At 52.9% G+C, this 281,371-nt stretch overlaps 5 protein-coding genes across 8 annotated transcripts in view; 4 read left to right on the top strand and 1 right to left on the bottom strand.

Annotated features, from left to right (window-relative positions):
* Positions 1 to 630, bottom strand: part of PNPLA5 (patatin like domain 5, triacylglycerol lipase) — a gene marked incomplete at both ends in the record, with an annotated part of 9,721 nt that extends 9,091 nt beyond the window's left edge. The window contains 1 exon segment of the mRNA XM_079936534.1: positions 435 to 630. Within this exon segment, the coding sequence (XP_079792660.1) occupies positions 435 to 630 (196 nt within the window).
* A 22,156-nt stretch (positions 631 to 22,786) lies between these two features.
* PNPLA3 (patatin like domain 3, 1-acylglycerol-3-phosphate O-acyltransferase) lies at positions 22,787 to 42,910 on the top strand. The gene is made up of 8 exons (XM_079937022.1): positions 22,787 to 23,396; positions 26,037 to 26,269; positions 27,443 to 27,508; positions 32,248 to 32,457; positions 33,559 to 33,619; positions 37,747 to 37,962; positions 39,081 to 39,213; positions 40,421 to 42,910. The coding sequence occupies exons 1-8, from the start codon at positions 22,880 to 22,882 to the stop codon at positions 40,560 to 40,562; spliced, it is 1,578 nt and encodes a 525-aa protein (XP_079793148.1). The 5' UTR covers positions 22,787 to 22,879; the 3' UTR covers positions 40,563 to 42,910.
* An 11,384-nt stretch (positions 42,911 to 54,294) lies between these two features.
* Positions 54,295 to 87,523, top strand: SAMM50 (SAMM50 sorting and assembly machinery component). Its single transcript, XM_079936266.1, has 15 exons — positions 54,295 to 54,459; positions 59,351 to 59,461; positions 60,889 to 60,990; positions 61,819 to 61,906; positions 65,094 to 65,200; positions 65,680 to 65,810; positions 66,048 to 66,135; positions 68,515 to 68,643; positions 69,142 to 69,213; positions 70,007 to 70,093; positions 72,620 to 72,690; positions 75,629 to 75,696; positions 80,517 to 80,663; positions 81,352 to 81,493; positions 86,846 to 87,523. Exons 1-15 carry the CDS (start codon positions 54,439 to 54,441, stop codon positions 86,889 to 86,891), a joined length of 1,410 nt encoding a protein of 469 aa, XP_079792392.1. The 5' UTR covers positions 54,295 to 54,438; the 3' UTR covers positions 86,892 to 87,523.
* Positions 87,524 to 110,662: 23,139 nt separating this feature from the next.
* PARVB (parvin beta) lies at positions 110,663 to 218,202 on the top strand. Of its 4 annotated transcripts, XM_079937144.1 has the most exons (13): positions 110,663 to 110,862; positions 166,867 to 166,956; positions 169,993 to 170,063; positions 181,819 to 181,921; positions 189,118 to 189,258; positions 190,963 to 191,078; positions 194,199 to 194,257; positions 197,039 to 197,058; positions 203,482 to 203,543; positions 206,054 to 206,122; positions 210,964 to 211,065; positions 216,596 to 216,668; positions 217,945 to 218,202. In XM_079937144.1, exons 1-13 carry the CDS (start codon positions 110,748 to 110,750, stop codon positions 218,019 to 218,021), a joined length of 1,098 nt encoding a protein of 365 aa, XP_079793270.1. In that variant the 5' UTR covers positions 110,663 to 110,747; the 3' UTR covers positions 218,022 to 218,202. The 4 variants fall into 4 exon arrangements, with proteins under 4 accessions (XP_079793270.1, XP_079793269.1, XP_079793272.1 ...); XM_079937143.1 differs by lacking the exons at positions 216,596 to 216,668; positions 217,945 to 218,202 and adding an exon at positions 212,982 to 213,471; XM_079937146.1 differs by lacking the exons at positions 110,663 to 110,862; positions 216,596 to 216,668; positions 217,945 to 218,202 and adding exons at positions 141,151 to 141,330; positions 212,982 to 213,471.
* A 9,699-nt stretch (positions 218,203 to 227,901) lies between these two features.
* PARVG (parvin gamma) lies at positions 227,902 to 251,353 on the top strand. The gene is made up of 13 exons (XM_079937736.1): positions 227,902 to 228,921; positions 230,677 to 230,771; positions 232,353 to 232,417; positions 233,722 to 233,824; positions 234,395 to 234,535; positions 235,352 to 235,467; positions 236,623 to 236,678; positions 239,478 to 239,500; positions 241,647 to 241,705; positions 241,927 to 241,995; positions 244,040 to 244,141; positions 250,525 to 250,597; positions 251,072 to 251,353. The coding sequence occupies exons 2-13, from the start codon at positions 230,693 to 230,695 to the stop codon at positions 251,179 to 251,181; spliced, it is 996 nt and encodes a 331-aa protein (XP_079793862.1). The 5' UTR covers positions 227,902 to 228,921; positions 230,677 to 230,692; the 3' UTR covers positions 251,182 to 251,353.
* Positions 251,354 to 281,371: the final 30,018 nt, after the last annotated feature.

Genomic DNA, 281,371 nt, shown 5'->3' with positions numbered 1-281,371 from the left:
CTGGTCTGTATCCTCGAGATGCCAGTACTTAGTGCCCATGTGCACATCCTGGGGATGGGCCAGGATCTTCCAGGAGCATTTCACCCAGGACCCGAGACCCAGAGTTGACGAGTGGATGCCAGCCTACTTGGGTTCTGGAGTGGACTCTGCCACTGAGGCTTGGGACAAGTCACTGCCTCTCTCTGGGCCTCAGTTTCCCCACCTGTAAGTCGGGGAAATTGAGCTACATCTTTTCAAGAATGAGGGTCTCACTTCACGCACACACCTGGGGAGTCGCCTGGCAATTGTCGTTTTAGCATCCACTGACGGAGAAAATACCGAACGACCAAGAGCTGCTGTGAATTCAGCGACACTGGGGTAAAGGTGAGCAGTGTATTGGTCACAACAAATACTGGAAAATGCTTGTCCCTGTGTGTCCAAAGCGATCCGTTTACCTCCGTCACAGGCTTGCATGGTGTGGACCCAGGTCTGGGGCCTCCACCAGTTCCCTTCCACGTGCCCAATGCCCAGCATGGAGCCTGGGCACAGCAGGTCCTGACTCTGTCTAGAGGCAACAGGGCCGTGGGCCTGGGGGCAGGCATAGGGACCAGAGCGTCCACCCAAGTCCCACTTTAAGAAGTCCAGGAGCATGATTTGCACAGAGTATTTATAAAAAGACTTCAGACGACCAGCTCTGAGGCTTTGCCTGTAAGACATCGGAGTCCGAGCTACTCCGGACAAATGGGACTTGAGGGGCTGGAAGCGCCGTCCAAAGGCCCCCGCTGCTCGGTGTGTGCAGGGCGGAGGGACAGACAGAGACCAGCAGAGGCCCACGGAGAAGCGGGCAGGGGCTGGGATGGCTCCCCAGGCCTCCTTCAGGACGCAGGGTCCAACCTCCTTATTTGTCCTCAGGAGACCAAGGGTGGAAGGTTCCCCCTCAAGTGCCTTTCCAGGGCCAGGCACTGAGCAAGGTCTTTTCCCATGCAGCCCCCCAATCCTATGAAGCAGGACTAGTATCCCTTTTCACAGATGAAGGGACTGGAGGCCAGAGATGCCAGGGGGCTCGCCCAAGTAACACAGCCAGTTAGGGCCAAGCTGGGCCAGGGGGCTGGGCCTCCAGGCCTGGGCTGCCCCCAAAATGCTGCCCTAATCCTGCAAGGGAAGAGGGGACCAACTCTTCACAGCATCACCAAGACTCGGCCCCCAGAAGGGGGGAAACCAGCCCTGGGGGTGACCCTGCTAACAGGTCAGCCTCAGGGGGCCCGGGACTGTCCGGTGAGCAGGGCAGGTCCCCACATGACAGCCCTGGGACGGGGAGGACTTCTGAGTGCGGTGACCCAGAGCTTCAGCCTGCACTCCCACCCCCAACGAAGCCCACTCTTAGGGTGTCAGGTGCCACTGCTTCCCGTCACATAGCTGGGGCGCTGGCCGCACTTCCATACCCCAGCCCCAGCCTTGAGGAGGGGCCAGGAACAGCTACCTGACCCTGCCCCCCACCCAAGATGGAACAAAGGGGACTCCTGGCCCGGGGAACTCCCCTGAGACGAGAGCTGGGGCTCTGAGTGGACAGTAACACCCATTTGATAGATCTAAGCACCAAAGCCAACCTTCCTTCCTTCCTTTATCTCTTGTGCCCCACCTCCATCCAAAAAGACCGTATGGGGGAATTCCCTGGTGGGCCAGTGGTTAAGACTCTGAGCTCTCACTGCCAAGGTCCCGGATTCAATCCCTGGTCCAGGAACTAAGATCCCACAAGCCACACAGCGTGGCCGGGAAAAAAAAAAAAAAAAAAAAAACGACTTATGAGGACTTGTAAAATATATCCACGATGTGATTTTATTATTATTTTTTTTTTGATGAAAGAAATGGGGACAAGGGCAAGTACCGGAGGTGAAATCGAGGTTGACGATGAGACACAGCAGCAGACGGGGTGTCTGAGCTTCATCCTGAGAGAGCAGGAGGGTGTTTTAGATGGAATCTCGAAGGCAAGACCCAGAAATGTGAACACTGAGCGGCTGCAGCCTCAGGGCCTCTTGGGGAAGCCTAGGCTGGCCCAGACCCAACACCCTTTTCCCTGCACCCTGCCCTTCCCTCACTGTGTTCACCCCCGAAAGGGAATCAGTCAGGGAAGGCTGCCTTGAAGGGAGGGAGGATGGTGGGAGGCAGAGATTCAAGAGGGACTTTCTAGAGCAAAGGCACAGAGGTGGGAAAGCATAAGGTGTGTCCGGGACTCAGTGAGGGGCCTGTGGGATGGACCAGAGGGCGTGGAGGGCAGTGATTCCAGATGAGGCTGCTGAGGCAGGTGGGGCTTTAGTGGGGAGGATAAGAGCGGACAGGGGTCTGGACAGAGGGCATGGGTGTCAGCAGCGGGGCCCAGGCTGTGTCAGAACAGATGACAGTCGGTTTGCCCTCTGTGGCCCAAGGCCCAAGGCTCCAGGAAGGTGTCCACGGCAGCTGACGGCCAGGCTCAGCTTCCTGGGCTTCCCCTCTGCCTCCAGCCTCCCTCACCCTGAGCGGAATGCGGGCGGGTCGGGGTGGAAGGCCTGGCTCAGCAGGGCTGCGCGTGCCCTGCCCCCCTGGGAGCTTGTTTCTGCATCTGTGGAAAGGGAATAGCAATGCTGCCTCCAACTGGCCAGTGCCTGTTTATGAAAGATGGTGAGGTCACCGTCACCACCACCCGCTCCCTGTGGTGGGACGCACCACGGGGAGCTTGACTTAGGAGGCCTCAGGGATGCGGGAGGAAGAAGGGCCGGGACAGAGCCCTTCAGTCTCACCAGCCGTCAAGGCCAATGGCAACCTGCTTGTAAGGAGAGGCGTGGCTGAAGCAGGGCCACCTTTGTGTGCCTGCGGGACGGCAGGGGTGGGGCGGGCAGAGCCCGTTGGTGGGCAGCACAGACCACTGGGAAAGTGCCCCTAGAGCGGGCGACTGAGAGCCCGTGTCTCTGTGCCCTGCCAGGTGCCGGGTCCCATGCAGAAGGGCGCCCACAAGCCCCCGCTGAATAGACTCCAGGATGGGCCAGCCGGGGGCAAGCGCCTGTTTCCAGCACAGGACCAGGCAAAGTGAGACCCCTACTGAGAGGCGTGTCCTTCTCCTGGCCCCAGGTCAGCACCCAGTCCTCTCCCCACATCTCTCCCTGGAGGAGACAGCCCTCGCCCAGCCCAGCCCAGCCCCAGCTCCTGACACACTCACCCCGTCCCTCTTGGAGCTGCACCTCCAGCCTGGAATTTTCCATCACCTACAGCAACCTCCGCCCGCCACCTCTCCACTCCCTCCCATCCTCTCCCAGTGCCAGAGGTGGAGCATCACTGAGCCTCCCGCACTGTCTCGCCGCCATCTCCTCAATCATCTCACCTCTTCCCTCCTTCCCTGGGACCCAGCAGGCAGGGGCCTCATCACCTCTCACCCCATCACCCGTAGCCTCCCACGCCCGTGGCAAGGCGGCTCACAAACCTCCCCCGAGCGCCTTGCCGTCCCCCTCCTGCAGGTGTGAACCCAGCTCCTCCGAGACAGAACGCCCCCATGTGCTTCCAGATCCCTTCAGCCTGGCTGAACCCAGCCCCCCACCCCGCCCCTGCCACCGGGTCCTGCTGCTGTCTCGGTAGAGGGCTTGTAGATGTGGAGCTGATTGGAGCCCGGGGCGGCACGCCTGAGCTGTTTCCCGACTCAGACCTCCCAGGCTGGGCCCCCACAGGCAAGTCACTTCCCCTCTCTGAGCCTGTTTCCTCACCAGACTGGGGCTGATAATGTCTACCTGTATCACTGCCAGCAGACCATGGGCCTTCCAAATCATCAGAAGGGTCACACACATACGCAGCAAAGAACAACTCAGACCATAGAAGGAAAGATTTAAAAAGACGCAACACAAACGAAAACAAAGCACAAGAAAGAACCAAACTCATCAGACGCAGACGCAGCATCAAAGACTCTCTGGCTGCTGCAAGAGGAGCAGATGTACATGGACCAGCAAGGGCCATGCCTTCGAGGAAGAAGCGTGGTACTGTGGTGTGCATAGGATTGCACCTCTTGGGTGATTTTTTTTATAAAGGAGGATAATAGGGGATATAAACACATGAGACTATAAGGATCGAACCTCTCTGGGAAGATCCACAAGGAACTAGAACGCTGGTGCCCCTGGGGAGCAGAGCTGGAGGGATTTACCAGGGGAGGCAGGAAAGGGGTAGGGGCTTAAGAGGTACCAAGTACCATATATAAAATAAATAAGCTACAAGGATATATTGTACAACACAGAGAATATAGCCAATGTTTTATAATAACTCTAAATGGAGGATAACCTTGAAAATTGTGAATCACTATATTGCACACCTATCATTTATATAATATTGTAAATAAACTGTACCTCAGTAAAAAAAGGAAAACATAAAAGGCTGTATCCTTGGAGCAGCTTCTGGGAGCTGGGAGGGCAAGCAGAAGGCATATTCTAAGAACAGGAAAGGGGGTGGGAGCCTCCAATCGCCCGGGTCCAGCTCGCAGGTCAGCTAGCGGTCACGTCTTTTTTTTTTTTTTTTTAATGTTTATTTATTTATTTATTTCTGGCCGTGTTGGGTCTTTGTTGCTGCCCGCGGGCTTTCTCTAGTTATGATGAGCAGGGGCTACTCTGCGTTGTGGTGTGCAGGTTTCTCATTGCAATGGCTTCTCTTGTTGCAGAGCATGGGCTCTAGGCATGCCGGCTTCAGTAGTTGTGGCACGTGGGCTTAGTAGTTGTGGCTCACGGGGTCTAGAGTGCAGGCTCAGTAGCTGTGGTGCATGGGCTTAGTTGCTCCGCGGCATGTGGGATCTTCCCGGACCAGGGCTCAAACCCGTGTACCCTGCACTGGCAGGTGGATTCTTAACCACTGCGCCAGCAGGGAAGTCCCAGTACCATACTGTTTTGATGACAGAAGCTTTGTAGTATAGTTTGAAGTCAGGGAGTATGATACCTCCAGCTCTGTTCTTCTTTCTCAAGATTGTTTTGGCTATTTGGTGTCTTTTGTGTTTCCATACAAATTTTAAAATTATTTGTTCTGTGAAACGCACATATTTATACAGTTCTGTGAAAATGCCATTGGTATTTTGATAGGGATTGCATTGAAATGAATCCGTAGATTACCTTGGGCTCCAAGGAATCGGCCTTGAATTAGAAATGTGTTGATGGTGCTGAGCTATCTGGACTGGGTTCGTGACTAAACCCAGTTGAGGCCTCTATATAAACTTTAAGATTCTGGTGAGTGCCGGTGGAAACCTACTTATCTTGCAGCTGCCCAAGGCAAGCCTTGTAAGTAAGTGCCCTTGCTTATTAAACCTGCCACGTATCAATCTGGAGTGGCCTACCTCTTTCTTTGGTCTCTCCCTGCCCCCCAAGTTGGGGTCCAGTCTCAGATTATACCTGTGGAGGCTGGGAAGCAACAGCAATGTGGACCCCTCACTCGGCCATCCACAGCAGCTGATACCCTTAACCTAAGGAGACCAGCAGGCACAGGTGTCATGATCACACCTGTCCCTCCACAAGGTTGTTGTGGGGACTGACTCTGAGGGGTGTAAGTACCCACAGAGGATCTCATAAATATTTGGGGAAATGAACTGTCCTCTAACTCAAGCAGATAGAGGTTTGGGCATCAAAATCCAGATCTTAATGTAAGTGTGATCCCCCCCGGACGTGGTTTCTGGGTAGGAGAATAAAAGGGGTGCAACTGGAGGCTAGGACTAGTGTAGTAGGCAACAGGGACGATGATGGTAGTGGGGCTGGGATTAAGATGGCCAGAGTGGAAGACATTCAGGAGGGAGAACAGGCAGGACCCATGACTGAAGAGACTGGGGGTGGGGGGGAGCAATCTGGATGACACCCAGGTTTCTGCTCTGTGTGACTGGGTGGACAACAGTGTCATGGGCTGAGATGGGAATCTGGGAGACAGAGCAGACTTGGGACAGGTGATGAATTCAGCTCCGGGCATGTCTCTGGTGTCTGGGAAACGTCTAGGTCAGGGCCCCCATTTCTAGCTGAGGCAGGTGAGATCCAAGAGAGTGACGTGCCCCACCCCACACAGCAAGGTGCTGACCCCACTGAGGGGGGGGACTTTCCTGCCCCACTTCCTCACTATTGTTTAAAAGGTCTCGTGAGCAGAACAGAGCGTGACTTCTATCAACGGAAACTGGCTCCCCTAACCTGCTCCCAGATGCAGCCCCATCAGGACACGTGCATGGCTCGTGGCTGCAGCCAGGTGACGGTGCATGAAGTCCATGGTACTGACCTCTCCGCTCGGGTCTATACTTGAAAATTTCCATAAGACGAAGTTCCATCCAGACATGCCTTGTGCGTGAGCGAATATCCTATTATTCGCCCACTGAACCTCTCTGTCGGCACTGCTCCGGGGTTGGACTCCACTTTTCTTGGGCTCTTTGTCTGCCCTTCTGTCCCGCTCAGGAGCTGAGCGGCCTTGGGAAGGCTGAGTCAGCAGCATCCTCGCCTCAGAGACTGTGGGCCTCGGGGCTCACCCTGCCCTGAACCGACTCACCAGCCTGCTGGCAAGTAACCCCAGGCTGTCTCTACACTGGACCCCAGCTGGGGGCAATCAGAGGTCCCGGCTGACTCTGGCTCCTGGGGAGAAATCGAACCACAGCAGGCAAAGCCCAGGACCACCTTACCCCACAGGCATAGCCATGCTGGGCCCCGGAGAGGCTCTGCCTGGAACCCCAAGGGACTCTGAGATCCAGGGACCCAGCTCACGCTCCAGTCCCCTTAACATTATCCCAGTTGGTCATCCAGCCTTGTGAGTGCCCCTGTGGATGGGGAACTTCCTTCTTATAAAGGAGCCCTCTTTCCCATGAGAGAAATCTAGTAGAGTCTAACTCCCCGCACCTGCCGCTGCTGGTTCCAGCTCAGCCCTCGGAGGCCTCAGAACAGATTCACTCCTGCCCAGGGACAGCCTTGCAGAGACAGGTACCCAGGACCTCAAACAGGTCCTTCTACCACTGCGTCTCAGTCCATGTCTGGGTGGGTCTCCTGAGCGTGTTCCAGGTGGTCGATGCCCCCCTAAGATGCAGGACCCAGCACAGAAACTCCTGCTCCTGGGATAGCCGTAGTGCTGACTTACCTCCTTCATTATGGACACTCTGCTTCTGTTAATGTGGCCCAGGGTCTCATCAGCCTTTGGTAAACCTTATCATACTGATGTCTGACAGGCAGTTTCCAGCCATTTAAATGCCACTTTGTTATAAAGCAGAAACTAACACACCGTTGTAAAGCAATTATACTCCAATAAAGATGTTAAAAAAAAAAAGTAAAAAGAGAGAGGTAAGATTACTTTTAATAATGTATTTTATTTAACTCAATATATCTAAAATATTATCGCTTCAACTTGCAATAAATATAAACAAGAATTAATAAGAGATTTTATTCTTTTTTTCCCCTAAGCCTTCTAAACCTTTTGCTTTGAAAACACATCTCAATGAGGATATTAAACTTTCAGCAAGCCGTGTTTCAAGTGCTCAGGAGCACAAGTGTCTGGCGGTGATCACATCGGACAGTGCAGGTCTAGAACCCAAGAAAGAAAGAAACTGACATCTCCTGGCACGTACTGCTTCCTAGACCCCTGGTGTCTCTGAGAGGAGTAAGTGGGTGGCTGCCCCCAGGGAGCCCGCCATCCATGGAGGAAGACACACAAGCAGGGATGACGGGCTGGGACGGGCTGGGATGGCCAGTGTGGGTTCAGAAGGGTGGAGTTCAGGGGCCAGCCGTTCCATGGAGACATGTCCAGGGATTCCAGAGGAAGAGCAATGTTTGAGCTGGGCTTGGAGATTGAACAAGGATTCATCAGGTAGGGAAAAGAGGACAGGCACAGAGGGAAGAGCATGAGCAAAGGCACCGGGGCAGGGAGGAGGGAAGGATGAGAATCCAGTGTCGCCCGTGTGGGCAGGAGGGGGGGCGGGGCGGCAGGAGGCCTGGGTGTCAGGCTGAGTTTCTGTGTATTTTGTGCTTCAGGAACTGGATTTTGCAAACCTTGGGGTGGCTGTCCAAGGTCTCCCGGAGATAGTCACCAGGAGGCCAGTCTTGTACAGAAGCGCATCCACAGAGCTCCGGAGGCTGGTCACCACGTCCCACCAACCCTCCCTTCTCAATCGTGGTCCCGCCTCTTTGCTCCCCAGTCCAGCCATCCTCTCTCCAGTGTCTACTGCTGTCAGAGCTCCACCAGCCGGCCTGCCCCGCCCTCTCCCATCTCCCCAGTGAATTATTTGGGGAATGACCTTTATCTCTTGTGGTCTTCCTTGGCAGAGGTCAAGAATCCTTCGATGGGCTTCCCTGGTGGTGCAATGGTTAAGAATCCGCCTGCCAATGCAGGGGACATGGGATCGAGCCCTGGTCCGGGAAGATCCCACATGCCGCACAGCAGCTAAGCCCGTGCACCACAACTACTGAGCCTGTGCTCTAGAGCCGGTGAGCCGCAACTACTGAGCCCATGTGCCACAACTACTGAGCCTGCACTCTAGAGCCCGTGCTCCACAACAAGAGAAGCCACCGCAATGAGAAGCCCGCGCACCGCAACGAAGAGTAGCCCCCGCTCTCCGCAACTAGAGAAAGCCCGCACGCAGCAACGAAGACCCAAGGCAGCCAAAGATAAATAAATAAAATAAAATAAATAAATAAATAAGAATCCTCTGAGTTGGTTTCCTACGGTCCCTGGCTTTTGCTCCTGCTTTTAAGAAGTAAACTAATCTGGTGAATTCTTGTGTGATGACCGCTGATCCCTGAGGACGCCCGGATGCTGGCGCCAATCCCAGCCTGGTCCCGCCTTCCCCGAGGGACCCAGGGAGCCACGTGCCCTGCTCCGTCCTCCTGAGTGCTTATGAATCTCAGGCACAGAGGAGGTGGCCGTGCCTGCAGCTCCTCTCCCTCCGGCCTCTGTGGGTGACAGGGCAGCCCGCCCCATCTCAGGGCTGTTTCTGGAGACAGATTCTTGCCAGAAACTCCAGCCCAGGGGGTCTCGTGCTCCCTGAGGCTCTATATGTTCCCTGGGGCAGCTACTCATGTGCTGGTGTCTCAGATGACCTCATCCTTCACATCTGTGCCCTGCCAGCCGGGTCAGCCCAGGGCTTCTGGTGCGAGTCAGCTGCCTTCTCTTGCAGAAAGCAGGCCAGCTGTTCCCGCTCAGCGTGCCCCTCCCGAAGGCTGGTCTGTGAAGGCTTTCCTTCTTCCAAGACCCGTCATCACAGCGACCACCATTCAGAGTTACTCCGAGCTTTGCCGTTGGCGGGGATTCCTCTCCGATGTTTTCAAAGCGGGGAGCGTGTTCTCAAGGCTGGCTTTGCCTCCTCTTTCCTCTGTAGCTCTCCTCCAAGTTTCTTCAAGGGGAACCTGTTGCTGTCATTGAAAATGCCTCCAGGTCACTTTAAATAGATACGAGGGGTTTTTGAAAGTAAAATTCTGTGTCTGTGTGCCAACGCACAGTGTGGAAACACACATTCCAGTCTTTTCAGTGTACCGTACACGGTTCCAATTTTTTAAATTGGATTTCAAGCTGGGGCGGGCGGGGACCGCATCAGAAGCCCTTTCCCCAAACCCCGTGGTCCCTGCGCACCCACCAGCCCAACACACACGTGGGTTCTGACATCTCCGCACCACCCCCACCTGGGCCCAGCCCCACCCCCCACCCCGTCACCTGGCGGGCTGATGGCCGGCACCAAGGTGAGCCCTGCAGGCACACTGAGGACGAGGGCTGGGGGCCACCACGTACAGACATTCACGGTGAGAGGAAGGGGCCAGTGATAATGGTGGCCAGGGGGCCGAGGGAGTGACGGGGCAGGGCTGATCTGACAGTCTGTGGAAGGTGGGCTTGACCAAGGTGGTGGAGGCAGCTGGGGTGGGAGCTGCATGTGGACCCCACCCTGTTGTAAACGTGCATTTCCTTTTTTTTTGCTTTGCGATGTTGTGTTAGTTTCTGCTGTACAATGAAGTGAATCAGTTCTCTGTATACACGTATCCCCTCCCTCTTGGACCTCCCTCCCCCCGACCCTCATCCCACCCATGTAGGTCATCACAGAGCACGGAGCTGAGCTCCCTGCGCTGTACCGCAGGTTCCCACTAGCTCTCTGTCGTACACAGGGTAGTTAAACACGCATTTCTGGCTTCTTCCTGTCAGGCCCCAGGGAAGCCGTCCAGCAGAGAGATCACCCCCTCCCAGCGCAGTCCTGTCCTCACAGCACACTGCTGGTGGGGCTGCCCTCTCCTGGTCCCTGGGGGGCCAGCCCTGCCTTGGGGCTGGGACCCGATTCTCCTGCTGCGAGGCTGGCTGTCCTGGTGAGCAAGACAGGCTGGCAACGAGGCCCGAGGTGAGGCTGAGGACCCTCACGCATTCCTTCAACAGAGTCACTGAGTCCCCTTGGCCTGCCCCAGGGCCTGCGCCGGGCACTGGGGACAGAGATGTGGACCAGCCCACCTGTGTACCTGCCTCCAGGGGGGAGGTGGGGTAACTAAGATGTGCATGTGTAAATCCAAGAAAATGTCACCTCCTCTGAGAAGCCCTCCCTGACCTCCTTTCCTCCTCCCCAACTGAGGTGGCCTTTCCCTTGGTGAAGAAGGAATCTGACTGCCTGGGTTCAAGCTCTGGCTCTACCTCTTGCTGGCTGTGGGCCCTGGGTCAGTCATTCCACCTCTGAGCCTCTGTTTCCTCATCTGTAAAAGGGGGTAGCAATATTACTTACCTCATAGAGCTATCGCAAGCATTAAGCAAAATCCAGGTACATCTCCTAGCATAGGGACCATTACATAGCATGCTCTCAATGGCATTAATACTAGCGACTATTATTGTTGTTGTTGTTGTTATTAAAATCACTATCGCCCTGTTATAGGACTTCCTATCCTTGATTACACATGTATGTGTCTTGGCCACTAGCCCATAAGCTTCCAGAGAGCAGGAACCACGAAGCATTCATTTCTGCATCTCCAGCAAATTTCCTGGCAAACAACAATATTAATAGTAATAACAATGGGATTGACCTATATACACTACTATGTATAAAACAGATAACTAATGAGAACCTACTGTATAGCCCAGAGGACTCTACTGAATGCTCTGTGGTGTCCTAAATGGGAAGGAAATCCAAAAAAGACGGGATATATGTATACGTGTAACTGGTTCACTTTGCTCTACAGCAGAAACTAACAGCGTTGTAAAGCAACTATACTCCAAAAAAAATTAATTAAAAAATGTTAAAAGGATAATAAAAAATAAACAAAATGATTCTGTACAATGCTGAAAAAGAAATAGCAACAGTAACAATAACCGTCACACCATCAGTTACCATTTCTTGAGCATCTACTCCCTGCCGGACACTGGTCCAGGCACTCCAGGTGGACTTTCATTCATCTCAGCGACCCTCCCAGGAAGGGGGCCTCACCCCCATTTCTCGGCCCTGCCCCAGGTCACAGAGCTGGTACTTATGACCCCTATGCCATCCGCAAACCACAGTAGGTCTGGGGCGAGGTGGGGGGCCTCTGTGAGGAGGCCTGGGTCCTGATCAGCCCCCATGCACCCCCGAGGGCTGACTGGACCCTGCCCCTGAGGACATCACCCTGTCTGGGTGTCAGGGTGCTTGCTGGCCCAGAGGGCACAGGGGTGGAGCGGGGGTCTGTCCTCCCTCCTTCACAATTTCCGGCTCCGGGCCCTCCACCCCGAATGACATTTGGGGCCTGTGGACGTTCCCTCTACACCCGATCCTGGGCACTGCCACTCCCAAGCGGGATGCAGTGAGGCCCCTCCCATGCCCAGCTGCAAATGTCCTGATGGGGTGGGGCTATGGCCCTGAGCCGGCAAGGGGCTGGCCCGGAGTCACATGGCAAAACCCAAGTTGCCTCTGATTCTGCCTGAGGGGGGGCATCGGAGGGGCTTCCAGAAGCCCCTGGAGGAGGTGCTGGGATGAGGTTGGGCCCACCTGGGCCTCTCTCTGCTCCCGCCCGTTGCAGAGCTTTGCTTCATGTCAGCCTCGAGGCACAGACCTGGACAGTGGGTGGGTCTTCACCCTCTTGGGGTCACAGACACTTTAAGAGTTTAAAGAAAGCCCCTGAGACTTCCCCGGCGGTCCGGTGGTTAGGACTCCACACTTCCATTGCAGGGGGCACAGGTTCGATCCCTGGCCAGGGAACTAAGATCCCACATGCCACTTGGTGCAGCCAAAAGATAATAAATAAAAACAGGGAAAACGAGCCAACAAGCCCCGGGCCTTCCACACAGACTCACCACGGGGCCACAGCATCAGGGACCCCGAGGCCTGTCCCCAGTCAGCTCAGAACCCGTCTGCGGCGAGTCCTCAGGGCCTCACCCCAAAAACACACTCACGTGCGTGGGAACAAAACTACCTGTGCCTCCTCTGCGTACGTGTAAAGAAGGCTGGTGAAGGCCTCCTGGTTTCTGGACATCTCTCTGCATAGCAGGTGTGTGGATGGAGCGCTCTTTTGAAGAGGGAAATGTCCAGAAGGGTTGAATTGAGGGTGTTCCCCTTTCCCACCTGAACGTCCTGCACTAGTTCCTGAGAGGAACAAGCAGGGGTTCACTCGTCAGGGGATTGGGGTGCGGCGATGGGGTCGTGTCTCTCCTCTAACACAAATCTTAGATACCTAATAAGATGCAGAGTGTTCAGACACCCCCATTTCCCCACCAAATTCCACATTCGGGGAGACTTGGGTCTCTGCACTTTGTGCTGAGTTGGCCACTGAGCCCCCAGGTGCCGTGTGCTCAGCACACACCCATTTTACAGAGGCAGAAACTGAGGCTCAGCACGGGTGTGTGACCTGCCCAGGTCACAGTAATCAGCAGACCAACTGGGCTCTGCCTGGCCCCCTGGCTTGGTGAGGGGAGTGGAGGAGGGCTGGGGAAAAGACCCCTGAGAGAGAACAAAGAGTGGCTGCAGCTCAGCCCGGAAAGCACAGGTAGGGGGTGAAGATGCAGCGAGACCAGCCCACAGCCCGGGGCGGTGTTTGAAGCGCTCCGACTTCCCTCCACCGTGCACAGGCTGGACCTCGGCAGCCTTCCTGCATCCTGAGGCCAGCCCTACCTGGTCTGGACCTTCGGGTCTCCCTCATCTCCCCTCACTCATCTCGGAAGCCCCTCTGCCAGGATAAGGCCTCAGAGGTTACTTGGAGGGAGGTCCACAGGCATGACAGGATCCAGTGGAGCCAGGGTCACGGCCACACCCGCTCCAATGTGTGGAAAGAGTCAGAGCTGTCGCAACCCTAGGTTTGCACTTGATTGCCAAAGAGGGGCTGATTCCGTGGCTCAGGCATTGGCTTCTAAATGCTGAAGAGGACGGTAAGTGATGGGGGAGGGACGGGAGGCTGGCCGGTGCCTTCACGTGCCCCTCCCCTCACTGCTCCAAACCTACACCTCTCCGCAAGGTGACAGTCACGCCCTCCCCAAAGCCCCCGACACATGAAACAGCAATCGGTTCCTCCTCCTTGGGAAAAAGATGGGGACGCTGCCAGCTGACTCACTGTGCCCCATCCTGCAGGCGCCTCTCGGAAGGACAGCTGTCACACTGTTGCTGTCGGTTAAACATGTAACACGTACAGATTTTCGGTGAGAAGTCCTTGTCTCAAAACCGTGCCAGCCTGTGCTTGGCTGGATCTTCTAAGGACGAGTGGCCTCACTGTGCACAGTCAGTAGTGCCCGGTGTGGGCCATCCCCCAGTGGCCGTTTCGTGCCACACCACCCCTGCCCCCACCAGAAGAGCTGGGGGTGCCCCAGAGGGCCAGATGTGCTTTAAAAAGTAGAGCACAGGACTTCCCTGGTGGCGCAGTGGTTAAGAACCTGCCTGCCAATGCAGGGGACACGGGTTCGAGCCCTGGTCTGGGAAGATCCCACATGCCGCGGAGCAACTAAGCCCGTGCACCACAACTACTGAGCCTGCGCTCTAGAGTCCGCGAGCCACAACTACTGAGTCCACGTGCCACAATTACTGAAGCCTGTGCTCCTAGAGGCCATGCTCCACAACAAGAGAAGCCACTGCAGTGAGAAGCCCGTGCACCGCAACGAAGAGTAGCCCCCGCTCGCCGCAACTAGAGAAAGCCCGCGCGCAGCAACAAAGACCCAGCACAGCCACAAATAAATAAATAAATAAATTTATATCTATAAAAGCAGAGTGCTAGGCAACGCTGTGCGGAGAGCACTGAGGTGTGGGGAGAACCGGGGGCAGGTCAGTCATCCTTTGAAGGGCCCCCGGGCTCTGAGCCTCTGAAACACGGCCTCTGTTAAAAGAAGGAGAATTAGGTAATTAGGTCTCTGGAACGCACCCCTGATTTTGACAAACCCTCACCCACCTGCCTCAGCCCTGCCACTTAGCAGGTGACCTGGGTTCCTCCCTCAGAAACCAAGCTCTGAGTCAGGGTCTCCCTCCACTTCGCTCTCTTTGACAGCTAGAAAACTGCAGCCAATCCTTGCCCCTCTCCCGGCAGGTCCTTCATCCCTGCTGAGCCCCTTCCCACCCTGGCGCCCTCCCCATGGTCCTTAGCAATGCACCCCCGCCCCATCCGCAGCCTCCGCTCTGCTGTTGTGCCCTGGAGATGCTGCATCCCACCCAGAGGCAGCCTCCTTGTTCCTCCGTCTGCTTCCAGGCTGTCTCTCCTCCCTCCGTCCAACCTCCTATTGCTTTGGCTCCCAGGCCTACTTCCCCATCCTGACCTGTCCCTGTCACTGTCAACACCCGCTGCTGGCCTCATGTCCTGGCTCGCTGCTTCCTCTCCACCCCGCTCCGGTCTCCATTCCCGGACACTGTACATCCACATTCCACTGTCGCAGTCCCCGTGGGCTCCTCCGATGCCCTTGCCCTCCACCCCATGCCCGTGCCACACCCTCACCGCATCACCACCATGAACTGCTCCACGCCAGGACCCCATTCCAATCCTCTCATTCCAGGACCCTCACCCTTTCCTCTGCAAGCTGCTCCCTAGCTCCAGCGATGCTCCAGCCCCATGGACCGCCCAGACACTCACCTTACAGCTTTGCCACGAACCCACAGCTCCTTTCAGTCCCTCACTGCCCTGCTTCCTCAGCTTACATTCTTCTGGTCCGCTCGTTCAAAGACAAACTGAAGCATATTAAAACTGTTCAGTTTGGGGGACTTCCCTGGCAGTCCAGTGGTTAAGACTCCACACTTCCCACGCAGGGGGCACGGGTTCAATCCCTGGTCAGGGAACTAAGACCCCGCATGCCATGCGGCACGTCCAAAAATAAAGCAATAAAAATAAAAATGTTGAGTTTTTTGAGCAAAAACCAATTCCACTGGAGGAGTGCCAAAGGGGGAGTGGCTAGGAGCACCCCACCCACAGGAACTGGGGCGGGACCTCGTAGAGAAGACTTGGGATGCAAAGCCAAGCCAACGAGGACAGTGCTCAGTGGGCTGTACCCTGAGCCGTGGCCTTCCATGGGAAGCCCCGTGGGCTGCGTGTGATTGGCTGTCCTCAGGCTTCCATCTCTTCCCCTCGAGGCGTTTATAGGCTTAGGTCTGGGTTTAGATTTGGCTGCTAATCTAATCTAGGCGAACCTGCGGGCTCCCATTCAATGAAGGAGCGCGGTCTCAGTCGCTCAGCATCTCCAGACAGCTCTGCACCTTCTCCATTTCTCTTCACCTCTAGGCACCGTCCTTATAACCCGCACCCTCCTCCCCACTCTCATCAGTGACCTGGTTCTTTCCAGAAAGCAGGCAATCCCTTCCCTGCTGACAACACTCACGCCCGTCCCCACGGCGCCTGTCCCCATCACAGTGGCTGATGGCTCCCCAGCGCGTCCAGAGGCAGTTGCTCCCTCGGCACCCTCCTCCTCCCACCGGGTCCTCTTCTCTAAGCACTGGCTCCATCGACCTCCGCTTCATCTTCCATACCATCCGCGCCTCTCTCCTCGACCCACACCAGCTGCACGCAAACACATGTTAAAACCAGCCTCTTCTAAAAGGCCCTCCCTCGACTGACCCCCACCACTCCCTCCACCTTCTTCAGAGAGCTGACGCCCCTGGCAGACCCCATGCTTTCCCCCACCCAAACCCCCGGAGATTTTTGTCCCTCCCCGACACCCCGAGTCCCACGGCCACCTTCGAGATGGTCTTGTCTGCGTTGCCAAAGCCTGTGGGCAGTTACCTGCTCTCACTGTTCGTCTCAAGGTGTCTAGGACACCTGCTCTCTCCTTCCTCCCAGACCTCCGTGTGGGACCACTGCAGGCTCTGTCTTCCCTGTTTCTCCGTTTACCCATCCTGGACGTTCTCCTCTAGTCTCGTGACTTTAAATGTCACCTCTACCCCAGCAACCCTCAAATCGTGTGCTCTGGCTTCTGCCCTGGCCTCCAGACCCGCACATCCAACTGTCGACTTGACATCTCACCTGCTGGTCCAGCAGCCTCTCCAGCTCAACGTGGCCAAGGCAGGATCCCCAGCTGTCTTTCCAAATCCTTCCCTGTCCCCTCTTTCCCTTCACACTCATCTCCAATCCACCAGTAAGTCCACTTTTCTCTACCTCCAGGGTACTCCTCAACTGCGTCCGCTTCTCTCCGTTGCCATCTCTACCCCACTAGTCCGAGCTGCCCCCCTCTCCTGGGTGCCTGCAGGGCCCCTAAGCGACCTGCCCACCCCCAGTTCCTCCTCCCCTCAGAGCCCCTTCTCCGCAAGCCGCCCCCAACCTGCTTCTCCTGGAGCCAATGGCCCCTTCTTAGAAGATTCTTTTTAAACATGTGAAATAAACTTCATAGACTCACAAAGGACACCACTTACTTTCAGCTCCAATTATAAAAGTACATTTTAATTGTGATAGCATGATCAATGTGTTCCTTTGTTCATACATTAAATAAGATCTAGGGAATTCCCTGGCAGTCCAGTAGTTAGGACTCCGTACTTCCATTGTATGGGACACAGGTTCAGTCCCTGGTAGGGGAACTAAGATCCGGCAAGCGGTGTGGTGTGGCCAAAAATAAATAAATGAATAATAAATTAATTAATAAATACTTATTTTAAAAAAAAGATCTAGCAGGGGGTCTTTTCAGACACCATAATTTCAAAGTAATAAGCGTAAATATTATCTTGAAATTCACAACCATCATATGATGTGGAAAGATCTGTGATTTCTATTGGGAGCAAAGTCACAGGTCCTCGTAAGAGCATTACTGTCGTTTGTTTCCCATATCTGTGTCTGAAGGAAATCCCACATTTCAGGTGGAGGTTCTGCAAATGAAGATGTATTAATACCTCTTTCCCACCCAAGTTTACAAGCCTAATGAATCCTATCCACTGAGGTTTGGACTCCAGGCAGATCTTCCCAATTTGTAAATAAGACTGTGTCCCTCCCCTGCCTGAGCCCTTGAGGGCTTCCTACTGCCACAAGAATCAGGTCTAGACTCCATACTGGGCCCTCCCAGGCCCCTGGTCGCCCAACACAGCCCCACTGCCAGCAACTCCCTCCCCTGTCCCCTTCTCCATCTTCCAGCCTCGAGGAGCTTTGCCCAGACTTGAAATTTGTGGATCTTATTAATCCAGCTCAGCTGTGTCTCCTTCCGGCTCCTCCCTCCCCGTCATTTTCATAAGGCTCATCCCTCGTACTCCGCATGTTTTTGGGGCACTGACATTCCGAGAAGTTTTCTCTGGTCACCCCAGTAAATGACTTCCCCCGACACTGTGTAGTTTATTTATTGTGATCACTGCTTCTTTTCTTTTTAAAAAAATTTATTTTATTGACATAGTTGATTTACAATGTTGTGTTAATTTCTGCTGTAAAGCCAAGTGATTTAGTTATACATATGTATATATTCTTTTTCATATTCTTTTCCATTATGGTTTATCACAGGATATTGAATATAGTTCCCTGTGCTCTACAGTAGGACCTTGTTGCTTACCTGTTTTATATATAGTAGTTTGTATCTGCTAATCCCAAACTCAGAGTTGATCATCCCCCCGCCCCCTTTCCCCTTTGGTAACCATGAGTTTGTTTTCCATGTCTGTGAGTCTGTTTGTATTTCGTAGATAAGTTCATTTGTGTCATATTTTAGAGTCCACATATAAGTGATATCATATGACATTTGTCTTTCTCTGATTTACTTCACTTATCGTGTGATCATCTCTAGGTCCATCCATGTTGCTGCCAATGGCATTATTTCATTCTTTTTTATGGCTCAGTAATATTCCATCGCATATAACAACCACATCTTCTTTATCCATTCATCTGAATTTAGGTTGTTCCCACGTCTTGCGTATGCACAGTTTCTGTCTGCTTCCATATAGAAATGGACAATAGCCAGGTCACATATAAAAAGAGAAATCTGACCCACAACCTGCAACAACCAGCCCAGGACACCAATCTATCATGTACGGTAGCCAGCCCGGGACACCTGCTGGGTAAGTTAGACTTGTAGGAAGTCAGACCACTATCTCCAGGAACCAGCCCAGAAAGTCAAACAATAGCCCCATGACCATCGACCTCAAAGGACCAGGATCTGATTAATCATGGACAGCTTCCCTCATTTTTGTCCCTGCTTCCAACTTAGTACTGAAGAAAGCCAAATACACTCAAAAACGGTTAAAATGGTAAATTTTATGTTCTGTATATTTTATCACGACTGAAAAAAAAAAGTGACTTAGAGCCAGAGCTGGGAAGCTGGGTGAGGGGCGGGGCTGAGGGGTGAAGTGAGGGGCACACGGGGCTGGTAGTGTGGTTAGGAAATGGCAGGCCAGGTGTATGGGGGTGGAAGGGCCACGGAGGGCAGGATGGTGGCAGGGTCAAGGCATCCGGCCTCCCACAGGCTCATCCTCAGGCACTGGGGGTTGGTAACCGGGTGAAGGAGGCCTTTCGCCATCCTGCCCTGCACTGTAGGAAGGGGTGACTGGAGCCAGCACAGCCAGGGCAGAGGTGGGGGGGTGGGGAGGCTCTCTGGATGTCCAGTCCCATGGAGGAAACAAACCCCAGAGTTCCCGGCACCTCCCACTCCCTTCCTTCTTCACAGCCGTTATGTTCTAGAAATTCACCAGTTCATCAGTGAATTCCAAATCGCTGCTCCTAGGGGAAATACAAGGTGGGGTTCCTGTGAGCTTCCGGTCACAACATTTTCATCAAGCGATCAACGTACAACCTTGTGTGATGGGTGTTTCTGTTTAAAGAAACCTTGTGATGTACACTGATAATTCATTAACACTGAACTCACGGCCACCAGCACTATTACTCGTGCCGGAACGAAGCTCACCTGACACACGCATTTTCTCCGTAAGGCTGTCACGGCCTCTTGAGCTTGGCAACACCGGATGGTTCTTAGCCCTAGGCTTGGGGCCCTTTTTTTTTTTTTTTTTTTGACTGCGTTGGGTCTTCGTTGCTGCACGCGGGCTCTCTCTAGCCGCGGTGAGCGGGGGCCACTCTTCGTGGCGGTGCGCAGGCTTCTCACAGCAGTGGCCTCTCCTGCCGCTCAGCACAGGCCCTAGGTACACGGGCCTCAGCAGTTGTGGCACGTGGGCTCAGTCGTTGTGGCACACTGGCTCAGCTGCTCCGCGGCACGTGGGATCTTCCTGGACCAGGGCTCGAACCCACGTCCTCTGCATTGGCAGGCGGATTCCCAACCACTGCGCCACCAGGGAAGCCCCCTTTATTTTCGGGGGGGGGCCCATTTTAAACAGCAAAGTCACCACGTAAAAGCACCAAAATGTGAAATAAACAAATAAACCAGCCACGAGAAGGACCCTTGTTTATAGCAGGGACCGAAACAAGTGGCCTCGTTTGACAACGGCTGGGAATGTGCGTATTGGGCAACTCCGATTTTTTGGCTGCTCTGCAGACGTCCATGAATGGCCGAAAACGAGCTGTGAGTATTAATCTGGAGTTACAAATATGCTTCAGCGAGTAGGCGAGTTTGCAAATAGACAAACCCATAAACAATGAGATGCTCTGAGCATTTGTTTATATTCCGAGCTGGTCTCTCATGCTCGGCACCTTCTCATTGGTCTCCCGGCCAGGGGTCTGGCCATTTCCTATTCAATAAGATGAATAATCCTAGGACCATCCTCTTGAAGACTTACAGGCCAGGCAGACCCACCCCTGATATTTCCAAGTGTCGTGGGGTTGACCCGTGGTCCCAGTTTGTCTGGGACCAAAAGTTTTCCCAGGATGTAGGACTTTCAATGCCCAAACCAGAAGAGTCCCTGGCAAACTGAGCCGACTTGGACACTATCTGTATGTGAAAATGATCTAAAAGTTTGAAATCTCAATTATTTAATATGGCTGAAAGTTGAAACCTTATTAAATATTTTTGTCAAGATAAAATCAGTTGCAATTCTCCTGTCCCATACCCACCTAGCTGCCAAAGTAAAGATGTATCAAGTTTCATGCGTTACGGCCAGGCCTGTGAATATACCAGCTTAATAGCAACATGAACTGCTTAATACTGCAAAGTATTCCTCAGTCTTCGGGTACAGCTATGGCCAAAACATCCCTTGTTATATCACAAGTACCATGAATTAGAACATGAAGGGCAGCAAGAAAATGGACACTTGCTATTTCTGGGTAACGCCACCCTGTGTCCTGCGACCTAATTGCCTCCAGGCTATCAGATGGAAATTTGATCCTTCATTCCTAAATGCTTGGGCTGCCAGTAAAGTTCTGAGTCCTGTGAGCTGTACTAGCAAATCATAAGGGGGGAGTCGTGGGGTCCCCCGACGTTGGCATCGACTCAGACAGAAGTGTGGGTACCCCGGGGACCCGATTTGCCCCTGGCGTCTGAAGCGGGGCCAGTCTTGTGGGACCAAGGCCTTCACCGTGGGGTCTGTGCTAACTCTGGGTAGCAAGTGTCAGCACTGAACAGAACGTTGGACACCCAGCTGGTGTTTCTGAGAGCCGTAGAAGTGGTGTTGGAAAAGTTATTGACATAATGGGTGTCAGAAGCATGGTGGGTAAAAACAGCTTACCCTGGGCTTCCCTGGTGGTGTAGTGGTTGAGAGTCCGCCTGCCGTTGCGGGGGACACGGGTTCGTGCCCCGGTCCGGGAAGATCCCACATGCCGCGGAGCGGCTGGGCCCGTGAGCCATGGCCGCCGAGCCTGCGCGTCCGGAGCCTGTGCTCCGCAATGGGAGAGGCCCCAACAGTGAGAGGCCCGCGTACCGCAAAAAAAAAAAAAAACAGCTTACCCTGGGCACTTCCCTGGCGGTCCAGTGGTTAAGACACCGCGCTCCCACTGCAGGAGGTGCGGGTTCGATCCCTGGTCGGGGAACTAATATCCTGCATGCCGTACAGCATGGCCTCCGCAAAAAAACAGCTTACCCTCACATGGTTACTTTCTCCCAATGGACCAGATAAGGAAACTAAGCTACGAGGTAAATGATGCCTGCAAGGCCTAACTCACTCTGCTAGTGAGTGGAGAAGCCAGCATTTGTGTTCAGCCGTCTAATGTCAAAGCTCACAGACCCAGCCACAGCCTGCCCCGAGGGAGCACTGGGACATGGAACCCCTGCCCAGTCCTTTCTTCTCTTTGTTTGGGCAAAGGGCGAGTCCACTTGCTGTCAACATGCAGCCACGAAGAGGAGGTCACTCCTCAGCCCTGATCCTTTCTCACCTACATCTGGGTCACGCCAGGGAAGACAGATTTCCCAGGCGGCCTGCCATGAATGTGTGTCTGTGGATAGGAAGAGAATACAAATGCCAGTGGCTGGCGGCAGGATGACTCCTCCGGGGCCTGCGAGCACAGCCTCTAATTCCCGCCCCGAGCCTGGCCTTCCTGTCATTAGTCCTAAGGGTAGTCATGCAACGCAGGAGGGCTGGCAGGTGCAGGATGAAGGGGTCCCAGGTAAGGGGAGGAGGTGCGAGATTGTGGCCCCAGCTGACCCTGACAACAGGCTCAGTTTTCCCACCCAGAAATCTCATTTCTGTCCCAGCCCTGAGTGTAGGGTGGGTGTGGAGGGCAGTCAGCTGAGACAGGCCTGTGAGTGCTGCCCCCCCGCTGCCCAGCAAAGCCAGCATGGTCAGGGACAGACAGAGGGACCAGCCCTTTCCTTGCTCTGGGCCTCAATCTATGAAGTGTCTGTGTGATGTCGCTGTTGGCTCAGGTGGTCACTAGGGCCTGCAGCATCCACGCCCTGGGATTCCGGTCCATAGATGGGAGACAGAATGACCTACCCTGGGGGTCTGCAGTCCCTGAGGCAGCCCAGCCTCAGCCTCTGCCCTGATCCTGGGCCCCCTGACACCTCCAGGCACAGGTTCAGCCCAAGCAGGGGATGCCTCAGACTTGGGAAGCTGTGTGGGTGGGAGGGTCATGCATAACCCCTGTGTCCAGGGGCCTCACAGGTGACATTTTGAATCCTGGCAGCATCTCCACCCGTCGTTTTACAGAGGACACGGGGTGGGGGGGGGGGCCTGATCCCAAAGCCCACACTCTGCGCTCCATGTGGGCCTTGGTGGAGAGGGGAGGGGGCTTCTCTGTCCACAAAACAGGGGGTAGGATGGCCCAGTAACCTGGGTTGCTGGCTGTACAACTCTGGGCAAAGGCCTAAGCTCCCTGTGTGGGCTGCTCTGGAAATGCTCTGTGCAGTGTGGACACAGTGGTCAAGGGGACCCTAGACACTTCCTAAGGGCACCAGGAATCACCCAGGCCTGAGCCTCCTGAACTCCCATGGTCCTGCACTGCCCACCCCACCTGCCAGCACCAAGCACCTGTTATTCACAGATTTTTCTTAGAAGTGAAACTTTGAAAGGGAAGCTTCGTGTCCTTATCATTAAATGAAAAATCTCTTCCGCTTGCCGTGAACTGAAGACATCATACAAAACCCTGCAGGAAATCAGACATGAAATTCTATTTAGATGCTGGTGTCTGCTGAAGGCTTGCTGACTCGTAAAAAGGAAAATGATAAAGCGTCAAAAAGATATTAACAACCTAAGTGGGCCGCTGTTAGTTTCTCCCTGGTTTAAGGGATGAAAAGGATCGGAAAGGGAGGTGTTTCTCTCCACGACACCCACTGTTATTGGAGCGTCGGAAACCTCTCTCCACCCTCACGCGGGCACGGGTCCTCCCCTCTCCTCTGCCCGGGTCCAGGCCCTCCCAGCCCTCCGCCGCCCGCGTGCTGCCCCAGCATTGGGCGGCCCACCGGCTACCTCGCCTGGTCCGAGCGGGGGCGGGGCCGGCCGGGTGACGTCACGCCGGGAATGCCTGGGGTGAGTGCACCCGGGCCGGCTGAGAGCCAGAGTGGGCGCCGGGCGGAGACGCGGCGCTCTCGGACCCCGGACGCCCGACCCGCCGCCGCTATGTACGACCCCGAGCGCGGCTGGAGCCTGTCCTTCGCCGGCTGCGGCTTCCTGGGCATCTACCACATCGGGGTGACCAGCTGCCTGAGCGAGCGCGCCCCGCACCTCCTGCGCGACGCGCGCACGTTCTTCGGGGCCTCGGCCGGGGCGCTGCACTGCGCCTTCCTCCTCTCTGGGATCCCCATGGGTAGGTCCGGGCCGCCGCGGGGCTCCGCGCGGGGAGGGGGCGCGCGGTGGAGCCGTGATTGGAAATGGAAACTGCGGGGTACACCCGGGGTCTCCCCAGACAGATGCCTCCTCCAGTGCATCTTTTTGCCCCGCACCGGGGAGCTCTATTGCCGGGCCTGGGAGGGGGGCGCGCCGGGTGAGCGGCTCTTCTGGGTGTGGGAACCCGGAGCGCCTCCTCGCCTCGACACCCTTTTGGGGCTTGAAGAAAGCGCCCCCAGACCCAGCCTGGGACTGAGAGCCAGGTTGTCTCAGAGCGAGGGGGAGGAGGGAGCGCGACGCCTGGGGTGGGGGGGCGGGGGGCGGGGAGGGGGGGGTCGGAGGCCCGATTTGCCCTGCTTCCGGCCAGGCCAGGAAGGAGGTTTTGGCCTGTGGCCCAGGGTGGCTTCCTTCTTCTCTCTGGGGACCAGAGGGACTGGAGACCCCCGGCCCCGGGCACCTTTGATCTCTGCCCAGCTCTCGTGGGAGCTCTGGGGGCGGCTGGGTGCCTCTCAGGTAGAGGGCAACTTGCTGGTTTGGATTGAAAGAGGGTTGGGTAGAGGTGTTTTGTGGAGGCGGGGAGACGGGGGTGAGGGGAGGTAGGAAAGTTGTCTCTTCCTTTTCCGGTGTTTGAGACCCTTCTTGGGGGCTGGACATCCCACATCCCCTCCTCTTCTCGCCACCACACCCCTGCTCAGTGCCCTGGAAACGAGGTCCTGTGCATTTAAATCTTGTTCTAGTGAAGCATCTCTGTAATCGTGGGTACCAGTGGGAGGGGCGGACTGGGGCTTGTGGCCAGCTGGCCTAAATTACTAGGGTATGACATCCTTGGCCTGGGATCCTAGCCAGGGAGCAGGGCCTGGAGCAAGTGGCAGCATGGAGCTGTTGGCATCCAGAGGCCCCCAGACAGGAAGATAATGCACCTTTTCATTAGCCCCTGTTTGTCTGGGCTTCCTTAATGGTTTACTCTTTACTCTACCCAGGGACTGCTGTGTCGGACACTGGCAGCAGGAATCCCTTTAGTAAGCACAGCCCTGCCATTGGATAGGATCAGGGAGCAGACCCTGGGCTGATGGAGAGGTGGAGATTAGGAGAGGCCACCGTGGCCGCCTTCCCCATCGAGGGGGAGAGGAGCAAAGGGCAGGAAATGTGACCTCAAGGAGGACCAGACTGGCCACCTTGGGCTTGAGCCAGCCCTTGTGTCCCAGAGTTGTGACCTGGAGACAGCCACATGGTCAAATGTTTAATTGGGACCAGATTCAAATGCACAGACGCCAGCACGTGAAGTGCCCTGACTCCAGCGTAGAGAGCGTTCCTGACAGGCAGAGGACAGGTGCAGCCTGGGGTTGTGTCCTGCAGGGGCTGGCTCGGGACCACCAAGTCCCTGGAAGGTGGATCTAGAGGTCCTGGCAAGAACTGCTCCGGAGGTTCTGGGAGCCCCAGCTTCCTGCTTTAACTGCCTGTCTCACTTGGGGACCGCCGGGGAGCATTTCCCAGGGCCTGTGACTTGGGCATGGCTCCTGAGAGCGCCTCCAAACCCAGGCTGACTTGGCAGGAGAGACTGGCAGAACCAGCCAGCTGTGTGCAATTTTGTGCCTTCTGTCGGGGCTCAGTGGGGCCACATGTGCAGGGAGAGCTGAGTGGAGGTCGGAAGCGGGTCAGGACCTGCTGAGGTGTGTCCGGCCTTCTGCATCCCAGGATCTCTGGATGACTAGGGCTCGGGCTGGGACAGGTACTCTATCCAGGGCAGTGCAGACCAGCCAGAGGGGGCCAGGCCAGTGAGTGAGGTCAGTTGGAGCATGCACGTGCCCTGTGCCCACTGGATGGTCTGGTAATTGTGACATTAGAGGTTAAGAGTGAAGTCTAGTTGTTTATTAGGTGCTTCATCTGGGCTGAGCACCTATAGATTGTAGTGTATCTAATCTTCTCTATTTCCAAAAGGTAGTTGAGTGTGGTCCCACGTTAAAAACATGCAGTCTGAGACTCAGAGAGGCAGTGAAGTGGCTTAGTTTAGCGGCTCAGCTAGTAAGAGGTGGAGGCAGGATTCAAACTCAGGTCCAAGGCTGCGCTTGCTGTCTGCTCCCTTCAGTGTTAGGCCCATTCGTGCTCAAGGTCCGACGCTGTGAGTGCCTAGCTTCTGGCCTTGATGGAGGGATGGAGGTGAGGAGAGGGTTCACGGGGCCTCTGGAGGCTCGTTCCTGTGGCCAGGGAGGGCCTAGAGCACTAACTAACAGAAATAGGCCTATCTTACCTTTCCTAGTAGCCGCATGGAAAAAGTAAAAGACATAAGTGAAATTAATTTTATTTATCCCAGTCCAGCCAGAATCTTATCATTTTCACATCTAATCAATATAAAACATTATTCATGAGATATTTTACATTTTGTTGTTGTTCTTGTTGCTCTAAGCCTTTGAGATCCAGTGTGTCTTTTACCCAGCTCAGTTTGGGCTAGCCACATCTCAGGCCCGGGAGCCACACGTGGCTGCCGGATCGGACAGCCCAGGCCTAGAGAAAGGGAAAGGTCAGCAGCAGCTTCCCTGCTGCCAGGTTTCTGGTCCTGCCACAAAGCATTCCCATCTCCAGGGTGGTACATTCCTTTGTATACTTGTCTCTCTCCGTCCAGAGCAGACATTGCAGGCCCTCGTGGACCTTGTCCGGAGCGCCAGGAGCCGGAACATTGGCGTCCTCCACCCGACCTTCAGTTTGAACAAGGAGGTCCGAGATGGTCTCCAGAAACACCTCCCAGACAACGTCCACCAGCTCGTCTCGGGCAAAATTGTCATCTCGCTCACCAGAGTGGCCGATGGAGAAAATGTGCTGGTGTCTGATTTTCGGTCCAAAGACGAAGTCGTGGACGTAAGCAGTTTGCTTATCTGGGTGTTGTCGAGTCATAAAGACCGTTTCATTTCAGAAGCAACAAAGAGAGGGCTGTCGTAAGCCACCTGACCCGTTCTTTTCTTAAGATGCAAAAGAACCTGGTTGCCCGCGATGCTGGCTATAGCTTCCTGTACCAGGGTGATGTGAACTCTGAGGGCATCCAGCGGTCTGGTCCAGAGCATATGCAAAACTGGAGTGTTCCAGGACACTTTCAGTTTCAAATAACCCCTCCCCATCCTTCAAGGCTTGGCTTATGACCTTTTGCTCCCGGGACCTCATCCCACATGTGTCCCTCCTCCCAGCGATGCCTGTTCCTTCATGAGGACCCCTCCAGTGAAGTCCCACAAGGGTGGGAGTGTGTCTTGTTTGCCTCTAGCAGAGAAGCTCACTGGCAATAGGAAACTACCACTTAGTTTGGCCGAGGCCTTTTACGAGAATTGCTTGGATCTCATTTCACTTAACACAGGTCCCTACGAGCATGCAGCCTGGCACATAGAACAGCAGCTTCTCAGCAGCCGGTGTCACCTTCCACTTAACCTCGTTTGTGGAGGCTTCCTCTAGGCGGCCAGCACCTGTGCGTTCCCACGTGAGCCCTTTCTCTCACTGCGTCAGTGTTACATCCTGCCTGATGCTCGCTAGCGTGGCGCGACTCAAAGCGTGGGCCCCGGACCGGCAGTCGCAGCAGCGGCATCGCCTGGGAGCTTGTTAGAATTGCAGGCTCTCGGGCCCCGCCTCCAAGCTGCAGCATCAGAACCTTAGGGGTGGGGCACCGAGTCTGTGGTTCGCCACGCTCTCCAGGCGATTCTGATGAACCTCAGCGTTTGCAAAGCCCTGATCTAGCCCCTTCCCTGTCAATCAGCTAGTCACCAACTCTTGGTTCTGTCTCTGATGGCCCAGTGTGACCCTCGTGGGGAGCAGGGGCAAGAAGCTACAGTCTGCAGATGGTGTCGTTAGAGAATTGGTCCTTGGGCCTGAAATAATAAGTGTGTAGGTTGGTTCATGTTCGTTCAACCATTTATTAAAGCACCTCCTCTGTGCCAGGAGTGTTTTCAGGCTTGTTGCTCTCCTAGCTTGGAGGAGAATTATAAAGACCCAGGGGGACAAAAGGCAGCCCGCTCTGGGCTGTGGTTTCACTCCCTTTTGTCTCCACAGGCCTTGTCTTGTTCCTCCTTCGTGCCTTTCTTCAGTGGCTTGATCCCCCCCTCCTTCAGAGGCGTGGTAAGTCCGCTTTTAAACTGTGTTTGAGGGAATTCCCTGGTGGTCCAGTGGTTAGGACACCTCACTTTCACTGCCAAGGGCCCGGGTTCGATCCCTGGTCGGGGAACTAAGATCCAGGAAGCCAAGTGTCGAAAAAAAAAAAAGAGGCACTGGGCTCAGGTACCCTGGGCCCCTGAGACCTGTCCCCAGACGCGGAGGCTTTTTGCCTCTCAGCCTTCAGACAGAGATTCCATAGCTGGCCCCCTTCCGGGCTCTGTGGGCAGCAAAACCAACTTCGTGTAGAATAATTAGCTGGTTATCTGTAAGGTAAGCTCTTCAGTTAATCTTTTTTTTCTTTTTATTTTGGGAATTTTTTTTTAACATCTTTATTGGAGTAAAATTGCTTTACAGTGTTGTGTTAGTTTCTGCTGTATAACAAAGTGAATCGGCTGTATGTATACATATATCCCATATCCCCTCCTTCCTGCGTCTCCCTCCCACCCTCCCTATCCCACCCCTCTAGGTGGTCACAAAGCACGGAGCTGATCTCCCTGCGCTATGCGGCTGCTTCCCACTAGCTACCTATTTTACATTTGGTAGTGTATATATGTCAGTACTACTCTCTCACTTTGTCCCAGCTTACCCTTCCCCCGCCCCATGTCCTCAAGTCCATTCTCTATGTCTGCATCTTTATTCCTGTCTCGCCCCTAGGTTCATCATAAGCATTTTTTTTGATTCCATATATATGTGTTAGCATGCAGTATTTTTCTCTTTCTGACTTACTTCACTCTGTATGACAGACTCCAGGTCCATCCACCTCACTACGAATAACTCAATTTCATTTCTTTTTATGGCTGAGTAACATTCCATTGTATATATGTGCCACATCTTCTTTATCCATTCATCTGTCAGTGGACACTTAGGTTGCTTCCATGTCCCGGCTGTTGTAAATAGAGCTGCAATGAACTTTTTGGTACATGACGCTTTTTGAATTATGGTTTGCTCAGGGTATATGCCCAGTAGTAGGATTGCTGGGTCATATGGTAGTTCTATTTTTAGTTTTTTAAGGAACCTCCATAATGTTCTCCATGATGGCTATATCAATTTACATTCCCACCAACAGTGCAAGAGGGTTCCCTTTTCTCCACATCCTCTCCAGCCTTTATTGTTTGTAGATTTTTTGATGATGGCCTTTCTGACCGGTGTGAGGTGACACCTCATTGCGGTTTTGATCTGCATTTCTCTAATGATTAGTGATGTTGAGCATCCTTTCATGTGTTTGTTGGCAGTCTGTATACCTTCTTTGGAGAAATGTCTATTTAGGTCTTCTGCCCATTTTTGGATTGGGTTGTTTGTTTTTTTGTTATTAATCTGCATGAGCTGCTTATAAATTTTGCAGATTAATCCTTTGTCAGTTGCTTCGTTTGCAAATATTTTCTCCCATCTGAGGGTTACCTTTTTGTCTTGTTTATGGTTTCCTTTGCTGTGCAAAAGCTTTGAAGTTTCATTAGGTCCCATTTGTTTATTTTTGTTTTTATTTCCATTTCTCTAGGAGGTGGATCAAAAAGGATCTTGCTGTGATTTATGTCATAGAGTGTTCTGCCTATGTTTTCCTCTAAGAGTTTTAAGTGTCTGGCCTTACATTTAGGTCTTTAATCCATTTTGAGTTTATTTCTGTGTATGGTGTTAGGGAGTGTTCTAATTTCATTCTTTTACATGTAGCTGTCCAGTTTTCCCAGCACCACTTATTGAAGAGGCTGTCTTTTCTCCATTGTATATTCTTGTCTCCTTTATCAAAAATAAGGTGACCATACGTGCGTGGGTTTATCTTTGGGCTTTCTATCCTGTTCCATTGATCTGTATTTCTGTTTTTGTGCCAGTACCATATTTTGTAGCTTTGTAGTATAGTCTTAAGTCCGGGAGCCTGATTCCTCCAGCTCCATTTTTCTTTCTCAAGATTGCTTTGGCTATTCGGGGTCTTTTGTGTTTCCATAAAAATTGTGAAATTTTTTGTTCTAGTTCTGTGAAAAATGCCATTGGTAGTTTTATAGGGATTGCTTTGAATCTGTAGATTGCTTTGGGTAGTATAGTCATTTTCACAATTCACTTAATCTTCACATGAGCACTGAAACAGGTGCCCAGTGGCCTATTAAGGTATAAGATGCTTAAGAGTCAGTTACTCACTTAAGGTAATAAGTTTTTTTTTTTTTTTCCTTGGCTGCATTGGGTCCTCGTTTGGGCATGCGGGCTTTCTTTAATTGCAGCAAGTGGGGGCTACTCTTCGTTGCCGTGCGCGGGCTTCTCATTGCGGTGGCTTCTTTTGTTTTGGAGCACGGGCTTCAGTAGTTGCGGCACGCAGGCTCAGTAGTTGTGGCTCGTGGGCTCTAGAAAGCAGGCTCAGTAGTTGTGGTGCACGGGCTTAGTTGCTCTGCGGCATGTGGGATCTTCCCAGACCAGGGCTTGAACCTGTGTCCCTTGCATCAGCAGGAGGATTCTTAACCGCTACACCACCAGGGAAAACCGGTAATAAGGCTTTATTCTTAGGGGTTGAGGGTTATAATCCTCTCTGGGTCTGACTCTATCCTTTTCAGCCCGTGGCTTCGGGCAGAAGCTGCCAACAGGGCTGCAATTTGGTTCCATTCAACAAATATGTAAACACACATGGCTAGTCCCGAGCCCTGCCTCTGGTGGAAAAACAGAAGTTGAGGTGTTCGTCCTGCAGGCTCTGGACTGGATGCTGGGCTGTGCTGGACCACCTGGCAGCCTCCTTCTAGGGCAGCAGTTATCAGATGATTCTGTCCTCCCACCCGGGAACATCTGGCGATGTCTGGAGACAGTTTAGGTTGTTACAGCTGTGGGAGAGAAGACACAACATCCCAGTGTGTCAGCAGGAAGGCACTTTAGAAACCCTCCTGGTTCATGCGTTAACAGCAGCATGGTCCTCAATTGGCAAAGCAAGTTGCAAAGGCAGGTTACACGTAGCCTCGCTCATGCCCCAGAGCATCGCCGGGACAGACACATAGTTGCCCCTATTTACAGATGAGAAAACTGAGGCCCGGAGCCGTGAAGGGATCGCCTGCAATTCTAACAGCGCCAGCCTGGCAGACAAGCCTAGAATCACATGTCTGCTCTAGCCCACGTTAGCTGGACTACTTTGGACACATTTCTTAACCTCTCTGAGATTGAATTGGCAAAGGAGGGTTGATAATGATGAGGGTTAACAGTAGCGCACAGGTGTAGCATTGTTGTGGGAATTACATGCGGTAATGCAGTGAAGATGCGGCATAGAGCCTGGCACAGGTAAGTATTCGGTAAATATGGGTGGTTTTGTCATTGCTGTTATCTTTTCATTTCCCCCAGGCTGCTCCAGCTGTGATGCACACACAGTCACCCCCCCTCAGTGTACTCAGATGAAACCTGCCGATAATTAGAGCAAAACGTTGAGCTTCCACTGAGCGAACTCAGAATGTTCCTGTAGAAAAGTTCAGGGTGGAGGGAAAATTATACAGGACAGAGGAGTCATTGGACTTTATCCCTTGAGTGAAAAAAGAGTGGATATATGTATATGTGTAACTGATTGACTTTGCTGTACCGTAGAAACTAACACAACATTGTAAATCGACTAGACTCCAATAAAAACTAATTTTAAAAAATAAATAATAATTAAAAAATAGTCAGCTCCTTCCTCCCTCCTCAGTCTTAACCAAAGATTCCCGACATTTGGTCCTGCGTCCCTTTCTGCCAGTGAGGGTTTTGATGCCTTCCTGTATCTTCCGTAGAAATCACATGGCAACAGTTTAGAAACTACTGCTGTATGTACACATCTCATCATTTCTGGACTCAAGGCAAGAATCTCTTGATAGCTAAGCCCTGGCTGAACGTGCCTGGTTCTTTTTTGGACTTCTTTTAGGCCAAGGTGTGCCCTGAGATTTCTCCCTTTGGAAGGACTGGCTGGGGAAATTCTCCCAGTTGTGATATTTGAAGGCCCCCCGCCGTCTGTGGGCACCAACAGCTGGGCTATGATGGTCGTGGGTTTGGGAATCATTCTAGACATTGGTTTCATAGGTGTAGACTCAGTCCAAATTGTACCAAAACCTGCCTGCCCCAGCCTGGCCGTGGGCACTAAGGTTGTTCAAGGATATGGCTACAGGAAAACTGATTCTCACAGTACTTACCCCAAATGCACCTTTGTTGTGGGATAAGATGCCCTTTTCAGAGAGCTCGAGTCCCAGGTTCATTGCGTCATTTAAGTCTCCAGTGCAGCTTCTCATTTCCCAGGTGTGGACGGGCTCACAGGTTAAGTGTCTTGTCCAAGATACCTAAAGCAGCAAGGGCCTCTGGAATTGAACCCATGACCGTCTGTCTCCCTTAGGGCCAGGTCTATGTCACACTCTGTGTCCAGTGCACACAGCGCCCCTGGTCTAAGCAAATTACATGGGTATGCCTAGGGACGCCCACCTGGGCTCGGGACTTGGCCGTCGCAACGTGGGCCAGACGCCAGCCTCCGTCTGCCTCTTGGCCAGGCACTTTTTTGTGCAGTGTGCAAACTACGCAGCCGCATGTGGCAACCCTGAGCGCCAGCCTACAGCCTGGCCTGGCACAGAAATGCTCAGTAGGGATTTGCTGAAAGAGTGATCCCAGAGCCCCTCACCGTATCTGCCTGCGGCTCTGAGAAGCCTCTGGCCGTGATCTGAAACACACAGAAAACCCCAGCCCAGAGCTTCTGACAGTATGTACTTTTTTTTTTTCTCCCTTAAAAGCGATACGTAGATGGAGCAGTGAGTAACATCATACCCTTCTTTGATACCAAAACGACCATCACTGTTTCCCCCTTCTATGGGGAGAGTGACATCTGCCCCAAAGTCAAGTCCACGAACTTTCTTCACGTGAACGTCACCAAGCTCAGTGTACGCCTCTGCTCCGAGAACCTCTACCTATTAACCCGGGTGCTATTCCCTTCGGATCTCAAGGTGAGGGGGCCTGGGGGCATTTAAACAGTGCTGCTGTTCAGATCCCACCTCCAGGGGCTATAGCTTAAGTATGGGCAGCCTGGATAGTAGGATTTTTTTTTTTAATTACCCCAATGATTCTTATTTGCATCCATGGTCAAGAACTACACTGCAGGACTTCCCTGGTGGCACAGTGGTTAAGAATCTGCCTGCTGAGCAACTAAGCCCATGCACCACAACTACTGAGCCTGCACTCTAGAGCCCATGAGCCACAACTACTGAGCCCATGTGCTGCAACTACTGGAGCCGGTGTGCCTAGAGCCCGTGCTCCGCAACAAGAGAAGCCACTGCAATGAGAAGCCTGTGCAATGAAGAGTAGCCCCCGCTCGCCACAACTAGAGAAAGCCTGCGCGTAGCAATGAAGACTCAGTGCAGCCAAAAAAAAAAAGAACTACACTGCACTTGGTGGTTTAATTTTTTTTTTTTTTTTTTTTTTTTTTTTTTGGCTTGTGGGATCTTCAGAGATTGAACCTGGGCCCTTGGCAGTGAAAGCTCGGAGTCCTAACCACTGGACCGCTGGGGAATTCCCAGTTGAATCTTTTTTTGACTGTCGTTGTAGCGTGGTGGACCTTATCACCCTAACGTAGTAAGAAAGTGGGTAGAATCTGCACGGTGCCAGTTCTCTGGGGAGAAGGAAGGCCGTGCCATGCAACGTATACGTCAGCGTGTGCTCGCGGGGAGAGGGAAGGCTGGACGGCGGGATTGGTCTGCCCGTGCGGTTTGTACACCGAGGAGCAAAGGAGGCAGCTCTTACTGTCCCACGACAAGTAGATCAGGCCCTGGTGTTTGTTAGGGTGGAGGCTCGTCCAGGGACCCAGGGAGACCAGAGAAACCGGCACCCGTCATGCTGGGGTACCAGCTGCATGGAGGAGGTGTCATTCGAGCTGAGTCCTGCCGGAAAGCAGAGCCCTGTCCCACCCCCGCAGCGGCTGCGCTGGGCACGCAGCAGCGGCTTGGAGCTTGGGGGATTCTCGGCTTCGGGTCTGCCGTCTTCGGGTGCTGTTGAAAGGAATGGTGCCTAGCGACTGCCCCCTGCAGTTAATTTAATTGATTTGTCCACAGGTGCTTGGAGAGCTGTGCTGTCAAGGATATTTAGACACGGTCAGGTTCTTGGAAGAGAATGGTATGTACGGTAGGGCAACTGAAGTGCCCCTTTAATAAGCTTTCTGTTCACAGTCTTGGTCCACAGTCCTGACTCCATCACTCAGCACTCAGCACCTTCACCCACCGTCTCGCTCGGCCCTCTCATGAGTCCCGCGAGATAGGAAATATTTGCCCCATTTTACAGATGGGGAAACAGAGGCTTGGAGAGGCAGCCCAGGTCTGCACTCCACTCACTGGGGAGCAGAGCTGGGACCTACCTGAACCCGGATGTCACAGCCCTAGGGCTATTAGCTCTCCCTCTGCAGTGTCACCTGTCTGTGTGCTGAAGGCAGTTCCTTTGTTTTTCTTTTCTGCTTTTGGACAATTGTGACCCTTTAGTTTGATAAAGAAGGAAGATAAACAGTTTCTGGGCTGCAGGTGACAGAATAGCTCCCGCTCCCTCGAGGCAGGTGTGGGCCACGCCCACTAGCCCAGCTGTGTTCTGGGGAAGGTTCCTGCCTTTGACTCATCCTGGCTCGTCCAGGCTGGGGGACTTGGGTTCTGGAAATGTTAGAGTGGAACCAAATACGTTTGGGGCTATTTTTCTTCGATACTAAAGGTTGGTTCATGCATTAATCCTCTGAATTAGCCTTTGGCCAAGACCAAGGAGATGGTGTGGTTCACGGGACATACATGTATTTATCTACTCAGAAAATGTTTACTGCGTACCGTCTAGGTGCCAAGCAATTGACGACTCCACAGCGAACAGACGGATGTGGCCCCTGCCCTCCTGGAGCTTAGTCCCGGGGTTGTTGCCGAAATATCGGCTTCCCGGTGCACCAATGCCGAACAGAAATACGGAGACAGAGATTTTGGAGGAAGACAGAGATTGCTTTATTTTTCTGCCAGGCAGAAGGGAAGACACGGCAGCCTAGGGCCTCAAGAACTGTGTCCCCCTCCTTCGGGAATCGGAGAAGATTTTATATGTGGGGCTCGCAGTCTGGGGTATATGATAAGGATCAAAGTAGTGAAGGTCTTACATTCTTCTTCCTGCATTATTTCAAAATAGTCACAGCTGGCGTCATGTCAGGCAGCCGGGTAATTGGGTCCGTTTGTCTCTGGGTTATCGGCCTGTGACCTTTTTTCTGAAATGCAGATGCTGCAAGGGGTGATCTGCTACAAGGGAGTGCAGGATGTAATTCACGTAATGTTAAAGAGTAGTAGGTTAGCTTTGTGAAGTACAGATCTAGTTACAGAAACTACAGGTTAGTAACAGTTAAGAAACACGACTAGGAGTGATGAACTCTTTCAGGCCACGTTATGATTCTTCTCTTTCTCTAGTCTGTTTCACTGTTCCCTTTATTTTCCTTGTTCTCAGGAGAGGGAAAACTTCATTTCTATTTTTGCTGCAACATGGTCGGGGACAGATATGTCAAGAGAAGGCTGATGGTGTGCTCGGTTGCCCTGGCAGGAAGATACAGGATGCTGTAGGATCACACAGGGAGCGAGGGGATCTGCAAGGCAGGGGAAAGCAGGGCTTCAGGAGGGTGTGAATCCGTGTTGACACTCTGAGGGCGAACAGGAGCATTCTAGGCGTGGGGGACATGAACACGAGGTGCAAAGAAGGCGTGTGTAACTGGAGTGGCGGGAGTGGGGCACCCAGAGAGATGGACAGAAAGGAGAGGGGCGGGAATGGCAGTAAGTGAAAAGTTGAGGGACAAGGTTGGGCCTCACGGATGGGGTGAAAGGGTCTGCATCCCACGGCAATAGGGAGCCGCGGAGGGCTGCCGGAGCGGGAGTGAGGGTGGTCAGAGGGAGCTTCGGAAGCCCCGCCCCCGGCCGCAGTGCAGAGTGTGACGGCAGCATCCAGGAGGTCAAGGAGGCCGCCGTGGGCTTGGCCGGGGTCACGGCAGCAAGGGTGGTGGAAGGGGCCCAAGGGGACAGGACTTGGAGGCAACCAACCAGAGATTCGGGAGGAGGAAGACTTAGGGATGAAGACCTGGCCTCTGGCTTCTGCAGCCGGCACTGGGGGAGAGGGGCTCTGCTCGGGGCTCGGGCCCTCGAGGGCGAGGGTTCTGCAGGGAAGCTCAGGCCCCGCGTGCCGTGCCCCGGGGGCACTGGGGGAGAGGGGCTCTGCTCAGGGTTCGGGCCCTCGAGGGCGAGGGTTCTGCAGGGAAGCTCAGGCCGCGCGTGCCGTGCCCCGGGGGCACTGGGGGAGAGGGGCTCTGCTCGGGGCTCGGGCCCTCGAGGGCGAGGGTTCTGCAGGGAAGCTCAGGCCCCGCGTGCCGTGCCCCGGGGGCACTGGGGGAGAGGGGCTCTGCTCGGGGCTCGGGCCCTCGAGGGCGAGGGTTCTGCAGGGAAGCTCAGGCCGCGCGCGCCGTGCCCCGGGGGCACTGGGGGAGAGGGGCTCTGCTCGGGGCTCGGGCCCTCGAGGGCGAGGGTTCTGCAGGGGAGCTCAGGCCGCGCGCGCGCCCCGGGGGCACTGGGGGAGAGGGGCTCTGCTCGGGGCTCGGGCCCTCGAGGGCGAGGGTTCTGCAGGGAAGCTCAGGCCCCGCGCGCCGTGCCCCGGGGGCACATTTGGGTGGCTGTGCAGGAAGCACAGTGATGTCAGAGTCCGAGGTTCTGGAAAGCAGTCTGGACTGGGGATGAAATTTGGAAGCAACGTGGGAATAATGCACAGTGATGGACCCTGTGGAAGTTACTAGGTGACTTTGGGCAAGCCACCTCCCCTCTCTGGGCCTCCGTTTCCACATCTCCAGCAAAAGGCATTTGGATTAAATGACGCCAGGTGCTTCTTAGTAATTCTAAAGACTGGCATGCGGCTGGGTGTTTGTGGCATCGGTGCTGGGTTTGGGTTTAATGATCTAAGAGAGGTCCTCCCTCTGCCAGGCTGGCCGCCTCGGGGTCCTGCAGAGGACGCGTGGGGCTGGGCCAGGTGTCCTCTGGGAACAGATTCTCTGAAACATGCCTAAGGGAAAGTAAGTCCCAGGGTGTGAGCTGTGTGTCTAAAAGAGGCCGGAAAGATCCAGGGGAGCGTAACTGGGAGCTGTAACTTGGGAGCAAGGTGTGGGCATCCAAGGGCAGCCCCTGGTCTTTTTTTTGTGTGAATTCTTCTTCTTGCATCCTCTTTTATTTTTTTTTAATTAATTAATTAATTTTTGGCTGCGTTGGGTCTTTGTTGCTGCACATGGGCTTTCTCTACTTGCGGCGAGCGGGGGCTACTCCTCGTTGCGTTGCGCGGGCTTCTCCACGGGCTCTAGGAGCGTGGGCTTCAGTAGTTGCAGCACGCTTGCTCAGTAGTTGTGGCTCACGGGCTCCAGAGCTCAGGCGCAGTAGTTGTGGCGCACAGGCTTCGTGGCTCCGCGGCACGTGGGATCTTCCCAGACCAGGGCTCGAACCCGCGTCCCCTGCCTTGGCAGGCGGATTCTTAACCACTGCGCCACCAGGGAGGTCCAGCCCCAGGTCTTTTAATCTGAGGTTGGAAGCAAGAGGTGAGCCGAGGCAGGCGTGGGCATCCGAAACTACCTGTCCCACTGCCCCCACCCAGTGTGCGAGCAGGAACCACCCACTGGCATTGGCTCCTGAGCCCCGGCACCTAGGGCAGGGCCTGCACAAACCCCCGACCTAATGCTTCCTTCGAGGCCGTGTGACGGAAGGGTGCCGTCTCTGACATCACATCTCGGTTCGATTCTGGCTGTGCCACGTATTGGCTGTGTGGCTTTGGACAAATCTCTTAACCTCTCTGTGCTTCTGATTCCTCAGCTGAAAAGTGGAGATGATGGTCATGGTAGCAGTTGAATGGCTGCTGCGGGGCCTGGACCGCTGGCTTAACCAGTGGTTCCGTTACTATAAATTAGTTATAACCCTTAGCTTTGAACATCAAGAATCCACACGTGGCTCCAGGGCCCACACAGCTGGTGAGTGATGGAGCCAGGCGCCCTCGTCACATCCACCCGGCGTCAAAGCCCCGCACTCCTTTCTCCCAGCTGGGACTGCCTGCCCCAATGCAGGGGGTTAGTGTTCAATCCCTGGTCGGGGACTGATCTCCGCCTTGTACTAATAACAGGCCTGCAGCTTCCCTCTAATTTGGTGGGCAGGTGTGTGTGAGTGAGTCATGACCCTGCCGCCCGAAATTACCTGACGGGTTTGTTCCTGTGCCCTTCGCAGGCATCTGTGACAGGCCCCCTCTGTGCCTGAGTGCATCCCCAGCAGAGTCGGAAGTCCTTGAGGCCCCCCGGGAGCACGGGAGCCTGCAGTCTTCCCCGAGCATGGCCGCCGGGGAGGCGAAGCCTGAGGAAGCCACGCTGCTGGATCACCCACACCTCAGCATCCTACCCTGGGAAGACAGCACCCTGGAGACCCTGTCGCCCAGGCTCACCATAGGTGCCGGCTCTGGGGTCGGGACGGCAGAGGCTCTCTGTGACCCTTTATGAGGCAGAAAGGGTGGCTTCCCTGTGTGTTGTGGAGGAAGGTCATGCCGCTGCGTGGGAAGAGATGGGGCGGAGCGACCAGGGCAGGCCCGTTGGGACCCGCACCGCCCAGCACGGGCCTCCCATCCCCCTGGGTCCTTGCCCAGTCTCCCTTCCCATGGGGCCTGGCCAGAGGAAAACAACCTCCAGCTGAGTTTTGTGTTAACTGGCTGTGCTCTCTGCTCCTAAAGTCCAGGCACGCTGGATATTGTGGGGGGGGGACCCCCGGAGGTGGCCTGTTCTTTGAGAACGCCGTTCTCCGCCTGTCCTCCCATCTCAAAGCCTTTTCTCTCTCGAGGACCCCCTCCTAATTTCTCCCTCCCCGCAAAATCACAGTTTTGAACCTTCACTGAATCCGGTTATTTTATCATGTCATCGATTATATAATGGATAGACGAATGCACCGTCCAGCTTCCAGCTGGGCATTTGGGGAAATTCAAAGATGAACGGCACAGGGATTTCCCTGGAGGTCCAATGGTTAAGACTCCGAGCTTCCAATGCAGGGGGTTCGGGTTCAATCCCTGATCGGGGGACTGAGATCCCACACACCGCAGGATGTGGCCAGATAGAATAGAATAAATCAAAGAGGAATGGGATGCCCGGTTCTTGCCCCTGAGGCACGGACACCCCAGGAGTTGCACTAACCAGCAGCTGCTCAGATTCCTGCGATTTGAGGCATCGGGAGGTCATTACAAAGGGGAAATAGAAGGCTAGGGGGTTCCAGGCAGAAGAGATGGAATCCAGCTGAAGGTGCAAAGAAGAGCTCATAAAACTGGGGCCAGGGGCACTTTGAGAAGTTTGTGTTGGCCTCCAAAAGTAGCCAGTTTAAAAGAGAGTCTTTAAAAGGGACCCTGTACCCTGTAGAGGATCCAAGGGCTACTTGGGCAGTTCCCCACCTGATCTCATCTGTGGAGCTTCTGATTCTTGGGCTGCCAGGACTTGTATATTTCACAGACATTCCAAGCACCCCCCGGGGAAGCTGGTTTGGTTTTTACACTGGTGAGAGACAGACCTCCCCATTGTATTTTTCAGCCCTGAGGGAAGCAATTGGAAACCAAGATGGGTACATAAACAAGATGTGCAACTTCTTACCAATTAAGGTCATGTCCTACCTGGTGCTGCCCTGCACGCTGCCCGTGGAGTCCGCGATTGCTGTGGCCCAGAGGTGAGCGCTTCACGTGGCTTTGTGGCATCCTCATGGAAGTGGGGCGAGGATTCAGTGAGAGAAGCAGTGGAAGGACCTCGGCCTGGAGCCTGGCTCCTTATACAGTGGGGTGGAGTTCACTGTCAGCGTGGAACACCTTGGAAAGGTGCCTCGTTGGCAAGCCCCTGCCCACCCCTCCTCCTTTCCCACTGCTGTTACATGTCTGTCGCTTCTTGTAGGTCTGCACTTCTATTTTGGGATTTTTTTTTTTTTTTGCGGTACGCGGGCCTCTCACTGCTGTGGGCTCTCCTGTTGGAAGCACAGGCTCCGGACGCGCAGGCCCAGCGGCCATGGCTCGTGGGCGCAGCCGCTCTGCGGCATGTGGGATCCTCCCGGACCGGGGCACGAACCCGTGTCCCCTACATCGGGAGGCGGACTCCCAACCACTGCGCCACCAGGGAAGCCCCTATTCGGGGATTTTATTCCTGGTATGTTGGAGGGATCTGAGGCCAACGCTGGGATGCCTACTGGATTCCTGAGCGTTTGTTTCCCCTCAGTTTTCTTCTGATGTACTTTGGTGTTTACTTTCTTTTTAGCGAGTTAGTCAACATGTCCCTCAGTCCATCTTTCAAAGTCCCGACCGTCCTTCAAACTCCAGCTCAGTCCTCCAGCTTTGGCCGTCCTCCCCGGAGCCCCTCTCCACGCGCCGACTCAGCCACCCGTTCCCGCACAGCCTTGCCCTGGGTTAGGGCTGCTCTGGCATTTCCCAAGGCCCGAGATGTGGGGTCCTTTTCATGTCCTGGGTGCTGGGAGTCTGGAGGGCAGCGGTCAGGCCTCCTTGGGGGCTCCCTCTGCTGCGCTCGCACGTGGCCAAGCCCAGGAGACCTGGGCGCAGGGAGTGGTTCTCGACCACAAGATGCTCTGCGTCGGTGGCCATGTTGCCACAGAGGAGTAGGATCCTGGAAAACCAAGGTCTTTTCCTTTTATTTCCACGTCAGTCCCTTGAGCGTTCCCAAATCAAAAAATGGGCTCATTTTCCTTTGGGCTTTTAGGTTGGCTTGTCTTTGGGAATTTATCACATCGGGGTTAGAAGTGACCCCGGCAGTTTCCCTGGACCATGATGTCGTTGTAAGATGTCTGCCTTTGGTTAGGGCTTGGTTTTGTTCTTTTTGGTTGGTTTCTCTTCCTGCTCATACGACGTGGGCGTCTCTCTGTTTTATTCCTGCAGACTGGTGATGTGGCTTCCGGACATGCCCAGCGACATCCAGTGGCTGTGGTGGACGACCTCCCGGATTTGTTCTCGAGTGATGACGCGTTTGCTCCCTGTGGAGCCCTGCATCAAGGACGCAGGACAAAAACTCCTGAATTAACCAAGCCCGCATAGCAACGGTTGCCATGGGCGCTCCTAATCTAACCGCACAGCCCCACGACTCCACAGTAGGTAAAGTATTCGCCACGTAGCAGCCTCGAAGCACCCTGACCAACCGCCTGATGCCATCCTGCCAGCAGGAATTTTCTTTGTCTTCAGGCTATAAAAGTTGGCCACTAGCCCACAGAGGGGGCGGCTCTCCGTGGTCTGTCAGGAAGTGGGCCTGCTGTTTCTGCAGCGCCCCTCACTAACTCTGCGCTTCGTTCTCAGTAAACTCACTCTTTCCTAAGATACTTCGTGTCTGGAAATTCTTCTTCCAACCCACGTGCGGACCACGACATTTTGGTGGCCTGTACGGGGATATCTCCTGGGGGGATCTCCTCCCCCACCTCCTCTCCTCATTCCTTGGGACTCTCTGTGAACAGGCAAGCTGCCGTGGAAGCAACGGAGGACTCCGGCGAGGGCCACATCCTGGCGTGTTCCGAAGGCTCCACGGCTCGCTTCGCCCCAGTAACTGCCGCCCAGACGGCTGAGGATCCCTCTATCTTCCTCCCGACTGCGGATTAGGCCAATTGGCATCGTGCGGGCACGGGTCAGGCATTTAAAAGCCGTTAGGGCGCCTGCCGCTTGAAGACTCCCGTGAAAGGATAAGGGGGTCACGGAACAGACCAGGCTGTTAGAGCGTCTGCCCCCAGCAAGACAACTTCCGTGCGATGCGAGGCGTGTATTGATTCAAGCAGAACACTGAGCCCCCTCCCCCTGGCCGCCGCCTTCCCGGCAGGACTACAAGGCCGATTCCTCAGCCTGTCTTCTCTGTTACTTTCACCTTTTTCTCAGTCCGGATTGACTTACAGGAGCCTAGGCATTGCCTCGGAGCCATCCCCGGAGTGCCTTTCACGTTTCAGGGAATCGCCAAACGGTGAGTCACCCGGTGGGTCCCGGGAATCTCCTCTCTTTCCTTTCCTTCTCTGCTTGAGTCGCATGGTGCCTCAGTCGCACGCTCAGGGGTCACCTCTCACGGTCGGACGCGATTGTTGGGACGGTCGGCCCATTTTGTGCCTTAGTCGCATGGAGAGATCACTGGGACAAAGGGGACGCCTCTCTGTCAGCCGGTGACTCTCAGTACCCCCGTTCTACGGCGTACAGGCTAAGAATGGGTTCTGCGATGTCTCGGGAGCCTCCCTCGGACTCACCCCTCGGCTGTATCCTCAGGAACTGGGAAAATTTGACCCTGAAAATCTCAAAAAGAAGAGGCTCATTTTCTTTCATAACACGGCTTGGACCCAGTATAAACTGGGGGACCGAGAACAATGGCTTCTTAATGGGACACTAAATTATAACACGATCCTCCAACTTAATCTCTTTTGCCGGAAACAAGGAAAGGACTCAGAGGTTCCTTACGTCCAGACCTTTATGGCCCTTAGTCAGAATCCGGAGCTGAGGGACTCATGCCGCACGTGTCTTTCCGTTGCCACCTCATCTCCCCGACCCCCTCTGCCTCCCTCTCCAGCAGATCTCCTAGGCGGCCCTCCACTCGACCTTTCCTGTCCCCCGCTTCATGAACCCTCATTGCTTCAGCCCCTGCACCCACCTCAGCACAGCTCACCAGTAGGTACCCCCTTATCAGGGCGAAAGCCCCCCTCCCCTCCCCACACAAGATCCAGGACTGCCCAACGCCAGGAAACAGATTCTAATGTGCTTCCCTTAAGGGAAGTGGCAAATGGAGGCATGGGCACTATTAGAGTCCATGTTCCCTTTCCCGGGTCTGACATTTCCCAAATTCAAAAACGAGTTAGGTTCCTTCAGTCAGGATGGCCACAATATTCTAGAGTCCGGAGAAAATTGGTTAAGATAAAAATTTTTTGAAATTGCAAAACCAGTTCTTTATGCATATGCAATTAGGGAAAGCTAGCTTGTTGAAATATCTTTTTCAGAATTCTGACCCTGAGAGAACAAAAAATATGCCTAGGAGAAAGCTTGAAGTTAACTCTTATCATGTCCTTGAACTACAAGCAAAGCCCACTTTGCCTGAGACTTCAGCCTTGGGTTAATTAGTAGAACTTCAAGCCAAGAAAAAAAAAAAAAAAAAAAAAAGAGGCAGGGGCTTCCCTGGTGGTGCAGTGGTTGAGAGTCCGCCTGCCGATGCAGGGAGCACGGGTGCCTGCATGTCCAGAGCCTGTTGCTCCGCAACGGGAGAGGCTACAACAGTGAGAGGCCTGCGTACCAAAAAAAAACAAAAACAACAAATCAAACAATTCTAAATACAAGAAAAATTAAGCTAAATAAATTTCAGATTCACGTGAACTGGGGAATATTCAATATTAAATTAATACCTGGTATTAATGTTTAAGTTTATTGATCTAATTAATATAGACATGTCTTTAGAGTGATCAAGATTAAGTATAATACTTTTATTGTGCCTAGGTTTAATATAAACTAAATAAGATGTTACTATAACTGTCACAAATTTGTCAGCAATGAAAACAACTCAATGTGAAGAAACTTTTTTTTTTTCGGTAAAAGTCTTTTGTCATTATAGACACTAACAGTTTCACTCTAATGCCTTTGCAAAATGCTTCCTCTTCAAGAAGATTTATAAAAAGGACTTTTGGATAAATACAAATTTCTGACTTTCAGACTATAATGATAACTAGGTAAGAAATTGAAGAATTCTAATGAAAAACCTGATGACTTCATAAAAATGTTAACAGAAAGGATTAATTACAAATGACTGAATGAACCGGTAAATATGGTTATAATTTTATGGGTTCTATCTGAAACATTACTGGTTTGAATCTGTGTTTTCCAGGTGTAAGGAAAACCTTCCCCTCAAACTAATTCTGACTTACAGTAATTTGGTAAATTATACCTTTGTAAGCAAAATTGAAACATTTACATTTTTCGTCTGTCTGCTCACTCCAGAGATGGGAAACTCTTAGGTTCCCAGCAGCTTTATCAGGTAAATTAGGAAGGCTACCTCACTAACAGGTACAGAAATCTCAAGGTATTTTGGGAACCTTGAAAAGGGAGGAATTCACCTAGATCTGGTAAGCGAAATCTGTGACAAGCCCTTGGTGTGACTTCCCTAGCCCTGAGAGGGCGTTTAAAAGTTCAGTCTGAGACTCCTTATGAAAATTTCCCCAAGCAAAAAGCCTATATGATAATAACCTTAAAAATAAAAAAGTTTATTGAGACCAGGCTGAAATTTGGTTCTCTCTCTGTTGAGAACGAAGTTTTCTTGGAATGCTGCTTTTAATAACAAACTATGTAAGTCCCTTTGCCTTTAAGTGATTTGTATTTACTTTTTTTTTTTTTTTTTCTGTGCCTTACGCAGGCCTCTCACTGTTGTGGCCTCTCCCATCGCGGAGCACAGGCTCCGGAGGCGCAGGCCCAGTGGCCCGTGCGCGGCACGTGGGATCTTCCCAGACGGGGGCACGAACCCGCGTCCCCCGCATCGGCAGGCGGACTCTCAACCACTGCGCCACCAGGGAAGCCTTTTAAAATCTTCCGTTACTTTAGTAAAGTAAATAAATATTATTTCACAATCATCTATGAAGATCGCGGCATGCATAGATAAAGTTCATTCTGCTTCTACAAAAATTAACCCCTCATTGCCAGACTTTTGCCATCCTGATGTCCTTAAAACATGACAACAGTCTACTCCTAAGTCAGGGAATTTAAACTGGGTAAACGATAGCTGTCAGTCAAACAGCCGGGGCTGTGGAAAATCCAAGAGGGCTGCTTGGCTTTTTGCAGCTCCCTGACAAAGCTCAAGTTTTTATTTGATGGGATAAAGCCTTCCCTGGCTGCAGGGTTAATTCCCTCACAATGGAAAAAAAAAAATTACATTTCACTGAATATTAAATTCTAGTTTTGTTAATTAAGGTCTGTGTTACCAAGACTCACTTCCCAGTTAGTTCCTTGCTGTCATGTTATATTGCTAGAAAGTTTAATTGAATTATTAAAGGACACTCTTAAGTTTGTTTCTAAAGCTTATCTCAGTAATCTATTTTCAGATGAAGACCAGGGGCCCCACGACCTACAACCAGGGGATTATGCATACTGGAAAAGACATAATTTAAAGGACTGTCTGCGAGCTGGATGGATAGGGACCCATTGGGGGCTGGCTAAATGACTCTCTTTGTAACTACACCCTCAGTTTTAATCAGACTAGCCTGGAGTGGGGTCCCTGGTCAGAGGAGGATGAATATGATGTATTACGTGAAGGTAATTTCACTTTATTTTGGGGAAATTCAAGGAAAAATGCGACTAAGAAATATATTAATGAAGACCATATCCCCATAAACAGCTCGGTCCGGGGAACTAAATATGTGGGGATCGGTGTGACCACCAGACGCTTACTTAGTTTAACCTCCCGGCAAGATTCTCCTCCAAAATATAACATAATTCAGCTAATATTCAGAAATTTGTTATGCCGATGCCGCTGTCACACTCATAATCAGTCAGAGCCTGGATTCTCCCCTTTATGTATAGATGATTACTTCCTCGGAGTTTGGCCTTCCCGATATAATCCTAGGCCATGGGACCCAAGTCTGTTTCCAGAGGAAAACTCCCGAAAGGTCAGGGCCTGGCTCTGGGGACCCACAATGGGGGTATCCTTGAGGGGCACCAGATTTTCATTTCTGTGCGGTAACGGGGCCAATCTGGATCTTCCCACACTTTGGAGGAGCTCCTGCACGATAATTGCTGTGGTCCCAAGGCGACCATTATGACTGCAAAGGATTTAGCTTCCTTGGGAGACATTCCCAACCTTGGGTCCTTCCTCCAGGAGGCCTTAAGACCTGTCCTGGAGAGAAAAAAAACGAACCGCTGATTGGGGGGGGACATGCTTACGATAACCCAATTTTTGATTGCCCCGAAATAATGCATAGTGTCTTCAGAGGGCGCTCCTGGTTTGCAGGCATACCCCTCAGAGAGGAGCGCTCTCCCTCTCACCATCAAGGTCCAGGAACCTTGGAAGGCTACGGTAGCAGCCACCGAGGAACAGCAGTCAGCCGTAGGCTCTCTGGCCAAGGTGGTTTTACAAAACAGGAGGGCCCTTAATGTTATAACAGCTGAGGCGGGGGTGTCTGTGCCCAGCTAAATGAGACAGGCTGCTTCTATATTAATACCTCCGGCCAGGCTGAAGAAGACCTCCAGATTCTAAAGAAAAACATCAAATTAATAGAAGATTTAAAAGAGAGAGCAGGACAGGGCCCCAGCTGGCTTTCCAGCCTCCTCTCCTCTCTGAGGATCCAGATATGGACGTGGCTATTGCCCTTGCTGGGACCATTAATCCCGATGGCCCTTGTTTCGTTGTTTGGCCCCTGCACTATTAACGCATTATCTAAGTTCATTTCCTGACAGGTTCAAAAGATTCAATTCCAGATGGTGCAACAAGGGTACCAGCCAGTTGGCACATGGACTACGTCGGAACAAGCTGCCTTATCGTTCCACGGGCCCTCATCTCCCTCCATAAACACACCCTGACAGAGAGCGGGCATTGGGACCCAGGGCGCCACGACGCCCCTGTCCAGCAGGAAGAAGCTAGGAACGGTCATCGCCCCTTTCCCCAGTGACCTGGGTTCCTATGGCCCGAGATGGAGATAGGCAGATAGTCAGTCATGAGCAGGGTGTTAAGGGGCCAAAGATTTGGCCCATATATAAAAAGAGGGGGGAATGTGGAGCCCTACGTCAAGGACAAGGGGCCAAAACTCCTGAATTAACCAAGCCCGCATAGCAACGGTTGCCATGGGCGCTCCTAATCTAAACCGCACAGCCCCACGACTCCACAGTAGGTATTCACCATGTAGCAGCCTCGAAGCACCCTGACCAACCGCCTGATGCCATCCTGCCAGCAGGAATTTTCTTTGTCTTCAGGCTATGAAAGTTGGCCACTAGCCCAGGGAGGGGGCGGCTCTCCGTGGTCTGTCAGGAAGCGGGCCCGCTGAATCTGCAGCGCCCCTCACTAACTCTGCGCTTCGTTCTCAGTAAACTCACTCTTCCCTAAGGTACTTCGTGTCTGGAAATTCTTCTTCCAACCCGCGCGCGCGGACCGCGACACTCCCCGCTTCCACGCAGGTGATTTGGCTGTGGGGCTGTGAGTCCGACAGGCACCCTCTCATCTGCTCAGGCCGCATGTGCCATTCTAGAAACGTCGTCGGGCCCGGATAGGTGGCAAGGAGCTTACCCTCTGGTGCAGGAGGTCCTGTCTTAGGGGAGGCGGCTGAGCAAATCAGAGGTCTCAGAGCACCTGCTGAAAGCTAATAACCAAGACTTAGCTGCACAGGATGCGGTGAAGCCCAGGGAGGGGGCGGGGAAGCGCGTCCACTGGGCCTAACTGACGGCAGAGGGAGAGAGAGCCGGCCGATGGAGCTGGGGCAGGGCAGAGGGACAGGTGCAGGTCAGGGAGGGTCAGGTAGCATTGGTTTGCCTAAAGGAAGTAGCTCTGGGTGCTGGGAGCACAGGGAGGGGTGGAGTACGGAAAGACAGGCAGGGCCTCTCAGAGTGTGTGTGTGTTGGGGGGCGGAGGGTGGGATGAGGTGCTGTTAATGCAGATTCCCGTCTGAATCACGCTCTCTCCACATGGAACCCGGCAATCCGTGTCGTTAACGTGGCCCGGATGCTGCTCCTGCTTTCTGAATTCTGAAAACTAATTCGGAGGAAGAAGGGCCTGGTGTCAGTTTCCAGGGTGGGATCTTATCGTGGGCCTCGGCTTCCTCACCTAATGAGAGGGGTGACCCTCCTCTCATTAGGTTTCTGCGAGGCTTCCGGGAGCCCCTAGCACAGTCCCGGCCACGTGGTGGGCACTCGGGAGAGGAGCCCAGTTTTCGCTATTAGCAGACACGGAAGTGTTTGAAGCAGGGAGCGGAGGGATCCGGTTTGCCCTGGGAAGTGACGGTAGCGGCCACGTGGAGGAGGCCGACCACTCGCAAGTGGACTCGCCGCCCACTCAGCTGTCCTGGTGGAAGGTCCTAGAATGACTGGTGTTTGGAGGGAGTGTGGGGTGGGTAGAGGGAACCCTGTGGCTGGGGGCTGGGCTGCCCTTTGTGCAGTCTTGGAGGTTGGAAGGAAGAAAGGAGTAGAGTCCCATCTTTCCGTACAGGAAGCAGTCACTGTGGGGCGAGGGGGCTGCCATCCTCCAAGGACACCCCGGTTAGGGGGGCATTAAAAGATGGTAACTTATTTACATTCTGGTACATCTTTTTGACCTACTCTAAATATTTGAAAGTTTTATATTAATTATAAGGGAATCTTCGTATTTCCTGTTGAATTATATATTATGGGAATCAGTGAGATATTAATAGAAGAAGCCTTAAAAAAAAAATCCAGTTCAGGGACTTCCCTGGCGGTCCAGTGGTTAAGGCTCCACGCTTCCACCGCAGGGGGCGCAGGTTCGATCCCTGGTCGGGGAACTAAGGTTCTGCATGCTGTGCGGCGTGGCCAGAAAAAAACAAAAAAAACTCCAGTGCACGAGACGTTCACCCTGGCAGCCCCAGGCCCTCACCTGCCCTCTCCACGTGCAGAGCCCTCATGGACATGAGCGAGGGGCAGGTGCCCACCTTCTCTCCAGGGCGGTGATTTGTGGGCAAGCACAGTGCACTATGCCCCAAGGTGAAATGTGTGTGTCTGTTTTTCTTATTTATGCATTTGAGTATAACAAAAAGAAAAGAAACCATGGTAAGCTCAAAATCGTAAATGTTGGCCCAAAAAGTTGCAACTCTCACCCACACTGTGTATGTGTCCTGGAGTTGCAGAACCAGCAAGGTCAAACCCAGCACTCCACTGCGAGGACGTACACTTTAGAGAAGAGTGTGGTTCTGGGGGCAAAGCCTGCTCGAGACTTGATATGGTCATGAGCACCGAGAAGGCAGCGGCTGGCTGCTCGTGAAAATACGGGGTCGTCACGCGGTGCCGAGCTGAGCTCCTCGAGTTTGCAGGGGCTCCTGTGCTGGTAGCGCTCCCTCCCTGAGTGAGGCAAGGCTGTGAGTGGTGGGCTTCCCCGGCCACCTGGGCCCCAGAACAAAGCACTATCCCCTATGCTGAGCTGGCCTGGAGTGAGGGAGGTGTCGCCTGCCTGACACCCACCTGGACTCCTGGTGACACACCCTCATACCTTCCCCGAGCCCGACTGTCAGGGTTCCCAGTGGCCTTTTCCATCAGAACCACAGCATAGGTCTAAGCAGATACAACCGCACTTCAGCAGTGTTTTATGGTAGCCAGGATACTTCCATGTAGATAGTATTCTATACACCAGTGCTGTGATCATTATAAGGCAAGAAATATGTTAAGATAGGATTACATGGGACTTATTTCTTGCTACTTTTTGTAATTATTCAACCTTCTTATGATGAGCATATGTTTTATAATTTTTAAAAAATGGACAGTGAGACAAGGAAGTGTATTACTTTCTTAGAAACAGCCAAGGCTGCCCTCCCACCTGTGCCTTAAATGCTACCCCATCTCCTCGTCTTTGTGCTCCCAGAAGTCACTCACCCCACATCCTCACCAATCCCCCGACCAAGGCCCTCACCTCTCCAGCACGGCTGGTTTCTCATCGGCATGCAAAACACGCTCACGTTCCTGTCACCTTGTTAATAAAAGCCTCCCTCTATTTATGGTCCATTTACGCCCTGGGGAATCATCAGTGCGGTCTGTTTAATGCCAGGGAGCAACAGTCTATCTGGTAAACAGCAGAACTTGGTGCAAAGCATGAGCCCAGTCCTGTTAAAAATGAAGACGTGTGTGGGCGTGTATGTGTCGAACAGAGACTGAAAGGATGTATGCCAGGACGCCGACGGTGGTTAGCAATACGCCATTATCTGTAATTGCATTGTATATTAAATTTCCAAGTATTCCTTTCATCGGAAAATCATTTATAATAAACGTGATCGTGAAAGTGCTTTCCCTCGTCTCTGCGTCTTCCGTGAGGAGCCACAGCGCTGCTGTCCTTGCCTCACAGCCAGGCTCCTTTAAAGTCCCCTGAGACCTCCCCACCCCCAAGGTTTATGGTCCCGCTGCCCCAGACGGCCCTGCCGGGCCAGGTGGCCTCCACATGCTCTGTCCTGGACACGGAGGGCCAGACCCTCCTTCCCAGATGCCTCTCCTTCCTCTGGGACTGCAGACTCCCCGATGCCATCCTGGCTACCGGGCTCTTCCCCAGGGCTGGGGCGTGCACACAAGCACGCCTGGGGGGGCCTCGCTCACTCCGAGGAACCCCCTCCCCCCTCCGGTCTCTGGCTCAGGTGAGGGCCCACCTACCCCCCCTACCTACCCCCCCATCGGCTCCCCAACATCCTCCCTCCAGTGCAGAGCCCCTCAGCTCCCTCATCAGCTGCCCTGTTTCTATCAACAGCCGAGTCACCTGAGCCAGGAACTGGGGACGCACTGAGTCCCCCCACCCTCTCCTCCAGCCCGCCCCTGCCTTGGGCTGCTGCAACGACTTCCTGGTGGGCTCCCGTGGCCTGCACCCCGCCTCAAACCCGGACCCCCACCTCCCCACACGGAGAAGCCGCCTTCCTCCTGGGCATCCCTCCCTCGGTGCCCCCAGGCAGCTCAGAGCCTGGTCCTCCGGCACCTGCCTGCTCACCCCGGGCCTCTGCCTCATGCCGGTGCCCGTGCCCTTTCCTCTCACCGGCTCACCTTCACTCCTCAGGCAACAGGCGCTGGGGACATGGGGGATGGAGGCGAGCCCCTCACTCAGGGTGCCCGCCCTCTGGGAAAGGAATAAGGAGACCCAGGCTGCAGCCCCAGGGAGTCCATGCCACAGGGTGCCCCAAACTAAGAGTAGGGGTGACCTCTGCAGCGATCTGTGAAGACCCAGCGTCCCTTCCTCGTGGCCTCTGAGATTTGGGGTTTGACTTTATCCAGGGGACCAGTGTAGTCACTAATCTTCATTCCTCTGAGTGACGGGACCAGATCAGCACTTCATAAACCAAATCATCTGGAATGTTGTGTCCTTGCAGATGGCGCTAGGGATTTTATCAGTCAGGATAGACGGGGTTATGCTGTGTTTAACAAAGACTCCCAGACTCCCAAAAGGTTCACTCCTCAGCCTACACGCCCATCGGACTTGGCTGACCCAGGCTGAGCCTGTCCCAGGCCCTCGAGGGTCGGGGTGGACAGTGGGGGAGGAACATGGTGCTTAAAGGTCTCCATCCAGAGTGACACCTCTCCCTTCTGCCTATAGCTTGTGGACCAAAGCAAGTCACATGGACGGGGGAAATGCAAGTAAGTCTACCTTTTGCCCAAAAGAGGAACAGCAGAGATTCTGGTGAACAGTGCCACTGACAGCCACAGGAAACCTCAAAACCCAAAAAGTCTTTAAGACAGAATAAATAACCCAGGAAATACCGAGTTAAAGAAAGCGAAATGCAGGATTTCTGAGAGCCTTTAAAATGTTAATGGACAAGGAATTCCCTGGCAGTCCAATGGTTAGGACTCCGAGCTTCCACTGCAGGGGCCACAGCACGGGGTGGTTCCTGGTTGTTGGAACTAAGACCCTGCACGCTGTGCAGCGAGGCCAAAAAAAAAGTGAATGTACATTGTGACTGTCAGAGAGGGTAGAGCTGTGTCGCTGCGCTCCTACCGTGTCCTCTGCCACCCTGGCCCTTGTACACAATAGGGCTCTCAAATGCTATGTTTGGCTCAGGGCTCTTGCTGTAATATGCAGGTCAAAGTCATGGCTTCTCCTTGAGAGGAGGCTTATTTAAGAGAATAACAAGGAAATGCTGGAAGAAAAGTCTAGTTTATTCGGTGTTTACAGTGTGCCAGGCCCCATGCTTTAGTTCATTAAATCCTCACTATACCATTATGCTTTAAGAACTACTATCCCCATTTTACAGATGAGAAAACTGAGCTTCAGGGAACCAGGAGCATGAATTTTTGAATAAGGGTCCAGCCTCTGTGACTTGTGCTTAAAATTTGTTTGGTCTCCTAGATTATCTTTGGAGATCTCTGTCCAAGTTTTCACACCTAAAACAGCCTTTTGAGTTTGAGCTGGGGGTCAGTGAGACCCGTGAAGCCCCACTTTTGTGGGCCCTGAGCCCTGGGCACTCGGAGACTTACTGGGTAACAACTGGGCAGTGTTTTGAGCTTCTCCCGCTCAGACACCTGGTGGCTGCAGCCTGTTATGTATGCCCCACCCACCACCCCCCCTTTAAAAATTGCCAGAAGAGGGGAATCCAGGGTCGGGAGGCTTCTGAGCCACCATCTACTCCAGCCCACGCCCCCCACCCCCTCGAGACCCTGGGACACGTGGGCATCATTCAGAGGTGGCTAAGAGCCAGAGGTGAGACCATGTCACACTCTCTTTTGTTTGGGTCCCACCTGGATTTAGGGTAAGTCACTTAGTCTCTCTGGCCCTAAGTTTCATCTTCTACAAAAGCCTACCTTACTGTGATGGTTAGATAAGACCATTTACGAAAAGCACTTGGCACCTGGCCTGGCACGTGGGTATAGGGACAGCTAATCCTTGTGGGGGGGGCACTCTCCCTGGGCCACGCACAGCTTTACATCTGTTAACTCACTGAATCCTCAAAGCGATCCTGTGAGGTGGATGCCATTACTACCCTCACTTTACAAAAGAGGAAACTGACCCAGAGAGGTAGGGGCCCTGCTTACAGCCACACAGCTTAGCAGTGGCAGAATCACTGCTGAACCCCAGCCAGCGGGTCTGTCCATAAAGCCAGCGTCATAACCACTAAACGGGAGCTACTCTGGTTGTGATTCCCTGGCAAGTGGTGATCCAAAATGGCTTAAAAGCCTGCAAAAGCCCAGGACCTATTACTTCCTAGTGTGAAATGCAAGACAATTAAAAAAAGAAATCTTTTGTACAACTGGCAGGGTCCTTAGCAATCTCATTATTTTATAGTGGAGAAAAGTGACCCTTAAAACTGGTGTGACTTGCCTGGGGTCAACAGCTAACTTATAGCCCAGTTCTTTCATCAGCTTGCAGCCTCCTGAACACATGCCCAGGCCCAGACGTCTCTCGCCGCAGGCCTGGCCCTGCACACCTTTCCCCTTCTCGTGCAAGGCCGTCCTGCCTGCCTGTATCACGGCCCTGCATCCTTGTCCCCCATCTCCCGCGGATGCCCTGCTGCCGCCTCTGCCTCCCCTCCTGCTGAGCTCCTCTTCCACCCATTTCTGGCCAAGTTCCTTATAAGCAGGTTCGCGGCCCCATGTCTTCAAAGACGTTAGAAACTAGTAAAGAAGTCAGACATGGACACAGAGGTTGTTTTTTTTTTGCGGTACGCGGGCCTCTCACTGTTGCGGCCTCTCCCGTTGCAGAGCACAGGCTCCGGACGCGCAGGCTCAGTGGCCATGGCTCATGGGCTCAGCCGCTCCGCAGCATGTGGGATCTTCCCGGACCGGGGCACGAACCCGTGTCCCCTGCATCGGCAGGCGGACTCTCAACCACTGCGCCACCAGGGAAGCCCTAAAGAGTTTTTTAAAATGAGGGGTTCTTAAACCTAGTTGTCAAAAGAATTACCTGGCACGCTTTAAAAATATTCAGATCTCCAGGTTCTGCTTTCCAGAAGTTGGTTCAGCAGGTCAGGGCTGAGGCCCAGGAATGTGCAATTTCAGTAAGCAGGGTGTGTCGGTTTGCCCTAGCCTACGGCAGGGGAGCAGTAATTCAGCAAATATTCCCCAGGTCCCTGCATCACGCCAAGCACTCTGCTAGCCTCTGGGCTCGTGGAGGGAACCAGACAGACTGGTCCCCACCTCTGGGGACTGACAGCCCAGCTGCGAAGACAGATGGATAGGTCACCTGGCAAGGGATGCAGTGTGGGAAGGAGAAGGGCCTGGGAGGCAAGAAGGGGAATGTGGACTTAATATTTACCCCAGGGACGCTGGAGGACTTCCGGTGCTGGTAATCAAACAGAAAAGAGTGTCAGGGTCTCTGGGAAGGGGTGGAAACATTAGTGCACATGATACTGAAAATCCTTCTCTCATTTTGTCTCTTACTTGTTTCTCTTATTGCATGTATCGCCACGTGACTATTACTTATTATATACTGTCTTCTGAGCGGGGGAAAGCTGTTTCCACCACCCAAACGAAGTCCCAGGGCTGTCCTGTTCTCCGATGTGAGTGGCCCCCATGCGAACCCCCGATGACACGCACTGACATTTACTGCAGTTGAAAGAATAATGGTCATTTATTCGCTGCTCACTAAGTGCCCTGCCCTGCGCCAGGCGTTAACAACACTCTCATGCGAGCCTTGTAATCCATCCCTGCGAAGCAGATAAGACCGTCACACTTCATTTTGCCAATGAGGAGGCTGAACCCTGTGGGGGTTCAGTGACTTGAAAGTTCCGTGCGGCCAGCAGGAGAGGAGCAGGGCGCCGATCCGGATTTGTGCTGCTCCAGACGCCGGGTGAGGCCACTGTTGCAGCCGCGTGTGCCGAGCCTCGGCCAGAGCGCGGGGACAAGCGCTGCACCATTGGGCCGAGGTGCCAGGAGGGTTAATGGAGACACGTGAGTGAAGTCCCGGCGCGCCCACCAGCTGGTCTGGTCTCCCCCAGGGCAGCTCCGGCACTCCCAGCGGGACCCTCACGCAAGGCCCCCACCACGCGCCAGCAGCTTCCCGGGCGCCACAGAACGCTCGGCGCTCGGGCGGTCTCCAAGTCGCAGAGCTTCCCGGCGTAGGCGTGAACATCCGGGTCATAGATTCTTAAGGACCAATGAGCGGAGGAACCGTGAGCCAGGAGGCGGGGCGAAGGCGGGACATGATGGCCGCCCCCAGTCAGCCGCGTCCGGGGGCTTGTGGGTGTTGCACCAACCGGTAGCTCCGCCACTGGGGACTCGCTCTCTGCCTCACCCGCCGAGCCTTCGTCGGGTCAGGGCAGCTCTGGGAGGCGGCGGCCAGAAGGGGAGCCATGGGGACAGTGCACGCCAGGGTAAGAGGCCCAGCGACCCGCGGGCTGCGTGACCTCTGGGTGGGCGCCGCGGGGGACGCCGTCGCGGCTGCGGCCAGGGTTGCCCTGGTGAGGGGACTGCAGGGCTCCGAGGCCGGTGCGGAACGGGGCCGGGGATCTCCGCCTGTAGCGCCCCAGCGCTGGGCCGCCGCGGGCCGGGTGGAGGAGGCCGCAGAGATGCCGCCAGCAGGTACCGCAGGCTTTCGAGCAGAAAACGGATACTCAGAGGAGGGGCGTGACTTGCCCAAGGTCACTTAGCGAGGCAGTGGCCCGGAAAGAACTCTCGGGCTTTGCGTGATGTCCTACAGCGGAGGAATAAGTTCTTTCTGTCCTTAGCGGTTTCGGGCGTCTTAGTTCCTTACCCGTCACCTTTTCCGAACTCTCCCGCCTAGCCGCTCCTGGGGTCTTGCTAGACTCTTAGAGCACGAAGTAGTGTCTTCCAACCCAGACCCAGCTAGGAGTCCTCGTGTCTCTTGGTTACCGTGCAAAGACGGAACCTCGCTGAGCTTTCGTACCTCCTTTTAAAGCGGAGGCAGTGATAGTACTCACCGGGCTGTTAGGAGAATTGAAAGACAATACACGTAAAGCACTTGCTCGGGTGCTTAGCGCGGCCCCCAAGCTGCCCAACTGCTCTTTATCGTAATCTTAACTGAGACCCACAGAGTGACTCTTTGTCCAAGGTCACACCGTTAGAGCCTCAGAATGTGCTAAAACTCAGACCTCCTGAGTCCCAGCCCTCAACACAACGTCTCTTCTACGACGTTGATTGTTTGAGTTGCCCTGCTGAGAAGTTGTCAGGAGTTTCCCAAAAGAGTTTAGCACAGACTTCTCAGCCTGGTGTGCGGGAATGGACTTAACTTCCATTTCCGGATACTTCCTGCAAATGAAACACCGTTTCTCTTTCGACACACTCTTTGGACCGTGCTGTTGGGCGGAGCTTCCTCTCTCATCACTCACCCCCACTCCCATCTTCAGCTGGCAAAATAGTCCCATCTTTTAGAACTCAGTTCAAGTCACTTCCTATATGAACCTCCTTATCTCTCCTCATTTGGGATGTGTTGCCAACCTCCTTGACATTTCTGCTCTGGCGCCCTGTCTTAGCTCTGCATTTTTGACTTATCCTTTTAAAGTCTAAGTTTCTAGATGACGGTAGGAGCTGCATTTTACTTGCCTTGCATCCCTTGTAGCATCTTCGCAGAGTAAGCATTCATTCGTTTATTCAGCTAATATCTACCGATGGTCAACTCTGTGCCTGGCACTGTTGTAGGTGCTAGGAGTACAGGAAAAAAAAGTCTCTGCTTTTATTAAGCTCCTTTGACACTAAAACTGCTGCTCCTTTGATGAATGTATTGACAAGAAATAATTTCAGTTCTTTAATTTGGCCTTTACATTTCACTAGCCAGCGTTGTTTGAATTTTGCTCAGGACTCACAGTAAGAAAACATCCCATATTTGCTATCTGGTACCTTCATGCATATGTGAAACAAAAGTTTTCTGAAACAGTATTTACGCTTGATACCTATTATTTTTTCTTGTATTTTCTATCTGACTCTAGTCTATATCACTCTAAGGATGCTGCTCATAACTCATTAGATTTATTTCGTGTCCTATTTCTCCAGCTACCACTGCCTTGCCTAGTGCCTGGCACGTGGCGTTCGATAAAATTTGTCGACTCACTAGTAGATTGATCTGCTTAAAGGTTAGAGGCTAGATCCAAATATTTACTTTAATTCATTTCACTAAATGCGTACCCGGACACTGGAATGTAAATTCTGTGAGCGTGAGGACCTTGTAAGCGCTTGTGACATAGTGGGTGGGTATTTGGAGAATGAATGAATCTCTAGTAGTGAAACAGTTCATTTAGGACATCAGGCTTTGGTGCAGTGGTGAAACTGTAAAGACATCACCTTTTGAATTAAAGGCTAAATTTCAGATTTAAGAATACAGATGGGTCTAGCATGTCTTTGGTGAGGTGTGTTTCATGCTTTTGAGGTTTTAGGAACCGTAATGGAAATTTTTTAGCATAGACTTTATGCCCAAAGTCTTTTTGTCAAGCATTCAGATTCAGAAGAATGAATACGTGCGTATATTCCTAACCATAGTATATGCTCTGCATAGACAATCTGCGCATCTATAATATACTTTTTTGCACTACATAAAATTAAATACAGAAAGCACATTCATGAAATGTTGCATTAAAAAGTTACTATCGGGCTCCCCTGGTGGCGCAGTGGTTGAGAGTCCGCCTGCCGATGCAGGGGACACGGGTTCGTGCCCCGGTCCGGGAAGATCCCACATGCCGTGGAGCGGCTGGGCCTGTGAGCCATGGCCACTGAGCCTGTGCGTCTGGAGCCTGTGCTCTGCAACGGGAGAGGCCACGACAGTGAGAGGCCTGCGTACTGCAAAAAAAAAAAAAAAAAGTTACTGTTTTAATTTGTTCATATTTTTGAGAAATATAGTAATGATCTCGTTTTAAAAATATTTACACACTGGACTTCCCTGGTGGCGCAGTGGTTGAGGGTCCGCCTGCCGATGCAGGGGACGCGGGATCGTGCCCCGGTCCGGGAAGATCCCACATGCCGCGGAGCGGCTGGGCCCGTGAGCCATGGCTGCTGAGCCTGCGCGTCCGGAGCCTGTGCTCCGCAACGGGAGAGGCCACAGCAGTGAGAGGTCCACGTACCACAAAAAAAAAAAAAAAAAATTTACACAACAAAAATGAAAGGATAATTATGTGCAATAAATTCTGTTTCTTTGCCCAGCATTATCTTCCCTTTTTACTTCTGTAAATAATCCACTTCTGCCACCGAGGGAAGGACTGGTTCTGTCTTATGCACGGCTGCATTCCCTGCTCTTTAGGGGACAGTAGGCACTCAGATGTTTATGAAATGTGAGAACAAAAGAAAAAATCATTCACTCACCCATTCCATAAATATTTGATTATTTCTGATATAGCAGGGCAGATAAAAATAAGAAAAAGCAGTACCTGTAAGGGTCATAAATTTCCTCCAAGAGGTGTCTTGTGAAGGAGGGACTGATTCTCCCTGAAGAAGCCAGGGATGGCTCACAGAGGAGATGGCACTGCAGGTGGTTCTTTCAGCTCTTTCGGGGGAGGCAGGTAGTTAACCTGGGCGGAGAGAACCAGGTGTGCACAGACACAAAGGTAAGGGTCGGGAGTGGTGGGGATTGAATCTGGAGTAGCAGGTGGGGGCCGCATGGTGGAGGTCCTCACGTGCCCTGCTAAGGAATCTAGTTGCATGTGCCCCTGAGGGCACCTTTGAGGACTCTCGGAGTCTTTTAGGGCAAGGATGGGAGAGAGGACATGGCGCTGTCAGGCCATTACCTTTCCGGAGGACCAGTGGCATGATGGAGGATGTGCTGACAAGAGGCCGTGAACATTCCAGGGAGAAGGTGAGAGGGGCCCGAGTCCCCACTGCTCCTCATTCTGCAGATGTCAGATGCTCCTGTGCGCTTCAGAAGTGCTTATCTGTAGAGAACTGGTGGAGTGAGGAAGTAGCCGGATACTAGTTCCCATAGTTTTCCCCAGAGTTGCCTGTTTCTCCCATCACCTGGTGCCACACTAGACCTTCTGAATCCATTTCCACGAGTGTCTGGCAATCCCCATATATATGTAATAAATACACACTGTTATGTGTTCATTATTATACGAACTATTATATTATCATGTCTCCATAATTATTATTATAGAATCCTTATTCAGAAGATGCTAGAATGCTTTTGAGACAATGTCAGTTCAGACTGAAGGAAGGGACTGCTTTCTGGCTGGCCCGTTTTATGAGCATATGCAGTTCCCCTTAGTTTGTGAGACTTTCTGAACCAAAATGAATTATGAGTCCAGAAACATATTTTTTACTAATTTGGCTGGTTAATATAATTATCCTAGAACGTATCCAGTTTTGATTTTAAAAATTAGGATACTTTCTATGACGGGAAAGCAAAAAAAAAATTTTTTTTTTTTTGGTCTTCAGATGGGCCTCAAGTGTACAGAACTAGGTGCGGTATAGTCCTCGGCTCATGGCACAGCCATCGTGGGTTTGTGCCTGACCCTTTCGCTGATGAATTTTCGTCTTTGCTTTATGAATTAGCAATACTCTGGACAGCGAGGGGTCAGCGCCAGCCTAACACCTGTGTGTCGACAGCCACTTATGCTGCCCGTGTGCCCCCCACCCTGCTGCCTTCAGCCCCAGAGGGCACCACGGTCCTGAGTTTTCTGGGGCACCGTCTAAAGACAAAACTAAAAGCTTTTTTTTTTTTTGGCTGTGTTGGGTCTGCATTGCTGCGCGCGGGCTTTCTCTAGTTGAGGCGAGCGGGAGCTACTCTTTGTTGCGACGTGCGGGCTTCTCATTGCGGTGGCTTCTCTTGTTGCGGAGCATGGGCTCTAGAGCGCAGGCTTCAGTAGTTGTGGCACGCGGGCTTCAGTAGTTGTGGCATGTGGGCTCTAGAGCGCAGGCTCAGTAGTTGTGGTGCACGGGCTTAGTTGCTCCGCGGCATATGGGATCTTCCCGGACCAGGGCTCAAACTCGTGTCCCCTGCATTGGCAGGGAGATTCTTAACCACTGTGCCACCAGGGAAGTCCCAAGCTTTTTTTTTTTTTTTTTTTTTTTTTGCGGTAAGCGGGCCTCTCACTGCTGCGGCCCCTCCCGCTGCAGAGCACAGGCTCCGGACACACAGGCCCAGCGGCCATGGCTCACGGGCCCAGCCACTCCGCGACATGTGGGATCCTCCCGGACCGGGGCACGAACCTGCGTCCCCTGCATCGGCAGGCAGACTCTCAACCACTGCGCCACCAGGGAGGCCCTCAAGCTTTTGTTTTTTAATATAAGTTCATTTATCTGTGGTTCTTCCCTCCCTTTCAGAGTTTGGAGCCTCTTCCAGCCAGTGGACCTGATTTTGGAGCATTAGGAGAAGAAGCTGAATTTGTTGAAGTTGAACCTGAAGCTAAACAGGAGATTCTTGAGAACAAGGATGTGAGTATCCTGTTGAGGGCTGGATAGAGTTGTTACTAGAAACACTGGCTTCCACAAGCCGCTGGGGAAACATAAAGGGATTAACCTGAGTCAACACCTTTATCAAAGGAGAGTTTGCAGCCAACTACATTTCAGAAAGACTGGACACTTGGAGAAATAGTTTCTGGTTTTAAAGGAATCGTTTTTCCTTGGTGATTATTTACGTGGCAAGTGTAAACAAACACATTTTTGAATTTATGTTACAAAAAAAAAACCCAAAAGTATTTCAAAGAGAAACTCAAATTATGCTTAAGTTTATTCTTTGTTCCCTGCTCCCAGAAAACAGACCTTGGGTCTTGAATAAAAGTTTTTCTAAACTTGGTTGCCTTTGAAATTAAATACAGTGGGAGAAATGTAAGCACATTTTTCATTAATTCTTTTTTTTTAGATGTTGGGGGTAGGAGTTTATTAATTAATTAATTTATTTTTGCTGTGTTGGGTTTTCGTTTCTGTGCGAGGGCTTTCTCTAGTTGTGGCAAGCGGGGGCTAACTCTTCATCGTGGTGCGCGGGCCTCTCACTATCGCGGCCTCTCTTGTTGCGGAGCACAGGCTCCAGACGTGCAGGCTCAGTAGTTGTGGCTCACAGGCCTAGTTGCTCCGCGGCACATGGGATCCTCCCAGACCAGGGCTCGAACCCACGTCCCCTGCATTAGCAGGCAGATTCTCAAGCACTGCGCCACTCGGGAAGCCCCCATTAATTCTTTGCTTAAGATCTTAGTATAGTATTCTGATCACCTGTAAGTCATACATTTCCCTACCACTGCCCATTATCCCTTCTTGATTTGTCTCTGTTGCTCACTACCATCTACTGTACTGTGTATGTTGCCTATTTCTCTCCCCTTTAGAATATAACCTCCATAGAGGCAGGAATTTTTATGTTTTGCTCACTGCTATATTCTCAGTGTTCAGAATGATACTTGGTTCATAGGTAATCAGTGCATTTTTATTCAATGAAGTGAGCATTTATAGACAGGTGAGAGGCTCTGAGCCAGCATTTATCAGGCTATATTGAAATCCACACAAGATCTCTGGTAAAATACATGCCGTTACTACACCAGGTCACGGTCAGCGTCATCCAGAGGCCAGTGCTCGGGGAACATTTGGGGAAGGATGTGTAGGGGACCTCTGCACCCTGCCTGGGTTTAAGACTGACCTGGACCTTGGTCACCTGGCTGCAGAGACCTTGTTGATCTCATTCACAGGAAGTAAAGACCTAGTCAGTTCAAGTGACCAGTTTTTTGAAAAGGTGAGGAATTACGAAGCGTGGATCATTAAATTAAAAAAAAAAAAGTCTTTGAAACTAATTTCAGACATTTGTCTTTAGCCTCGATGCCTGACCTCTTGCCCTGTCTGGTACTCAGTAATCTGCGTCCCCTTGTCACGTCTAGGTGGTCGTCCAGCACGTTCATTTTGATGGGCTTGGAAGGACTAAAGATGACATCATCATGTGTGAAATTGGAGATGTTTTTAAGGCTAAAAACCTTATCGAGGCAAGTATTCCCTCTGCTTGGTCTTCTTGTCCATTCCCTTCTGAAGATCCCATGAAGCTCTGTGCGCTCACACACTGAGTACCCCGCCCCAGCCTCCACGGATGACCTTGTCGCCTACGCTGAAGGGGGCTGAGCCCCCTCAGTTCCCAGAAGCCTCCCACATACTGACGTGCGTTTGCCTTCACCCTTATCCCGGAGAAGAGGTGTCTGTCCTCCCGTCCACGACTGGCCCCTCTCTGTGTTCCTCACAGCCGTCCCAGCGCTGCCGTAGAGCTGGTGGCAGTAGGTGTTGACCCTTCCCGCACCCCGTTAGCACTCAGTGTGCTTCCCCTTGAGGGCCCTCAGCGACCGGGGGCGTGGGCTCTTGGTAGTTACCCACCCTCGCCGTCTCCTCGGGCCTTTACTCTGTTTATCCATTGGGGTCTTTCCTGGGTTGCACTGTCGTCTTCTCCTCCATGGCTTCCTTCTGTCCTTCTGCCCTCGGCACCACATCTCCCAGCCTGGGCAGAGTCACCAGCAGCCTCCTGAGGCCACGCCCAGCTGCCTTCTCCCAGTCCCCGTTTCACTTGACCTTTCAGCAGTGTTCGGCCATTCCCACTTTAAAAAACTGTATTTTTTTTTTTAAGCTTAAAGTAACTTTTTACTAAGTAATCTTTTTACTCAAGTAACGGCTCACTTGTCTGGTCTTAGTGGGGCGCTCTTCTCAGGGATCAGTACTTCACACCACATGCTAAGCCGCCGGCCTAAATGCTACAGCCACCATTTACATTCCCGGATCTTAGAGGAATACAGTCTCTATTTTTATCATTATTATTTTTTCTCTTACAGGTAATGAGGAAATCTCACGAAGCCCGTGAGAAATTGCTTCGTCTGGGAATATTTAGACAGGTGGATGTCTTGATCGATACATGTCAAGGTGCATATTATGGTGCGGTTTCTGTTTGATTCCCTCCGTCCTCCAGGATCACAGACACCTCGTGTCCAGGCAGAGAGCGCCTGTGGCCTCAAGGGAGTAACTGGATCTTTACGTCAGGCCGAGGGAGGATGGGTGACTTTGAAGATGCTGTTGTCTGAGCCCCTGGATGGTACCAGGACTCCGAGAAGGATCTCCTTCCGAGAAGGAGAGAGCCAGGCTTTTCTGAATAGCCCACCCCAGCAGGTGTCCGGATGGGCTCTTAGCAGACTCCACCTAAATGTGTGTTAAAGAGGAGGGCAGTAGGAATCAGATTTCACTTTTGGTTTTTGTTCATTTGCTCGTTTGTTGTGTGATATTGGGCAATTCTGTCCACTTGGTCAGTGTTTATTCTTTCGTTAATGAGTCCCTGCCATGGGGGGGGACAGTAGCAGACAAGGCATAGTCTCCTTCTGAAGGAGCTTCTGGTCAAGTGGGAGAGCGTCGGGGACAGACAGAGAAGTGAGGACAGTTCAGCTGATAAGTCGTGCTGTAAGCAGGGGATGCTGGAGGAGGAAACTTTGCCTCTCCTGGTGGGGCGGAGGGAAAGACGGATCAGAGATTTCCCGGAAGGGGTGATACATGAGCTCAGACCTAAAAGATGTGTGTGAGTTCGTTTGGGGAGCAGGGCTGATGAGGAGTGTTCCAGGGAGAGAGAGAGTGTTTAATAGGCCCAGTGGCCAGAGAGAGAAAGGGTCATTGGGTGGACCACAGGGCTCCGTAGAGCCAGAGTGCAGATGTGGGGAAGGAGAGTGATGAAAGATAAGGCAGGAAAGTGATCAGGAGACTGCATCATGAAGGACTTACTATGTGGCTGCAGACTTCATTCTGAGTTGAGTAGACATCTGCTGAAAAATACATATGTGGAATGAATCAAGGAACAAGTGAACTCTTCAGGATTGAGTGGAAGATAGTTTTGAGAAGATAAAAATGAAACAGTAGGGCTTCCCTGGTAGCGCAGTGGCTGAGAGTCCGCCTGCCGAAGCAGGGTACGCGGGTTCGTGCCCCGGTCCGGGAAGACCCCACATGCCGCGGAGCAGCTGGGCCCGTGAGCCATGGCCGCTGAGCCTGCGCGTCTGGAGCCTGTGCTCTGCAATGGGAGAGGCCACCACGGTGAGAGGCCCGCGTACCGCAAAAAGAAAAAAAAAAAAAGGAAACAGTATATGAAAGTGCTTGCAAAAATGTAAAATACTATATGAATGAAAGGGATTTCCATTATCTGGAATATGGATTCATCTGTGACTAACAGAGACACCAAATACCAGTGGCTTAGGCAAAAGAGATCTCTTTCCATGACAGGTGGGAGACCACCATCTGGGGCTGGTGTCGTCATAGCTCTGCTCCCTGAGGTCACGACCTGGGGCTGGTGTCGTCATAGCTCTGCTCCCTGAGGTCACGACCTGGGGCTGGTGTCGTCATAGCTCTGCTCCCTGAGGTCACGACCTGGGGCTGGTGTGGTTTTCTCCTGGTGCTCGTCACTGCACCGTCTCTAGGGTCCCCTGGTCCCTGCGATGGCTGAGCACCGTTCCAGCCTCAGGAAGGAGGAAGGAGGGGTGAAAGGGCACACCACCCTCCATGAGCGCCTGTCCCACGTGTTGTACACGGTTCTCCCCTCTCATCCCATGGCCACATGGAGCTATAGGGCAGGCTGAGAAGTCAAGCCTATGTGGCCACAGACCCAGCCAAGACGTGAGGATTCAATTACGATGAGAACCGTGGTTCTCAAAGCGCACCCCCAACCAGCAGCTCTGCTCTCCTGGGGACCTGGCAGAAAGGCACATCCCACTGAAGCCGTCCGGCACGGCGGGCCCTGCAGGTGACTGATGCGTGCTGAAGCATGAGACCCGCTGGACTGGTACGCAGCGAGAAGGGGTGCTGGGACACCACCGGCTGTCTCTGCCCCTTGGAGTCGCGGTAGTAATAACAGAAGTGTCTGTGCTGGGCTCCGTGGGGAGGGTTTCTGTACACGACCCAGTTGGGGCCTTACAAAAACCTGGTGGAGTGTCATGGTTATTCTTCTAGAAAAAAACATTTTTCAGCTAAGGAAACAGGCTCAGAGAGGTTTAAGCGACTTGCCCCGGTCGAACAAATGTGTGACCGAGTGGCCCTTGCCGCTGCTCCGGAGGGCTTGCTTCATGGCAAGCCTTGTGGGTGGCATTTAGTTTCAGCGCTCTCCTGTCTGTCGTAAATGTGACGTGTATGTGGTCAGCTGGTCCACTTCTGTCAGTGGTTCTCCGCCCTGGCTGCCTTTAGAATTACCCGGGAGCTTTTAAAAAAGAATGGACGCCATCCATTTGTCGAACACCTAGAATGTACAACGCCGAGAATGAAGCTTAGTGCAAGTCACACTTTAGTTCATAGTAACATCTCACTGTTAGTTCGTCAGTTGTAACAGACGCACCACACTAGTGCAGACTGAATGAGGGGGAAATGTGTGTGAGGGGGTGAGAACTTTATACTCAGTTTCTCTATAAACCCAAACCCGCTCTGAACAGTAAAGTCTGCTAATCAAAAAGAAGAGTGGTGTCAGGGCCCCGCCCTAGACCAGCTGAATCTGAGTGTTTGCAAGCCAGTGCCTGGGTGTCTGTGAGTCTGACAGCTCCCAGATGCGGCTGGTGTCCAGCCAGGGCCGCAGGGTCAGCCCCGACCTTTCTGAGGGGCGCCCAGGCTCCTGCGGCGCTCAGCCCTGCTCCCCTGCCCCCGGGGCCCACAGTGGCTAAGGGGTAGCTGCACTGAGCTCAGGCACCACGCGCCCCGCTTGAGGAAGGACAGGAAGATCCACCTCCTCCATCTGTGTCGACGTGTTGCTTCTCCGCCAGGGTTCCTAGGGCCCCTCTTGTCACAAGAATTCCACGTTGTAATGTCAGCTGAATTGAGGCCCCAGGTATTCTCAAGGGCCTCACTAGTAGGGGGACAAGTACGTTTGGCAAATAATGTAAATAACGTGTGTTGAAGTAATGCTGCTGCTGCTGATTCCTTGCAGCAAAGTCCGTTTTTGATATCTTCCGTTTGGCGTCGAGGTGTAATGGGATTCTGTGTGTGCATGTTCTTGGGCTTTAAACCCAAGCGTTTTGTCATTTGCAGCAGTGGGACCAGACATAAAACTGCATGCTGGAGCTGTCTGAATTGTTTCATCTTTTTCACTTATTAGGTGACAATGCTCTTCCCAACGGGTTAGACGTTACCTTTGAAGTAACTGAATTAAGGAGATTAACGGGCAGTTATAACACCATGGTTGGGAACAACGAAGGCAGCATGGTGAGATACAGGTCTTTCCCTTCCTAACAGTGGAACTTTCAATCGTGAGCTTTGAAAACACGACTGATGGTAGTTTGGGAACTTTTTCACGCCCCTCAACCTTTATTTGTAAACTATCCCGTGGTCCTCATTCATCTTAGAGTTGATTATAACATGCTTTGTTATACGTGTGGATTGTTTGGGAGTGATGTGGGCATATCACATGTTCATATTACTAGTTTCCTGTTGAAATTCCCCTAAACTCCAAACCCGTGGAGTTGACTTCTCTGAGCTTCAGTCAGAAGGTTTAGCCTTCTTGAATTCACCAGGTGTGTGCGCTCAGCGGAGGCACGCTTGAAGGATGAGGAGCGATCACAAATGAAAGGCAGACCCGCATCTACAGTTCTGTTCTGTTTGAGTGAGTCCCTTAGCTCACGCAGTCTTTCTAAACAGTTATCATTCCTTCCATTTAAACCCCTGCTATTTTTTTTTCCTCCTAGGTACTTGGCCTCAAACTCCCTAATCTTCTAGGCCGTGCAGAAAAGGTGACTTTTCAGTTTTCCTATGGAACAAAAGAAACTTCGTATGGCCTGTCCTTCTTCAAACCACAGCCTGGACACTTCGAAAGAAAGTAGGAAGCCAAACAGATCATTGAGTTCAGTGGCCTGGTTTAAAAGTTGAAATAGGTGGCTTGTTTGTGAAAAGAAACCCTGCAGAATCAGCTGAGCCTTCTGCAGTGTTACAACAAGCCCGTAGATTTCCCCATGAAGATGAACCCCTGAAGTATATTTTTAAATCTGTTGATTTAAATGTGTACAAGTTACAATCACTGTTTCAGCTTTTAAAGCTCTGTCCCATTGTCTCCTAGTTTCTCTGTAAACGTATATAAAGTTACGGGACAGTTCCCTTGGAGCTCACTGCGCGAGACAGACAGAGGAGTGTCAGCCGAGTACAGTGTAAGTAGCTTTTCAGTCCTTCCCTTCGGACACTGGGACCAAAGAGTCTGTTGATTGATTGATTCCCAAAGACAGCAAGTGGGGGCAGGGCGGGGCGCGCACAGCCACTGTGTGGTCTGATGCTCGGAGCCTCAGGCACTGCTGCTGGGGTCGCCCTCTGTTCTCTGCCCTGCCGGCAGGGCACCTCTTCACTAGCCAAGTGCACGTGCCGGGGCCAGAGAGTGGCTAATCTCCATGGTGGCAGCTCCTTTGACCTGGTCACATTTCTTCCCTGCTCCTGACTTCCTGGGACACCATCTGTTTGTCCTTCCTGTACCTGCTAAGATCGAAACCTGACAGCCAGTGAAAGTTACTTCAGGTTTCTGGAAGCTTTCATCATTGGTTTACAGTTAGTTGACGTCTAGCAGGATGCAGCGCATGGAGTTACTATCGTTTGACCATTTTTTGGCTTTACAATGAACGCTGCTCTTTCTTTCCTTCCTTTCTAGCTCATCCTTATTCCTCCCGTCCTGTTCTAGGCTTTAGTTAACGAGGAAAGACCTTGAGACACAATCCCGTATAAAAATAGTTCCCCAAGTCTTCAGACCAGCAGCCTCGGGCTTACCTGCAAATTCATGGTCCCGAGGGACCTGCTGAGTGAGCATCACCAGGAATGGGGCCCAGGAAACTGTCTCAGCACGCCCCTCGTCACCCCTGCCCCGTGACTGTGGTCTGACAGTCCCCAGTCCCTGCCCAGGCTTGCCTCCTGCTGTGCGCTCAGCCCCCTGTGGGCACTCGAGACGCATCAGCCACTCATGCTTCTTACCCTTGCAGCCCAAAGTCATGAAAACTGAGTGCTCCGAGGTAGCCAGGAGGGCGCAGCTCAGGATGGAGACGCATGTCCATTCTCACCTCGGTGTGGCCGCCCTACTCCATGTGCAGGGGGTTGCCCTCAGACCCTCCTGCCCAGTGCTGGGGACGCGGCAGCCGACACCCTGGCAGACACTCTTCTCTCCAGCCCTGCCCTCCCGCAGGACGCGGAGGCTACTGACAGGGTGGGAGGTTTCTCCCCACCTTTCTCTCCCGAGTCCCCTTTTATCTCTTTCTTTTAAGCCTTTTTGAAAGAGCAGATCCTCAGGAGAGTAGAAGCACCTTGTTTGTCCACATGGGATAGAGATGCAGGACGTCAGAGTGTTGGAATAGGCCGCGAGGGAGGGCAGGCAAAGGGACGCAAGGGCTGGAGCTCCTGCAGCTGCAGCCCTGCCGTTGAGAGCAGAGGCTGCGGAGGAGAAAACCGCGTCCTCCTCACGTGTGTCCTCGGGGTCTGCACCAAGTAGGTGCTTGCTACGCAAGCCCAGGGGCATCATCTGGGCCCTGCCTCGTCCTCCTGCTGGGAATCCAGAGACACAGATGTGTCTCCTCTGAGCAGTAGTGTTTCTCCCGTTAAGAGCCGCCTTATAAGGCAGGGAGGAAGGCTTTACGTCAGCTCTCCCCCTCCCACAGGCATTGGGAAAGTAGCTGCATCTTGGGACCCTCATTGCAGAAAAGGCGGCTGGGCAGGCCTGCCCTCCCACCGTCTGCCTCCCCAGGGCCTGGCCCGGTGCCTCGTGGCGGCTTCACGAGGAATCGTGCTGAGGTAGTGGCCCCACGTTGTCACCCTGGAAGCCACGTGGGCTCTCTGGGCCTGAGTGCCACGAGAATGCCCAGCGTGGGACTCCCTCTGGGGACTGACGTGGCCTGGCTCCCTTGTAAGGGTTGCATCACTGGTGTCCTTCCCAAGGCCACCAAGCTACGTCATTCGCTGTTCACAACCAACCTGCACATTTCTCTAAGACGGAAGTCTAAGACAGGCTGGCTTGGCTTCGAGGGAAGAGGGTCAGGCCAAGAGGCGGGTCCCACTTGCCTGGACCCCAGCCTTCACTTGGCTCAGGCCTCTCTGGCCGCAGGGAGGAAGCTCTTCACTCATGTGTAACTTGTCTCCTGGCTCTTCTCCAGGGGCTGATGTGGGTCATCTGGGTCACCTCTCCTGGCTGCAGACAGCCGGCGGGGTGTGTGTCCGATGGTCTCAGACTGGAAAAGGAAGCAGTCAGTTACAAAGCTGTATGCAGCTTTCAGACGAGCCACCCCGTCTCCGCACCCAAAGCGCAGCCCTGCCCCTCGTGCAGTTTTTCCCTTTGATCGCGGCCATGGCTTTCTCCCCTCCTCCCTCCTGCCTGCCTGCTCTGTTCCCTCCTTCCCCAGCTTCCCTTCGTCTCTTCCTGTCTCCCATCCATCATTAAAAACATTGTGTCTTAGCTTTTAGTCCGTCCATTTAGTGCCGCCTCATCCCAGGACCTGACTTGGGGCGGCCCCCTGTCCGCGCAGCACGGAAGGCTGACGGTTTCCCGTGTTTGCCTGCAGTTTCCCATTTGGAAGACCAGCCACACTGTGAAGTGGGAGGGCGTGTGGCGAGAGCTGGGCTGCCTTGCCAGGACAGTGTCTTTTGCCGTCCGAAAAGAGAGCGGGCACTCGCTGAAGTCATCTCTCTCGGTAAGGGCAGATGTGTAGATACTTTGACGCAGCCGTGCCTTAAGTTGGGAGAATCGCCTTCGCCTGCATCGGGAGGGATTGAGAAGCGTCACAGTTTGGGAGGCTAAAATGGTGCCTTCTGGTCACTTGAATTTCTGGACACAACCGCATGTCATTTTTTCTAAGTAACATCAGAGGTAACGGGCAGTGGCGTGCGTAAGAGCTGACTGTGGCATCTTAGTCGGGAGCTGGCTGAGTTGACTGGTCAGGGTGTCGAGCTCCCTGAGAGAACAGAGCCGGCGATGGGGTCGGAATGGCCCACCCAGTGGATGTGCCTTGTTTCCCCGACTCTCCCAGGTCCCTCACATGTAACATGGGGTTTCCGTAAAGATTAAGTGTCAGAAGAGTTATGGAATGCTTAGCACAGTGCCTGGCATACAATTAGTGCCCAGTGAGTGTGTGGTGTCGTGTCAGAGGCCTGTTTGAAGTGCAGACGCCCCCGATCCGCATTTCTTTCAGCACGCGATGGTCATCGACTCTCGGAACCCTTCCATCTTACCGAGAAGAGGTGCTTTGCTGAAGGTTAACCAGGTAGTATTCCTTCCCCCGTGACTTCTGCAGTCTCCGTGACCCTGGAGGGATAGGGCATCATGCAAGGGTAGTCACGTTTTTAATACATTTTCCTCTCATTGTGAAAGTCCTTCTAGAATGGCTTGCAAGGGTGTCTGTCCCCGTCGGGGTTCCTAGCCCTGGATTTGCTCCCTGTAGCTCAGGCTTTGCCTTCACAGAGCACAGAGTCAGGATAAGGTTCCAGTCTCTTTGGTGGTGTCACTTACTAGGCCAGGAGGAAAGTTGTGATTTGATGGGAGTGACTTCCCTGGTGACCCTTGAAGAACACCCAAGGCAGGGGTTGTAACTCACATGCCGGGAGGGCCTGACAGGTGACCTCGGGGAGAAGCGGGACTCCGACGCTCTGTTTGCCTGATCTCAGTGTCAGAGGAGCAGCTAGAAATCAGATTTTCATAGGAAATGTGCCAAATTGTAAAAGGTAGGCTGATTTTTTTTCCCCCGCAAACACTGATTAGGCCAAACAAGCCGTATCGTCCTTAGCAAGCTCTGTAATGAAGTGTTGATGTCGCCAGTGTTCTGCTCTCACACGTAAGGAATGCCGTTCTCTGCGGTTACTCAGTGTGTTTAGTGATTGTGTACCTCTGTCAGGCCCCTGGTACCGTCCAGAACAACTAGGACGTAGCTTCTAGGAGACAGAAGTGGCGTGTTGCCTTTCTAAGCATACAGAACAGCAGACTTAACCGCAGTGACGCTGTTTAGAACCCTCTGTAACAGGTCTGTTGGCTCCCTTTGACCTGAGGACCCTCGCCCACAGGAGCTGGCAGGCTACACCGGAGGGGATGTGAGCTTCATAAAAGAAGATTTTGAGCTTCAGTTGAATAAGCAACTCATACTTGATTCAGTGAGTATCTCGTCAGAACATTGTCACCTGTGTTTTTATCTCTTGTTTTTGGAATCTTATTAGAAGATCTCAGTTCCCAAATATCTAAAACAGTAAAGAGGTCAGAACACTGATGCTTGAAAGTCAAGCGCTTAATCTTTTCAGTTTAGCCAGACTTGAAGCTACCTTGGGGAGAAGCGATGAGCAGTCCCTTTAAAACTCATCTGTCAGTCATTGTACGTAAAAGAGCCCCTTCCCCACTTATCCGCTCAGGGCTGTCAAGCACGTGTGTCTGGAGGACAGGGCTGCCGCTTTCTTCGTCTCCTGCTGTTACTTCCAGAGAAATTCTGTGTCTTCACCTTGTTTTGCTAGGTTGTCAGGGCTCTGGGTGCCTCCAGGAGTTTCTGTGTTAGCCAGTTTGGTTTAGTTCCTCCTGATTCCCTCAGGACCTTAGGAGTAAGTGACTGGATTCAGACCGAGGCAGTGGAGCCCCAGGCTGGGAGACACCATGCTTATTCTCCAGTCTTCCCAGCGCCCGGGCGACTGAGGGACGGCTCTCCACACCCCCACCGCCTCCTTAGACCCTGGGGACCAGGAGTGAGTTTTAATGAAGTGGGACATGCTTTTGTTTTAGAATCATTTATCACTGCTGCCGGTCAGTCCTGGACTCAGTGCACTTCAGATTTGGTTCCTGCCTTTCCCCTGCCACTGCTCTTCTGGAGGCGGCCAGGGGCTTCTCGCTCAGTTCGGCGAGCTCTTTCTGGTCCCCTTCTGTGCTCCCTCCATGGCGCGCTGTCAGCCATTGTTGACTCCATTATGACTGCTTCTCCTTCCACGCCTCGGTTTCTCTTTCTCAGCCTCCTTTCCCCCCATCCATGCACCCACCCGCCCCTCCCTCCTTCCCACATATACTGGCTCCCAGGCACTGTCGGGGCGCTAAGAATACCTCAGTAAATAAACACAGTTCCCGTTCTTACATGCTAGTGAAGGAAGACCTACATGCAAATAGATTTATATACAGTTGGGCAGGGGTTCACAGGCAACGTGAAGAGCGATCCAGCAGAGTTAAGGGACAGAATGCCGCCAAGGGGGTGCTGCCTTATCTTCGAGGGCCAGGGGAGGCGTCTTGGATGAGGCCCGTAGCACTGAGAGCGACTTAAGGTGAGCCCTCCACCCTCAGTGGCGTCTCCCCAACAGCTGGTCGCCCAGAAACAGCTGAGGGAGCAGGGCGGGCTGACCAGGCCCAGGGTGCTGCCCGCTGAGCTGAAGACAGGTTGGTGAGTCCTAGTGACCGGCCGTGGAGTTTCAGCTGGGTGAGGAGCGGGGGAAGGGCAGGAGAGAGCGAGGGGGCCGGTCCGCAGGTCCTGCTGGCACTGAAGGCTTGGGGGGCTGGTGCTAGAGGGAGCAGCTGGAGAGGTCTAGGTGCTGGGGGGGCCTGGGGGCCTTGGGCCCTCGTGGTCGCCGAGGTCAGCGGGACACGAGGCCTGGTGGGCTTGTCTCAGGTGGAGAATCAGTCCTCCTTGTTGCCCCTCCTTAGGTTGGGACCATTAGGCGGGGGGAGGAGGACAGCGTGCCGGGAGCGCCCCGTCGTCAGGGGAGCTGCTCGAGAGCGCGCGCGGCTCTGGCGCCTCGCTGTGTTCCGCGGCATCTGTCACGCTGTCGAACAAAGACTTGAATTTCTCAGAATAGAGCGTTCGCTTGGCCTGCTCTGCCCACTCTGTCCCAGTTTTCGTCTGTAATCCTTCCTACGGAAGCTTCTAAAAAGGAGACATCTGAGCAGCTTTGAAGGACGTGGGACTTTGCATGTCCGAGAGAGGACAAGGTGGGCAGAGGCGTGGGGATGTTCAGGAGAGGTGGGTAGGTGGGGGCCACGGCGGAGGCCTGGGGTCGGGAGCCCAGAGAGCATCGTTGTCGTTTAAGGCATCCCTGGGTCAGTTCTGTGCATGGATTACGTGGGTGTGGAGATTGGATCCCTGACCTAGGGTTAGGTCACTGCCCCTGACCTGTTAGAGGCAGGGCTCCGTCCCCGAGGGTTGGATTGGAAGTATGTCTCTTTGCATTTCTTAAACGTAGCAGTCTTGCACCCGCTACCTTCCTTCTCCTGAGATGCCGTGCGCCCTCAGTCCTCTCAGGTTTTGAGGCCGAGCCAAAGAGGCCTGGGTGGATGCAGAATCCCTTGTCCAGGGCCCTGGTCCCCCCTTCAGGCCATGGCTTGTCCCACTGGGTTTGGCTTCTCGGAGAGGAGGGAGCTGCCCTGTGTCGGCACGGAATCCAGGCCCTGCTTAGGCTGTGGGCTTATGTATTGTATGTCTTTATTCGAAATTTGAAGTTGCCAGTTATAAAAGTATCCACAAAACACTTCGAGCTGTAGTTCTTCCCCTGCAGGAGCCAGGTGTTCCCCTTCCGCAGCCCTTGTGCCCCGACCCAGAGCTCTGCACGCTGCAGGCACTGGGCACGACCAGATCTCAGGGTGTTTTCTGTCTGCTAATGCTCGTTGGAAGGAAAGAAACAGTGGAAGAAAACGGTTGTTTGTTTATATTTCGATAGGTTTTTTCAGCATCTCTCTGGGGTGGAATGTTGGTACCCATTGGTGATAAACCGTCAAGTATTGCTGACCGGTAAGTAATAAATGAATGGGTGGTTTGCACATGGTTTCCTTTGGATCTTCCTGCTTGGTTTATTAGAAGATATTTTAGAGAAGTTTAACTATTTAGGAAAGCAGATATTTCAAATTTTAATTTAGTTTTATGTTTAAGCTAATTTCAGAATACCCAGTATACCTCATACTTAATATTTTTCGCTTTTGGAGCAGAGAGATACTTTATTATACTAACAATTTTGTATTCTCTTTGAGTATGAAAGAATACAGTTCATACATGTTACAGAAATATAAAAACAGAGAAACATTTAAGGAAGTGAAAGAGTCCTGCTCATTGATAAGCGGAGTTAACATTTGGGACTGCGGTCGACTCTTGAACAACCTGAGGGCTAATCCCAGTGTCGCTTGTAGTCGGCCCTCCGTATCCACGCTCCCTCCACAGCCAGCGTCAGCCAGCCACTGGTGGTGTAGCTGTAGCATCTGCTGTTGAAGGGTGTCCACCCGTAGGTGGACCCACGTGATCAAACCCACGTTGTTCAAGAGTCAGCTGTATTTCCTGTTAGCCAGTATTTTTGCGGGTGTGTATTTGTGTGAGCGTGTATACATATAAATTCACGTACACATCTGTATTAAAGTGTTGAGATACTGTATTTTGCATGCAATTTTGTGTCCTCCCTGCTTTTTAAAAATTATACAGTAAATCAATTCACCAAGTCATGGGAAATTTTTCGTAAGCAGCATTTTAATATTTCGTTATTTGCATATACGTAGCACTGTGAAGAATCTAACTTTGTAAATAATTTTTGTTCGTTTTGTTTTCTGAGGACAGATTCCTCAATGTGGAATTACTGTCTCAAAAGAAAAGGAATGTTTTTAAGGCTCGCAAAGAATATCGCTGGAGCCTGCTTTTCCGAAAACCTGCTTGTTTAGGAGTAGCTTCTGCTCCTGCCAGCAGAGGGTGAAGTTGTATTGTTGCTATTATTAGTTGCTATTAGTAGAAATAGCACAATTGTCTTGGGGTCAAGGAGCTCTGTCTTTAATCTTGCATTAGGTAAACTGCTGCTTTAGCTCAACCTAGTTCAGCCTTCTTGGATGGCAGTTTGGGAGTAGAAAAAATTCTAATTTCTAAACTCTGAGACTTAACAGTTTCACCTCCGTGAATCTAAGGTACAGAAATGCATTCATAAGAGTACAGAGATTTATGTACAAGGGTGTCCATCAGGGGCATTATTGAGACCAGCAGAAATTCTAAAACTACCCGTAGGGAAGTGATTAAATTCAAACACAGCCATCCTAAAGGGACCGTGTAATCATTAGAAAGGATGAGGTAGGTGCCCCTGAGTTAAAGTCTGCATGGAAGTATGTTGAGCTGCTTGCCCGCTGGTCAGGGGCAAAGCGTCTGTGTGCACGTGTGTGTTCGCAGGCAGCACCAGGGGTCTGGAAGTCAACCACCAAACCAGTGACAGTGGTCACTTCTGGAGATTGGAACACAGTGGACAGTAGGGAGGGGAAGAGCCTTTTCACTTTTTGTGTTTCCTGGATCATTTTAATTCTTTCAAAAGAATGTGTGTGATTTATCATTTAAAAAAAATAATAAAGGGACCTTGCTCTTTGTTTCTATAATTAATGTTAATGAGGTATTCAGAAAGGCTTTGCTTAGAAATCCCAGATAGTAAAGACACATTTTTAGACTTTTAAACTCAAGTTCAAATGAATAAATTCATAAAGGCTTTTATCCAGTGGGACCATGAGAAAAACAGTGCCCTGTTCCCTTTGTGCTGAGACGTGGGACGTTTGTGGCACCACAGGTCAGTGAGAGGCTGGGGGTGGTCAGCTGACCAGAGGTCAGCTGGTGTGGCTTCCATGACAGTCGTGTTGGAAAGACCATACACAGCTTCTCCGGTCATTTTAATTCATTATCTAGTAATTACCATGGTCTAAAATCGGGTTCTAAGAAGCTGTTAGATTTTATAGCAAATAGATGGGATTTCTAATTTTCTTTTTTTTGGCTGCGTTGGGTCTTCATTGCTGTGCATGGACTTTTCTCTAGTTGTGGCGAGCGGGGGCTACTCTTCGTTGCAGTGCACAGGCTTCTCAATGCGGTGGCTTCTCTTGTTGCAGAGCACGGGCTCTAGGCATGTGGGCTCAGTAGTTGTGGCTCACGGGCTCATTAGCTGTGGCACGCGGGCTCTAGAGCGCAGGCTCAGTAGTTGTGGCGCATGGGCTTAGTTGCTCTGTGGCATGTGGGATCTTCCTGGACCAGGGATCAAACCCGTGTCCCCTGCATTGGCAGGCGGATTCTCAACCACTGCGCCACCAGGGAAGTCCCTTTAATATTTTTTTATTTCATTGTTTTCAGTTTAAAAGAGTATGATAACCCAGTCCATTAAGGAACACAAGGAATTCATTAAAAAAAATTTTAACATACACTTTTTTTCTAATTAAAAATCACTGTAATAACATAAAAAAATTAAGATAACAATAATTCTATTTTGGTCTATTTCCTTCTAGTATTATTTTCCTCTTATTTGTAACATTCAGATCATTACTGTTATATAATTTGTATCCTGCTTTTTTAAAAAAACTTAATTAATTTTTAACTTAATTATCGTGAGCATGTAGGAGGCTGTTTTGAAAAGGTGCTGCGTGATGAATTCTCATAGACTCCAGATAATTCCTTTATAACAGACAGTCCACCTAAGTGTCTATTTGCGCCTTGTGTCTCACCTGCGTCCCCAGAAGTGTGACGCGTTTGTTTAGATGTATAGTCTTAGGTTAGATTACAAGCTTGGGTCTTTATGAAATTTACCATCCTCCCGTGCGTGTCCCTAATCCTGAAATGTTCCACCACGTGGAGATGTGGGCGACCCAGTAGCGAGTGTGCGCCTTTTGCACTTTTGTCGTGCGATGGAGACTTTCCCCATCGGCTTTGCTCTGACATCTGCATCCTCTTCCAGGTTTTACCTCGGGGGACCCACAAGTGTGCGAGGGTTCAACATGCACAGCGTTGGGCCACAGAGCGAAGGTCTGTCGTTCCCCACAGCACACCAACTTGAAAAAATCGAAATTACGGTTACTTCTCACTTTTGAGCGCATGTATTGGTTTAAATTACCGCAATAATAGATACTCGTATTTCACCAGTGGAACTGGCACCTAACAGCATCCACCACACAGCAGGCACAGAAAGGTGTTTGTTGAGGAAACTGTAGAAAATGAGAAAAGATAGCTAAGCAGAAGATACATAACAGTCGCTTGTGATCCCACTGGCCAGAGATGACGTGTGTGAGCATTTTGTTGTTTAGACATGCACATCCGTGCACACGTGTGTTGTTTACATAACAGTTCTAACCTGTTTCTCCTACAGTAACAGTAACAGTGTATGAATAGATTTTTATAGGAATAAGTACTTTATCATTTTTAATGGCAGCTTATTTCATCTTACTGACAAACTATAATTTTTTTAAACTAATGCACTTTATTAAAAAAAAGTTTTTTAAATATATATATAAAATAACTTTAATATTACAGTAAACAATAAACATGCATTGTTTTTAAAAGACTTAGAGAAAATACAGCTAAACATTAATTATGGTTTTATCTGGGTGATGGGAATTATGAATAATTTTAATAAGCCTTTTAAAATGCATTTCTGCACTTTCCAAATTTTCCACAAGTTTACATTAAGCTTGTTTGTTTATTTATTGAGGTATAGTCAATTTACAATATTATATAAGTTTCAGGTGTACAACATAGTGATTCATAAAATATTGACTATATTCCCTGGGTAATGGACTTTATATTTGAGAACACTTTTAGGTTAGCAGAAAAATTGGACACAAAGTACAGAGTTCACTGTACGTGCCCGTAGCATCCTTTATTATTAACATCTCGCATTAGCGTGGGGCACGTATCACAATCGATGAGCCAACACTGATGTGTTACTACTAACTAAATTCCATAGTTCACGTTGGGGTTCACTCTTTGTGTTGTAAAGTTTCATGGGTTTTGACAGTTGCATAATAGCATGTATCTATGATTACGGTATTTTATAGAATAGTTTCACCACCCTAAAAATTCACCGTGTTCCACCTATTCATTCCTCCCTCCCTTCCTCCCCCTCAGTTACTGGCAACCACTGACCTTTACTATCTCCATAGTTTTGCTTTTTCCAAAATGTCATATACTTGGAATCATACAGTATGTACCCTTTTCAGACTGGCCTTTTTGACTAAATAATATGCATTTAAGTTTCCTCCATGTCTTTTTTTTTTTCTTTTTTGGTCAGTGTACTTCTTAAATTTTTGTTTATGTGTATATATATATATATATATATATATATATATATATTTTAAATTAAAGTGTAGTTGATTTACAATATTGTATTAGTTTCAGGTGTACAATATAGTGATTGAGTCCTCCGTGTCTTTTTATAGCTTGATTGCTCATATCTTTTTATCACCAAATAATATTCCATTGTATGGCTGTACCACAGGGTGTTTATCCATTCACCTATTGAAGGACATCTTACTTGCAGGACATCCAATTTTTTGCAATTATGAGTAAAGCTGATATAAACATCTATGTGCAGTTTTTTATCTGGACATAAGGTTTCAGCTCATTTGGGTAAATACCAGGGAGTGTAATTGCTGGATTGTATGGTAAAACTATGTTTAGCTTTGTAAGAAACTGCCAGACTGTCTTCCAAAATAGCTAACGTTTTGCATTCCCACCAGCAATGAATCAGAAAGATAAAAGCCTTATCATTTTTAATGGCTGCATATTTCATCTTCTTGCCTTACTGCGATCTTTTTAAACCAAATCCAAGTTTTAGACACTTAGTCTGTTTTCTTTTTTCTTACGTTTATATAACAGTGTATCAGTGAATAAGCTAACTGAATCTTTGTGCTCATCTATAAGTTTTACTTTATAATATAAAGTTCTAGGTGTGGAATTGCTAGGTCAAAGGATTTTGAGTATCCTGGAACATCCTTAAGGTTTTATATTGTCTCAAGAAAGCTTGTCTCAGTCATACTCTGTCCAGCAATGTGTGAGAATTCTGGTTTCTGGAACTCTCTCCAGTACTTGACATTATATCAGAGGATCTCCACGTGTTATTAAAAACTACAAGAACATCATTTAAGTAGATTCGTGTTATGACATTGTAAAATAGTCTATCCTGATTTTCTTAACTTTTTTTTTACATCTTTGTTGTTTCCACTTTATATTATTATAAATAGTGATTGCTCTGGGCCTAAATTTTTGTACAAAATATAAATTATTTCTCTCCATTTGTTTTTAGAGTGCTTTATTTATTTATTTATTTTTAAATTTTTTGCGGTATGCGGGCCTCTCACTGTTGTGGCCTCTCCCGTTGTGGAGCACAGGCTCCGGACGTGCAGGCTCAGCAGCCATGGCTCACGGGCCCAGCCGCTCCGTGACATGTGGGATCTTCCCAGACCGGGGCACGAACCCGTGTCCCCTGCATCGGCAGGCGGACTCTCATCCACTGCGCCACCAGGGAAGCCCCTAGAGTGCTTTATTAGTGTGTCTTTTTTTTTTTTTTTGAAAAGTAACATAATTTCTTTTTCACTATAACAAGTATTATTTAGTGACTAGATGCAAGTTTTGGAGTCTTCCATTTTCCTGAAAATTAAAACACAGTGGTATTTCATTTAATTACCTATTAAAAGGCTATTGGTAAGATTATATGAGCAAGAATATAAATTGCTGTAACTTTTCATGAAAAAATTTGACAATATTTATCAAGAGCCTAAAACATATATATATATATGTATATATACAAGGACTATTGATAATAGAAGCAAACTGAAAACTGGAAGCCCAAATGCCCATCAACAATAGAATAGGCAACTAAACAGTGGTGTCTTCACACTGTGGAATATTATACAGCAACGAGGATGAACAAGTTAGAGCCACTGGCTGGGTGGCATGAACAGGCCTCAGAAACATGCCAAAAACAAACCCAGATCCAGAGGATGCATACTGCATGATTCCATCTGTGCAGAGTTTAGAGAGTGGGTAAAGTGATCTATAGTGTCGGGGGAACAGGTAGACAGGAAGTGCTGTACTTGGCGTGGGTGCTGGGTAGTGATTAGAAAGGAGAACAGGGCCTTCTGGGGGGCTACACTTACCTGTTGCTTGGTCTGGTGCTCATTATATGCTGTGTTCTGTGCCTGGAAATTCACTGTGCTGTACACTTAGGATGTGTATACTTTTCTATGTGTATATTATACTTCAGGGTGGTTTAAAATACCTGTGTGTGCAAGGAAGCCCATCACGGGTTAATGTCCACTATCAAGAAATTCAACACCAACATGACTGTAGTCAAGGGGTAGATCATTATATTATGTTACATATATGTGATTATTCAGGCATCAAAATCACATTTTCAAAGAATATAAAGTATAAAAGGAAAGTGCTTATAATATAGTAAACTAAAAAAAAATATCAGGGGGCTTCCCTGGTGGCGCAGTGGTTGAGAGTCCGCCTGCCGATGCAGAGGACTCGGGTTCGTGCCCCAGTCTGGGAAGATCCCACATGCCGCGGAGCGGCTGGGCCCGTGAGCCATGGCTGCTGAGCCTGCGCGTCCGGAGCTCCGCAACGGGAGGGGCCACAACAGTGAGAGGCCCGCGTACCGCAAAAAAAAAAAATCAGGACTGAAATGTATAAATATAAAATGACTTACATTTTGTTTTCTTATTATTCATTATAATTCACTGGATGAAAGAACACCAGATGTTAGTTGGTTATCTCTTAATGGTAGAAATTAAAGGAGGATTTCCTTTTTTTCTACTTCCATACATTTATCCCATTTTGTACAATGAGTATATTACTTTTTATGATTAGAATAAAATAGGTTATTTAAGAAAAGAGAGGAACACTTGCTGGGAAACGAGAAGCAAACCCAGCTGACCTCCTGCTTCCAGTCCGTTCTTTGTTTCCTCTAGAACTTCAGTATTAATAGTGGTTGAGGAGTTGCTGGGGCCTTTAAGTGAATAAGCAGTTCATTCCTTGAGGTTAATCTTGGAGACAGCCATATTTTTCTTTTTCATGGTCTGTCATTTTCTATTAAAGGGACTGAGGCACTTTACAACTAGTATTTTGTAACAAAGTACAAGCATTTCAGGGTTTTTTGTTGCTTGTTTAATGTTGTGGCTCTTTATAGTAAAATGAAATGGTAGGGACAGTTCTAGAAATAATGCAAATTATACTCTCAGTGGATCGTCTTGAATTTTGGCAAAAGTAACCAAAAAAAAAAACCCAAATGGTCACGAACCTTTAAAAACGAGCCTCTTCTCTGAAGATGTTGAGCTGAGACAGTGTCCTTGTGCAGCAGGGAGCAGACACTGCATACCTTTGGATTAATAGCATGTCCGGCCACTTCCAGAAACTGCAGAGACATTTTCTTCATTTTGTCTCTCTATATTGTGGTCTTGACATTTTTGCAGAATAATGCATTTCATGTACCAAGTGACAGTGATCTGGTCACCTGCAGTTGTGGAAAAAGTGATTCCCATGAGTTTACTTGTTTTATTCCAAGCATTTTACAGATATGGTAAATTACTGGCTTCATTCTTTCCTAAGTTACACATTAGCTTTTTTTTTTTTTCCAGTTAAAGCAAATTATAAAACAAACCAGGAGAAGAAGAAAGATTATTTAAGAAAGGCCGACAACGTCAGGAGTTAGAAGGGCAGCTGCTCACAGAGCTCGGGCACCGAGTGTGTTGTGTTCACAGCACACACCTCGCTCATGTACGTGGTGGGACGTCAGTGTGGTTTTGAACCTGTGACCTTGTTTTGATCCGCACTCCTTCCTTGACTAGGAGACTACCTGGGCGGAGAAGCGTACTGGGCCGGTGGCCTGCACCTGTACACCCCGTTACCTTTCCGACCGGGCCAGGGCGGCTTTGGAGAGCTCTTCAGAACTCACTTCTTCCTCAACGCAGGAAACCTCTGCAACCTCAACTATGGTAAAATTTGGACTATTTAGCAACCGTTCGGCAGAGCTGACCTTATGTTTAAAAGCACAGGACACAAGTGGGTGTCTGTGTCCCATTTAGATTGCGTCGTCTCTAAGAGTAGGCAATGTGCCTACCTGAGACACCTGCAACGCCTGATGTGCCCAGAGTGAAGCTGTTGGTCGAATGGCTAGAGCATGCATAACGAATCGTCATCGAATGCTGCCTTGCAAAGAGAAACCTGTCTGTTTAGCAGACATTTCTCGAGCAGTGACTCTGTGCCAGTCATTACGGCCACAGAGCTGAGTGAGACCTGGTCTCTCCCCTAGGAGCTCAGGGCCGGGCTCAGATGTCCTGGCTTGGGGAGGTGTCTAGAAACCAAGGCTTGGAGTAGGGCTTCCTGGGCCGTCAGCGGTGGGCAAATGCCATTATAGCCAAAGGGAACAGAACGTGCCAGGCCCAGAGAATTGAGAGGACGTGTGTTCTTCTGGGACGGTGAAGAAGTACCCAAGTACCCAAGGCAGGTCCCCAGCCCTGTCTTGAGTTTGGGCCTAATCTCACTTCATGCATTCTCCTCAAGTATCTAGGCCTGGCTTAAAAGATGACCAGAGGCCACACAGAGGGGGAGAGCCAGGGCTGTCCAAGGACGTGTGCGGGGGACCACGTGCTATTGGTCACACCTCCTCTTCTCTCTCTTCAGGGGAGGGCCCCAGAGCTCACATTCGAAAGCTGGCTGAGTGCATCCGCTGGTCTTATGGCGCAGGGATCGTCCTCAGGCTGGGCAACATCGCGCGGCTGGAGCTGAACTACTGTGTCCCCATGGGCGTGCAGGGCGGGGACAGGTACGTGCTGGGAGGTTCTCTCCACAGGTACATGGCACTGTCTTGTCACTTTGTTTTGGACATAGTTAACCACTTCACCAGTGGCCTTTAAAATTCAAGACTTCAGGAGAAATTGAATAGTTAGCAAAAGGATGAAAACGGATTTTTGTCCATGGGCTTCTCCATACAGTTTGGAGGAAAGGCCGTGATGTGTTCCCGTCCCCCCACCTTATGCTGTTTGCACTTGTCATCAGGTAGAGGGAGCTCCTCTGGCGGCCTGGCTGGAGGTGGTGGCCGCCGTTTTGGGTCCTGCGCTGAGCAGAATGAGGTGTTGCCGGTGGGGACTTTGCAGGCCGGGAGCCTGGAGGCTGGGTGGGCACAGCTCTGCTCGGGCCGCAGAGGACCTGCTTTCTGGCCCTTCTCCACCGGTCATTTTACTGAACAAGATCTGCTGAATATTCATGGGTGAATATGGTATAAGGCCGATTACAGCTACAGAAATTAATTGTTTCTTAAAGTATTTGGTATGCATTGTAGAAATTTCAAGAAGTCCAGAAGTATTGTCATGATAGTGTGTAAATAATACCATGGACTGGGGGCTTAAACAGCAGACTTGTATCTCTCACCGTCTGCAGGCTGCAAAGTCCAGGACCAGGGTGCCGGCAGGTTCGGTTCCGGGTCAAGGACCCTCTTCCCGGCTTGCAGATGACGCCTTCTCACTGGGCTCTCACCTGAAGGGGGCAGAGAGCAGGCTCTCTGGTGTCTCTTCTTACAAGGACACCAGTTCCACCAAGGACCCCATCTTAATTAAGTTGCCTCATCTAAGGTGACTTAGTTACCTCCTCAAGGCCCCACCTCCAAATACTGTCACATGGCAGGGCTGGGGGGTGGGCGTTTAGTGCTTCAGCCTGTGAGGACTGGGGGACACGGACATTCTGCCGGTAACCTAGTGTTTCTCTACATTTCAGGACTCTAGGCTGTATTTTTTTCTTCTCGGTGTTCTGTCTACATTCAGCTGTGATGCTGAGTCATAGCCAGGCTTCCAGCGTGAAGTTGTAGTTTGTCCTCGTTTAAGGAAGTGCTGTACCAGTCTTACTCTCCCTGTCTTCTGCTTCAGCGTGGTGGGTGATGGTGTTTTGAAGGGAAACCACATTAGGAAGCTTTTAACAAAGCTTTGTTCTTAGGTGCACATCAGTGTCTGTCATCCAGATCCTCTGTGGCCATCGCTTCAGGAGAGTCTGCCCTCCTCCGCTCTCCCTGGAAGGCTGGCTCGGCCCGGGGCCGCCGTGCCGCCCTTCCTCCCCGTACCCTCTCGGGTCTGCTGCTCTGACGACTGTTAATTCCCCTCCACGCCTTGCCTGTTCTCGGCACAGAGCAAAAGCTGAGAAAGGTCTAGTTGCTCAGGCTGAGTGTGCACTGGAGCCCAGCTGCACAGGCTCGGAGTGCAGCCTGGCCGCCCCGTGGCTGTGTGGCCCGGGGTGAGTTACTTAACCTCTCTGGGTCTCCGTTTTCACAACTGTAGGATGGGTGCTAATGATAGTGATTACTTTGCAGTTTTGAGGACTGAATGCATTAGCACACACGCAGCTTGTAGAGCGGTACCCAGCGTGTTGTCAGCAAAGCTGGTTACTTCTCGTGTTGTTGCTGCTACTGCTGCACTCGCCCTGGCCAGCTGTTCACAAAGGAAGCAAACGGTGTGTGTGTGTCCCCCGCCATCCGCAGTGGCACTGTGCGCGCCACATGACTGGCTGTGTTAGAGACATGCCGTAGATGGGATGATGTGGCCTGATTTCAGGGATAGTGAAATGTGGGGAAACGTGCACCTTCCCTAGAGCAAGCTTTGTGCATTAGGTAACATCGTAGCTTCAGGAAATGAAGCTAATGTTGCAGGTTGCTTTCTGCAAAACCTTGTTCCCACCACAGGCATGGGCGTGGGGCTCCCTGGCGTAACAGCCAAGTGCTAAGTGAGTCCTTGCAGGGAGCGGCAGAGGTGCAGGTGATGAGCCTGCACCAACACCGGGATGAGGTCAGATAGAGCCGTCTAGGCCTGCGCTTCTCAAACTGTAATGTGCTTGGGTCTGGAGTGGGCTGCACTGCGGGTGGGCTGCGCGGCCAGCCCCTGCCCTGTCCGTCCCTGGCTGTGTGACCTGGGCAAGCCCTGCTGGCTCTGGGCCTCCGGTCCTTCAGACTGGAAGGCGCTGCCGTCGTGTGGCTGCAGCATCATCGGAGGCCACTGGGTGTCGCTGTGCTCCCGGAATCCGAGTGCTGCTCTCGGGAGCCCGGCTTCCACTACCTGCCTCCCCGAATCTGTGCAGGGGGTGGAGTGGGTACTTCACCACTCCACTCTGCTCTCTCTCTTCAAGTTAAATTTGAAAAATATGTGGCAGCCATTAATTTCAAATGTGGGTTCTGAAAGGAGGAAGCATGCTGTGCGAGTGCTATTTAAAGACCAGAACATACGGACGCTCCTCTGCCCCCCAGGCTGCTCTGTTTTGGGGTCATGGTGGTTGCAGCAGATGCTTCTCGTGTGCAGTGTCCCTGAGTAGGGGGGCTCGCCGTCACTCAGCGTATGGCTCTGTTTGAAGTTTTGTCATCAAAATTGGAATTTCGTGACGTTCGAGTGATCTTGCCAGGGTTTAATCTTCATTTCTAAAACGAAGCAGCTAGCGGGATGGGGAGTTACATGTGTGCCAGACATCCATAGGTCCCCCGCCCAGTGAGTGCAATCGCTTTGCAATTAGGATTTCAGATCTTTACAGAAATGGAAACCGCTTTGAAATATTTGGCGAGTTTTATACCGGGGGTGACGTGTGACACCGTTGTCTCTGCGCTCTGACGGCGAATGCTCTGTGTCTTACCGAGTGTGGTCCCTGGAAATGCGCTGGTGACTGAGGCAGCTGGCGGGGAGGGCAGCGCACAGTTAGTAACAGAGAAAGACCAGGCAGGGAGTTGTGGAGGGCTTCCCTGGGGAGGTGATAGCTCCAGGCTGCAGAGCAGCTGGAGCCAAGGTGTGCACGCATGGAATGCCTGTGGGCGCCAGCTTCTACCCTTCGCAGGAGCAGAAGGGAGGTGCAGGGCGGCCCTTGATGCAGGCGGGGCCTGAGATCCGGTCACTCTTGTCCCCCACCCGTCTCTGCCCTCCAGCCTCTCTGGCCTTTTCCCTTAGGGCACACGCCAGCGCCCCGAGTTCTGGCACTCATCGGCCTGCTTCCTGCTGAATTCCCCGTGCTAGACCGGCGCCTGGCGTTCCTGGGGGCTGGTTGGGGGAGGATGGGCGCCTGGCGCTGGGGGACCTGGTGTGGCCTTCAACGAGCCCTTGGCGCCGAGTCCGAGGCGGGCCGGGTGCAGGCAGGGAGCCTCCAGTGGTGCTGGAGTGGCGCAGCTGGGCCGCCCTGAGACTGCCGGTGGGAGGGGGAGACTCGAGACTCGGGGCCTTTTCCGAGGCGCCTACTGGATTATAGGCATATAGGCACACGGGACACAGAGCAGGAAGACGGGCGTTTGGTGAGGCTGTCTCCGTGCACCTGGCATCCGGGCCGCTGTTCTGGATGTGGGTGGTGGGTATTTTTCCTGTGGCACGTTTGTATGGCCTCTGAACGTAAACCTGTGCTAGTAAAGGTGTTTAACCTGCTTACAGTTGGCGCAGACGAGCCTCTATTGGAACGCCTGCTTGTTTCTGAATCGTGTAAGCCCAGGGCTTGACTTATTTTGATCTTGCTCAAGCCTATTTTCAGACATTTTTCTAAACAGCGAATGCAGGCAGGACTACTTTTATGGACCTAATGATATAAAAGGTAAAAACACCTCGTTTAGATCTGAGCAGAACGAAGTCGTACAAACACAGCCAGGGTTCTGACTGGATCTTTGCCTTTTAAGGACGGTGGTGAGGTTTACTCAGGGTCACACGCGGACTGTAGCTGTCCCTCTGGTCAGGTGACTTCTGCTGATATGGTTTAGTGAGCGCCCTTGACCCTGCAGGTCAGTGACAACAGTTAAGGTTCTCTCTTTTGAGTCCCTTAATTGATCAGATATTTCATTCCCACGCTGAAAAAGAAAAACTTTCTGCCAGTTTTCAGGTGCTGTAAGTTCTGAGATTGGGTGACAGCACAAGTGTTGTGACAGTAGCAACATTAGCTTTTCTCTGAATGAGGGGGCTGTTCTCTTCCAGTTTTTCTGGAAACTCTCCAGAACTTGCAAAACTGCTGTGTTCCGCAAACACTCCATCAGCTGCTGGTTGGGATTCGGAACGTTTTTTCCCTGGAAGCTCATGCTTTCTGGTGTTCAGGTCCCGGGGTTAGGTCCTCTGTCCCGAGTACAGTACTGGCCCTGCCCCGAGCACAGTCAGCAGGTGGGCAGCACGGGAGTCCGTCCTCCGCGGTGTGGGCTGCAGGGGGAGCGGTTCTCGGCCTGGCGGCGCACCAGCATCACTGTGGAGTCTCAGGAGTGCAGCTGCCTGGGCTGCGGCCGGTGATTCTCACCCTGCGTGCGGCCGGGGCTTGAACCAGGACGTCGTGGAAACAGCAAGGCCTGCAGCAGGGCGTCCTCCGAGGCAGCTGAGGCAGCAGGGCCCGCGGGCGCGCTTGCGTTTGGGTCCAGGGTTCTGCTCTGAGGCTCCTGCCGTGACCGCAGCCATCTCCTCACTGCCCAGCCCGTTTGCTCATCTGAAAATGGGCTCAGTGATCTGTCTGCCGGTGAAAGAGCAGCACACTGAATGTAACCTGCACAGCGTCAGCGGGTAGCAGGTGTTGCAACCCACGTGCCCTCTTTGCACCCTCCCTTTCCTGGGAAAGGGGCAGGTTCTAAAGAGGCAGGTTAAGCCCTTTGGGGCTGTGGGTTCTGCCGTCCTCCCCGCCCCCTCCTGGGCCCGCCTGTGTCCTGTGTTTCGCCAGGGGCCCTTCCACGGCCATGTCTCTGATCACCGCTCTGCCCTGCGCTGTGCAGAAGGTGCCTCTTCTCTGGTAGCCTCAGAAATAAACACAAAGCTTTCCTTCCCACCCCAGGAGTTTTGTTTTCATGAATATTTCTCTCCCAGGTCCTTCTCTTGTCTAGGTGCCAGTTGGGTCAGGATTGGGGGGGAAACAGAGAGGAGTAGAGGAGGGAGCAGGGAAGGGGGATTCGTGTCTCCATTTTGTTCCCTTTTCCATCCTCCAAAGGCTGGTTCTCAAACCAGCAAAGGAGGGAGTGCCTGGGGACAGCTGGTGAAGCCGGGTAGCCGGGAGGGAGGAAAGAGGTGAGAGGCGGGCAGGAAGAGCCTGGCATTGCTTCTGAGACGTGCACGTTTCTGGAATTGTGCAAATGGCAGCGTGAGCAGAGTGGACCACAGTGTTGATTTCCTGCCTTAAAAAAAACAACAAAAAACTTTTTTTTTTTTAGGATCTGTGATGGCGTCCAGTTTGGAGCTGGGATAAGGTTCCTGTAGCCGCAGAGCACCCTCTGTCCCCTCCAGCAGCAGCTCTGGGACTTGGGCAGCAGTGAGTCACTCGGTGCCACACACTTTGTCTCCAAATAAACACGTTTCATGTGATTCTTTGAATGCAGTCCTTGTGGGAAACCATGTCAATAAATTTTAGAGACAGATACTCAGATGCACTGTGGGTGTGATTTGCTTTCCACAGCCAGGGTGCCCCGCGCCGGCTCTTCTGAGGACCAGGTCAAGCCGCCCGCCGTGCGTTCTCTCGCGTGTGCCCCGCCGCGGGGAGGGACATCAGATGTCTCCCGATTCCTCCTCGTCCCGCGCTCTTCGGTTCGTTCCCATGCGTCAGTGATCGGCAGAGAGCTCGGAGGAGGCGCAGGCCCGCCGCTGGGGGTGCGTGCGCTCTGGCTCCATGCGGCTGATCCGAGGGGCCCGCATCCGCGGGGGCTGCAGTCGCAGGGTCATCTCCGTGTGTGTGAGCGCCCTGCGAGAAGGAGCTGCGTGTAACGTCATGGACGGGGAGGCAGAGAGGAAGAGTGTTCTCTGGAGGGAACAGCCGCATCGTTTATAAAGATGCGTGAGTCAGCGCCTGTCGCTGCTGTAGCAAAGCACCACAGGCTAGAGGCGGTAACTCGACACAGAGCAGTCACCTTGCAGTCTGGAGGCCAGGCGTCCAAAGTGGGTCTCACTGGGCTGAAACCAGGGTGTCAGCAGGGCTGCGTTCCTCCTGGAGGTTCTAGGGGAGGATCTGCTTCCCAGCCTGCCCCAGCTTCCGGAGGCGCCCGTTCCTTGGCTCGTGGCCCCTTCCTGTATCTCAAAGCCAGCAGTTCAGCATCTTCCAGTCTCCCTCCGGATCTTTGCCTCTCAGTGCCGTCTTATGGGCCCTTGTGACTATATTGGGCCCACCTGGACACTCCAGGCTGATCTTATTTTAAGATCAGATGATTAGCAACCTCAATCCTATCTGCAATCTTAATCCCCCCCTTGCCATATTACGTAACATATTCACAGGTTCCAGGAATTAGCACGTGGACCTCTTTGGGGGGCCGTTACTCGGTCTGACACCCCTAGTGTCTCGCAAAGTAATACTTCAGGATATGCTTCATTAGCCACATTAGAAAAAGAGTTTTAAAAATTTGAACCTCCTTTGAATTCTTCTAAAAAAGGTACCATATAAAAATGTCCAGGGGTGCCCGTGGTGCCCCAGTAGGCCTTAGCTGGAGAGCTTACTGTTGGATATTTCCCCCGCTCCCAGCTGGGACTGAGTCCGCTTCACCTTCATCCTCCCATAACCTGGTTTATGTCTCTGCCGAGGGCGCTTGGGGTTTCAGGAGCAAGCTGAGTCCAAGGACCCACCTGCTCTCAGGCCTCCGAGGGCTGTCTCACCCTCACTGCCCACGTGAACTATAGGGATTTTGCAGAGAACGTGTAAGGGGAAACAGTTTACCTTTCTTAATAGTTGGGAACCTGGGAAGATACACATTTTTCCCATGAGTTGTTTTATTGTTTCCAGTTTCACATTTATGCATTTGGCAAAATAAGAAACCCATGTTACAACACTGTCATGTTCAGACTATAAGTTAAGAACAATAAAATCCAGATGACACAACCTCTCAGACACCGTGACCTTGTGAATTCATCTCCTGCTGCGGTGGAGTATCCAAAAAGAAGTCGTTTTTGAAAAGGTACATGTTTAATCAAGCAGGGCCAGGTTGCCCCAGGGCGCTGGCCCAGATCCATAATGAAAGCGCGTCAGGTCCGGCCTTCTGCCGTGTCGTGTCGGGAGCCGGGTTTCAACGGCAAACACGCTCCCCAGGCTGCTCCTTTGCAAGGTGAAGTGCAAACAGCGGAGACACTGGGTAAAAATCAGGATTCTATTCCTTCTCGGTGGTATTAAGTGGGCAGATCGGAGCAGAAAGCCAGGAGCCCTTCACAAAGTGCTTTCCATGAAAGACCAGAACCCAGGCGAGTTCACTGTGGGAGGTAACTTCATAGCTGCAGTTTTCTTTGTTTGTTTTTTTCATAGCTGCTGTTCTAGGGCATCTGGCGTCATAGAAAAGAAGCATGAAGAGCATCACAGACTCCTCCCCAAAGTACCACCCTGACTCAGTGGGGCTTTGCATCTTTTTTTTTTTTTTGGCCACACTGTGTGGCTTGGAGGATCTTAGTTCCCTAACCAGGGATTGAACCCAGGACCCAGCGGTGAAAGTGCGGAGTCCTAATCACCGGACCACCAGGGAATTCCCTTTGCATCTTAATTTATCTCTAAATACCTGAGTGTTTGGGATTAGAACAGAGTTCCATACTTGTTCAATCAGCCTTTCACTCCACTGTGCAAGGAATGGGCCCCGAAGCCTTCCGTGGCTTCATTCTGAAGGGGAACGCTGCTGTCTCCCTTGCTGGAAACCTACTGGGTCAGTCATCTTGCACTTGTAATAGAGGCTGACTTTAGCGAAGCTAATAGTCACAAAGCTCATGGAAGAAAACCCTCTGTGGTGGGTCTCGTCGCCCGTTATCATGAACTGGTGGTGGTCTGTGTACACACACTCTGACCTTTTACAAGAGTTTTATGAGCCAAGTGCTCTCCGAGCAGTGCCGTGAGCCACTCGTGTCCCCGTCTGTTGTCTGCAAGGCTTTTATGATCCAGTGAGGAAACAGGCTGTACTGCCAAGTGTCTCAGTTACTGGAACAAAGGACAGTCGAGCAGGCCCCGCTGATGAAGATCAGGCCACGCTTCCCCTTAGGTTGATTCCTGCAAAGGCCCTGCACTTCGACACCCTCCTCATACCCTGCAGCTCCTGAGGCTAAGAATTCTCTTTAATTTGTGTATTTGCTTTTTCTTTTTTAAAGACCAGATAAATTTACCTTTAGGATAACTAGATGTGCTCAAATGCACTTTGTGTTTAAAGTTCACCCAAGAGTGAGAATCCCCTGGTGGTCCAGTGGTTAAGACTCTGAGCTTCCACTGCAGGGGACGTGGGTTCGATCCCTGGTCGGGGAATGAAGATCCCACATGCCGTGCAGCACGGCAAAAAAAAAAAAGAAGAAAAAATAAAAATAAAAAAAAGATCACCAGGGGCTTCCCTGGTGGCGCAGTGATTCAGAGTCCGCCTGCCAATGCAGGGGACACGGGTTCGAGCCCTGGTCTGGGAAGATCCCACATGCCATGGAGCAACTAAGCCTGTGTGCCACAACTACTGAGCCTGCACTCTAGAGCCCACGAGCCACAACTACTGAGCCTGTGTGCCACAACTACTGAAGCCCACGTGTCTAGAGCCTGTGCTCCACAACAAGAGAAGCCACTGCGATGAGAAGCCCGCACACTGCAACGACCCAACGCAGCCAAAAAAAATAAAATAAAATAAATTTATTTTTAAAAAAAAGATCATCAAAAAGGAGCGGATTCCTTAGTCTAGGATAAAAACCGGAGAACTGCGTTTGAAATGAAATGTTTAAAATAAGGTAGCTGTACTCAAAATTCACATTTCTAGCTACTCTTAAAGAACTGGGTCTGACGACATGAGACCTTCATTCTTACAGGGAACTGGGCTGGAGCTGGAGTGGTGTTCCTTCAGCCTGGGCACCCGTGGGCCCTCTCTGGCTGCTTCAGTTATGTAAATTGTCCCTGCCTGTGGCCCATCAGGAGGGGAAGCATCTGAACATGTCCAGGGAGGAGGAGGCAGGTTGGGGGCCGAGGGGGCTGGGGCAACCGTCAGAAGGTAGAGTCGTGGCCCCAGTCATGATCCCGGCTGTAGTCCTGCGGGCTTTTTTTTTTTTTTCACCACACCACGAGGCATGCAGAACTTCCCTGACCAGGGATGGAACCTGGGCCCCCTGCAGTGGAAGCATGGAGTCTTAACCACTGGACCGCCAGGGAAGTCCCCCTGTGGGCTCTTTACCAAACCCACTCCCTTCTTCCCGCTGGGCCGCAGCCGGTCTTCTGTCAGAGGAGAGGATTAGGGTTTGGTACCTTCCAGTTCTGGATTCCACAGTCACAGGGATGCCGCCTGTGGGTTTTCTGAGGCTTTGTGCCCCCGCGTAAATGCGAGCTGATGTGTGACACTGTAGATTGCTTTGCCTGTTTTCGAACATTAGCTACAAGGAGTGAGCAGTGGGTACTTTGTGATTCAGACTGGACTTGAACCCCAGCGCCGTCACCAGCCAGACGCAGCATTTTCTGAATCAATTATGATGCTTTCCCAGAAATTCTCTCCCAAGCCATCAGTACCCATTCATAAAATATTTACATAGTCAATGATCTCCACTGCATAACCACTTATTGGATGGTTTTTAAAAGCTTGTTTACAGCATCCAACATTTAACCTCAGGAACAATAACTAAATATAAATTTCTTTGCCTCCTTTTTTTACCTTTTTACTGATTTCTTCAGATGATTGTGTATAACAGCAGTTCTCAAACTTTTTGGCCTCAGGACCCCTTAGCACTGTCAAAAATTGTGGAGGACCCCCAAAGAGCTTTTGTTTATGTGGGTCGATGCTAATACTTACCGTATTGGAAATTAAACCAAAAATTTTTAAATAGTAATTCATTAAAAAATAACAAACTCATTGCTTGCTAACATAAATAACACTTTATGAAAAAACTATTTCCAAACACATACAGTGAAAAAGAGTGGCATTGTTTTGCAATTTTTTTTTTTTTTTTTTTTTTTTTTTGGTGTGTGTGTGCGGTACGCGGGCCCCTCACTGCTGTGGCCTCTCCCGTTGCGGAGCACAGGCTCCAGACGCGCAGGCTCAGCGGCCATGGCTCACGGGCCCAGTTGCTCCGCGGCATGTGGGATCTTCCCGGATCGGGGCACGAACCCGTGTCCCCTGCATCAGCAGGCGGACTCTCAACCACTGCGCCACCAGGGAAGCCCTGTTTTGCAATTTTGCAAATCTCTCTACTGTCTTCAAAAACACATGGATTCTCACATCTACTTCTGCATTCAGTTTCTTGCAATTGAAGTGGTTTAAGAAGAAAATCCATCCTCACGTAGGTATTTGTAAAAGAGGAGAGTGTTTTAATAGCCTTTTCAGATGACGGTGAGTGTCCTTCGATACTTCACCAAAATTCAACAAGTGATGGTTTTTCAAAGGTTAGTTGCAATTTGGAATCTGGAACCACATCAGTGACTTTTCACGCTCAGTTCCATCAAATGCAGTGGTCCATCTGGCACTGTGACTGGGGCTGTTACCCAGGCTTGATTTTGTAGCATCATATATTGCTCATTTGGGAAATACTGGTTCACAAATTACGCAAATCTTCCAAATACCGACACATGTCATGATGATGCAAAATTAAAAGATCACGTTCATTAATGTCACCACCGATCTCATCAGAAAAATCTTTTAAGTACTGAAAGCTGTCAAGCTCATGGCGGTGGATACAAGTTTCTCCAAGTTCCAGTTTTCACATGAAAGCTCCTACGTTCTCATGGGCAGCAAATACTGTTAGTTGCTTTCCTTGAAGCTCACTTCCTTCATTTTCAAGGAAACATCTGCGAAAATAACCCAAGTCGGAATAACCCTAGGGTGTCAGTCATTCCTTCAAGTAACAGTGATTGATGTTCCGTGGGAAGAGCGGCTGGTTCCCTGCAGCCCAGCCACACAGCTTTTCCCTGAGACAGATGTGCCCTCTGTGCTCCCCGTGTCAGCAGGCAGAATGTTAAAGGGCTGGGATTTAATGAAATTGAGCATTTTGCCTCGAGGATGTTCTCCGGTGAGCCTGGCATTTTCTTTCTTTCTTTTTATATTTATTTATTGGGCCGCACTGGGTCTTAGTTGCCGCGTGTGGATCTTTGTTACGGCATGCGAACTCTTAGTTGCGGCGTGTGGGATCTAGTTCCCTGACCAGGGATCAAACCCGGAACGCCCCACCCACCCCAAAAAACAAAAACCTGGGTCCCCTGCATTGGGAGCATGGAGACTTGGCCACTGGACCACCACAGAAGTCCGAGCCTAGCATTTTCGTTTCAGTCCCTGGGTGCAGGTTACAGTGACCACAGATGTGGGCTGGGGCTCCGCCCTACCCTGTACTCACGCCCTGGCACTTTTACTCACTGTCACCTTTGCATAAGTGCAAATGTCACCCCAGTGAACTGAGTCACCAAGTAACATCTTAGTGTTATTATAAAATTGTTTTGACCTTGCAAATCCCCTGAAAGTCTCAGGGGCCCATGGACCACACGTTGAGAACCCCTGATCTATCATCATCCAAAGCAAGTTATTTCAGGGTCTTCCCTGGCGGTCCAGTGGTTAGGGCTCCACGCTTCCACTGCAGGGGGCAAAGGTTCGATCCCTAGTCGGGGAACTAAGATCCTGCATGCCGTGTGGCATGGCCAAAAAAACCCCCCAAAACAAAAAACAAACAAAAAAAAAAACCCAAAGCAAGGGACTTCCCCTGGTGGCACAGTGGTTAAGACTCCGCCTGCCAATGCAGGGGACATGGGTTCGAGCCCTTGTCCAGGAAGATCCCACATGCCGCGGAGCAACTAAGCCCATGCACCACAACTACTGAGCCTGCGCTCTAGAGCCCGTGAGCCACAACTGCTGAAGCCCACGCACCTAGAGCCCGTGCTCCGCAACAAGAGAAGCCACCGCAATGAGAAGACCGCGTACCGCAACGAAGAGTAGCCCCCGCTCGCTGTAACTAGATAAAGCCCGCGCACAGCAACGAAGACTCAATGCAGCCAAAAATATAAATAAATAAATAAGTAAAATTAAAAAGCCCAAAGCAAGTTATTTCAGCCTGTGGAGGTCCTCCCCAGAAGGTGTTCCGATATTTGCACTAGAGCAATTGCAGGATGACTATGGTAATTACTGGAGTAATTGTGAGGGTCTCTGTATGGACCTGAATGAGGAGGGACTCTGTCTTTGCTGAGGGACAAGCTGGGAATTAAAAACCCTCCTTTTATCATCAGATGTGAACCATAGTCCCCTCCTTGAGCTCACATCTCTCTTCTGTGAAATGGGGCTGCTGGGACCTGTGTGTAACAGGAGCTGTATGTGGAGGGCCCGGCACATGGGAGCCACAGTCCCTGACAGCTGGGGCGGGTGGGCTCTGCCTTGGGTGCTGTGAGCAGGGGAGAGATTTGAGTCTTCCCGAATTTTTATCACCTGGGAGTGCCGCAGAGAGAAGAGATTGGTTTAAATTTGGAATAAAACATAGGCATGTTTTACATTTATACTCACATGTTTCGGTTTGCAAAGTGAACTGTGGGGAGCTGTCTCAACACTGCTTTACTGGGGTCAAACCCTCCGCCTTTAAGCAGTAACAATGCTTTGCCAGAGGGGCTAACGGCCATCCCGTTGTCCCCGAGTCTGGTTGTGACTTTGTACGTGGCGTTTTCCTGACAAGTAAATTACTGGACTCCTTTGCCAAATCGTTAGATAACTTTAAAGAACGTTTGTGTGAAAGGAGATTCAACCTTATCTTGCTAGGAAAATAAACAGTAGTCATTTTTGAGAAGAATGTTCATCCTATGAATTTGGATCAACTACGAAAATTACAGCCTCTCTACCCAGTTCCCACCCACCCACCTCTTTTCAGTCAATCAGTTTCTAACAAAGGAAGCATTTCCTACTCTATTTGTCAGTAGATAGATGCGCTGGTCTATTAAAATATTCCAACTTCTCATGGTTGAGATAACAGCCAGCCTAGATCCATCCATCATGTGAAACAGGTGACCTCCCTAGATTGAGTCAGAGACCCAAACACAATTGCTTCGATCTTCTTATCATACCCAGAAATTACAGCTCATCTAAACGTAATTTCCCTGAAATGCTAAGTGGGCAGAGCTACGGCTAGAAATATTAGAACATAATAAAGAGACCATGGTAGGGATTGACGTTGATCATGTAGGGGTAGAAATGGACATGCTGTCCTTACTGAGAGGAAGCGTTGAAATGCAATGGGATGGAATTTCCTGAGCTGTTTCTGTAGTGAAGGTTAGACAGGATTCATCCCTAAGCTTTAGTCCAGAGCCGTTACCTCAGCGCTCATAGGAACTAGTTGCAGCGGCTGCGCCAGGACTGATCTCCCTCGAATCTGACCCTTCCCATCCCCACAGCCTCAGCCCTGGGCCCGGCTGGGCATCATTTCCTGTCTGTCTGAAAACAGCCTCCTCCCGGCTGGCCCTTCCGGGAGTGGGAAACAGGAAGAGTGCGTGATCAGGAGCCAGAGCCGGCCTTGAATCCCCACTTCCTCTGCTCATTTGCTCAGTCACTCAACACATGTGCCGGGCACAGTGCAGGTGCCGCCTCCCTGCAATTTCAGAGTAACGTCTGGCCTCCTTATTTATCCCCAGATGCCTCTCGGCATCTTGTGTCGGCTCACCCCTTTATCCCCCCCCGTCTCACCCCAGGTACCCCCTTTCCCCCCAGTCATTTCAAATGACCTTTAGCTGCCAGCTGTTGGTCCTTGTTTCTGCAGGGCCTGCCCCTCCCCCTCCTTCAGAGCCACTCCCCCTCAGCCTAGTGGTCCCCGCCCGGGGTGGGGGGTGGGGGGGGAGCCCAGGCTGGCTCTGCAGCGGGTCTCAGAGATCCATCGAGGTGCTGGGGGAATGTGTTGATCCTGGTCTGGGGTGTCAGAAGAGGCTTCTCTGAAGACAGGGGACTTAAGCTGAGATGTGAAGAATGAGAAGTAAGCCAGCAGGTGAGGAGGTGAAGGGAACAGCTAGCTAGGAAGGGGAATAGCCGATACAAAGGCCTCAGATGGAAAGCAGCTGGGGTTTTCCAGGAATTGAAAGAGGGTCAGGGTTCTCCAGAGAAACAGAATCCATGGGAGATACATACATATAAAAGGAGATTTCAGGGCTTCCCTGGTGGCGCAGTGGTTGAGAGTCCGCCTGCCGACGCAGGGGACACGGGTTCGTGCCCCAGTCCGGGAGGATCCCACGTGCCGTGGAGCGGCTAGGCCCGTGAGCCATGACCGCTGAGCCTGCGCGTCCGGAGCCTGTGCTCTGCAACGGGAGAGGCCGTAACAGTGAGAGGCCTGCGTACCGCAAAAAAAAAAAAAAAAAAAAAGGAGATTTCATATAGGGAATTGGCTCATTTAATTACAGAGGCTGAGAAGTCCCAATCTTCTCTCTGCCAGCTAGAGACTCAGGAAAGCTGGTGGTATAATTCAGTCCAAGTCCAAGGGCCTGAAAACCAGGGGAGCCAATGGTGTAAATCGCAGTTGGGGGGCAGGAGAAGAGGAGATGAGATGTCCCAGCTCAACAGTAAGGCAGGAAAAAGTGGGCAAATTCCTTCTTCCTCTGACCTTTGTTTTATTCAGGTCCTTAATGAGTCGGATGAGGCCCACATTGGGATCTGTCTCTCTCTATCTCTTTATATAGAAGACTATATCTATCATCTATCTATCTACCTACCTACCTATCCATCTATCTATCTACCTGTCTACCTACCTACCTACCTACCTACCTACCTATCTATCTACCTACCTACCTACCTATCTACCTACCTACCTACCTATCTATCTACCTACCTATCTACCTACCTGTCTATCTGTCTACTATCTACCTATCTATCTATCTACCTACCTGTCTATCTACCTACCTACCTACCTGCCCATCTATCTCTCCTGATATGTGTGTACGTCATCTCCTGTTGGTTCTGCTTCTCTGGACACCCCAACTGATACACAGTCCTTCCCAGTCCTTGAGGTCTAAGACCCTAGAGCTAGAAAAGAGCTTATTTCTCTGCATGTTCATTCTCTTGTCAGAGAACATAAGGAAATAAGTCCCACCTTTTCTGGGCTTAACTAATCAAAAAAAAAAAATCAAACTAGGCAGTTGCTGCGGATGACCACATCGATCACCAGGTAGCAGAGGCAAAGGCACAGAAAGGGCAAATGCCTCTCGTGACTCGAATTCCCCCTGCCGGCCGCAGGGGCCCGTGACAAGTGAGCAGGCTCTTAGCGTTGGCTGCGTGATGTCTGTGGAGGTGACCCTGTCTGCGCGTGGCAGCTCTCCTGGGGTCCCCTTGACCTCCCCTCGGTTCGCTTGCACTGCTCCTGTCTGCTGACTAAGCCAGAACGCGCAGGAGGGTTAACACCTGAAATCCATTTGAAGGGAAATTAAGAGCCGTTGATCCAACAGGATTTTAAAAATACCCGATCGATTTGAAAAGGTTCTTGGGAGGATGCTGCTGCTTCCTCATAACAGATTCCCCAGCTGACCTCCTGTGAGCTTTGAAAGCTCTGGAAATCTTTATTTTGCAATAAAGGTGGAAAAAGTACCACTGCTCTTTAAAAATTGATGATGATATTTTTAAAACTTAACTTTCCGTTTTACAGTTTTAGATTTACAGAAACATTTTGAAAACAGGGCAGGGAGTTCCCATACACCTCTCACCCAGTCTTCCCGAGTGTGAACACCTTACATTAGTCTGGGTACGTTTGTTACAATTAATGAACCAGTAGGAACAAGTGTTCATGCACTAGTCTAGTCTCAGATTTCCTTTTCCCTGATGTCCTTTTCTGGTCCAGGATCCCACATGACCTTTAGTCGTCCCGTCATCTTAGCTCCTCTGGCTGTGACGGTTGCTCAGACTTCCCTTGTTTTTTTTTTTTTTTTGACGTCCCTTGTTTTTGATGACCTTGACAGCTTTGAAAAGCACTGGGCAGGTTGTGTAGGACCAACTGGAGTTTGTCTGGTGTTTTTCTCATGATTAGATGGAGTTACGGGCTTGAGGGAGACGACCATAGGGGTAAGCTGTCATTTTCATCCCATCACATCAGGGCACATGCTGTCACCGTGACCGATTGCTGTGACGTTGGCCTTGATCCCCCGGCTGAGGTGTGTTTGTCAGGCAGGTTCTATAAAAAATATTGTTTTAAAAGAAAAACATGAATGAGATAGGAAAGGTGTGTATTCTTTAGCGATTTGAGTCTGATCCAATCTTGATGTTTATCGTAAGACGTATACATGAAAATCTATAGCTTGCCTTCTTTGTAAATGAGATGGGAAAGCCCGGGAAACAAGTGGAATCAATTTGAACTGCAGACAGAGCTCAGAGGACTGGTAAAGGCCAGGCATAAAAGTGGCTCTTTCAACAAGTTTGCCTCTAGATTTGACAGTTCTCAAACAGGGCTGCCGGTGCCTGTTGGAGCCTGGATGATGCAGAAAGACCACAGTGATGGGGGCTGAAGTTAGTGATTCTCTTGCAAGTTCCTGACTGCTTCATGGGGAAATGAATAATGTATCTCTGAAATTAATAAGGCATCACTAGACACACAGGCAAAAAAGCTTCAGGATAAAGAATGTTCCAAGTTCTGTACAGGTGCCCAAGTTTAAAATCCAGCAACGAATGTAAACCTCGTCCAGCACCAGTAATGTCTAAGGGCCCCTGCTATGGAGTTTAAGCTTCTATTTAAAACATAGTTCTCTCAAATATTCTGGGTTAATATTTCCAAATAATTGGTAGCAGAATTAAAGAAAAATCAAGCATTTAAAAGATGTGTTCATTTCTCCAAGGAGAATGACTATTCCTATATTAAAATCTGCAATAGTGGCAAAGAATCTGATTGTTAAGAGAGCAAAAAGTTGCCAGGAGACATTCTTTTGTTGATATCTTTTCGCTATTTAAAAACGTAAAAACCATCCCTAGCTCTCGGGCCTTACAAAACAGGCACAGGCTGGATGGTTTTGCTGGTAGTTCGCTGACCTCTGAGGTTCGTGGATCTGGAACCCAGCGGCTCTTGGACCAGAGAGGGAAATGTCAGAATCATTAGCATCAACATGGTGTTTAAACCCTCATATATATATATATATATATATATATATATATATATATATATATATATATATTTTTTTTTTTTTTTTTTTGGCCATGTGGCTTGTGGGATCTTAATTCCCTGACCAGGGATCAAACCCACACCCTTGGCAGTGAGGCAGTGAAAGCGAGGAGTCCAAGCCACTGGACCGCCGGGGAATTCCCATAAACCCATAAACCCATATCTGCCCTTCACTTATGACAACCTACTATTCTAAGTGTGTGTGTGTGTGCACACGCGCGTGTGTGTGTGTGTGTGTGTGTGAGCTTCTGTCCCCTAGAATGGAAGCTCTATACGAGCAGGCACTCGATACGTTTGTTGAATGAATGAACAAGCAAATGAAGGATCAAGTAAATGCCGCACACACCCGTTGCCACCCAGCATGAAGACTCCACCAGAAAAGCGTCCAGGGACTGGAGAGATGCCAAGAGGGAGATGACCAGCTGGGCCTGGGAGGGAGTCGGGTCAGAGAAGCAAGGTGGGAAGAGAGCAAACCGTGTGTGCAAAGCCTTGGGGTCGAGGATGGCTTGTTTAGGACAACTGTGAATTGGACGCCAAGTTGGAGAGTTAGGTGGTGATGGGACCACGGAGGGCCTCGTCTGCCAGGCCAGAGACACTGGTGAGCCTTGGGAAGCCTTTGAAAAATTCCATCAGGGGGTGTCTTGATTCGATTCGGGTTTCACTGGTTAGCAGATCCTTTCCTTGGTCCAGATGAGAGATGTGGGGCTGTGAGCTTGGGCTCTTACAGAGGAGGACTGGGTAGAGGGTGTGAAGACAACAGACCGACAGACCGGGGAGAGGGAGGAACCCCTGTGACCCCATCTCCCAGCAGGGGGCCGGCTGACTTGGCCAAGTATGGCAGACTGTCCTCTAAGTACGTGTGGTCCCCTGGGGTGCACCTCTCTGCTCCCTCGGGGCTGGCTGTGGACGGAAAGTCCGAGATCAAGGTCCACATCCACAGGCACACACTCTCTCTGAAGGCGCTGGGAGAACTCTTCCATGCCTTTCTCTAGCTTCTGGTGTCGCAGGGAACCCTTGGTGTGTCTTGGCTTGTGGACGCAGCCCTCCCATCTCTGTCTCCATCTTCACCTGGGCTCTGCCGCTCTGTGGAGTAAGGCCCAGCTAATGACTCACCTTAAACTCCGTCACATCTGCAAAGACCTTATTGCCAGATAAGGTCACAGTCCCGGGCACGGGGGTTCGGGCTTCAATGGGTTTTGGGGAAACAATTCAATCCATGACCGGGTCGCTAGGTAACATGCCTTGGGAAGTACGGAGCCCGGGATGGAGGAGTGAAGGGGGTGGTGGAGAACAGAACGTTCTTTCAGCAGGAGAGTCAGGAAGGGAAAAGAGAGGCAGATGGCGAAGGGGGTCAGGATGGGAGAGACCCTCGGCCTGGCCTCTGGAGCCCGGTTCCAGTGACAATGGCTCCTTTACTAAAACGAGGAGCTGGGCTTCAAAGGGAATTTTACACTTTGGTGGGGGGGATGACCAACCAGTCTCACAATGGCCTTCTGTGCCCTTTCCTCGCGCAGATGGCCCGGGCGTCTCCTCGCTCGCAGGGGTCTGCACCTCCCCATCCCACGGCCCGGCTCCCACCAGGTCTCCCTTTCACAAAAAGCAGAGCCGCCAGCATACATTTTAAAACAGTAATTATTTGAAACAAGTAGTTGGATAATTTAAAAGTACGTTTCGGGGACTTCCCTGGAGGTCCAGTGGTTAAGACTCTGTGCTTCCACTGCAGGGGGCGCAGGTTCGATCCCTGGTCAGGGAACTAAGATCCCCCATGCCACGAGGCACAGCCAAAAAATTAAAAAAATTAAAAAAAAAAAAAATGCGTTGGGAATGCCAGAAAGCTCCCGGGCCCAGGCCTGGTCTCTTGGGTTCCCACTGTGCTCTTTTCATGGTAGGACTGGTGCTGTGCGTCTTTTTAATACAGCTGATGCTTTAAAGGGGAGTCTTCTTAGCATCATACACTTCGAAATTTCAAAAACAAGTGTTGTCTCTGGCGGGCAGCTGTCTTATCCCAGAAGCCCACGGTGACCCTTTAATAAAAGAGTATGGTATAGCCTTGCCACTCAGAGTGTGACACAGGAACTAAAAAGCCAGAGGCATGGGGTGCATTAGAAATGCAGAGTTTCAGGCCCGGTCCAGCCCTTCTCCTCCAGGACCTACAGTTTCTCACGGTCCCCAGGCGACTGGTGTGCGTTAATGATTGAGAAGCTCCTGGGAGGTTTGGAGTCAATGCAGTTTGAGCCTTTCTGGCCCCTCCTCAAACACTAGACCCCAAGTCTTCCACCAGCACAGGCTTTGTCAGGGCCCCCCCGTTTCCTGCCTGAACAGGCAGCCGGAAAGCAAGTGACAGTAAAGCTTTGCTTCCTAATATTTCCTTGCATTTCCATGTCACACCTTACCCTCTCCATTTCCTCATCACCAAATCTGTCGCCGGGGCTGAGTGTTTGAAGGAGCCATAAATAATTTGCATCCATGGATAAAACCTTTTCTGCTTGGATGCAAACATCACAGTAGTCCCAAGTGGCAGGAGTAATCTCCTGCAACAGCTACCACCAACCTCCTGTCATCAATCGTTTGCCATCCATCCATCCATCCATCCATCCTTCTATTCGTCCATCCATCTGTCCATCCATCCATCCTTCTATTCATCCATCCATCCATCCATCCTTCTATTCATCCATCCATCCGTCCATCCATCCATCCATCCATCCATCCACCCATCCATCCATCCATCCATCCGTCCTTCTATTCATCCATCCATCCATCCATCCACCCATCCATCCATCCATCCATCCGTCCTTCTATTCATCCATCCATCCATCATCCATCCGTCCATCCATCCATCAAACACAGATTGAGCTCTGAGTGTGTGTGAGGCTCTGTGTGGGGTCCAGGGGCAGAGGCGACGCTGCCTGTCTGTGGGGGAAGGGCCGTGATGGGGTCAGCGAGGAGCTCTGGGAAGCTGGAGGCTGGAATGCCACAGAGGATGGGGAGGGCCAGGACCATCTGCAGCCCCTTCTGGGAAGCTGGTGATTCCCTCCTGCGCTCACTCTGCAGTTCAGCTGGGGGCCTTCTTGCGGGGCCGTGCGCCCCACACTGGAGGCCGGGGTTTATGTGCGTTTCTCCCCCATCCCCACCCTCGCATCCAGGCTGCTGGTGCAGCAATCTTTCACTCTCTCTTTCCCCAGCGCTGGCCCTCTGGTTAACCCTCTTCTGCCTCTAGGGGACTATTTATTCTCTGTTCTTCCGGCTTCGGCTGGTTGGCTTATTCATCCATCTCTCTTTCCTGTTACTTCTCCTCCCTCGGAAAGTCCTTGCCTTTTCCCACACCCCAAGGCAGCCCTTTTCAGTTTAGTACATTACCTTTACTTTCAGGGCCTGATTTACTTTGGGTCTTAGACACAGGCTTAAAAAATGGTGGTAGGGCTTCCCTGGTGGCGCAGTGGTTGAGAGTCCGCCTGCCCACGCAGGGGACACGGGTTCGTGCCCCGGTCCGGGAAGATCCCACATGCCGCGGAGCGTCTGGGCCCGTGAGCCATGGCCGCTGAGCCTGCGCGTCCGGAGCCTGTGCTCCGCAACGGGAGAGGCCACAACAGTGAGAGGCCCGTGTACCGCAAAAAAAAAAAAAAAAAAATGGTGGTAAAATATACCTAAGATAAAAGTCACTATTTCAACCATTTAAAATGTACAGCTCGGTGGCATTAAGTTCAGTCACATCGTCGTACAGCCATCACTACCCAACGTCTGCAGAATTCTTTTCATCTTGCAAAGCTGAAACTCCGTCCCGGTGAAACTAGCTGCCCAGTCTCCCCTCCCCCCAGCCCCTGATGACCACCATCTACCTTCTGTCTCTACGAACGTGACTCCTTTCGGTGTCTCATGTGCATGGAATCATGCGGAATTTGTCCTTTTGTGTCTGGCTTATTTCACGGAGCATAATGTCCTCAAGCTGCATCCACGTTGTTGCGTGGGTCAGGATCTCATGCATATATGTACGGTTAGACCACGTATTGTCTATCCCTTCATCTGTGATGGACATTAGGTTGTTTCTACCTTTAGAGACAGGCTTTTCTGATTCAGGAAATATTTACTGAATATTTACCACGTGGAAGGCATAATGCATCTAGGGAAAAAAGACTCATTTTGCATTTTTCTTTCAGATTACAAGAAAACTACAGCATTTAGTTGTAGAAAAGCGTTTTTAATTGCAGTCCTTTATAACCCTTTGAAAATTGTATACAGGTAGAGCTGCACGGTCGGGCATCCGGAGGGCAAGGGCCTAGGCTGCTGCCGCCACGGTGCTTCTGAAAAAGGACAATCAGCTCCATATTTTAGTAGTTCTTCATAATAAATAAATAGCACTGATGATCAAATAGCCTTGTCAAGCCTTGCATTTTCTGATTTCCTTGCAAATTTGAAATTTGGACAGTCTTAAGATAAATTATCATACAGAGTTGAGTTTTACGGTTTAATACTCTCCTGATTCCAGAGGATAATTTGCTTACAGCTGCTCAGTCTTCGGGTCTCTGTTCGCGATGAACTCCAGTAGGTGTGCTAGGTGGATAGTCACGGAACATATTTTAATGTACGAGTCGTGAACCTGAACAAATGAAAATTTGTCTCACTTATGCACGAGACTGCGCTTTTCACTGACGATCACGTGCTTCCTGTCTGAGTATCCACTGTCTCAATCAAAATGCATTCTGATTAGTCCTGAAATCAATTCTATTCACTCTGCGTCAGCCTCCATTTGTTACTGTTTGTCCTGCCAGATAGAAAGGCAGAGTTCAAACCAGCCGTTGCCCCTTGACAAAGCGAGGATTGAAAGTTGGACTTCCATAAAGGTCTATGTATGTGTAAAATGTACGTATGTATAACGCATATATGTAACATGTACACATGTATGTACATGGGTTATTTGTTTTTGAAAACTTCCTTTTTAAAAATATTTTATTGAAATACAGTTGATTTACAATGTTGTGTTGGTTTCAGATGTACAGTAAAGTGATTCAGTTACACACACACACATATATATATATATATATATTCTTTTTTAGATTCTTTTCCATTATAGGTTATTATAAGATACTGAGTATAGTTCCCTGTGCTATACAGTAGGTCCCTGTAGGTTATCTATTTTCTATACGGTAGTGTGTATACGTTCATCCCAACTCCTAATTTATCCCCCTTCCTTCCCCTTTGGTAACCTTAAGTTTGTTTTCTATGTCTGTGAGTCTTCTCTTTTGTAAATAAGTTCATTTGTATCATTTGTTTTTAGATTCCACATATAAGCTATATCATATGATATTTGTCTTTCTCTTGTACATGGGTTTTCAAAATGGCTAATTTAATTTTCCTGCTATGAGAATGTAAGTTCCACGGGGCAGCCCTTCTTGGGTTTGTGCATGGTGTGTCCTAGGCCCGGAATCACGCCCAGAACCTACCTTGACGCTCAGTGTGTGTGGAATGAGTGAGGATGTAAACGTATGAAGTAGAAGCACAACTTGCTTTTCCGTTTAACCCCACATCATGGGTGGCGTTGCACACCAGTCAGACAGCCCCGCCCTGCTCCACGTAATATTTCCTGGTGCTGCTGGACTCTGCTTTGACATATATAATCAGAGATGCACGTTTAGGTGGTTCCCATTTTCCAAAAAAGACAAGCCATATTGCAATATACTCCTACCTTCGTAGAACAGTGTGAAGAGTCTTATAGAATAAATGACAGAAGTGGAACTGTTACTGATCCACTTTGGAAGGGTTGTATTAATAATGCATTTCTTTTTTTTTTTAATTTTTAAAAATTTTGGCTGTGTTAGGTTTTTTTGTTGCTGCGTGTGGGCTTTCTCTAGTTGGAGCGAGTGGGGGTTACTCTTCATTGCGGTGCGCAGGCTTCTCATTGCGGTGGCTTCTCTTGCTGCGGAGCACATGCTCTAGGTGCGCGGGCTTCAGTAGTTGTGGCACGCAGGCTCGGTAGTTGTTGCTCGTGGGCTCTAGAGCGCAGGCTCAGTAGTTGTGGCGCACGGGCTTCGTTGCTCCGCGGCATGTGGGATCTTCCTGGCCCAGGGCTCGAACCCATGTCCCCTGCATTGGCAGGCGGATTCTTAACCACTGCGCCACCAGGGCAGCCCAATAATGCATTTCTAATGCAAGGGAAGACTTTGTATACTCCCTTGGAGTTCAGAACAACAGGCTCTGAATCCCTGGCACCTTTTAAACATTGATTTTTAGCGGCACATCGTCGTTACCATTATTAGGACTTTCAGGCGAAAATATGCAGTAAGTGAAATGCAGTTTGGGTACCTTCTGCTTCCAAATCCGGCCTGTTTTTGTGCGGCCTGTGAGCTAAGAATGGGTTTACGTCTCAACTGTTTTGAAAAAAAAAATCAAAAGAAGAATATTTTGTGACAGGTGAAAATGATATGAAATCCAAAGTTCTGAGTGCAGAGTGCACTTACATTGGAACGTAGCCACTCATTTGCTTATATATTGTCTACGGCTGCTTTCAGATTACGACAGAAAAGTTGAGTAGTTGCAACAGGCTGTATGGTCCGAGAAGTGGAAAATATTTCCTGTCTGACCCCTTACAGACCCCTGCCCTGGCCCGCTGTCTTCCCCAGCCCTAGTGATGTTCTCACAACGTGCGGTGGTGGCCGAGTCTGCTGCTCCACCCAGCAGCGAGCTCACCGCCCCAAAGTGCCCCCACCCGTCATCGTTTTCCCCTCCCTCCAAAGCACAGCTCTCATTCCCTTACTGCGCCCAGTTAGGTGGGAGGAGGAAAGCAAAGCCTTTTACTTTGCAGGCAGGTGATAGATACATATGGCAAGTGAATGGTGAAAGAAATTTAGACTATGGTGTGAATGTCTGATAGGCCTGGCCTTTGTTCTCCCACCCACATAAGAGGTCCTGGCATTTTTCAAGGAACTTGCTCTCTGAAAGCTAGGGGTCAGTCTTCTTTTGAAGGGGGCATAATCTTTTAGGGGGCTTTACCAATTTCTCCTCCGTGGAAGACTAGGAACGAATAAGTTGGTGCCAATCTTTCATTCATTCCTCATCTCTAAAATATTTACGAGAACAAAGTGTATGCATAGTTTAATTTGCCTACTATGCAAAAAGAAAACTCTAGAGAATTTGCCAATAATGAAAATCCAACTTCCCTTGTCTCAAAGTTTGCTGACGTTTCCGAAATCACTTGAGTGAAAGGCAGTCAGGGATTTGCGTTTCGCTCACATGTGGTTCAGAAAAAAGTGTTACCACCACAGTTTTAAGATTCCAGGCAAGTATGGTCATCTTTTATGCTCTTAGCATTTAAAGTGAAAATCACAGGTTCCTCTCTTGCCAGGTCACCAAATTAGCAAAGTGATTGAATCACGCCATTCAAAAGACTGCTTCGGATACTATGATGACAGCACGCTTGAAAATGCTGCCCCAAAGGGCAGGAAGATTGCATCAGAAGCGTAACCTGGGGGAAATAAGGCATTTTCTCCATCACTGAATCAATTAAGTATTTCCATCACTTCCCTACACACTTCCAACTCTCCTGAAATTGCTAGGAGGTTTGAAAATGAACAACACGAGGAAACAGTTCACAGTCTCGATCCTTCCTCGTATGAGCTCCCTTTTCTCTCCCAAAGAGCTAAAGGCTGTTTTTCGTTTTTGGAAAAGATATCTCTTCTTTTTAGTTACACGGAAGCAAAATGAGGGAAGGCACGCAGCTTTTATATAAAGCTCCCTTTAAATGCTTCCTGAGCTGCTGTATTATCACAGGAGACACTTCGATAAGGAATGAAACCCAAATGCAGGTAAGGTAGAGAGCTCAAATGATCCTGCTCAGGGGTATCATTTATTTTCTTTTCCCCAAGTCTTTATGGAGGTATAATTGATACACGGTGAAAGGCACAGCGCTCCGGTGTACCAGGTGTTGGCTTTTTACTTAGGTATAAACCGTGTGACCCCCCCCAGCCTGCGGCCCATGTGCATCACCCAGTGTTTCCTGGTGCCCATATCCAGGCAAGACCCTCTCCCCCTGAAGGTGACCACTCTCAACGTAGAAAAGAGGCCACCTGCTGTTGAACTTCAAATAAGTGGATTCCCCCAGGATGTACCCTTGCACTTGGGCTGCTTTTTCTTTATTATTATTAATTTATTTTTGACGGCGTTGGGTCTTCGTTGCCGCACACGGGCTTTCTCTAGTTGCGGCGAGCGGGGGCTACTCTTTGTTGCGGTGCGCAGTCTCCTCGTTGCGGTGGCTTCTCTTGTTGTGGAGCACAGGCTCTAGGCGCGCAGGCTTCAGTAGTTGTGGCACGCAGGCTCAGCAGTTGTGGCGCATGGGCTTAGTTGATCCGCAGCATGTGGGATCTTCCCGGACCAGAGCTCGAACCCGTGTCCCCTGCGTTGGCAGGCAGATTCTTAACCACTGTGCCACCAGGGAAGTCCCGCACTTGGCTGCTTTTGCTGAACGCGTTTTTGAGATACGTCCGTTTTTGAGATACGTCCGTTTTTGAGATACGTCCGTTTTTGAGATACGTCGCGCCATTGCTCTTTTTTGATTGCTCGCTAGAATTCCATTGTATGCATATACCCACAGGCTTATCCATTCTCCTGTCTCATTACCTTTAAGGTTGCTTGGTTTGCCTCAGCTGAAGTGTTAGGACAAATTATATCTTCCTGTGGTGCCCAGTGCCTGTCCATCTGCAGGGAAGATGGAAAGAATGGCAAGAGAACCTGGAACTGAGGCTGCCTGAGACCACCCGGTGCAGCGCCCCGCCCAGGGCCTGGAATCAGCAGGTGCTCGTAGAATGCTTGTTCCTTATTCTTAATTAAGGTGATAAAAAACTGGACCCTTTGGAAGCCACAGTTCAAAAGCAAATCAAATGGTTTTCTGTAACGAGGGCAGCTGCCTGTAATCTGATTTTCATAATTATTCTCCAAATGTAAAATGCATGCAGAGCCATGGCGCGGGCTATACGTAGGCGGGGCTATACGTAGGCGGCATGCTAAGAAGTGGAAGCCCGAGTAGGTGGGGACAGGAGCTAAGATCATATTTCTGCTTCTCATTAAATTCTTTCTTATTAACAGCCAGCACTTTCTGACCTTCAAGTGAATATAGACGTTTGCTGCTCTGAAAGCAATTTGGAAAGTTGCTCGAGAGAGAATGCTGTGTAAAGTCCCCAGGAGCCAGGCCAGGAGCGAGGGAAAGTCTCTGGGGTGTAGATCATGGTCCCTCCAGCCTCTAACCCTGAAAAAAACCCCAAATTCATCCAAAGCACTTCCTGATTGTCATCTGCAGTGCACACGAGTCAAAAAAACCCATCACAACCAACACAATAATTTTTAAAAAAGCTTCCAAGCTGCATTTGATAAGAAATCAAAGTATTCTCCAGTCCAACAGGTGCACGGGACACAGAGGCCATGAGCGCAGCGTTTTTGTCTGAGGCTGCAAGGGCCATCCTTCACCTCGGGCAAGGGAATGACTATGAACTTTATCGAGAGATCACTGCTTTGCACGGACCTCTCAGCAATACGTACCACGCTTGCATTGAAAATATGATTATGTTTCTATACGCGTGATGTCTACAAGATTCCAGAACCCTACTGTCATGTAAGAGCCGGGTCAGTTTCTCTTACAAACTGGGCCGTCGTCAGGACTTAAGTATCTTCTAGAGAGATTCTCTCGTGGTGTAACGGCATCTTTTGAAGTAGGATCCCTGCCTTTGCGGTGTTCAAATTAGCAGTGACCGAATGGAAATAGTAAATTCTGTGTATCCACTGGGAAAGCAGACCCACTGATGAAATATCTAAACAATTAGTTATTGACTGGGCACTCACCACATGCCCAGGACTGCGCCCAGGAGCTCAGCTCTTTCCCATTTTCTTTCCCAAGGTTTCTTTTCCGCTCCTGTCCCGATTGCAGGCTCTCCCGCTGGGGTCTGTGGCTGTGAGGGCGGGATGGCTGCAGGCCCTCGGAAACACTGTGCAGCATCTCTTGCGTGTATTTCTCCAGAGAAGACAGTCTGTACCATGCATCAGATTCTCCAAAGGGCCAGAGACCCCCCTGCCCTAGATGACATTCCCTCGGCATTCAGAGCAGTGTAGCCCTGCGTCATGACCCCATCAGGATCTCAATAACCACGTTCACCATCTTTCTGTGTTTTTCCCAGAGTGGTTAGTGACATCCCAAATCAGGCCATGCTGGTGAGAAGCCTCAGAGCCCTCTGACCCTTCACTGTCCCTAAACCCAGCCCCCAATTATTCCCCACATGTTGTGGTCTGCAAGCCCTGAAAGTTCATTGTTTTTGTTTTTGTTTCTTTTTTTTTTCGGCTGCACCGAGCAGCATGCATGAGGAATCTTAGTTCCCCCACCAGGGATTGAACCCGCACTTCCCGCAGTGGAAGCACAGAGTCTTAATCCTTGGGCCACCAGGGAAGTCCCTGAAAGTTCCTTCTTATCTCTTCCTTCCCTCTGCCACGGGCAACTCTGGCCTCGCCCGTTTTAGTAGCTTCCGAATTGGTCTCTGGCTGGGGGTTTTGCGTCAACCATCCTCTGCATCAACCCTCTGCTAAGACCCCTTCAGTGGCTCAGGGTTCCTTGTGTGGGCTCACTGATCTCATGGCCTCACCTGCTCACCTAGTCACACGGGGCAGCCTGCATCCCTGGCTTCCCTCCCATCTCCCAGGTGCCTGCGTCCTCCCTGGCATTCTCCCCTTCCGTCCTGAATCTTCTCCCTCAAGAGAATAAGGGCATCTGTGTCCCTTCATCTCCCGCACCTTCTCCTTCTCCTGCTCCCCTCCCATCTTGCTGGGTTCCTAACTTCAGGGCGTGCACGTTCCCCTGGATCACCAGCTCCTGGAGGGCAAGGCTCTGCCCCTGTGGTCAGTGCATCCCTGCAGGAGGACAGCCCTGGCACCGCTCGGCCAACAGAAACCTTTGCTGATGGGAACTGGAGGAGTTACAGAGTGCTGTGGGGCAATGAGCCAGCCCAAGGGAGGTGGAAAACCCTGTTAACCACACATGTGGACCTAGACTCCCTGGCTCCTCCCCAGCTGACCTCCTCTGATAGTCCTTATCTGCTGGTGAAGGACCCCACCCGGCCTGCTGGGCCCAGCGGGAAACAGCCTTAACTCTTCCCAGGCCAAGCCTGGGGCTCGTTCCACCTATGAGCGTCTCCAGAAACCGTTCACGTCCCTCCTAAGTCACCGGGACCTCGGAACTGGTCTCCCTGCCTCTGGCTTTACTCCTATCCTGCCCACGGGCACACGTCACCCAGAGTCCACTTCGTAGAGCCCGGATCCACCACATCACCTCCACCTTAAACCCCTTCCCCGCCTTCCAGCCCTTACAGGGCCTGCCTTGTCCTCTTGTCTCTCTCCTCCCTGGAGCTCCCACACTGTCCCCTCTGGTCCTGCTTTTCCCTCGGCCTGAACACCTACCCCTGATTCCATAGCAGGGCTCTTTCCTGTGTCTCCACATCACTCTTAGGGAAACGTCCTGAGCTCCCCTAGGACAGGGTACTATGTGCGGGTATTGCCCACCATACTGCAGGCTTCTAGAGGGCGGGGATAGGTCACAAGTGTTCCCTCAGCCCCAAGCCTGGCTGTGGCTAAAAGCTCAGCAAGTGAAATGACCTATCTGGGCGCTTATCTGATGCACATCGGCTGCGCAGAGGTGGTGGCCCTGGCTGCCTCGCTGCCCCGTGGGGCCCGGGTACGGTCACCAGAGCCGGCTGAGCCCAGGGCTCAAACGTGTAGAACAAAAGGAGGCAGAGTGAGCCCTCGGTCCGTCCCGGCGGCGGCACTGGGGAGCGGAACCACCGCTTCACTCTGAGAGTGAGTGTGACGCGCACCGTGGGAACGGCCGATGGCCCGCGGGCTGGAAGCGGTGACCGCAGAGCCCGAAACGGCGCAGACCTCTGGCGGCGGGCTCCGCAGGGCCAGGGGCGGGCGGGGGGCGGGGGCCGGCGCTGGGGCCGCGCCCTCCCGGCCACTCCCCGGGGCGAGCGGCGGCGGCGACCAGGGCGGCTCCCACACGCGCTGCGCCCACGCCCGGCTGCCGGGGTCCCCGCGCGCCCCATGTCCTCCGCGCCGCTGCGCTCGCCCGCCCTGCGGCCCCACAGGATGAAGAAAGACGAGTCGTTCCTGGGCAAGCTGGGCGGCACGCTGGCGAGGAAGAAGAAGGCCAAGGAGGGTGAGTGCGCCGGCCGCAGGCCTCCTGCCGCGCACGCGCCGCGCCCCGCCCCGCGGACCCAGGCGGGTGGCCGACCGCGCCCGCGCCCGCGCGCATGCCGCCCCGAGTCCCGCCGGGACCCGACTGAGTGGCAGCCGGGACCACGCGGCCCGAGACCCGCCCGGCCCGCGCAGCGCGCAGCCGTGGCCTTCGGGACAGCCCATGACCCTCGCTCGTTCCTCCTCCGAGACCTTTAAACGCCGGCCGGGAACCAGCCGCGAGCCTGGCCACCTCCCTTCCCCGGCGGCTCGTCGAGCCCCTTTGGGGCTCCTGGCGCCATCTAAACGCGCATCGTCAGCTCCTGCTGAGGGCAGGATGTTGAGCAAATGTGGGGCGAGTCCCCGGTTCGCGGAGGACAGGCCCGTGCCCACCGCCGCCTGAGCCGCCGTTTCTTGAGCCCCCTTCCCCGCCCAGCTCGTTCAGCCCTTGTGGCCACTCACTCGAGGAGCATTTATTGGGCACCAGTGCTGAGCGGGCAAGGCCCGGGGCCCGCTGGTGTTCGTGGTGCAGTGCTCTGCCCGGGATGCGGCCCCAGCCCCGGGGAGGGGAGAAAGGAAAGGGATGCCGAGCGGGCAGGCCGGAGGCTGCGAGGCCCACCGGCAAGGACTACGGAGTCCCCTCCATTTTTGACTCCACGTGTCCACGAAAATGATTCTCAAAAACTTCCTACCGCGTCTTACCTTTTAAAAGTTTTCTTAGAGTTGTGAGGGATGCGACTTCCGGCCTCTAGATTGTGTCTTTAAATCCGGCTGTTTCCTGGGCCTCTCCCAGGGCCGCATTACTGAATTTTTCCTTTGTTCTGGCCCAGAGGTTCCTCCCCTGGGCCAGATTCCCTGTGGGTAAGAGGGTGAGTTATACTGCTATACTGCGGTGGCTGTGAACAGGCTGGTGGGAGCTGGCCTCAGGCGGGACATTAGACAAGAGAGGATCCGGAGTCAGGGGTGTGCAGTGAGTTCCTTAAACCATGGGTCCCCAACACCCGGGCCGCGGACTGGTACCGGTCCCCGGCCTGTTAGGAACTGGGCCTGGGCCCAGGGCTCAAACGTGGAGAACAAAAGGCAGAGTGAGCCCTCGGTCCGTCCGGGCGGCGGCACTTGATCAGCCTCTCCCCGTCGCTTGCATTAGCGTGTGAACCATCCCTTCCCCCTCCCCGCGTCCGCGGAAAAATTGTCTTCCACGAAACCGGTCACTGGTGCCAAAACGTTTGGGGACCGCTGCCTGGAACCACCTGAGCCTGACCTGTGCTTTAGAAAGTCTTCCTGTACCTGGAGGATGAGTGTACCCCCCAGGGACGTGTGTACCCCAAGGACATACTTGGGAGGCACACGTGTCCCCGTATTAATTTCTCCCATTGAGGTGTGTATTCCTAGGGATACCCGTGTTGCTTTACCTCTAGGGATGTGCGTACTCCCACACACTTTCCGCCCAGGGATATGTGTGTGTGTGTGTGTGTGTGTTTGGGGGGAGGGGTGCCTATGCATTTCCCACCAGGGATGCTGTTACCAAATTAGATGATTCAGTTCCATGAGGGCAGGGCCTTTCACCTTTAGTTTATCAGTGAAAAAATGTTGCCTGCCATATCGGTAAACAAAGGATGTTGCAGCCTTTGAGCCCCTACAACCATCCCGGAAGGTGAGCCCTGAGGAAATTCAGGGTGGAAACAAGAACTGCCAAGCCCTCATGCACTGCAGCGCCCCCCCTCGCCCCCCCCCCCCCCCCCCCCCGCATCGACGCACCCGAGGGGACTCAGGATGAGAGCACAGGATGCTGGCCCCAGGTAGCTGAGTGCATATCAAAGGAATGATTTCAGTGAGCCCAGACCCTTGCATCTTCCCATACACAAAGTGCTAAATTCCTTGAGATATCTGGTTTTCTTTAATTAACCATAATCTTTTGATGCTCCGATTACCTGGTCTTTGTTGCGAAAACCTTCTACATATCCTGGTTCCTCCTTTGCCTCTTTAGAGCGGTCCCTCAGAGCTATCTGAGATGCTGTGTCCCGGGCTTAAGTCCTCAGTTTTGTCCACCGAATAAAACATAATTCTCAACTTGCAGGTTGTGCAGTTTTTTCAGTCAACAAGTTGTTCCAAGCAAATGAGCCCCTCCTCTCCGAAACCTGACGTCTAGGATCCAAACTGGCTTGTGTTAATCTCTTTCAAGTCACACCTCTGAAAAGACGGTAAATGGCCTTCACCCTTCCCTCGATCATTCCAGCTGCCTCTGACCTGCGGTCTCACTTGCAGTCCTCGTCACCCTCACCAAAGTCATTTCAGTTCCTCTTTACACCTTACGACAATTATAAACACAAATGTCATACTCTTTCCAGTTCATTCATTGCCTGCTGTGAGACCCTAGGAGGAAAAGATAGATAAGGCCCTCGCTTTCATGGAACAGGGAATCAGTCGTAATAAATAAATAAAACAGACCAATCATGCTGTAATAATATGTGCTAGGAGGAAGATGTAACCGTGCAATCACACGGATGCCCACGGAAGGCCTCAAAGCAGGTGGTGTTTGGGTTGAGACCTGAAGCAACCAGGAAAGCAATCTCTCACAGAATAGCAAGCCATCAGAATGTCCCGGAGATGACAGCTTTTTATAGGTGACATTTAATGTGCTCTTGAAATACGAAGAGCACATTCCTGAACTCATGGACCGGCCCCAAGCTCCAAAGCGACGTGCTTGCGCTTGCCTTCATGAGCTAGCCAGCGCCTAGAAAATCGAGGGCCTAGAAAATCGAATCACAATAGTCAGAGTCATCCTGTGATGAATAAAATAGGCACAGAAACAGCAGGAGAGAGATGCTTGCATAGTACAGCGCCCTCGCTAGTGAGAGCCCCGAGCCCTAACCACTGGACCGCCAGGGAAGTCCCAGCTGTTGTTGCTTTGGTGTGTGAGTTAGCTGGGTCCCCTGCCTCGTTTCTCAAGATTGGGGTGCCTGGCACCCTCAGGGATCCCCCCATACAAACAGAAGGTCACAAACACGAATTGGGCTCACACGCAGGAGTTCAGGGGGAACTGGCCTTGGAAGGGCTCAGTGGCTTCTGTCTGGTCTTGTGGGGAGTGGGGAAGGAGTCAGGAGCGGGAGGCCGAGGTGTGAAGGCTGGAGAATGAGGTCCTCAGTGATTGAGAATTGCCAGTATCCCTGCGGGCCCGTTGCCTTGGCAACCTGCCCTCCCTGCCATTCATGTGGTTCACAGCTGGAGCAGTTCCTGGCCCAGCTCGGGCCCCTGTGGGGAGGCGCTCATTTGCCTGCCAGGGACCCATCAGATGAGGAGGCTTCGAGGTGTGCCGGGCGCTGCCAGCTGCGCAGTGGGTTTCGTTTCCTTTTTGTTAGAAAGTCCACGGTGAACTCAGGAGCGTGGGTGGGGGTCGGGGGAGGATGCTGGGATGAGGTCAGCATTGCCGAGAAGTTAGAGATCTGGGGGCACCGGGGGCATTCGCCCCCTCCCGGGTCGGCAGAACTTGTGGCTGTGAGAGGCACGGAGGGACGCGTTGGGGTGAATGTCCTGTCACCTTCCAGGGGAGGTCATGTTAGGAAATGTGTCCTGAGGTTTGGAGGAACCCATGCAGGAAGTGCCCGTGGACTAATGCTGATGTCCTATGGTAGGGAACCAAGTCGTGTCATGTGTCGGCCCGGTTTAGAAAACGGAACTGTGACGAACTGTGGGGTGTTGGGAAAAGTGGCAAGGAACACTTGAAAAACCCCAGCGCTGCCCTTAGGAGGCCTGGGGACTGTTAAGAGCCGCTCGTTAAAGTGGTTCGGTTTTACTGGAGCTGCACGGAGCAGGCGCAGAGGAAAACTCCCCACGAGGGCCCCCTGGTGGCCACGGGTGACAGCCCCACAGGTCCAGCGGGCCAGGAGGGGGGCGAGGGGCCGCCCCAGGGACGGATGCCCCAGCTGCTGTGTGAAGTCCTTAGAGGCGGGCGGCCAGCTCTGGGACGGGGAGGCCCTGGATGGAGGGGCGGGATGGGGTCCACTCCACCCATTTGTATGAGAGGCCCCTGCCTGCCCTTGGCCTCCGCCCTCTGCCCAGACACCAGTGACCGGCACCGGGCTGCACAGCGCCAAACCTGCCACAGCCGAGCCTGGAGGCTCTGCCCCTCCTGCTTTTCCGAGGAAAGCAAGCATTAAGGACGTTCCTGTTCCCTGATCGCTCTTTTTTGTTTTTGTTTTTGTGGTACGCGGGCCTCTCACTGTTGTGGGACGCGCAGGCTCAGCGGCCATGGCTCACGGGCCCAGCCGCTCCGAGGCATGTGGGATCTTCCCGGACCGGGGCACGAACCCGCGTCCCCTGCATCGACAGGCGGACTGTCAAGCACTGCGCCACCAGGGAAGCCTTTTTAGTTTTTTTGAATTTGATTTAATTTAATTTATTTTTTTTACAGCAGGTTCTTGTTAGTTATCTATTTTATACATATTAGTGTATATATGTCAATCCCAATCTCCCAGTTCATCCCCCCACCCTTTCCCCCTTGATGTCCATAGCTTTTTTTTTTTTTTTGGTAAATATATTTTTTAGAGCAGTTTTTGCTTCTCATTCCCTAATGACTTACGACGTGGAGTGTCTTTTTCTAGGCTCATGTGTCATCTGTGCCTCTTCTTTGGTGAAGTGTCTGTTCAGATCTTTGGCCCATTTTCTAATCAAGTTTGATTTCTTTTAGTTGAATGTTAGGACTTCTTGGCATATCTTGGATACAAAACCTTTGCCAGATGTGTCTTTGGCAAACACTTTGTCCCTCTCTGCAGTTTGTCTTCTGGTTCTCTTGACCCGGCTCGTCTTCCGAGCACTTGACGCAGAAATGGAGGTCAATGAGCCAGGTATTGACTGAAACCTCATGAATTTTTTGGTGTCTAAAGAGACGCCAGTGGGCTGCGACCTTGAACCGAGGGCTGAAGGTATGCAGTTTCTTTTGTGGGCTTTAAATAACTTCCAGGAGAGAATCTCAGTTCAAACCACAGTGTTAACCCCTGTGCGTTCCCTGCGGTTCTCCCCGTCCTCTCGAGTGATCAGCTGCGTAGACGCCGTCTTGTCCCCAAATACCATCCCACTTCAACCCTGCTCTGTAATGAGAGCACCTGGACAGAGGTGCCTGCAAGGTGGGACTTTTCCCCTCATGTTATTATTTATTCATTTATCTATTTATTGATTATTTATAGGATAAAATAGATCAGTATTTTTAAAATTTTTTATTGAAATATAGTTGATGTACAATGTTGTGTTCGGTGCAGGCGTGCAGCACAGTGACTCAGGTATTCCCCTCATTTCACAGTTGAGGAAACACAACCTTGCCCCGTAGCCACTTCATGGCAGTTTAAACCAGTGGTTCTCAGGTGGGGATGACTTTGCCCCCAGGGGACATTGCCAGTGTCTCATCTTGGCTGGGGTGGGGATGCTAGTGACATCTAGTGCCTGGGGGCCAGGAATGTTGGTAAACATCCCACAGCGCACTGGACAGCCGCACGCAATGTCTGATAACAGTGCCGAGGTGGGGAAACCTGGTGTTTCTTTCCTGAGGCGTCTCCAGAGCCAGGAGGAGGTTGACCAGCCTCAGGGCGTGGGGCAGCTCCTCGGGGCCCTCGACCGCCAGGGTCTGGAAATGCCCCCCAGAGCCTCCCCCGCCACCCCGTGAACCCGTTCTCCGCGCGGTGCCTGGGGCTCTCAACTCAGTTTCTCGAGGGGGAGAATCCACACGGCTCCCCCGGACCGGGCACACTAGGCCGGGCACACGTGGCTGGGGCAGCCGGTTCCAGGCAGGTGTGGTCCAAACAGGAGTCACCTGGTGAGTGGGGGTCCTGGGGGGAGATGCGATGTCCTTGGCAGACACCCCTCTCTGGAGATGGAGAGTGAGAAGAGATGGAAAACTTCCGTGAAGGTTCAAAGCAATGAAACCCTCCATAACTGCTTCAGCGCAACCTTGTAAATCAACTGCACCCCAATAGAAACTAAAAAAAAGAGAAAACGCAATTGTTTCGAGTGGTAGATAGGAAGGAGAAGGTGAAGGCCCACTCGGCCCCGTCCCAGGACGGCAGAGGGAGGAGGTGCCCGTGAGCTCCGAAGACCTAGGGACACAGGGAAAAGAATCTTTGCCTGGCAGGCTGGGGGCTGGTGGCAGGCGGTGACCTGGGCCAGGCCTGTCCTTAGGAGCCTGTGGGTGCTGTGAGGAGGGGGCAGGCTGGTGTGGTGATGGACACCCAGGGGAGACACACATCCGGGATTTGGGGGTTCTGGGTTCTGGCTAGAGGAGTGGTCCCCCGGTTGCGTGTAAGGACTGGCTAAGAATTAGAAGAGGAGGGGCCCTGGAGGAGACCCCAGCTAGTCCCGCTGGGGAAGTGCAGGCCGTTCAGAGTGGCCGGACTGTGGTGTGGTGTGTGGGCCGTGGTCAGCCTCGGGGCAAGCTGGAGCGGTCACTGGGCCCTGTCATCCCCGCACGTGGGAGCAGTGGGCACCAGTTACCAATCTCAGCTACTTTAGAGAGGCTGGTGTCGAATGGACTGGAGCGGGGTGACCGGCGGGGAAGCAGCTCCAGCGTAGGTGCAGGCAGGGCGGGCTTCCTGGAGGCAGTGTGCTGGGCTGGGAGCAGCAGGATTCCCGAGACGTGAGGAGGCGACAGCTGCAGGGTGAGATGCAGAGGCAGCAACCCAGAGGCCACTCTGAGATGGAAGGAACTGCATAGAAACAGGTTAGCTGAGGGCCGGTTCTCCAGGCCCCTGACCCTGCTCCCACTTAATTACTCTCGGGGCCGAGGCACCTGGGGAGGCGTAGAGTTCTGACTGTTTGGGGTGTTTGCATAGAGAACTTTCTGGGGCACATAGAGACTTAGAGGTGATTTCCACATCCTCTTTAAGCAGATCTCAGCACACCCTCCCACTTACGTTTGAAAATAAAAATGGGATAGTATCCTTCTTTGCTGCAAGATGTAGGGAAAGGATTTGTAATGAGTTTGGTCTCCTTTGGCCAGGGAGGTGGGCCTTTTTGGGGATCCTTTGCCTTTCCAGTCCCTCTTTGCTCGCGTGATCCCCTTGATGATCTACCCTCAGGAAGTTGACTACCCATCACGGTTAAGGTGGGTTGGACTCCTAACTTACAAGAAGGGAAAGAGGGTGGCTGGAAAGAAGGGGAGGGAGGTGAGCAGGTGAGGGACCGGGGCCATGTACACGATGCGTTCTAGAATGTTCTATGGGAAGAGAAGTCAGTGTAGGTCCTATTTGAATCCAGCGGGCTGTGAGGTTCTCTGCAGACCCTGCCGTGTTTCTTGCTGCAAACCCTAAGGCATCTTCTTTGAACAGGGCTGCCTCTGTCCATGCGGGCTGCTCTTGGTCAGAGAGGGAGGTACAGCCTGTCGACTCCTGTAATGCAGTCCTGAGGAAGTCACTGGAAACCACTGTTCTGTTTTCCTGTCTCTGGCTGAGAGGAGGTGGCTTTCAGGGGGCTTGGTGTGGCTTTGTCAAGTTTCCTTTGATTATTATTCTGATTATAATCTTCAAATCCAGCACTTCTCCTTGTTTGTTCCACTGTTGTCCAGATGCACCCGGGGCATTTCAGAGAGACACACGTAGGCACGTCAGCGTGTCCCACACTGGGCTGTTTTCCTGGCCATCTACCGAAATCTCTCGGAAACTTTGCTTCAGTAGAGAATGGAAATGGTGACACTGGACCCGGAGTGATGACCTTATGTTCCTTACCTTTCAGGAACAGCTAACTCTCTGTGGTCCTCCTAGCATCTTGGTTATACCTGCGTGGTCCCAGAGAGTCAGGTCGCCTTGGCAACTTCACACTCGTTAGAGGAGCTCACCTTTGAATTCCTGTTTCCACCCCATGGAATTAGTATTTATCACGCATCCCGAAGTTGCTTACCCTTGCGTTCCCTGTCCAGTCGTCAGAATAATTAAGGGATGGTTAGAAGATGTAAGTGGGTAGGCGCCTGTTGTGAGCGGATTTTAAATGCTCTATGTGATTGATTTCTCCCCTGTTGTGGTTGGCAGAGGGCAGGTCCCTTTACCCGGCTGTTTTCTTATTTTCCATCGTAGGAAAGAGGTACCCAAAGAAAGCACATTTTCTTCTTGCATTAGCCGTACACTTTCCTTTTTAGGTTTCAGATGAAAAATGGCTTTACTTCCTATTGAGTATATTTATTATTTTCTACATTATGTAGGGGCTGAAGAAACATATTAGTAAGTCTAAGAGTACCTTATAAACATGTTGGCCTAGTGGTGTTCATCTGCTAGTCTGTACTCAGTGCTGTTGGGGTAGAAGAATATAAACACGAACTACAATCAATTCTAGAAGCTTTTGGTGGCTTTTGCCTCATTGAGATGCTACTATTTTTTTTTTTAAAGTATAGTTGATTTACAATGTGTTAATTTCTCGTGTTCAGCAAAGTGATTCAGCTATATACACACACACACACACACACACACACACATACACACACTTTTTCGGATTCTTTTCCATTATAGGTTATTATAAGATATTAAATATAGTTCCCTATACTATACAGTAGGTCCTTGTTGATTATCTATTTTATATATAGTGGTGGGTATATGTTAATCCCAAACCCCCAATTTATCTCTATTCCCCCCTGCTGCCGCCTTCCTCTTTGGTAACCATAGTTTGTTTTCTATGTCTTCGAGACTCTTTCTGTTTTGTAAATAAAGTTCATTTATATCCTTTTATTTTAGATTCCACGTATAAGCCATACCACCTGGCATTTGTCTTTCTCTGTCTGGCTTATGTCACTTCGTAAGATCATCTCTAGGTCCATCCACGTTGCTGCCAATGGCATTATTTCATTCTTTTTTATGGCTGGAAGATGCTGCTTCTTGGTAACATTAAAGGTTAAAAGAAGAAATGGAATGAGCAGCAGATTCCGGCATCACTGGTCTCTGGGGCTCACGGCACCGAGGTGTCACGTGATCGGCCCTGGGAAGCCAGTGGTCCTTTCGTTTTCTACTTCCTCTGGGTGTCAGGCCGTGGAATCCCCTTTTGCTGCTATGTGTTTCGCCCTCTGAGTGTTAAAGCTTTGGGGCCTCACTTCCTCACTTGTGAGGTGGGGAAACGTGGGGGAGATACCAGCTCTGTGTCTCCGAGCCCACGAGGGCTCGTTGTGTTCCAGAAAGGCAGCATGTCTCTGAGGGAGGCTACACACCGGTGGGTAGAGCCGGGTCTCCGCTCCCATCCCTGCTCTGTGGGTCTGTTACTCCGCCTCTCTCAGCCTCTTTGCCTGTCCAGCCCACGTGGATCACGTGGCACTTAGGTGATGTGGGGATAAAATGTGATGAAGGTCTTATCAGCAACTGAGTGCTCAGTAAGTGTTAGTTATTGATAATGTTGACAAGTGAGATATTGACACAGAGCTGGTTAGTGGTAGGGCAGGGCTGGCAAACCGTTTCCACCAGAGAGCTCGACCGATAATGGCTGCCTGCCCCTGTGTTAAGAAGGACTCTGAGGCTGCATCTGGATGGGGGGGTGGGGGGGGGAAGAACACTGGGACTAATTAGTCAAGCCTGCCGTGTATATGGGAGGGTTAATTGCTGACTGATTGTCATCCCCAGAATAGAAACCTCTTCTCGCTCTGGTCCTGTATCATGTCGACAGCTCTGGCTGCTTCTTTCACATTGTGTCTCATGAAGGCGCTAGTTGGCGGGTAGTAACAGAGTGACACAAATACTTTAAATTATTTGCATCTGGGGAATGTTGGGATCCTACTTCTTGTCCTGGACCACTGTGACCAGGAAGCACTGTGCACGCTCCCTTGAAGTGTGCACTGCAGAGAAACGGAAGTTCCTGCGTTTGCAGAGCAGCAGGCGTTTGAGCTGGGACGCGGTGGTCCTGGAGCGTGACACCAGCTCAGCAGGCATCCTCGCCTGCCTCACCCACCTCGGCCTCTGTCCTTGTCAGCAGCCTGAGGAAGCAGAACACTGGGCAGATCTGAGCAGTTTCTTACGCTTGCCCGTTAGTTAGCAGTTGAATGCTTGCTCGTTAAGCTTAGGCGTTTTGAGATGATGGTCCTTGGTCTGGGTCTTTGAGCCTTTACTTGCTGGTAAAGCAGAGCGGGTCAGGCATGTTGGTTTCCACAAGTGAGACCATCTTAATAGGTGACGCCTGTCATTTTCATAACTCAGGCGTTTTCCTACTTTCATTTGAAAAACGACAGTTCCAAAGGATCTAGCTTTTACTCCAATATTAAGTGATTAATAAGCTAAAGAGGGGCGGAACATTTCCTAAGTCCTAGGGCTTGCTCAGACCCAGCACTCCCGGAAGCAGCTGTCTGGTTCGATGGAAGCCCAGCCGCCCTCAGTGTTTGCTGCTTCTCCCATTACCGTGGAGTCTGCTAGAACCATCCAGGCGCTGCTTTAAGTATGTGGACAGAGCATCCTTTGAGCAGGCTGGGGAAGGGGGCACCGTGCTTGTGGTGTTCGAAATGCATTGTTGGTGTAAATGGACTTTGAGGGACGTCTTTCCCAAAACCTCACTGGAAGTGTCTTCATCCCTCTGTTTTCTCTTGTTTTGAAAATTAGTATTATCTTTCAAAGTAAGACCTGAACGAATCCATACGTGATATATACAAGCTTAATAGATGATCACCTAAGAAGCAGTGAGGGAAAAGTTAAAAGAAAAAACAAAACAAAACCAGACCACCCAGACTGGAGTCTACAGTGGTCGTGCTCATGGCCGGGGCTTGTTGGCACCCGTGGTGTTCCAGGCACGGCACTAACCTCCACTCGTTTAATCCCCACCCAAAGCCGAGAAGTGGGTACTGCGTGGTTATTCCCATTTTGCAGATGAGCAAACAGAGGCCCAGAGAAGTGAAGTCCTTTGCAGGAGGTCACTCTGCTGGCCGCTGGCCAGCCGCTGGCCGGTGAGATTAAAACCTCGGCAGTCTTTGGTTCTTAATTGCCACCAACCTTGTCAACTGGAACAGTGATTCAGATGCGAGTAGGCTTCCCAGCTGGCTCACAGTAAAGTCATTATCATTCCTGGCATTTGAGATGCACTCAGCCCTTGTGGGAGAAGGTGCTCCCGAGGAGACGAATGAGATCCATTTTGTGCTGAATGGACTCGTTGGCATTTGCAGAAAGAAAACAGAGCCCCGGCGACTCGCTGCTGCTCCGGGACCTGGTCCAGGTCCCCGCTGGTCCTCCGTTGGCCGCCCAGCGCTCGGCCAGTCTCCTCCGTCTTCCTTGGCTCGGGGCCCTCACGTGTGCTGTTCCCTCTGCCCCATCGGCTTAAATGTCAGCCTCCAGCAGGTGGGGGCCCTGCGCTGCCCCATCACCCACCACGTCCTGTGCCTTCCTGCCAGAGGTGGTAGGCTCTGTGACTGTCTCCCGCTAGCCTGGGTCCCCCGGCCCGGGGTGTCGACATCTCTTCTCCAGAGATGATAAGAAATGCTCTCAGCCACTTAACGTGGTCTTTGTGGATTTGCTGAGTGAGCAAGAGGCAGTGTGCAGTGGTTACGGCCCCTGAACTTGGGACCCACCTTTGAGGGTTGCAACCCATCCTGCTGCGCTCTGGGGCTTTGACCTGGGGGAAGGTACGACCCTGAGCCTCAGTTTCCTCTTCTGTGAAGAGTACTTAACTCGTAGGGTTATTGGGGAATTGAGTGAGTTATTAAACGAAATGATGTAAATTCAGCTGGGCCTGATCAGGCGACAGCATGGGAGAAAATATTCCCATGATTCGGGCGCCAATTCCACTTCTGATCACCAGCTGTGATTCTGACACCAGTGCCGACGTGTGTGGGGTTTTTGTCCACACCAAGTAATTCTCTGACTCTAGTATCAATTCGGTTCTGACACTATCTATCCGGAGATGGCATCAGATTCCACAAGTTAAGGACTCAGTCCCACGAGACTGCCCCCCACTTCGGACGCTAATCCCAAGTTCAGGTTATTTACTACCTGTGCTTCTGACCGACTGGGTATAAATCAGAGGTTTCCACGACCCCCTCCTTGGGTTTGATTAATTTGCTAGAGCGGCTCACAGGACTCAGAGAAACATCTTACTCACTAGGTTACCGGTTCATCATAAAAGGATAGAACTCAGGAACAGGCAGCTGGAAGAGATGCACAGGGCGAGGTGTGGGGAAAGGGGTGCCCTACTCACCCAGTACCTCCTTTGTTCACCGACCCAGAGGCTCTCTGAACCGAGTCCTTCTGGGCGTTTATGGTGGCTTCATTATGTAGGCACGATTGATTAATTCATTGGCCATGAGAGATTGCCCAGATCAATCTCTAGCCCCTCCCTCCCCCTTGGAAGTTTGGGGGAGGGCTGGAAAGTACCAACTCCCTAATCACATGGTTGGTTCCCCTGGCAACCAGCCTCCATCCTTAAGTTACCTAGGGGCTTTCCCAAAGTTACCTCATTCACATAAGACATCTTTATCACTCTCATCACTTAGGAAATGCCTAGGATTTCAGGAGCTAGGGCCAGGAATTCGGATGAAGATCAAACATATATATTTCTTATTATAAATCGCCATTATCCCAATTTTCAAAATACATGTCTGATAAAGGACTGGTGTCGAGGATATATAAAGGACTCCTTCAACCAATAATAGAAAGACAACACGATAAAAGAATGAAGGTTTGAACAGACGCTCCATCAGAGAAGACGCACACGTGGCCAGCATGCGTCTGGAAAAGCGCTTGGCCTCCGCGCCGTTAGTCGCCTGGGGAATGAACCACAGATTAGAAGCAGGGGCACATACTCCACACCTGCCAGCATGGCTGAAATGATCCCGCCGGGACTCGGCGAGGATGCGGGGGAACTGGAACGCTCATACACGCTGGGGGGAGGGGTTTACGGTGGTGCTATCGCTCAGGAAGTCAGTTCGGTCGTTGCTCGAAAAACTAAACCTACGTACATCCTCCCTGTGACCCAGCAATTCCAGTCTGAGATACTTAGTTAAGAGACATAGAAACCTGTGTCCATACGAAGCCTTGTACCAGAACGTTCACAGCAGCTTTACTCAGGATAACTAAGACCCGGAGACAGCTGCCCATCAACAGGAGAATGGAGAGGTGGGCGGGGCTACTGGGCCTTGAGAAGCAGCAGGTACCAGCGCACGACCCAAGGAGCACATACTGTGACTCCGTTCCTCAGGAGAAGGAGCTCTCGATGGACGCAGCTAATCTCTGGTGGTCGCCTCTGGAGTGGGATGGGGCCTGGCTGCGGAGGGGCGGGACAGAATCTTATGAAAATGTCCTCTATCTTTTGTTTTTTTTTTTTTTTTGCGGTACGCGGGCCTCTCACTGTTGTGGCCTCTCCCGTTGCGGAGCACAGGCTCCGGACGCGCAGGCTCAGCGGCCATGGCTCACGGGCCCAGCCGCTCTGTGGCATGTGGGATCTTCCCGCACCGGGGCACGAACCCGCATCCCCTGCATCAGCAGGCGGACTCCCAACCACTGCGCCACCAGGGAAGCCCCTGTCCTCTATCTTGATAGGGGTTTAAGAGACACAGGGGCACGCATTTGTCAAAACCCCTTGAATGTGCACTTCAATGTATGCAAATTTTAACTAGAAAGAGAAAAAGGATTATAAATAAACACTGTACTCTAGTTAGTGATGTGTATATTTAGGGGGAGAGGTATCCCTGTCTGCAGTTTACTTTGAAATACATAAACATTAAAATGGTGTGGCAGGGCCCCAAAGATGTCCACATTGCAGTACCCAGCGCCTGTGACTGCATCACCTTAACGTGGTACAAAGGACTTAGCAGATGTGATTAAGTGAAGGAAGCTGAGATGGGGAGATGATCCTGGATCATCCAGGTGGGCATAGGGTCCTCACAAGGGGGAGGCAGGAGGTCAGTGTAAGGGAGAGAGGTGTGTCGATGGAAACAGAGGTTGGAGTGATGCAGGGCCTCAAGCCAAGGAACGTTGTCACCTCTAGAAGCTGGAAAAACCAGGAAGCAGATTCCGCCTCCACCCTCCAGAAGGAGCACAGCTCTGCTGACACCTTGATATTAGCCAATGAAACCTAGTTTGGACTTCTGAGCCCAGAACTATAAGATAATAAATTTATATTGCTTTAAGCCGCTGCATGTGTGGTCATTGGTTAAGGGAGCCATAGGCAACTCATAGATAGATTCCTGGATAGACAGAGGGATGGGTGGGCACATAATGAAACAGTTACAGAAAAATGTTAGTGGTGGACTCCAGGCAGTGGGTGTACAGGCGTTCGCGGTCAGGTTCTTTACGTGTTTCTATACGTTTGAAAATTGTAATTGTAAAAATTGGGGAAAATGCCTGGGTTAGGCACGTAATAAGCTCTACATAGGTGTTAGCCGTCATTCTCATCATCGTTACCATTACGGCCACTCCCCACTTTATCCATCCAATACAGAAGAGGTGCAGAAAGAGAAGGCCATGGGCTGGTGGTAACTGGACAGCAATAATAAAATATAATAAGACCATCATGACCTATTTGGATAGTTGCTTCCATTTAAGAAAACTTGAGAGAAGAAATCAAGTGAAGGGATGGGAACTCAGGAGCCAGAGCCCAGTCAGTGTCATTTCTCCCAGTTGACCGATTGGGTCCAGGCTGCACACAGGTGCAGGGATGGGACGGAAGACGGTGCCCCGGGAACTGCGCCTCCGTCCTCAAACTCCCTGAGCTGCTGCTGCTTCTGAGGATGTCTGCACTTTGTTAGGGCAAGAGAGTGTTTTAGTTAAGTTGATCTAGAAAACATATTATTAGCATAATGAGATTTTAATGATTTGAAATTTTGTTGGAGCCGCACACAATTTCAATCTTACTGTGTGCAGCTCGGCTTGGTTTTGTTTTATTTTTTGCTCAGGCCCCACGGCAAGGACACATTTCTACAATGATTATTTAGCTTTTCTTTCTGAGAGCCCTACGTGCAGACTGCTTTTAATTTTCTTGTTTTGAAAACCCCTCGGAAGAAAAGAATATCCTTTTCGTAAACACTTGGCTGGCTCGATCAGAAGCAGAGTGTGAGTGTTGCCCCTGAAGAGATTTATGTTTGTTTAAGGGTTATGCCAGGTCTCTGCTCATTATTCGTGATGGCCAGGAAGTGGAGACGACCCAGATGTCCATCAGCAGCTGAATGGAAACACACAGTGTGGCCTATGCACGCGGTGGAATATTATTTGGCAATAGAAAGGAGCGATGTACTGACACAGGCTGCAACAGGGATCAACCTGGAAAACATGATGCTCAGTGAAAGAAGCCAGACGCAAAAGGCCACATGTTGTGCACCTCTGTTCGTATGGAGCGTCCAGAGGAGGCAAATTCACAGAGACAGAAACTAGACTCGTGATTGGCAGGGGCCGTGGGCAGGAGAGATGGGAGTGACTCGTGATGGATCCAGAGTTTCTTTCTGGAGTGATGGAAACGTTCTTAAATGGGTTGTGGTGATGGTTACAAAACTCTGAATATACCAGAAATCATGGAGCTGCACACTTTAAAAGGGCGAATTGCATGGGGTGTGAATTCTATCGCAATAAAGCTGTTAAAAAAAATAGTGTCTGGCTGAGAGCCTGAGCTCAGAGCTTGTCCTGCCTCCCTCCAATCACGGATCGGTTTCCCTGCATGTTTCCAAGGTGGGATCCTTAACCTGGGGGGGAGGATGGGGTATCCTCCAGGAAGCACGTTGACTTTTTCTATTTGATTCTGTTTCATTTCGTTAGAGAAACGTGCTGGTCACAGCTTTCAGAACTGATTTTATGACCCACGGGGTCAAGAGGATAATTTTCAAACGTTGCTCTGAGAGATGCAGGGACGGGGGATGAGCCGGTGGGTGTTAGGGGCCCGAGTACTTCTGAGGGATTTATCGTTGGCTCTGGTGTCCGGTGCTCCAACCCGGCTTCTCAGCTCTCTGGTTTGCTCATTGTTATTCGTTAATTGTTCAGCCTTCCAGGCACATGGTCATTCACCAGAGCATTTACTGAGCTCCCTCGAGACCAGCTACCGGGGTGGGACGGGCGACCAGTGGAGCGGCCCTGCCCTGGACGCCGGCCCAGCCCTCGTGGTGTTAATGTCCCCCCACCTCGCTCTTGCTGTCCGCTCTTTATTCCCCGCTGAATGACCTCGGCCCCCTCGCTGAAAACCAGTTGGCCATCGGCTGTGAGTGTATTTCGGGCTCTCTTCTAGTCCCTTGGTCTGTGTGTCTAGCCTGTGCCATCATCAGACTGTCTGCAGCTTCGTAGTACATTTCCCCCACTTTGTCCTTCTTTCTTTTTCCAGATTGCTTTGCCTATCCAGGGTCCTTTGAGAGTCCGTATGAATCTTAGGGTGGACATTTTGTTTCTGTCGAAATTGCCACTGGGATTTTGGTAGGGATTGCATTGAATCTCGAGACTGGGTTGTATCGTTGTCTTAACAGTGTTACGTCTTCCAGGCCATGAACACGGACGTCTTTCAATGTATTTCGGTCTTTCTCCCTCAGCTTCCTTTCGTGGGGTTGCGTAGTTCTCAGTGTGCAAGCCTTTGCCTGCTTGGTTAGACGTGTCCCTGGGAGGCCTGTGTCTTTGGATGCTGTTATAGATGGACCTGTTTTGTATGCCGGGGGTTTCCCTGAGCTGCAGCCCGAGCAGTGCCTGGGTCCTGCACTTCAGGGCCACTCTCTCTTGCCCACTCGCCTGGTTCTTGCCACTTTGCTGGGGCCTCACCCTCGTGCTTGGATGTCGTTGACAACCAGGGGAGGTCGTGCCCCTGGCTGCGCTTGGCCGATGGCGGCGGGGATGCGGGGCTGACTGCAGGAGAGGATGAGCCCAAGTCCCTGGAGGTGGACCAGGTCAACTCTCAAGTGGCTACCTGGCAAGTCTGGTAGAGGCCGGGGGTCCGGGCCCAGAGGATGGTGAATTCATGAAGCTGAGGCAGGCTGTCTCGGTGACAGCCCCTGGGATACACCTGGTTAAAAGAGGGGTGCACAGGGCACTTACCACCCTGGTCGTGTCAGCCGGAGTGGTGTGCTAACAGGACGGTCCTGCAGAATCCCTGGCGGGACCACAGGGTGTTCTCATCGGCGCTGCTGGGGACTGGAAGGCTGACGCTGAAACCGGGCAGGACCCTGTGGGCTCCTGGGCGCGGAAGCCTTTCTGTACCGCCCCCCCCCCCCCCGCCCCGTTTCACGTAGGCAAGACTCCAGCCTCCAGGACCTTCCCTGAGTTCCAAAGGGCAGGTTCGAACAGTTGCCAATGAAGGGAGGAGCAGCTAAGAAACCATGTGGGGCGAGACTAACGGGACCAGAGAAGCGCCCTTGATTAGCAACAGGGTTTCGTACCCAGGAAGCCGCGCAGGGTCCTGCTCGCTTTCAAGGCCAGAGTCTGCTGACCGAGCCTCAGGGACCTTATCAGTGAGGGCGGGGGGTGGTGGCCGGATCTCCGATGACCCTGAGGGTTAAGCGAGGTCCTACACGGAAGGCTGGAGCACAGCCCGACCGTAGGGCGGCCTGGCGGGAGCTGTGGTTTCTCTTCCTTCTCATTTTGGTTGCCTCCCCCTCCCCAGCACCCTCCCCAGCGCTGCACACTATCAACTCCTCCGTGCTCACAGCAGCGTGTTGGGTGTGTGCATGTTGTGATCCCATTTTGCAGATGAGGAGAAAGGACAAGAGAGGAGGGGGCCCCACGGCTTGTCCGGGAGGAGCTGGAATGCATGCGAGCCTCTGCCCACTCCTTTCTGTGGACGACGCCTTGGAAGCTCAGGAGAGCTCCTGGGCCCCCGGGCACTCCAGGGTGTGGTTATAACGACATTTGGGGGAGTGACTGCGAGAGGATGGGCCAGACTTGTGGTTCTTCTGCTGCCTTCTATAGGGACTACTGTGAAAATGCCATGAGTCCTTCATTCATTCATTCATTCACTCATGCTTTAGTTGAGCAGCCTTGGGAGTTGAGCCTGGAATGTGCCGGCACAGACCCTGTTCCAGGCGGTCCCAGAACAGACAGACCAGACCCCCCCCCATGCTCCCCAGGGACGAGGGGACCTTAGCACACGTAGTGGGTCCAGTCCTGGCCTGGGGTTGGGGAGGCAGGTGCCCCTGCAGGGGTGGTACTTGGGCTCTGAGCTGGAGGTTGAGTTGCATTTAGCAGGAAGGGTGGGGACAGACAGAGGGAACAGCTCGTGGGAAGGCTGACAGGCGAGTGGGGAAGAAGGTCGTGAGTTGTGCCCCCCCCCAAGTTCAGGCTCTGAAGTCCTAACCCCTGCTGCCTCAGTGTGACCTTACTTGGAGGTAGGGTCTCTAAAGAGGTAATTAAGTCAGAGTTAGGTCATAGGGTGGGCCCTCGCCCAATGTGAATGATGTCCTTATAAAAAGGGGAAGTCGGGACACAGACGCACATGGAGGGAAGCAATGAGGACACAGGGAGAAGGCAGCCGTCTGCAAGACCAGCAGAGAGCCCTCAGGAGAAACCGGCCCTGGATCTTGGACCTCCAGTCTTCGGACTGTAAGACAATTCACTTCTGTTGTTGAAGCTGCCCAGTCTGTGTACTTCCTTACAGCAGCCCTAGGATAGGAAGACAGTGTCTGGTTGGAACGTGGAGGGAGTGGCCAGGATTGTGACGGGCGAGTCCCGGGCCCCTCTCTGGCCATGACCACCGTTGGCAGAGGTGGTACTGTCCGCTCAGCTCGAGGATCAGTGCCAGGCCAGTCACGCACCACGGGGAGGCCTGCTCCGTCCTGGGCCTCTTTCAAGATGTATTTGTTTCTACAGAAGATGCCTGGCATGGTAGTCCAAGTAACGGAGCTTTGCTGCGGCGTGACAGGAGGGCAGCAGGGCTGTTAACCTGGGGGCGTTCGGTGCCGGGAGGGGTTGCTGTTTGGAGCAGGGTGTGGCCCTGGTCATGGGTATCCATCTCCCCACTGACACTCAGGGTCCTTCCCGTCCCAGAGATGTGTGAGAGCAGCCTCTTCCGGAAACCCACCAAAGAGAGACAAAACAAAACCTCCAGACCAAGACAAACCAGGTCTGGGGCCTTGCATTCGAATGGGGTGAGACCTAAAAGAAATCCTTTTGACTTCCTTGTGCCAGAGAGGCGCTGGTCAGGATCCTTTCGGTGGTAAGTGACAGAGACGCAGTTGCATGATTTCAAGGCAGAAAGGTTGGGCTTAGGTAAGCGAGCCTTAGAAGAGACAGAAGGGGCTGGTCTGGGGAGGCCTGGCTCAGAGATTGGCCCTGGTGCAACCCTGTCCTGCATGGGTAGCTCACATCCCCCCAGCATCGGGGGCCCCGCCTCCCCTCCCCCACCCCTGAGTCAGGTCACAGGTCAGCATCGTGTCCTATCTTGTGTGTTCCATCCTGTCGCTGGGGCGGGCAGTGGGCTGTGCTTACGATTGGATGACTCAGCACCGAGGTCTCCAGCTGCAGGTCCAGCTCTCTGGCTCCAAGGCTGTGCCCTGTGCTATGCCTCCTCCCCAAAGAAATCAAATGAGAATTGAGTCTCATTTGCAGATGAGGAAACTGAGGCCCCGAGAGGGGGCGGGAGCGAGGTGTCTTGTCAAATGGTCTTCTCACTGTCGGTCCTACGTGAGCTCAGTGTACGCAGGCGTCAACATGAAGGCCACCAACCGTGAATGTGATCGATGATCAATGTGAAAGGGCATCCCTGGGCTTCCCTGGTGGCGCAGTGGTTGGGAGTCCGCCTGCCGATGCAGGGGACACGGGTTTGTGCCCCGGTCCGGGAAGATCCCACATGCCGCGGAGCGGCTGGGCCCGTGAGCCATGGCCGCTGAGCCTGCGCGTCCGGAGCCTGTGCTCCGCAACAGGAGAGGCCACAGCAGTGAGAGGCCCGCGTACCGCAAAAAAAAAAAAAAAAAAGGGACTCCTTTTCTCCCGCCTTTCCTCATTTCAGGCACTAGCCGAGAATGGAAGGTCCATTTGTCAGGGTAGCTCTGGTCTGATTCAGTTTGGAAGTTGTTCCACACTTTGAACTGGGGTAAAAATCTCCACGCAGTGAAAATGTGAGCAGGGGACACACAGAGTGCAGAGGCCGACTTGATTTCCGCAGCGGTAGACGGCCCTCTGAGGCCGCGAGCCCACTGCTCTGGTGGCCCCGATGGCTTTTACTGTCCTCGGTGTGGGAGTGAGACAAGTGGAAGCACGATTTCGGAGCGCGTTGCAAGGAACTCTGGGGACTGTGGAAGCCCTGGAGATTCGAGCTGGAACTCAGACTCACGTTGGTGCTTTGTTTCTATTAAAGGCAGCAAATTTCTGCCCAGGACGCGGACTCAGCGGTCTAGAACGTGGAGCGAGTGGAGCTCAGCGCCTGAGCGGTTGGCACTTGACTCAGCCTCTGCTTGTCTCTGGCGGGGATTGGATCTCGATGTTCCCACCGTGAACGAGCCCAGCGCAGAGTTTCACGGGCATGCAAGGCCCTGGCTGTGTGCCCGGCGCTGGACTTGCCCAAATTCCTTCCTCCTCCTCCCAGCCGTTATCCATAGAGGGGTCTGCAAACTTTTATTGCAAAGGGCCAGACAGTGTGGCAACTATTCAACTCTGCCCTTGTAGCCAGCAGGCAGCCGTGGAAATACTAAACCGATGGGCCTGGTCATGTTGCAATAAAGCTCATTTACCAGATTAAGCCAGGGACCAAAACTGGCCATGGTTTGCTGACCCCTGGTCTATGGCATAGATTCTACTCCCTGGATTTGGGGTATGTTTTTAGTCCCTTCTTTCTTTTTTTTTTTAATTAATTAATTCTGGCTGCGTTGGGTCTTAGTTGCGGCATGCAGGATCTTTCGTTGTGGTCTCTTTGTTGTAGCGCACGGGCTTTCTAGTTGTGGCGTGCGGGCTTTCTAGTTGTGGTGTGCGGGCTCAGTAGCCCTGCGGCATGTGGGGGACTTTCCGCCAGGGAAGTCCCTGTTTTTAGTCCTTTCTGCTTTGTTAAGCTTATTTAAAAAGAAGTCCCTGGGACTTCCCTGGCGGTCCAGTGGTTAAGACTTTGCCTTCCAATGCAGGGAGTGTGGGTTCGATCCCTGGTCGGGGAGCTAAGATCCCATATGCCTCGTGCCAAAAAACCAAAACGTGAAACAGAAGCAATATTGTAACAAGCTTAATAAAGACTTTAAAAATGGTCCACATTAAAAAAAAAAAAAAAGAAATTCCCCAACCCCCCTGCCCCACAGCGATGTTCCTCACGCTTTACTCTGTGTGCAGATTGACGGGAAGAGGGTTACCAGAGCTGAGATTGACGGGAAGAGGGATACAAGAGCTGAGATTGATGGGAAGAGGGATACAAGAGCTGGGTCACTTGTCCCCTCTTAGCTCAGTGACCTTGAGCTGGGCTCAGCCCATTCCCTTCTCTGAACAAGGGGATTGACGGCAACGCCTCCCGCACCGATCTCCTGGATTGCTTGAAGAATTACACTCGATAATGTGTGCGAAAGGGCCTTGTGAGCTGTCAAGTGTCTTCGAAGTGTGCACACATGTGTCGCCAGGTGCATGTGTGGAGGAGCACATTGGGCAGAGGAGTGAAAAGAGAATCCGAGGCCGGGGCAGGCGGGGATTTATTTCTGCTTGTGCCACGCTCACGCCCCTTTCGGGGGCCAGGTGTCTGGCTTTTGCTGTCTAATCTGCGGAATCGAGTCCCCGGCGGCCCGTGTTTCTCCCCCGTGTCGCCGCCTTCGAGCTCCATCTGTGCTGAGTAACGGCCACGCAGGGAGAAGCATAGATCTTCCATGACACTTTAGCCATAAAGGTCCTTCTGTCGGTTAGTAGGAAAGGTCTCGTGTGACAGGTGCCATGTAATCAAAGACACGTGCTTCGTGGCTGCAAGTTCCCTGCTGCAAAATAGACATAATTCTTATGAAGCGAGAGAGATGGCCCAAAAGAGCAGTTCCACCACTTGGGCTGTTTATAGGCGCTGGGGGGATTAATGACAAAGCGGACAGTGTTCTGCTGGCCCAGCTGGAGCTGGATATAGCCTGTGACTCCATCCCTGGGCTTTTGGCCACAGGCTTGACCTGTGCCAGGTCAGCGAGCATGTGAGCAGATGATGGTAGTGCGTGGGCGTGGCCATGCGAGCGTCCAGCTCTACCCCAGCGGGCAAGGGAGACAGGCAGCTACCCGCTTCCCCTCTCAAGGGCAGAAACCCTGTGGGTGGTCAGCTCTGCACTTAATAAATGAAGCTCAGGCCAGGAAGCGCTTCTTTTTTTTTTTTCTCCCCCTGCCCCGGCCACGCCGCGCTGCATGTGGGATCTTAGTTCCCTAACGAGGGATTGAACCTCTGCCCCCTGCAGTGGAAGCTCGGAGTCTTAACCCCTGGACCGCCAGGGAAGTCCCCAGGAAGCACTTGGCTTATGTGAATGTTGTCAGCAGACCAAGAAGGGCCCGGAATGGAGCATGAATGAAGATCTGTGTTATGGGGTTGAATTGTGTCCCTCCAAGAGCTGTTCAGTTCCTAATCCCCGGGGCCTGTGAATGTGACTGTTTTAGGAAATAGGGCCTTTGCAGACGTGATTAAGATGCAAGTAAACATGAGATCGTCCTGGAGTAGGATGGGCCCTAATATGACTGGGACCCTTAGAAGAGGAGGGGGAAAGACAGTCCCACGAGGGGAGGAGGCCGTGTGAGGACAGAGCAAGGTTAGGAGTGATGCGGCCACAAGCCAAGGACCGATGGCCACAGCCAGACACTAGGAAGAGGCAGGAAGGGTCCTCCCCGGGGCCTCCAGGGGGGTACAGCCCTGCCCACACCTTGATCCCAGACTTAAGGCCTCCAGACTGTGAGTGAGAATGTCTGTTGCTTTAAGCCACCCAGTCTGTGGGCCTTTGTTGCAGCAGCCCCAGGACACGAACACAGTCTCAGCTGGCCTCTGACCTTCCAGTTGCCTGGTTCTCCAGCCAGTGCGGCTGTGAGTGAAATTCGAAGGTCGCAGGGAGAAGTCAGGTTAACCTGCACGAAAGTCCCTTCGCCCGAAAGGTGGTGTGAATGGGGGCCGGCAGGCCGTGCTTGACTTGCGCAAATGTTGCTGGGTAGACCCAGGGGAGACGGAGGACTTCAGCCTACTTTCCTCACCCGGTTCCGAGAATGCAGAAAGAATTCCTGTTCCTGCCATCACCCCAGCCCTAAATCCCCCACGCCTTGAAAATATTAAAAGATTGTGTTATGGTTTTCGTTAAGCATTGAAAAGTCAGCCATCTTTGTCTGTAAAGGTCCAGATACTTGAGACTGTGAGCCATCTGGTTTCTATAGAAACGACTCAACTCTGCCCTTGTAGCATGAAGGCCACCGTAGACGAAACATAAATATACAGGTGTGGGTGTGCGCCAGTCAGAGCTCGTTTACAGAAGTGGGTGGTGGGCTGGATTTGGCCCACGGCTGCACTTTGCCAATCCCTGGTTTAAACCAACAACGGAAAAAACCCCGTTGGTACGACAAGTTCTAGTTTCTAGAATGTTCTTACAGAGACGGCCATTTAACGTGTTCTGTTCTTGCTACCTGTGCCTTTTACAGGGACCCCCTGAAGTGAGTATCAGGGCGTAATGTGGACATTATGGACCAGCAGCCACAGTTACTTTCCGTGTGAGAGGAGGGAGGGCCTGGTACCCAGGAGGGACTGGGTGTGTCTTTTCCCAGGCTCCCTCCTTCTTGGGAAATCGGGCGTTAAAAAATAGATCGTGACACAGCTTGACTAGCAGTGGCCCCGAAGTGAAAATAACCCATATGTCCATGGACGGAAGAAATTAAGCAAAATGTGACTTATCCATACAAGGGAATATGACTGAGCCTTAAAAAAGGAGGAAATCCTGACACAGGCGACAACAGAGATGAACCTTGAGGACGTTACGCTGAGTGAAATGAGTCAGTTACAAAAGGACAAAGACTGTGATTCCGCTCCCGTGAGCACCAAGAATAGTCAGGTTCATAGACACAGAAAGTAGAGTGGTGGTTGCCGGGGGCTGGGGGGAGGGGAAAGGGGAAATGATTGTTCAATGGGGACAGAGTTGGGAAGATGACGCGTTCCGTAGATGGGTGGTGGTGGTGGCACCACAGAAGTGTGAATGGACTTAATGCCGCTGAACTGGCCACTTAAAAATGGTAAATGTTACGTATATTTTACCACGATATGGTAAATGTTACGTATATTTTACCACGATATTTTATTTTATTTTATATTATTTTATTTATGATTTTTTTGGCCACACCGTGAACTTTGCAGAATCTTAGATCCCCGATCGGGGATCGAACCCATGCCCCCTGCAGTGGAAGCGCGGAGTCCTAACCACTGGACCGCCAGGGAAGTCCCTACCGCAGTGTTTTTAAAAATGAAAAAGTATTGTGAAATATATCGCACTTACAGAAGCGTCTGCATGTGTGCAGTGTGAAGTATAATGGAAAAGTACCACGGTCCTCCCACTCGGCTTAGATAGCGCTGTCTGCGCCCCTCCCCCTCGGGGCCTCTCCCTCCCAGCAGAGGGGACCCACTGCCTTTAGCACCTGTGCCTTTCCTCGCCGTGTGGTCACACATGCACGTGCTCTTCTACGTTTTGGGGCTTTGCCTGACTTTGAACCTGACGTGCCTGGAGCCACTCTGTGCACGCCCCCCAAGACTCTCGAGGTCGCCCAGGGCTCAGCCCAGCTCCGCCCGGCAGCCACGCCGCCCACCTTGGCACGCAGTGTCACATCCCTCCTTGGACCGCTATCACTGTGGAGCTCAGGAGAGGGTGATGCGGTGCCTGGGCTGCACGTGGATTTGCTCCGGCTGAGTTTTGATCTGAGGCAGGGGGGCAGGCGGGGACGGAGCTGACTCTGATGCTCGATGCCCGGCTCCTGGCTCTCCTCCTGATCTCCCCTGGTGAGTTACTGTACCTCTCTGTGCCTTCGCCAGTTTTCCGAAGCGGGTGATGGGACAGCATCAGGGTGTGCGGGTGACCATGTAAGATGCCCAGAGAGGCAGCTGGGTGAGCTCGGGCGGCGGAGTGCTTGTTGGACGGGCCCCATGCTGGTAGTTTCTCTTCTTTTGTTTTTTTTTCCGGCTGTGCCTCTCGGCTTGTGGGATCTTAGTTCCCCGACCAGGGATCGAACTGCGCCCCCTGCATTGGAAGCTCAACCACTGGACAACCAGGGAAGTCCTCTCTACTCACTTTTTTGCTGCTTGTCTCAACCTGGCAAAAATGCTCGGCTTGTAAGCTCATCGTTCCATTTGAGGGAAAATTAAACACATTTAAGAGCAAATTAAATTAGGGGATTTTGATCGTTAGCGGAGTTAATTATTTTTGGAAAAATGTAATGTACCAAGCAGGATATAGCACATGGTGGCATGCTCAATAAATATTCGTGAGAACAAAGGGTAATTTTACAAGCCAATCAAGTCATATATAATGGGATTATTTGGCTCTAAAGCTAATGAAGTGGCAGTAGAGCAGTAACGGCTGCTGAAGATCGTCTGTGTGCTTGCAGAACGTCCGGAGACAAGAGAAGACGCTCGTGCTGGATCTCAGCCCAGAGCGAGGCCCGGAGTGAGCTGGCACACTGTGTCCCAGGAGGGCTGCAAGGGGCATCTATGCCCGTGGTCCGAAGCCTGAATTTTTCAGTACTATGAGCAGACCTGTCTCGGGGCCGCACCTGCCTTAGCCACACTCAGGAGCCAGTGGTAGAACTGGGATGCCCACTTCGTAGGTTTTTTTTAAAAAAATTAATTTATTAAATTTATTTATTTTGGGCTGCAAGTGGGCTTTTTCTAGTTGCGGCGAGCGGGGACTACTCTTCGTTGCGGTGCGCGGGCTTCTCATTGTGGTGGCCTCTCTTGTTGCAGAGCACGGGCTCTAGGCACGTGGGCTTCAGTAGTTGTGGCGCGTGGGCTCAGTAGTTGCGGCTCACGGACTCTAGGCACGCAGGCTCCAGTAGTTGTGGCGCACGGGCTTAGTTGCTCCGCGGCATGTGGGATCTTCCCGGACCGGGGCACAAACCCGTGTCCCCTGCATTGGCAGGTGGACTCTCAACCACTGCGCCACCAGGGAAGCCCCTGGCAGGTGGATTCTTAACCACTGCGCCACGAGGGACGTCCCCCCGTCGCTTGGTTTTAAATAGCACTTGTCACTCTCCTTGGGTGCGCTGCTTAGCACGATGCGGGGGGTGGGTATGCTGCCCCAGGTCGCATTTTCCTCCAATGCGACGACTTCTCTACTTGTCATGGGAGGAGACCTTCTTTCTTATGTTCTGAGAAGGTGGAAAGGACGTTCAGAAATGGAAGGCGGCTTCTCGCGTGAGAATTTCATAGCTGGTTGTCACGGGAGCATCTTCAGCTGCAGTGTCTGGGGCGAGAGGAACTGCCTTCAAGGAGAAACTTGTAAATACTGGAGCAGGAGAAGCTTGGGCTGAGCCAGAGGTGAAGGAAATTGGTGGTGAGAAAGGTGGGTGAAGGCGGGAGCTTCGGGGTCCAAACCCTGGGATTCCAGGTGTGGGTGTGAGTTATGCCCAGTGGGCTTACTGGGTGAATGTCATCTGGTGACACAGCTGTATTAGACATCCATACCTACCTGGAAGTTGGAATAACCTTGGGTTCTTTGAGCATGGGCCAGGGAGACACAGTTGGATGTCTCTCAAGCAAAGCAGAGGAAGAACTGAACCAGCTGGCCAGAGTGAGCTGCCGGATTTGGTTCATTCCTTCTCAAATACAGTCGTTCCTCTTCTTCATGGCAGCTGTGCTCCCTGGTGATGCTGAGCCTCTGCTCCCGGGCAGACACAGAGGGAGGTTTCTGATCCGTGGAACCTCGTTTTCTGTGCGTTTCTGTTTAAAGACACCTTATTTAATATGTGCTGGTGATTCAGTAACGTTGAACTCCAGGCCCCCTGCACTATGACACGTGCCTGAACGAAGGTCATCTGACACATGTGTTTCTTCTAGAAGGCTCATCACAGCATTCTTGCACGTGGGAACACGAGACAGCACTTCACTACGCCTGGGACCATTTTAAACAGTGAGATCGCCAACAAAAAGCACAAAGGTATGCAAAACGTGGCACTAACTGGACCACGAGAAGGATGCTTGTTCATTGTATGCGAGTGGAATAATGTCATCTGGGAACACGGGCATCAGGCACTCAGACTTCTGGCTGCTCTGCTCGCACATGTCTGCGAATGACCGCGTACGTGCCAGGAGGACCGCTTGCGGGGGTTACGAATAATTTTGGTGAGTAGGTAGACTCGCAAATACAGAATCCACAAGCAGTGAGGATGGACTGTACCTTATCGGATGAGCATCTGTGTTTCCTCTGGGCCTCTGGGCATCGTGGTCTGGAGGCTGGCAGAGGGGGGTGGCCGGCTGGGAGAGGGCTCTCTGGGGCACGGGGGTCCCAGGGTCAGGCCCCTGCCCACAGGCATGGGGTGGTCCAACACTCTTACAGCTGCCTCTGGTCTGTTCACTTCTCCAAGGCTGCTGTGTGGGGATCCACACTCAGAAAGGACAGGGTCTCCTTGCTCTACAACAGAAACGAACACAACGTTGTAAATCAACTATACTTCAATTAAAAAAAAAAAAGAAAAGGAAAGGACAGGGTCTGTGCTCTCGAGGACGCGGCCGTAGCTTTTCCTCATCGAGATGGAACCACCAGCCCCCAAGCCTGTAGCCACGCCGTCCTGGCCGCTTGGCGACAGTTCAGTCACCGTTGCGGTCCTGTATGGGGGCGTGTCGCCCGGGCGGCCTCGTCTTCCCAGCCCTGGATTCTCGGATTGCTTTTCCCTTCGTGTGTTTTGAGGAGGGAATAACACATGACCTGGAGCAGAAGGCTGTGTTAGCCGGGCGGGCGGCGCACGGGAAATACCTGTGGACTCAGGTTTGTTGAAAGGCTCAGGGAGGTTCCCCGAGGCTGGCGTTAGTGCTTAGGAGCTTCTGGAACTTCGGATCCTGAGGCCCTTGGAGGCTGGCGGGCATGACCTTGAAGGGGGGGCAGACCTCCGGGGCAGGGCTGGCGGGGTCCCTGGCTTGGAGGCGTGCGGCTGGGAACCATTACTCAGCTTTGCAGCTCATTCTTTCCGTTCATTTCCCGGGTGTGACTGATTGTACGAGCCGACTGGGGCATTGGCGGAGGAGGAGGGTGGCGTTTACCCGGCTTTCCTTGGGTGGCGCCGGGTGAGTCCCCTGGAGCATCTCTGGGGGCGCCCATCCTGGCCCCCGGGAGGCTCGTCGGAGGCCATCCTCGCTGAGACCGCTAGCAAGAATGCAAATGCTGAGGCAGCCAACATGTACTGAGTGCCTGCTGTGTCCTAGGCAGGTGGCTCCAGTGGGATCACCTGCTTTGAAGTCACCATCCAGGTCACCCTCTTTCCTGACATCTTTTGTCCTTCAACTTAATGTGTTGTTTTTTAGAACTTAGCACTTGGGGAATTGCCAGTACAGTGCCCACGATCGATTCAAACAGAAGGGGGTAGAGAAGCGCCTTCCTTCCGGACAGAAACGTTTCAGTAAAAAGGTGGAACTTGTACTTCTTTGACTTTTCACAGATTGTATTGAAATGGACGTAACCTGCCTGTAACAGGAAGAAACAGTTAAACCTGTCTAGAAAATAAACTTACTGGGACTTCCCTGGTGGCGCAGTGGTTAAGAATCCACCTGCCAATGCAGGGGACATGGGTTCAATCCCTGGTCTGGGAAGATCCCACATGCCGCGGAGCAACTAAGCCCGTGCACCACAACTACTGAGCCTGCGCTCTAGAGCCCGTGAGCCACAACTACTGAAGCCCGCACGCCTAGAGCCCGTGCTCTGCGACCAGACAAGCTACTGCAATGAGAAGCCCGCGCACCGCAACGAAGAGTAGCCCCCGCTCGCCGCAAGTAGAGAAAGCCCGAGCGCAGCAACGAAGACCCAACACAACCAAAAATAAAAATAAATAGATTTAAAAAAAAAGAAGAAAATAAACTTATGGTTACTGGGGTAAGGGGTTGAGAGGGATAACTCTGGAGATTGGGATGGACATGTATACACACTATATATAAAATAGATAACTAATAAGGACCTACTGTATAGCACAGGAAACTCTACTCAATATTCTGTAATGGCCTATATGGGAAAAGAATCTAAAAAAGAATATATATATATATATATATATATATATAAGTATATATATATATGTATAACCGATTCACTTTGCTGTACACCTGAAACTAACACAACACTGTAAGTCAACTATACCCAATAAAAATTATAAAAAAAAGAAAAAGCAAAAAAAACCCCAAAACAGTTAGCCTGTGCTTCTTTTAGTCTGAATTAATTATCTTAGTAAAGTGTTGCCTCTGTCCCCTTGCCTGTCTGTGTAGCACGTAGCATCCTCTGAAATACCGTATTTACTTATTGATTGACTTTCCTCCGCTTTGGAGCTGAGACCTCTGTCCTCTTGCTGCCGTGCCTGGGCTTGAGTGACGCCTGGCACATAGTAGGTGCACGGCGCATGTCTGGGTTGGGGTCCTGACCTCGAGCAGCCTGCTTCTTCACCCCTCCCAGCCTCAGTTTTGTCATCCATTAAGTGGGGATGGTAATAAGAATTCTTTCTGGCTGCCTTAGGGGGCTGTGATGAGGGTCAAATGAATGTGCAGCCCCCTATTTCATTCTGAAAATGGCACATAAGGAGCTGGGTTTCGCCTGCCTGGCCCAGCATCGCGGAATCCCCCGTGCCTCGCAGGTAGGAGGCTGTGGACGCGTAGATGGTGAATGAATGAAACGAGAGCTGCCCTGCAGGTACAATTGTCAAAACCTGACTCTTCACGATGACGCCGTGGGGCTCCTGATTCTTTTATAATTTTTTAAGCACAGCCGTTTTCCTTTAAAAGCTGGGCAGGTTTCCTTTCGTGACTGACCCTCCGTTGTTCTTGCCCCCCAGGAGCTGGGTGCTGGCTCCGGGCATTTGCTTGGCCGAGCTGGCAGGTGCAGAGGTGCTGAGATGCCCCTGCTCCCGCCCCAGCTGTCCTCTGGGTGCAGACCTCCGCGGGGCACTGGCACTCTCGGACGTGGCTGTCCTGGGTCTTGCTTTCTGAGCGCCCACAGGATACCCTCGTCCTGCTTGAGCTGAAGAGGCGTGTCCTCGGGCACCGTAACGAAGTGCCACAGCCTGGGGGGCTTAAACAGCAGACATCTGTTCGTTCACGGTTCTGGAGGCTGGGCGCGCGAGATCCACGGGCCAGCAGGGCTTAGGGATGGTGTCCCCACTGTGTCCTCAACGTGCTCACATCCCTCTGTACGTGTCTGTGACCTCATCTCCTTTTCTTACAGGGGCACCAGTCGCATGGGTTTAGGGCCCACCTATATGACCTCATTTAACCTTCATCACCTCTTTACAGGCTCTCTCTCCACACACAGTCATCTTCTGAGGTCCTGGGGGTTAGGACTCCAACAAATGGATTTTGGGGGAACACAGTTCACCCCTAACAAGCTCCTTCATCAGGCGGCCCCAGTAGAGGAACCGTTAGACCACGCTCAGCTTCGGGACCGTATCGGCCTTGGGTTCCTCGCAGCTGCTGCCTCGGCTCCCAGGTATCGACTCTGGATTACCGTTGGTTTGCACCAGGTCTGGGGGGATCCCGTGCTGCTGATTCCTTTGCCAGGGCTGGGGTGGGCCCACCGGGCAGCGCTGGGAGCAGGTGGCCATGTCCCGTGACTGCCCGCTGCCCTGAAGCCCCTGCTGGTGGTGGGCCCGCTCCGGGTACCAGCGTCCCTGTTGGGCTCACATACTCCCTGCTTGAGCAAACCTGGGGATTGGTTGGTCATTCCAGCCACATCTACAGGAAGCATGCGTTTCCCTCGGGAGCTGGGGGATTGCTAATAACTGTCATATATAGGAGCGAGTAGTGCCTCCTACCAGGAACCATACAAATGCATTTAGCCCTGAAGCAACCCCACAGGTTGGTCATTGTTATCAAGCCCATTTTACAGACGAGGGAACCAGGCACAGATGGGTGGCCCGCCCGGGTCACCCAGCTGGTAGGTGACTGGTTCAGCTTTGAGGCCAAGCAGTGAGTCCAGCGGCCAAATCGAGGAGGAGTTTTGGGCAAAGGTGGGTGTGGTTCTACTTCTGCACCCTCCCTCCCCGTTCTAGCATCTTCCCCTGTCCCCCCACCCTGAGAAGCCAGTGCTACAGGAAGCAGATCTGCCAGTTTGGGTGGCCGCAGCTCCAGTAGGGCTTTGTTTCTGGTATTTGATTTCTGTTGTCGTGGAAACGGGGTGACAAGAGTTCCTCGTTAGCGCTGGCCCTCCCGACGTGGTCGGCATCCAGGAGGTGCGGCGTGGGGACGCGGGCCTGCGTTCTCTTTGGGGTTGGGACAGGGAACCAGGTTGCGTCCACTCTCGGACCCTCCCGTCCACCTGGCCGGCAGCCGGGTCTCCAGGCCCAGGCCGAGATCGAAGCCTTGTCGGAGGCCGAGGTCTATTGTTCAGCGTTTTGCTGAGCCAGACAAACACGTCTGAAGTCACACACAGGAATGGATACTCCCTTCCTTCCTTCTTCTTGCCTCGTGGGCTTGTTTCCTGGGGAGCAGCTTGCCGTGAAGCCGTTGGCAGCAAAGATAGAAATAATATTTTGCGGTTAGCAGTGTCTTATCGTGTAAAAACAACCCCGTCCTCCTGGCAGCTTGATCCCCTGTGGCCTTCCTCAAAGTCACCCAAAAGGGGCCTTTCCCTCGAATTGCAAGTCACGGCAGCATCCCTGCCCGCGCCCCTGTGTGACCTGGCGTGTGTCTCCTACGTCTCCCCGCCGACTCCCCGCTGGCCTCAGGCTCACCTGCAGTGACCCGCTTCACCAGTGAGTCCTCCCCGGTTTCTTTCTCATCGTTTGCAGCAGAAGCTAAGCCCGGGCCAGCCCTATTCCCTCTCTGCTTTATGGGGGAAGGTCATTTAGACCAGAATGGACCCTGGGCTGGCCCTTCGACTTTTCCCAGGAAGGTGGCAAGGGTGGATGTGAGGACAGTGGGAAAAGGGGGCCTTGGTACCCCCCTTGGCCCAGATGGACGGGTGCCTGATGTGCAGGATGAAGCATGTTGGGAAGTTTCCAGCACTCTGGTGGGTCATGTGGGTCTTTGCTAGGTTGAGGAAAGGGGTTGGGAGCATCTTCAGGGGCAAGTTGTAATTAAGGTTTTTTTAGGGCTATCTGGTACGATGGGTTTCTCTTTAATGACCTTTGGGTTCCATCTTTCCCTTTAAACTGGATGTTCTTGGCCAGCATCTAGCTCTCCTTGTCGTCACTGGATAAGAGATTCGTTCTGCCTTTTCTTCGGAGGCAGCGTCAGTGGAAGGGCCTTTGCGTCGGGTGGTCTGCCCTGATTAGCAGCGGTCATGGCAGTTGGCGTGGTTCCTCTGATGCTTGGCTTTTCTGCCTGTGAAATGGGGACAGCGGTACAGCTGATGTGTGCCGAGCTCTCTGGCCCCAGGGTCTATCCCAGTCTCTTTACGTGCTTTGTCTCGTGCAATCCGCATAACAACTTTATTTTACAGCAGAGGAGACTAAAGCACAGAGAGGCTAACTAACCTGCCCAAGGTCACACAGCAAATGGGAATGGGAGTTGGAGTTTAGTTGGAGCTCTTAACCTCGGCTTTAGGCTTGAAGGCCATCTCCCTGGGACCTGCTGGGGGACAGAGTGAGATGATAGTTATTCAAATGCTCCTGTGCCTCTGACACAAAGACGGCTCCCCCATGTGTGCCTTCCCGTCTGATGGAATATCGGTCACACATCCTCCCTGGGCTGTGCCTGGTGTTTCCTTAAAGAAAGGGACACTGGTGCCCAGGTTTGCAGGTGACCAAGGTAGCCCTTCCTTCAAGGACACAGACTGATTTTTGTCTCGGTCATTCACCTAGGTGTGTGGGGACATTTCTAGGGGAGACATCAGCAGTCGAGGGAGGGGCATAAGGAAACTGAATGCAGGGAGGATCTGAAGCAGCTCTTTGAGGACAATAGACTTTACGATAAAAAGCACAAAGTGATTGAACCAGGCCAAGTGGCCCTTCCTGGGCAGTGCCAGGAGGGGATGGGGGATGAAGGGCCGTGGTGGTTGATGGAGGGGCAGACCCTGTCTGCTCTCCCGGTGCTCTGATGGACTTTGTTCCTCTTTTTTTTTTTTTTTGACCGTGCCTCTTGGCTTGTGGGATCTTCGTTCCCCGACCAGGGATTGAACTTGTGCCCTTGGCAGTGACAGCTCTGAGTCCTAACCCCTGGAACTGCCCTGGACTTTGTGCCTCTTGCATTTTCTTCCCGAGGGGGTGGATTACTGAGTTCTCCACTTTCCCCTGGGAGAAGTGCAAGGTACACGGCACAGTCAAGGATCTGAGAAGTCCTGCAGAAAAAGACACCTGTTTAGCCCTGCTTCACCCAGTATTTCCTCCAGTCCCTTGACCCTGGCTTAATTCACACAAGACCTGTGAACGTCCATGTCTGTGGAACTCCCTTGGGGAGATAACGATGGGGACCAAATAAACAGGGAACTTGCTCGTAGATCTACTGCCATTTTCCCATTTTGCTCAGGTTCTGTTGCACTTCAAAAGACTAATTTAAGAGCTGTGCTGCAGTGTGTTTTCGCCGTCTGAAAAGTACAACTGCTGATGCAAGGAGGAGGTCTGTTAAGTCTTCTCTTTCTCTGTGGAAGCCCGGGGACCCAAGCCGAGGGCTCCCCCTCTCTTGTGGCTCTGTGGCCGCCCGCCCTCCCCACCCCGCCAGCCTGCTGACCAGCCACCCTGCTCTGTCTTTGTACTCAGAGGTCTTTTCTGGAATAGCTCTCGTCATCTGTGTGTTTGTCCCCTCCTTCCTGGCTGGTGATGCTGTGTGTGAGGACACAGAAGTTACGCGTGGGCTCAGGTCAATGAATGTGTATTTATTCTGTCTGCTCTGCTAGTGAGACCTGCAGGGTAGATCCCAACTCCATTCCTACTACCCATGGGACCTGACGGTATCTTTCCAATCAGTAAAATGACAATGACCGAGGCAGCCCACTTGCTCCATCCAGGACCCCTGAGGCCGTCCCCGCCTGCCCAGAGCGAGACTGGGAGAGCCAATCGGCTGCTGCCTCTTCTTCTCTACCACTGCCGCCTGCTGCTTTGTTCTGCCTCCCCTCCCCCTCCCTGCTAATTACCTGCCTAAGGGATCCAAGACTGTAAGAACTTTCTAAGATGTAAGCGTCTGTGACTTCCCCACATCTTTATTTTGTGGAGAGGACTTTGTAGTTGGGTAGATTGGTTCCAGTGGGAATGCCAGCATTTAGCTCCCTCCTTGGCCAAGTCACCTGCACGTCCGGCCTCCGTTCCCTGGTCTGTAGTGGCACCCCTGTCCCCGGCTGTCCCCGGGAGCCTGAGTGGGCTCATATATGAGGATGTGGGGTGGGCAGGCCCTTGATAGAGGCAGACTTCCTTCCTCCCTGGTGCGGGCCCGTGGTCTCCATCCCCACCCTGCAGGCCTTTCTGGGTTGGGGACTTCAAGTTAGGCACAAAATGGGACAAGAGAAGGGAACTTGAGAATGAAGAGCCGGTAGTTTGCTGAAAGGGACTTCAGAAGCATCCTCTCTCTTCCCAGCTTGTTAGCCAACGTCCTGCTACAGGACGACGACCCAGGGCAAAAGAACAACTTCCCCTACCCTCTGGGAACGTGAGGATGGAGACTGGCACCCTCTCTCTCTGCCCTGCGGGCCAGGCTCCTTTAAGACTCAACTCCAAGGTTACTCTTTCTGACTTACTTCACTTAGTATGATAATCTCTAGGTCCAACCATGTTGCTGCAAATGGCATTATTTCATTCCTTTTTATGGCTGCGTAGTATTCCACTCTATATGCACCACATCTTCTTTATCCATTCATTTGTCGATGGACCCTTAGGTTGTCTCCATGTCTTGGCTATTGTGAATAGTGCTGCTGTGAACATAGGGGCGCATATATCATTTTGAATTATAGTTGTGTCCGAATATATGCCCAGGAGTGGGATTGCTGGATCATATGGTAGCTCTATTTTTAGGTTTTTGAGGAACCTCCATACTGTTTTCCATAGCGGCTGCACCAACTTACATTCCCACCAACGGTGTAGGAGGGTTTCCGAGACAGACAATTTATCAAAACATAAAATAACAGAGTGACGACTTTGGGGCAGGAACGAAGTGGGGTGCTGTGCCAGTCACCCAGGGGACTTAGGGGTGGGTGTTTAGGAAGGGCTCCCGGAAGCATGAGAAGGGGCTGGTCGTTCAAAGCTGGGGCGAGGCTTCCGGCAGATGGACCAAAGGAAGCCTGGCCCCGTTGGGACAAGCACTGTTGTTTTGAGCTCCGTGGTCCACTCTGTTGACCTGGGGGGAGCCATGCCGACAGAAGAAGGTCTGTGACCTTAGCTCTGTGACCCCGTGTTCGGGTCAGTGGAACCTCCGGGCAGCAGCTGTCCAGGCCGCTCAGGGTGTTGGCTCACACTTGGCTGGTCCGGCTGTCCACGCCTACCCCCAGCTGTCACCAGTGTCCAGAGCTCCCACCCGGCCAGAGCCTGTGGCTTCCTTGGGAGGGAGGGTGCCCAGTTGCCAGGGCAACCAGAGGTGGGAGGCCAGGGCCTCAGGCAAGCAGCTGAGCTGCCTGCAGCCGCAGGGATCGAGGACCAGGGCGGGCTGATCCTGGCCTGCGGTGCAGAACAGCGAGGACCCCTGCCAGCACCTTGCCCCCTAGGAAGGAAGGGGGTGCAGGTTGGGGGAGCATCGCTCGCTGCCTGGTCCCCGTGCCTCCCAGCTGCCTGCTGCAGCCCCGGCCCGGCTCGAGAGGGTGTGTGGGCGATGAGCGTCTGCGAGTGGCTGGCACAGAGCAGGTAACAAAGGTGGGTGGACACGGCTGAGGGGCTCGCCCCTGCCCTCGGGCCCCACCTCGTGTCCATACCGGGCCGGAAAGCGGAGGGATAGAGGAGTCCAGGCTGCCCTCTGTGCCAAGGACACCCACCCTGTGGGCTTCCTGGGGGCTGGAGGCTCTGGAGACGGGGACCCTGCCCAGCCCTGGTCCTGAGGCTGCAGGATGCCCGCGCTGTACTTAGTTAGCACTTAGGCTGGCGGAGCCAGGACAGCCGGGATGCGGTTTAAGCCGCATGCTGACCGCAGGAAGCGGGGAGCGTAAGGCCGTGGTGCCGTGGGATTCCAGCCTGTGTGAAAGTGTGAAGGAAGGTGCTGGACTCCCTGTGGATGCCGCGCGGCTGTGCAGTGTCGGGAGCCCGTGGCTGTCTAGCCTCTGGGCTCCCGAGTCGGGTCCAGCAGGGTTCCTCCACCCCAGCGCCCTGCACCTTTTGCAGGGTTGATTCCCCGTGGGGCGGGGGGTGGCGGACACGGCAGGGTGTCAAGCAGCACCCCTGGCCTCTACACATCAGATGCCAGTAGCACCCCGTGCTCCAGACGTGGTTGCCTCCAGTGTCCCCAGACCCTGCCACATGTCCCTGGAGGGCAAACTGTCCCTGGCTGAGAACTACGGAGCTGGAAGGAGGCTGCCTCCATGGACAGTGTCCTTAGGACCTCCACCAGACCCCACCTGACCTCCCAACCCAGGAGCAGGACCTCCACCAGACCCCACCTGACCTCCCACCCCAGGAGCAGGACCTCCACCAGACCCCACCTGACCTCCCACCCCAGGAGCAGGACCTCCAGCAGACCCCACCTGACCTCCCACCCCAGGAGCAGGACCTCCACCAGACCCCACCTGACCTCCCACCCCAGGAGCAGGACCTCCACCAGATCCCACCTGACCTCCCACCCCAGGAGCAGGACCTTCACCAGATCCCACCTGACCTCCCCCCCCAGGAGCAGGACCTCCAGCAGACCCCACCTGACCTCCCCCCCCAGGAGCAGGACCTCCACCAGACCCCACCTGACCTCCCACCCCAGGAGCAGGGGATCAAGGGACATGGACTGTGTCCTTAGGACCTCCACCAGACCCCACCTGACCTCCCCCCCAGGAGCAGGACCTCCAGCAGACCCCACCTGACCTCCCCCCCCAGGAGCAGGACCTCCAGCAGACCCCACCTGACCTCCCCCCCCAGGAGCAGGGGATCATGGGAAGGGAGGACTCCCGGCGACCACTGGCCATTTTTTCCAGGGCCCTCGGTACCTGGGTGCCCAGGATCTGCCCAGAACACACACACACCTGCACCCCCTGTGACCCGGAAGGGGTCCCCTGATGCTCTTTTTAAAAATAATAATAAACTTTACTTCTCAGATCGGTTTTAGGAGGTTCCCAGCATTATTGAGCAGAGGGTGGCGATTTCCCATATACCTCCCCGCCCTGCCCGTGCACAGCCTCCCTGATTCTCCCCACCCCCAGAAGAGTGGTGCACTTGGTACCATCAGTGAACCTACACTGACAGATGAGCGTCACCCAGAGTCCATAGCTGACACGAGGGTTCATTCTTGGTGTTGTACATTCTGTGGGTTTGGACACATGTATAATGTCACATATCCACCATTACAGTAACATACAGGGTGTATTGTGTTCACTGCCGTAAAAATCCTCTGTGTTCTCCCTATTCGTCCCTCCCTCCCCCAATCCCTGGCGACCCCTGATCTTACTGTCCCCATAGATTTCCCTTTTCTGGAGTGTCATGGAGTTGCAATCACACAGTACGTAGCCTTCTCAGATTCGCTTCTTCGCTTGGTAACATGCAGTTGGGTCCCTCCGTGCCTTTCCGTGGCTTGGTAGCTCGTTTCTTTTTAGTGCTGGAGAACATTCCGCTGTCCGGATGAGCACTCTTTCTTTATCCTTCACCTCTAGCTCCTGAGCAACCTGCTGCCTTTCTGGCAGGTGTGCAGGGCAGGCTGTGCTGACCTGGGATGCGAGGTTGAGCCTAGGTGGGACCCCAGATCCCCTAAGGTTGGAGCCTTGAGGCCCGGAGGGCAGAGCCTGGAGAGGGCGCTGCAGAGGGAGCGGGGGGAGGAGGGGGGACAGTGCTGAGCCTCCCTGGAGGAACGGCCTCCACGCAGCTGAGTCAGGAGGACCCCTGTCCTTGTAGACACTGCCACCGATCCGCAGTCCTCACCCCGTGAGCCTGCCCGGAGCCCACCCAGCCCGTCTGCCCAGAAATGCCCTGTGTTCACCTCGTTCAGGCCTGGAGACCCTGGGGGGCTGGTGAGACACAGAAGTGCCCTCCGAGTGCTCAGGGCTACACGCAGTGGTGCCCGGGATACGTTTTGGACACTGGGACCTTGCCCTGTGGGACTGGCTCCATGCGGGAGGGGTCAGTGAGTCCCACACTGGCCAGAGGCCTGGTCAGAAACACACGTTTGCTCGGTGATCCATGCACATACCCTTAAATCCCTGCAGTGTGTGCCGCCCGTGAGGTAGAACAGCCAAGGTGCCTGCCCCGTTTCAGGGGATGACACGGGTCAGGAGCCCTCACGGACCTGTCGGCCCCACGGGACGGCAGGTCAACGCCTCACGGCCCTTTCCCTCCCCTCCACCTCCGGCGCCTTCGTGGATGGCTCGTGGGTGGCCTGGCCGCCGTGCCGGGCCTGTCACTGTCTGTGATGGTTGTGATACGACGCCGTGCTGGGTGCCACTGTCCTGTGCAGCCAGGGGCCCTCCTGGAGCAGCCTGGGGTCTTAGTGTCCCGGGGCCGCTGGAACAAAGCACAGAGATGGGGTGGCTTCCATCACAGAGATGTATTCTCTCATACTGTTTGTTTGTTCGTTCGTTTTGCTGTGCAGCGTGGCCTGTGGGATATTAGTTCCCGACCAGGGGTTGAACCCGGGTCCTCGGCAATGGAAGCGCAGAGTCTTAACCTCTGGACGGCCAGGGACGTCCCAGAAATGTATTCTCACAGTCTGGAGGCCGGAAGTCCAAAATCAAGGTGTCAACAGGGTTGTGGTTCCTCTGGAGGCTCCCGGGGAGGGTGCTGCCGCCTCTTCCAGCTCCCGGGGGCTCCGGGCGCTCCTTCGCTCGTGGCTGCACCACTCCCGTCTTGGCCTCTGTCTTCACGTGGCCGTCTTCCCTCCCTCTTCTTTTAAGGACACCAGTCATCAGTGTGACCACCCTACTGACCTCATCTCAATCTGATCACCTCTACAAAGACTCTATTTCCAAATAGGGCCACATTCACAGGCACCAGGAGTTAGGACTTCGACATGTCTTTCTGGGGGATACAGTTCACCCTATGATGCATGGTGAGCTCTTCCAGACCTGCCTGCTCCCAGAGCGCCGGGGCAACCCACAGAAGGTTGCAGTCGGCTCGCGAGGCCTGGCGGGGGTCCTCCTGGGGGATGAGAAGGGAGGCATCAGGTGGACACCTGGGGGCCACGAACTTGCCCAGGTGTTTGGGGAACTGCAGGGCTTCCTTGCTTCTTTGCGTTGATGGGAAGGTGGTCTGCTCACAACTTTAAAAGTCAGAGAGAATATGGGCAGGTAGTTAAACTTTACAGCTGGGGAAGCAGTCGTTTGATGGGCGGTGAAAAGATACCTGGGCTTGTTAGGCCGTTAGTTGTGACATAAGTACAAACAGCAGCGTCCTTGAAAGTCGGGGGCCGTCCTGCAGAGCTGCGTGGTGGGAGCTGGAGTCCCAGGCTCGGGCCCCGGGTCCTGGCCCTACGCCCTGCACATCCTGCTTGCATCCTTCAGAGGCGATGCTGTCAAACATGGTTGGCAGGAGGTCTGTCCCCTCCCTCCAGAGAAGCCCTCCCTTAAGGTGGTGTCCCCATTTTTACTGATGGCCAGACCAGCCCTGGGAGGAGCGAACTTGCTCAAGGTCACACACCCAGATGGGTAGTTAGACCTGGATCCTCACTACCGAGTGAGCCCCGCCTCTTTCCCTGGCCAGCCTTCTCTGTCGGGGCACACGTGGGAGAAGGGAGGGAGGTATCTGGACGCAGCAAAAGGGAATTGATTTCCTGCGATGAGCATCCTTTTCCCCATTGGTTTGCTAATGTGCTCACCGCGCCAGGTGTACTGTAGGTGCCTGCCCGGGTCCAGAGCCCTGGCGATGACTCTGATGTCTGGGCTGGTATTTACTGTTTTTAGTGACTTGAATGATGGCCAGGCGCAAGAGCCTGTGGACCTGCAAGCATTTGAAAATGACCAGTCTGCTCCCTGACGACCTGGTGGGTCGATTCCTGGAAGGACGTTGGCGGGATGGAGAAGCCAGGTGTTCCCGGGACAGAGGACACACAAAGGTCCAGGGCTGGGAGGGCTTGTGGAACACAGCGTGGCTGAAGAGGTCAAGCCATTGGCACATCCCTGGCTACTCCAGGCCGAGGAGGAGCGCGGTGGGGGTCTGACCCGCTCCCCTCCGACTCAGCCTTCGCCTGAGGTGGCTGGGCTGAGAAGCCACTGGTGGAGAAGCGACTTCCGATCTTGCCGATCGTGAGGCTGTCCTGCTCTTTTTGCACCTAACTTAGTACATTTTAGTGGATTCGCCATCAAGCAGCCAACCTCCCCGGCTTCACTGTCACGCGAGTGACACGTGGGGACAGTTGTGTTTTCATCCTCGGTGTTGATCGGATGCGTTCTTTGTGCTTCTGCTTCTGCTGCTCGTGGGACCAAGGCTGTGCCGGTTCCAGTAACGGTTGTGCCCTCGGAGCTTAGCCTGGTGCCTTGGGCGGAGCAGGTGGTGCCAGAGAATGTATTGGTTTGCTAATGTGCTGATGTAAGAAATTGCCACAGATTTAGTGGCTTAAAACAGCACAAACTTACTATCTTATAGCTCTGGAGGTCCTAAGTCCTAAAATCCGGGCGTCGGCTGGGCTGCGCTCCCTCGGGAGGCTCCAGGGGAGGATCCTTTTCCTTGTCTTTTCCAGCTTCTGGAGGCTCCTCCATCTTCAAAGGCAGCAGCCCTGCATCTTCCAGTCTCTCCCTGCTTGTGTTGTCACGTTGCCTTTTTCTCACTCTGACCCACCCGCATCCCTTTTATAAGGACCTTTGTGATGACACTGGGTCCCCCCAGATAATCCAGGATCGTCTCCCATCGCGAGATCCTTCACTCGATCACATCAGCAAAGTCCCTTTTGTTTGTAAGGTCACAGTTTCCAGGAATTGGGACGTGGACATCTTTGGGAGACAGGGGGCATTATTCAGCCTACCACAGAGGCCCCCAAAGAAGTAGAAAAGAGCTCTTAGGAGTTCCAAAAAGAAACACCAGAAAAGAATGTTAGAGCTCTGCAACATGCATTCATTCATGCATGAATTCATTTATTCACCATTAACTCGCCAAGTGTCACTGACTGCTTCCTGTGGGCTGCGCCCTGTGCAGGGAGCTGGGGAGACAGGCAGGCCTTTTGCCTGCCCTTACGGAGCTATGGACACGAATCCGGTAGCACAGACGCAAGCGGGCCTCAGACGTGGTAAGGCTGGGAAGGAAGGGAATGCAATGGAACAGAGCGCAGTGGGGGCCGGGGGTCGGGGGGGCTGGGGAACCTGGCTTCGTCCTGGCTGGCAGGGAGGGAGTCTCCACGTGCCTGTGGCTCCCACTCGCTCCTTTGGGGCCCTCCCTCCAAAGGCCCGTCCCCGGGAACCCCAGTGGGTGCCGAAGGCCCTTGTACTTTGTTCCCTTGAGTGTCGCATCCATTCCGGGTGGGACCACCAGCCCCAGGGGCACGTGGCTTCAAGCGCCCCCAAAGCCGCCTCCCTTTGGAAGGCACCCCTCTGCCCTGCAGCAGATTCTCTTGTTGAGATGAAACCTTCGCAGGCCATGCCTGGCTCGCATCTCCAGGGGCAGATGGGCCGCTAGAGGGCGCCGTGCTCCTGGCGTTTCCCGCCTGCGGGTCCCAAGTTCTCTCCCGGTGGAGCGTTTGTTTCGGCGCAGGTGCACAGAGAATCGGTTCTTTTTCTTAAAATGACTTAACGATTTAATCTTCTTATTTTCTCAGCAGAGCACACTTTGGGCTTGCCTGGATACGATGGGACAGTAACGATCAGGCTAATTAATACGAGTTTCATAGCACAGGAAGCAGCCCAACTTGCTTCAGCAGACTTATTTTTCCCACTGCTGGTTCTGTTTTCTCTTATGAAGCACATTTCTCTCTGAGGGTGTTAACCTCATCGGGCGGGTCCTGTTGAGGTTTCTTTGCATCTCCCCATGGGTGGGACACATCACGCAGCTCGGACCCAAGGGGCCGGAACCGTGACCGACAAACACAAGACATCACTGTGACTTTTTTTTATAATTGAAATACAGTTGATTTACAATACTGTGTTGGTTTCAGGCCATTTTCAGCAACATGGATGGACCTAGAGATTATCATACTAAGTGAAGTAAGTCAGACAGAGAAAGACAAATATCATATGATATCACTTATATGTGGAATCTAAAAAAATAATACAGATGAACTTATTTACAAAACAGAAACAGATTCACAGACATAGAAAACAAATTTATGGTTACCAAAGAGGCGGTGGGGGGGAGGATAAATTAGGAGTTTGGGATTAACAGATACACACTACTATATATAAAAGAGATGTGGCTTTTTTTTTGATAATTCTGAGCAGAGGGGAGCAGAGCACCCCTCTGCTCCCACCTTCTGCCTCTTCTAGACTCTTTTTTTTAAAAAATTATTTATTTATCTTTGGCTATGTTGGGTCTTTGTAGCTGCGCGGTCTTTCTCTAGCTGCTGCGAGCGGGGGCTACTCTTCGTTGCGGTGCGCGGGCTTCTCATTGCGGAGGCTTCTCTTGTTGTGGAGCACAGGCTCTAGGCGCGCGGGCTTCAGTAGTTGTAGCACGTGGGCTCAGTAGTTGTGGCTCGCGGGCTCTAGAGCACAGGCTCAGTAGTTGTGGCGCACGGGCTTAGTTGCTCCGCGGCATGTGGGATCTTCCCGGACCAGGGCTCGAACCCGCGTCCCGTGCATTGGCAGGCAGATGCCCCTTTTCTAGACTGTTTTTCCGTTATCGTTAACTAATGATAGATTTTCATGACGAGTGACTGAAATTGCTTTCATCTACTCACTTAGAACCAGCACGATTGATTGGTAGACATGTGGCAGATAGGCCGTTCCCAAACCCAGGGGACAGAGCGCTCACATCAAAGGATCTACCGTCAGGTTGGGACCAATGGGGCCAGGATGCCGTGATTGCCAGGAACCTGAGCTAAGGGGGCTGAGAAACCCCGAGGGCTCGGGGGACGCTGGCCTCACGAGTGTGGTCCAGCTGTTCGTCAGAGGGGTGGGGTAATGCACACGCGCCCGGGGGCCCCAGGAGAGCCCGCTGCACGATGGTGGCCCTCGGGGTCCCCGGCGCGGCTGGTGCCCTTGCATATCCCCGGACAGGCATGTTCTCCTGAGCCGGCCTGATCGGCCCCCTCTGCCTCTGGTGCGGCTGCATTTTCATTTCACTCCGAGTCAGTGAAGCAATGCTCTGAGCCTCCTGCAGACTCTGAGCTTCCTGCCTGGACACCGGTCACTGGTCCCATTGATGGCAGCTGGCCTGGCTCTCTGCGGGCCGACTCTGGGGGGCACCTCACACTCTTCAGGATGGGCGTGGGGGGCTCGGGTCAGGCTGTGTAGCTGGCCTCGTTACAGTGTCTGTTTTAAATGCTCAGCGACTGGCGAGATGTTTATGGTGATGTCTGAGCTGTACATTCAGGGTCTTCGAGGTTAGATGTGCCTGGTTTGCAGTCGGGAGGGTGTGTTTCAACGTCTGGATTCTTTGAGAATTGGTGGCCTGGGGATGCGTGGCCCCTTGTCATCCCAGCAGTTAATTAGTGAGGCTGTTTCACCCCTGATGCTGGCAGATAGCTCAGGCTTTTGGGATCTGGTTCAATTCTGTTCTGTTCAGGTGAGCACACTTTTCTAGGGTCTCCTCTGTGTGCGGGGCCCACCTCTGGGGGCACAGGGGTGATAGGACTTGAGCTCTGCCTTCTGGGAGTTTATTTATTTATTTTTAAAAGTTTATTTTATTATTTATTTATTTATTTAATTTTTGGCTGCGTTGGGTCTTAGTTGTGGCACGCGGGATCTTCGTTGAGGCATGCGGGATCTTTCGTTGCGGCATGCGGGATCTTTTGTTGCGGCGCACGGGATTCTCTCTAGTGTGGCATGCAGGTTTTCTCTAGTTGTGGCGCTCTGTGGGTTGCAGAGCGTGTGGGCTCTGTAGTTTGTGGTACGCAGGCCCTCTAGTTGAGGCACGCGAGCTCAGTAGTTGTGGCGCGCGGGCTTAGATGCCCTGCGGCATGTGGGCTCTTAGTTCCCTGACCAGGGATCGAACCCGCGTCCCCTGCATTGGAAGGCGGATTCTTTACCACTGGACCGCCAGGGAAGCCCCCTTCTGGGAGTTTATAATCTAGCAGTGAGACATGGCACATCTGCTCGATTGGCAAACGTGGGCGTTCAGGGGCTGTCCGACCCTGCAGCTGGCATGTGCCTGGTGCGCCTGCAAACTTGTCGAGTGACTCTGTGACACCAAGCGCTTCCGGTTACCCAGCACTGGTGCGGGTGGTGGGACAAGAAGGGAGAGACCCAGCATTTACCACGTGACTGCTGCCTGAGGCACCATCTTGTTAAATTAGTTGTCATGACGACAGGTCTGGTTCTAACCCCTCTGCAGAGGAGAGATGGTGAAAGACGAAGGACTTAAAGCCCAAGGTCACAGGATGTTTCGTAATAGGCCTCCAAAGCCTCCGTTCTCTCCGCTATTCTGTCTGCACCGTCCGCGACCCTGGGCCAGGGGTTTGGAGGAGGGACAGGGCCACGGAAGAGGGGGCGTTCTCAGCGGGCTTTGCCTCCAGACTCAGGCTCTGGACATGGAGCTCCTGGAGGGGGCGCAGGCTGGCAAAGGCCCGGAGGGGTGACCGAGCCTGGCCCTGAGCTCTGCACTGGAGGAGGGGGTGGGATGCGAGGGGAAGGGTGTGGGTTTTGTTTTGGGAGTGGTGGAGTGTCAGGACAGTCCATGCGCAGAGGAGTGACCCCACGGCCTGCGTTCTGGGGACGAAGTCTGGAGACACTGTGGCGGATGGATCGGAGGAGGGTGAGACCAGTAGCAGACACCTGGCCGTCCGCAGATCGATCCCCAGTCTCAGGCCCCTGAGGGATTCTTTCCACCTGATGCATTCTGAGAGGTGACTTGAATAAGTTGACCCACTTGCTTTCCGTCTGAAAAACCGACCAAATCATCACTCGTCCCTAAAGGATCAGTCATTCTTTTTAGAGCAAGAAGCCCGGAGCCCCTCCGGTGTCCTGGTTTCTGCTCGCCGGGTGGTTTATTTGGTAAACCCGACATTGAAGGATCACCTAGAAGTCTTTCTTCCTGTTCTCCTTCCCACAGACAATTCGTTTTTCTGTGGTTCTCACATTTTTCTGATCACGCAGGGCAAAGGGGAGGAAAAGGACTGCTTCTGGCCAGAGGGAATCATCCGTTTGATGTTGGCTTCTGAGCCCCAGCCTTTCCATACTTCGACCTAAGCAGCTTTTGGTATTAGGAAGACCCATTGTCTGGGAACCCGGGGGGATCGCTTCCTTCCTGGTGCCCCACCCCCCACCCCGCCCTTGGCCGGCAGGAACTCGCTCCAGTGGGCGAGGTTTGGGAATGTTGCCCCAGAGGCAGCCTGTCCCAGTAAGTCCCTAATTGAAGAGCAGAGTCCTTGCTCTCGAGGCCTCGCCCTCCGCACGGCCCCATTGCAGTAATTGGGCTCTTGGTGACCCACGACTGCCAGGCTAATGGAAGCCTTAATGGAAATGCTCTTGTTCACCCGAGTGGCTGGAGGTGGCATGTTTTGCAAGAACGGCCTGTTCCTAGTGTTTCTGACTTTGTGTCTCTTACCTAAATTCTCTCTTCGGCTCCATTTTGCCTACGTAAACGCATTTACAGTCACTTATTCATTCTGTGAATGTTTGTCGCATGCTTGTCACGTGCTGGGTTTTGATCAGCGTTTGGCCACCCGGCGGGGGCGGGGCATAGGACACACCCCACCACTTCCTGTCGGGGGATAAGGGTTTGTAGCTGTCACGTGCACAGGGAGCTGTGGGAACCCAGAAGAAGGGCCCTAATGCTGCCCAGGGGGTGGGGTTACAGAGAACGCTTTAATGAAGCATCTTGGGGAACGGGTGGAATTGGCTAGATATAATGAAAAGGGCATTTCAGGTGGTGGGGATAGTGGGGGCAAAGGAATGGCCTCGTTGAAAGGTGATGCAGAAGCGTGGGAGCTGCATCTGGGTCGATGAGAGGTGGGGTTTGTTCATCAAGAGTCTTCAGGTACCACTTTGAGGGGTTTGGGTTGTACCCTGGAGCCGGTAGGAGCTCTGGGGTGCTCTATCCCAGGGAGTGACAGCCAACCACTCAGTCTGCAAATGACAGAAAACCCAACTCAAAGTGGATTAAGGACAAAATGGCATTCGTTGGTTCATTTGACAGAAACGTCCAGAGGCTGCCAGCCTCAGGTAAGGCTTGATCTAGCAGACAGCTGGCTTGGCTAAACTCTGTCCTCTTAGCTCTGTGGACCCAGTGCCTTCATTTCCAGATTTTTTGTGCTGGTAAGATGATGGGGCAGCTTCCGCCTGCATCCTTTCTGGGTCAAGGCCAGAGGGAAAGAGTGCCTGTCATTCTGCATTCCTAGGAAACTCTCCTTGTTCTGCTGGCTCTAATTGGGCCAAGCCCATCCCTGACTGTATGCTGGAGAGTGCAGTGTGCCCACTGGCTGAGGTCTGGGATGCTGAGTCCTGTCTGACCAGAGGAAGGGCACATGGATGCTGGCGAGCAGGGACAGGAGAGTCCAGTTGGTCTCCTGCAGAAGGGGAGAGGCTGGCTCGGGGTGGGAAGAGGCCACGGCAGAGTCTGCGGGAGGCCGACTGGCTGTCCTGGTGAGAGATCCCCAGGTTGCCCTAAGGACAGGACACGAGATGTGAAATTTGCAGAGGCTGGTCCTGGGTCTAGCATCTTGGTCCTTACCTTTTTCCTCTTTGCACTTGCGCACATGTTGGTCCTAGAATCAAGTTATCATTTTGCATGAGTCGTTTTGGGTGGTCGGGGCTGTGATGTGTGGTTCCCTCTCCCAGCTTCTCTTTCCCTTTAGGTTGTCACTGTGTCCCCTGAGGCTGGCAGTGCTGCCGGGAAAAGCCCAAGCTCTCCTGCATCCCAGAGCCGTTTCTGCTGTTGAACCCATTCTGCTGGGACGTGGGAACCAGCGCGTTAAACTAGAGGGTCTTGGGAGAAGCCAGGGTGGCCAGTGAAAGCATTTAGTTTTACTGCCGAGAGGGCAGCTCTGCATTTGGCTCAAGAGTGATAACAGGGGGCTTCCCTGGTGGCGCAGTGGTTGAGAGTCCGCCTGCCGATGCAGGGGATGCGGCTTCGTGCCCTGGTCCGGGAAGATCCCACATGCCGCAGAGCGGCTGGGCCCGTGAGCCATGGCCGCTGAGCCTGCGCGTCCGGAGCCTGTGCTCCGCAACGGGAGAGGTCACAGCAGTGAGAGGCCCGCGTACCGCAAAAAAAAAAAAAAAAAAAAAAAAGATAACAGGGATTCACGGAGAAAGAATGGAATTCTGGATTCTCCCCACAGGCAGGAAGTGGTCTGTGCTTTCCTTTGATCCCCCCAAAAGCTGAGAGATTATGTAGTTTTGGGGGACCGCAGGCCTCAAGGGGGTTGGAGCCATCCCTGACCAGCTGGGCCGGTTTGGGTGTGACTCAGTCTTTTAGGGAAGACCTCACCTGTCGTGGGAGCTTAGTATGATAGCGTGTGAGGTGGGCGCCCAGTCCTTCTTTCTTGAAAACCGGAGCCGTGGCGGGTGCTGGCCAGGTTGGGAGTTGTTGAAACGTGGCCCCTGTGTCGATCTCTAAAAGGAGCACAGAGTCGCTTACCAGCTTGGGTTTCAGGAGCAGAGGGGCGTAGGAATGTCTTCTAAGTTGTTGCTACTCAGGTGTGGTCTGTGGGGCAGCATCAACATCCCCTGGGGGCTGGTTAATGATGCTGAGTCTTGGACCCTCCCCAGACCTGCTGGGTAAGAATCCACCCGTTAGCCCCCGGGAGCCTAAGTGCTTTGACGTTTGGAGTCTGGGCTGAGTGTTTAGGAAGAGGAATGGTTGGCCAAGGCTCCCAGGCTGGTTCCCGCTGGTGACGGGAGGGGAGATGACAGGGAGGTCCCCATGGTGATGGGGTCGCTCATGGGTGCTGTCCCAGAGCTGGTCCTTTCCTGCCCCACAGGACTCCCGTGCTGGGTTCCATCAGCTCCCCTCACACAGCTTCCCCAGGCGCACGCAGGCGGCACTGCACTGCCTCAGCGTCACCTGAGACAGGCGCTATGGATTGACTTGCTCAGTGAAAGCACGGATGGGCTAAAATGGAACTGAGGGGAGGCGACTCCTAGGCTCTGAGCTGTGCGGATGCCCCTTGCATTAGAAGCAGCGGTTTTCCTGAACTTGGAGGTGAGGATGGAGTTGCCTGGGGGAGATCAGTGACTCCACGCCGCAAACTCACTGCTTCGGGCGTGGCCCGTGTGGCCCTCTGACTTCCTCTGGGATCTCTGCAGCAGGCACCCCGTCTCTCTCCCTGCAGACCCTCCCGCAAGGAAGCCCAGGGTCTGAGGTTTCCAGGCCAAGGCTTCACCTAAGGCAGATAGGGACCATCAGGCCTGGACGGCTCACGGCCTGGGCTCTGAATCCTAAGTCTCTGCCTTTAGAAACCTACGCAGGGGCTGAGTGCCTCAGGACAGGCTCAGCTCTACGGGCAGCCTCACCTGCTGCCCGCTCTGGCCTCCTTCCCTGTAAACTGGCTGTCACCTCCCTTGGGTCCCTGCTGTAGAGCATCTATTTGTTGTCTATTCTTTTAACTTTATTTTAATTTTCACAAGTAACATATGAACACAGTCATGACAAAGCCTTGCCAATCTCCTCCTTTCTTTCCGTCACTCATCCCCCCAGGGGAGATGCTACTCTTGTCATGTTGGGGCACATCCTTTCATTCCTTTTCCTTTGAATTTAGTTGTGTACACATAAAAATACATAGTTCTAAGTTTTCTTTTTTTAAAAAAGTATTTATTTATTTGTTTTTTGGCTGTGCCGCAAGACATTACAGGATCTTAGTTCCCCGACCGGGGATCGAACCTGCGTCCCCTGCAGTGGAAGCTCAGAGTTGTAATCACCGGACTGTCACGGAATTCCCAGTTTTGAGTTTTCTGATTCTGTATTTTACATAAATATCATGCTGTATTATTTGAAACCTGCTTTTTAAAAGTCAACCCCGGGACTTCTCTGGTGGTCCAGTGGTTAAGACTCTGCACTTCCACTGTAGGGGGCATGGGTTCAATCCCTGGTAGGGGAACTAAGATGCTGTATGCTGTGTAGTCAACACCCTCACATGTATTGCACTTAATTCATTGTGCGTTTGTTCCTCAAGAGACTTCTCTGTGCCAGGGGCCAGGCCAGGCTGTTGGGTGGAAGTGGCCAGGACACCTCCTTCCATATGTCTGCACCGTGTGCCAGACTCCCCCAGCACCAGGGCCGGCTCTGTCAGCCTCTAGCCAGTGTCCATTAGGTCGGCATCCTGTGAAGCCCGAGGCTTCCTGCTGCCTGAACAGGACAGATCTTTAGCCGTCAGCTCATCACGCGGGGTCAGTAACGCCTGTTGACCTCCTTTGCATTTTGCCTTATTGAAATGCTCACATATTTATTTTAGCCTCTCAACTTATTTCATCTCAAGAAATGGCGTGGAATCTCGTGGCCCAGCAGAGCAAACACCATAAATCAGATATTCAGGCTGAGTGACCCTCACAGTCACGGTGCTTTCTTGTTCCCATGGTCTTGTCGGAGCAGTTCAGAATCTCATCTTCCGCCGAGAAATTACAGTGAGTTAAACGTACATAAATATACCGAGCTCATTACTATGGGCTGGCGTCCCCACGGCAAGGCCAGAGTCTCTTCCTCAGTAAAAACATAGCAGATCCGCCACTTTAAAGGTTAAGAGGCTCTTTCATGTATGTTTTGCTACGTGGATCACTGCAAGTAATTTCACTCTTTCCCCACATCCCAGTCAGGAAGGGCAGCTGCTGTGTCCAAGGTGGCTATAGCCCTCCCTGCCTTTTACCCTGGGCAGGACGCGGTCATCCATCCACTGCAATCCCAGGAATCTGGGAGACGGAGCCTGGAGTCTTGACCTCCTGGGAAGGGCCGGGCCTCGCATCTCAAGGCCTTTACAGGGTGATGCGTTTGAATTGTGATTGGTAGGTCGTTTGATCACCTTGTCTTTGGATGTCAGGAAGGGTTGTCCTGCAGCATCACCCCACGGCTGTCCGGTCTGTGGATATCATTGTTGAGATCTTATTTGGGCCCTGTTTTCACTCCCCTGAGCTGTGAGATCTTTACATGAAGTACAATTTGGTTTATTTTTAGAAGAACTGCTCTGTTAAGAAGACCTTCATGGCTGATGAATTTATTCTGATAAATTGTAACTTCTGCAGAGATGCGATCCCTCTGAGTGCAGATGGGTGGTGGAGGTTCACAGAAAGCTCTCCCTTCCCCGGGGAAGCCTGGAAAGCCTCCTTTAGCAGGGATTTTGTCCGGTCCTTCTCGCACACATGGAGTCGATCCCAACTCCCCCTCCCCAGCCCGGGGCGGGGTGGTGGCAGGGGGCCGGGGTCTGGGCGCCGTGAACTCACGTGGGGACACTCCTTCCTTTATCCTCCTTTATTTTTCCTGGCAACTCTGAGGGCCACTCCGTTTCTTTGAGTAGGATCAGTTGTAGCTGGAAGTGCGTACGTCTTGAAAAGGGCTGGTTAAGCGTCCACAATTGAGGCAGCTTTGCTGCCGTTGCCAAGTTCTTCTTTCAGCTGTGGGGCCGGGTGGGGACAGCGCGGCTGTTTTCGTTGGGTTTTCTCTGGTGTTGTCACTGCTTCGGCCTCCAAGGGCCGCGGCTCACCCGCCATGGGGTCTTTTTAATCCTCGCTGAACCCCCCACAGGTGAGCCCCAGGGAGCTTTCCGCACCCCATCTTTGCCCCCTCCTGCCCTGGCACCCGTCGCGGAGAGAGAAGGCTTTGTGTCTTCCGATCTGTGCTTTCCCTCGCGGGTATCCTTGCTCTTTTAAAGCAGGCTGCTTTCAGAGTTGTGGTTCCTAATAATGTAAAAAGAAAAAAAAAAAACTGTCTGAAAGCCTTTTTTTGAGGGGGAAAGAGCCTGGGCATAAATAAATTAAATATAAATAAATAAGTGAAACCCATACAAAGAAAAAGATTTCAAACAAAAAATCAAGGATGGAAACTTTGCGCTCGGCCTGGGGTATAAGTGGCAGGCTGTTTGTGAGACGTTTGAGGTTTTAGACTTGGATTCTCTTTCCTCCTTTTTATGCACTTGTCGTTCCAATCAGGAGAGGTGGTGTGTGTTTTAAACCTTGCCCGGTCTCTGGGTGGAGTGATGGAAAGAGAACGGGCTTTGGAAGCACACGCGTCTCCTTCTGTTCGGCAGAAGCTGGAAGCTGACGCTGACGGAGCGAGTACTGCACGCCAGACGTGGTTCGGTGTGTTTGGACTGCGTCAGGCCCAATTTCACAGACGGAAGCTGAGGCACAGAGCAAATACGTAGCTTGCCCGGGATCACCCCGCTTCAGCGGCTGAGCTGGGATCTGAAACCAGCAGACGGGCTCCCAGTCTCTAAGCCCATCGTTGGGCCGCCCCTCAGATATAAAGACCTACTATGTGCAGGAGCTGAGTTAGCACTGGTGTGGGCAGACGGTCCAGGAAAGAGGTGGTTACAGGGCTGGCTGCATGATGTGAGCGGGGCAGAGGGGAGCCTGGGATGGGAGGGGGGTACCCAAGATGGCTTCCTGGAAGAGGCGGCCAGCAAGCTGAGGCTTGAAGGTGGGTAGGACTCAGCTGAGCATAGCGAGTGAAGACCAGGTTGAACTGGGTTCAGTCCTGACTCTAGGACTCGTGGTTGGTGTATATCAGATGCCTTCACATCTGACAGACGCTGGCCCAGCATTGACCAAGCCGGGACCAGCCACTCCCTCACAGACTTGTTAGGAGATTAGATGAACGGAAGACAGAGAAGGTGCTGGGCACGTCGTAGGTGCTCAGGAAACGCTAGTGGCCCTCTCCCGCTGACAGGCAGGGACGTGGGTTAGACCTTTACCGCGACCGGGGGTTGTGAACCGGCGGCCCCCGGCTGGCCCGCAGAACTTGAATTATTGCTCACATTTATAAACTGGGGGATTCTACACAAAACCCAGAATTTCCAGCATTTTTGGAAAAGCTCCTGTGATCTGGCGACCGTGGTCTGCGTAGCCGGCTCTGCGCCCCGGGGCTGAGCGAGGCGTGGCTGTCCCCAGAGGGGCACTGGAGCTGTCACACGCTCTCCCTGGGTCTCCTCCAGCCTCCCTCCCTCCCGGCACGTACCCACCCCCCTGTCCCCGTGTGGCCCACGGCCCAGAGTGTCACCGCGGGGAGGTGAACCTGGGTGCCTTGGGAACACGTTGGCTGTAGGGTTTAGGGTGGACAAGGGCAGACACTTAGGACCACGATGACTCCTCGGCCCCGGCACGTCGAGCCCCAGGTCCTTTGAACGCCCACACCCGCTGTGCATACCAGGTGCCCCGGATCTTTCTCTGTGACACAGATAGTCGGCATTTCCAGTCATTGACATGTCTGACTTTCTGGCAAATGGACGAGTACTTTCAAAACCAAGACATTCCTGGGATTAGGGGAAAGCCACTGACCTGGCAGAGTGGGGTGCTCGGGGAGAAGCTGTGGTCCAAGGGGAGCCCCTCCTTCCAGACCCTGGACTGACCCTCAGAAGACCAAAATCAGATTTCAACTGAAGGCTCCTCAGTGAAGGGGCCGTGTCCCTCAGGGAACCCAGGCCGTGAACGATAGCGGAGCTCCAAAGGGGCCTCACTGAACCCCGCTGTGGTTCAGCATGGACGTGGCCGCCACAGAGGGCTTCCGGAACCCCAGCTCTGATCAGTCACCCACAGGCTTTGCATGGAGTCCCAAAGTCCCTTTTTCCAGGATTCCTGCTTCCTCTAGGAAGCCTTCCCTGGTTTTCCCTGGGATGAACTTCACTGATTGCTCAGAAGCCCCTGTGAGGTAGGTACCGCTGCCACCCCCGCGTTCTAGACGGTGAAACTGAGGCTGAGCAAGGTGAAGGGACTTGCCGGAGGCCACACGCCAGCACGTGGCACAGAGAGATCCGAGCCCTGGGCTCGTGGCCACAGACCCTCCTTGTTTTCCTCCGGGCTTAACAGACCTGTGGAATGTGCCGTCTGGGTGGGTCTGTGAGAGCATCTCTCATCTATTAAAGCCAAGAGATCCTAGGCCCTCTTTAGTGTTATCTTTGATGTTGCAAGGGCGGTGTGGAAATTCCTTTGTTTTTATGTGACCCAGTTTCTCTGCTTTGAAAATGTCGTTCCTGTTCTCCTCCCCGCTCCCTGTTTTTGAGACCAGGCAGCAGGGCTCCTGGAAGCATCTCTTCATCTCTGCACCCCACACCCCCATCTGCCACCAGTTGTTCTGGCCCACGGCCCATGTCCAGGCCAGTGGATGACCCGCGTGGTAGCTCTGGGGCCCCTGGGAGGAGCTACGGGCTCACAGTAAGGACGCACCTGCGTGGCTCACCTGTGCCCTGAAGCCCACCTGTGCGACCCTCCACTCCTATGAAACCAGGGCCTTTTGTTCTTCCTCGGCCGTGAACATAACCGTGGCAGACGGCCTTGACCGGAAGGGACCTCCCTGGCCTTTCTGTCCTCCTTCTGTGACGCTGGCCCAGGAAACCAGAGAGAGGAGCCCACGGCTGCTGCGCACACCCCCTCACACGGTTCACGTACGTGCCTCCAGAATATGCGAGAACTTTTGTGAAAAATCCCCTTGTCCTCTTGCCCTTTTCTGCCTTGGAAAGCCCTTTGCTGGTTAGAAGACTCTTTGTAACTTGTTATATAGTAAAAATAATTGCTGAAATTTGGTCTGAGCGGGACTGAGTGACTGGAGGGGATCTTTGGAATGGGGAGTGGGGCCGGGCGGGGTGCGTCTCCAAGTCCTTTGCTCGTGAAGGTGTTAACACGCGTCTGCTTCTTACACAGAGTTAAGCTAAGGATTTGGGGATCAAAAGGTGGCTGTGCGTGGGGTCTGCTCCTGGGATCTGGGGCGGCAGGGAGGCTGTGGCTGTCTCCAGGTGCAGGGCTGGCCTCCAGACTGCAGTATTGTTGGGAGGGATCCATTTTTTCTTCCCTCTTCTTTTAAATTGCGGTAAAATGTACACAACATAAAAGGTACCATTTTAACCCTTTTTAAGTGCACTGGTCGGTGGCACTAAGTTCATTCACGTTGTTGTGTAGCCGTCACCACCCTCCATCTCCAGAACTTTTTCATCTTCCCAAACTGAAGCTCTGTCCCCGTTAAACACCGACTCCCCATAATTTCCCCCTATGTTCAGCCCCTGGCACCCCCCATTCTACTTTCTGTCGCTGTGAATTTGACTGTAGGGACCTCCTGCAAGTGGAGTCATACAGGGTTTGCCTGGCGTAGTGTCTGGCGTATTTCACTTAGTATACCATCCTCAGGATTCATCCATGCCGTAGCATGTGTCAGAATTCCCTTCCTTTTTCTGGGTGAATAACATTCCATTGTGTGTATGGACCATATTTATCCGTTCATCCGTCAGTGGACGCTTGGGCCGTTTCTACCTTTTGGCTGTGAATCGTGGAAGTCATTGCTGCTGTCGGGTGTGGGTGTGCAAGAGAGCCCATTTTTTCACAGTCTTGTATCACGGCCTTCCTGATGTTAGAACCCAACGTCCTGGGCCCCACTGCCGTGTTCCTCGTGAGGGACAGAGGGTGGCTTGTCCCCAGAGCTGGGTCTATGGCTGAGTCCAGGGAGCCCACCGTGTGCCCAGCTCCGGCCTCAGAACCTGATGTTCATCGTTTCATTAAGTCCTTCCAGGGGACCTGACGTTTTGAGAAAACAGGCAGAGAGGTTGCCAGGCGTGCCTGGGGTTGGGTCACCCTGTCCCGCCTGTCCCAAGGCCATCACGTCCTGTCCCCTTGCTACTCTGTCCCCTGTCCCCTCAGGTCCCGGAATTGGAGATATTCAAGGTTCGAGGTGACTGCAGTATTGAAAGAGGAAGTAGGTTTCCGCCTCTGAGGACGTTTCATTACAGAGGCCTTGAAACTAACACAACGTTGTAATTCAATTACGATTTAAAAAAAATAAAAAGGAAAAAAGAGGAGAAGGAAGGCTGGGCACTTGTCACTGGAGCTCACCGAGGAAGAGGCTGGTTTTGGGGCGTGTGGTCGGGGACTGTCACCCAGCAGTTCTCAGCCAGGGCTGGAAAGGTGCCCAGCGCCCCCTGCACCCACTGGATGGGGGCTGGAGCCTGGAGTCCGATGCAGTTATGGCCGGTGGAAGAAATGCGCCGTTAGCCCCCGATGTCCCGGGGTGGCCCCCGGCCAGTGTAAGTCGAGATGCTTTCCTGGAACGTGTCTAGTGCGGGGGGCGAGGGATCCTTTCTGTAGCGTGGCATCCAGGCCGCCCCTCTCATCAGTAGCCAGCCCTGCGGTCCCTGCGACTGTTCAGGGCGCCCTCCTCCCCAGCCCCCGGCACCCTGTCTGCCCTCTAGACACGGTCCTGTGCTCCCAGCTCCAAGTCTCCAGATCCAGTGTGTTAGATTCTGCTGTGTGTTTCACTGCTCCCGACCCTGGGCATTACCTAGCGTCGGGCCAGCCGGATTCTGTCCCGTGAATGTGGCCACGGACGACGGCACTGCCTCGCCTGCTGCGTGCCGGGAGGGTCTTCACACCCAGAGTCCACGGCCGAGGACGTTGCTGTCCAAGAGGGGGAGGGGAGCCCGCCCTTTTCAGGCCCTGTCGCTGTGATCCAAGCTTCGTCCATCTCAGCAGCGCTGGGTGGATCTGGAAGCACCCAGAAGCTTCCATGACATCGTCATGTGTTGCAAAGGGTGGTGAAAACAGCCTGGCCGGGCCTGGTGAGAATCGGGAACTCTCCGGCGTGGGTGAAGAATTGCAGAATGTATTCTTGGTTCGGGGCATTTTTCCTTGGACTCTTTCTGGGCAACCAGCCATTTAGGAATGTTTGTTAAATGCTTAAAAAACAGGAGTTGATTTCTCTCTGTTTCCACTGCCAACATGCGAGGCCACAATATTCCATTTCTACTAACTGGCTTTTTCCTTTCTCTTTCTGCCTGACAGTGAGTGACTTGCAGGAAGAAGGGGAAAATGCCATGAACTTGCCGATGTCCCCTGCCTCGGTGGAGATCCATCCCGAAGACACCCTGCTCGGTATTATCCGTTTCTCCAGCTCCTTGTCGTGGGCGAGTTGAGCTTCCCAGCTTGCGGTTGGTCTGGGAGGGGCTGAAAAGGAGCATTCGTGGCCTTTTGATCAGACTCAGACGTCACATGGGGCTCTCAGCTCAAGGTCACGTTGAGAAAAGTCTGTAGGAAAAAAGCAAGCCTTCCCTTGTAGGTTACTGCCTTTCTGATTGCAAATGTCAGTTTTATTGTGATTTGAATATGATGAGGCCAACGGATCAGGAGCTGACTGCCACGGCAAAGGTGGTGTGTTAAACTCACGGTTCCCAAGGCGACAGGGAGGGCAGCAGCGGGCAGCGACGGGGAGGGCAGCAGCCTCGGGCAGGAGGCAGAAGGAGTGACGGGGAAGCGCGGGCAGAAGCCTTTATTGTGGTTGTCACAGGAAGGAGTGAGTGAGGCAGGGTTCATAAGCAGGTTTGGATGGGCTGGGCTGGGTAATTCCAGGGGCCTCTGGGACACAGGGGCTGCCCCGAGTTGTCTGTACCTGGTCCCAGGTGATTAGGGCAGGGGCTGTTGGCTGGGTGTGTAAGAGCCCTGTGTGAGCTCAGTTAGAGAGGTGTCTGGGGGGTGTGGGCTCTGGGTTGGTTGTTTGCACGTGGAAGGCACTCCCAGGGGACACGTTTGCTGTTTTGGGAATCAGCTAGCTCTGAGAGCAGAGTCCCTCTAGGTACCCAAGGCCCCAAGACGTCAAAACATTAGAAAATACACAAAGTAAGAAACACGATTAACATACCCCCCATCTCTGCACAAGCCGGAGTGGCCTCCATGCCAGGGGCCTGCTAGGTGGGACCTACCAAGTGGCACCGGCCCTGCACTCACCTCCTCAGGACCGCATCCCAGCCGGCACTGATGAGGTGGTGGCCTGGACACACTTGCCTTAAAGTGTGTTTTGGGATCCGATGGATCTGGAAGGCAGTCTCGGAACATTCCGCTTCTTTCCAAACCCTGCCTGGTTCAAAGGGAAGTCCCGGTTGATGCCTCTGTTGTGGTTCCCACGACAAGGCCAGGCCAGCAAGAGCTGATGGGGAAGAAATGCAAACGCACGTCCAGGCGGCCGACCTGCAGCCAAACGCTGGACGGGCTCGGAGGTGCCGCTGGCATCCCCTGCGGCGTCCCCTGCGGCGTCCCCTCCGCTCTAAGAGCGTGACCTTCACTGATGCTCTTCTGTTTTGTCTTCAGTCTGGCTGCAGCCGCTGCCCAGGCAAGTGACCCTCTCCCAGGAGACACTGGGGATGAACACTGTCTGGAAATTACCCCGATTCAGAGCAGGGTTTCTCCCGAACCCACCCCGTGCTGTGGGCATTTGGCACCGGATAATTCTTTTTTTTTTTTTTTTTTTTTCTTTTTTGCGGTACGCGGGCCTCTCGCTGCTGTGGCCTCTCCCGTTGCGGAGCACAGGCTCTGGACACGCAGGCTCAGCGGCCATGGCTCACGGCCCCAGCCGCTCCGCGGCATGTGGGATCTTCCCGGACTGGGGCACGAACCCATGTCCCCTGCATTGGCAGGCGAACTCTCAACCACTGCGCCACCAGGGAAGCCCCGGATAATTCTTTATAGTCATTCAAGGTGTTGATCAGCATTCCTGGTCTCCACCCACTAGATTCCCCCGGCCCACTCCCCCTCCCCCTCCCCACCCCACCCCACCCCCCGGCTGGGACAACCAAAAACGTCTCCAGACATTACAGCGAGTCCCCTGGGATGGGGGTTCGGGGGACTTGATAGCTTCTGGCTGAGAACCCTGCTTTAGACCAGCAGGAGTGCTAGAAAGTAGATTTACTGTAAACGTGTGACGGGCTATTGTTTTGTCAATATGCCCAGAACCTGCTTTTCCCTGCACCCTAAGTCGCCTGTCTTACGTTTTTCTAAATAGCTGCTCTTGGGCTGGGAGTTGGCATTCTTCCGTTTGCTCTGTAAGGTTCTGCTGGCCCCTGAAGCTCTTGTGACCTTGATAAGAACCACCCTGGTTGGGCTTCCCTGGTGGCTCAGTGGTTAAGAATCCACCTGCCAATGCAGGGGACACGGGCTTGATCCCTGGTCTGGGAAGATCCCACATGCCGCGGAGCAACTAAGCCTGTGCGCCACAACTACTGAGCCTGCGCTCTAGAGCCCGTGCTCCACAACAAGAGAAGCCACCACAATGAGAAGCCCGCGCACCGCAGTGAAGAGTAGCCCCCTCTCTCCGCAACTAGAGAAAGCCCATGCGCAGCAATGAAGACCCAACGCAGCCAAAAATAAATAAATTAAATAAATTAAAAAATATATATATATAGAAATATCTCATAAGCAATCACAACAAATAAACTTAAAAAAAAAAGAATTTTTGCTGTTGTGAAGCCTCTGTCACTCAAAGCCATTTCATTCCCACCAACGTGGACAGGGTCCCAGCCGTGGGAGCCTGTATGGGCCCCGGGACCCTGGTCATCTCTGCCCGCACGTCCTAGGGGCCAGAGGTTGTGCTTCTTTTCTGTCCTTTTAACACCCCTGCTCAGTTTTGTTCTGCGACGTGTCTGGTGTCTGTGGGTCTTTCCCCTCTGCCGTCCACTTATTACCACTGCGTCACTCCCTCTGTACAAGCTCACTGGTGCCCGTGGTCCGTGGATCGAGGGCAGACACGGAGGGGAAAACAGATAAACAGAAACAGAATATGGATAAACACGCTTTGCTGTGAAACATCCTTTTTCCCCCGCTCTTTCTAATATTTTTGTCCGTATCACCTTATGTAGTGGCGAGCTTTCTCGGTGACCGCCAGGTCTTCCCCGGGTTTATTAATGGTGGCTTTTCCACAGATCCGATTCAGGCCTGCGTGCACCCCCCGCCCTCCTGAAAGATGGGGGCGGATGCTCCATTGCACCCTGGGAGGCAGTTCTTCCCGGGCCGTGTGAATGGCTGCAGGGCTGCTCAGTGAGAGGACCACGGGGTCTCTGCTCTCAATTCCCCCCATCTGTGCAAGGGAAGCTGGCTCCCCGCCCCCCGCGACGCTAACCCCCCTGTCCTTTGTCCCTGCAGAGGAGAACCAGGAGCGCACGGTGATCGACCCCACCTCCAGGGACGACCCCAGATTCAGAGAGTTGGTCAAGGTGAGGACGAGTGTCCTGGCTGGGATGTTCTTGGGAGGTCAGATCTTGGGGTTCAGGCTCTTGTGGGCCAGAGGAGCAAAGCTGGGGGCTGGTCAAGGGGCCTTCCTGCTGCGTTTGGTGGGGGGAGGTGAAGGATGAGGCTGGACGGCCTGGAGCATCTCCCAGGGGCCCAGCCCCACGGGGCCTCTCCGACGGCCGGCTCCCCGTCATGTGCTGGACCCAGTTATGCGGGGACCCTTTTCTTAACACTTGGAATAAGCAGCTGCAGTGAACGCTCACGGTGCCTTGCAGACCGGTTCAAGGCGTTCAAACCCTTTCCGGAGCGAGAGGGGTGGCGTTCAGAGGAAACTCTGAAAAGCGGGCACGTGGGCCCCCTCTGGATCCTCATTGGATGCTGGTGCCCCTGCGCTGGGCAGCGGTCAGGTTCTGCAGCGTCTGGACGTGTGGGGACCGGCGAGGCCAGAGGATGGCTGCCTGGTTCCAGAAAGTCAGGGAAGCAAGGCCAGCCAGGGCCGCTGGCTCTGGGCTCCTTTGGGGCCGTGGCGGCTGCGCGTCTCTCCCCACTGGTCTCTCGAGCCTGGCTTAGCGGTGAGGTTTCATTCGTAGCGTTAACCTTTGTCGGAGCGAGCGTGGGTTGCAGTTTGATGCTCTGATCTAAACCATAGCAGGGCGTCAGAGGTAATCCCTGGGCCGGCAAGGGCTCTGACAGCGTCGTCACCTGCGAGCCCAGAGGCCAGTGGACCTGGGCTGTGCAGACGCCGTTTAGGGCAGTGCCACACGCATATCCTATGAAAAGGGCTTTTTCAAAAGTTTCTCCACCTTAACCGCTGCGGTTGGGCCCAATGAGGGCACGACTGCCTTTTCACGAGGGCTGCTTCAGGATAAACAAAACCTTTGCAAGTTGTAGCTTTTAAAGAACTGAAATGGAAAATGTCTGTTTTCAGGACCCCCCCCCATAATGTTGATTCTGAGCATCTTAAACTGCCTAGTTGATTAAGATTTCTTTTTTTCCTGAATACCCACTTTGTTATTCTGAACAGAAGATTGTCGGTGAGGAAAAGTAACCCTGCACTCCAGCCACTAAAATGTTCTCCACGGGCGATATTTAAGTAGTAGAAGGGGATGCCCTGTTTTTGTCAGGGTTCTCCAGAGAAACAGAACCCACAAGAGATGGCCCTATCTCTCTACCTCTCTATCTCTCTCCATCTCTCTATCTCTCTCTCTCTATATATCTCTCTTCTGTCTCTCTCTGTCTCTATCTATAGAGACTTATAAGGATTGGCTCACGTGATTATGGAGGCTGAGAAGACCCATGATCTGCCCTCTGCAAACTGGGGACCAGGAAAGCTGGGCAGAGGGCCTGAGAGCCCAGGACAGGACTTGCACGTCCCAGGCAAAGAGAGGGCGAGTCCAGCCTTCCTCTACCTTTTTGTCCTCTTCAGGCCCTTCCTGGATTGCATGCCACCCACCCACGCTGGCCTGGGCCCTCTGCTTTGCTCAGGCCACCGATACAAATGCTAATCTCTTCCCGAGACACCCTCACAGACACGCCCAGAAAGGATGTTTAATCGGCTGCCTTGGCATCCCGTCCAGGCCAAGCTGACACACAAAATCAACCCTCACGTGCCCCGCTCCGATTTTTCCTTCCTCGACACGTAAGCAGAGCTTGAGAGCACGTGAGCATCTTCTCCTTGAAACAGGACCCAGGGGGCCTGGTGTCACCCTCACCTCCATACGGGGACTCCGAGAGAAGTAACTCCCCCACCCCCAGGTTATGCTCTGAACCAGTGAAGTGGCCGGTCTTGAATGAGTCTGTCCGTTTGATGCCTCCTCCGCTGAGCCCCGGTTGAGGGTCCGGAGCTGTGCTGGGCCCCGGGGCTGCGAGATGAACCGGTCACCTCCCTGCTCTACGGGGTCCAGATCCGCTTCACGCTCCTCCTGGACCCACTCACTCGGCCCTACCCGCCTCTGCCTCAGGAGACGACAGGCATTTTTGGCCTCTACCGGGTGAGGGCCGGGCAGCTGCGTGTCCTCTATCCACCCACACAGAGGGACCACAGCATCTCTGCATCCGGGACCAGCCCGACGGGACCTGCGGAGGCTCTGGCAGCCCCTCCAGCCCCGGATTCCGGGTTCAGATGAACGACCACGTCTGGGGCATGGAGTGTGCCGACTGGAGGGGCTGGGAGTGCAGACGTTGGCATCCTGTGGGGCAGAGCAGGACTGAGGACCGAGGGAGTGGGAATGCACGCCTCTCCTCCCTTTCTTCCCCGTCGGGCAGTTCTGAGAGCCGTGCTTCCACAGGAGGTTGGCCATGTGCTGGGCGTTGGCTGGGTTTCCTTCCAAAGCTGCGGGCGGCTCAGGGGCGCACCTGCCTCCCTTCCCTCTCCCCTCACTCTTGCTAGTCTGGGGTTATGGTCCCCCCAAAAGCAGCAGCAGTCAGCTTGGCCCTGGGCTCTCTTTCCTGGGGAACCCAGGTGTGGTGTGCTGAATCATGGCCCCCAAAGATGTCCACGTCCTAGCCTCTGGAACCTGTGACTGTTACCTCCTTATATGGCAAAAGGGACTTTGCAGATGTGATTAAGCTAGGGGTGTGGAGGGAGGGATGACCCTGGATTGTCCGGTGGGCTCACAAGTGCCCTTATAAGAGGGAGGCAGAGAGAGATTTGACTGCAGGTGATGGTGGCAACATGAGGGTGGATATGGGATGCCACGCTGCTGGCTTTGAAAATGTGGGAAGGGGCCACGTGTTAAGGAATGTGGGCTCCCCTAGAACGTGGAAAAGGCCAGGAAGCCTTCCCTAGAGCCTCCGGAAGGAATCAGCCCTCCTGACACCTTGGCACTAACCCGGTGAAACTGGTCTTGGACTTCTGACCTCCAGGACTCTGAGGGAATACCCTGGTGGTTTGGAAGCCCCAAATGAGTGATAATTTGTTACAGCAGCCGGAGAAACCAGTACACCAGGCCGAGTTACCTCCTGTCCCTAAACCGCCGCATCCCTTAGCTGTAGCGGAGGGTCCCCGTCCCCTTGGGAGCAGGGCCGGCCTCGCTGCCTTGCCAGTTCCCAGGAAGGGCCAGCTGCCAGACACACAGAAGTCTGCTCCCACGACCATCCCGCCAGCCTGCAGCACATGCGCCTGGAGATGGGCAATTTCTGGAAGGTTCCCCCTGCCGTCAGACGGCAAATCGTACCTCGAGGCTGGTGGCTTATCTTCTAAAACAAGCATGAACACAGCAAACAGGCCGGCGCCGTCGGGCGGGCTGTCTGTGGCTTGTTGGTCGCTGTAGTGGCACGTGGAGGGGACGTATGTGAAATACTAGTTCTCACTGACTACAGGGCTTTTGAACAGAGACGCACGCGTGCTGGTGGGGGTCTGGGCGATGCCTGGGCTGAGCGCCAGCTACCCTGGGTGGTGGTTGTTTGTCAGGTAAGGGGGAGGCTCAGCGTATCCCTGAGTCGGGGTTCCCTCACGACAGGGGGCTGTCAGCACCTCCTTTTTTTGGCGTGGGGAGGAACTGGCCCCAGGGCCAGGCAGCCTGTACGCGCAGTCAGGGGTGAGCTGCCCGTGGCCTGCCCGGGGGTGCCGCCGAGCCGGACACCCTTAGACGTGCTCCGGGCTGGCGGCCCTGCTGCCTCACTTCCCGCCCCCACCCCACCCCACCCCGCAACTCCAGCGCTCCGGCCCCCGAGCCTCCTTGCCCCTCCCTCCTTGAGCAAGCTGAGCACCTGCCCACCTGGGTGTGAGGTTAGAAAGCCCGTTTCCCCCAAGCCCAACCCCACTTCTGATGCCGCTTGTAAGTGTGGGAGCCCCAAGACGACCCGTAGGTTTGATACTTTGCTGAAAGGACTCCAGTTATACTCACGGTTACGGCTTATTCCGGTGAGAGGACACAGGTTAAAATCGGCCGAGGAGGAAGTGCAGGTTCTTTTGGTGCAGGGTGTGGACCACGTGCAGGCCTGAGCTCAGCAGGGTGAGGTCTGGCTAACATCCCGACCGCTGGCCACGTCCAGTCTTGGGACCAGCGGGACCTTTCTGAGTTAGCACGGTCGGTCCCCCGGCTTTCGTTCTCTGTTCTCCATCATGTGCACTTGGTTGCCTCTTGTCTTGGCCCCTGTCCTGTCTCTCTCTGTAGACTTACCCCCACTGACCCTCCTACCTCAGGACTGTTGGTGTTTAAAACATTGTGAGCTGCTCTCTGCTCCCTGTCAAAAACCCTGACTTTGGCTACGCCAGGCATTAAGAACGAAGCCGCTCATTGAAACATTCTCTTCGAGCGTCTTTTGTGTGTGATGCAGTGTGTGAGGGGGTGAAGGGGTGGGTGTGATGGGCTGTGGAATCGGCTCCCTGGATTCAAATCCCGGCTCGGATTAAAGCAGAACAGTCGTGCCCGTCTGCCAGCATGAGGGTGACGTCAGATGCCACACGCTTGCTGTCCGGCGGGTGCCGTGCCGGGCGCTGGAACATGGGCACAAACGGGGCAGAGCTGGGGGGGAGGTGCATGGGCAGGTCTGTGGTTCCAGTTTAGAAGTGAGTATCCTGCGGGCTCGGGAGCTGAAAGGCTTACCCTGTCTCCTGTATGCAGGTGTTTGTCCTGTGGTCCTTTTCGCTAGCATCCTCCAGGAGTGCCCTGAATCTCTTAACAGGGTGAACAGCTGGTGCCGCCTGGGGAAGAGAGCAGTTTACAGATGAGATCCTTTATATTTTTAATGATCTTTGAAAGAGGGAACCGCAGTTCTCGTGCTTTCCAGAGTGAATAGTCAGAGAGGGGCCTCCGCACTTGCGGGTGCGTTGGTCCAAGGCAGGCTGGCCGTGTCGTCACCGGGGAACGCATTTCTCCCCATCAGCAGATTTCGCATCTCATCTCCCAGTTTACTGGACGAGGCTCCTTCGGGTTGTTAAGTTCTGCTTTCTCCCTTCCTTTGCCCTTATGAAGAAACTCAGCTGCACAAAGATGGTCTTCTGGGCAGAAGACGGTGCTATCATCGTTGTGTGGAGATGCCCGGGGACGTGGCTGGCACTGCACCTGGCCGGGATGCTCTCCTGCCGGTTGCAATGAGCCTGCGTCCTCCGTGCATTAAGCCCCGGCAAGCCTGTCTGGAAGTGATTGAAACGTAACTGTCATAGCTTTGGGGGAGACAGGCTGCAGCTCTTCATGATCATTTAGAAGGAACTCAGGAGGAGTCATTTTTTATTCTGGCTAAAGCAAGCTTGGGAAAAGTCCATGCAGAGAGCACTGTGCCAAGGGCGTCATTAATACACGTCCTAGACACGTGCCTGCAGGACTCGGGCTTTGCAAATGAGTACGTCCCTAAAAGTAAGGACGGGTGCGATCTTTAAAAAGTCTTTTGTGACCAGAAGATTAAGACGGATGACCTGGGCGGTACAAGGACAGGGTGGTTGGCGGTGGCCGGGAGGGGACTGCCTCTCCGCGGGGGCAGCAGTGAAACCGGGAGGCGGATTTGCTTTTGCTCCCAGAGCTGACCTCTGTGGCCCGCGGCGTGAAATGGGATTTTCAGCCCCTTCTGTCTGTTGTTTTCGTATTTGGACTTTGACCAGGTCAGAGATCCAGTTTTAGTTCTTCACAGCAGAGACATCTCTTGTGTGTTTTCCTACAGGACCTTGCTCTGGGCAAGGCAGCCTCTAAAACCAAATGTCTGCATGCCCCAGAGGCTTTTCTAGGTCTGTAGGCAGCCCTGCCGTTGATTTGAGCGCCTTGCATGGGTCTGTTCCTAGTTTAGCCCCTGCGGTGATGGCCTTGAGTGGGCTGGCGGTCCAGCTGGGGAGACAGACATGTCGAGGGACGGATGAGTATGTTTCCAGGTGGCATGACCGCATTGAAGGAAACTGAAGCGAGAAGCAGGGTGGTTCCTTCTCTGCTCTGTTTTTGGTGGGGTGGTCGGAGTTGGCATTTGAGCGGAGACCTGCTGGTTGGTACCTAGGGCGGCAGCAAGTGCAGAGGCCCCCTGGGATGCCCGTGCTGACAGGTGTGAAGGCCAGCGAGGGGGGCAGCGTGGCTGGAGCCTAGACAGCAAGGACGAGGGTGATCGGAGGTAAGATCAGAGAGGGGGCAGGGGTGCGAAATGGTGTTTGACTCCCGGGGCTGGTTTGGGGGGGCACAGGGACGTGGGACGACCAGCAAGCAGCTGTGACACCTAACTGCCCATGTGGGGCAGAGACTAGGTCTTGTTTCTTTATAGCTCCAACACCTCGGGTGGTGTCCACATATCCTAGGTGCTGCTAGCTAGGCTGAGTAAATCAGAAAGGGGTTTCTGACGCGCAGAGAAGCCGTGGGTGGTGACGGTGACATCTGTGTAGATCACTATAGTTGCTTAGCACTGGCCAGTAGATCATCTCACCAAGTCCTCAAAATAGCCCAGCAGAGGTAGATGCTAGCACCTGCATTCTAGAGGTCCATTGCTTAATAACAGGTTTATTGAGATAGAATTCCCATACCGTACAGTTCAGTGGTTGTTAGTGTACTCCCAGAGCAGTTGAGCATCACCTCAATCAGTCAGGGACATTTTCATCACCCCAGAAAGGAACCCCGTAACGACCAGCACCCAGTCCTGTATCGTCCTTCCTGGCCCCCGGCAACCACTTTGTCTCTAAAGAATTATTCCGTCTCTATAATTCGCATATTCTAGATATTTCATAGAAGGGGAATCATATCAGTGCGTGACTTTTGTGTCGTCTGGCTTCTTTCACTTGGCATATGGTGTTTTTAAGATTCAGCCATGTTATAGCAGGTGTCCAAACTCCATTCCTGGACTTCCCTGGTGGCGCAGTGGTTAAGAATCCGCCTGCCAGTGCAGGGGACACAGGTTCGATCCCTGGTCTGGGAAGATCCCACATGCCGTGGAGCAACTAAGCCCGTGCACCACAACTACGGAGCCTGCACTCGAGGGCCCACAAGCACAACTACTGAGCCCACGTGCCACAACTACTGAAGTCCGTGTGCCTAGAGCCCGTGCTCCACAACAAGAGAAGCCACCACGATGAGAAGCCCGCGCATCACAACGAAGAGTAGCCCCCGCGCACGGCAGGAAAGACCCAACACAGCCAAAAAAAAAAAAGAACTGCATTCCTTTTCATGGCTGAATAATATTCCATCCTATGGATAGACCACAACGTGCTGATCCGTTCTTTCTCGACGGCATTTGGGTTGTTTCCACATTTTGGTTATTTTGAATAGTGCTGCTATGAACATCCGTGTACAAGGTTTTGTATGAGCTTGTGTTTGCCGTTCTTTTTGGTATATACCTGGGAGTGAAATTGCTGGGTCATATGGTGATTCTGTGCTTAACCTTTTGAGTAACTGCCAGACTGTTTCTGTAGTGGCTGCACCATTTTGCATCCCCCAAAGAAGTGTATGGAAATTCTTCCGGTTTCTCTACAGCCTTGGCAACGCTTATTGTTCGTCTTTTTGATTATAGCTACCCTAGTAGGTATGAAATGGTATCTCGTAGTGGTTGTTTTTTTTTTTTTGCGGTACGCGGGCCTCTCACTGTTGTGGCCTCTCCCATTGCGGAGCACAGGCTCCGGACGCGCAGGCTCAGTGGCCATGGCTCACGGGTGCAGCCGCTCCGCGGCATGTGGGATCTTCCCGGACCGGGGCACGAACCCGTGTCCCCTGCATCGGCAGGCGGACTCTCAACCACTGCGCCACCAGGGAAGCCCTACCTCCACGTTTTCTAAGAGTTTTATAGTTTTAGTTCCTACACTGAGGTCTGATCCATTTTGAGTTGATTTCTGTATATGGTGTAAAGTAAGGGTTCAGTTTTATTCTTTTGCATGTGGGTATCCAGTTGTCCCAGCACCATTTGTTAGAAAGACTTTTTTCCCCCATCGAATTGTCTTAGCCCCCTTATGGATGTCACTTGGCTGTAATGTGAAGTTTATTTCTGACCTCTCATTTCTGTTTCATTGACCTCTGTGTCCTCCTGCCAGTATCACATGTTTTGATACTCTAGCTTTGTAGGAAAGTTTGAAATCAGGAAGTGTCAGTTCTCCAACTTCGTTCTTCCTTTTCAAGATTGTTTTGGCTTTTGGGGGTCTCTGGACTTTCCGTTTGCATTGTAGGATTTGCTTGTCAGTTTCGGCAAAGAAGCCATGTGGATAGCGATTAATTTTTATAAGTGGCATGTATTATTATTTTTTCTAATTACCAAAGTAACAGATACTGCTGAAAACCTGGAAGACAGAAAACTCAAACAGAAGGCAGTGGTAAGTTTTAAATTCGTGTCCCTCCAGCCTTTTTCTTTTGTGCAGTCAGCTTTTCCTACACAAAATTGGAAATCATTTCCGAGTTGGTAAACGTCTAGGAGCACATTTGGATGGGTACCTTGGGAGAAATTTCTGGAAGTGGAATTGCTGGGTCCCGTAGCACACACAGGCCCGGTGTGGAGGCTGTGTGGGCGGCAGCTCTGTCCTCCGATGGGCACCGGCCCCTCCTGGCCTCCCTGCCGGGTCCACGCCGGGATAGCGGTTCACTACTCCGCGGCCCGGATCTCGCCACCCCGCCACCAGGCCCGCCTGCCCCACCCCCCGGGCGCCTCTTTCTGCTCAGCTGTTTCCTGTCCCGCCCTTGAAGGCCGCTTCCTCTGCTCCCGGGGCCGCGCGACCCCTCACGTCAGAATCCTTTGTGGTGGCTCGTGCTCACCATTCATCTCTCTCTGCTGCGTCTCCCGGCTGGACCTGGACTCCCGGAGGGCAGGGGACGCGCCTCCTTTGTCCCCACGTCCTGGCACCAGGAAGGCGCTCAGGGACAGCCGTTGAGCTGAGTGTAATGCTGCCACTCAGCTCCAGCAGCTGCTGTGAAATCCCTGATGGAAGGCCAAGGTAGCAGATTCCTAGAGCTGTGTGGAATGAAGGGCCCGAGGATCGCGGCGCTCCCGCGAGGAGCCTGGCGCTGGTGGCTGGAGAGGTAAAGCTACGGGGCAGGCGTCCTCGCAGCTGCTTCCAGACCCCCCTCCGTCATCGTACTGCCGACTGGGCCCTGCCACCCCTCCTGGTTCTCCCCTTTGTTCATTGATACCTACAGCCCCTGGCCTGGCGGCTTCCTCTCTGCCCCGCCCCCCACTCCTGCCGCTCCATCCACCGAGATGCCCGCGCACCAGCTCCTTCCTCAGGCTCCCCCTCTGCATCTGCCCGTACCCAGGGTCAGGGTCAGACCTTGCTTCTCCCCAACCCCCTCCCCGTGCCCCTCCGGGGTCCCCACGTCCAGTCCCCACTCCCCCTAGTGCCCACGGTCACTCGTCTCATCCACTGCCCCCTCCCCTCCTGGCCCAGGTGAGAGTACAGGGCTGGCCCCGCCCCCCCACCCCTCTTGGCCTTGGAAGCCCCACCCCCTGACCTCCCAGGTGGTTCCAGGTGGCTACAGGACCCCTGACACAAGGAAGCTGGGAGGGTGGTGAGAGAGGAGGGTGGGAGCTGGGTGACGGGAGAGGGTGCTGCAAGGTGGGAGAGAAGGCAGCCGGGTGGCGAGGTCCAGCTCCCAGCCTCCCAGGATGCTCGCCCCCCAGGGAGGGAGACGGAGCAGGGCTGCAGCGTGGGGCCAGCTCCATCCTGCCGACCTTTCGGGAACGGCTTCGACAAAACCAGAATGCCGCGGGGCTGAGACGGAGCAGGATTCTGTGGTCCTTCCCCCGACTCCGTGTGCTCTGCCCGCCTTTTGTCAGTGGAGGAACTTTAGCCAAACCTTAAACCAGAGAAGTGAGAAAATGCAGAAACAAAGGAAAACAGTCTAACGAGACTAAATAATTGTTTAGTCATTAAGCATAGTCAAGGACCTTTAGTTCCTCCCCAAGGGCTACAGATAACATTCTGAGCCGCACGTATCCTGTGAGGTGTCTTATAGATACTGAAACCCCCCGCCAGGTGGAAGAAGTGAACTACCTGATGACCAGACTGTAGCCACGACCTAAGCTGCCACAATTCCAAGAACTGGCCTCAAGGAAATGGGAACAAACTGACCCTGGAACTAAAGAGAAATTGTAGTTAAAACAATCAGGATGACGCTGGTCGGACCACCAATGACCAATTTCAAGATGACTTCCAGAGCTGCCTGTGCTGTTTCTGCATGGAGCCCCGTCCCTCTGTCTATAAAAGCTCGTGCCCCCTGGTTGTCATTGTGGGGGGAGGGAGCCGGCCTTTGGACAGGCGTCCACCCTCTCCCACCCCCAGTGGCTGGCACCCAAAATAAAGCCAACTTTCCTTTCCACCATCCTTGCCTCTTCATTGGCTTTTGAGCAGCACGTGGCCGGACCCCAGTTTCGGCTACAGGGCTGCTGTTGAGTGAAGTCCCTTTAATTTACTTTCACTTCTGTTCTCCATGGGATTGTGTGTCTGATTGAATGTTTTCGAGTTAGTGGGAAAATAGAAATTTCACAGAAATTTGCTTTGTGGCCAATTTTGCAGGTGGCATCCGTATCAGAGAGTGACAGAGGATACTCTAGTCTGGTTTGTGTCCTTTTGTTTATCTCTGAGAGGGCCAATCAGTGCCCATTTCCAGGAGGTTATTGGGACCAGTTAGTTAGCTTCATCGGTTTTGCTTGCACAGGGAAACCATGTAATACGGGTATTTTTGATCAAGTCTCTTCAGACATCCGCTTCATCTTGCGGAGAAGTTTCATTTTGCCTTACGCAGCGTCAGCCAAATGGAATTTTGTTCAGTGGGAACCCTATTTCTCTGTAGAGATTTTCACGATTGAAGCTGTCTTCTTTTATGATATATTACTCAGCGAATTGAAGGGAAACTTGTTGAGAAAAGGCTGGTCTAGAGAAACGAACACGTGTGTCCACATCAAAATTGTACGTCCGTGTTCACAGCAGCGCTGTTGACAACAGCCCCAAAGTGGTGACAACCCAAATGTCCATCGGCTGGGGAATGAATCCGTAAAACGCGTCTCTCCGTACAACGGATTCAGCTGTAAGAAGGAACGAGGTCCTGACACGTGCTACAACTTGGGTGAACCTTGAAAACATCATGATACGTGAAAGAAGCCTGACACAAAAGATCACGTATGACGTGATTCCTTTCGTACGAAGTATCCGGGACGGGCAGATCCATGGAGACGATGGTTTTGTGGTTGAGAGGAGGTGGGGGAGGGTAGACGGGGAGTGACTGCCGACAATACAGGGCTTCCTGGTGGGGTGATGGAAATGTGCTTCAGTGCACAACTTTGTCAGTAAACTAAACAATGGGGTGGAATGTAAATTCTATCTCAGTAAAGCCTTGAAAACATTAGGGTGCCGCTGGGAGCAGGCTCTCAGAGCTTGTCAGTAACAGCCCCTCGGGATCCCCTTCGGTCCACGGCGTTAGGCTCAGGGCTGTCAGGGATGGTTTTAGTGCAGATATTAAGGGAGGGAGGGGGGTGGACGTTTTAAGGCTCACCTGTGCTGTCTCGGGCCGTGGGGGGCGGTGTTACTGATGTTTCCTCATTTGATCCGCCCGCCTGCATATGCCATGGTGAACATCATCATTTCCTCTGGCTGAGTTCCCACACGTACCCAAGTCCCCGCTGGGAGGAGGCCAGTCTGCCCATGCTGCCGCCCTCCGCCAGTCCTCCTGTGAATCCCACGGGAGCCCTGGCAGCCTGGGTGGGAGAAGCGTGCCCATCCCCTCGGGCTCTCCTGGCCCCTGCACTGGGGGTGTCTCGGTGTCCAGCAGCTCTCCGTTCCTGCGCTTGCTCTGGTCCTCGCCTGGGCCCTCCTGGCACCAGCGAGCGAGGCCATAACGCCTGTCCACCCCGCAGGTTCTCATCGACTGGGTCAACGACGTGCTGGTGGGGGAGAGAATCATCGTAAAGCAGCTAGAGGAGGACCTGTACGACGGGCAGGTGCTGCAGAAGCTCCTGGGTGAGTCCACGGGAAGGGCAGCCCCAGGCTGGACCACAAGATCCTCTACATGGCGACATTGGTCACTCGTCTGTAAGCCGCAGCCCTGAGCCCATGGCTCCCAGGTGGTGGCCCCTGGGGCCCCCTCATCGTCTCTCGGGTGGGGGTCCTGCCGGAGCTCCCAGTCACGGGGCTGCAGTGGGTCATTCACAGTTTCCAGAACCGTCTGTGGCCTCTGCTGTTGGATGCATGTGTACAAGGGGAGCGCGGTGATGGGGCACGAACGGGATGCCGTCTCCTCTCTGGGGCAGCCCTCCCTCCTGGCCTGCGCCCGTCCAGCTGTGAGCACCTCCAGCCTGTGCAGGCCCATCGGGGCCAGGGTGCTGGAGGGGGTGGCCCCCAGCCGTGCCCTTCAGGGGCACGATTTAGATGGGGGGTGGCGGGGGAGTGGCGAGGAGGCAGACTGACTGCGATGCTCTTTTTATGTCTGTCCCTTGTGGACAGAGTTCCTCAGCAAAGTAACATCTTTGTTACTACAAAGGTAGAGCCCTTAGCCTGGGGCCGGGCACAGGGCCTGGGGTCAGTAAGGGGTAATGAACAACAACACAACAAAGACAAAGACAGAGAGATGAAGAGTGAAGGCAGGGCTGGTGGGTCCCCCGAGTTCCTCTGAGCACTGGGCACACGGCAACCATGCGTTGACCGAGCGAGTGAAGAAAGCCCGGCCGTCTGCTACCTGCAGGACGTGGGCTCCTTTTATAGGAAGTGCAAAGGCCCTGGATAGGGTGCCCAGATCCCCGTGAGTGTGGCCCGGCGGACTCAGTGTCCCCTTGTCCGTTAGGATAACTCACCTCCTGAAGGTCCCCGGGAGGCCCTGCCCCCAGCATTGGCGGGGTGCAGACCTGCTCCCTGGGCTCTTTCTACGCACGCTCTTCACCCCTTAATGACCCCACAGACCAGCGCTGTCCTGTGCAAGGGTCTTCCCAGCAGACTGCCTGGAGGGCCACTCCTTCCAGCCAGGGGCCAGCACTGGGGTGGGATCATGTTTTGCTCCACAGGGGTGTGCTGGGGAACCCGAGTCAGGCACCTGGAGTTTGGGGGGTGCTGTTGTTGGGGAGAGGTACTGAGGGAAAGCAGACAGGAGGGGCTGGGGCTGGAGAGGGGCATCCTGGGGAGGGCTGGCCCACAGGACGCACCCCTGCAGCTGCCCAGATCGTGGCGTGGCCCAGCCTCCGTGTCATTCCTCAGTCCCGGGTCCCTGCGGGCAGTTTGCACACTCAGCACAATGGCTCTTAACAGACGGTCCGATCTTGGAGGGAAACCTGCAGGGTCTTGTCACGTAGACCTGGCTCTGAGGACATGGCGATGGATGTGGCCCACACGTTGTTTTGTCCTTGTTCAGTCAGTCCTCAAAAAGCACGTTAAGCAGGAGAAGATTTTGTGTTTATTTTGGTTATCCCTTCGTTGGTTGAATGAATCTCCTTTGGCCTATTGTGTGGCAGGTGTGGAGATGCAGTGGTGACAGGAAGAAGGAAGTCCCCATGCCCCACTGCCGACACCTGTTCTGGCAGAGGGGAGAAAGAGAACTATTGTGTGGTGGTTCAACCTGAAACACAAATAGATGCTCTAAGAGAGGGACAAGTGCTAGGGAGAGAATCAGAGAGGTTCTGGGGCAGCGAGGCTGGGTCGGGTGGAAGGACCGGGCAGTCAGGGGCAGCCCCCCTGGGGAGCTGACGTCCAAGCAGGCTTCTGCTCAGTTGTCATGGAAAGAACATTCCAGGCTGAGACTCTGCAGAGAGGAAGAGTCTGCAGTGTTTAAAGGGCAGTGAAAGGTGGCTGCGGGTGGCCGGGGTGGACAGATGGGGCCAGATCACATCCAGTCCTGACAAAGGCTTTTATTCCAAGTGACAGGAAGCCACTAGAGGATTTGAGCAGGGCCGTGACAAGGTCTGAGTTAGCGTTTTAAAAGATTGCTTGGGCTTCTGGGTACAGAATGAATTGGGGGGTGGGTCAGGAGGGGGACCTGGGAGGTTAGTCAGGGCGCTGTCACAGCAGCCCAGGCATCAGAGGAAGTGGCTCGGTCCAGGATGGAAGTGGAGGATGTGTGGGAGGTTAAAGCTGATGGAGGCATGAAGACTGCTGGCCAGGTTTGTGGCCTGAACAGCTGGTGAGCGAGAAAGCCCTTGGGAGTGGCGTGGTGGGCGGGGATGAGGAGGTGGGTGGTGCATCTGCCAAGAGGGCTGATACCCATCCTGCCTGCGTCAGCTGCAGGGTAAGGGTGGAGACCAGCAGTGCAGAGACGGTTAATGCCGTGGGACCGGGTGGCCTCACCCAGAGGGACTGTTCCAAATTCTGTGTTTGGCTGAATGCTGTGGGCCAAGAATTAAATAAATCTCTGTTCATCTAAGCTGAGAACCCCCATCTTAAAATGAACTTCTTTAGTACAAGAATAAATATGAAATGTTATCAAGATCGTTTAGTAACTGTCACAATTTTATTATTAAAAATGTTGGTTGGGGCTTCCCTGGTGGCGCAGTGGTTGAGAATCTGCCTGCCAATGCACGGGACACGGGTTCGATCCCTGGTCTGGGAGGATCCCACATGCCGTGCAGCAGCTAAGCCCGTGAGCCACAACTACTGAGCCTGAGCGTCTGGAGCCAGTGCTCCACAGCAAGAGAGGTCGCAACAGTGAGAGGCCCGCGCACCGCGATGAAGAGTGGCCCCCGCTCGCCGCAACTAGAGAAAGCCCTCGTGCAGAAACAAAGACCCAACACACCCAAAAATAAAAAGAATAAAAAAATTTTAAAAATCTTAAAAAAAAAAATGTTGGTTAGAGCTTTGTTGTTTCCTAGTGTATCATTGGTCCAGCCATTCTCAGCACTGTCAGGTGCTGGATTGCTCTCGAGGTCACTGAACCAGACATTTGTGACGACGGACACTTACTTTCAGCAGAGAAGGATGGAGGGGGCATGGCTCTTAGGCTGGCACTGCCCACAAGGATTCTGCTGATGGTGACGCTGCCCTGGGTTATCCGCTTCCCTCCCTCTCTGTGTAAAGACCTAGCTTCCCTCTGACTCCCGGACTTGAAGACTTGGCTGTAGGTGACGATGCTTGCTTATTGAAACAGTCCTTTGAACTGCTGCTTTGCTCACTGCCCAAAGGAGACACTTCCTGATATTTTCAGAAGCAAACATAAGAGCATGGTGCTCACTTAACACTTTTATTTCTGATGCTTTTTACATGCAGCTGTGGCTTCACTCACCCAGTCACTTGAAAACCTTGTATCCCTAAGCCTTAGACCTAGTGCTGTGGTCGTGCAAGTCTGTCTCTCAGGCTCACAAGATCAGCTCTGGATGTGATCTGCATCTCAGCCTTAGATGCCTGTAGATGACGCCAGTGCCCTCTCTGGAGTAGAGCGTCAGGGGTGTCTTAGAGCCGGTACCCTGTAAGAAGGCCTTGCCTGCTCAAGGCACATCCTTTTGGTCCCCTCTTCAGTTGGCCCCAGCAGATGCGGTACTTGCTCTGCAGTGGCTGTGGTTGTCATTGAGTCCTGCGACGTCCGCTTTGTGATCTGTGAGGTCTAACGAGAGGCTGACTTTGGCTCAGGCAGCCTTTTCAGCGTGAAGTAGTGGCAGTTCCATCCTGTTTGAATATCTTGCATAAGGACTCCTAGACGGGCAATTCTGAAGTCTCATGTGTCGTGCTTTGACATACCACTGTTTGAAGAAGAGAACAATGGAAGAGAATATCCAGATATTAACAGAACGTCACTGGTCGTATTAATGATGTGCTGTTACCCTGATGAGGTGCATTAGTAACCTACGTGATCACGTGATCCTGGGCCCCAGGGCTGCCAGGAATGATACTGATGGAGGCATTCAGCTCTTTACTTTTCAAAGGCAGAAGCTAAAACGAAATAGGAGATTTTGGCCGAATGCCAGGCCAAAGCTGACTTCTGTGCATCTGTAGAGAGAAGAGGTCTGGGGACTGGGCCCGGGGGGGTGGTCAGTGGTCAGAGGAAGGGCCAGCACAGGCATCTGGAGGGTCCAGCCAGGAGAGAGGAGGAGAAGGCAGGAGTGAGGGCGATGAGGACAGAGCACAGACCTCTGGGTTTGGCCAGCTGTGAGTCACTACACTAGTAGGCCCCCTGATGTGCCCCTCTCCTTAAGAGCGGGTTCCGGGGGCAGCTGCCAGACCCTCTGCCAGGGCAAGTTTCAGGGGGTGTAACTCTCCTGCATTTGCAGTGTTGTCCAGGTGAGCCACCTGCGGGCAGTGACAGTGCCCACGCTGGAGCATTGAGGCAGCCCCCGGGCTGGCTGTTGTCATGCTGCTGACTCGCTTCTCCTCCACACGCTTCTCCTCGTGACAGGCAAGCCCTTCCTTGTGTAGTAAGTGCGCAAGGCCCGCATTCGGCCATCACTCGTGTTTTCCAGCCACCGCTGAGAATCCGCCCCATCTTCCTCTGTCCTTTCCATGCTAGGAAGATAGGGGTCCTGGCCACGCCTAAACCCTGAGCCGCCCCTGCAGTCCCGTCAGCGGGCAGAGTGACGCTGGTGATGAGGGCGGCCAAGGGCCTCGTTCTCTCCCACTTGGGGGAGTTACCCGAGACGCAGCCACAGGCGGCACCCAGGCACGGCCAGCCTCCTTGGTTTCTGTTATCGGCTGAGTTGCGTCCCCCCCAGAATTCGTAAGACCTCGGGATGTGACTATATTTGGAGACAGTCTTTAAAGTTAAAATGAAGTTAGGGTGGGCCCTCAACCCATCAGATTGGTGCCCTTATAAGAAGAGGAGGGCTTCCCTGGTGGCGCAGTGGTTAAGACTCCGCCTGCCAATGCAGGGGACACGGGTTTGAGCCCTGGTCCGGGAAGATCCCACATGCTGCAGAGCAACTAAGCCTGTGCGCCACAATGACTGAGCCTGCGCTCTAGAGCCCGCGAGCCACAACTACGAAGCCCACGTGCCACAACTACTGAAGCCCAAGCGCCTAGAGCCGCAACAAGAGAAGCCACCGCAGTGAGAAGCCTGCGCACCACAACGAAGAGTAGCCCCGGCTCGCCGCAACTAGAGAAAGCCCGCGCGCAGCAACGAAGACCCAACACAGCCAAAAAAAAAAGAGGAGACTAGGATGCAGACACACACAGAGGGAGGACCAGCTGAGGTTGTCTACAAGCCTAGGAGAGAGGCCTCAGGGGAGACCAACTCTGCTGTCACCTTGATCTTGGACTTCTGACGTCCGGGACTGTGAGAAAGCAAATTTCCACCGTTTAAGCCACCCACCCTGCGGTACTTTGTTACGGCAGCTGTAGCAGGCTGATACCGTTTCCTTCCCTTCTCCGTGCACGACTCCTCCTCCCCCTGGCGTCATGGCAACCAGGTTTGGCTGGCGGCAGGGACAGCAGAGATGTGCCGGGCTCCCCATCACTCCCAGCGGGCGAGGCTCTAGGACCACCTGGCTCTCTGCAACCCTCCTTCCTTCCCCAGGGGCCCCTGCTCCGTCCTGTCGCTGGCTTTTGAGCACCTGGGGACGTGCTATGTATTTTCAGGGGGGGTTCAGATGGGCAGACAGCTGTGGATGATTCCGCTAAGACCTATTAGAAACAGATGGGGGGACATCAGAACGCATAAACAGGAATCATTTCCCTCCTTTGTTGAGCTGCTTTGTTTTGCCGCGAGCACTCCCTGCCCCCCAAGCTGAGGTTCTTCAGGTGTGGCTGACTCCCCACTAGAGCTCTGTCTCCCGTGTCTGTGCTGCATCTGGTCCTAGGACAGTGCCTGGCGCACAGTAGGTGCTCAGTAACTGTTTTGTAAGCGAATGAATGATTGGACTAACCCTGAGCCCAGCCGATGTTTTTGTGTCATGAGAGGATCCTGAAGGGGGGATATCGAAACTGCTTGTTCTTGTTCTCATCGAGGGAGGGGAGGATGGGGGAGACAGTGTTGACGGAGCAGGGGCCTCCGGAGAAAACGCCTTCCACAGAACTTTGCTGGGGAGTGCTGGCAGCAGCTCTGTGCCGGCGGCTCACAGCACGTCAGGCTCCGTGCCCAGCACTTTGTCATCACCCTCCCGGTTCCTGATCTCGCCGTGTCCTATGACGTGGCTTCTGTTGTTGTGCAGAGGAGATCTATCGGGGAACCCCGAGTCTTGGAATGAATGAAGAGGCGGGACGCCTGGGGAGCCTTCCTCGCCTGCCCCTTAGCGGGTGTGGGGTGAGGCATCCCTCCTGCTCCGCTCCGGAGGGGAGTGAAGGCGCACGAGCCGGGGCTGGGATTCAGCTTCAGTCAATGAATCTTGAGCAGATGTGACCGTGCTCGTCAGCTCCTCCAGACTGCTCCCCGCTCACTCTTGGTGAGAAAATTGTCACAGGTCTCTGAATATCTCATAATCCTTCTTACCGTGGGGTCCAGCTGTTAGAGAAAGAAGAATTGGGAGCGAACGAGTGCAGGGAGGCTGAGGCAACCCCTGAGGGCCTTTCTGTTTTCTCACCAAAGTTCTCTTCCCTCTGGGAACCCACTGGCCCAGCCTCTTCACCTCTGGTCCCTTCCCCGCAGGTCACCTCCTTACCTCCCAGCTGCACCTTGAATCATCTTGTTCATTCTCTATGCATATGCTGTTCCTGGGTGGGACGCTCACACTTTAATCCTTGAACTCCCCGCCCCCCTTTCATCCTGGAGTGATTTTCTTTCTTTCTTTTTTTAAAAAAATTTTTATTTATTTTGGCTGCATTGGGTCTTCGTTGCTGCGCGCAGGCTTTCTCTAGTTGTGGCGAGCGGGGGCTCCTCTTTGTTGCGGTGCGCGGGCTTCTCATTGCGGTGGCTTCTCTTGTTGCGGAGCACGGGCTCTAGGCACGCGGGCTTCAGTAGTTGTGGCGCGTGGGTTCAGTAGTTGAGGTCCACGGGCTTAGTTGCCCCATGGCATGTGGGATCTTCCCAGACCAGGGCTCGAACCTGTGTCCCCTGCATTGGCAGGCGGATTCTTAACCACTGCGCCACCAGGGGAAGCCCCCTGGAGTGATGTTCTAAGGAAGAGGAGTGACTCGAAAGTTCAGAGTTCCGTGGCTCAGCGTCCTGGCAGTCCCCGCTGTTGGCGATGACCTGCTCCACTTTGCAGCCCCACAGAGGATGGGGTGACCTCAATGCAGCCGGTTGGCCAGGAGGCCCTGAGCCCCTCCGGCTTTTCCTGACACTCTGCCTTTTGCCCTTGTCCTTCTTGTTGCAGAAAAACTGGCAGACTGCAAGCTGAACGTGGCCGAGGTGACCCAGTCCGAAATAGGGCAGAAGCAGAAGCTGCAGACAGTGCTTCAGGCGGTGCAGGAGCTGCTGCGGCCCCACGGCCGGGCGCTCCAGTGGACCGTGGACAGTGAGTGGCCGCCGGGATGGGGGAGGGGAGCCCGGCCTCTGAGCTTCCTGCCGTGTCATTCGTCTTCCTGTCTGGCCTCGTGGGGTTTTTTTTTTCTTGACATCTTTCTTGGAGTCTAATTGCTTTACAATGCTGTGTTAGTTTCTGCTGTACAACAAAGGGAATCAGCCATATGCATCCGTATATCCCCATATCCCCTCCCTCTTGCGTCCCCTCCCACCCCCCATCCCACCCCTCTGGGCGGTCACGGAGCGCCGGACTGATGTCCCTGTGCCGTGCGGCCGCTCCCCACTAGGCATCCGTTTTACGTTTGGTAGCGCGTGTGTCAGATCTGCTCACACGCCTGCCCTGAGGGAGGTGGCCAGGAGAGGAGGAGTGTGTCAGTGAGGGACTTAGTCACGCCGGCAGTGCTCTGGTTTCCCCAAGCTTCAGGGCGGAGAGGCACCGTTTCTGGATCAAGAGAGACTTCCAGCGGAAGTCTTCCAGGTTTGGGTTATAAGACGGAAGAAGCTCTGTGGGGTTCTTGGAAGGACCCTCCACCCCGGATACCAATGGCACCAACACCCAGTGAGCTGTGCTACTGGTGACTCACCGATGCGGGTCCTCAGAAGGTGATTCAGGCCGGCCCCCGGTGTATGTCTCAGAGAGCACCGGCATTGGGAATACGTGGCATCACAGTATTTCCAGGCAGGACATAAACCCAGAAAAGTGAGGCACCGGCCGGGACAGACTGGAAAGGGCTTTGTCCTGCTGCCCTCCCCCAGCACCGTCCCCACGGCAGGGCCGCCCGGAGCGGCTGAGATGCTCTCCCTGCCGCCAAGGGCCCCTGTTCTTGGGTGAGACCAAGGCTGCAGTCAGGTTCACCCCTGGCTTCTTGGCATCGAGACCTAGGACAGACCCAGGCCCACTCCTGGGTTGCAGGGCTGGGGGAGGGGAATCAGTAAAGCCCTGGACGGCATGATGATAACCGTCCACATCCTAGAGGAGAGCTAGTGGCCGGGGCTGGCAACCAGGGCCCTAGGTGGGGCAGGGGGCACGTCTAACACCCCCAGGCACCGCTGGCCCTGCATAGCCTTCCCCGTGTAGACGGTTGATCGCATAGAGGGAGAACTTTAAGCACCCGAGATAATGATGCATGTCGTGGTGGTGGGTAAGTGCCCAGGTGACCTTTTTTCCCGGTCTTTTTGCTTCTCTTGTGCTGACTGTATCCTCCTGCTCATTCCCTCTCTTCACCACCCAGTTCATTCCTTTTACAGACAACATGCTTTTGAAAGTGCTCGCACAAGTCACCTGAGGTCAACAGGAAAGAAATCGTTAGAAGCCAGCGCTAATTCACCCAGGCTGTTCATCAGCTGTTCTCCGTTTTCCATGGGCTGTGCTTCTGCCCGTGGTTTTCCTGAGGTCTCATTTTCACTCAGCGTCTTTATTGCCTCCCCCCTCCCGCCCCCTTTTTTCCTTTTTAAATTCAAGTATAGTTGATTTACAATGTTGTGTTAGTTTCAGGTGTACAGCAAAGTGATTCAGTTATACACATATATATATATTTTTTTTCAGGTTCTTTTTCCTTATAGGTTATTACAAAATACTGAGTATAGTTCCCCATGCTATACAGTAGGTCCTTGTTGGTTTCAGCGCCTTTTGGACGTGGGCTCGGGGTTCCTGTCTCATGGTCTAAAGCAGCCCCCTTCCTCCCTCCCCGACTAGCGATTCACGGGAAGAACCTGGTGGCCATCCTCCACCTCCTCGTGGCCCTGGCCATGCACTTCCGGGCCCCGATCCGCCTTCCCGAACACGTCTCCGTGCAAGTGGTGGTCATACGGGTAAGTATCGCCAGCCCGGCGGTCGGCTTGCCCGCGGCTCTGCCCCAGAGGCTCCGGTGCTCATTCCTCCTCTAGTTTGCATACTTTCTTCCTTTTCCCGTTAAGAGACTACCCTCTCTTTTTCCCTCTTGACGAAATGTATGCCTTACTCTGGCTTCAGAGTAAATGATGGAGCAGAAACAGTGGCGTTGATCTGAAGAGAGGCAGCTTCAAAGGCGTGAGTGCGTGGAGGTTCACTTTTCCACATTTTGCAAAAGAGCATTCATTTCCCCGCAAAGAATTCAGGCCTGTTGAATGAGCTTATTAGTCACTGGAGAGGGCTGAGACCAGCGGAATGAAACAGATACCCCAGTACCCCGATCAGAGCCTCTCTCTGTTCCCTCCCAATGACATCCATCAGCCCCCATCATGTGTTTGAGGGTCGACTCTCTTGCTCCACCTGGAAAAACGTAACTGGGAGCCAGGGTCCTTCTGACGGAGGTGGAGACACCTTTCTTGTCGATTTCCCCTGCGTTCAGGGGCACAGATCCTGCCTTGGCTTCGTGTGTGCAGTCTTGTCCAGTAAGCGTGTATCAAGCACCTGCTGTGTCCCTGTTCCCCTCGCCCTGGTTACCGGGGACACTGGATGAGGAGAGGGTGCTCGGGTCCCAAAGGATCAGCTGTGTCTGCCAGAGCGTCGAGGTTACGCTCGGAACATGGATGTCTCTCGTGTTTCTGTTCCTGGAGATGTCCGGCTCCACACTCTCCTCTGGTTTTTAAACTTATCAGTCCCGTGGTCTCTGCGGTCTGCAAGGCTCTGGCTGCTCCTGTGTTTTCCGAAGCCGTCTGACCCCTCCGTTTACCCCGGGAGCTTGGCTCCGACCTGATGGGCAGGAATGTTCCTTTCTGGCCTCAGGCGAGGGTTACCTGCCGTTTGGCCCCGTTTGCCTCCTAAAGGGGAATGTTTGTGGTCGGTGGTGGTGTCAGGGACAGGGGACCATTCCTGCCACCCTCAGGATGGTCGGCCGGGAAAGGCTTCCCAAGGACACATGAGCATATGGTTCCCAAACCCGTGTACGTCAGACTCTGGGCCCTAGGAACACTCTGCAGCTCAGTAATTGGGGTATTTCCTTTCAGGCCTGCACTTTGGTCCAAGAAAATCTTTGGGGTTTGCAGAACGTTCTACTCGCCCGGGCAAACACTCGCTGGCGCGTCCTTCCTTGACCAAGGTCACAGGAGGACTCTTTGGGCCACTCCCAGAGCGGGATGAAGCGGGGAGGGGAGGCCCCCGGGGACTGGCTGGTCTCAGGTCTTAGAGCTGCCCCTGGCCTGTCCCTCTGCGCCTGGTTATCCAGTTGAGATGGGGAGATGTAAGAAGTGTGTCAAGTTCGTGGAGGGATGGAGTGAGGGAAGGGTCGCGTTTGCTACCTGGCAGTGTGGCCTTGGGAAATCACTTGATTTTCCTGAGCTGCAATGTTTCCTCAAAAAATTGAGATTCTCCTACAGACTTTTAAAATATTCAGCCTTGGGACTTCCCTGGTGGCACAGTGGTTAAGAATCCACCTGCCAATTCAGGGGACATGTTCGATCCCTGGTCTGGGAAGATCCCACATGCCCCGGAGCAACTAAGCCCGTGCACCACAACTACGGAGCCTGCACTCGAGGGCCCACAAGCACAACTACTGAGCCCACGTGCCACAACTACTGAAGCCCGAGTGCCTAGAGCCCGTGCTCCACAACGAGAGAAGCCACCGCAATGAGAAGCCCGCGCCGCCGCAACTAGAGAAAGCCTGCACGCAGCAATGAAGACCCAACGCAGCCAAAAATAAATCAATTAATTAATTAAAAATATTCAGTCTCGTCTGCCCCATACCCAGCCCTGGGCCCGGTATCTAGTGGGTGCCTGATGCACATTTGATGTGCGAATAAGTGGATAAAATGTCTCCGGGCCTCCCCCGCCACCGTCCCCCGTGGGCACTCCTGAGAATCAGCCAGGGTGAGGCCGTGGGGAAGCTGACGGCCCCCGACGCCTGGCTGCTCTTCCTTCACTAGGACCCGTGGTGAGAGTTCCCTGGGAGGCCGAGCTCAGGAAAGCGTGGGGATCTTGGATCTCGAGAGGCGTCCAGGTGGGCTGCCCAACAGGTAGTGAGCTCCCCGTCCCTTGAGGCATTCAAGTAGGGGCTCACGGTGGCGGTTGGGTTAGCAGGCTGCCACGCTCCACCCTGAGGTCCGGGCACACCACCACCGCCTCCTTCCTCTCCCCCACCATCGTTGCCTCTCCGTACCTACCGGGCTCTGGGACAGGTGTGTCGCACACCGTGTTAGTGTCCTGGGGCTGCTGTAACAAAATCCCACAAACTGGGTGACTTAAAACAGATGTTTGTCCTCTCACATAATAGAGGCCTGAAGTCCGAATCAGGGAACCGACAGGGCCTCTCTGCAGGCTCTAGAGGAGGGTCCTTCCTTCCCTCCTCCGGCTTCTGCCGGCTGCCGGCACCCTCGGCTGTCCTGGGCTTGTGGACACATCCCTGCAGTCTCTGTCTTCATCATCACGTGGCCTCTTCCGTCTGGTCCGTGTTCCTATGTCTCTATTTTCTCTTCTTCTGAGGACACCAGTCACTGGGGAGGACCCACCCTAGTCCGTTATGCCCTTATCTGAACTCATTACATCTGCGAAGACCCTATTTCCAAATGAGGCCCCATTCTGAGGCTCTGAATGGACGTGACTTCCGGGGGGACCCTGTTCAACCCAGTGCACGTGTGTCGTTTCATCCGATGCCTCCCTTCTGTTACGTATGTCCCTTCATGCTCGTCACCTTTCCCAGCTGCAGGGCGTCGAGGAGTTCTTTGGGAGCAGAGATGTTTCTCTTGAGACCTCCCACAGCTGCCAGCTCTCAGAGGGCAGGAGAGCAGGGGGGGCGGGGGTGGGGCAGGTTCCAGCCACCAAAGGGTCACCCGTGTGGTCCCCTGCAGTCCATCCCCCGAGCACAGCTCGGGTGTGGTGCCGAACCTTTGTTTAGTTCTCTGTTGTCCCCAGGCTGGCCTCCCGGCCCTGGGGCCATCTGTCCATGGCCTCAGCTGCCCGCCTGCTCTGTCTCTCTGCCCAGGTGTTGATTTATTTGTTCATTTTGGGGTTTTCAGAAGCGGGAAGGCCTGCTGCACTCCAGCCACGTCACGGAGGAGCTGACCACGACCACCGAGTAAGTGGACCAGCTGCTCTGCCCCCAGGCCCTGCTTCAGCCGGGGACCCGCACACACAGGGGGCCGTTTTCCCCTCCATGTTCCTTGACCTTGAGATGGGATTTTATCGCAAGCGTCCACCCTAGCTTTCTATCCTCCGTGCACTTTCTTCAAAGTTTGTTTTGTTTTTGTTTTTGTTTTGCTGAGGAAGGGCAAGATAGCAGTTTGGTTTGGTATTTAAATGAGAAATTCTAGATCTTTTATTTCTTCCCAAATAGAAAAATGATCAAATATGTGTGACATAGGCATTAGAACTTATTTACGCTGCCTGAAATCTTTTCTGGAAAGAGACCGGGAATAATAAACAAAGAAAAATGTAACAGCACATTCAGAATCTCTTATAAGGAAGAAAAGGATGAGGGGAAATTTAAAACGGTGAACTTTCATATGGTAGGTATGCTAAACACTTCAAAGTTTTTAATGTTGGAACTAAGTTATTCTCCAAAGACTTTGGACTGTCACTCCTTATTTTGGAAGGTGAGCTTTAAGAATGTTGAGAGGCAGGTGGGGGAGAGGTGTTTAGAATGGTCCAAGGGAACTGTTGTCCTGATTCATCTAGCCGTCTGTCTTAGCCCCGTCAGGGGGAGGGAGCCACGCCTCTAGACTAGAATCTTCCTTTGATGAGATAGTCCTGAGCCGTCCCTTGCCTCTTCGAGAAGGCCAGAGGGCAATTTTTAAGAAGTCTAAAAGGCTTCAGATCTGTTGAAAATAGCAAATCAGATGGCTCTATTTTGCGTGTGGTTTTTAGGAGGCATACCCTGTGAAGTATCCTTAAAATTCACTGCCTTTGTGCCTCCCGACTAAACCTGTTTCAGATGAAACAGAGCATTAAAAATGGATCGTCTCAGCTCACCCACCTGCTCAGTTCACGGAGTGATTAATTACTGTGTCATGAATTCATGTATGGTCTTTCAAGAAGCGAGCTGACACAGGAAACCGCTCCTGGCGTGGGAGCTGTCAGGTAGATGGGAGAGACGTGTGGCCTGGCGTGCGGCCTGACGTGTGTGCCCATCTGTTCCAGGCCCACGAGAGGGGGAGGGGGACGTGGTGCTGAGCCCGGCACGGGCGGCCTCGGGCAGCCCGCTCGGCCCATTCAAGAGCAGGAGGAGGGCGGTTTGGGGGAGTCAGGGGCGCACTGGCATCTTACTTACCCATCATTGTGTGACAAACCACCCAACCCAAGGAGCTTAAAACATCGGTCATTTTATTTGCTGACAGGGGGTCAGCAGTCTTGCGGGTGGTGCTGGCCGGTGGGGGCCACTGTCCCCCCTGTGTCTCTCGTCCTCTGGGCTTCCTCCCTGGTACCCACAGGGTCCCCAGAGAGTGAGAGGGCAGCTGCAGGTCCCTGGACCCCCGCATGCTGTGTCCCCACCTTCTGTGGGTCAGAGCAAGTCAGTGGTCACCCTGGATGGGAGGGGGAAGGCAGATGGCCCACCGAAGGGGGTGACGGCCAGGCCCGTGGTGGGGGGCATGTTGGGGGTTGTGCAGCGATGGGAAGAGGCTGTGCTTGGCCTTCCCGGTCTCGCAGAGGGTGAGGGAGCCCTGAGAGGGTGGTGGGGGGCAGTAGGAGCTCTGTCACCAGAGCCGGCCCCTGGGAGCGTGGCCTCAACGATTCACAGCAGCACCCGGGCAGAGGGCCTGCTTGGACGCCCAGAGGCTGAGAGGACGCAGTTCCCCTCCTTGAGGGCTGGAGGTCTAGCTGTCAAGAGAGGTTGTGTCTGTAGAAATGTGAAACCCAACCCAGGGGCCTTGTGGGAAGTGCCGTGTGACCCTCAGGAAATTTCGGGGGCGGGGGAGCACCCCGAAGTCATAGTGGAGAGAGGTTTCCAGCAGAGGCCGACCAGCCTCCTGCCTGGTCTCCCAGGCTCCAGGTTTGCTCTGTCCTATGGGTCACCTCCTCCAGGAAGCCCTCCCTGTTTGCCAAGCAGGAGTGGCTGCCTTCCTTTTAGTTCCTATAGCATCTGCTGTATGTCAGATTTCTGGTGCACGCGGGCTGTGTGGAAATGTGGGCTCATGAGTCTCTCTCACCATCAGGCGTCATGCGGGCGGGGCCATGCGGTGTTTATTTCTGTATCTCCGTGGCCTGCACATAGTAGGTGCTCGAGAGACTCTTTGTTAAATAAGATGGAGGCAAAGAACTTGAGTCTAGAGGGATTTGGGAATCAAGCAAAGGTCTCTCTGCCTCTCAGGACGCTAGTACACAGAGGGCATTCGTGATCTCAGATCCTCAAGGAGGAACCAGCTGCCTGTCCTTCGTGGTTTCAGCTCTCACCTTGAATCAGGGCCCAGCCTGTGGTTCTCCAGCATCCTTTAGTTTTGTGATTCCTTGGAAGTACATCGTGCTCGCTCCCAGAAATGTGACCTCTGGGTAATCTGCACTCTTGTATTTTAAAGTTTAAACTCACAGTGCTGGAAGACCCGTTTTCTGCTAAAATGCTCTCTGCGTTAACCACTCCCGTGATTAAACAGCCCCCAAATGGCATTAAAGGGGTGGTTTAAATAATCATGGCTATTTGCTGCAGGTCTTGTGCAAACAGTGAGAATCCACATAAGCCCCTCTCGTTTGTAATTAGAGCGGGAGAGAATTTATCACAATGTGACTTACGTTTATATAAACAACCCTTCGACTGGGCAGTAGGGGGCTCCGACTTGCCGGTCACCTCCACCACCTTCTACCGTGCTGCTTATTAAACGGGATTCTGAGCAGCCCGTCTGATGGTCCTCTCTGTTCTTGTTTGCAGGTTGATGATGGGTCGGTTTGGTAAGTAACCCAGGGGTTGGGGAGAGGGACTGGGGAGTCTGAGGTCGCCGGGCACTGTGGGGCTGCCCCAGGAAGTCACACAGGGGCAGCAGGGCCCCGGGTGGGTTTTGGCATGTGGTTTGCTTCTCAGAGCTGTGGGAGCCTGGGCGGGGATAAGCAAAGCACGGTGGAGGGAGTGAACCAGGAAAAAAGGGAGGGTGGCGATGTCCCAGTGAATACAGAGCATAGTCAGCTAGCCGGAGGGACCTTCCTTATGGGATGTATTTTCGTATATAGTTTTCCACCTTAAAATCTCCAGCTTAACAGACCTTAGAGTCAGGCAGCCTTGGCTCTGGTCCCAGCTGGGTGACCTTTGGCCTGCTCCTTCACCTCTCTGTTCCCCATCTGTGAGATGGGACCTCGGGGTTGTTGAGAGGATTTTGTGAGACAATCAGTGTTCACTCTATTTGACCCAGGGCCCGACTCTCTCTCTATTCGTGTTGGTTTCTCTATTACTGTTACCGTTAGTAATAATAAACTCTTGCTGTTCCCAAAGAACTGTTCCCTGCCCCGTGAAAGACCTGCGACCCCATCTTCATCTCAGCGAGGGATGGCAAATAAAGGGGCCGCTTGTGGCGGTGTATAGGCCCTTAGGGATGGGAAGCCCCAAGCTCTTGGCCACAGCAAGAAGCAGCCTGTGCCAGGCTCACCGCTTTGGGGAATATTTCAAAGCACGAAGCCCTCCACGCCCCCAGATACCGTGTTCTCCAGGGAGCAGAGAGGGGAGCGTGGCTGTTCGAAGGAGAAATGGAAACCAAATAGAAGTTCCCCCCTGTGCCTTGTGAGCCCGCCAGCTGGAGCTGGTCCCTAGCTGCGGGGGCCTCGGGGTGAGGGGTGCACCCCAGAGGCACCCACGGGCTTGGCCACGGGGCCTCTGTGACCTCATGGCGATTATGGGGACGGATGCCACCGCTGCCCCTCGTGTACAAAGGGGGGATGCCGCTCTTTAGTTCTCAAAGGTCTTGAACCAGAGAAAATGCAGCAATTAAATGTCCTTAAGTAGTTCTTGAGCCGTGCTGGGCAAATTCAGTCTTCACTATTTTTTTGAAGTAGCAATTCAGTTCTTTTTAATGGCTTTATTATTAAAAAACATTTTAAAAGGGAGAGGAAAGGAAGCCTCCTGTGTCCAGTTGCTGAGGGCGCAGACAGGGTGGGGAGGGCAGCTCCCAGGGCGGCATGGGGCGCGCAGAGTGGGCGACGTGGGCGGCTTGGCCCTGCCCTGGGTCCGGGTGGGGGCCCGTTGGGAGGGGGGCCTGGAGCGCCCTTCTGTTGCTTCCCTGTCCTTTCTGCATGGAGGGGCTCAGAGCCCGTGGCCTGTAGAGGCCCAGAGGTGACTTGAGCGGGGCCCTGGGAGCATCTTTAAGTGTTGCTTCGTTTTCTGTGTGTTTTCACTTCCGTGGGCAGCATGGGCCTGGTTTGAGGTTTGGGGGGCTCGGGGAGACTCAGTTCAGCTGGGGGCTACGCACGGCCTCCCATGCAGAGGGGTGGAAGCTCGGCCAGGAAGGCCCTGGCAGCCCTGAGAAGGGGTCCCTGAGGGTCTGGTGGCCAGGGGGGCGGCTCCTTCTGAGAGCCACCGGAGACGGCGGAGCGTCAGGGGGCTGTGACACCCTGAGAAGCCGAGGAGTCGGGAGTCGTTCTCAGAACTTCCGAGGCCGCCCATGCTCGTGAAATGCAAACAGGTAATTAGTGGGTGACAGGCGACTCATCTGCCCCCAGTTTTGGCTTCTGCTGACACAGGCCCCGAGGCCTCCTGGTTACCCAGATATGCGGCAGCTTCCGCTGGCCCTTCTCCCGCGGCAGCCTTTGGGGCCCCCAGAGCCCTGCTGAGGTTGAGGTCGGACCGCATCACCTCCCTCCGGGGTGCTGGTCCCCCGATGGTCCCTCGAGCTGGTTCCTCTGCACCCCTCAATCTTCTCACTGCCCCCAGCTTGCCGCACGCTAAAGCCGCAGCCCTTGCCGGGGCCTCCCAGACCCCCTTAGACCACCCCTCCTCTCTGCCCTCCTTGCTCCGCCTGCATGTCTGTCACCCACAACAGCACCCCGGGGCTCCCCCTTCCAGCTTTTTTTTTTTTAATTTCTTTATTTAATTTTGTTTATTTTTGGCTACGCTGGGTCTTGTTGCTGCGTGCGGGCTTTCTCTAGTTGTGGCGAGTGGGGGCTACTCTTCGTTGCGGTGCGCGGGCTTCTCACTGCGGTGGCTTCTCTTGTTGCGGAGCGCGGGCTCTAGGCGCGCAGGCTTCAGTAGTTGTGGCACGAGGGCTTAGTTGCTCCTGACATGTGGGATCTTCCTGGACCACTGTGCCACCAGGGAAGCCCCCCCCTTCCAGCTTTTGTACTCTCAGTAGCCTCGGCCGGAAATGCTCTCCCTCTAGATCCCTCCGTGGCTCACTCCCTCAGCATCTCCAGCTCCACTTACCAGGGAGGCCCTCCCTGAGCCCCCGGCCTGAATCACCATCCGTCCCCTGGCTTGCCACCCCCCGCCCACCTGCTTAATGATTTCTTTGTTCGTCTCTTTGCTCACTGGGAGCACTTTGCTTTGCGCCCTGCCTGCCAGGCCCAGGGGGTCTGGACAGTCGGGGACCCTCGCTTGGCCCTTCGCTCTTTCCCTTCACATGTGGCTCCTTGAGCTGTAAGCATCCTGTGGGCTGGAGCATGTCTTCCCCGAGTGCAGCCCCAGCGCTGGGCTGCACATGTTCCAGAAGCTTCCGAAACAACAGGCAGACCCTCTTTGCTTGGCTAATGTCTGCCCGGGGCAGGGGTTGTGGGGGCGGGTAGCTTCACTAGGAGCCGAGTTCTCGGCCTCGGTGGTGGGGGATGGGGGGGTCCACGCTGCACCTCCCCCAGGAGCCCCCCTCCCCCTCCCCGCCTCCTGCTGGCATCACTGTCCTGGCTGAAGTGGATGCGAGGCCCTTCTCTCCCCAGGGGAGCTGGGGAGCTGCAGCCTGATCTCCATGGCAACGGGCTTGCCGGCTGCCTCTCCTCCGCAGGCGCCCCTCCCCCTCCCGGGCTTCAGGAAGTTGGGGAGAAGAGAGGAGAAGCTTTCTTCCTCTTCTTCCTGGTCTCCTTGTAGCCCCTGGTCTCTCCCCATCGCACCTCCCCGTTTCTGCTAACACCGCAGCTGGATCACGCCATTCCTGGTCACCACCCTCCACAGCTGCTCACCCTGTCGAGGGACCCAGCCCTCTTAGCCTCCCCCCGCCCCCGCAGGCCTCACCCTCTGGAACCCACTCTTGGCTTTCTGCTCCCTCTGCCTGGAACGCCCTTGCTCCTTCTCTTGCCCCGGCTCAAACGTCGTGGCTCCCGTGTGAAGCCTTCCTCTGACCCCGGGCCTGTGTCCACGTCCCCAGGCTCAGGTGCCTCAGAGAGCAGGCCGGTCACACGGAAGAGGGAAGTGGCTGGAATATCGAACGATGAAGGGCTGCCCTGAGCCCCCGTGTTGTGTGCGGTGGGGAGTTCCGGGGTCTGGGGCAAACGGGGGAGTCTGTGCCCCCGCTTCCACGGGCGGCTCATTGATCTGGGGAGAGCGGGGAAGAAGGTTCACTGTTGCCTCAGCTTCCATTTCTTCAAGAGGGTCCAGAAATTCAGAACTTTTGGACAGATCTTCCAACTTAAAAAACGTTGACTCAATCAAAAACCCCTTTGTTTGGAGCAAACTAAGCGGCCCTGAAAGTTGACCTTGGGTGGCCACTGGGGCCCCTGGCTGATCTGGCCGCTTTCTGCATCTTGCAGGCCTTTCTGGTACCCGTGCTTTTGTACTGTCTCCCCCAGCCTGTGCCCCTCCCGGGGGCGGGATGGCTCCCTGTTCACCCCTGTGGCTGCGGGGTAGGATGAGAAGGCATCAGTGAACTGAGCATCGGTGACACACCTGCCCGGCGGTGGCTTGGCCCTTCATTCACCATCTTGCTTAATTCTTACACTGACAGCGAGCCTCGGGACTGTTCACTCGGGCCTCATGGCGGGAAGCGCTTTGCCTACGTCACGGGTACCAGGCTCTCAGCTGTATCTGTTTTCATTCCCAAGGCCACACACACCCGGCCGTGATGCCATTTAGTCCCCCGGGCGCAGGTGAGCGGGGCGCAGGGGCGCTGGCCTCCAGTCCCTGCGATGGCTGCCCTGCCGCCCTGACTCTGCCACCCAGCTGACGTCAAGGCTGCTCTCCTCCTGGGGGTTTTCTTAAGCTGCATTCAGAGTTTGTGTTTTGCTTTGTAAAGATTTAGCTTTTCTCCCCCGCTCTTAGCAGACTGTCTTTTTGAGTATAATCCGACTTAGAGGATTATAAAAATAATTTACAGCTGCTGCGGTAGGCAAGCTGGATGAGGGAGTTCTGCGGGCCGGGCCTCTTGGTCGCTGTTGGCCTTTAGGTGAAAAAGTGGCGTGCCCCTCTCCCAAACGCACTCCCCACCCATGTGTTACACGTGTGTGTGCACACCACACACACCGCACACACACGCCTTCCTCTTTGCCTCTCACCTTCCTTCCTGCCACCCGCCCCCGAGGCCGAGGAGGCGGCTACCTGGTCTGGGCTGGACGAGGGCGTGAGCCGCCTGCCGGGGCCCTGGCCTGTGATGCTGAGGGCATGTCTTTCGGGGCAGCCTCGGGGGAATGGCTGGGATGCCTCCTTCAGAAGCCCCATCTCCGGCTCACCGAGTCCCGACCTGTGTGCTCTTTGCCATCTCTCCCCACACCCCTCTCCCTGGGTCAGGCAGCGTTGTCCTGAAGCAGGCCCTGGGTTATCTCTGGTTCTGGGCTCCAGCCCCCTCCAGACACGTGGAGGGGTCTTCCTACCCCAGCGCCCCAGCACTCCATGCTAGCGTTTGGGTCCAAGCCCCAGCAAGTAATAGAGGGCGTCTCTGCTGGCCGAGGTCGTCTGAGCAGATACCACCCACAGGCAGCCTGGGGGGATGGGTGGCTCCTGAGGACAGGAGTGGGGGCCCCAGGGCCTTCCAGATGCCCTCCTCCCCCAGCCCCTCGGGCCTGGCAGCGACTCCCCACAGTGCTGTATCCACCCTGGAGACCTCAGCCCTCCTGCCTGGGCTCCAGGGCACAATGGGCTCTGCCCCCACGTGACCCGCTGTGGCAGCGTCTGGCTAGAACCAGGCCCCCGGCCCCCAGCCAGCCCTGCTCCTGTCTTGTCCACTGAGAGCTATGTTGCCTCGGCCTCCCGTGACCTCACCACTGAAAGCGAAGGGGCTGATCCTGAGTTAATTTGGAGGACATGGTTGAGCCCAGGAGTGGCAGTTAGAGTGGGTCTGGGTCCCTGGCAGAAGGAAGGTCCCTGGGACACGGTGGAACGGGTCACTTCAGGCCCTGCAGGTGCTCCAGCAGAGGTGGACACCCCGGGGGGAACAGCTGGAGAGGGATCCTGAGCAGACTTCCTGGCTCTTTCCTTTGTTCTGAGCACTGGCTGTGGGCCCTTCACTGTTCTGGGGCTGATGACAGTGCAGGAAACAAGTGAGACAGTGATCCGGCCTGCAAGGAGCTGACAGTCCAGCAGATAAAGAAAAATAAAATGTGCTCTCAAGTAGCAAATAGGTGCTATGAAAATTGCACCAGGGTAAGAGGACAGATAGCAGAAGTGGGGTGCTCCTTTAGAAGCAGATGGTCCTGGAAGGCCCCTCAGAGGAGGTCACCTCAGAGCAACCTATGGCGGTGAGGCTGGTCAACAGCAGGTGCAAAGGCCCTGCGGTGGGCATGTGATGGAGGAGCAGGGGCAAGCTGGTGGGTGGAGTGAGGTCAGGGAGGGCGAGTGTGTTGCGGGGGGAGGTGATGCTGAGCTCGCTGGACCCTATGGGCCCATGAGAGAGAGAGTGAATTTTATCCTGAGAGTGATGAGACGCTGGTGGATAGTTTTAGTCCGGGCAGGGGTGGGGAAGAAATGATCCATTTACACTTTAAGGGGCTCACTGTGCCTGCGAGGGAGAATGGATGGGAGGGGCTGGGAGTGTAGGAGGGAGACCGATTCAGCAGGAAGTTGTAGCTGCCCACCGCCCCCGGTGAGGGGAGATGGGGCTTGTATGGGGTTGGCAGCCATGACCAGCGGGGGAGGTGGTCAGATTTACTGATAAGATTTACCAGTAAGACAAGAAGTGTGAGGAAAGGGAGAGAGGCAAGGACGCCTCAAGTCCTAGGATGTGATGGGGGCAGCCGTCCAAACGCTACCCCCGTATTGCAGGTTGAAAGATAGAAGCCAAGTTAGAAGGACCCTTCAGAGCATCTTTTCCTTGGTTTTGCTGCTCGTCAGCACCCGCCCCTCGGTTCTGGCAGGAACGCAAAGGATTCTGGGCAGGCTGAACATCAGAGGGATTAGAAGCTGCCTGGCCCCCGGGCGGGTGGGGATTAGAGCAGCACGGGTGTCTCCTTAAACCCTTCTCTGTGTCTCTGCAGAGCGGGACGCCTTTGACACGCTGTTCGACCACGCCCCGGACAAGCTCAGTGTCGTGAAGAAGGTGAGCTCTCTATCCAGCTGTGTTTCCCTCTGTCCCCGGGCTTTTCTTACGGCATGAACACTCCGTGCAGGGAAGAAGGTGGGCAAATGTTTGAAATCTCTGAAATGTTTGCCACATGGATTGAAGTGTAATTATTCAAAAGCGTAACTGCAGTGCATAAAATTAGCACCTTTTAACTCAGCATCTCTGCTCCTGGGTATCTTCCTGCCCACCCACCCCGCTGCTGTGGAGTGAATTACCCCACCGGCACTGGGGGGTGGTTCATTCCGAATCAAGGGTTTTTTTCAATGTGGAAATGTTTTTCAGCGTGTCAGCTTGCTGGCTCGGGCTGGCCTCGTTACATTGAAGCCGCGTTCACGACGTGCCTGGTAAACGAGCAGGCGTTGCTAGCAGAGCTGTTCTGAGCTGCATTTGGCCCGTCTCTCCCAGACGGGAGCACAGAGGAGAGGCCCTTCCTCAGCCCAGGCAGCCTGCTGGTCGGTCTACGGATGGACAAAACCGGACAAAACCGTGTGAACGAGGCTCCGGAGTCAGGCTGGGGAATAGCGAGCTTCCAAGGGGATCTGCCCGGAAGCCTTGCTCTCCGTCCAAAAGAATCAAGACTCGCTGCACATCGAGTTATCTGAGCATCTGTAGGCCTCTCATTCAGGAAGGCAGCAGTGGGATGGATCTGAGCCCTTAACCCTGGGGAGAGAGCTGTCTGTCTTGGACAATTTCCCCACACAGGTTTCTTAATGCAGGACTTCTCAGAGCCTTTAATATGCTGACATGCTTTGCAATTCTCCAAGAGGGGGCTTAGTAGGAAGCATTTTCCAAGCATGTTTGTCCGTAGTGAGATCTGTTTATTTATTTGGGGACAGGACATATTAAATTCCCATGGAACCCATGTTTGGAAAATGTTGGTCCAGGCTGGGGCAAGGAGATTGTTAGTTCTTGAAGCACTTTGCAAAAGGCTGGCAGAACCATCCCAGTGGTCCTTCTGGGGCGGAGCCGTCTTAGCATTCTCGGGTCACGAGAGACATACCCTGGGGCCTCAGAGCATTGCCCCCCGACCCGCCCCCGGCCACATCCGACCCCCAGAAACCTGACGGAACGTATTCAGTGGATGCACAAGAAGAGGATTCCTACCTGCCACGATCCCCCCTCCGCCCACTTACAGGCTGTGTGACCTGGGCAGATTATAACCCCTCGCGGCAGGTTTCCCACCTGTCAGGACAGAGGCAGACGCTGTGAGAATACGACGCGGCCTCCCTGTGCGAGGACCTGGCTCGAAGTAGATAGTTGCTAGGTGGAGTTGAATGTGATGTGGAGTAATGTTGTCTTTCGGTAGATCTGACGCTGATTTATTCTTTGAAAAGGAACGCTGGGGGGACCCCAGCAATGACCAAGACAAAATCCTTTAGTTTCCCGACAGCTTCCTGCTTCCAGTCTGGCCCTTTCCCACTCCCACACTGGAAACTGTTGTGTTCGGGGCTCCCGTCCACCTCTCCAGGTCCCTCCAAGGTCATGCCCTCCTACTCTCTCCCATCCCGCCCACATCCAGCCGCAGCCGGAAGGTGCCGGAGGGTTTGCACGTGTGTACGTGGCCTGGGTGGCTGCTCCGCCCTCTCCCCACACTCTCATCTCCCACTTGGCTCACCCCCCAGCTCAAATGCTACCCCCCCGCGCCACATCTTCCAGGGACCCACGCACTTCTCATCAACACCCCCCGCCCCGCCCCGCCCCGCCCTTGTGTGTTTCACGGGCTTTGCCGTTTCTCTCGATTCTCCGTGGCCTCCGCTGGGTGTGTATGTGGAGAATCGTGCCTCGGACTCTTCAGGGTGGGGCTCTGTCTTAGTTACTGTCTCGTGTCTCTAGCAAGAAGCAAAGTGCCTGGCACAGGGTAGATTTGGGTGGAATGAAAAAGGGATGACATCATGTCCAGGGTAGGCAGAGGTGGGGTTGGGGTTGAGTTTCCATGAAAGTTGGGTTTGATTACCGAGAAAAGTTACACGTGGCAAGTTTTAAACTTTTGCCAGAGAGGAGAAGCCAGTGGCCCTATGTACGTATAAACCAGGGCTCAGAAAATCTCTGGCGTTTCATCCTTTACTGACACTGTGATGGGTGTGGCCCCAGGCAGCCTTTCTCTCTCAGTCTCTTGTAGTTCAGGGTTACATCTAGCCTACATTTAAGCATTTATCTCCCCCTGACAGTTATATCCTTCTTGAGGGCACTGATTATTCTTCTGTAGGGTTGTTAAATGTGGTGTGTGTGTGGATTGCGTGTGTGCAGATGGGCTGGGGAACAGAGATGTACGTTTCTTCCCCAGCTGGGATAGATTTAGGCATTATCCCATTAAAACCAAGGGTTATTGTAAGAACATTTCGCTTTAAACACGAGCATTTTATTTTAGCAAACAGAGGAGACGATGGAAGCGTTGCATAAAGCCAGTGATGGCAAATGTCACATCTGTCCCCCAACGTGGGAGCTGGGTCTCTTGCTCACGGTTCCCGTGTCTCTTTGCTTTGCAGTCTCTCATCACATTTGTGAACAAGCACCTGAACAAGCTGAATTTGGAGGTGACGGAACTGGAGACCCAGGTAAGCTGTGTTCTGGGCTGAAGGACCCTTTGTCCGGTGTCATCTTCAGCCGGCTTTCTGATCCCCGGCGGGCCGTGTGAACAAAGTGTGTTCGTCTAACAAGGAATGCCCATCCCACAGCCAGGAAAGCCCCAGCCCCAGCCATCCTGGCCTTCCCCCAGACCCTCTGTCTTAATTTCTTGGGGCTACCTTAGCTAGTACCTTAAACAACAGACATTTATGTCTTCATAGTTCTGGAGGTCGGAAGTCCCAGATCAAGGTGTCTGCAGGGCTGGTTCCTTCTGAGGCTCTGAGCAGGGATCTGTTCCAGGCTCTCCCCCGCCTCCTGGTGGCTTGCTGGTAATTTTTAGCGTTCCTTGGGTCATTAGATGTTTTCATCCCGGTCTCGGCCTCCTTGTGGGTGTTGTATCCAAATTTTCCCTTTTTGTAAAAACACAGTCACGTTGGATGAAGACCCACCTTAATGACCTCATCTTACCGTGAGGACTTCTGCAAAGACCCTGGTTTTCCAAATAAATTCACGTTCACAGATTCTGGGGGTTAGGATCCGAACACATCTTTTTTGGGGGGGGGATACAATTCAAGCATAACACCCTCCAGGATGCCATCGCACCTTCACCAAAGAGCCTGTGCGTGTACGGGTCCCTCAGTCTGGAATGTCCCGGCCCCCTGTGCTTCTGCTGTCGGTGGCCGTCCTGCACGCAGCGCAGCGGCTGGCATCTAGCGAGTGCTTGCTAATATCCCTCTAATGGATACGCACAAAGCATTTCTCCTACAGTAAGTATAGAAAGTAGACTTCCCCACCCCCACTCAGAGCGGAAGCACCATCGTGAAAATGTTTCGAGTGCTCGGCAAGCGTTAAAGACAAAATATAATTTTCCCGGGATTAGCTGCGTGCCTGAATTCGGCGTCTTTTGTGTTCTCAGTGCCGATTTCTCTAATGCGCAGCTGATGCTTCTCAGACCCCTGGGCGATTGCATTCGTTCCTTTCTCTTTCTTTAACTTTTCTCATTTGCTTTTCTAATTAAAAAAGTAATTCAGGCTCATTGTAGAAATGTCTGAAAATGCAGATAAGCAAAACAAATAAAAGTCATCCGTAATCCCATCACCCAGGGATAGCGGTGCCGGGGATTTTATTCCACGTCATTTCTCTGCACGGATAGCGCATCGTGGGCAGCACGGTCTGTGTTTGAAAGCCGAATGGGCCGTTTTTAATGTGTATATCTATTTGTGCATTGTTTGCAAACACACATATTTTTTTTATCCGTTTACTAAAAAATTGCACATTTATCCTCTGATTATTTGCGGCTTGAAATCTTAACAGTCCAGAAGTGTACTCACTGAAAAGCAACAGTCCTTTTGTGTACTCCCCCTAAACTCTCCCGTCATCCTCTCCAGAGGTAATGAACTACAGTTAATGGTCGGATGTGTATTTTTCTAGATGGTTTGTAGGCGTAAGTGTATTTTTTGAAATGGCAGTGGGTCCTCCTGTACAGCTGTTTTGTAAAGTGTTTTTTGTTACTAAGTAGTGTGGGCATGTTCTTGCGTGAGTGTGTGTGTGTTTCTGTCTAGTCCTTTTTGTGTTGTCTGGTCTGTCTGTCTGTGTTTGTCACTTTTAATAGCTGCCTTCTATTCTGTTCTAAGGCTGTGTTGTGTGTCTAAACCCAGTCCTCATGACGGGACGTTTGCCGATCTTGTAAACAGCTGTTCAGCGGGCATCTTCGCACACAGCTATTTGTGCCCTTGTTTGCTTCCTCAGGATAAACTTCTAGAAATGGGGTCGTTAGAGCATTTCTCCGTAGTAACACGGAGGGCCCAGGAAGGTTTGCCCGCCTGAAACTCTCACTGGCGCTGTTGAGAACCCACATCCTCGCCAACCCTTTCCGACTGGCCCTGCCCAGGTGGGCCTGCACAGCGGTATTAATAGCCAGACATCTTAGGCTGAGACTCTAAACTTCAATTTGCATTGATCTCTATTTACTCAGTATGTCCATTTTTTTTTTATCGCCGCACAATATGAAGTAATATCTTAAAACTATTTTGAACCAGTGGTCCACCAGGAAAGATCACTGGCCATAGAAATGCAGAGTGTTTTCCTTTTGTGGCAAAGGATTCTGGGTATTTTGATAAATATGTTCATCATTAAAGTCTCAATGTCCTGGAAGTCAGAGGCTCAAATTCCTGCTCAGGGCATATGTGTGTGTGTGTGTGTGTGTGTGTGTGTGTGTGTGTGTGTGTGTGTGTGTGTGTGTTTTCCTTTCTTTTTAAAACCACTTTTATATTGTGGGCGGCTTCCTAGCTCTGTGATACTGAGCCAGTTCCTCTTTGAACCTCTCCCCACATGTTTAAACTGGAATGGAGAAAATGCATTTGAAAGGTCAGTAATACATGCGCATGAAGACAGCGGTGGGCCTCCTGGGGATTTCCATCTCCTGCAGAGCCGCACCCTGGATGCTGAGTGAGGGCACCCCGTTGAGGGCCACTGCTCTTGCGCGTGTGAAAACCGAGGGTCCCACTCATTTGCTGATAAGCCGGCCTGCTCCGCCTGGCCCTCACCCTCCTGGTACCCCATCCCTCCCCTGCCTTCCTTTCTGCGTGACCATCTCTCCCACACTCCTGTGACACGGGGGTCCCAGGGTGGGTTAGAAGATGCCTTAGAAATCAGCAAAGGCTCTCCAGGCATCTTGGCACCTCAACACCCATTCCCCACGCCTCCCGGCAGGTGATGGGGCTGGATTCTTCTGTATCCCTGGAAATGGCTCAGTGTTGGTGAGAGAGCGGTTTTGGGGGTGCGCTGGCTCAGTGTCGCCGGGGAGGGGGCAAGAGCTGCCAGAACATTCCACCAGCACTGTCGGCCAGAACAGGAGCTGAGTAGGTGACGTCTGCATGGCGTGGAAGCGTGAACCTCGTGACGCGCAGGCAAAGGGTCAATCAGATCACGTTAAACCAGGGTCTGGAGCGCTCTGCCCAGGAAGGACCTGCCCGTTCACACGTTATGATCGTGTCTGTCTGCCTTGGGCCGTTTCTCAGCGTCCCCTTCCCCTTCCAGAGGGCAGGGCTTTCTGACGTTGGAGGCTTGGGATTTTGACTTTTTATCCTCGGCCGCCTGGCTGTGATGGTGGAGGGAGCTGCCACTGTTGCCTTTAATAAAAACGTCCTCGCTTCTGCAGGTTCTCTTTTTACCTCTGCGGTTGCTGGTCTCAGGAAGCTGAAAGCCTCCTGGGTGTCGGCCCCTTGCAGCTGTCCAGCTGTCCTGCGTGGCAGCCTTCTAGCCCAGGGCTGGCCAGTGAAACTTTCTTTAGTGATGGAAACGTCCTATCACTACACCATGCGACACAGTAGCCACTGGCCACGTGTGGCTGTCAAGCACTTGAAATGGGGCCTGTGTGACTGACGAGCTGAAGTTTGTATTTTATTTAAATTTTTTTAAATTGAAACTTAAGAGTTCTGGAGGTTGGTTGCATAACAACGTGACTGTACAAAATATGACTGAAACGCCCGCTGGCAAGTGGTTAAAATGGTACATTTCGTGTTATGTACGTTTTACCGAAATAAGCCAACATCATTCAAAAAAGTTTGTAAAGGGACTTCCCTGGTGGTCCAGTGGTTAAGAATCCACCTTCCAATGCAGGGGAAGCGGGTTCAATCCCTGGTCAGGGGAACTAAGATCCCACATGCCGCAACTACTGAGCCCGCGCCACAACTAGAGAGAAGCCCGTGTGCTGCAATGAAAGATCCCGCATGCCTCAATGGAGACCCGTTGCAGCCAAATAAATAAATTAATAAGTTAAAAAAAAATTTCGTAAAAAATTTCACTAGGCACATGTGGCCAGTGGCTACCATATTGGACCACACAGTTCCAGAATCTGGAGGCTGGGGTCCTCACGAGTCCTCGATCTGCAGGAGGCCTCAGAGATACCATGTCTGCCCTCTGGGAGGATGGGCGGGTCCTGCCCCCCCTGCCCCGCCCCGGGGGCTGGGGGGTGGGGCTGGTCCATGTCCCAGAGACCAGGCTCTGCCTCCTGAGCCTTGGTCCCCTCCTCTCCTCTGGCAAGTTGTCCTGCCCTCATTGGTCTCCATCACTTTATCTGTAAAAGGAGCAGTTGCTCCCTGTCCTGGCTCATTGGGCGGTGGGCAGTGGAGTGGGGTGAGGGGCCCCGGCAAAGAGCACAGTCTTTGGCTCTAGATTCCTGGGCCCCTCCCGTGCATGGAAGGTGGTGCTGGGCCGGGTAGCAGGTTGAGGGGCTGGGGGTGTGGGGTAAGGCTGCAGCCTCCTGATTAGGGCCCAGCTAGGACGGACCCGCGTGCCGGGTGCACGCAGAAGCCCGTCGTCACCGGGGCACGGGAGGGTCTCTTCCCATGCTGCGAATACCGCTAGAAGGAGGAACTCAGGCAGCTGACAAAGCGAGCAAGCAGAACGGGGCAGCAAACCCCAAACCGAAGCCTAGGGCGCCCTGCAGCTTGTGGATTAACCGTGCCCTCAGGCCCCTGCTCGCTGCTGGAGCGCTTCCTGCGTGCCGGGTGCTCCTTGCTCCACCCCTCCCCCTCCCGCCCCGCAGGGTACCCACGACAACCCAGAGAGTTGGGAGCTAGCGTTATCCCCAGGGTCAGTGGTCTGCTTCTCTCCACGCAGCGGCACTCCATCCCAAACACACAGGTCGTCACATCCAATCCCGAGCGCGCGCTTTGCACCCTCGTCCTTCACCTGACTGCAGGCTCGCTCTCCTCAGCAAGGGATGGATTTTTTTTTACTTTAAAACATTCTCCTCCTTTCGAGGGGCTGCAGATCATTCACTGACTCCGTGCGTGGCCCAGAAACATCCCCACGTGTCCCTCTGTAGTTTGCAGATGGCGTGTACCTGGTTCTACTCATGGGGCTTCTGGAAGACTACTTCGTACCCCTGCACAACTTCTACCTGACCCCGGACAGCTTCGATCAGAAGGTACGTGCATGCGTGGTCTCCATCCCGGGAGTGGCCCGGGATGCGCTCGTCCAAGGGCACAGTGTAGAATCCCCCGACCACTCTTTCTGGAGTCTAGCTGCATTCTCCGAAAAATAAGTACTGCCCAGAAAATGGTATTGCAATTAGACGTGACCCTCAGGAAAGGAAGGAAACCCGTGGGCAGCGCCTGACGCATCCAGGTGTCGTGTGCCTCGTTCTCTTCGGGTCTTTCCCCCGGCCTGATGCTGGTTTTAATCATTGTGGCCAAAGGTCAGTAGAGTTGCAAATCCCTCCCCTGTTCATGACACACAGACATTCTGTCTGGTTTTCCCGCCGCTTCAAGAACTTCCTATATATACCATCTTAAGTGGCAGCACAAAGTCTATGGAGTGGCTCTGAGGTCACAGTCTCCCTGTTCCCCACTTTTGGGCGATCAACTTGTTTCTTTTTCACTATTAAAACAATAAGGCAGGGACTTCCCTGGTGGCGCAATGGTTAAGAATCCGCCTGCCAATGCAGGGGACACAGGTTCGAGCCCTGGTCCAGGAAGATCCCACATGCTGCAGGGCAACTAAGCCCGTGCGCCACAACTACTGAACCTGTGCTCTAGAGCCCACGTGCAACAACTACTGAGCCTGTGCACCTAGAGCCCGTGCTCCGCAACAAGAGAAGCCACCGCAATGAGAAGCCTGCGCACCACAACGAAGAGTAGCCCCCGCTCGCCGCAGCTAGAGAAAGCCCGTGCGCAGCAATGAAGACCCAAACCCAAACGCAGCCAAAAATAAATAATCTATTAAAAAGTATTTAAAAACAAAACAATAAGGCATTGTCTTGAATAGGTACACACACACATATGTATGTGTGTGTATATTTTTTTCATTCCTGTGGATTGTTTTCTAGGAAAATCCCTCAAAGAGGATTGTCCGGGTCAAAGGGCATGACCTTCACATTTGGGATGCCCTTGTGACCAGGTGGTTTGCCTCCTGCCAGGGCTTCCCGAGGTCCAGCCATCCCAGCAGTATTTAGCGCGTTGCTTTTAGAAATTTGGCTCGTGGACTGGCCGTATTGCTTGAACTCGAGAGCATCTGTCATTTTATTTTCCCGAAGCGCTAGACCGTGAGTTGGGGAGACAGACAATGCAAGCAGGTGGCAGCAGTTCAGAGAAACATGGAAGCAGGGCCAGTGTTGATCAATCTGCCCACTTCTGGCACCTCGAGCGCGGTTTGCTCGCGGCCAAATGCCGCTGCCGTCTTGCCTGCTGAGATGGAATCAGAGCAGATCAGCGAGGTCCTGGCAGGTTTGCGTCCGTGGTGAGCGGGGATGCACAGGGCTCTGCGGGGCCGGTCAGGAAGCAAGAAGACAAGACAGTTGGGTGACGGGGCTCATCTTGCATTTCCCGGCCACGTGGCTGGCTGCAGAAACGTTGTTTTGGAGAGATCTTTTCTTTGTTCAGATGTGTACGAAGGCTGGCAAGAAGGGTGAATTTAGTCAGGCCGTCTGGAGCTGGGCTTCTTTCCAGGACGGGCTCGGTGCAGGGGCAGGGGCGTCCCCTCCCAACTCGATCTCCTTCCCTTTGAGACGGGATGAAAGTCTCTGTCAGTCGCTCTCTGGCCTGGGAGGTGTGAGGCCTGTTCGGTCCACCTTTGCCTCTGATCGGGAGCCAGGAAGGGAAGGCTGCTGTAGGGGACCGTGCCCAGCGTGGTGTTGGCCCATCGACCCTCGAGGAGGGGACCCAAGGGCCGCTGGAGCTCTCCTCGGAAGGGGCCTTCTGGAGGGTCCTTCTCTGGCCACGTTAGCCCCCAGCTCCCAGATTCTCTGCTTTCCTCCCCACAGGGAGTCGTGGCATCATGCCACCGCTGGGAGGTTCCTCGTGAGCCATGGTGGTTATTAACCTCCAGGTCTTCCCGACCACCAAGGTGATGGCCTTTCCCCGTTGCACAGACCTGAACCCACTTCAGGCTGGTCCCAGTGCCCGAGCTCCCAGGCACCTCGTCCAAATGTGGCCAGGCAGTGGTGACATGTGCAGAGAGACCGTCATGGAGCATTCCCGGGCCAAGACTGTGAGGCGCTGGGAATCTTTGCAGCAGCAGCAGGAGGCTGAGTGAGCAAAATCAGGGATGCGTCGTGGGCTTGTGTTTTTAAACAACTGCACTGGATTTTATTTTTTAAAATAAATTTATTTATTTGTTTTTTATTTTTGGCTGTATTGGGTCTTTGTTGCTGCACGTGGGCTTTCTCTAGTTGCGGTGAGCAGGGGCTACTCTTCGTTGCGATGCGCGGTCTTCTCATTGAGGTGGCTTCTCGTTGCGGAGCACGGGCTCTAGGCGTGCGGGCTTCAGTAGTTGTGGCACGCGGGTTCAGTAGTTGTGGCTCGCAGGCTCTAGAGCACAGGCTCAGTAGCTGTGGCACGTGGGCTCAGTAGTTGTGGCTCATGGGCTGTAGAGCGCAGGCTCCGTAGTTGTGGCGCACGGGCTTAGTTTCTCCGCAGCATGTGGGATCTTCCCGGACCAGGGCTCGAACCCGTGTTCCTTGCATTGTCAGGCAGATTCTTAACCACTGCACCACCAGGGAAGCGCCCTGTACTGGATTTTAAAAAGACGAGACCAGACGTCTCCGACCCTGTAGGTTCCTGCAAACAAATGAACGGCCCCTTTGAACTGTCTCAGAGGCATGGGTACCACCGACGGCTTCTTGTTTTAGGCCCACCGTTTGAGCCTTGCTCTGTGCTGGCCACTTTGCTGGGTCCCTTGGGCCTGTCACTCACCTTCTGGAAGATTCCACAGCGTCCCTCTCTCTGGGGGTGGAGTGTGTCCTGGAGACTTGGAGGTTATTCCTAGAAGCAAATCCCAGAAAGGGCTTTGCAGTTTCAAGGCGCTTTCCCTTCTGTCTCCTCGTCTGACTCCCTACCCTGGCGAGGAATCGGGACCTCGCACGGGGGCTGGGACTATGGTGGGGGGTGGGTCACAGTCAGCAGGGGCAGAGCTGGAAAAGCCCACTCCTTTTCGGGACCCTCTACTCTTCTCTCACCTGGCCAGGTTTTTGGAAATCCTTTGCATTGCAGAGAGGAAGGACTTAGGGTCCTGCCCGTGGGCTGGCTCGTAGCAGCAGTGTAGGGCCTTGGGGTTCAGCTCGAGGCCGGGGGGTGTGTCACACTCTGGGATCACGGTCAGGGAGGTGACCTCACATCCTCAGCAGGAGCTGTTTGCTGTTCTTTGTGCCCAGTCCGTGGGGCTGGGCTCTGGGGATGCTTCTCTGCCAGGGCAGAGGAGTTGTGTATGGTGAGGCATGGCTCTGAGAGAGAATGGAAGGAGGATGGGGGGCAATTTCCCTGGTGGCGCAGTGGTTGAGAGTCCTCCTGCCGATGCAGGGGACACGGGTTCGTGCCCCGGTCCGGGAAGATCCCACATGCCGCGGAGCGGCTGGGCCTGTGAGCCATGGCCGCTGAGCCTGCGCGTCCGGAGCCTGTGCTCCACAACGGGGGAGGCCACAGCAGTGAGAGGCCCGCGTACCGCAAAAAAAAAAAAAAAAAAAAACAACCACTGTTGGGACGTCCCTGGTTGTCCAGTGGTTACGACTCTGTGCTTCCACTGCAGAGGGCATGGGTTCGATTCCTGGTCAGGGAGCAAAGATCCCCAATGCGGCACAGTGTGGCCAAAAATCTATAAATAAAATAAAGTAAAATAAAACCTTTAAAAAAAGTCTACAAATTATTGTTACTTAAAAAAGCACAAATCACTGTTGTGCTGAGCAGCTGCGGAGAAGTGGGACGTGGAAGGGTGCCCCCCCCCCAGCTATTCTCTCCTTGGGGCAGGGGCGGGGCCTCAGGGACTGAACCACACTCCACACCTGCGCTGGGGGCGGAGCCTGCAGGTCTGGTGGGGCCACGGAAGACATCCGTTCCCACGTTGGGCTGACGGTCTAACCTGATTTGTTGCACTTCCCCCTCTTTGCCGTCTTGACTCTGTCCCCACTCAGAGCCTGTGGTGTGTGTATGAATTCTGGGATCTGGACGGCTGGCAGCCGATGGCCGAGGAAGCAGGATGCTTTTGGAGACAGGGCCCAGGTTCCGAATCCAGACTTGGGTGGGCTGAGTGCCGGCCCCATCTCCTTGAACCTTGCGCCTTTCTTGGCACGGATGTCCTCATCTGTTTAGTCCCGGGACCTCCTCTGTAAAGTGGGAGATGACAGACCCTCCCGTCCATTTCCCATGCTCGTCGCAGCTCGAGGCCCAGCCTAGTGCAGCCCTCCCTCCCGGCCGGCTCCGGGCACTGCAGGTGGGGCTCTGGAAGCCTGGCTCCTGTCTCCCCACAGCCTCTGCACGGCCCGAGAGCCTCTGGTCATGTGCAGCCCTCCCAGCCCGCTCTGGGCCATGTCCCCCATGCCAGGGCCCGGCTCCTCTTAATGCCAGCAGCCCGTGGCTTCCTTTGCTTCTCTGAGCGCGGCCCGGTGCCACCGTGGCCTGGGTGCTTCCCGGCCGCACCCCAAGCTCTTGCGGGCTTGACTAGCTGAGGGTTATTTTGCCAGATGTCTTTCTCCTGGTTAATTATTAAACCACATGGCAGGTAAACTTGTTAGCGTGTTTCTGATTGCATTTGCAGTGAAATCACGAAAATGTTATTGTTCAAAGGGTATTCGATTATGAAGAGCCCTAAAGTCCTTTCTAGCGCTGACACTGGCGAGGTATTTTAGTTTTTGGTCCTCTGCCCCGCACCAGCCTTTGCTCGAAGCAGACGTCTGGCTGCCTGTGATTTGGTTGATCACCGGCATCAGGTGGTTCAGGTGGACTTTAAACACAGCAGAGAAGGCTCCGTGGCTAACCTCGGCGGCAGCCATTAGCAGAACGCGAGCTTCGAGCATCCTTGCGGGCCGAGGGCTGGAGGGGGAGGTCGTGTGGGGATGCGGATGTGTCCGCCTTTCTGGGGCCGTGCAGGTGAGGGCCAGGACCAGAGCCCAGCTGCAGCCACCCGCGGCCTGACATCAGTTCCAGCAGGGTCCAGTTGCCTGCCCCTTACCGGGGCCACCGCTGTCCTGCCGAGAGCGCAGCTGTCACACTCAGCTCGTTCGAGGCCCTTCTGGCAGACGGGGGGTGGCTGCTTTATGCTGGGGGTGGTGCACGGCGCTGGGTACCTTCGGGAGGTGACTTGTCCTTTCTGAGCCTCGGTTGCCTCATCTGTAAAAGGAAGCCACTGTCATTTGTCATCATGTGGATGTGTCGGGACCTGGGGACCCCCAGCCCTGGAGGGCAGGCTTTGTGCCCGTGTCCCTGCATGTCCCAGCCGCCCCCGATCATTGGTGAGGGGAGTGAGGACCACCAGGTGAATGTGTGTTACCCTCAAAAGACTCCCTCACCCTCCCTCTGCCCATCCTGTCGCTCTGCCCAGGACACCCCTGTCCTCGTGGCCGTAGTTATTCCAAAGGCTCCCTCTGTCCACACTTGGTCCCATCCCATCCTTTGAGAAGGAAAGCAGGGGGCAGCGGGCGGGCCTGGGACCAGCTGCGGCCCCGGTGCTAACTCTGGCTTCCTCCGCAGGTCCACAACGTGTCATTTGCCTTTGAGCTGATGCTGGATGGAGGCCTTAAGAAGCCCAAGGCTCGCCCCGAAGGTAACGCCCTGATCCAGGTCTTAGAGCGGCTGCCCGGCCAGCCATGTCTCTCCCTTCAGGCCCCGCACGTGTGGCTCAAAGGCTGGGCTCTGCGGACCCCAGCGCCACATGTCCCCTGTGCTCAGGGTTTCGGGGACCAAGAGGCCTGCGCCGGCAGAGCCATCCAGGCTGATTCTTTAGTAACTTGAGGACGTGGCCTCTTGACTTGGAGGCCACTTGGAGGACGTGGCCTCTGCTCCACGGCCTCAGGATTGAATTGCGTCTCCAGGTGCCATTGCTCGGGCTAGAGATGCCGCTTCACGTCTTGAAAGGATATTAGCGGTTTACTGCAGTTTAATGCCTGCCGGGTCGATGTCCTGATGCCCGGGCGATGCTCGTGAGCAGGGACGTGGCTCAGTCATGCCCCATGAGGTCTGAATGGCAGTGGAGACCCGCAGAGCCCCCCCTCGCTGTCATACCTGGCTCCTATGTTAAATGACCTATACGAGGAATCCCTAATGCAAATGGGCATCTGAATCCCGGGGGCGGGGTGGCTTCCTCCAACACAGCTTCTGATCTGGGGGCCGTGGAATGGATCCTCCAAGTCCCGTCTGTAACAAGTTGCCAGGTGACGCTAGTGCTCCTGGTCCGGGGACCCCACTTTGGGAATCACCGCCCTACAGTGACGGCATGAACTCTGGGTGGGGTGTCCTCCGCACACACACCCCCTGGGAGGCTCAGCGGCCACTGCTGAACACTCGTCCGGGGACGGGAATCCCGTCCTGTGACCCGTGATCCCCACAGCCCTCCCCAAGCCCCTGGTCTGAGCTCACAGAGCAAGAGAGCAGAACCAGGTCCCTGACTCCCAGGAGGACAGAGCCCCTTCCCACCAAACAAGGCGGTTGGGACTTACTGGGCCACACGCTGTGCCTGACCTTGAGGGGGTGGGACAGCAGCTCCCACCTGCCCTGCCCCAGGAGGCCCGTGGTCCTGGCACAGGATGGCCTGTGGGTGTTTGGTCCCCAGTAAGTGTCCTCGGTTGTCGTAGACCCTACACCACGCAGACTTGTCCAATGCAAATCCCAGAAGGGATGAAGAAGCATCCTCGCCGTCCCAGGTGCTCGTCCCACGGGTAGCGGCCCGGGGGCTCTCACGGCAGTCTGTATCTTGGGGGATGGCAGAAGTGCCCCGCTTGGGGACACAGAGGGTGTCCCACGTGTCTCCCAAGTGCTTGGGGCACCAAAGCTTGGGGCGCACTCTCTCATCCACCAAACGGGCTCTCTGTTTCCTTCTGCAGATGTGGTGAACCTGGACCTCAAATCCACCCTGCGAGTTCTTTACAACCTGTTCACCAAATACAAGCACCTGGAGTGACGGGCGGGGAGCAGCAGAGACCGCGGCGGGGACAGTGCTTTGGGAGGTGCCCCGGCCTCCCCTCCAAGCCCGCGGTTGTTCCCGCTCCCACCCCACCTCTTTCTGGTTGATACTCTTAACCTCCTTCCCCTGTAATTCTGCAGTGGGCGGCCTCTTGAAATGCAGGTTCCAAACACCAGTGCTCGAGTTTGCAGCCAGGCTTCACCTGGGGTGTCCCGGGGTGCTGCCCCTTGTTGATCAAAGGATGGAAAAGAAAAAAGCCGGAACCCCTGGGCGGGGGCGCCCGGCGTTCGCTGACAGCCGTCAGTCACCACAGGGGATCAGAGAGGGAGCTTTGCGGCCCTGGCAGTGGCTTGTCTGTCCCCGGGGAATCTCCTGGGTAGGGCTCTCCTCGGCAGTGAGGGCTTTTTACTAAAAAGCGTTTTGCAGTTTTACAAACTTCACTCTTGAGTCTCAGAAGCTTTCGCTGTGACCGAGTGTCCACCCACATCCCTGCTTCTCGGCCACTCAGTGCTGTTTTCATTTAGCGTTTGCACAGACATCTGGGCCCCAGAGAACCCAGCTGCCACGGTCCGAGGGAGGAAGGATTTCTGAGGCATTTCTTTATTTCTTGCTCCGGCCGAGTGGGCTGTGTCGGAGTCAGCTCTACAATGCCTCTGGAGTGGCCGCGGCGTTGTAGACACCTTCGGGTAGGAAGTGGCCGGTCCCAGACCTCCCGTTTGGGGATGGATGCATTTTTAAAAAGCCTTTAGAAAGCAGGGTGTTTTAGTTGGCTTGGGCCGCCATGACAGAGTGCCACAGACGGGGGCCTTAGACAGCAGACGTTTATTCTCTCACGGTTCTGGAGACTGGAGTCGAGATCAAGGTGTCATCAGGGTTGGTACCTTCCGAGCGTCTCTCCTTGGCTTGTAGACGCCGTCTTCTCCAGGCATCCTCACGTGTCTCCCCATGTGTCTGTGTCCTAATCTCTTCTTTTAAGGACACCAGGCAGATTGGATTGGGGTCTACCCTAATGACCTCATTTTACCTTAATTACCTCTGTAAAGACCCTGTCACCAAATACTGTCACATTCTCAGGTCCTGGGGGTTAGGACTTCAACATGTGGGCACAGCTCAGCCTGTAACAGGGAGATGTGAAGCGTTCACCTCTCTCCTCCCCGAGTACCAGCTTTCTGGAGCCCTGTCGGCATCCTTTGGGGCACCCTGTTGAAGGAAATGCGATCCCCCGTCCGCGTGCTCTTCAGCCCTCACCCACCTTGGCTCGGGAGAGAAATGGGGACTCGTAGGCTGGGTCTGAGGCAGGTCCTATCTAGCTGGGTCACCCCCTCCCCCAACCCCTGGCTCCCGAGCTGGGGTTTTCATGACACGCCGCCCACCTGAGTTCACCCAGCATCAGCTCAAATCTCCTGTTTGATTTTCGCCTTCGTGCTGTAGATCATTGCTGCTGAGGAAGTCGTTAATATTAAATTGAATACCGGAGCTCAAGACTTAGAAAACCCTTTCATATTCTGCCTCAGCTCAGGCAGCTGCCAGGCTGGGGATGTGTTCAGAAGAGCCGTTTTCCCAGCAGGGGAAAGAAATAATGAAAATGGCATTACGGTGTCTCCTGCGGGATGCAGTGACATTTAAGAACCAACAAAAGAGCCGGGGCTGGAACATTCTGGGCCGCCTTCGTTACACGTGTAGGATCACAGTGACTGCGGCTGGTGGAGACCCATCCACCTGCCTTGTCCACAGGTGGGCCTGGCAAGGGTGCTGCTGCCTCCTGGGGGCCCTGGGGGGGGATGACGGAGGTGAGGTTGGGGTTTGGAAAAAAGTCTCGAGGGTCTTCAGCCCAGGTGGGCGGCTCCAGCCTGTTCCATGCCCTGGAGGGGCAGGATTGGTTAGTCCGGGGATGGGGATAGGGGTCGGGGTTCAGCGAGCCCACTTCAAGCCCTCTGTGTTTCAAGTAGGAGAGTAACAGGAATGATGAGATATGTGGGAAAAGTATTAACAGGCACTTTTGTGTCATCGTGCTGACTGTTTAAGGCCATGCTCCAGCAGAGAATGCAATCTAGTCTCCAAATTATTTTTTTTCAAATAGGTGCAAAGGTGTAGGTGTGCCTTCCGCCCACCCGCGAAGGACCTCCTCGGGCTGTATGCGTCTCGTTTTCCCCCCTTGACTCAGAATTGCAAGTGGGGCCTGGACGGGTGTGGAGGTGAGGGTTGGTAAAGCAGTTTCCAGGCAGAAGTCAGGGTGAACTCTGCGGTAGGGAGACTCCTCTGGGGATCCACCCATCGTCCCTGTTGGCTCGGGGACAGTAGTTGTCAGGACGCGAGTTTCAGGGCCTGGGATGTCCCCTCTGGGGTGCCACAGGCTGGAGCATCTTGGGGTAACGAGCAGGAGACACAGCCTTCTCTTGATTCTCGCCAGGGGCTCCTTGGAATGCAAACGCTTCCCTTTTAGTCCTTAATTGAGGAAAGTTCTGGAACCCTTCCTCCTCCACTGACCCCCATTTTCAGTGAATGGTTCCCCCCCCGAAGAGGGACCCTCGTCCTCAGGGACTAAGTGACAGCAAGACCGTTGGCGCCTGTGCGGTGACAGGCAAAGGCCGGGAAATGCCTCCTTTTATTGTCCTCAGGGTGGCGTGTCTTTGAAACCCACCCCACTGGTTTTGGGGAGCTTACTTGCAGCTCTGGTTCCCCCGGAACAGCCACACGGCCTCATGCAAGCACTGAGCCCAGAGCCCCACACACCCTAAGGTCCTAACTGGATGTGACACAGAGCTGTGCTGTTTTAAAGCAACCGAATCCTCTTCCCCAATTTGTGTGCCAATGTTTTATTGTCCTTTTAATTGTTTTAAGCAGTGTTTACTTTGGATTTCTGGGTATTAAAGAAAAGCCACTGAAACGCTGGCTGTGTTGTCGACCTGCTCGTGGGCTGGCGCCGGGAGCCGGCGCGTTCCAGGGGCGCAGCACCCAGACGATGTGCTGTGGTTTATCCCAAAAAAGGTCGCTGCCTCCGTCTGGCTGCCGTGGTTTCTTTCATGCCTTTAGCTGTCACGGTTGTGCCAGCCCTGTGCTTGGTGCTGGGGCCACAGGATGCCAGCACAGCCCTGCTCCCTGGGAGCTGCCAGCTGGACGAGGAAGGAGCCAGCTCATGCCCTGTGTGGGGAATGGGGCCCCGGGGGGCTGCGACCAAGGGTTTCATGGGCGGGAGCCATGGGGAGAAGAGGGTGGCGGAGTCACAGCTGCAGCTGAGTCATAATAAAGAACAGAGCAGGTGAGTCTGCCCACGCACCTGGTTCCAAACCAGAGCGGGGGATGCCAGCGGCCAGTGGCACGGGCTGGATGAAAGGGCCACTACAGGGAGATGGTCCTCTCCTTACACGTTGGGGCAAGAGACCCTGAGGTGACCCGCAGTGCGGCCAGATCTTGGGGGCTGCACGCTGGCCCTGCTGTAAACCCTCCCCGCAGAAGTTGTGGGTTGCTTCAGGTGCATCTAACTTTTCTCTACGAAACGTTAAAATTGTGACTATGAAAGTATGGACAAGGTCGGTGCAGACAGGGCAAGTTGTGGGAAGAAAATAAGACCGTGATGTACTGGAGAGATGCAGGTGGGCTGGGAGACTTCGGAGGCAGGAGGATTTGAGCTAGGACCCATGATTCACACCTCCCCCTCCCCCCCGGACCTAGGAGGGACCCGTGGCTCGGTCCAGCAATGGGCTGAGGACAGCCATGATAGGGTAAAACGTTTAAGTCACATTGTACATCTGAATCCTGTCTCCTTTGCTGACCCTCGGTGGCCTTTCCACCTGTGCAGGATTCTGATTTGCTACATGTTCGGAATGTAGCTCGAGATTTCCGACCACGTCAGTTGTTTAAACGCACTGACATTGTGCCAGAAAGCCAGAAGGAGTATTCGAAGGGTGATGGGACGTGTCATAGGACATAGGAACCGTCTTAAAGCGTGTCCATGTTGTGGACAGTTGGGCATCAGAAAGTATAGCACTCTGAATTCAAAAAAAATCCATACGTTTACAGTGACACTAAACAAGGATGAGGGTGAAGACCTCCTTTTTCTTTTCATATATATATTTTTTCCACTGCACCGTGCAGCATGCGGGATCTTAGTTCTCCAACCAGGGATGGAACTCGCGCCCCCTGCATTGGGAGCGCGGAGTCTTAACCACTGGACCGCCAGGGAATTCCACACGTACTTTAAATTGTCTGTAGGCTCCACATAAATGGGGCTTTTCTTGGTTCTGGCCCACTACTCTACCCCTTCCTCTAAAAGAGGAAGTCCCTTGTTTAACATTTTATATTTATATAATTTCAGACTTAGAGAAAAGTTGCCAGATTAGTATAAAGAATTCCTATATTTACCCCAATCCCCGTAAATGTTAACATTTTACCGTATTTGCTTTATCCTTTCTACTCGATATAGATATAGATGCAGGTATTTAGATATAGGTCAATCTATGTACATAGAGATCTGTGTATCATCTGTCTATCTATCTAGATAATTATCTATCTTTCCTGAATCTTTGAGAATAAGTCACATAGGTTATGCCCTTTTATCTCTAAATACCTTGATGTATGTTTCCTAAAAACAAAAACATTCTCTTACATCATTTTAGTACAGGTGTCGTTACCAGGAAATAACATTGATGCAATAGCGTTATCTAATCTATAGGCCTTAATTCTGTTTTTCCAGTTGTCCCGATAATGTCCTTTTCCCCAAAGAAATGCATTTGGAACAGATCTTCAGTCTCTCTTTGCTCTTCGTGACATTGACGCTGAAGAGTACAGGCCAGTTATTTTCTAGAACGTCTCTCAGCTTGCATTTGTCTGATGCTTCCCTCGTGATTAGATTCGGGTTGTGCGTTTTCGGCAGAAGTTGTGTGTTCTTCTCAGCTCCTCTTATCAGGAGACATAACACGTTGATCTATCCCATTTCTTGGGATATTTATTTTGATTAGTTAGTTAAGATGATGTTTGTCTACTGAAGATGTACCTCTTCTTTCTAATGATCTCATGGGAGAAGGATTTCTATGGTTATAGGGTTAATTTTCCACCAGAAATAATTAGAAAACTGGGCAAAAATGTAGGAGAAAACTATTTCAGACATTAGACCAGAGGCAGGACAGGTCTATGAACCTTAAGAAAAGGGAGAGACAAATGAGGTAAACCCTACGATTGCCCAGCCTTCCTGCCTGGACGTTATTCCTGGACGGGGCTGCAGGAGTGGGAGCTCACAGAGAACTCAGTGGTCTCACTGAATTGAGGAGACAGAGATCAGAGTTTGAGGAGGTCAAGGTTAAAAGCAAACTTTAAAAGTATCAGAGTAATTCACAATTAACTGCCTGCCAGAAAAAATGCCAACAGTGTTTAAAGGAATGCAGCGAAATTCTCCCAACAACGTAAAATCCCTAATGTCTACATTCAGTTTAAAAAATTACTAGAAATACGAGGCAGAAGAATGTGACCCATAACCAGGAGAAGGATTAGTCAATAGAAGCAGATCCAGAAATGGCAGAGATGGTGACGTTAGCATTCTACAAGACAACTGACCTGGGCTCTTTAAAAATATTCATGTCGTGGAAGACCGTTCCAGAGGAAAAGACTCTAAAGAGACATGACAGCCAAAAGCCACCAAGTGGAACCTGGGATCCTGCTTGGATCTTGCAGTAAAAAAAGAATAAACAAAACCCCTGTGAACTGCATAATAATAATTGGGGAAATTTGAATATGGATGAAAATATTACTATTTCAGTGTTAATTTTCTTGGGTGTCATAACGGTATGTGTCCCGTAGAAGCATGTCCCTGTTTCTAGGAGATAAATTCTGAAATATTTAGAGATGACGTGTCACAGCCCCTCCCTGCAATTTATTTTTAAATGGTTCAGAAAAAGTGAAAGAAAAGGCAAACGTAGTAAAATGTTAAAAAAATAGAACAAGCAACCAAACCTGTATTGAGATTTTGGGATGTAAGTGTCGTGTACGTACTTTATATCGTTATGTAAGCATAGCTATGATGGTTAACTCTAATATAACTATATAAAGTAATTATAAGTTTCCTATATGAAGTTCAAGTTTAAAAAACTGGTATTGAGAGAGAGAATCATTCTGTGAACTGGGGTCTCAAAAGCTGAGACATTACCAGGAAAATATGAACCCAGGAGATGTTCTGCAGGGCGTGTATGTGAGTATGTACACTTTCATGTGCGTGTGTGTGTGTGTGTGTATGACTCCGCGAGGAAGGAAGTATGGGTAATCGTCACTGTCCTTTCCGCGGCTGGTCATGGGCTGTAATTATATTTATTTCTCTTCTACTTTCACTACAGATTTGTTTTACCCTTACCTCCCCCCGCCCACCAACCAGGACTTCAGCTGCTCACTGTTTGTTGTCTTGCGGGGGGACCTCAGTCTTCCTTTCTGAGGGTTCTGAGTCTTTCCTCGTCCTGTCGCTAGGGGGGGCTGTGGGTTGCCATTCCTTTTTAGCACATGACATGACAGTCCTAGGAGGCACCCCAGGGACTCTCCTGGGTTCCAGATCCCCTCCTCCATGCCCCTACTGTGTTGCAGTAACCCTACTTCCCCTTAAAATAATCAGGCTTACATCCCCATCCAACATGGTAACCCTCTTTTTTTTTTATCCGTTGGCCCAGTGGCAATGGGACACACTCATGGCCAGGTTGTGTTCTTCTGGCAAAATTGTTCCCCTCTTGGGTACTAAGCCTCTTAACTGGCACAGCCCAAGGTGCTTTCCCCTTGTTGTCAGGGCTGACCCCGAGGGAAGCTCTACTTCTGGATCCTCCCAGCCATCCCTGACCACAAGCAGCTTTACCTGTTCAGCCAGGACGCGAAACAAATTCTATCATTTTCTCGATGTCCCGTGATGTGACACAGCAGAGATCTGGTAGACGCTTGTGCATCCAGGCTTACTGTCTCTTCTTGCATGGAGACTTCTGTGTAAATGAGCCTGAGTGGGTCCTCTGGAAGATGGAGCCCATGTGGTCAACCGCGAGCCTGCCACGGCCAGACCTTTGAATGAGGCCATTCTGGACAACCTGCCACCAGCTGACCACAGAAGCATGAGAGAGCCCAGCAGAGGTCACCCAAGCCAGCTCACAGAGTCACACGCTAAATAGAACGGCTGTTGTTTTGAGCTACTAAGTTTTGGGGTGGTTTGTTATGCAGCAGAAACTAACTGATACACCCACCCTGCCTTAGATGAACAAAGGCTGCCCCTTGGCCTCTGCCATGTTGAAGTGACCTCAGTTCCACTGAACTTGGGGGGCCCGTCTCAATGGCAGCTTCTCCCAGCATCATTCCTGGGCTACCAAGGATGGCCACTGATATGTCCTCTGGGTCTTCTCAGGGGAGATGGCCACATGTGACAAATCCACTCAAATATCCTTCCACATTATACCAGGAATATGGCTGTCATCCCATTTTCATTCAGTGGAGGCCAATGCCAAGTCCATTTTCAGTAAGCAACCTGGCAAGTGGGTTAGAACCACTCCCAGCTGGTCCCACTGGTGCCCCGGGATTCAGACTCCCCAGCAAGTACATCTGTATCAGTGAATGCAGCCCGATCTACAAGTGTGTCTCTTCTTCCCTGGCCCAACACCCTTCCCGTACATGTTTCCCCTTTCTTGCTGACATAAATTAGCAAATGTTTACCATTTTAAAAAAGATATAAACCTCACCCCCCGGGTTTGACTTTGTATCTGCCCTCCAGGACAGGCTGGAACTGACTGTTGTTTAAGTCTGGGGGCTGGGAGGGTGACAGGGATGCTGCGTGAGAAGAGTCAGCTTGTCCTGCAAGGTAGACCTCCATGAGGTCATTACAAAGTTTCCTGGGAGGGGAGAGCCTCTCCCGTCAGCCATGGGGGCAGGGCTGCTCCTGCTGCCGCGATTCAGGCTTGGGCGCTTGGGTTTAACTGCAGGTGACTATTCCATGCTTAGAGTCCCTCTCTTCCCCCAGAGGATGCCCTGCCTTTCACGCAGGAAACTTGGCGAGGCTGTGGATTCCGTCTGCAGCACACAGGATTGGATGCTGCATCTGATTTTCAGCTGTATCATCCCTGTAACAGCCCCAAGAGACGGGAATTCTTTTAGGGCCATTATAAGAACTCCCTGGTACTCTAACTAGAGAGGAGTACCAGGTAACCTGGACTGAGGATTTAAAGCCCTGGGACTATTTACTTTTAAGCAACTCTTTGGTATGACAATAAAGAAAAAACTCACCCACGGTTCTTGAATAAACAACGTGTATCATATCGTGTACGGAAGCCACAACGCAGTCTGCCGAAGCTAGGGGTTTAATAGGTCCTTAGTTCTGGGCGATTACAGGTAATCGTTTTGCCACCGTGTGCTTTGACCTACTAGATTTCATTCTCTGACGGTTACTAGGTCCTCACTGTCTTGAAATCAACCAGAACTAGTAACCCATTCCAGATCCCCATCCAGGAGGGTACATTGCCTGCAATTATTTCTGGTAACCAATCCTACGTTAATTGGGATTCAGCTGCAGATAACTGGAACCACTTTAGTTGCTGAAGCAGAAGGGAATATAACACAGGAAATCAGGTGATCACAGAGCCACGGCTGTTTGTGGGAGCAGGCTGGCAAGGGGGTCCTCCAGCAGTGACTCAGAATAATACTGCACGCTGGCCACCACCAAGGAGCTCCCGAATGATGGCTGGCTCCAGAGGCACGATCTCGGGGCCAGGTATTTTCTGTTCACCTCTCAGATCCACTCACCACTGTTTTCCACCCTGACCTCATGCATGGACTGTTGCGTCAGGGGGCTTCCTGGCCTCTGACTTCCAGTTGGATTTGACCAATGGGTGGCGCTGGCAGGAAAAAGGCGTTTGGAGGAGAGTGAGGTCAGGGTATTTATCCCTCTGGCTCTGCCCTTCTGCTGGGGGGTTGGCTGCATCCTTTACCAGAAGCCACAGCCCCTCACCGCGGCCCCTCTTAGCGCATGTGTCATTCTCTTCCTGGGCTCTGGAATCCGTTCCTGCCTCTGCCCCCTTAGGCTTTGGAACTGGGACAGCTCCTATACTGCTAGCCTCGGGGTGCGGTGCTATGTCCTCTGGGTTCCCTAAACCCTGCCCCAGCAGTCCCTTTACTAAGTACTCTCCAGTTTCCGCATTTGAGCGTGCCATCTCTTTGCTGCCGGCACCCTGGGCAATGCACCTACTAGAATGCAATCCAGGGCTCAGGAAGCTGCCACCCAAGCATGGGATCCGTAGCCATGCTGTGCCCACTACACCTGCCCCAGCAAAAGGGGTGTCCAGGCACATCTCCTTCTCACTGCATTTTGTCACGAATCCCGGTCTCGCGTGGGTGCTTCAGAATGGCAGACTAAACCACGCGCCTCTGTGTCTTCCTCTGTAACGCGGGGATATGAAAGCACCTGCCTCTGAGGCTGGGTTCTAGTAAGATTAAAGCCCTGACAGTTAGGCTTGCTTCGTCAGTTACTCAACAGATACTCGCAGCAACATCAGTAATACCTTTTGTCATTTTCATAACATTTCACGAACAGCCACCCTTTCCTGCTTGCACGCTTCTCATCTGCTCTGCCCCCTTTTCTGCAGGATCTGTCTGCAGAGAAGGGGTGGTTAGCTTCCGGTCACCCAGCACTGTCACCTGTCGCTATGGAAACTCGCGACTTCAGCCTGGCTCATGAAGATTCAAGCTCTAGAGACCAGCTTGAGTCTGCCCCGCTGTCCTGGGATCTCTCCTTCTGGAATTCCTCTAGTCCTTTGCACGTTCCCTCTACCTGGAATATTCTTACCCATCTTCTTCAACTGGCAAGCTCTTATACATCCGTCAAAGCCCACTTCCCCTTTGGAAAGACTTCCTGATTGTAGCCATCAATATTTATCCATTGAGCCCCCTTTGTGCCAGGCGTTGCTCTAGGCACTGGGACAAAGGAAACCTTAACGGGGCTGTGGTAAAGAATCATGAGGGGATCTACTCTTTAGATAAGGCAGCTAGGGAAGGCTTCCTGTAGGAGGAGGCACTTAAGCTGATGATAACAATGCGAACTAAGCCATTTTAGAAGCTGGCGTAGGGGCTTCTAGGCAGAGGGCACAGTGAGTGTGAAGACCCCGAAGAAGGAAGGTATGTGTCAGTGTGGCTGGGAGGGCGTGAGGGCGGGAGAGGATACGAGATGAGGATGGAGGTGTAGCTGGCGGGTCACATGCGCACCTAGGGGCTGAGCTGGGCAGACTGGATTTCTTTTTTTTTTTAACATCTTGATTGGAGTATAATTGCTTTACAATGGTGTGTCAGTTTCTGCTTTATAACAAAGTGAATCAGTTATATGGATTTCATTTTAAGAGCTATTGGACACCACTGACGGCTTTTGAGCGAGTTGGGATGTGAGGTGGGTCCTCTGGTCGCCTGTGGAGAGCACCTCCTGGGTGGGAGGTGGGGTGCGAGTGGAGCTGGCAACGCGAGTCCAGCTAGTAGAGGCTCCCGCGTGGTCCAGGAGAGAGGCTGGGGGCGGGGAGCTGGAGCTGACAGTCTGCTGATGGTGGGCCTGGGGGAAGCCGACTCCCAGCCTCTGGCCTCAGGAACTGGCTTGGTTTGCGTACCGGGGAGGCGAGAGGGAGAGAAGGAGGTGTGGCTGGGCCCCAGGGGCAGAGCTTTCCGGTGGGGCTGCAGCGGCTTCGCTTTCAGAGCATCAGGCCCTACGGCCCCGGCCCCGGCAAGGAGGAAGCTCCGTGCAGACGCGGCCCGGCAGGCCCGGCAGAAGCCACAGGCCCTGGAGGAAGTGAGCTTCTTGCCCCTGCGGGGCCCCCGCCGCCCCAGGGAACCCGGAAGCTGTTTTGGTTTGGAATCCGGGGACCACTGTTTGCGCTCCGTGGCCTTCGTTTCCTGGTGTGGAGGAAGCAGCCAGGTGAGTCCTCGCCTCTGGGGCTTTCTGCTCGGCCGTCTGAGCTCACACGGAGGGAGGGCTCGAGGGGCCTCGTGGAAATGGAGCCCAGAGAGCACAGGCTTAGCTGAGCCGCCACCGGGAGGGAGCCTGCAAGGCAGCCCTCTCGCCACCCAGGCTTAGAGGCGGCCGTCCCTCCTGCCCAGAGGCCCAGACAGCCAGGAGGGCACTGGCCCACCTCTCGTGTAGCCAGGCCAAGAGTCTCCCTTTCCACCCTGTCATCTCCCCTAAGCTTCATCCAAGGTGTTGGGGAGAGAAAGGCAAGCCCCAGTCTCCAGATGAAGAAACAGAGGCCCAGGTCAGGGAAGGGGCTGCCCGGGGCTGCTGATGGCTGGAGGCCGCTCCCAGCTCTGCGTCCACTCAGTTGCCTTTGGCGAGCATCGAGTCCAACCCCTCCTTGTAAGGAAATATCAGGACCAGAGAGGGGAGGGTATTTGCCCAAAGTCACACAGCCAGAATGAGGAGCTGCCAGCCTGGAACCCAATCCCTCAACCCCCAGGCCAAGTTCTTTCCTCTCCTCTGGCCACACCCTGTGAACCGAATCCCCTCCAAAAGGAAGCTTGGGAATACGGGGGATGGAGTTGGCCCAGTAGCTGTGTTCTCCCCGCTCCCACACTTTAGGGCAGGACGGAGCCAGTGCCCCAGTGCCCCCAGGCTGGCTGCCAGCGTGACAGGGCGGCTACAGCCCTGCGAATGCTTCCGTGTCTCCGCAGCTCTGCGCCCTGCCGCTCCAGCCAGGCCTCCCCGGGGCTGGAGCTGACCACCAGCTTCTGCTGCATGAGGGCCCTGCCCCACATGTCCGCTTGGGGTTGGGGGTGCTGGGGAAGACCCAGGGGCAGGAGAGAAAGTGGGAGGGCAGGCCCCTCAGCCGAGCAGGAGAGGAAGTGAGTCCAGGGGACCAGGAAGGAGGTTCTGAATCTGCCGGGCCCGGGGGGAGCCTGGCCCCTGCCCCCGGCAAGGACGAAGAAGGGTACCTGTGGGCTCTGGGAATGCTGGCCCTTCCTGGCGAGCAAAGAGATCCCCAAACCACCACGACAGGCCGGGGTGACAAGCCCCGTTGTGGAGAACCTCGCTTAGAATTGGGGCCAGGCAGGGCCAGGCCACCCCCTGAGAGCCCAGCCTGCACCCCAGTCCCGTCCACTCACTCACAGTCTGCGGTGCCTCTCTGTGTCCCCCTGACTCAGGCGCAGGGCCCAGAGAGGACAGGCCTGCCGTCCCCCAACCCCGCGCCCGCAGGAGCTCCTGGTCTGCAGATGTCACCCATCAGTGTGTTCACGCAACCAACCATAGCAGCTCCATGCGGCCCGCCCAGATTTCCCCCTGGAGCTCCACCCGAGGGTCTTCTAGATCCATGAAGCTCTGAGAAGTGGGCTGCTCCCTTGATCCTACTGCCCAGGGTGGGTGGGCTTCCCGTGTGCTGTAGTGGGGCCATGGGCTGGCCGCCCTGCGCCTGACCAAGGACCCCATCTCCCGGCCAAGCCTTTGCCCAGGTCGGGACCTCAGTCGCTGCCTTTCTCCGCACCTGTGTCCTGTAGGAATCGGCTCCGAGCTTCCCTCTCACCAGGGGCCCCGTGCCTTTGCCCAGGCAGCGCGGTGACTTGTCCATCCAAAGTCAGCTCCCACCCTCTCTCTCCCTGTGCCTCCTGGTCCGGAGGAAACGACACACAGAGTGAGTTTAGAGTGACTCGGAGGGTGATGTCCTGTTTCCTGCATCCCCAGGGCCGGCAAGGCAGTGATGGAGTCGGAGTCTCTCTACAACCTGCTGAACCTCCCCGGGAGGGTGGACCAAGCGGCCGGGGTGACACTCTCACAAGGTGCCGTGCCGGCGGGGGATGGGGGCAGGATCCGCATTGTAAGAACCGAACAAGCCGTGCTGGGTACTGCATTGCTTTGCTAAGTTGTCAGCTGGACACCCGGTTCTGTCCAGCCTCTGCCTCTGCCTCCTGCTTTATACTTGACCCCCTGCTTCTGGAACCTTCCACAGAGTTATCCCTGTCTCCCACATAACCGCACATCTCCAGTCAGGATACTGATTGCTGTGTGTGCCCCCTCTGGGCTGGGCCTGTGCTGAGAACTTCTTCTACACAGCATCTCACCTATTACTCTGAGGGTGGGTGTTTTTACCTCCTTTTTACGGACAAGGAAACTGAGGCACAGGGAGTAACGTAGCACAGCACCAAGTCCAGGGTCGCGGGACCGGCTCCGTTAACTGGCGCTCTCGGTTTATAAGTGGTTTCAGGTTGGAAAGCATCATGAGGAAAGTTGCAGTTCGGGTGGTGGGGCTTCGTGATTTGAAAAAATATTTATGTTTTGTTTTAGAGTTGGTTTAGAGATACTGAGAGTTCTGGCAGGCAGAGCTGGAACATAGTATGATTCCAAGTGGCAAGAAATCTGCTCCAGGGAAGGGCCACAGCCACTCACACGCTTGCTCGCTCTCTCCCCAGGCGTCTGTCAAGGGCCCGCCCTCCTCTCGTCAGAACACACGGGGCTGGGTGGTACGCAGAGGTTTTCAGAACGTCTAGACGTCTCCAGCTGGGCCACGTGAACACAGAGGCAATGCGTTTTGTGGATTTGGGCAAGGCTGCCCCACTTGGGGGCTCAGTTTCCCACCCCATCCTTTGGGACTCGATTCCAGAGGTCCCCCTTGGCCCTGACCCTTGTGGGTTCTGAGGTTCTTAAACTTGCAGGAGATGCTGAAACAGGTCTTGGGGCTCATAGGACGAGCCAGGCAGCCTCAGTGTCGTGCCCATACGGGGGAGCCAGACAGATGCCGGTGGACTCTGTCCTGGCCCCTTGGAGCCCGGGAATCTGGGCTCATCTGAGCCGTGGCTCCTTCTTACATATGTGAGTAGAGTTGCCAGGTAAACAGAGGATGCCCAGTTAAATGTGAATTCCAGATAGACAAGAAATAGTTTTCGACTTTAAGTATGTTCCCAAAATATAGATGCTGCAGTGTCTGAGGATGAGCTGGTGTTCATGAGGGAAATGTGGGGGGGGAAGGGCATTGGGGGGAGGCTGGAAGAGCATGGGCAAAGGAAGAGAGGTGCAGAGGATGAGGCGTGTCCGGGAAATCAATCTCTCTGGATGTTTGGTGCTCAGGGTGTGTGTGTGTGTGTGTCTGTGTGTGTCTCTGTGTGCGAGTGCATGTGTATGTATGTGTGCCTGTGTGTTTATGACTGCGTGTGTCTGTGTGTGTGGGTGCACGTGTCTGTGCATCTGTGCGTTTGTACATGTGTGTGCAGGTGTGTGTGTGTGAGTGAACTTGTATGCACGTGTGTGTGCATGTGTGTGTGTGCGTGTGAAGCAGCGCGACCGATTTCCTCTTGTGGTCCAGGTGCCAGCTCTGGGGGCGGCCTGCAGGGTCCCCAGGCACATATGCTCATCTCTGCTTCCAGGAGAAAAGAAGAAGTTCCTGCCACCCACTTCCAGGAAGGATCCCAAGCTTGAAGAACTGCAAAAGGTGTGGCATCCTTCTCTGAGCCTCTTTCTCTGCAGGAGTCTTCTTGTCTCCCTGGGGTGGGGACCGCAGCCCGCCGCCTCCCCTCCCCGACCTCAGGCTGGTGGGTGGCGATCCCGCCGGCCCCTGGGAGACTTGCTGAGCGGCTGCGTGAGGGATATTTATTGAGCACCGACTGTGCGCCTTTACGTACATGATCCCAGCAAACTTCACGGCATCCTGTCACCTGCATCCCAGGGAGCAGATAGTGAGGCTCGGAGAAGTGACCTGGCCTGTGGGGGACACATAGCTGGCCAGTGACAGAGCTGGGATTTGACCCAGGTTGTTGGCCCCCAATCTCGTGCTCCTTCTCTGGCTCAGCTGCCCAGGGCAGAGGACAGCTGGCGAAGTGGGCAGGTATAGGCATGCATCACCCACTTCTTGGTACTCTTCTTGGCTGTAGGACCAGCTGGACACAGGCTTGGGACCTCCATTTTCCTCTGCCCTACTTCTGTAGTCTCCATGGGGCCTTTCTGTTGCCTCCTCCAAGGAGGCCTCCTGGCCTGCACCACCTTTGACCCCCTAGAGAATTTGTGGCCCATTTTCCATCCTTTTCTTCTTCCCTCCCATTCTGTCCGTCCCCCCATCTACTTTTCCCTCTGCTGCGCCCTGGGACACAGAGGAAAACCTGGCGGCACGCTGACACTTCATCTTAGTTTGGGTTCCTCCAGAAGCTGATCCTGAACTAAAGATTCAGGTGCAAATATTGAGTCGGGAGGTCATCGCAGGAGACAAGGAAGGGGAGCAGGGACGTAAGACAGGTGGGAAGGAGACACCCGGGGTGGGTGATGGAGCAGGTGATGGTTGTCGGAGCTCAAGCCGGCTGGGAACCGTTGGGAGCCAGTGTGGAGCGGACACCTTGGAGTCTTCCTGCTGGGGCAGAGGAGCTGGGGTGTTTATCCACCAAGTCCCGTGTAGCTCGGGCTGCTCCCTTAAAGGGATGGGGGCTGCTTCTCTGCACTTCTGACTTCCAGGGACAGCCCTCGGCCTTTGCTGCAGTTTGCGGGAGGGGGCGGGACACCAGCGCCCACGTATTACCAAAACCTTACACAGAAAAAACAATAGCCCGTAGTGGTCAGGTCTTTGGGAGCCCAGAGCAGGCCCCTGACTCAGCCTGGGAGATCAGAGCAGGCTTCCCAGAGGAGGTGATGCTTTTCCTGGCCTTGAAGGATGGGTAGGAGTTGGCTGGTGGGAGGAGGGCAGAGCTGAGCCTGGTGAGAGGCCGGGTGAGGAGTGGCCCCGGGCCAGCTGTCACTCGGGGCCCACAGGTGCTGACGGAGTGGATCAATGCTAAGCTCCTGCCCGAGCACATCGTGGTCCGCAGCCTGGAGGAGGATATTTTCGATGGGCTCATCCTGCACCACCTTTTCCGTAAGTGGATGCTTCCAAAGCTGGGCAGTCCCGGAGGGCTGGGTGGTCCCGACTCCCCTTGGGCCAGCCTGGGTCCTGCCCAGTGCCCTCTGCGGTGCCCTTCGCAGATTGGCTGCAGGACAGTCCCACAAGCTACGGCTTCCTGAGCCCTTGCCACGGAGCAGGTGCAGTTCATCCGCAGAACAACTCTGTCCTGTGACTATGCCCGTTTTACAGACCAGGAAACTGAGCTCCGGGAGGCCTGGTACCTTGTCCAAGGTCTCACAGTGAAGAAAGTAGGGGAGCCAGGGGTCTCGGCTTTAACCACTGGGCCACCCTGCCCCACAGGAACGAGGAACGCGTTGATGTGTGGGAGGCTGGGGGTGGGGGGCACAGGAATGGTCAACGTGAGGTCAGCCCGGGACCGAGCTCACCCCATCATGCAGCCTGTGTGGCCCATGAGGAAGGGCAGCACCCTGCCTCCCTGGAGGAAGCAGACTAGCTGTGGGTCCCCTGCAGGGGCCCCAACTGTCCCCCCCGGCCAGCTGTTCCCACCCTCTCTCTCCCTCTTACTCCTTCCCCTGCCCTCAGAGAAGCTGACTGGAGTCAAGCTGGACGTGGAGGAAATCGCCTTGACCGCGGCTAGCCAGAGACGCAAGCTCGCCGTGGTCCTGGAGGCCGCCGGCCAGAGCCTGCAGGTGGAGGAGCCGCAGGCCCAGTGGAGCGTGGAGAGTGCGTGGGGCCGGTGTCAGGGAGGGGGGGGGCAGAGCCCCAGCCTCCTACTCGGGCTGCGGGGGGGTGCTGCCTTGAAGCACAGCACGAGGGTGATGAAACGCAGCCTTGTCCATAACGCGGCCACTGCTTACTGAGTTCCGAGCATCACACACGCGCCCTCGTCTGCCTCGTCAGAGGGGCACTAACCATCCTGCTTCATTAATTTAGCTAAGTTGCATCTGCAGTGCCTGCTCGTAGGAAATGAGAGTGTGCAAAGCCCCACCCCGTTGACCATTTGGTATGGTTTCCTGCCATTCCAACCTCTACATCTTCCCCATTTTCCAGATGAGAAAACTGAGGCCAAGAGACACTGAATAGCTTCACCAAGGTCGGGTGGTGAGGATGTAACAGTTTTCAAACCCGGTTTGTGTTGGGTCCCCTGCCACTACCTTCGCCACATTCAATAATTGATGTTTGTAATGTTGGCCCCGAATCAGGTCACATTCAGCTTAAATCTAACAATTTGTTCACCCAGGGCCCTGCTGTAGGACGTCTAGCTGTTTAAACAGCACTGCAGTGAACATCTGTGTGTTAAAATCCCCGTCCACAGGGTAGATTGTGCCCTTGGGCTGTACTTGCAGAAGAGGGATGACTGGGGCAAAGTGTGACTATTTTTACGTTCCGTATGTAGATCTCCGGACCTCTGCTCTCCTGAAGGCTGGACGCAGAGCTCCTTGGCCTGCAGAGGGTGGTTGTGACGATAAGGAACCCACCACGTGGCCCCAGGTTTGGTCGTCCCCCAGGGCTCTGACCTTGTGCCCCCTCCCCTCCCAGGCATCTTCAACAAGGACCTGCTGGCCACCCTGCATCTCCTCGTGGCCCTGGCCAAGTGCTTCCAGCCGGACCTGTCCCTCCCGACCAATGTCAAGGTGGAGGTGATCATCATGGAGGTAAGGTGCAGGGCGCCGGAGGATGCCTGCCTGCTGGCTGAACATCTCCGGGCCATATCGCCACACCCTGGATGGGGGCGTGCTGCACGGGGCGGGGGCTGACCTGGGGTGAGTTCCAGGGAGCCATGAGAAACACCAGATCCCACCAGGACAGCAGTGGGGGGTTGGGCTGGAGCTGTGGGCGGGAGATGCTGAGTCCAGTGAGGCCACGGGGAGGTCTGTGTGGGCCGGCCAGTCCCACTTACCCAGCAGACGGCACCTACCTGAGGCATCACGAAGGTCCTGGCTGACGGCAACCACATGGGCCATAAGTGGCCATCTGTTCACGGCCTTTCTGGAGTCTTCGCAACATGGGGCCACAGCCACTGCCCTCTCACTGCGATGGTCTCATCCCTCGACAGATGGGTGTGACGAAGGTTCCAGGACCTTTCTGGGTTTCTCCACCCATGGGGTGCTCCCTGTCTAGCATGTGCAGGACTTCTGCTGCAGCTGATGCCCCGGGAGTCCATGCTTTCTCTCTCAGACAGACCCCGGGCACCAGAAACAGGCCCCACCTGCTTCTGCTCTCCGCTCCCCCAGCCCCTGGGTACCTGGGGAGCAGCCGGCTTCCCTTGACCCCACCCGACAGAACACGCTGAGTCCAGCCAAACTCAGGAGGATGCTCTCTTACCTGTTCAAAACAGTTGACTTGAATTCTCCACTGAGCAGTGTCATGGCTTTGTCTACACGTGTGTAAATCAGAGGTGACTTCATTCCTTCATGCATTCACCCCTCATTCATTCACTCACTCATTCACTCATTCACCCACCCACCCACTCACTCATTCATTCATTCACCCACTCATTCATTTGTTATTCAGATGAACACGTGTCCATTGATATCCTGTGAGCCAGGCACTGGGCAGACTTTGGGGATACCTGGGGAACGAGGCAGACGCGGTCCCCATCCTCGTGGGGCTCAAGGCCTGTGGGAAGAAGGACAATTAAGCTGGCCCCAGTGGTGAGGGCTGCCCAGGAGGCCCCCTTGAGGAGCGGATGAGGCAGAGCAAACTGGGTCCCTTGGGGCTGCTTTGGCCACTACAGTCTCCTCTCGTGGCAGGCGTGGTCCTAGAATTTTCTGTGGTTCCCCCTTTCCATCCTCTTTTCTGTTTCCTAGAGCACCAAGAGCGGCCTGAAATCGGAGATGTCGGTGGAGCAACTCACTGAGAGCGGGTGAGGGAGGGACCAGGGGCGGAGCCTGGGGCCGGGGCGGGGCAGACCTGCCTGACCTTCTCCCTCCCCTTCTTGGGAGGGGCCCTCACCCTGCCCACCGGCGGGGCCTGCATTGGCCCTCACGGGGCTCGCCCTCCACCCTCCGCAAAGCGCGGCAAAACAGGCAGAGCTGGGGGCGGAAGGGGCTCTGGCCCTCGGTCATGAGGTCACACTGCAGGCACTGGGGGCCAGGAGGGACCCGGAAACTGGGGTCTCTGGACCCCAACCCCAGGCTGGTTTCCTAACACCCGGAGCCGGGTGCTGCCTGGAAGCCTTACCCTCATCCATGGCAGGGAGATTCCGCAGCCGGGCGTGAAACTTCCAACCGGTGCCAGGAGGCAAGGGCGCAGAGGGCTCACTCATACCACCAGTGTTTAGTGAGCACCTACTGTATACGGGGTGGGGCTGGGACCTGGAGTGCCCGGGTCCGCCAGCTGTCGGCCTTTCGCCTGTCCGCGCACGCAGGACACCAGAGGTCGATCCGCCAATGAGCTCTCCCCTCTGCCTCGACACCCACCTGCACAGCATGTGCTTCGTGGCAGAGCTGGAAACACTCACATCGGGACGAGGGCCGGGCACGTGCGCTCCGCAACAAGAGAGCCACAGAGTCCTGGGGTCTGGGAGAAGCAGGGGGTCCCATTCGCGTCTCTGAACTGCAGGCCGCAGTTCAACCTTTAGAAGGGCCTTAGCAGTGCGGGACCAGGCTGGCCTATGGACTAAACTCCTGACTGCCTGGGTGGTAAAGGAAACCACACACGTACCTCGCACCCCCGACCCAAGCCCTCAACACCCCAGCTGCGTTGTCTCTCCAGGGAGACATGGCCGTCTTGCATTCCTGGACTCCCTTTCGTTGGAGATTGTAACTGGCCCCAGCCAAAGGTCCCTCCCTCCTGCCACCTGTAGGCTCACACTTCCGGGCACCTGCCCAGGCCCCTGCCCCGTTCCCTGGGCGGGAGCCCAGCCCTGCTGCAGGCCCCTGGGTTTGGGATGCTTGTTCTGCCCTGTGAATTGTAGAACCTTGACTGGGTACAGGCAGAATGTTTCTCATCTTTGCAAAGTTGCAAGAGCTGCGGAGGGGCCCTGGCTCTCCCTGTGGGGCGGTATTTCTCCAGACCCTGCCACATGTGGCTGCCTGGCTTCCCCACTTCGCAGCCCACCCCGGTCTGGGCCAAAGGTCTTTCCGGTTTTGGTCTGAGAGTGGGTTCCTTTTGAAGGAAAGTTGTGGATTCTCCTTTCCGGTCTAACACTTACTGAAGGCCTACTGTGTGCAGGGCACTGGGCTGTTTCAGCTCCCTTAACCCATTTTATCCTCTGCAACCCCAGCTGGGTGAGTTCAGTTCTCTTCTGCTCACAGGCTGGGCAGCCAGCCCCACCTGGACTGAAATCCCAGATCAGCCATGTCTGAGCTGTGTTCCCTTGGGCAAGTCACTCCCCCTCTCTGAGCTTCTTCACGCCTCTGATAAAGGGGGACCCGCGCCTACTTGTTGGGGCTGCTGTGAGAGTTACAGGTGATGTAGGTGAGGGCACCTTCCCCCTCCTGTACGCCCCCAGCCCTGAGGTCCTTCCGGTCTACGGCTCCTGGGTGTTCACTGAGGATGGGGTTGGGGGAAGGGCTCAAACCTCTGCCAGTCGATGACGGTAAGGTCTGTGGTCCAGGCGGTGAGCCGAGCACGGCCAAGGGCGGAGGAAGCAGACCGCTGCTGGTCCCTCCTGCCAGCGGGGCCCGTGCACTCGTCGGCCCATTTACCCTCCCAAGGTCACCCTGGGAGGAGGGCTTGTCCCCGCCTCGAACCACCACAGCCCCACCCCGACTCTGGGAGGCTAAATGACCTCCCTGTCGCCCAGCCGCTGAGCGGCTCTGCACGGGGCCCTGTCAAGGCTGAAGCTTCAGGTTCCGTGTTTGGGGAACTTGAGAGGGAGGGTGCAGTTAGCGGTCACGGGCGCTGCACCCCTTCTCCCTTCATAGCCCTAAAATCACCCTTCTCAGCCTCTGATGAGCTCGGAAATGTCTGTGAGGGCAGCACAGGGACGTGTGCCCCTCCTGGCAGCTGCCCCCGTGCTGAGCCCTGGGTCTCAGGCTGCGCTCTCCACCCCCCAGGGCCACGGTCGGAGGGGCCGCCCGGCTCTCCAGGGAGAGTTCGGCCTACTTGGGGCCCAGAACCTTGCTTCTAGGAGGTGCGCTGGGGCGGAGAATTTAGCAACAAAGTCAGAGAAAAACCACTCAAAAACAATAAAAAGGGAGTGAAAGAAGCCAGACACTAGAGAGTACATACGATTTCATTCCATAGACGAGCAGACAAAATGAAAGGCCAACAAGACAGATCAGAGCAGTGGTAACCTTGTGGGGTGTAATGGGATGGGGGAGCACATTGGGGGTGCTAGGAAAGTTCTGTGCCTCGTTGGGGGTGGTGATGACACACGCGTGTACATGTATAAACACGCTCCAGCTCTAAAGTTAGGATGTGTGTGTTTTTATTGTGTGTGTAATATGCCCCCCGCAAACTAACACAGCAACCACGAAAAGGACACAGTCCAGACACTTCTAGGTGTGGGAGCCTCAGGGGAAGGTTTGAACCTCGTTTGCCATTTGCTTTTCACGAGGGCCCCGCCTGCTTACAGAGCTGCCAGGAGAAAGCAGCTGGCCAGTTTCTTTGTCAACCTTCCCACTGCCGGGTCTTGTCATATGAAGAGATTACAGGTTTGAGGATGGTTTTTTTAACCATGTGTTTCCTTTTTTCCCCCCTACAATTTTCCCTTTAGCACAGACAAGGACCAACCTTCGAGTGAGTACTTTCCTAATTTAGGGAATCTTTTTCTGCTGGATACGTGTGGGGACAAACGTGTCATGATGACAGGTTGATCATTGGGTGTGCTCACGGTTCCTTTGTGGTCTGCTGTGTGTGTCTCGCGCCCTCTTGTCCGTTTGTCCCTCCTTCTGTCTGTCCGTCCGTGGATCTGGCTGTTGCTTCTTAGGATACCGCTCACGTGGGCAGAGAGATTTATAATTCCCATCAGCAGCAGCTATGGAGTGTTCAGTGTGTGGGCTCTGGAGCTGGGCAACCTGGGTTCAAACACTAATTCCCCCATTTATTAGCCACGTGAACTTGGGCGAGTGTCTGAACCGGTCTGTGCCTCAGTTTCCTCATCTGTAAAATGGGATTAATAATGGCACCCACCTCTTAGAATGGTGGTGAGGGTGAAGAGATACCTTGTGAGTGTGCTTAGCACAGAGTAAGTGCTTAATAGTGATTGGTCACTAATTTAGCTGCTACTTTTGTGACAGAGATCTTCACCAATCAACTGATTAACCCAGCCTTTCCTTCTTCATTCATTCATTCCTTAGTCAGTCTGCCTGGCCAGTTGGTCATCCATCCATCCTTATACCAATCCATCTATCCATCCATATACCAATCCATTCATCTATTCATCCGTACATTCACCCACCCGTCCATCCATCCACCCACTCATCATCCTTCCATCCATCCATCCATCCATCCATCCATCCACCCATTCATCATCTTTCCATCCATCCATCCATCCATCCATCCATCCATCCATCCATCTTAACATTATTTTTCCTCCTTGAACCTTACCCACTTGGGACAAAGAGCTGTATGGGCAAGGGATTCTCACCTGCCGAGGAGGAAATAGCGACCTGCGAGGGGCTTCTGAGAACAGGGGCTGAGAAAGGTTGAGTGGGGAAATGGAGGAGAGGGGAGGCACGAGGGAGGCTGGTCGGATGGCTGTGTGTGCGTGTGTGGAGGGGCAGCTGGAGGACACAGGGGTTGCCCAGGGAGCAGTGTTTGTTAGGGGGCTGCATGAGGCTGGGTCACACAATGAGGGGCAGGGCCACGGAAACGGGCTTCCTTAAAACCATTTCTAGCACATCCGTCCTGTTCTGGCCTGTGCCATCCGCATGCACATTGGCCTCTGAATTCCTGGCTCCTTCAGGGACACAATTTCACTGACCACAGGCCAAGGGGTCTGGGAGGGACCACAGGTGTTTCCACCATGTTTATTGGTTTATGGGGCATTTTAACGTGCATGATGCTATCTGGTGCTACTTTTCCCTCTTCACTAATGAGGGAACTGAGGCACAGAGAGGTGAAGTGACTTGTTCAGAGTCACACAGCAGCTGATTGGCAGAATTAAGAGGGAAATTCTTCTACTCGTTTGGGTATTCAGTGCCTGTGGAGCATTCTCCCCAGGGGAAGGTGAAGCGCTGCATAGCTGCAAAAAGTAGGAATGCAGCTTGTGGGAAAAGGACATTAGTCTGAGGACTTGGCATCTCTGAGGCTGGACCCGTGGCCTGAGCTGCTAAGATGCGGCTCCCTGGGCATGACTCAGCTGCTGAGGGCTCTGGTCTTTTGTGCGCCGTAGCAAAGTTCAGACTCTCTGGGAGGGCTGGGTGCCCTTATTCTGCCAATCCACAAACGCTGCGGAGGAGACCGCTGGGCCAAGAGTCAGTGCGGGGCTGGTCCCTGCTCAGCCACCTATGGCAGTTCCCGTGGGCTTGTGGGTGGAGCAGGGAACCAGCAGGAGGCAGGGCAAGTTCCCAGAGGAAGGGATGGTGTCCGTGGCAGGAAAGACGACCATTTATTTAAGTCCTACTGTGTGGCCAGCCACCATCACAAGTGTGTTATCTGCCCCCAGACAGGATATTTACAGTGATCCCACCTAGTAGTTATTATCAGCCGTACTTTACAGAGGAGGAAAACAAGGCACAGAGAGGGGAGGCGATTCTCTCCAGGCCACCCAGCCAGGGGAGCAGTGACTCTGACCCAGACCTGTTCTTTAATTCAAGAACCTTTAGATAAAACTACATCTCCCTCGAGACTGGTTATTCTGAGAAACTTTGGTGGAAAAAAGTCCCTGTTTGGCCCAAAGATAATAGCATCGTAATGAGGTGTTTAATGGATCTGTCTGCAGAGGACGTCTTTGATGAATTACTTAAGCTGGCTCCGGAGAAAGTGAACGCTGTGAAAGAGGTAAGAGAGGTCAAAGTTCCAAGAGTACCTCCTGCCACCCACCCGCCCACCGCCCACCCGCCTTGAGTCTGGGGGTGGGAGTGGGGCAAAGGGAAAGGGATCGGGTCCTCACTCTGCAACTGCTGTGCGCCGGGTGCCGTGCGGGGGCCTTTTTGTGACCCCAAGCGGGAAGGTCGCAAACCCGAGCTGGGGACCTGGGGCCTTTGTTCTTCCCTGGGTAGGCCATAGTGAACTTCGTCAACCAGAAGCTGGACCGCCTGGGCCTGTCCGTGCAGAATCTGGACACCCAGGTAGGGACTCAGCTGCAGGGTCTGGGGCAGGGAAGGGGCATGGGGAGGGGGTTCCACAGGGCACTGGGAGCCTGGGCTCATCCTGTGTGGCCTGGCATGTGTCACCTCTTGGAACCTTGGGTCCTCCTCTCCAATGGGGATGTTGCTGGTAGGCGGTATTGCCAATCAGGGGCACGACGGGGATCCTGTGAAGTGGGGATCTCAGGGCTTGTCTACGCTGTTATACTTTTCATTGTAAAATAACCACTTTTCAGCTTTTTTCAAAATTAATCTTGGTCTATCCAACCCCAGGACTCAAAGCACATGAGGCTTCCCTAACTGCATTCGCTCGCAGCGTTTATTAGGTTGTGCCCCGTGCCCGGGGGGGTTGCAGGTGCCGATACAGCCCCGTGTCTGCGGACTCCCTGAGTTGCCCAGCCCACTGTTCTGGGGCACGAACAGAGTCTTAGGAGGTCAGCCTTCCCCAGTGGGTCGTGGCCTCCACGAGGATGCTGTGCCCTGTGGTTTCCCTCAACACGGTGGGGCGCAGAGAAGCTGTGAAGCTAATTGCCGGCCCGGGGCCTTCAGGGCAGCAACGGAGCCTGCCGCACCCTGGGCGCATTAACTGGGCGTGGTGGTGCAGGCGTCGGGCCACGTGGGTTTTGCTCCCACAGCATGACTGGGGGCAGGTGGTGAAGTCAGGTCTGGTCACTGGAGCAGCTGATGTCTCAGGCACAGCCTGACATTAGCCAGTGGGGAACGGGGTAGATACACCCCTGTGCCTGGTAGCTAAGGCCGATGCAGCCCTCACCATGTGCCCGGCCCTGAGCAAAGTGCTTTGCGTACCTTAACTCACCGACTCCTCCCAACAAACTCTTTAGGTGGGAACTGATACTATCCCATTTTACAGATGAGGACATTAAGCCCAGGGAGGCTAATTAACTTGTCCAAGGTCACACAGTGATTAACTGGTGGACCTGGGATTTGAACCCAGGTCGCTGAGGCCAGAGTTTGTGCTCCATCACCGCCTCACACGGCGGCCATGTGAGAAGTCTGTGTGTGACGTGGTGTGGTGACACTGCAGGGTGGAGATAGCAGATGGGCACCTGTTGCTTCTGGGCTCTGAGGACGCCTGCTCCACCTTAGCTGTGTGGCTTTGGACCTGGACTTCTCTCAACCTCAGGCTCCTCTTTTTTGAAAATGGGTGCAGGGATACCAACCTCAGAGAACTGTAAGAAATGAGATGATGTGTATTACCTGACACACTGTCTACGCATGATAAACAATACATTTCTGGTTTTATTGTATTTTATATGGGAATAAACAAGATGATTTCTTAGGTTTACATTCTACCCGTTTCATCTTTACCTCTCCCTTGGTAAAATAATGACATTTGGAGAATAATGGCACATGTGACGATGGTATTTTGACTGCTGGATAAAAGGGGATATTAAAGTCCCTGGTATTTTGGTGGTATTACCAGGGAATATGCCAAACTTATAGCATCAGAACAGACCTAATATGAGGAAATTCCATTAAGGACTTTGCGTGGTGGCTTTTCCTCCAACATTCAATCTTGTGTTTTGTGTCTTTGAAGAGATTGAATACGATTATATTAGCATATGATGTGCCGGTGCTAGGGTGACAGCTTTGTCTGTGAACATACAGACAAAACAGACCAATACAAATGTGGCCGCCAGCAAAATGAGCCCGGTGTGCTGTTCTCTGCCTTTTCCTGATGGAATTATTTTATACTTAACTCTGTTTCCGCCTGGGCTTCTGTAGCTCATGGAACAGTATGTGGTTTAAAAAATGATTTGAAGCTATTTTACAGAAGATGTAAAAATAGCTCATTTTACTGAGCACATGCTCCGTGCTAGGCACCCAAAAACTGCTTTACCCCTGCTGCTGTTTACAACAGCTCTGCGAGGTCAGGGTGTCGTCCCCGTTTCTCAAAAAGGAACCTGAGGCTCAGAGAGCTTGTGTGACTTCCGCAGGGTCACACAGCCTGTAAAAGGCAGAGGGGATCCTCCAGGCTATCTGCCTCCCATTCCCTCCTTTGTAGTTTGCAGATGGAGTCATCCTACTCTTGCTGATTGGACAACTGGAAGGCTTCTTCCTGCACTTGAAGGAATTCTATCTCACTCCCAAATCTCCTGCGGAAATGGTAAGTTTTCCAAAGATTTTCCTAGGGGTCTACCTCTAGGTAGACAGATCTAGGAAATTGGCATGATCAGTCATTATTTATTCACTTCCAGGTGAAGTAAGGGTGATGGGAAACTTTGTTTGTCCATATGTCTGCCCATCCATCCACCAGCCTCACCCATAGACCCTCACACCTATCCACTGACTTATTCATTCACTCATCCACGCAATTCATCCACCCATCCACCTGCCCATCCATCCACCCATCCGTCCATCCATCCATCCACCCATCCACCCATCTATCCATCCATCCATCCATCCATCCATCCATCCACCTGCCCATCCATCCATCCATCCACCTGCCCATCCATCCATCCATCCACCTGCCCATCCATCCATCCATCTACCTGACCATCTATCCTTCCATCCATGCATCCACCTGCCCATCCATCCATCTACCTGCCCATCTATCCTTCCATCCACCCATCCATCCACCTGCCCATCCATCCATCCATCTACCTGACCATCTATCCTTCCATCCATCTATCCATCCACCACCTGCCCATCCATCCATCTACCTGTCCGCCTACCCATTCACCCATGCACCAGATCCATCATTTTCTGAGGTCCTCTTGGCATCAGGCCCCGTGGGCCATAAAGACAATCCCACACAGCTGCTGCTTTTGAGGACGGCTCGCTCTCCACCCGCTGGGCTCTCAGTGGTGTGCGGTGTTCTAGGGCTGTGATGAAGTGCCCTGGCTCGTGGTGGGCGGGCCGGTGCGGGGCCTGAGAGAAAGCGTGGTTCGCGGGATCTGCAGCAGCCAGGAGAGGCCTTGCGTGAGAGGTGGCCGTGAAATTGCCTAGGGCTGGGTTCGCAGCGTGAACTAGGGCGGGCACCCCCAGGGGAAGGGAACAGAGTCAGCCAAGGCTTGGACGTGGCAGGGCTTCTGGCCCTGTGGGGGTCAGGAGTTCCCATGTGGACCCTGGAGTCTGGGGGGCTGCTTGGGAGATGGCTGCGTTAGTCCAGGCGGAGGGCTCTGGTCTCTGCCTGCACCTCAGGCTTTTTGCCCCTAAAATGTGCTCACAGCCCCTGCCCTGCCACCCCTCAGACCACAGGGGCATGTGGTCCCTGGTCCCCCAGGCCCGCCCAGGACCCCAGGTGGCCAGCTTCTCTCTGTCTGCACCAGGGTCCCAGGGACGGCTCAGCGGCAACCCAGGGTAGGAGGGCCCCCTTTCACCCCTCCACAGAGAGGGGACACCAGGCAGGGCTGGGTGCCGGTTCCCAGTGCCAGCCTTGGGGAGTTTCTGGGAAAAGGAAAGATTTTGGTCCCCTTTGATGTGCCCATGGCCCTGGGGCTGGTTCAAACCTCAAGGCCTGCCTGGGGTTGGGGGGTGAGCCTGTACACCCTCGACCCTGGCCCAGTTCCAGTTTCGATCTCTGCCTGGCCCCCACATATCCGCAGCCCCGTCTGTCCCTGCTTCTGGCCGCAAGTCTGACCTACCCGGTCCCCTGCCGAATGTTCCAGGCCCGCCTTCCCAACCTGCCTGACCCCCAGCCGCAGCCTCGCTGCCCGCCTGTGCTCCTTACTCGGCCTGGGCCTCTGGCATCTCCAGACCTTCCCCAGGCCGTTCTCTAGGCCCATTCTGCTTCCTGCTTTGCTTCAACCCCTTAGCCGGGTGGTCGGCTCTGACCACCTTATCCCCTCTGAGCTCTTGGGCATCCTATGGGGCCCCGAACCATGGCTACTCTCACATTCTCTTGGAGTTCCTACCTGCCTCCGGCCTCACCTGGCCCCTTACCCCACTTCTCCCTCACTCCACACCCCTGCAAGGGAGGCAGGGCAGGGTTGCATCTCCATTTTACAGAGGGGAAAACTGAGGCTTTGGGACATGCCCAGGGCCATCCAGCTACTCAGTGGCAGGTCTGACACCAGGACTGGCCACCCAACCCTCAGCCCACATTTCCCCCTTTGCAGCAGGAAGATGCCATCTTTGTGGGCATCATCTCCACCTTCCCAGGAGGCAGGGGGGCTCTTGACCTGAAGATTGATTTGGGTCTCAGATTCCCAAGAGCTGAGAAGCAAACAGGCTAGAGCAGTGCAGTGTTTGTAGCTCTAGTGGTGGTAGAAACAGTGGTCAGCACTTCCTAAGTTCTTGTCCCTCACCAGGCACTGTATTAATCAGCTATTGCCACGAAAATGCTGTGTAACAAACCACCCAAACAACCAGTGGCTTGAAACTGCAATCCTTCATCCTCACGGATCTGCGGGTCGGCCGGGTTCGGCTGCTCTAGGCTTGGCTGGGCTCCGCCACTCGTGCGGGATGCGATGGGCGTCAGGCCACCTAGGCTGGGGTCACTGGGGCGGTCCAGCTCTGTGCCACATGCTTCCCATTCTCCTCCTGAGACTGGCAGTGAGCCTGGCGTGGTGTTTTCACGGCAACCGCAGGGACACAGAGACAAAGCAGAACACACGAGGTGCAGGCTCAGACCTGGGGTGCTGTCATCTCCTCTTTATCCTCGTGGCCAGAGGAGGCCCTGCGGCCTTGGTGCGGAGGCGGGAGAGCCCTGTGGTGTGCGGTGCAGAGACGATGCAGAACTGGGCCCAGGGAGGCGCTCGCCTCCCTGGATGAACTTGCTAATTCCTCCCCACATCGGGCCTCTGAGTAGGAACTATTCCCCATCCCCATTTTGCTCTGGGGAAACTGAGTTCAGAGAGAGCTAGTAAGCTGGTCAGGAGCACACCACTAGTTAGGGTCGAGGTCAGACTGGCATCAAGGCTTGTCCGTCTCCAAAGCCAGAGCCGCCTCCTTGCGTCCTTCCGGGGGAGCCAGGGGGAGCCCCATGGGAGATGGGGGCGGGGTGGTGGGCCCAGAAGGAGGCTCGCCCGGAGCTGCAGGGACGGGGGGCTTAGGTGGGTCAGAGTGAGGCTGAGACCGTGGCACTGACCTTCATCCACAAGGCAGGAGGCCCACGTGTGATGAGGGTGGGAGGATGGAGACGGGCAGGTCACACGCGGGCCCCCTGGGGACGAGGGGCTCAGAGCAGCACAGGGGTCCCCTCTCTGTTACTCAGGTGTTGGGGATGTCACACCTGAGTAATGGGATGTCAAGGTGTGATCACTATTTGCTCATCTCCAACCCCTAGTTAGTTACAAGCCAGGGACAAACGTCCCAACTTCCAAGGCCCCTGTGTGCAGGCAGCCTGCCAACTCCACCGGCTTCAGGACCAGCCTCAGGACCGGCTTCCAAAGATGAAACACAATCTATGTGGGGGGAAGGAAGCAGCCTCTCAGCTCAGACCCCGAGGATGCGTTTGTATGGACTATTGTAGGAGATGTCAGCCACAGGAATGTGTAATAAAAATGCCGAGGAAGTCATTAGCAGAAGAGCCAGGAACAGCGGCCTTTCCGAGGAATTGTCTTCTCTGCAGCGTGGCCTCTGGCCATTGAATTTCTCCTTATCAGACCTTCTTTGCCAACGGCGGCGTCTACGTGAGGTTGCCGTTCCCTGAGGGAAGAGGCGTCCGGGTGGAGGAGAGAGGCGGTCATTTTCTCTGCGGAAATGAAAGCATGGGGCCAAGAGTCTCTGGCTTCCTCCTACATGCAATTACTTCTCCCCGGGACGATTTGAATGCATCCTTCTGGGTCGTAACCTTCTCTCAGCTCCATACTTTCATCATCTCAAACTGTGCAGGGAAGAAAAGTGATGCTTTGGGTGGAGCGTGGTGGGATCAGGCTGGAGCCTGGGGCAGCTGCTCCTGGTCAGACTGGGCATCGCCGAGGAGTGTGACCCATAGAAACAAGTGCGATCACCGCCCTAGTGGATGGCAGCAATTCTCACATTCCACGAGGGCAGGCAGTGGGTCTGGGTTTGCCCCTGTTGCGTGGCCAGCGCAGAGTAGATGCTCAATAATTTTTTTTTATTTTTTATTTTTTTGCGGTACGTGGGCCTCTCACTGTTGTGGCCTCTCCCGTTGAGGAGCGCAGGCTCCGGACGCACAGGCTCAGTGGCCATGGCTCACGGGCCCAGCCGCTCCGCGGCACGTGGGATCTTCCCGGCATGAACCCGCGTCCCCTGCATCGGCAGGTGGACTCTCAACCACTGCGCCACCAGGGAAGCCCAATAAATATTTTTTAAATAAGTGAAGGAAGTCTTTCCAAGACACTGGTCCCGTGAGCTGCTCTGTGACAAATGGATCCTATGGTCAAGTCACCTGGGAAAACATGCACAGTCTCGAAGGCTCATGACACACCAAAACATATTCAAGGCTCTGAGAAGTCCTGCAGCGAGGGATTTCCATATAACTTTGTCGAAGCCAACGTTTCCCAAAGCTGTTTGGCTTTCTGCATGCTGGACCACGCTGTGGGGATGCGGGCTTAGAGGGTGAGCGCATCAAAGGCAGGGCTGCGAGGCGGGGGAACCCAGCCCGGGTGTCTCGTTCTCACTCTGACATTTACTTTCCGTGCGCCCTGTCAATAGTGTTCATGATGAGAATGAGAAAAATAGCAACAGTTGTAACCCTCATTTTCCAGAATTTTCCAGTTGGGGGAAGACCTGGGGACAAAGCACGGGACGAGCGGTGGAGTTCTTAGCCCCTCCCTCTGAGGTTTGCTTCCACCTGGTCTGGACATCCCCAGGGGTGTGTCTCACCTGCTTGGGAGCATTGGCACCTGTGACAACCTTGGTTTCTTCTTCTTGACGGGCTCTAGAGGGGCCAGCCCTGCTGGGCCAGTGACCCAGCCTCTGCCACTCTCTCTCTTGCATGTCGGACCCAGCTCAGTGCCTCTGTCCATCTGATGCTGCATCATCTCTCTCCCGTGGAGAAGGGCTCTGCTCGCTGCCTTCCAGATCCCCGTGGTCCCCGCACGGCCACCAGCTGCCATGGAGGACTCTGGCCCCTTGCCCGGGATGCGGCAGGAGTCCTTGGCGTGGGTGGAACGTGCTCCCCCTGCCCCTGCCCTGTGCCCTCGGACCAGGACCGCGACCTGCCCCTTTCCCTCTCAGACAGAGTTCTTTCTCGGGGGCTTCAGGCCCTCCTACACGCCTCACTTCCCGACCCTTGTAGGAGCCTGGACAGCTGGAATTTGCAGGGAAGCCCTGGCTCTGCCTTTATTATTCCACGTTCAAGTCTTGCCTTGTGGTTCCAATCCTGTGTCCACCATCACACTTGGATCCACACGGCAGCTTGGAAAGGCCTCTGGAAGATGCACTATTCCCCTTGTACAGATGAGGGGACAAAGGCCCAGGCAGGACATGTGCCTTGTCTGACCTGTGACTTGTGCCCTAGTGGGGCGGGTGCACAGACATCTACTAGATCTGCCCAGACCCACCAGGAGGTGACTGCAGGCGGCCTAGGCAGGCAGCCTCCTCGGATGGGCCTGGCTCATCTGCTGCTCTGCTGGCCGGGTCTCTGGGCCCCTGGCTAGGTTGCCATGGGAACTGCCTGGCCTGTGTGAAGCGGGCTCTGGGGCTGGTATGGTCGGCAGATGGGGAGGGAAGGGAGCAGCACGGCTGGCCGCCAGTCTGGGACATCCAGTCAGCACGGTGGGCCTGAGACCTTTGAAGGAAGGACCTGCTTGAGGTGCCAGTGAGTCGGGGACTCAGCCAGCTTTATCCCTGCCTCGTCCTGCCTTGCCCCACGCCCTCTTTTTTACCACACCAGCCTGCTGCCCCAAGGAGAAGGGCAGGGGTCTTTTCGGTGGGGTCTGAGAAACTAGCTGTGAAAAGGCAGGGCTCCACTAACAGAGGGACTGCTCTGAGCTGAGGGCTGATGGGGCTCCCCAGGGCCCGTCACCCAGGGTCCTGTATCGGGGGAGATGGTGGAGACCCCACTTTGCAGGGAGCAAGTGGAGGGCCCGAGGCACCAAGGGACTTGCTCGAGGCTCCCCAGGACCGAGCGGGGATCCGAACCTGGGTGGGCCTGACTCTGGCCCGGGGAATTCTCAGTGCTGGGAGTGGTGTCTCAGGCGCCAGCCCAGGCAGAGGGGTGGCACAAAGGGCAGGCACCTGGGTAGAGGTGGCTCCTCAGCCCCCAGTCTGCTTTGCAGGCATCTGGTTCCGACACTTTCCATCTCGTGAGTTCAGATGAGCCCTGTGGCCACTCTGAACGTCGGTCTCCTCATCAATGCTTTACCCATGGACCTCAGCTCTCTGTTCCTGAGGGAGTCTCTGTTGCTCACGGGTTTTGGGGCTGCTTCGGAAAAGATCAGGATGAACCCATGCTCCCTTCCCTGGTTAGTCCCCTCACCTGGCAGGACTCACCCCCAGGTGTCACCTCCACCAGGAAGCCTTCCCTGATCCCTGGGCTGGGTGCCTTCCTCAGGGACTGCCTTTCCCACTAGAGGTGGCCTCCTTGCTGCACGATGGGTCATCGTGCTGACACCTGATGGGGTCTTGTCATTGTAGCTACACAACGTCACCCTGGCCCTGGAGCTGCTGAAAGATGAAGACCTTCTCAATCACCCCGTGAGCCCCGAAGGTGAGTGCAGGACCCTCGTGGGCAGCCAGCCTCGGGCGAGCGCCACAGAGCGGGGCACGGGGCATGGGGACAGCCGTGTGTTGGTACAGCCTCTTGCCTGGCATTTGCTGAGTTTTCCTAGGAGGAGCACTGTGTCCACAGCCCCTACCCATGCCAGTGGAGGATGGTCCTGGGGAGAGGAGATGGGGGACTGAGGTCCCTGGGGATGGGCTGTCCGGAGGGCTGAGGCCTGGAGGAGTTGCAGTGTTGGGGGCCCCACAAGAGGGTGCCAGGGAGGAGAAGGAGGTAGCATGCCCTGTGCTGGGTCCTGGGACTCACGCCTAGCTTGACCGACTGTCCTGGTTTGCAGGGGCCTCTCCAGGGTTTAGCCTGAAGGCCTGTGTCCCAGGGAACCCCTTGGTCCCGGGCAAAGGTGGACGGTTGGCCACCCCCTGCCCAGGCCTGAACCCTGCCCTGCTCTCCCCTGGCCCGCAGACATCGTGAACAAGGACACCAAGAGCACGCTGCGAGTCCTCTACGGCCTGTTTCGCAAGCACAAGCTGAAAGACAGCACGGACGGGGAGCCCCTGGAATCCCCCAATTAACCGTCACAGCCCCCAAAATCTGCTTCTCAGAGCCTGCCTGCCAGCCCCAGCTGGAGGTCCCGAGGGCCGCAGAGGGATCTCCTCACCGTCCAGCCAGCCCCTGGGCCTCCCACTCTTACCCTGTGTGTCTGCGGCACGCCCCAGCCCCCCCTTCCCTCTCCGCTCTTTCCATCTGTCTGAATATCTTTGAACTCACTAAGCGTGGATTTGTTCTGAGCCAACCTCTGGCCTCGCTCAGTTTCTTTTAACAAATGTATTTCTGGGAGGGATTTGGGGAGCCTGCCGTTGTCCTGGGAAGGGCCCCGCTAAATGTACATGAATATGAGCTGACCCCCCCCCCCCCCCGCACGCAGCCTCTCTCCCCACAGGGTGGGTGTGGGAGGGGCTCTTGTCCCTGAGGCCACCCCTGGGGTAGCCGAGAGCCCAGCGGTGCTGGGGTGCCGAGGGTCCCGCCCTGGAGCAGGACCGCCCCTCAGGTGTCAGGGTTGACCTGACGGCGGAGACCCGCCTGCCCACGCTCAGCTACTGCAGCCCGCTGCCTCTCGAGTCGGGTGATGGCCCCAGCATCACCCTCCAGAGGCAGGAGGCCTAAGTGGCTCCAAAACCAGGCCGCTGTGCCCCTCGGGAAAGTCAGTTCAGTTACTTTGCAGAGGAACCGTGGCCCAGGCCCAGCCCTATGGCCGCGATGGTGAGCTTTGCCCAAAAGTCACAGAGAAGACGTCTTTGTGGCTGATTAGTGGGTCAGATCGTCTCCTAGTCGGTCCGCAAGGAGCTGCTGCGTGTGTGTGTGTGTGTGTGTGTGTGTGTGTGCGCGCGTGTGTGTGTGTGTCTGTCTGTCTGTCTGTCTCTGTCTCTCTCCAGCGAGACTCAGCACTTGCTGCATACATTTCTCAAAGCAAAAGTCCCTGTGGAAGGATTGAACAGGGATTCCCAGAGCTGACATCAGATGGGCACCAGCCTGGAGGAAGCAGGGTGGGCGGGGCTGGGGGTAGGGAGGGCCCACAGGGGAGGGCGGGGCGGTGGACCCTGGCTGGTGCTGGGCTCCTTCCTGCTCTCCCAGCTCCAAGCCCCTGTGGAGGACAGAGCCTACTAGGTCTGGGGTTGCCTTGGATTGGGGGAGGGGCTTTGGGGCAGGGGGCCGGCATGGGCCAGGCCATCTTTGCCAGACCAGCGGCTGGAGAGTGGAGAATGTCCTGCCTACAGGGAGGGACATAAGGAACGCTTGGAGCTGGTGTCTGAGTGTGAGAGAGTCTCAGAGTGGTCTTCCCTCCAACCCACCCACCATCCACATGCTCCCCTTACCTCCTGCTTCACAGATAATTAGGTGTAGATGAGACCATGAGGATGGGGCCCCTGTGATGGGATTAGAGTTATTATAAGAAAAGAGAGATCAGAGCTCTGTCTCTGCCATGTGAGGACACAGCAAGAAGGTGGCCATCTGCAAACCAGGAAGAGGGCCCCCCCCAGGCACCAAATCATCTGGCACCTTGATCTTGGACTTCCCAGATACCAGAACTGTGAGCAATAAATGTCTGTTTTTAAAGACACCCAGTCTATGGTATTTTATTGTAGTAGCCAGAGCTGACTAACACGGATTTTCAATACCATTAGTCATTAGGGAAATAAAGTTAAAACCACAATGAGATCTCACTATACACCCCCTAGAATGGCTACATTGAAAAACTGACAATAGCAAGTGTTGACAAGGATGTGGAGCAATTAGAATTCTCATACATTGCTGGTGGGAATGCAAAATGGTACATTTACTTTGGAAAACATTTTGGCAACTTCTTATAAAGTGATACAAACACTCACCATATGACCCAGCCATTTCACTGTTAGGTATTTATCCAAGAAAAATGAGAACATATGTCTACACAAAGGCTTAGACATGATTAGCTGTACTATTCATAAAAACCGAAGACTGGGAAGAGCCCACATGTCCATCGCCAGCAAAGGCGTAAACAAATTAGAATGTGTCTATATAATGGGCTTCTGCTTAGCGACGAAGAGGAAAGGGTGTTGATACAAAACAGCCTGGATGCTCTCAACAACATAGGCTAAGTGAAGGAAATGAGACACACAGGGCCACACGTTTATAAGAAATTTTAGAAGAGGCGAAACCCCGGTAGGGGCAAGAGGGACCTTCGGGGTGACGGGAATGTTCTGTGTATGATCGTTGTGGTTACGTGACTGTCCACGTGTGTCAAAACTCATCAAATTGTGCACTGAATGGGAAAATTTACCTCTTGTAAATTATTCCTCAACAGAGCTACAAAAGTCAATTTGAATTTTTTTTCTGATTTGATGTCAAACTGAACAAGGGTGAGGATGGCCAACCTTCGGGGGGAGGGCTATGGAAGACAGGGAGCCACGACCCCCAGGATGGGGGGGGCCTTGATTTCATGCTTTCAGGGAGCCTGGTATGAAGACGGAAAGTGGGGCCTCGGGGGATGCGACCTCTTATGAGTGCGGAGACTTGAGCCTGTTGAAATGCTCACGGGGAGGGTGCAGAAGAGAAAAGATGAAACGTGAGCGGGAGAATCTTACTGGAGGGAGGTACCTGGGCAGGTGACAGGAGCTGGGCTCCAGGTACAGGGAGGGGTACCTGGGATGAGGGGCCGCTGGGAGAGGGGGGGATATGGGAGCAGAGAGAGAGAGAGAGAGCCCACCTAGTGCCCAACTGCATGCCCGTCGGGGATTGTCACGGCCTTTTGATGTCCTCTTTATCCTTTTGTAACATCTCTTGCTCTGAAATCTACTTTGATTTTAGACTTTAAATTTGCTTTATTTTTTTACTTGGAATCAGATGTTAAAATCTGATTTTAATACAGCCATTCAAGCTTTCTTTTAGTGTTAGCGGGGGATCTTTTCCATTCTTTTCCTTTTAAAAGATCCGTGTCTTTATATAGAAAGAGGGTTTCTTATAGATACAAATAGTTGTGTCTTTTTATCTGATCTGAATACCTCTGCATTTTAATGGAGGGTTGAGTCCATTAAAAATTTTTTTTATTGTGGTAAAATACACATAACGAAATTTTCCATCTTAGCCATCGCAACACTTGCAGTTCAGTAGCATTAAGTTAACTTCGCCCTGTGTGCCGACGTCACCACCGTCTCCAGAACCCTTTTCATCTTGCAAAAACAAAACTCTGTACCCGTTAGACAGGAACTCTCCACACCCCTCCCTCTGGCCCCTGGCAACCACCATGCTCCTGCTTGACCGGACCCACATTTTGAACTGCCCTGGACACAGGGCCCCTTGGGACTCCCACCCCAAACTCCCCCGATTGAAGTCAGAACCCGCCCCTTCCCCTGTCCTGCCTCCTGCCGCCCCAGCCCTTTTTCCGGCCCCTCCAACCTCCTGATCCCAAAGCCTGAGACCTGTGACTCGCTCTGGACCCTCCCCTTTCCCCCACCTGGGCACCAAGTCCTTTCTGCCCTTTGTTCGCCTTTCAAACTCCTCCCTTCTGCCCCTGGAGGTCCAGGCCCTCGCCGTGCCATCCATCGGGGCGGGGACAGTAATTCCCCAGCTGGGCTCTCTGCCGCTCTCCCCTCTGACCCCGATTCCACAGCAGCAGCTGGAGTTTTTCTGTCCTGGGAACCTGATTCCGTTACCATGCTGCTCTAAACCTCCCCTGCTCCCCGATGCTCTGGGTCCTCCAGGCGCGGCTGGCTTTGAGTGTCTTCTTGTTGACCTTGTTCTATCTCCTACCCCACCGCATCCTTTCCAAAACGCTTTTAGTTTATTCCCTGAAAGCCCCAAGGTCTTTCCAGGCCTTCCTGATGCTGTTATCCCTGCCTGAGATGCCCCCCTCCCACCTACCCCCGGAGCTTATCCCTCACAAAGGGGTGGGGGCACCCTTGGGGAGAGTCCAGAGGAGGGATGAGCTCGGGGACAGGGTGGACGCCTGGGGGGTGGTCCCAGGGCTTGGGCTAGGTGGGCGGAGTGGCTCCCCCGAAGAAGCCTGAGAAGGGAGTGGCTGGGGAGCCCACGGCCCTCACCTCCCTCTCTCCTCCATTCCACGAAATCTGACCCCAGCTGGAGTCGCAGCAGGAGCTGGAAGCAGGATAATTACCGTGGGCTGAACTGGAAACCGTCCAGGGCCCAAGAAGGAGCTGGCAATCTTGGGCTGGTGCGCAAACAGCTTCGGAGTGACGGGAAATGCCTCGAAGGCCCGGGTGCCTCGGAGCTGAGCCGCTTCCCAAAATAATCCAAGGGGCAGCTGTCTCGGATTCTGAAAGTGGGTCTGGCTGCCCGAGCTGCAGGAAGCCCCAGGCCCACACCAGCCTCACTCTGGGAACAGATGGCACTGGGAATATTTTTTTCTTTCACCAAAGTCAGCTGGTAAGCGAACAGCTTGTCTGGAGCAAAGCGTCCCTCCCCCCCCACCCCCCTTTGGCAACAGATCAAAGCTGCCACCTCCCCTCCCCTAATCCCTGCCCGCCTCAGGCCTTCTTCCTTGTAAGACACGGGCAGCCGAGCCAGAGGGACATCGCAGGTATTCTCCCCTCAGAGCTCATGGGGTCCTCGCCCACTGGTGGGTTTGACTCAGGGAGCAGCCAGGGCCCCTCACTCTATGGGACAGCAGATCCTGGGAGGCCTGGCTGGTTGGAAAGTGGACAACAGGGATGTCCCAGAAATGATTCTTTCAGGAAGAGCCAGCCAAGACACCTTGGTTGGCCAACAATCGCACGCTTTTATTCATCTAACTATGATGGTCTCAAGTAGATTGATACGCTCGTTTCCTGTAAAGGGGATGCGTCAACGCACAGGTGGGATTTTTGCATCTGCACAAATCATTCCTAAGAGGCCTTCCTGAGCACCTACTGTGTGCAGGCCCCAGGCTCAGAGCTGGGGATCCGGAGAGAGCTCAGAGGGAGGCTCTGTCCTGGCTCATGGCCCGCGGCGGACGAGGCAGCGCGGTGCCGTGGTTAGAGCGCAATGCTTGCGTCAGGCGCTGAGGCGTGAACCTTGGGTCTGTCCGCTACTTGCTCTGTGATGCTGGCTGAATCACGTACCTCCCTGAGCCTCAGTTTACTTCTCTGTCCAGTCAAAGCAATAAGGAATCTGAGTCTTTGTAGGGTTATTATGAACGTTGAAGAGGGTCCATCTAAAGAGCTTTAACGTTGCTGGACACAGAGCATTCAGTAACGTCACGTGATGTCACCATCACCACCACCACCCCCCCCCACCATCACCATCACCGTCGCCATCATTCCCACACCTGTAAAAAATGGAACTGAAAGCCCCTCCCCCCGTGGGTCCTGGTGAGGACGCCATGACAAGGGGCCAGGGCCCTGGCACGCTGGGGGCTCAGGGCCAGGCACTAAGGAGCTAGCTCATCAGGGGAACCCTACCTGGGTTTTGTGTGTTCCCTGCACCCAGGCTCTGCTTGTTGGAACCCACGACACTCAGCACATCAGAGGCGCTGGATAAATATTTGCTGGATGACCCGCTGACTGTGACCTCTTACCTCCCCTGGGGTCGGCACATCCAGACCTGCTGTCTTTACTCGAGCCCACCCAGCTGGCCTCCCTGATGCCCCAGGACACGCGTGTTAAAGCTGAGCTCAACTCAGTTCACTGCTCTGAACTTGGGCTGGTTCCCTCGGCCCCTGGGCCAGGCCAGCGGGTTCACCACCTCAGCTGAAAACACAGAGGCGAATGGAGAAACAGTGGCTCCGGGACCTCTGCCCTTCCTCTTGGCGTTTGGAACGAGAGACAGCGCTGTGATGTCGTGGGAAGTCCTGGGCTCCAACCCCAGCTGGGCCACTTAGGAGCTGTGTGGTCTTGGGCAAGTCACTGCCTGTCTCTGAGTTTCCTTTTCTGTAAAATGGGAACGATCCTCCCAGCTTAATCGCCAGGTGGGAGTCATAAAGATTAACTGAAATAATGATGGGCAGGGTTTTGAAGAGCGCTAGCAGCTAGGCAATAGCCATGGCTAACACTTCCTGGATCCTCATCTTTCTTTAGTTGTCACGGTCAGGCAGCCTGGCCACTCATGAAACCCACTTCCTCTTCCTGCCGGGCACGCGGACAGACTGCATTTCCCAGCCTCCCTTGCAATTTGTGTAACCGAGTCCCAGTCAATTTTTGTTGTTTCTAGAAGTTTTCTTTGCTTCCTTTTCAAAATTTCTTGACCATTTTATAGTCTCTTGTTCCTTATTCTATTTTTTTTTGTGGTACGCGGGCCTCTCACTGTTGTGGCCTCTCCCGTTGCGGAGCACAGGCTCTGGACGCGCAGGCTCAGCGGCCACGGCTCACGGGTCCAGCCGCTCCGCGGCATGTGGGATCTTCCCAGACCAGGGCACGAACCCGTATCCTCTGCATCGGCAGGCGGACTCTCAACCACTGCGCCACCAGGGAAGCCCTATGTGGACCATTTTTAAAGTCTTTATTGCTTGTTACAATATTGCTTCTGTTTTATGTTTTTGTTTTTTTGGCCACGAGGCATGTGGGATCTTAGCTCCCCGACCAGGGATCGAACGTGCGCCCCCTGCATTGGAAGGAAAAGTCTTATCCATTGAACCACCAGGGAAGTCCCTGCCTCCCTTTAAATTAAAGTCTTAGTTGGAGATTTGTGGTCCACAGGGCCAGTGTAAAACCCACATTAGGGCACAGGCTGGTGTTTATGACTTCAGGGAGTTTCTTTTTCTCCTTTTCCCCCGGTGCCGAGCTTGATGTAGGCTAGTATCCTTGCTTTTTCCATCTTTAGGCTTTTTTTTTTCGTCTTTTTCCTACTATCTTATTCCAGCAGTGAAAGCATAGCCCTTGGGAGAGTCCAGCTGTAGGTGGGGCTCCCTACTGACTTGTGCTGGGCGGCCCGGGCTTTCCTCCTGCCCCACAGCCAAGTGTGTTCCTGGCGAAGGACCATCAGGTGACTGGCCTTGGTGAACGTCCCTGGGGCAGAGCTGGCTTCGGCAACTGCTCACCTCTGGGGACTTCCAGTTTCCCTCCTAGTTCTCTGGCCTGTGAGGGTTTTTCTTGTTCTTGCTTGTTCAGTGGGATGCGTTTTAATGCATATATGATATATGTGTACGTGCATGCATAGAAAAACATGTTCATATACGTAGATACATATGTCGCTTTTTCACTGCTTTGCCGTGGGACTATTGCTCAGTGATGTCTTCCACATGGTGGAAAAGGGGGGTCATTTTCTGGTTGCACATTGTAGAGTTTGTGTTGGTTTTTTTTTTTGGCCACACCCCATGGCTTGTGAGATCTTAGTTCCCTGACCAGGGATCGACCCGGGCCCTCGGCAGTGAGAACGCCGTGTCCTGGCCACTGGACCTCCAGGGAATTCCCATTGTAGATGTTGAATAAGCATCGAAGTATCTTTAAAATTCTCTCTCCATCTCCGCCCTCCCCTAGTCTACATACGGAGGCAGGGAACGGCTCGCCATCCATTCACCTCCACTGTCTCCTCCTTTCCAAGACCTCCTTCCCCAGCCCAGTCCTGTCTCCCAACCCAGACCCCGATACAGCCACGTGGTGGGGTGCGCTGAGCGTTTACCCGTAGATACTCTTCCGCGTCCCAGCAGCCTGTGCCGCCAACAATAGGCTTCTCAAGGACAAAAGTAGTGTGGGGTGTGCAGGGAAGGTGGGATCTTCTTGAATGGCCAGCCCTGGCTGTTCTGGGGGACAGGACCTGTCTGGGGGCCAGAGTGGGCCAACGTGGCAGTTCTGGAGGCAAGGAAGAGGCCTGAGGTCCCAGACTGAATGAGGTAAGAAACAGGTGCAGAGGAGCCAGTGGCCTCAGGTGGAGACACGGCCCCACGCGCTCACCTGTAGAAGGCAGAGGCCCCCAGGTGTCACTGGCCAGGGTGCAGGAGGCGTCCCAATCAGCAGAGCTTTCTAAAGGCCAGGCCGTGCCAGGGCTGCCTAAGAGATGTGTGAGCATAAGGACAGCCACCGTTCGGGGGGTCTGCACAGGGTTCCGGCGCCCCGGGGGCGGGGTGGGAATGGGATACACCTGATGTGCTGGGTGCAGCACCCTGGGCCAGGTGCCTTGCTCAGACCCAGAGCCCAGTGCCCTGTCTCATCTGTCCTGGTGATCAAAATCTGGGCAGTGGTGGTCAGGCAGGGCCCAGCAGCCGATGTCCATCCAGCACTCAGGGTCCAGGGGGACAGGCAGTGCATCATGGGTGAGTTACCATGGAGACGACCCAGAGCCCCTGGGTTGCATATTGTACACCAGACACGTTGTTCTTGCTGGTTCAGTCTTACGTGGGCATAACTCACTTGGGTGTCAAAGCAGACTATATGCATTGCTGACAAGTTCTGGGTGATCCCATTGGACTTGCCTGGTTCCGGGTCCCCCCGTAGACGTTCTCAGTCCCTGGTCCAGGTGCAGTGTAGACACTGGGAGGTCTAGGGCCTGCCCAGGTGATTCTCACATGCAGCTGATTTTCCGAGCCGCAGCTCCAGACACAAAGAAGTGGAAACCTATTGCCTCTCCTGGTTCATCCTCCATTTCCATAGAGAGAGGGTTTGAGGAAACATCCACCTTCTCCAAAAAATAACCGCACATGCGGTACTAAGCAGTGACTGGCTGGCCAAGGATATGAGGCCAGTGAGAAGTGGGGATGCGGGAAGGGGCCCCCCAGGGCCTTGGACGGCCACTGCTGGGCAGGATGGGAGGGAGGGGACAACCTCAGGTCTGGCCGGGATTTACTTCCTCGTTGGGTGTTCTGTGCTCCCCTGTCTCTGCTCTTGTCCTGCCATCTCTGGGCCACGGCCGTCACTTCTCACCTTGGCCTTGAACTCACGCTGCACGTGGCCTCTGTGCCTTGACCCCCTCTGCTGCCGCCCGGGTCCCTGCTCTGTGAGCCCCACCTACGCAGATGGGTCTGCCTCCCCCGCTGAGTGCCCCCACGCCCAGCACAGGTGGGTGGGAGAAGGGGTCGGTGAGCACCGGCGAGTGACGGGGACCCTGCAGAACAGGTCATGGTGGCGGCGTGCCGGTCACCCCAGTCCTCAGTCACCATGGCTGTTCTTGTTAACCAAGTGTGTTTCTGAGCATGGACAGCTGTGCCCACCTGCTCACGTGGTCCTATGTCTCTATACAGTTCGCAAGAGGAAAATGTTTTTGTGTTTCTTTGGTTCAAGTGTCCTCCCCGCCCCCTAGCAAACCATAGATGCTTTGCGCCCCGTGACACGGGGACCTGATGCCGCTGGACGCGCCGAGCATTGGGACTCCACCGCCTCCTCCCCGGGTTAGAACACTGGCGACTTCCTTCCACCGGGGCCCGGTGTCTCCCTCTTTTGCTCAGACCCCTTTCCTGCCTTCCCACAGCCTGGGCGATCCCACAGGAAGCTGCCCTCTAGCACAGTAGGAACTGGACATTCAAATCCTGCCTCTGCCCTTTATTTGCCCATGACCTTGGGGGAGGGACTTAGCTTCCTAAGTCCATGGTTCCTCTTGTAATAGGAGATATTATTAACAACAGCTTCCTCCCTTCCAGTTTCTGTGGCTGCCTGGTAACCTCCCCATTTCTTATGCTCCTGGCCTCTGTGGGTGGCGAGTTCAGCTCAGCTCAGCTCCCAGTGTCTGAGGCCTCAGCTCGGGAGGCTTGGGTGGCTGGAATCCCCCGGAGGCGTCTCACTTACACGTCTGGCCACGTTTTTCAAGTGTCTGAGGGGCTGTCCCTGGGCAAGAGAATTAGGCGCGTGGCCCCTGAGGGCAGGGTGGGGAGGGGCGTGAGGTGGGAGGAACTAGATTTGGGCTTGGTGCCGGGAGGAGCTGCAGTCCAGCCCGGGGCCTCCATGGCTGGCAGGAAGCGGCATCTCCAGGGGTGGGGGGTCAGCCAGACCCTCCGCTCAGCCCACCTCCAGCCCCCTCCCAGTACTGCTCAGAGCAGAGGTGGGGGGCTGCAGAGACCTAGAGTGGGTGGCGGCGGGGACGGCTGGGAGGTGACCTGATGGGGAGGGCACTGCCTGCAGGTAGCACACGCCCAGACAGCCCCCTCCAGCCTCTGGAAGGAGGAACAGCAGCCTGCTGCCAAAAGCCCAGTCGTCTCGGTCCAGGGACGGACCCTCTCCCGATGAGGACATGGAGGACGGCTCTGCCTCGGCGTGGTCCCTCCCATCCTCAGAGGCCAGCGGATCCCCATGTGACCTCCCTCTGTCCAGAATGCTGTCCTTGCTGGCATCTGCATACCCAGCTCCTTGACCCAGTTCTTAGCTTAGTGGTCACGGCTCCTGGTCACCAACGTGGAGCAGCCCTGCCGCTCTCTCTAACCACCCCAGAGCCTCTGCATTTGTCACTAGGGTATAGGATGCTCACACCATCCTATATCCTCTGCGTTGCTCAGCACTAGCTGCTACCTCGTCCCTCCCTTCCTTTTGCTGTCTGTGTGGGTTCCTGTTTATCAGTCCACTGGAAGCAGGCACCCTGTTAGGTCTTATTCACTGCATCCTGTCTCTAGAACAGTGCTCAGGACATTATAGGAATTCAGAAAAGAAGTCTTACAAAGGAAAAACTCTTTCTAACATTCTGTACCATCTAACAGGGGGACGAACTGCTTTTCGGTAGTGAGCTCCCCGTCACTGGTGGTATTCAAGCAGTAGTTGGATGAGCACTCGTCAGGGTGTGTTACAGAGACAAAAGCAGGAGGTAGAGCTTGCGCTTAGGGCCATCACAGCTCCCGTCCAAGGGTCTCTGAACTTCCACTGCTCCCCTCCCTGTCTTGCTACCCTCCAGCTGTGAGATGCTGGGTGACACCCTACTGTACTCTGGCCCCAGTCTCTCCACAGTTCTAGAAAACAAGAGGTGGCAGCATCTATTTGGTTGAACCACCCAGATGGAAAAGGCTGCAGAAGGAAAGACCAATATTTATTCATTATCGTATCCAGAAATTAGCCTGGGAGCCACAAATAGACATTCCTAACCAGCGCCCGTCTGGCCCTGCCTCTCGGGCTCCTGCTACAGATTCCTTTTCATGTCACGTCGTGCCACCCGCACAGGGGTTTGGCTCGAATATTTGCCAGCCGCTTGGTTATTTTCTGAGGCGATTAATAGGAAGGTGGGGCATCCGACAGCAAGCAGGATGGTCTTTTAAAAGGACATGTGCTGTTCCCCACAAGGACCCATGTGAGCGTGGTTCAGAAGCTCTTGGAGTGGGTGGGCAGGGCGGGAAGAGCCAGGGCAAGCGGAGTGAGGGTGGGGTGCCATCCGGCTGGAAGGACCCATCAAAGACGAGAGGCTGCACGGGACAGGCCAGGTCTGTTTCAGTTCCGTCGTGCACTTGGCCCCGGCCCATCACTGCCGGGCTCAGGAGCCGTGCTCCACCTGTGCTTCCCCATCAGCTCTTAGCATCAGCATCACGTACCCAACTATTTCTCCCATCTTCAGAGAAGCCTTCCTCTCCCACTTCTTCTGGCCTCCGCTGCTGTCTTCTTCCCCCACTTGAGAGCAAATCTTCTTGAAAGAGCAAAACTCCTCCCCATCTTTCTTCAGTCCGCCCCCAGCCCGCTCCAAGCAGGCTTTTCATGCCAGAGATTCCCCGAAACTGCTCTAAATGAAGTCAGCAGTGACCCCGCCCCGTCCAGACCCTGAAAGCCAAAATCCAGTGTTGGTCGTCAGACCTCAGCTTCCTGACCCATCAGCTGCCTCTGGCTCTGCTGGTGGGTCCCTCTCTCCTCCTGGCTGCCCCTCCTCGCCTGGCTCCCAGGACCCCGTGTGCCCTCTGCTAGTGTCTCCTCACTCCCTGGCTGCTTCTTCCTGTCTCCTCGACCTTGATCACGTTCAGTGTTCAGTCCTTGGACTGTATCTCCTTTTATTAACCTCTTGTTGCCCCAGTGATCCTGTTGGTGGCTTTCTTTTTTATTTTATTTTATTAAAATTTTTTTAATTTAATTTAATTTATTTTTTTTATACAGCAGGCTCCTATTAGTCATCAATTTTATACACATCAGTGGGCTTCCCTGGTGGCGCAGTGGTTGAGAGTCCGCCTGCCGATGCAGGGGACACGGGTTTGTGCTCCAGTCCAGGAAGATCCCACATGCCGCGGAGCGGCTGGGCCCGTGAGCCATGGCCGCTGAGCCTGCGTGTCCGGAGCCTGTGCTCCACAACGGGAGAGCCTGCGTACCGCAAAAAAACAAAAATAATTTTATACACATTAGTGTATACATGTCAATCCCAATTGCCCAGTTCATCACACGACCACCCCCACCCCCTGCCACTATCCCCCTTTGGTGTCCATATGTCTGTTCTCTACATCTGTGTCTCAATTTCTGCCCGGCAAACCGGTTCATCTGTACCATTTTCCTAGGTTCCACATATATACATTAATATACGATATTTGTTTTTCTCTTTCTGACTTACTTCACTCCGTATGACAGTCTCAAGATCTATCCATGTCTCTACAAATGACCCAATTTCATTCCTTTTTATGGCTGAGTAATATTCCATTGCATATATGTACCACATCTTCTTTATCCATTTGTCTGTCGATGGGCATTTAGGTTGCTTCCATGACCTGGCTATTGTAAATAGTGCTGCAATGTGTCTTTTTGAATTATGGTTTTCTCTGGGTATATGCCCAGCAGTGGGATTGCTGGGTCATATGGTAATTCAAGTTTTAGTTTTTTAAGGAACCTCCATACTGTTCTCCATAGTGGCTGTATCCATTTACATTCCCACCAACAGTGCAAAAGGGTTGGTTCCCTTTTCTTCACACCCTCTCCAGCATTTGTTGTAGATTTTCTGATGAAGCCCATTCTAACTGGTGTGAGGTGATACCTCATTGTAGTTCTGATTTGCATTTCTCTAATAATTAGTGATGTTGAGCAGCTTTTCATGTGCCTCTTGGCCATCTGTATGTCTTCGTTGGAGAAATGTCTATTTAGGTCTCCTGCCCATGTTTGGATTGGGTTGTTTGGTTTTTTAATATTGAGCTGCATGAGCTGTTTATATATTTTGGAGATTAATCCTTTGTCGGTTGATTCATTTGCAAATATTTTCTCCCATTCTGAGAGTTGTCTTTTCATCTTGTTTGTAGTTTCCTTTGCTTTTCAAAAGCTTTTAAGTTTCATTAGGTCCCATTTGCTTATTTTTGTTTTTATTTCCATTACTCTAGGAGGTGGATCAAAAAAGATCTTGCTGTGATTTATGTCAGAGTGTTCTTCCTATGTTTTCCTCTAAGAGTTTTATAGTGTCCAGTCTTACATTTAGGTCTCTAATCCATTTTGAGTTTATTTTTGTGGAAGGTGTTAGGGAGTGTTCTAATTTCATTCTTTTACATGTAGCTGTCCAGTTTTCCCAGCACCACTTATTGAAGAGACTGTCTTTTCTCCATTGTATGTTCTTGCCTCCTTTGTCATAGATTAGTTGACCATAGGTGCATGGGTTTATCTCTGGGCTTTCTATCCCGTTCCATTGATCTATGTTTCTGTTTTTGTGCCAGTACCATATTGTCTTGATTACTGTAGCTTTGTAGTATAGTCTGAAGTCATGGATTCTGATTCCTCCAGCTCCGTTTTTTCCCCTCAAGACTGCTTTGTCTATTTGGGGTCTTTTGTGTCTCCATACAATTTTTTAAGATTTTTTGTTCCAGTTATGTAAAAAAATACCACTGGTAATTTGATAGGGATTGCATTGAATCTGTAGATTGCTTTGGGTAGTATGGTCATTTTCACAATATTGATTCTTCCAATCCAAGAACATGGTATATCTCTCCATCTGTTTGTATCATCTTTGATTTCTTTCATCAGAGACATAGTTCTCTGAGTACAGGTCTTTTACCTCCTTAGGTAGGTTTATTCCTAGGTATTTTATTCTTTTTGTTGCAATGGCGAATGGGATTGTTTCCTTAATTTCTCTTTCTGATCTTCTGTTGTTAGTGTACAGGAATGCAAGAGATTTCTGTGCATTAATTTTGTTTCCTGCAACCTTACCAAATTCACTGAGTAGCTCTAGTACTTTTCTGGTGGCATCTTTAGGATTCTCTATGTATAGTATCATGTCATCTGCAAACAGTGACAGTTTTACTTCTTCTTTTCCAATTTGTATTCCTTTTATTTCTTTTTCTTCTCTGTTTGGTGGCTTTAAAACCGCTGAGATGACAATGCCTCCAGGCCCCTCTCTTTGACGGCTAACAGGTTTCCAACTGCCTCCGTGATGGTTCCACTTGGATGTCAAAGCCACCTCTTCTCAAGCTCTACACGTCCGCCACAGAGCGCCCGATCTCTTCCCAGCTTCCTCCTCAGTTGGCAGCTGCCCCGTCCTTCAGTTGCTCAGGCCAAGAGCCTTGCATTCATCCGTGGTGCCCCCCTTTCTCTCACACCCCACATCCAATCTGTCAGGAAATTATATTGGCTGTACCTCCAAAATGCCTCCAGAATCTGACCACTTCTCACAACTCCCACTGCTTCCATCCTGGTACAAGCCACCTTCATCCTGGCCCCCTACAGTCTGTTCTCAGCACAGCACTCAGAATAACCCTCTAAAAACATTAAGCCAGAGCAACACTCAAAAACTTTGCAAAAGCTCCCACTTTTCACCTGACATACAAGCCAAAGTCCTCACAGGGATTGCAAGACCCCTTATAATTTGACCTCCTGTTCCTTCTCTGACACCACAGCCATCACTCACCCCAGCACTCACTCCTTCTTAGCACCCCATCACCATGCTGTGAGGAAGCCCAAGCAGCCGTGTGGAGCAGCCCACGTGGAGGAGAAATGAAGTCCCCGCCTGGTAGCCCCAGCTGAGCTCCCGGCCTGGAGCCAGCCTCACCCGCCAGCCATGCCAGGGAGGCCGTGTTGAACCTCTGACCACCCCAGTGCCCCAAGCCGACACCACTCGAAGCAGGAGACCCACAAGCTCAACCCACAGAATTGCCGTAGTGAACGGTTGTTGGTGTTTTAAGCTACTAACTTTTGGGGTGGTTTGTTAGATAACAATAAATAACTGTCCAGCTGAGGACTAGGTTCAAAAATATATTTTAATGACGTGAACACATACATGCATATATTATACACAAATGCCGCAATGTGTTAACATATGTGCTGTTTGTTTTATTGGCAGCCTTTGTGTTCTGTTTTCCTATTTCACTTGGCTGCCTTTTCTCCTTCCCACACTTCCCACCCTATGTCCCCAAATCATGCTGCCTTATTCTCCTGAATATGCATGCAATCATTTATTAGTGTATCATAAATACTAATAGACACGTTTAGAGAGGTTTTGCTGGGAGGCAGAGGGCTTTCTGTTACCAAAATGGGATCAATATTATATTCTCTCACCTATATTTTGCTTTTCTTATTGGACAATTCTTTGTGAAAATCCCTCCAAATCCCCTGTGGAACTCCAATTCATTCTTTTAAACAGTTGTGTAAAATTCTACCGTGTGGCCATTGCATACGGGTCAGCCATTCCCAGGGGTGCGCTGAGCCAGCTCATACCGGCTTCGTGAAAGCCAATTGTTAGCATTTCGGGAGTCTCGTGAGCCAGTTACTGAACGCAATCAGTAAAAATATTAAATTCTGTAAACATATAATTAAGTACATACATTATACTCAAAACAAAGGTAAGAAATACTCCAAACGTATCACTTCCTAATTATTTTACTATTATCGATGTTCCAGGTCATTTACATCTATTATAAAATACAACACAACGGCGTGCTTCTGGGCACATTTTCGTAAGTCTGCGATAGGACGTGTCCTGTACGTGGTTTAAAGCTGGCCATGGCAAAAGCACACACACCACAGAAAGTGGCACGCGTTACAGATCTCGGCTTGATTGATTGTTTTGTTGGTTGTCTAGACTTGAGAAATATTAACATGAATAATGCAAATTCAACTTAAAAGCGAGTCACGTCTGCAGCTATTGCACTGTGATTAGCAGGAAAAAAGTGAGAAACTATTCTCCCAGGATTGGAAAACTGTGATTTGGGACTTCCCTGGTGGCACAGTGGTTAAGAATCTGCCTGCCAATACAGGGACACGGGTTCGATCCCTGGTCTGGGAAGAGCCCACATGCTGCAAGCAGCTAAGCCCATGCGCCACAACTGCTGAGCCTGTGCTCTAGAGCCCGCGAGTCACAACTACTGAGCCCGCACGCCTAGAGCCCGTGCTCCGCGACAAGGAGGAGACCCTGCTCAACGCAACTAGAGAAACCCCGCGTGCAGCAACGAAGACCCAAGGCAGCCAAAAATAAATAAATAAATAAACTTAAAAAAAAAAAAGCTTATACAATTCAACAAAGAGGGCACTCAGGCCACTGATGCATGAGTGAAGTTTCAACATACATCTTCTTTGCTCCCTTTCACCTTACTTTTTAACAAAAATGTACATTCATGTTGGACCAACACCTGTTCATGGGTCCCAGCTATAGGCTGGCTACACTTGACTACATCAAATTTATAAAACAGGGTATTGTATATTTTATTATTATTTGTAAATGTTATGTCACACATCCTTTTTGTTAATACGTTTTATGATAAATATAGGTATATACACAGACACATGCATTTTTCCTGGAGGGTGGGTTGTTTCTCACTTGGCCACATACCACCGATTCTGTCCTCTGTCAATAGGCATCATTTTGTTTCCATTCAATAAGGAATTCCATTCCATCCATGAGTGTATGTAATGTTAATAGATATTTTCAGGTTGCTTTCGACAACCATTATAACAACTCTACTTTCTCGCATCAGTGCGTGAGTACCCTTTTCCCATACAGCTGCTAACCATAGATTTATAGACTTATTTTTTGTCAGTCTGATGTAAAGTGGTATCATTATTTCACTTTGCTCCCCTCCCCCATACCGGTGTGAGTGAAGGTCTTTTTGTATGTTACCATTTGGATTCATTTTGTGAATTGCCTCTTGGTGTCCCTTTTTTTCCCTGTTGCGTTGTTTATTCTCTTTCTGCCAATTTCTGCATGCTCTCTGTATATTAGATGTAAGCCTTATACGTGTTTTCTGTGTTTAAATCTCTTGTTCACCTATTGACTTGGTGTTATCTTTTGTCATAGAAAAATTAATGTTTGTATTACTAACTGTTTATCATTCCTTCTATAGCTACCAGGCATCTGGTCTTGTTTAGGTACATTTCTCTCCACTGAGAGTGTTCATACAACCCTTTAGAATTTCTTGCTGCATTTTTATTAAGTCTTTAATATGAAGTTTATTTTTACATATGGCTAAAATAGGATCCAGTTTTATTTTTTTTCTGATGGGTAGCTAGTCATGTTAGTATAATTTGGAAATATTTGTGGTTTAGTAAAACAATAATAATAGTTATGTATTAATAATTCCCCATTGTATTGAAATTTTATTTATTTATTTATTTATTTATTATTTATTTTATTTTTTTGGTGGTATGCGGCCTCTCGCTGTTGTGGCCTCTCCCGTTGCGGAGCACAGGCTCCGGACAAGCAGGCTCAGCGGCCATGGCTCACGGGCCCAGCCGCTCTGCTGCACGTGGGATCTTCCCAGACTGGGGCACGAACCTGTGTCCCCTGCATCAGCAGGAGGACCCTCAACCACTGCGCCACCAGGTAAGCCCTGAAATATTATTTTTGTTATCAAATATACTCACGTATATTTCTGCATTCTAATCTGTCTGTTCTCAAGCCAACAGCATGTTGATTTGATCCTAGTGTCTTTATAGTAGGTCTTCATTTGGGGGGTTTTAGGAATACAATATATAACTGTTTCTGGCATGAGGTCATTAAGAGAGCTTCCTTTATCTTGCTATGTCCCTTTCAGTGCATTTACCACAGGGAGGCTCTGTGTTGAAATTGTGGAGACACCAAATGAAAGCAGTTGGATCCCTGAGTCACTTTATGGAGGAGGGTTTCCCTGGAGCATTGCCTGATTGCATCATCTTTGCGTGAAGGATAAATAACCTTTTGTTTTGAACTCAGCCTAGTTTATCCCGTCCTGACTAATAATTGCTGTTGCTGCATTTAAAAGCTAAGATACATGGCATTAGCTTCGTGGCTCGTGGTTGACACCAAGGAAACTGATACTGGAGGGTGGGTGTTGGCAATCCAGGTTATAAATGCTGACACAGTACCTCAATCAGTCTGCATTAATTTATAGCCAAATGAACTTGAACACTAAAACAAGAGGTAAGAAAGCAGGGTATTATAAGGGTATCTTGGCGTTGACTACCCTCCAAAAGATTTTGCATGAATTCAGGAAGGAAGTGGTTAATTTGTAACCAGGAATAAAGACAACAGAGAAATTCCAGAAATTAAGGGCTTCGCAAAATAGGAAAGCCAGAAATAACTTGATACAGCATCGAGAAATCCATTGAACATCAAAGGCTCAAACTACCTCAGGGCAAAAAGCAGATTAAAAAAGGTCCCAAAAGACTCAAGGTAGCTGCCATTATATTGTGAGTGAGCGAGACTTAGGCGCAAAAGGGCAGATAAGCAAAATTGAGATCATATCTCAAAAAGAACTTTTGGGTGGAGGTATGGAACATGGAACTCATTGGAAACAAATAAATTGGAAGCTTACTATGTTTTTAAGGAAATCGTGTTGTGAAGGAAACCCAAAGCTTGGGCTAAATTAAGGCTTTGACTGTTCTTGACTTAAAACAAGCCTTGTGTCCCCAGTCGTCCCTGGGCAGACGGCAGCTGAGAGTCTCACGGCCCCCAGGGATGGCATGGTCCTATGTCCACTTCAGACGTGGCCAAGGAGGATGATGGGGCAGCACGGTGGGATGTCCACCCAACAGGGTTTCAGAATTACTACAGCGCAATGGCCCTACCTCCATTCTTCCCATTTCCATGTGGAAGTGTTGACCTCAGTTGTCCTGACCCACCCCATAAGTGAACATTGGGTCTGTACAGGAGGCCGATAACGTCTCAGTTTGTAGATTGTCAACTGAAAAAAATGCACAACCTAATAGTTGAGAATTATGTTTTATTCAGTGAACATTCTGAGGACTTCAAGCCCGGAACACAGCCTCGCAGATAAAGCTGAGAAACTCTTCCAAAGAGGCAAGTGGGGAGCCAGGATATATAGGAGTTTTTGCAACAAAAGACCAGGTAGTCCGAGCATCAAAGGATTACTGTAAAAAACACCAGATATCTCAAGTTAAGGAATTCAGCGCTTTTCTATGTATGGGAAGATGCAAGAGTCTGGGCTCACTGAAATCATTCCTTTAAAAAATTTTTTTTAATTTTTATTTTATATTGGAGCACAGTTGATTTACAGTGTTATGTGTTTCAGGTATACAGCAAAGTGCTTCAGTTATACATATACATATATCCATTCTTTTTCAGATTCTTTTCCCATATAGGTTATTACAGAATATTGAGTAGAGTTCCCTGTGCTATACAGGAGGTCCTTGTTGGTTATCTATTTCACGTATAGTAGTGTGTATATGTTAATCCCAACCTCCTAATTTATCCCTCCCCCTCAATGTTTCCCCTTTGGTAAACATAAGTTTGTTTTCAAAGTCTGTGAGTCTGTTTCTGTTTTGTGAATAAGGTCATTTGTATAGTTTTTTTTTAGATTCCACATATAAGTGATATCATATGATATTTGTCTTTGTCTGACTTACTTCACTTAGTATGATAATCTCTAGGCACATCCATGTTGCTACAAATGCCGTTATTTCATTCTCTTTTTCATGGCTGGGTAATATTCCATTGTGTGTATGTGCCACATCTTCTTTGAAATCATTCCTTTGATATGCACCTCAGCTACATGGGGCCAGCATCCTGTGCTTTCTCATCCTGAGTCTCCTCAGGGTGCACCGTTGGGGTTGGTTGAGGCAGTTGACTGCTAGATGGTGGGCATCTTGTTTCTATCCTGAGTCCTCAGGGCTCACCACTGGGGTGGCTGTAACGTGATGGCTCGATGGCTGTAACATCCTTGCTTTACTGATATGGCAGGCAACATTTTAGTTCACAAGAACTCCAGACCAAGAGGAGGCAGGTACAAAACCCCTGGAAAACACCACACAGCCACTCACTCGAAGATCTGAGATTTCAAGCTGGATTCGGAGACCCATGGCAGTTGGGGAAGGTGTGTGACTTGAATAGTTGCGGACCAGGGAAGACAGCACTTCCCAGTTCCCAGGTAGTTAAGTGGGGCTATGTGGTTAGTTCCAACCAATGAAATGTGAGTGGAAGTGACACCTATTACTTCCCAGCCAAATTGTTGAAGAACTGAAGAGCTACCCTTACACTGTGTCTTTTCTTGCCATGGCGACCCTGGAGATGACAAGATGAGATGCTGGTGGACAGGAGGGTGCCTAGGTCCCAGAGTGGTATATGGAAGGGGGGGGGGGTCTTATCAACCCATATTAGATTTTGCTTGAATGAGATATGTTTTTTTGGTTTTTTTTAATGCTTAGCCACTGGGTTTAATTTAAATTAGGTTATTTGGACTTTCTACCTGTATAATTATATCATCTTGAAAGGTGACATTTTAATTTCTTCCATTCCCATCCTTCCACCTTTTATTCCTTGTCTCTGCCTTATGGTGCTGCCAGGGTTTCATGTTCAATGTTGGATTGAGGTGGTGATAGCAGGTATTGTGGCCTTGTTCCTGTTCTGAAAGGAAAACTTTCAATATTTCAAGCATTAAGACCTGTAAGATGCTTTCTGTAAGTTTTTTTTTTTTTTTTTTTGCGGTACGCGGGCCTCTCACTGTTGTGGCCTCTCCCGTTGTGGAGCACAGGCTCCGGACACGCAGGCTCAGTGGCCATGGCTCACGGGCCCAGCTGCTTCGCGGCATGTGGGATCTTCCCGGACCAGGGAACGAACCCGCGTCCCCTGCATTGGCAGGCGGACTCCCAACCACTGTGCCACCAGGGAAGCCTGGAATTTATAATTTTTAAAAGAATATTATCCATTTGTTTTCAATCTTCAAATGTTTTGGATACAATTTTTCATAACTGTCTCATTTTTTTAATGTTTTCTGGCTGTGCTGTGGTATCTTCTTTTTAATTTCTGGTATTGGGAGTTTGTGGTTTTTTTTTTTTCTTGATGATGTTTGCCAAGAAGTTATCAATTTTATTAACTTTTTTCCCCAGGGTACTGGCACTTGGCTTTGCTGATTCTGTTATGTTTATTTTCTTTTTCATTAATTTTATATTTATCTTCATTGTTCTTTTCCTTTTCCTTTGTGTTTATTTGACTATCCTATTTTTAATTTGTGAAAAGTACAGATAAATCATTAGTTTTCAGTCAGTTAAATTTGTATATCATTTTGGGGAGAATTGATATCTTTACCATGGTGTTGTCCAACCCATGAAAACAGTATGTCTCCTCATTTATTTAGATCTTCTTTGATTTCTTTACCAATATATGCTCTTAAGCTTAAATTTCCCTTTAAGCACCAATTTAACTGCAGCACGTATGTTATAATAGTATCATTTCTTTTATGCTCAAATATTTTCTAATTTCAATTATGATTTCTTCTTTGTCCTTAGGCTATTTATTTTCCAAACAAGTGGGAATTTTGTAGTTATTTTTTTCTTCATAGATTTTTATCTTAATGGCATTGTGGTCAAATAATGTCCTTTGAGGTTGGTAGAAAGTTGCTTAATTATCTGGTATATGGTAACTTTTCACAAAGGTTCTGTGTCTGCTTGGGAAAAAAATGTGTACTTTATATTTGTTGGATGCATTGTTTGGTATATGTCCCTTTGACAGATTTCTTAATCACGTTCAAGTCTTCCATATTACTGATTTTTCATCTGATTTACTAGTAATGAATTCTTTCAATTTTAATTTTTCTAAAACTATCATATTTTTACCTTCATTCTTGAGAGAGAATTTTACTGGGCTCAGAATTCTGAGTTGGCAGTTACTTTCTTCTAGTACATCAAAAATATGAATCTCTTGTCTTCTGGTTTTCATTACTTCTGTTGTAACGTTTGCAGTCCGTCTAATTGTGCTCCTTTGAAGGTAATCTTTCTCCCTCTCCCCTTTGCCTCCCCCTCATTCCTGCTCTTTTTTTCTGGCCATACTTAAGATTTTCTCTGTCTTCTGATTTAGTTTAATAGGGCTTCTTGAATCTGTGGCTTGGTTTCTTTAATCAATTGTGGAAATTTCTCATCTGTTTATCTCTTCAAATATTATTTCTTCTCCATTCTCTTTCACTTCTCCTTCTGGAACTACAGTACATGTCAGTTACATGTTTCCTATGACTGCTAAATGCTTTTCTGTTTTCCATCCTTTTGTCTCCATGGTTTTTATTCTGGGTACTTTCTGCTAATACATCTTAAGGTTCATTAATTCTCTCTTCTGCTGCATCTAATCTGCTTTTTAATTAATTAATTAATTAATTAATTTATTTATTTATTTTTTGTGGTTCGTGGGCCTGTCACTGTTGTGGCCTCTCCCGTTGTGGAGCACAGGCTCCGGACGCGCAGTCTCAGCGGCCACGGCTCACGGGCCCAGCCGCTCCGCGGCATGTGGGATCTTCCTGGACCGGGGCACGAACCTGCATCCCCTGCATCGGCAGGCGGACTCTCAACCACTGCACCACCAGGGAAGCCCAAATCTGCTTTTTTAAATTAAACTTTTTCCTTTTGAGATACTTGTATATCACAAGCAATTGTAAGAAGTAATGCAGAGAGATCCCTTTACCAAGTTTTCCCCAGCGGTAGCTTCTTGCAAAAGCTGTATTACAATATCGCAAAGAGGATACTGAGCTTGATACAGTCAAGATACATAACATTTCCATCACCACAAGGATTCCTCCTGTTACCCTTTTATAGCTACATCCACATCCCTCCTGCCTTCACCTCTTCCTTAATCCCTGAAAACCATTAATCTGTTCTCTACTTCTGTAATTGTGTCATTTCAAGAATGTTAAATAAAGGGAATCACACAGCGTGTAGCCTTGTGAGATTGGTTTTTTTTTCCACTCAACATAATTCCCTGGACCTTCAACCAGCTCACTGCACACATCAGCAATTCCTTCCTTTTTTATTGCTGAGTAGTGTCGCACAGTGTGGACGTACAGTTTGTCTAACCAGCCACCAGTCGACGAGCATTTGGATAATTCCCAAGTTTGGGGGTCTTATGAATAAAGCTGTTATCAACATTCACATACAGGTTTTTGTGAGAACATCAGTTTTAATTTACCTGGAATAAATGTCCAGGAGCACAACTGCTGGGTTGTGTGGTAGTTGTACGTTGAGTTTTTAAAGAAACTGCTGAACTGTTTCCCAGAGTGACTATACCATTTTACATTCCTACCAGCAACGTATGATGGTTCCAATTTTTCCACATCCTTACCAGCATGTGTCACTATTTTAAATTTTTGCTATTCTAATAGGTGTGTAATGGTATCACATGGTGGTTTTGATTTGCATTTCCCTAATGGCTAATGATTTTAAATATCTTTTCATGTACTTATTTGTTGTTGTTTGTATTTAACAAAAGAAGTGCAAAACTTACACTCTGAAAACTGCAAAGCATTATTGAAAGAAATTTTAAAAGACCTAAATAAATGAAAGACATCCCATGTTTTAAAATACTTAATATTGGAAGTCTTAATGGAAGACAATATTTTTAAGATGACAATACTCCAAACTGATCTATAGATTCAACAAAATCCCTATCAAAATTCCAGCTTGCACCTTTGCAGAAGTTGACAAGCTGAACTTAAATTTCATATGGAAATGCAAGGGACTCATAATAGCCGAAACACTCTTGGAACAGAAGAACAAAATCATAAGACCCACACTTCCCAATTACAAAACTCACTCCAAATCTACTAATCAAAACTGTGGTCCTGGCGTAAGGATGGACTTATCAATCAATAGACTAGAATTGAGAGTCCAGAAATAAACCCTCATATTTGAGATCAGTTGGTTTTTGACAAGGGTGCCAAGACAATTACAAACAGTGCTGGGACAACTGGTTGTCCACAAGCAAAGGAATGAGTTGGACCCCTACCTCACCATACATAAAATTAATTCAAAATGTTCAAAGACCTAAATGTAAGAGTTAAAACTGTAAAGCTCTTAGAAGAAAACATAGGGATAAATGGTCCTGAGCTCAGATTAGGCAATGGTTTCTTAGATATGAAGCTAAAAGCACAATGAACAGAATACAAAATAGATAAATTGGACTTCAACAAAATTATCGGTCTTCTGGAGATCCTCTTCCGTAAACTGTTTCTTCATAGCTAATAGGATTGCTTGGAATTTTTTTTACTGTTTACTTAAAAAAAATTTTTAAGTTACTCTTTCTGAAAAATTTTTTAAATTAAGGTATAATGGATGTACAACATTATATTAGTTTCAGGTGCATGACATTATGATTCCATATTTTTTTCTACTTTTGAGGGTTCTTTATATAGTCCAACTACTAGTTCTCTGTTGGTTACGTGGTTTGCAAAGATTTTCTGCCAGTCTATAGCTTGTCTTTTCATCTAGTTAACAGGGTTTTTCACAGAGCAAAATTTTTAATCGTGATGAAGTCCAGTTGATCAATTTTTGCCTTTTAAGAATCATGCTTGGGCTTCCCTGGTGGTGCGGTGGTTGAGAGTCCGTCTGCCGATGCAGGGGATGCTGGTTCGTGCCCTGGTCCAGAAAGATCCCACATGCCGCGGAGCGGCTGGGCCCGTGAGCCATGGCCGCTGAGCCTGCGCGTCCAGAGCCTGTGCTCCGCAACGGGAGAGGCCACAACAGTGAGAGGCCCGCGTACCGCAAAAAATAAAAAAAAAAAAAAGAATCATGCTCCTTTGCCTAGTCCTAGATCCTGAAGATTTTCTCTTTCAAATTTTTCTACAGTTTTATCATTTTGCAGTAAACATGTAAACCCATGATCCACTGAGAGATAATTTTCCCTTAAGGTATGAGACTTAGGTACTTAGGTCAAGATTCCATTTTTTTCCCCCTATGAATGTCCACTTGCTCCAGCACGATTTGTTGAAAATGCTGTCTTTCCCTCAACAAATTGCTTTTGCTCCTTCTTCAAAAACCAGTTGGGCATCTTGGTGTGGGTCCATTTCCGGGTTCTCTATTTTGCTCCATAGACCTGTGTGTCTGTCCCTCCACCAACACCATATAGTGTTGTTTATTTTAGCTCTATAATAAGTCTTGAAATTGGGTAGAATGACTCCTCCCACTTTATTCTTCTTTTTCAAAACTGTTTTAGCTTTGCTAGTCCTTTGTCTTTTCATATAAATTTTTAAATAATCTTGTATATGTCTTCAGAAAATCTTCCTGGGGTTTTGATAGAAGCTATGTTAACCTTATATATCGATTTGGGAAGAACTGACATCTCTACTATGTTGAGTCTTCCAATCCATGAACAAGGTACATCTTATTTTCGGCTGTGTTGGGTCTTCGTTGATGTGTGTGTGCTTTCTCTAGTTGTGGTGAGCGGGGGCTACTTTTCGTTGCGGTGCGCGGGCTTCTCATTTTCGTGGCTTCTCTTGTTGCGGAGCATGGGCTCTAGGCGCATAGGCTTCAGTAGTTGTGGCACGTGGGCTCGGTAGTTGTGGTGCACGGGCTTAGTTGCTTCGTGACATGTGGGATCTTCCCGGGCCAGGGCTCGCACCCGTGTCCCTTGCATTGGCAGGCAGATTCTTAACCACTGTGCCACCAGGGAAGTCCCTCCTCATTTATTTAGATCTTCTTTGATTTCAGCAGCTTTTTATAGTTTCAGCATAAAACTTGCATATGTGTTGTTTTAGACTTACACTTTAATTTTTTAAAGAAATTGTAATAATTTTAGCATTCATATGGTCATTGCTAGTACCTAGAAATACAATTGATTTTTGTGTGCTCACCCATGATCTTATGAACTCACTTATTGGTTCTAGAAGTCTTTTTTGTAGCTTCCTTGCCTTTTTTTTTTTTTTTTGTAGACAATCACATCATCTGCAAATAGGGACAGTTTTAATTCTTCCTTTTTCATCTTCATGCCTTTTATTTCCATTTCTTGCCTTCGTTGCACTGGTTAGAACTTCCAGCACCATCCTGAATACGAGTGGTGAGAGCAGACATCCTTGCTTTGTTTCCGTCTAATCTGCCTTTAAACCCATTTATTGAGGTCTTATGTCTGGTTATCATACTTTTTATTTTTTACAATTTCTAATTGGTTCTTTAAAATTTTCCTGTATTATATTTTTATGGTTTTCAGTTTTTAGAAATAATTTTGTACATTTTGAGCATATTAAGTGCAGCTGGTTTGGAACTTCTGTGGGTCTCTTCTGTGATCCATTACTGCTGTTTCTTCAGAGGTACATTGCTGCACTGTACAGACAGTACAGGGTGTGACAGACAGAATAGATCTGATAAATTGTTTGTAGAAATATTTTGAAGCCTGGGATGATGAAACCGCCCTGGAGGAAGATCAGTGTACGGTGCTATCAGTTACATGGAAGTGCTAGCAATCTGGGACCCCCTTAATCCAATTTCAGGATTTGGGTGTCTCTGGGCCCCCAGGTGAAGTGGAACTGAGTGTAAGGGGGGTCCACCCTTACTCCTGGGTGCAGCCTTTGAGGTCCCCATCCAAAGTGGGGGTGACGCATCCCTCCCTCAGGTAGTCCAGGACTCCAACCCCCTCCCCCTAGCCTGCTAAGCTGGAAAACCATGGCTCATCCTCTCATCCCCCTGTTTCAGAATCAGCAAGTCCCCAGGGAAAAAGCAGCCCCAAGTGCAGACCTCATCTTTCTGAGTTTCTGTCTTCTCCCAGACCTTGAACCCAAAATTCTTTGCTACCTTGTCAGCTCTCGAATGCCCTCCGGTAGTTTTAAAAAATACATGTGGCCCAGGGTTTCTAGCTTTTCTCAGGGTGGGGCTGGGGTGGGCGGGGTAGTCTGAAGACCTGATCTGCCATCGCTGGGGGTGCATGTTGGAGCGCGCCTTTCAGACGGGTGAAACGAAGACATATTCGAACACTGGTGGTAATGACCTACCAGAGGGGGATATCCGGGATGCAGGACTGAGGGGGATGTTGTCATAGGCAACGGGGGATGGAATCTTTTTTTTTTTTTAAACGAGTACAGTTGCTTTACGATGTTTTGTTAGTTTCTGCTGTACAGCAAAGTAAATCAGCTATACATATACATATATTCCCTCTTTTCTGGATTTCTTTCCCATTTAGGTCACCACAGAGCATTGAGTAGAGTTCCTTGTGCTATACAGTAGGTTCTCATTAGTTATCTATTTTATATATAGTAGTGTAAATACGTCCATCCCAATCTCCCAATTCATCCCACGCCCCCCTTTCCCCCTTGGTATCCATATGTTTGTTCTCTACGTCTGTGTCTCTATTTCTCCTTCGCAAATAAGTTCATGTATACCATGTTTCTACATGATTCCACATATATGCATTCATATACGCTATCCTGAGATATGAGCCACTGCAGATAGGATGCTTCATTTTGTGGTCGCTTCCTTGCCTGTGTGGAGTGAAGACGGTAATCCCGGCAGGACCCCTTGGCCTGGTCACGGTGTGGAGGCAGGTGGCCCCTGCTTTCTGCAGACCTTTCTCTCTGGGGGGAACTAGTGCTTGTCCAGTGAGAGCCATGGGCTGTGCTTTCTTCCTGTGAAAGCTCCAGTTGGCTGTATCCCGTGGCTCAGGAGCTGAGGAGGGGAGGAAGGATGTAAATGGAAGCTGTGGAGGTCCTTGAACAAGCAGGGTGGGAGCAAGCCATGCTCAGCTCATCCGCCGCCGCTGACGGCCACCAGCTTATGAAGTCCTGCCCAGAAGTGCATCCTTTCCATGCTCAGATGCTGCTGTTCCACGGGTGGTGTCTCTCCTTTGCCCCCAGCCTGCCCATGGCTCCTCACTGCCCATACACTCAAGTCTGAGACATTCGGCTGGGTGCCCAAGACCCTGAAGCGTCTGGAGCCCTTCTCACGTTGTCACCCCTGCCAGCTGGGGCCAGAAATGACCCTGCTCTAGGGTAAGGGACAACTGGGAGAGAGAAGGCAGCTTTCTAGCACAATCTTCACTCAGAAGGTTATTCTGTCCGCTCCCCAGTGCCAAGGCAGGGAGGTGTGTAAGTGTGTGTATGTGCGTGTGTGCATGTGGCTGTGTCCTGGCCCGGTCCTCCTTGCCTGGAAACAGGGGCATGGAAGACCTCCACGGGGCTCTCCAAAAAGCCTCAACGTGACCCAAGAACGTGCCCGCAACACAGCAGTGACGTCAACCCTGGCCTCTTCCCGGTCCTTTTCCTCTGCCCCAGCCGCGAGGCTGGTGGTGTTGGCGGGGAGGAGGGTGTGTGCTGAGAGTCTGCGCCATCCCATGGGACTCAAGTCCATTGGGGTGGCAGGAAGCGTTGACTAGCACTTAAGACAGAAATTCTGAGCTGAGCTGGGCCCGGAGGGACACTGCTCTGGCCAAATTGGGAATGAGGTTGAGGAGGGGGTGGAGAGGCTCCAACGTGGCCCCCTTGGGCGACAGTTGTTGGAGGTGCAAAACCCCTATTTGCCCAATAAGTGTGTCTGTCCCTGCTGGAGCAGGGGGTCTGGTCTTCCTCCGTGGACCCACCGGCTGGAGGTGGACTCAGCCACTGGGGTCTGTCTTCTGAGCCAGGCCTGGAAACACACTGACCCGCAGAGCTGCTCTCACGCTGCACCAGCCTCGGGCGCAGGGGAAGGGGGTGGTGCTGGGGGTGGGGGTTGCGAGGGGATGGCGCTGCATCCCCAGCAATCGTCGCTGACGGCCCGCGGCTTGCAGCCCCTCCTGCCGCCCTCCAGTGCCCCTTTGGAGGCTCTGTCTCCTTTCCGACCTCAATCTTGCCCTCTGGGAGGTGGTGTCCATCAGGCCTCCCCATCTGCCCTTGGGCTGGACCCTCTAAGGCTTCCCGGAGGGACCCATGTGATTAGTTGCCCCTAACAGCACCCCAGCAGCTTCTTAGCTGAGACCCCAGGCCCTGGCCGTCCACCCTCCCGACAGAGTGACCACGATTGTGAGCGCGGCTTCCCCCGAGCACATTTTTGAAACATTAAAGCAAATTTTAATACAGGGAAGAGTTGACGTGACACTCCTTTATTAAAACCTAAGGACATCTTTCTTTATAAAAACTACTGTGTATAAAGACAGAAGCAGTGCAACAGCGGTCCGTGTAAAACACATCATCATTATTATTATTACATTATATTCTTATTAGGAATATTATTGGTTTTTGGTTTTCCCGGTTATCAGCTCTCAGAGAGACCCCACGCCTGCTCACGTGAAGTAGGGGTTTACAGGAAAGAGACAAGTCTGTCCCATGGTGTCTGCGCCCTTGTCCGGCTGATCCTGGGGAGGACACGCCGACCTCGGGTGGGGGGGGGGTCCTACCTTGTCAGGGTGACAAAGCCCCCCACTCTCGCAGTCCCCACTTAGTTATTGCCCATTACCCAGACCCTGACTGTTTGGTTATTTGACAGTGACGTATCCCACTAGCTTTAACCTAGAAGATGGGGAAGAGACAGGAAGGAACCGAGGTGAGAACTTGAGGTGAGTTTCCAAGAAGAGATTCTCTTGGGGACACCAGTTTGGCTCCGGTTGTGACCACACTGGATGCCCACAGAGGCCGTGTAATCTGTAAGTTTTGGTCATGTGCACGGTGACCCTTCCTGGGGTTCGCTGACTTTGATGGGATCCTGCACATTTCGGAGAGCAGTTTAGGGCAATTCACAGGGCGCCTTACTGCACCATCCCTGGGGTCACTGTTCACAGCACAGTCTATAGAAACGGTGCCCCCTGGAGGTGGGCACTGCAGCAGCCCTGAATTTCAGTCCGTCAAGGGCAAACAGGTCAGGGCTTTGACGTGAAGATAGGAGTTTTAGGTAGAGTGTAACTAATAGTCAAAGCTGCTCACTCATCAAGCATCTATCTAGCACCAACTGTCTGGCAACATCTTGGACTGAAAAGATGCTGGGGGTGGGGAGAGGGGGGAGACATGCCACCTCCAAGGTCACTTATTCTCTTTATGAATTTGAACATTCCTAACCGTTAGGCACAACAAGTCATTTCACAGGTGATCCCAGCCTCTCCCTCAGACACTGCATGTTCCCTGACATCTCCGTCTACAGCAGGAATAGCTCCCAGAGGGGCACTGGGTAAATATTTGTTGAATAGATGAATGAATGCATGCATGACCAAATGGAATTTCTAGAATCTCCTACCTCACCTGACTGCTCAACTCAACATTCAAGTTTTCAGGCCACGGGCTCCAAAGCTGCGTGCATTCACTTAATCACCATCTGGTGCTGCATTTGTGCTGTAAGGAGGGGCTGGGGAGCCTGGCGTGGCATC

The sequence above is a fragment of the Stenella coeruleoalba genome (assembly GCF_951394435.1).
Source record: "Stenella coeruleoalba genome assembly, chromosome: 11".
NCBI classification, from domain to species: Eukaryota; Metazoa; Chordata; class Mammalia; order Artiodactyla; family Delphinidae; genus Stenella; species Stenella coeruleoalba.
Note: the sequence above shows the minus strand (reverse complement) of the source record. Positions and strands in the feature narration are given on the sequence as shown.

Excerpts from the sequence above, each read along its gene's own strand:
- PNPLA3 (XM_079937022.1), top strand. The coding sequence starts at position 22,880 with ATGAAAAGGATCGGAAAGGGAGGTGTTTCTCTCCACGACACCCACTGT. Across the intron at positions 32,458-33,558 it reads TATTCCCTTCGGATCTCAAG|GTGCTTGGAGAGCTGTGCTG; the intron begins GTGAGGGGGCCT and ends ATTTGTCCACAG. Across the intron at positions 33,620-37,746 it reads CAGGTTCTTGGAAGAGAATG|GCATCTGTGACAGGCCCCCT; the intron begins GTATGTACGGTA and ends TGCCCTTCGCAG.
- SAMM50 (XM_079936266.1), top strand. The coding sequence starts at position 54,439 with ATGGGGACAGTGCACGCCAGG. Across the intron at positions 65,201-65,679 it reads GGAACAACGAAGGCAGCATG|GTACTTGGCCTCAAACTCCC; the intron begins GTGAGATACAGG and ends TTTTCCTCCTAG. Across the intron at positions 65,811-66,047 it reads CCTGGACACTTCGAAAGAAA|TTTCTCTGTAAACGTATATA; the intron begins GTAGGAAGCCAA and ends ATTGTCTCCTAG.
- PARVB (XM_079937143.1), top strand. The coding sequence starts at position 110,748 with ATGTCCTCCGCGCCGCTGCGCTCGCCCGCCCTGCGGCCCCACAGGATG. Across the intron at positions 170,064-181,818 it reads GATTCAGAGAGTTGGTCAAG|GTTCTCATCGACTGGGTCAA; the intron begins GTGAGGACGAGT and ends TCCACCCCGCAG. Across the intron at positions 181,922-189,117 it reads GGTGCTGCAGAAGCTCCTGG|AAAAACTGGCAGACTGCAAG; the intron begins GTGAGTCCACGG and ends TTCTTGTTGCAG.
- PARVG (XM_079937736.1), top strand. The coding sequence starts at position 230,693 with ATGGAGTCGGAGTCTCTCTACAACCTGCTGAACCTCCCCGGGAGGGTG. Across the intron at positions 232,418-233,721 it reads AGCTTGAAGAACTGCAAAAG|GTGCTGACGGAGTGGATCAA; the intron begins GTGTGGCATCCT and ends CGGGGCCCACAG. Across the intron at positions 241,706-241,926 it reads AAGTGAACGCTGTGAAAGAG|GCCATAGTGAACTTCGTCAA; the intron begins GTAAGAGAGGTC and ends TTCCCTGGGTAG.